This window comes from Engystomops pustulosus, chromosome 3 (assembly GCF_040894005.1).
Source record: "Engystomops pustulosus chromosome 3, aEngPut4.maternal, whole genome shotgun sequence".
Taxonomy (NCBI): domain Eukaryota; kingdom Metazoa; phylum Chordata; class Amphibia; order Anura; family Leptodactylidae; genus Engystomops; species Engystomops pustulosus.
The window spans coordinates 137,915,428-138,203,785 of NC_092413.1; the positions used below are offsets into that span (position 1 = coordinate 137,915,428).

General features: G+C 42.5%; 1 protein-coding gene and 1 long non-coding RNA gene across 8 annotated transcripts; one reads left to right on the forward strand and one right to left on the reverse strand.

Moving 5' to 3' along the window:
- Positions 1–7,975: 7,975 nt before the first annotated feature.
- LRRC1 (leucine rich repeat containing 1) lies at positions 7,976–173,094 on the reverse strand. 6 transcript variants are annotated; one of them, XM_072142281.1, is made up of 18 exons: positions 172,471–173,094; positions 123,354–123,471; positions 120,100–120,178; positions 113,976–114,065; positions 105,899–105,955; positions 104,884–104,947; positions 100,092–100,166; positions 92,251–92,395; positions 90,756–90,874; positions 82,307–82,390; positions 78,165–78,280; positions 77,038–77,210; positions 75,560–75,696; positions 74,973–75,092; positions 35,864–36,073; positions 31,046–31,279; positions 8,817–8,870; positions 7,976–8,425 (listed from the first exon to the last, which is right to left on the reverse strand). In XM_072142281.1, the coding sequence occupies exons 1-18, from the start codon at positions 172,627–172,629 to the stop codon at positions 8,282–8,284; spliced, it is 2,178 nt and encodes a 725-aa protein (XP_071998382.1). In that variant the 5' UTR covers positions 172,630–173,094; the 3' UTR covers positions 7,976–8,281. The 6 variants fall into 6 exon arrangements, with proteins under 6 accessions (XP_071998382.1, XP_071998381.1, XP_071998384.1 ...); XM_072142280.1 differs by having other exon boundaries at positions 7,977–8,425; positions 75,560–75,699; positions 172,471–173,089; XM_072142283.1 differs by having other exon boundaries at positions 7,977–8,425; positions 75,560–75,699; positions 172,532–172,634.
- Positions 9,009–31,335, forward strand: LOC140121985 (uncharacterized). 2 transcript variants are annotated; one of them, XR_011854232.1, is made up of 3 exons: positions 9,009–9,167; positions 20,124–20,214; positions 22,231–22,325. It is a non-coding gene; the product is annotated as an uncharacterized lncRNA (long non-coding RNA). The 2 variants fall into 2 exon arrangements; XR_011854233.1 differs by lacking the exons at positions 20,124–20,214; positions 22,231–22,325 and adding an exon at positions 31,199–31,335.
- Positions 173,095–288,358: the final 115,264 nt, after the last annotated feature.

Sequence of the window (288,358 nt, forward strand, 5' to 3'; positions counted from 1 at the left end):
GCTTAGCAATCTGGAAATGTGCACATTAAGGGCTTGGGCGTGCGGGTGGGTTGCACTATATTTGCGTTTCCGCTCCAGCGTCTGGGGTATGGAGAGCTGAACGCTGGTGGATGCTGTGGAGGATCGTGGAGGTGACGATGGGGTTTTTGTGGCAGGGTCCTGGGCAGGGGGCTGACTATCAGCTGACACAGGGGAAGGAGCAGTGGTGTGCACGGCCGGAGGTGAACGCGCTTGTTGCCACTGAGTGGGGTGTTTAGCATTCATATGCCTGCGCATACTGGTGGTAGTTAAGCTAGTAGTGGTGGAACCCCTGCTGATCCTGGTTTGGCAAATGTGGCACACCACAGTCCGTCGGTCATCCGGTGTTTCCTTAAAGAACCTCCAGACTTCTGAAAATCTAGCCCTCGCCGCAGGAGCCCTCGCCACGGGAGCTTCACTAGTTGACACATTTGGCGCTGATGCACCAGCTCTGGCCCTGCCTCTCCGTCTGGCCCCACCACTGCCTCTTCCAACCTGTTCTGGTCGAGGACTCTCCTCCGTCTCAGAAGCACTGTGTTCACCCGGCCTCTCAACCCAGCTTGGGTCTGTCACCTCATCATCCTCCGATCCCTCAGTCTGCTCCCCCCTCGGACTTCCTGCCCTGACAACAACTTCCCCACTGTCTGACAACCGTGTCTCCTCATCGTCGGACACCTCTTTACACACTTCTTCCACTACGTCAACAAGGTCATCATCACCCACAGACTGCGACTGGTGGAAAACCTGGGCATCGGAAAATTGCTCATCAGCAACCGGACAAGTGGTTTGTGACTGTGGGAAGGGTCCAGAAAACAGTTCCTCAGAGTATGCCGGTTCAAATGGCAAATTTTGCTGGGAGGGGGCAGACTGGGGGGGAGGAGGCTGAGGTGCAGGAGCTGGAGGAGTGCCGATTTCGGTGACATGGGTGGACTGCGTGGAAGACTGACTGGTGGACAAATTGCTCGAAGCATTGTCGGCAATCCACGACATCACCTGTTCGCACTGTTCTGGCCTCAACAGTGCTCTACCACGAGTCCCAGTAACTTCAGACATGAACCTAGGGAGTGTAGCTCTGCGGCGTTCCCCTGCTCCCTCATAAGCAGGTGGTGTCTCACCCCGCCCAGGACCACGGCCTCTGACCCCTGCAGTAGTTGGACGCCCACGTCCCCGCCCTCGTCCTCTACCCCTAGCCCTCGGGTTAAACATTTTGAAAATGAGAGTTATAACTTGTATTTTTTTTTAACTTTTTTTTTAACTTTTTTTTTTTTTTGGGTTTTTTAGTTTTTAAAACCAAACGATGCTATCCTATTGCTATGGCTATTTTCTAGCCAAGTATTACAGCACACTACTATGCCAGATGAGATGACGCTGAGTTATGAAAAAAATAAACGTAAAATAAAAAAGGAAATGGCAGACTGTGCCTAGTTGAAATACAACCCCGGGCCCTAATAAATTTTCCCACTTCGGTCTTTGCGATGGATATGTGCGTCACTAAAACACAGTGGTCGCAAGTCTGACTCCAAATTGCTCCCAATTTGATAGTAGATGCACTGCAGCAAGTACAGCCACCAGCAGATCAACCAGAAATCAAATATATATAACGCTACTGTAGGCGTAATTAAGACGTTTGTATTCTCCTATGGCTATTTTCTAGCCAAGTATAACAGCACACTACTATGCCAGATGAGATGACGCTGAGTTATGAAAAAAATAAACGTAAAATAAAAAGAAACTGGCAGACTGTGCCTAATTGAAATATAACCCCGGGCCCTAATAAATTTTCCCACTTCGGTCTTTGCGATGGATATGTGCGTCACTAAAACACAGTGGTCGCAAGTCTGACTCCAAATTGCTCCCAATTTGATAGTAGATGCACTGCAGCAAGTACAGCCACCAGCAGATCAACCAGAAATCAAATATATATAACGCTACTGTAGGCGTAATTAAGACGTTTGTATTCTCCTATGGCTATTTTCTAGCCAAGTATTACAGCACACTACTATGCCAGATGAGATGACGCTGAGTTATGAAAAAAATAAACGTAAAATAAAAAGAAACTGGCAGACTGTGCCTAATTGAAATACAACCCCGGGCCCTAATAAATTTTCCCACTTCGGTCTTTGCGATGGATATGTGCGTCACTAAAACACAGTGGTCGCAAGTCTGACTCCAAATTGCTCCCAATTTGATAGTAGATGCACTGCAGCAAGTACAGCCACCAGCAGATCAACCAGAAATCAAATATATATAACGCTACTGTAGGCGTAATTAAGACGTTTGTATTCTCCTATGGCTATTTTCTAGCCAAGTATTACAGCACACTACTATGCCAGATGAGATGACGCTGAGTTATGAAAAAAATAAACGTAAAATAAAAAAGGAAATGGCAGACTGTGCCTAGTTGAAATTCAACCCCGGGCCCTAATAAATTTTCCCACTTCGGTCTTTGCGATGGATATGTGCGTCACTAAAACACAGTGGTCGCAAGTCTGACTCCAAATTGCTCCCAATTTGATAGTAGATGCACTGCAGCAAGTACAGCCACCAGCAGATCAACCAGAAATCAAATATATATAACGCTACTGTAGGCGTAATTAAGACGTTTGTATTCTCCTATGGCTATTTTCTAGCCAAGTATTACAGCACACTACTATGCCAGATGAGATGACGCTGAGTTATGAAAAAAATAAACGTAAAATAAAAAGAAACTGGCAGACTGTGCCTAATTGAAATACAACCCCGGGCCCTAATAAATTTTCCCACTTCGGTCTTTGCGATGGATATGTGCGTCACTAAAACACAGTGGTCGCAAGTCTGACTCCAAATTGCTCCCAATTTGATAGTAGATGCACTGCAGCAAGTACAGCCACCAGCAGATCAACCAGAAATCAAATATATATAACGCTACTGCAGGCGTAATTAAGACGTTTGTATTCTCCTATGGCTATTTTCTAGCCAAGTATTACAGCACACTACTATGCCAGATGAGATGACGCTGAGTTATGAAAAAAATAAACGTAAAATAAAAAGAAACTGGCAGACTGTGCCTAATTCTACTCAAACCCCTAATAAATTTTCCCACTTTGGTGTTTGAGGTGGATATGTGTGTCACTAAGAGCTAAACACAACGGTAGCAAGTCCCCCTGCTAATTCCTCACAATATGGTACTAGCTGCAAATAAAAAAAAAAAAAAATTATAACGTTATTGTAGCCCTAAGAAGGGCTGTTGGGTTCTTTAAGAATCACTCCTGCCTAACAGTAAGCTAATAGAACACCCTAACGCTTTCCCTGAGCAGCAGCAGCTCTCTCCCTAGCGGCATCCAGACAGAGAATGATCCGAGCAGCGCGGGCAGCGGCTAGTCTATCCCAGGGTCACCTGATCTGGCCAGCCAACCACTGCTATCTACGTGTAAGGGTACCACGTCATGCTGGGTGGAGTGCAGAGTCTCCTGGCTTGTGATTGGCTCTGTTTCTGGCCGCCAAAAAGCAAAACGGCGGGAGCTGCCATTTTCTCGAGCGGGCGAAATACTCGTCCGAGCAACGAGCAGTTACGAGTACGCTAATGCTCGATCGAGCTTCAAGCTCGGACGAGTATGTTCGCTCATCTCTAGTCTTAACCCTTGATTTGCTCCACAAATGTCCGAAGCAAACAGGATCCCGCAGAGGTTGAAGAGGATGCAACCAATAATGAGTAGGAAATAAAAGTCACAAATTTCCACCTTTAATTAAAAATGTGATACCAGTACAATACCCAATTTAAAAAATGTTTATGTGCCGTTGATTTCAGTACCATCAAGAAAAGATTATAATAAATGACAAACAGGTATAGTTTCTGTAAAGAAAAGAGGGTCATTATTTAACCACCCCCCACATAAGCAATGCTAAAGAATCTATACAGCAGATACAAAATGTCAATACCCATAGCTGGAAATTCTCTTTTCTATTGTCAACCAATGATATCTCAGATATGTTTGACCTTGATTCCAGCCTTGATTGTCTTCTTGATCTACACCATGACAGTCTTTATGAGCAGTGGTACAAGGTCAATGGAGCACATGTTGTTGTATATCAAACTTGTTATCCAATGACTTGCAAGCACCTTCTGATGGTTCGTGTAGTCACTGTTTGATGTCCTAGGTTTGAAATATGACACTACAGATTGGATTACTACACGCCATTATTCTAATCTGGAAATCTTTCAAGAAAGAGTTTTGGCTTTACATACCTCTTGTCATTCCAGTTCACTGCTGTTCTCTAAACTACTTGGGCACACAATATTGAGCAGTGTTGACATAGTAAAATAACCTACATTCAAGGTTTCTGACCCTCTAAGTTTGTGACAAGTAGTGATAACTGTCAGGAACTGATGAACAGGAAGAGCACAATCTTATACCAAGTGATGCAATTTGTGATATCTTTAGAATGTATTTATATTTCTGTATTCTACTAGCACCTAGTTTTTGGACATATTTATCTGGTACAAGTTGGATAAACTAAGTTTGATTGGTTGTGCTATGTATCATATACTGTAATTTTTTTCATAAGTTTATTGTTCAGTTTCTGTTTTCCCAAAACTGATTTGGCACTTGAACATGTATAATATTGCAGTTAACACTGGATTACTGTATAGTATTTTTTCTATTGCATGTCTATTGTCATTTTTCAATAAAAGAGTTAAAAAAAGTTTAAAAAAATCATTTTGATTTGGCATTTATGCTCCCCCCCCATTTGTTAGAGATTGAAACAAGGTGCTAGAAAATGTCATCATTTGCATAATTTTAGCAACATTTGCTCCTTGATTTGTATAACCTTAAGCCTTCTTAATGTTGCAATTTTAATTCTGTATATTAAAGGAGGATTAATATTTAAGAACTTGTCCTCTGAATTCTTTATAAGATAATACATTAGTGTAAGGATATGTTGTGTTTAATACAAATAACTACATAACTTTATAGTTTCTGACCAGTCAGCACACAATTTCTTTAACAAAAGGTCCTTAAAATGCCTTGAAAAGTACTGCATGACACTCAGAGGTTTTATTGTACTTTCAATTTATATATGTAGCTACTATTTTATTTATAAGCTGAGCTGCTACCTAAACCTCAGCTCCGGTTTTTTCAATTTTTTTTCTTATTTATCTTTTTCCCTAGCTTTATTATCTTGTTTTTATTTATTATTGCTCTTATTATTATCTGCATAGTAATTTAATCTAGCCTAGTTTAGTTCGTTTTCCATATATATATATATATATATATATATATATATATATACACTCACCGGCCACTTTATTAGGTAAACCATGCTAGTAACGGGTTGGACCCCCTTTTGCCTTCAGAACAGCCTCAATTCTTCGTGGCATAGATTCAACAAGGTGCTGGAAGCATTCCTCAGAGATTTTGGTCCATATTGACATGATGGCATCACACAGTTGCCGCAGATTTGTCGGCTGCACATCCATGATGCGAATCTCCCGTTCCACCACATCCCAAAGATGCTCTATTGGATTGAGATCTGGTGACTGTGGAGGCCATTTGAGTAGCCATCAGATGTTGGGTACATTGTGGTCATAAAGGGATGGACATGGTCAGCAACAATACTCAGGTAGGCTGTGGCGTTGCAACGATGCTCAATTGGTACCAAGGTGTGCCAAGAAATTATTCCCCACACCATGACACCACCCTCACCAGCCTGAACCGTTGATACAAGGCAGGATGGATCCATGCTTTTCAGCACCGTATTTTTCAGACTATAAGGCACACAATAAATCCTTTGATTTGCTCCAGTCCAGTGTGCCTTATATATGAACCGAGTCATTTTAGCAGGCATTTATTTATGGTGCGCTCTATATTCCGGTGCACCTTATAGTCCGAAAAATATAGACTATTGTGAAATTTGGTTTTCTTTGGTGACACCATGGTGATGTTCCACTCATATTAGATTATATATAACAACTTGATTTTATGTTCAACTATGTTAAACTTTATAGTTCATTTTATGGTAATAATTGTTAGTGATGTGCTATTTTATGCAATAAACACATGTTGAGTAAAACTAGTAGTGCATGGTACACATTTTTATCTACGTCTCAGATATGGCTTTTTCTTTGCCACTCTACTCTGTAGCCAGCATACTGTAGAGGTTGACAATGGTGTTTGGTGATAGTATTTAATAAAGTTAACAGTTGAGGACTTCTGAGTTGTCAGTTTCCCAAACTAGAGACTATAATGTACTTGTTGCTTAGTTGTGCAGCAGGGCCTCCCACCTCTCTTTCTACTCTGGTTAGAGCCTGTTTGTGCTCTTCTCTGAGGGAGTAGTACACATGGTTGTAGGAAATCTTTAGTTTCTTGGTAATTTGTTGAGTGAAGTGGCTTTCATTTCTAAGTACAAGATTAGACTGTCAAGTTCACATGAAAGTTCTTTTTTTCTGGCCATTGTGAGTTTTGTAGAACAAACAAATGTGATGCTCCAGATTCTAAACCAGCTGAAAGGATGGTCAGTTTTATAGCTTCTCTAATATAGCTTCAGCTGTGCTAGCACACTGAAACAAGGGTTTTCAAGGGTTTTCTATAAATAATAGCCTTCTAACACAGTTAGCAAACACAATGTACCATTAAACCACTGGAGTGGTTTGGAAATGGACCTATATACACCTATGTAGATATTGCATTAAAAACCAGACTTTTGCAGCAAGAATAGTCATTTACCACATTAACAAAGTATACAGTTTATTTATGATTCATTTAATGTCACCTTTATTGAAAGAAAAGGTGCTGTTATTTCAAAAATAAGGAACTTTTTAAGTGACCCCAGACTTTTGAGTGGTAGTGTAGCATCTAAAATGCTAAATGTATTATTTGTATCATCTAGTAAACAAAACAACAGTCATTCAATTATATGTATTCTAATAAAGTACATTGAAAAAATACAGGGCATCCCAATAAAACGCTGCCATAGTATTTTAACACATTCAGTTAAATTAAGACCCTCTGTTTAATAAACCAGATGCCTTGTTACACATTTGCTAAAAATGTTGAGCAAATGATTTTTTGTTTAATTTTCCTGCCAGGCTGTGGATCTGAGCTTCCAGAAAGCCTTTTATTCTGTTTGCATTCTGTTTATCCTCATTTAATTGTATACCTTTCATTGCATAAAATGTACAATATGAAAATGAACAGATTGAATTGGGTACACATACATTTACCTGATTCCCATTAAGCTTTGTTAGATTTACTGCTTTACATATCTGCTGTTTCCCACATTTTCTTCCTACAAAATTTGTAACAATCATTATAATATGAATCTGCAACTGAGAACAAGGCCTTGTTATTATTTTTGTGCATTCAAATTATATATAGCAAATGTGTATTTCTACCTTGTACTTTCTCAATCTCTTTATAACTGTACAGTTTTCACCAAGCTGCAGAATGGCAGATTTGATCAGCAACCTGGTTGGAGTCATCACCATTCTCTGCACACCTCTGCAACTGTAATCACTGCCCCCCCCCTCCTGTCATATAAACATGAGCTGACCCTGTGTTGCTAGAAAACCTCTGTTGGTTCACATCTGCATAAGCGAGGAAGGAGGGGGGAGTAGGAAGGAGAGTTGTGAGAGCAGTGTGCAGATAATGATGATGACTCAATACCGTTTGCTGCCAGGGGACCAAGAATAGTAGAGTGAATAGAACCAGTAATGATAATTATAAAAACAAATTGGGAATTAGTATTAAACAGCATATGAGAACTTGTTGTTAGGTGAAAATGTTAAATCCTGATGACAGGTTTGCTTTAATAAAATGTATGGATGTTTCCAGTCTTTAACAATGCAGCTTTTATATAGTGGATAAAATAAGAAAGAAAAATGAAATTATATAGTCCTGTTATATTTGCAAAAAAAGGGATTCACAAAAAAACAATGTGTTCTCTTTTATTTTACTTTTATTATGCAGTCATAATGTTTGCAATAATAATTATGTATTGTTCATGTAATAATAAGTCCTACTGGCTTGGATACAATATAACATGAAAAAGAAATGAAAAAATCAAAGTATTCAATGCATAAAAAATGATTCCTTAAATAGGAACAGATAAGTTTGTAGGCAGTTTTTAGACATGGGAAATGTCATGCTCTTCCAGTTTTGCACTTTGGGTCTGCGAGAGAAGGCAACAATATCAGTCTCTCAAAAATTTCACATTAGAATAAATTTCATAAGGCATCATTGCTCCAGTGCTGCTTCACATAAACACAAACAGTGCTGAGGGCATGTTATGGATGGCTGCTTTTGCTTATGCAATCCAAAAATAGATCATCTGCCATATCCATCTCTTCAAGATTAAAGTCTTGTTCCTGAGTTAATTGGTCAGTGTCCTCATCTGATGTGGAGGGACGTGTCAGGATGATCCGGGGTATCTTAATAAAAGTGTAAGAAAGATAAATGTGTTAATTTGTTTTGCAACATATTTAGGTTTGATCGCCCCCTTAAAGGGGTAATCCCACAAAGACAAGATTCTTAAAGGGATAACAAAATAACACATTCTCTAATTCACTGTTATTAACAAAAATACAGAATTTCACAAATATAAGTCCAACATGTCTCTGTCAGTCCTGGTGTGCACAATTTTGGTTGGCTCTAGATCCAACCGTAAATCTTCTAACTATGGTCGGATTCTTGTGAAGAATAGTTTCTCTTGTCTGTGCGCTGCAGATTTCTCTGCCTCCTGCCAACCTGCATTATAAGACCAATTTAGACACACTACAGACACAGGCACTTCCTTCTGACAAGAAGCATGCAGAAACCTACCCTTAAAGGGACTGATCTGACAAGCTCTGGGCAGCGCTGCAGAATCTGTTGGCACTAAATAAATAAAGGAATTATTATTATTCCAAGCCACAGTCAAGATAAAATCTTTATCCAAGGGGAGGGAGGGATACCAGAGCTGACTGTGTGTGTGTTATAGATGAGATAGCAGAATGTTTCAGGCTGTCATGGCAACCAATTGTTGTTCCCCGATGACGTAATGGGGATTTACTATCAAAAACAAGATAGTGCCGCCCACACGCCACTGCAATTTTACTTTGGCTTTCATCACTTGCTTTTACCACTAAAATGGACCACTCCTTCTTTCTCAACACAACATGCTCCTTAGCAAAGGTGAGTCAAATGAGTCTAAGTGAGTCTAGTTTCAGTTACTTTGGAATTGCACATCATTTTTGCAAAGTCAGTGAAAACTAGAAAGTAGGGCTGTCAATTAAATGGGGTTTGTCAAATAATTAATGTAATTAGCATCAGGTGCCAACTTCACACCAAAAACTAACACATATCTGAAAATGTTCCATATTTTTTCATTTACAAATATCCAAATTACATTTTATATTATTTGTTTTATGTTCACATAGGACTACACAATGACCATGACATTTAGGATATATATATAGATTTTTGGCATTAGATCAAGAGATTCATCCATTCTTCAGTAATATACAATGCAATACTGACTGTAAGCCTGACAGGCAAAGATGGCAGCCCCTAAGTCCGTGATGAAACCCCAGGTAGCCATGAGGTCAGACCATGAGGCCTGCAGATCAGTAACCACAATATAGTATAGTATACAATATGTTCATGCTGCAGAATTGTGGCACAGACACAATTTTGGCGCATTACGGACAGAATTTTGGCGCACAGTCAAATTAAGCACTGTCCCCATTTGATGCACATTTTTCTGTCTTGTCGGACACAGTGCAGCAGCAACACAAAACTGGCACAGACACTTTATAAATACATGTGCAAGCAGTTTGTACATTTTTTTCTAGTGCAAAGTCATAAAACTGGCGCAAACACTTTAACATATGTGGGCCATTATATCATATTACCTCACCCTTCATATTACCTAATATCACTGAACATATGACCTTGCATATTACCTCTTATATCACTTCATATATTACCTCTTAACCTTATACTCATTGCCTATATTAACCAGTCACTATACTGGCCACTTGATTCATGACAATATGTTGTCATGCCTGGATCTACCGATGCCATTATAGAATGCTGGAGACACGGCTGACATATTGTATGTTTACTTACATTACTATGGTTACCAGTTGTCCTCCGGATCGCTGTCTATTACTGTGCATGTGCAGATCGGTTCTCTTTGCAGCTGTGTCTACATCCTAGTACAGAAACGTGAACCCTTCAGACAGGAGCTACGGGCCATACGTGTTGTTTACTTCACAGTGAGCAAGCGCGGGTCCCGATAACAGGAATTACAAACAGAATGCGCGTCAATATTGCTGCCCCGAGAGTAATTTTTACATTCATTATGATAATTTGTTGATGTTTATTGAACTCCACCCCCCTTATGGACTGATTGGGCTACTACCACCTGGGTACAAATATAAGAGAAGCTGCTACATGTCATTCCACTTAGTCTGTATTTTGAGAAAGGGTCTGTGACAAGAAACGGGTGAATAGGGCTTCTCTACATGGTTCTTATTATTTTTAGCTGTATTATTCATTGTTTTAAATACTGAATAATAAAATTATCTTTTGGACACAATTTTTGCATCCTGTGGATCATATCTTTGTCGCCCCAAAGTAGTGCTCTATTTTTCTCTGTATGCATATATTTATTTACCGGCGCCATTTCGGCTGTTTGGGTTTTGAGCATTTGGGTGCTGCTTCAGTGATCCTAAGGGAGCTAGTGTCTACATATCTTTAAGAACTTGGCTGTTTCTCCAGATTAAAATCATCATCTGGACCCCGGGATGCGATTTTAATCTTAATTACCAAGAATTAACCAGGTGAGTGCACAGTGGTTAATACCGTTGGACCACCACTACAAAACAATATCACCTGAGACACTGCCCTCTGTGTTTCCCGTTTATGTATTTCATATTTATTCCATCAGAGAGGACATGTACTACTCAGCCTTACTTCCCATCTATTCCTCCACATGCTTATACCTCCTCGCTAATTAGCACTATTTAGACCAGGTCTTTTTTGACACCCTCTTTACAATGCACCAGCTCAGTTTTTAGGTGTACATGTGCAATCTCTACTTCATGATCCCACTTGACACACAGAGAGAGGACTAAGAATTAGAAACCAATGTGGACTGATTTCTAGGAGTGGCTTGGATAGTTCGATGAATAAGGTTTTATTTGCAGATGAAATGTGCATGAGACTGAGTGGATTTGGGACCTTTTGACTAAAAATGAAAAACTATCACAGTCAAATTTCTTGTAAGATATCTTTTACCACTGGGGATAGTAAGTTGCACTATATAAATTTGTCTTCAATCTGGAGTAAGCAGAACAAAGTGAAATACAGATTGATTTGCCAAAAACCCACACATTTTGAGACATTATGAAGACAGAAAACTTTTGGAATTACCCCAGTGATACAAAATCACCTCCTAGTGCAATGGTGGCGAACCTACGGCACGGGTGCCAGAGGTGGCACTCAAAGCCCTTTCTGTGGGCACTCAGACCATCACTCCAGGACAGAGTTCACCAAATAAATTGACACTTCATTGACTGTTTGGAACTGGGGGAAAAGTTAAAAGGTGTTGACAGAACTGCAATATCTTTAGAGGTTCTCATTCTGGACCCACAATTCTTCCACTACAGAGAGAAGCTACAACGAGAGTCTGATTTTACTCTCCTTCTTTCAACTGTATGGGTGGCCTCAGGGGGCCGATATGATTGAAAGATGTGGAAGAACAGGTAGCAATAAGTTACTTCTTAAAATGCAATGTTGGCACTTCATGGTAAATAAGTGGATTTTGGTTGTAGTTTGGGCACTCTGTCTCCAAAAGGTTCGCCATCACTGTCCTAGTGTATTCATTCCTGCTTCTAACCAATCCTAAACTGAAAACAATTCAGACAAACAACTACTTAGTGCAATCCATTATACCCCATTTAATTCAATATGTGTCCTCAAAGTGAGCCATCGAGCTCTCATTCTTTACAACCCTGTATTATCCACACCTGTGGGGAAGAATAGCAACCTAGTAAAAATAAGCTCTTTTGTAAAACTCCATTTCAAAAGTTATTAGCTATGTTTCTATTAATATATGCAGTTTACTGCCATTCCCATATGTTCCTTTATTTACTTTTGGTAAAATGAACTAAGCTAACTGCAGTCGTATTATATTTTTACAGCAAAGCCATGAGCTTCCTATGCTCATGTATCTGGAAAAAAAAATATCTTCCTTCTACTATTTAGAAAAGAGTGGCCCCTAGTGGTGTATAGTTCAACATCTCCAAAGACCTGGTTGAAATGTATTTCTTAATACCATGTATGAGCTATTACTACATTACTTGTCATTTAGTATTTCACATACTAATGAATACACAATTTCTTAAGATAAGATATTTGGATATAATAATGTTTTTACAAATGGAGACATAACTACCTTACTTAGCCCGAATCAGAATAGTGTGCCCTATCTTCCTCCAGTGCCTTGCCTCCCTTCTGCTATACTTCTTTAATAAAGCGGTGGGCCACTTTACCTCAAGTTTTTTGCAATGTGTGTGTTAGTATGAGGGGCAGGATATTAGTTAATTTACTAACATTCATATATTAATATTGCTTCTCAAATTTGATATGTAAAGTGAAGCCTCCAGTCTTTTACCTCATCAGCCAGACATTCCTGTCCATAAAATGGCTGCCGATGAAAGTTCATGTGATCTTTAACTGTCCATGACCAACCGCCAGTTAGAGATCACATGACCCTCCTTCTGCAGCCATTTTATAGTCAGAAATCTCTGGCTAATGAGGTAAAAGACAGGAGGCTTCACTTCACATATCAAGAAAGTGAAGCAAAACTATTACTAAATGTATATTGGTAAATCACATAATATCCTGCTCCACTGACTTACACACACATAAAAATTATGAGGTATGTGGCCAACCCCTTTAAGCCATCCCTCTACTCATGTATTCTGCTTCTCCTCCAATACATATGCCATAAATATCTGATAGAGGCAGCTGCAATTGCTACCATCTCAAAGCTTTTACGGGACTATAAAATAGCCTCAGTTGTTGACTTTCAAGCTTTGGCTTCTTTAGCAACAATTGTTGGCCTGGTTTCTAATATAAAGATATCCATTTTAGGCAATGAACCAAGTGTAACAGCTGGGATTGAGAGTGTCTAGCATATTACTTCTCCTTCATCATTGGGCATTTTGCTAAAAGGAAATTTACCAGAATATTCAAACCTTATTAACTACTAACGCTGCTGGGTTGATATATGTAACCATGCTACTGGGATCTACTTAGCCATTAGTGGTTAACAAGTTTAAACATGCCGCTATATTTACTTTAAAAGAGTCAGGATCGATCATATACAACAGTTATGATATCTGATATTAAGTAGGTGGATTTTTAACCTTCCTAGTGTGAGGATTCAGGGGTAGCGGACGATGACGTAAGCCGATACCTGGGAGTGGAGTCTAAGGGGCAACCGGTTTTCACCAAAGCCCGCCGCAAAGCGGCTTGGACTTGCTACGGCGTGGTACCACCAGGTCACTTCACAGGCACGACTTTGTCCGTAGAGAGTCATCAGGCAGAACGGTGGTTGGGGACAGGCAGGAAGTTGAGACAGCACAGGATCAATGTCAAAGGCAAAGCAAGAGGTCATGGCAGGCAGAGGAGGAGTGAGGTCAGGTACAGAACCAAGGTCACAATGGGAAAACACAATATCAGCGCAGGGCTTAGGAAACAAGCTCAATGGCAATGAGACACAAAAATCCAGCAGGGGTCACAGGAAGAGGCTGGCCATGTATAGGTTGTCAGGTGGCCAGCGCTGGCCCTTTAAATTTCAGACAGACAGCGTGCATGCCCTAGGAGGCAGGGTCTTGTGCGCCATCCATCCGAAGGCTAGCCTCTTCCTGTGACCGGGCCGTCCTAACCTCTTCCTTTGCCACAGGAAGCGGGGTCATGCACGATGAGCGAGGAGATTGTCGCTAGAGCATGGGTAGGTAAGTGAAGCTGCTGGTGTGAGGGGGAACAGGGAAGCACATGGGTGTGCCTGCTACCCGGAATATCAGTTGCAGGGGCACCTGTGACACCTGGAGCTAGCACTGCTCAATTTACATAAATCTGTATACATCCTAAATTATGATAATGGCAGTGATTAAAAAATGGAAACACTTTGGTGGGCACAAGTGCAAAATATTCCATAAGTAAGTCATAGATTTGTGCCCACCTTTTGAAATTTGCATCCATCTCTAAAATGAAGTCCCATTGCTGTCTGCAGACTTTCAGTTCGCACTGCTGGGGTAGGGAATACAGACATTCTGCAATGATTGGGCTCTTACCTAAACAGCATAAAATTGAGCCACAGTGTTTTTGAAACTCCAAAGGCTAAAAGGGTATTTCCACAAAGACAATATGTACTCAGGATAACAAAGTAGCACATTCTCTAATTCATTGTTATTAACAAAAAAGCAGCATTTCACAGATAGAACTCCAACCTGTTTCCGTTAGTCCTGGTCTTCACAGTTGACCCAAGACACAACCCTGAAACTTCTGACTTCTTGGATTTCTTTGTGTGATCATGCAGATGAGATTTCTGTCTGTCTCTGCTCTGAGCCTGTAGCACGGAGCCTGTAGCACGGAGCTCAGAGACACTCACTGATTATTTCCTGCCAGGAGATTGTGAGCAGAGAAAGAGGGTGCAAACTACAAGCTACAAGGAGATAAGTGATCCGGGGAAAGGGGGAGGCAGGCATATATCTGTGAGATGTAGCAGTATAACTGTGTAAAAGTCTGTCAGCCTCTGTCTGTCAATTCTCTGTGTTACTCATGCATCTCTGAACTGTCTCATCTCTTTCTATATGTCAGTGTGTTAGTACAATGTCAGAAGGCAGATTAAAGTGCATATACACCTTGTACCCTGTTAATCTAGCCACATTTTCACTCCACAAAACTAGACCCCACTGGGTCATAATGTGTCTGCTTAGAGCATCCCTGCCTACACCCTGGCATTTTGCACTGAGCAGCTGAGGGAGAGATAGGGGCTAAAACAGCAATAAAACCGAATAAATTGTAAAGTAAGAGGTTAAAATAATCTTTATTGTGTCAACATCACTAGGGTATTGAAATGTTAGAATTTTCTTTAGTGGGAAAACCCCTTTAATCAGAATGAGTTAAAAAATATCAGTACCTTATATAGACCTTACCAATCGCTAACTTGAAAAATTATTTATGCAACAATATCCTTACTGACATTTGCCGCATCCCAAAATGTCAGATCTATCAAAATATAGGTTATTCCCGCCTTTTAATCCCATGAAATCAGCAACCAAATGTTCAAAACACCACATTTTCGCCACTTTTCAACATATAAAAAATGTTTTATAAAAAGTGGTCAAAAGGCCGTACAGTTCCCAAAATGGCAGCAATGAAAATTTCATCTCATTTTGCAAAAAATGACAGCACACACAGCTCCATTCACCGAAGTATGAAATAGAAGATGGTAAAATTAAGATTTTTTTATTGTACAGAAGGTTTGAATCTTTTTAAATGAATTGGGGTTCATTTACTAAGGGCCCCGCAGGCCGCACTTTCTTCGGACATCCCGATGATTTCCGCCACTGGGACAGGGATGTAAAAGGGGTTTTTGGCGCACGCAATCGGATTTTGGCACAATCGCGCTGGATCTCAAGCGACACAAATGGGGGGGGGGGCAGGCCGCCAGACGATCTGACCGATCCGGAAAAAAAAGCGAGATTTAACTTACAAATTGTGTTGCAAGCCATGCACTTACATGCACCAGGAAGAAGAAGGTGAACTCCGGCGGACCTGAGTGGGGAGCGACATGCAGGATATCGCGCGCGCAATCTTCCTGAATCGTGGCAGAGTTCATCTTCGTCGGACAGTCGGGATCGGGAACGTGCAGGACGGGGTATGTAAATGTGCCACAATATTACAACCTATATAAATTTAATATCCCTTTGATCGTACCAACCCAAAGAATAGAGAGGACATGTCATTTGGGGCACACAGTGAAAGCCATAAAATGCAAGGCCATAAATGCATTTTTCATCAATTTCACTCCATTTGGAAAAAAAGCTCTCACACAGCTCTTTACATGGACAACTAAGCAAGTTATAGATTTTTGAATGTGGGGCGAGAAAAATAAAAATTCAAAAATCAAAATAGGGCCTTGGCGGAAAGCAGTTAATCCGACGACTCAAGTTTCATTATCTTCACTGAGGCATCAAACTCCCTGTGTTAGTTTATTTGCTTGCTATAAAACCTCATGGTACCAAAACTTTACAAAACCCAGCAGTCCACAGAAGTAAAAGTGATTCCTCACAGGATATTCTGCCAGTTTGGTAAATTTCTACTATTGTACATACTATCAGAACATCCAATGAGACCTGCCATTCTGTAACACAATCATCTAGCCATCACACTTTGTCCTTTGTCAAATCTTTACGCTTATCCATTTTTCTTCACTGTTTAGTTGTTTCCTATTGTAGCCCATCCTTGACAGCTGCCACTGTAACAAGATAATCAATGTTTTTATAGTACTCAACTTGTCAGTAGTTTTAACATTATTGCGAATCCAGGTACATATCTACCACAAAAACATACACTTAGGAAAGATGCAGTAAATAGGATTTAAATCAACTTTAATACTTTTAGTCTGCAGCCTCTTTCTCATAATTTGTGACTTTGTGAGTCACTCTATTACATTGCCATTTGAGTTAGAATATGTGTTAAGATACTGCATAATAACATGTGATAAAAAGAAATAAAGTTTACCCATGGAAAGGCTTGAGTATGCTTATTCCAGGATAGTATTTGTGTTTCCAAAAAGCAAACCATGAACCCAGAACACAACTTTCATTTTTAAAGGAAATCAAAAGTATAGCCAATTCTATGTGAAATATTTATATTTTATTGTCTCTGGGGGTTCTTTATGAAAAGTCGATGTAAATAGTTAAGGGGAAATATATTACCTCATGGGAGAGGTTGAATGCATGTATTAAACGTTCTGTTTTCTTTGGTTTTCATTTGAAAATCTGTAGTCATGTATGTATGGGAAAATTATGCTTTTCCAAAAATTGAAAAGGGTCCTGAAGTTTGATTACCGTAATCATACTTATAGACAAAATAATTGCCTAATGTCTCTAGGCTTAAAAACTATCATCAGTTATTCAATACAAAAACCAAGGGTTTATTGGTCTTTAAATATGGGTTCTATGGAATGAGGCAAACAATACAACCTCTTTTTTTCCAGGTGTCTCTCTATTCTTGTCTAAGGACTGTGTGTAGTAATTCTGCTCTGCTATATTCATTTAAATGGAGCTCACCAACAACACCATCCGAGACCGGAATTGCAGGAGCACCCATGTCCCTCCGTGTGCTCCCGGAGCCCAGCGGAACTTACCTCTCCTGGCTCCAGTGGCAGTCTCTCTGGCTCCCACGGCTCAGCGCACGCTTCCCCGCCTCCTAGGGTGTGCGCCGGCTTGCAAAGCCAATAATTAGCCTGCTCTTCCTGTGACTCTTGCTGGATCTTTAAGCCATCCCCTGGAGAGAAAGCCCTCCTGTCTATCCTGCGTTCCTGTGTATCCTGCTGTCCCATGTGCCAGTCCGTTCCTGTGTTCCTGATCCGTGTGCCAATCCGTTCCTGTGTTCCTGATCTGTGTGCCAGTCCTTTCCTGTGTTCCTGACCATGTGCCAATCCGTTGCTGTGCTCCTGATCTGTGTGCCAGCTCCTGCGATTCCTGACATGAGTCCTAGTATGCCTCCCTGTGCTGTTCACCCAGGTTACAGACTGTTCCCTGCATTACTACCTTGGCAGCCACCGTGGGCTAGTCGCACCTGTGGAACGACCTGGTGGTACACCGCCGCAGCAAAACCATCTCACTTTTCAGCAGGCTCTGGTGAAGACAAGGTGCCACTTAGACTCCGGTCCCAGGTGTCGGCTAGTACCATCTCCCGCTGTGGTCCAGAGGGTCCACAGACTACCTGTCCTGACACACCTCACAATCCTCCCAATCTAAATATGGATTTCATTTTTTTGGCTTTTTAGGCACGTAGTTTGAGTGACCAGTTTGCATCATAAATATGCAATATTTAAAAATAAATTTAGAAAAGAAACAAAAATGTAAAAAAAATCATCTTAATTGACCACCCTACATGTTTCCCTAAATATTGTGGATTAGCACCTGGAATTACTGTATATACTGGCGTATAAGACTACTTTTTAACCCCTTAAAATAATGGCTACAGTGGGGGGTCGTCTTATACGCCGGATATACGGGGGCCGCACTGTGTGAGGTGTTTTTTTTCCCCGTCAGCGCGTAGAGAGCTGCTTCCTGGGACCGCCGCGCATGCGTGGCAGTCCGCCTCTCACAGTCATTAGAAGAGGCTTAGTACGCGCTGACGGGGCGGCGCGCTGTATGCTAATGCAGCCGCCCTGTCACAGCGGTCGGCGTCACAGAGCTGGGGGTCACAGGCGGCACTTACAGAAGCATGTCGGATCTTCATTAATATCGCAGCTTACAGTTATGATCACCAGGCACTTGCTCTCTTGTTTGTTTTGCAAAGTTTTAAGCAGACTTTTTTTTTATTTGGGAGAGGGGTAGTCTTATACAGTGAGTATATACCAAATTCTATATTTTTAGGGCAGAAGTTGGGGGTCGTCTTATACGCCCAGTCGTCTTATACGCCGGCATACACGGTAATCTCTTCCTATAACTAATGTTGGTGACCACTTTGAAATTACTGAATCTGGTATACAGAACTTTTCAATAAAGGTCGATACACATAGGGCATAAATGCAGCGGACTTTACGTAAAGAATTGCATGTAAAAAATATTTGCTGACTAATACAGTATCTTGACAATATCAATGGGATAAAGATATCATGCAGAATGTTTTCTCACACAAAAGCTACATAGTTAAATAGTATGGTTTGAAGAAATACATATGTCCATCAAGTTCAACCAAGTAAGGGAAGGGGTGTAAGAGAACGTAATTCTATACAGGCGGTCCCCTACTTAAGAACACTCGACTTACATACGACCCTAGTTACAAACGGACCTCAGGATATTGGTTATTTATTGTACTTTAGCCTTAGGCTACAATGATCAGCTGTAACAGTTATGAAATGTGTCTGTAATGAAGCTTTAGTGTTAATATTGATTCTTATGACAACCCAACATTTTTAAAATCCAATTGTCACAGAGGCCAAAAAAGTTCTGTCTGGGATTACAATGATAAAATATACAGTTTCGACTTACATACAAATTCATCTTAAGAACAAACCTACAGACCCTATCTTGTATGTAACCCGGGGACTGCCTGTATTATAACAACCAATGTTCTTTAAGAAATCTTGAGGTATAATCCGTACATCCAGGGACCTTATACACTTTTATTTTATTGAGCTTAGATTGGAGCATGTCTACATTCAGCCAGTCTAGTTCTCTTTTATTGTATTAACAGAGCTAAAAGGCCAGACAAGTATTCCACCTTCTCTTGGTCAACAGTTACCACTCCCCCAATTTCAGTACCTAGGAAACATACTTTTTCTGGTCTATTTTTTCTATTCATTTAGGATTTGTTTTGCTATCTTTGGCCACTTGTTTTTTATTTAGAATTTTAGATGATTTTATTTCCTCCAGATTTTGGTAATTGTTTTGTAATTATTAAAGGCTTTAGATGACCATCAGATTTATATTTTTGTATTGTCTCTTTTTATCTTTTAATGCCCTTTTAACTGTAGCTTTAAGCCATGCCATGTATGATCTACATGGGGTATATAGGGATAAATAGATTTGAATGTCTCCTGTTTGACATAAGTGTCATCATGTGACAGTATCTTATTACAGTTTATATTCTGTAGTGCAGCCCTAAATTTTGGGAAATTGTCCTTTGTAAATTTCATGTTTTGCTTTTACAGTTAGTATTTGCTTTTTACAGTTATAGAGAAAATAATAATGTTATGAATGTTGTTCCCAAAGATTTCCTGGACACTGACATTTTGGACAATTTCTACAATCCATCTTCTTGTGGGATCTTCTACAAACTGTCCCATAAAATTATCCTGCAAAAAGTTGATAAAATGTCTCCCCTTTACAGATGAAGAAGAACCCTGACCCCAATTAATATTTGGGAAGTGAAAGTCTCCCATGAACACTACTCCCCATCCTGTGCAGCCCACTCTGTTTATGTAGGTGAGCCTCTATTTCCCTAGTTATATTGGGGGGAGATCTGTAGATTATGCCAAAAATATTTTTTTCAAAGCTCTTCAGGCTTTGGATTTCAACTCCCAAAGTTTCAGCCTCCTCACACTCTTCATTGCTTATTGATTCATTCCCCAGCAAGGATCTTCTTCCTCAGCAGCCCCTCTTCCATTCAGGTGTCAGTTATCTGCCGAAAACAGATTGTACCCCAATGAAAAGTCAGCCCAGTGACCCCAGGGAGATGATGGCATATGAGGCTGTGGTCACACATGATGTTAAGGGTGAGGTCACATGTTGCGATTTGATTGCGTTTTAATTGCATTTTGAAACACATTGCAACAGGTGAGGAGAGGTGATTTGCCTAATTACATTACTGTTAATTAGGCAAATAGCCTCTCCTCCGCTGTTGTAATGCATTTCAAAACACAATTAAAACTCAACATTTCACTACACCATTAGAAGTAACCAATAAATGTAAGTGCAAAATTTATGAATTTTCCAAAAAAAACAGGTTACTATGCAAAATTTTAAACATTTAAAGCATGTAAAATTATTCCAATGTACATGTTAAAACATGGTTTATGAAAAAAAAAAAAAAACCTTCCTTAGCACCTGCCCTGGACCAGGTGCAATTTGTGCCTAAAAAGTGGCAAAAATAAGCAGGATAATCTGGAAACTAAAAATACATAAGGCACACTGAACAAGGTGCAGACCTAGGTACTTGAAAAACAATAGCAAACGTTGCAGTGAAAAGTCGCAAAAACAACAAAAATGACAAGATTTGACTAGCGGAAATTTAAAGAGGTCCTTTACCACTTCACACATGTGGAGATGAGCATACCATTCTGTAGGGGCTGTTACACAGATTCATGGGCTTTAGATTTTCTTCCCAGTCCATATGGTTATCAAGATAGTGTTCTCAGTACACAGAACACAGCTAACAGGAGTGCAAAATGAAGAAGAGAAGGAGATAGATGCTGCCAACGAAGGAGCTATAGCCTCCTAGGCAATCTGCATATTGTACAGCATTAGCCACTTAGGCAGCTTACATGTTATATAGCAGTATCCACCTGTATACCTGCATGTAATATAGCAGTAACCACACAGGCAACAAGCTTGTCCTATAGCAATAGCCACCTAGCCAACCTACATGTTGTATAGCAGTAGCCACCTAGGTAATATGAATGTTATATTGCAGTAGCCATCTGAGCAACCTCCATGTTATTCTTATACTATAAGTGCATTGACAAATCACCATGCCTTTAGCACTAACAGTATTATGAAGTTACAATAAAAGTACTGAAAGATGGTGCACACAAAACGAAGTTGGGTTGAAGTTGCTACTAAGGTAATCATGAATTTTCACATTAGGTGCCTGGCCAGAAGCTGAGACACATTGAAGAGGAGCTCTCTCTTCATCAACCACGTGAATACTAAAATTAGCAGCTTAACAAACCTGTTGAAGAGAAATAGGCGTATATTGACCCACTGAAGAATTATGTGGATGGTCCCAAAACTGATGAATTATGATATAGGTGCTTTGGGTGACTTCTAAGTCAAAATTAATTAAGACACCAATACTATTCATATTATAACCATCCCAGCAAAAAACTCTACCCATGCATCCTCTGTCAGACATAGACAGCTCTATACATAATAGCAGTTAATAGCACTGCCTGCATTCCTCATAAGGGTGGTGGGTGGTATCCATAAATAACTTGGGGAAGAGTAAAATGCTGCTATATAATTTTGCTGGGCGACTGGACAAAAATTATAAGGGATGAGCACAGCATATAAGTAAGTGAAGTATAGTGGAACCACTATTACAGTATCGTCTGCTGAGGAGGCACCATTACCATATTATCTACTGTAGGAGAACAATTAGTTTTATTCTATTGGGGCATAATCTCATGGTAATCTCTAGGGAGCAAGAGAACAATATTAAGTTTGGGTTAATCTGGAAGACATGATGATGAAATGATGAACCTAAGGTTTCTTTTTAGCAACATTGGAAAAAAAGTAGCTGAAAGATATACTAACACAGCAGGCCAGGTAGTAGAAAAGAGTGAAATAGAACTCCTCCAATCAAACATTTCCAATCTGTGAGTAACCAGACTAACAGTAAGTCCACAGTTATTCAGCATCCCTTCTGTGCTGTTACATGCCTTTGTTATTTCTCCTATGAGGGTGTCCTACATGGAGACTTTTTGTAATTCAATTAACCTTTAGAGCTACAGCACCAGTACAAAACATACATGAAGTCCCATACAATTTAGCAGACCATTGCTATTGCTAAATGCACCCGTGTGCCCCCTCTTGCCAGCAGCCTCACTTACTTAGCCGCGTTCCAGCAACGGTCACTTCGCTTCAGTGCTTGCTCCGGCTGTCTGCAATTTAAAGGGCCGGCGTACCACTAATTGGCTCTGGCCACCTGACAACCTATAAATGCTCAACCTATAAATGCTCAACCTCTTCCTGTGACCCCTACCTGATCTTTGTGCTTCTATGCCTAAGAGAAAGAATTTGTTTCAAGCAATTTGCTGCCTGTCTCAACCTCCTGCCTGTCCCCGACCACGAGTTTGCCTTACGATTCTGTACTACGCCTTGGCCGCCATTGTGGACAAAGTCGTGCCTGTGGACAACGTGCTGGTACCACGCCGCAACAAGTTCAACCTGCTTTCTGGCGGGCTCTGGTGAAAACCGGGTACCACTTAGACACCGTTCCAAAGTGTCGGCTTACGTCATGGTCCGCGATGGTACAGAGGATCTCTGGTGCAATTTATATGTACAAAGTTTGTTTCTATCTAGTGTTATATTTATACACTAAGCTTGGTTCTGGTGCAATATTTATACTACAACATAGTTGAGGTGCAGTATTTATGGTATGAGTATTGTTCTGGTGCTTTATTTTTGGTATGAACTTGTTTCTAGTGCTCTATTGATTTACTGAAACTAAGTTCTTGTGCTTTACATTTTAATAAAAGCATGGTCCTGGTTTTATTAATGCAGTGGGCTTGCGTTATTTAGCGATTTCATTTATTAATATTATTGTACTAATTATCTACTATTATCTACTATTGAACTAAGCTCAGTTCAAATACCGCTTGAATGTACTGAGTTCAGTTCTGGTGCTGTATTTATGTAATGAGCTTGTTCTGACTCTGCATTCATACACTGAACTTTGTTCTTCTTCTGGTAAGGAGACAGGAAGAAAGAATGTAAATGAATTGAGGAGCCAGAAAGTTTACATAACCTTATGTCTCTTGAGCCCTGTCTAGGCATAGCACAATGTTTCTGTTAATTATGGTTATTTATTTTAGAAACATTGTGAACAATAAAAGAACGGTTGATGTTAGACAAGGTAATCATATACTACACCTGATATATCATCCAGCATCAAAAAGATAAAATCTGGTACAGTATAAGACTATGCAGTATAAGGCTATCTGTACAAATTTGTATGGTCTTTTGTTAGAAACCTTTAATAAATGTGCCACAACAGGGCGGATTTATAAAAAGCGTTTCAAAGTGAGTTAGACGGACAGACTCTTGTTTATGAATGTCTAGTTGTACTTTGCACCTAATATTACTTAGTACAATGTCAGCAAATCCTATAAAGTTAGTAACAGAAAATCCTCATATGAATAATCCATATAAAGCAGCATTTAGGGGTAAAGGGGAATAAATGGTTAAAACTTAACTTTTATTCTAGTCATCACATAAGATAAACCCATATATGTACAAAGTGCAAAAAAAAGCAAGAAACTCATTGGAGTGAATTGCTGTGCGGAAGTGTACAATCCAAGATCATACATAATGTATTGATATCTGGTGGGACAACATGCCATCAAATAAACATATAGTCATCTCCTACTGTCATTCAGACGTCACATAGAAAAGCAGGGTATGAGGGGTATCCAGAACTGTACTGTCCCTACGAAGAAATTCATTAGCTCCTGCTCTTACAAGGGCAGTCCACAACTGTCCTTATCTCAAAAGACGCATGCCCCCTGTGAGCGCGACCTTCCCTGACGCTTCACCTACACTAAAAAACAAAAGCAATAAGATGCCCCCACAGGGTGACATATCCTGTATTGAAGTGTTTACACAGCTAGTTTGCGCAGATTTAAAACAACTCAAACCAACTAACACTGTGCACAATTGTACCAGGGAAGAAATATTAGCACTTCGTGATTTGGAAAAAGATAGAGTGATCACGATAAAACCTTTGGACAAGGGGGGGGGGACATTGTAATAATGGACACACCCAAATATGCCCAAATGTGTAAATCTGTACTATGGGACAGGACAGGTTATGAAATATTAAGTCATGATCCAACTACTGACTATATATCCGAACTCAAAACAATTCTCACGGAGGCAAGAACACTTAGATTGATTAGTGATGACAAATTGGACTTTTTGACCCCCACTACGCCGATGATGGCAACATTTTATTGCCTTCCCAAAGTGCATAAGGGGTTAACACCCCTAAAGGGAAGACCCATAGTGTCGGGTGTAAACTCAATTTGCCAAAACGTGGGCATCTATATCGATCAGGTGCTACGCCCTTTTGTTCTCTCACTACCATCTTATTTGAGAGACACTGCCGACCTGCTAAGTCATCTAGTGGGACTGACGGTGGAACCAAATACGCTACTGGGGAGTATTGACGTGGAGGCCTTGTACTCCTCCATCCCACATGATAAAGGGTTGGAGGCAGTGGAATTCTTCCTGTCCTCTAGAGGCACCCAATACCAGGCACATAACAGGTTAATTCAGGACCTGTTACACTTTACCCTGACCAGGAATATCTTCCTGTTCGACGGCCGGATTTACCACCAGCTCAGGGGCATAGCTATGGGGAGCCCTTGTGCTCCCTCATATGCTAATTTGCTCCTGGGCTGGTGGGAGGCCACACGGGTATTCGGAGAGGATCCACCAGAGGGCATTGAACATGTGGAATTGTTCCTTCATTATATAGATGACATTTTCATTCTGTGGAATGGAGGGGCTGAAGTGTTTGATAGGTTTGTCAGAAATCCATGATACCAGTTTCCCATTCTTGGATGTACTAATCACGAAATCACATGATGGCTCACTACATTCATCGATCTACCGAAAACCTACGGCAACGAATTCGCTGCTAAGATGGGATAGCCATGACCCACTCCCGTTACGTAAGGGCATCCCAAAGGGGCAGTATCTGCTATTACGCCGGAACTGCAGCTCAAACAGCGAATTACGGCAGCAAGCAGGAGACCTAAGACAGAGATTTCTCGACCGGGGTTACCCTGATGGGATACTGAGAGAGGCCTATCAGAGTAGCCTAAAAAAGAACCGAATAGAGTTACTACATAGCCCACCCAAAGAGAAAGAACTACACAACAAAATGAGGGTGATAGCTACTTTTGATAACGTGTCTAAAGAGGCCCGTAAGATCTTGGAAAAACACTGGCCGATACTACTGATGGATAAAAATCTAAAATATATTGTAGGCCCAGCCCCATCTATAACCTTCCGAAAAACTCCCTCCATCGCATAGTGAACAGCCACTATGTGCCTCTTAAACCAGAAGGGACATGGCTGGATAGACGTGTAACCGGGAGTTTCAGATGTGGGGGGTGCATTGCTTGTCCATACATTCAGACAGGCAAAACATTTACAGGTAACGTTACAGGTATGAGCTACAACATAAGAGATTACATTAACTGCAAAAGTACCGGAGTAATCTACAAGGTTACCTGCAGATGTGGCCTGAAGTATATTGGCAAGACGTTTAGAGAATTGCGTAGAAGGCGCGGGGAACACTTGGGGGACATTACACACAAGAGGGACAAACCCATTTCCAATCACGTCTGGACTTATCATAAAGGGGATGCGGCAGTCCTCCGATTCATGGGAATCGATAGAGTCCCATATCTTGAACGCGGAGGTGATTGGGATAAAATGATCCTTCAGAGAAAGGCAAAGTGGATCTATAAACTTGATACCACTCTGCCTAAGGGCCTGAATGACCAACTTATTTTTACACCCTTTCTCTAATAGGGGTGATTATCAGGTCCTTTCATCCTCCCTCTATACATCCCCGCACACGACCCCTAACACTAGGGTCCTTTGCAGCAATATGTCTTAACATTATCAATTACCAAAATACTACGTGCTGACATGATGGCACACAGTCCTTGGCGAGCGCAATGACCAAGTATATGTTTTGGTACTGATTACACACATGCGACGGCACACGCTTTCCTAGTGTATATTGATCAAACATATGCCATGGCATTGATTACGCATGTGCAATGGCACACTGCGGTTTTTTGTGCATGGATTAAGCACATGTCCTGGCAAATGCGCTGTATGGTACTATATTGGCTGTACTCAGGCCACTCAGTATTTACCTGTGTTTAAGACTAATTGCGGCCACTGCAGTTTACTGGCCACACTCAGATCCTGTTCTATTTACTTACATTTAGGATTAGCTGTGGCTATCAAGAGCCCAGAGCCTGCTTCTTAACTGCCACAATAAACTTTGATACCTTCCAGTGGTAGACGCACCCACAGGGGGTTGGGCACACAAGCGTCTCTATGGAGACGCGTTCACGCGATCTTCCTTGTCATATCCACGCATGCGCACTCTATCCTGGGTACGAACCTGACAGTTTACAATTCGGTCCGCCGTATCTTTTACAGCGGACCGCACACAACCATAGGATCTTTCCCTAGGGTAGGTGTGCCCAATGAGAAACTACAGGAGGCGGGGTTTCAAATTTAAAGAGACGGAAGTGCCTTCTATCTGGCGCAAATTGCCAGTCAGCCTGCACAACGTGTCTCCTAGTCCACCACTAGGACTGGAGACTAGCAGGGCATCCTTTGTCCATAGCTTTAGCTAACAGTGGAGCTAGCTTTGCTTCAACCAACAGCGGAGCTACCGTAATGTTTGCATGCCATTAGTTGCTCAATCACGCCAAGCCAGGAGTAGGGATGGCGTCTTTGATTTATACCAGATTCCCTCTGAAGAGTCAAGGTGACGAAATGCGTCAGGGAAGGTGGCGCTCGCAGGGGGCATGCGTCTTTTGAGATAAGGACAGTTGTGGACTGCCCTTGTAAGGGCGGGAGCTAAGGGGTTTCTTCATAGGGACAGTACAGTTCTGGATACCCCTCGTACCCTGCTTTTCTATGTAACGTCTGAATAACGGTAGGAGATGACTATATGTTTATTTGATGGCATGTCTCCCACCAGATGTCCATACGTTATGTATGATCTTGGATTGTACACTTCCGCACAGCAATTCACTCCAATGAGTTTCTTGCTTTTTTTTGCACTTACATATATGGTTTTATCTTATGTAATATTACTTAGTGGATAAAAGTCATAAAGTTTTTGTCTACAGTTTTTTGCCGACGACACACCCATTTATTTAATCCACGCCCTTTTGGTGCACCAGTCGCTGAGGTGTCTCATATTTATCAAAAGGTTTTTGGCATAAGATGGCTTTTGGCATAAGACAATTCTGTCTTAGTTTGTTAAATCTGCCCCATTGCATTAGTAAACAACATTTGCATGTTTTACAGTTTAATAACTGTAGGGGTATTTTTTCCAGTTTGTAGAAGCTGATGGGAGGGCCCCAAAATGTATTCCTGGTTGAACCCAAGGTACCCCAGTCCAACACTGGAAATAAGACCAAATCCTTTTATACTAGGACCCAGTTAGAGAATTTGGAGTAAATTGTCACACAAGAGACCAAGCACCTCCCAAAACAAATCAAGATAATGCTGAGTAGTGAATATGCTGCTATTTCTCCGATGTGCTGCCCCCTTCTCACTGTAAGAAGTGGGTAAAACTGTCATCCAATTAAACTACAGAAAGTTTGAAACACAGCCAGAAAAGTTTTCTGATTGACTTACGGGAAAGAGGATTCCCCTTTTGAAGAAGTGGCTCCATTAATGGCCCTGCATAACTCTGCAGAAAAATGTTATCTTCTCCTACCAAAGTGATAACCACTATAAATAACCCTTTGACCCCCGTTAGGACTTATGGCAGCGAATCCCATCACAAAGTTGGTTGTCACCTTCAGAAGCATTTCCTAAAGTTGACCTCCCTAACCTTTCAACATCAAAATGATGGTCTCATATACACCATCTACCTACTTAAGAGGACTTTTGTGCGCTTAAGGTAGGCTATAACATGCTTAGGCTAGCATGGTGTTAAATGGCTCCACATTCTACATTATCAGTGTCAATATAAGAGTCAGTGAGAATCCAAAAACAGCAGCTAGAAGTTTGTGATGACCATTCTTAACATCATCATTAATTGTATTGGGTTGATCACTTACAGAGCCTACGAAAGTGGACAGGTCCTTATAACATATGTTTTTAGCCATCCCTGGAAGTCCTGGAAGTTTTCCTTTTCCCTCCCGGAAATATTTGCATATGACTGGAAATTATGATTATTAATTATGTCACCTTGAGATTCAGAGAGCTTTAATCCAGTTCTATCAGTAATTGTTTTGACTCACTGTGACTCACCCGGAAAACAAAATCATAAATCAAAGTACATGCTGAAGTCACAACTAGAAGTATGCATAATGCCAACCCAGATATACAAAAGAGTAGTCATAAAACAGGTCAAATGCAGAAAACTAGTCACTAGTCAGAGAACAGTCTTCACACTTCCAGGATCAGAACAAAATGAATGGGATCTCTGCTAGGTACTGGAGATTATTTATGCAGCAACAAGTTTGCTGAGAGGAAGTTAAACTACAGCAATCAGAGCATAACTACTATGATTCCCACCCAGGACCGGTGCCAGCACTGGGCATACCTGGGCAAGTGCCAGGGACCAGAGCTGCTGGGGGGCCCACATAAGGCTGTACATAAGAAATCCATTTGGGGAGGGGGTTTTATCTAATGAATCCATAGAGTGTGAGGGGGGCTCATATAAAATAGACATGAGGGGAATGTTTGGTATGATAAACTATGGAATATTTTAGGGAACAGGAGACTGTTTTAGTTTCTGAATTTTTAATATTGCCACATGAGTTTACTGCAAAGAGCCTACTGAGTAGTCAACCCTGTTCCCACCTACATCATATCTCCTGGCCTACATTGTGTATATACAATTGATGGGCTGAGCTTAAAAATCTACTTACTTTCAGCCTCTCAATCTATTGAGACCAATGCACTTGACAAGTAAAACCTGAGTTAAACAGTTCAGGACCAGAGTACCTTCAGGACCTTTTTATAATGCAGGGATACACAACCTTTATTGGTCACATTGTTATACCACTTAGTTTCCAGGGACTGGACACAAGAAATCAGCATCCAACATGCACAAGCAACCTCAATGCAGTATAAAATGCTTCTCCAGAAAGTATAACTACCACAGTGCATCAAAGGAGAGGCCCCGAAAGCAGACAAATACTGGTAAACCCCAGAGAACACTAATTCCAAAAACCACAAAGACACCACAGCAGATAAACACTGGAGACTGCAGAGAACAATAATTTTGAAGACTGCAAGTAGACTAATACCCCAGAACAGACGACTTCTGGAGACCCCCAGAGCAGACTAATAATTCCAAAGACCCCCAGAGCAGACTACAAATAATGGAGAGCCCAGAGCAGACAGACGATACTGGAGAAACCACAGCAGATTAACACTGGAGACTGCAGAGAACACTAATTCTGAAGACTGCAGAGTAGATAAATACGAGAGTCCCTTAGAGATGACTTATACTGGGGACAATTAGAGAAGACTATAAAAATACTGGAGATCCCAGAGCTGACTAATACAGAAGACACAAAAGCAGACTAATACTGAAGATCCAAGAGCAGACTAATACTCAAGGCTCCCAGATAAGACTAATATTAGAGACACCCATATCAGACAAATACAGGAGACACAGAGCAGAAAAACACTGGAGACCCAAAAGCAGGCTAATAATACTGGAGACCCCATCCCTCGTGACCCCAGCAGAAAAATACTAGAGTCCATCAGAACAGGCAATAATAATACTGGAGACCCCAGAACAGACTAATACTGGAGACCCCCAGAGAAGATGGCTAATAACGGAAACCCCAAAGCAGGCATCTAATACTGAAGATCCCAGAGCATACAGTTTATATCGAAGACCTCAGGGAATATTAACTTATACCAGCGATCCCACAGCAGACCCCCAGTGTAAAAGAATTTAATAATAACTTTTTTCTCCCAGTTCCTCTTTTCCCCCTGCTTCACAATGCACTTTCTTTTTAAATAAATGCCTCAATGTACTGTATCGACATTGTTGAGAGTAGGCAAAGAAAACACTTCTGAATAATTTGAAAGACCGATGAGATCACACAGAAAATTGTTATTTCTTTTACCTTTCCTCATGACTGTGATAAATATAATAAATAACCTTCATTGTTTCTGTTGCACACCAAAATAAATAGAAACAACACACATAGGCCCAGAGTTGTCAAACTGGCTATGCCAATTTTCTGGGGCATTTTTCACATAAATACATATGCAAACTGCTTGCACATATATATGTACTTTTTGCACCAGTTTTGTGTCGCGGCTGCACTGTGTCCACTGCAAAAAAAACACAGCACCTAAAGCGGTGTTCCAGTGCGTATTCATGCCACACGCCACTTTTATATTGAAAGTCCGTTAACTAAGAGCACAAAATGAAACTGACGCACTCAGTTTAAGCGCTGTAGGCACGTATGCCAGATAATGAAAGACTGTGCGCTGGTCTTCAATAATCTGGAACACTCTGCACAAATAAATCTGGGTCGTTAATTTACAATACCGGCATTAATATTACAATACCTTAAGTGGGGCTTGGGAGTGAGGAGTAGAATTTGTTGACGTTGCAGAGAGTCTGTCATCTTCCAGAGGGACACTACTAACTGACAGCAAGTTCTGTTGATTCTCTTTGCTCTTGAGCGATATTTTCAGTTTTTTATCTTTATTGTTTTCTAGGGAGATTGTTCTTTGGCATATTCCATCCTGTATGCCATTTTGTGTTTCCGAGAAGCTGCCAGTAGATTTTGACATTGACTCCTAGAATTGTTCAGAGAAAAATACTCTAGAAGGAAATATAACTTTTCACAAATGAACTGTTGTTTGTAATGTTTTGTCTTTTAACATCTGTTTTTGCTCTTAATTGTTCAAAGCTCAGATTTATTTCTATGCTATCAAAGGTACAACATAATAAAAGTATAACACTGATGGTTATAATCGAAATTAAATACAGATTTCCCATGCAGATTTTCACCATTGATGTCTGTTAAACTTCTAAACACTATCATTGAAGTTTGTGATAGTTGAAAAATCTCATGCACTGTACAATCTGCAGATTTTTTCCAAAGGGAAACCTACATGTGGTATCTGGTCCAAATGTTCTTTAAAAGAAACTTGTCAGCAGAAAAAAACAAATAACCTAGTATATAATAACTCTCAACTTCCATGAAATTTTTTACAACCTATTTACATCTCATACCTTAACATGGGACGGTGACATTAACTTGCTCTGTAAGCTGCTTGGCAACATACTGGTAAGGGTTTGTTAGATCAGTTTGTGCTGACAAATTCCCTTTAAAGTCAATTGAAGATTTAACTGACCTCTGAAATAAATGCCAAATGCACCAGCAAATCCAAAACAAGTGCATAGATTTTAATTGTGATGATCCTGATGGTATGTACATACTCTAATACTGATGTCTAAAACAAAGATTAAATCATTAGCAACATTTCTGTCTATTGTATTTTTCCTACAATATCTGAATTTATTTAAAGGAAATCTACCATTAAAAATCCATCATGATAAACCATGGACATTTACTCATAGATCCAGACACTGTGGTTGTGGCAATCTTCTTATATTCATTATTCATGGCCTCCTTCGTTTTAAAATCAAATTTTTTAATTATGTTAATGATTCAGAGGGTCTCTAGGAGTATTGCCAGAGCCACTCAGTGTTACAGATTCACAGGCTGTTGCAGGGGCATAACTAAGAGAGGCAGGGCTCCATAGCAGACTTGTAAATGGTGCCCCCTTCCTACACAGACAAAGTGCATTTAGTGCAGTTTTCCCTGTTCTTAGTAAATGTGCCCCAATATGTATATAATGGTGCACATCCTCTATTCTTTAGTGTGTCAGGTCAGATGATGGGGCCCACTGACATTGCAGGCCCCTAGCAGCTGCTATGGCTGTAACCCCTGTAGTTATGCCCCGGGGCTGTTAGACTGTCTTACCCTCCCTCTGCCTGATGCAGTCTAACTGCAGCAGAGGAAGTTTCAGCACACAGTGTAAGGAGGGGAAATGCTCCTAAACAGTGTAACAGCCAGTGAATCTGCAGCAGGGAGGGGCTCTGGTGAAGCCCCCAGAATCCTTCAATCTCATTAGCATAAAAGTTTAGTTTAGGTGAAAGGAGGCCATGGATAGCAAAATGGATAGCAAATATAAGACAATAAGACTATATAAGACTATAAAATATAAGACTATAGTCACAGCGCCTGGATCCAAGTGTCCCTGGTTTATCATGATTGTAGGTTTCATTTAATATATATACATTGAAAATTAATATATACATTTAATATATACACTGAAATACTAAGATACACAAAAATATACAAAACTACATAAAAATATCCATAAGCCATATTTACTACAGATGATAAATAATGCTATAAGATGCCAATAAATCTCCAATAATTTTTTTTTAAGTATTTGGCCCCTTGAACTTTTGCCACATTTCAGCCTTTAAACATAAAGATATAACATTGACATTTTTTGGTGAAGAATCAATAACAAGTGGGACACAACTGTGAAATGGAACAAAATTTATTGGATATTTTAAACTTTTGTAAAAAAAAATTATAAACTGAAAAGTGGGGCGTGCAATATTATTCAGCCCCTTTATTTTCAGTGCAGAAAACTCACTCCAGAAGTTCAGTTGGGATCAATGATCAAATGTTGTCCTAAATGACTGATGATGATAAATATAATCCACCTGTGTGTAATCAGGTCTCCGAATAAATACACCTGCTCTATGATAGTCTCAGGGGTCTGCATCATGAAGACCAAGGAACACACCAGGCAGGTCCGTGATACTGTTGTGGAGAAGTTAAAAGCTGAATTTGGATACCAAAACATTTCAAAAACTTTAAACATCCCAAGGAGCGGTGCGCAAGTGCAAATCAACCAAGACCCAGCCATCCATCTAAAATTTCATTTAAAACAAGGAGAAGACTGATCAGAGATGCAGCCAAGAGGCCCCTGATCACTCTGGATGAACTGCAAAGATCTTCTGCTGAGGTGGGAGAGTCTGTCCAAAGGACAACAATTAGTCGTGCACTGCACAAATCTGGCCTGTATTTAAAGTCTGTCACAAGCCACCTGGGAGATACCAAACATGTGGAAGAAGGTGCTCCAGTCAGATGTAACAAAAATCAAACTTTTTGGTCACAATGCCAAACAATATGTTTGGTGTAAAAGCAACACAGCTCATCACCCCGAGCACACCATCCCCACTGTCACACATGGTGGTGGCAGCATCATGGTGTGGGCCTGCTTTTCTTCAGCAGGGATAGGGAAGATGGTTAAAATTGAAGAGAAGATGGATGGAGCCAAATACAGAATCATTCTGGAAGAAAACCTGTTGGAGTCTGCAAGAGACCGGAGACTGGGACAGAGATTTATATTTCAACAAGACAATGATCCCAAACATAAAGAAATAGAATGGTTCACAATTAAACGTATCCAGGTGTTAGAATGGCCAAGTCAAAGTCCAGACCTTAATCCAATTGAGATTCTGTAAAAAAGAGCTGAAAACTGCTGTTCACAAACACTCTCTATCCAACCTCACTGAGCTTGAGCCGTTTTCCAAGGAAGAATGGGCAAGTATTTCAGTCTCTCGATGTGCAAAACGGATAGAGACATACCCCAAGCAACTTGCAGCTGTAATCGTAGCAAAAGGTGGCACTACAAAGTGGGTGAATAATATTGCCCCCACACACTTTTCAGTTTATTGTTTTTACAAAAGTTTTAAATATCCAATAAATTTCATTCTACTTCACAATTGTGTCCCTCTTGTTGATTCTCCACCAAAAAATTACAATTTTATATAAATGATTGTAGGTGGCAATTAATGTTAGCTGATCCAATGTGCGTAACTCTAGCAATAGGTCTTGATATTAATGAAATTAAGGGCAAATGTAAAACATTAGTTCACTGAAGTATTGAGTGTATTTGTAAGTACTTCACAGATGTATCAAAGACTCTTCTGGGTTGAGGCAGTGGCCCAAAAATGTTCTTGCACAAATAAGAAAAAATAGAGAAAAAACAGGGATACGAGTATGCTTCCAGGAACAAAAAGGGGTTCAAAATAGTGAAGTTAAATTGATTTTATATTAGGTTTTCCATACAATGCATTTCAATGCTAAACTGACTTCTTCATCAGGTCAAAGATGAAGAACGATTAAATAATATGAAAAATAATATGAACAATGAATAAATGAGAAGATAAAAAGAGGCATGAAACTATATAAAAGGTCATAGTGTAAGGTGAAATTAAATAAAATAACAGTTTGTTGCTTAAAATTAGTAACAATAAATAAGTATGACAGATGATGAAAAAAAATAGCTCCTGCATCATAAATAGTGAATGTTAAATAGCAGATGAATAAAATACTCTTTTTTTGTTATGCATTTTATGTACTTTAAAATATGTGGAAAAATCTCTATGACTTGGAATAAAAAAAATAAAAAACACAAAGTTTGAATCAAACTGTAAGGAGAGTGGCAAGGGGCACAGGAGGACAGACAGGGCAGTGAGCCCTACCTCTTTTTATCTTCTCACATTGATTTGTAAAGAGCTACAGAATATGATGCTATATATATAATTAATATTATTTTTCATATTATTTTATTGTTTTTTATCTTCGACATGATGAAGACGCCAGTTCAGCGTTGAAACTAAACGTTGTCTAAATAACCTCTAATAAAATCAATTTAAGTTCACTACTTTGAACCCCTGTTTGTATCTGAAAGCATACTGGCATCCCTGTTTTTTCTGTATTTTTTTCCTATTTTTTTTAAAACAATATAAAATAGTGTTACTCCCCAGAATACTTGCTTTAATTAATATTTAGCACAAATCTATTCACGGTTAAGTTTGTTTATATTTATATGTATATATTTATACGAGATGCATAAGAAAGTTGGTAGAAGCAGCACTCCTTGAGTAAACAGATGTTCCTTTATTCAATCATAATCAGATGTACAAAGACACAACATTTCAGTTCCTCCATGGAGCCATTATCATCTGCTTTCACCAAATTTCATTTGCATCCTGTATAAATATTATGTATAGAAATATAAACAAACTTAGACATTAATATATTTGCACTAAATATTAATTTGAGAAAATTTTGGGACTCAATCCCATATGCACAGTGCTGCTCCATCATCTTCTCTCTTGGACTATATTTTTGTACAAGATAAAAGACGGAACATTTTATAGTTATCTACAACAGACTTGTTTTGGGCACTGATGCTTTTAGATTTCCCTCTTTTAGGAAGAATATTTATGTAATACCTGGTGATATTATTTTCAAAAGACTGTAAAGTAACTGTTTATCCTACCTCATCATACTGATCTTCCATTTCCTCTGCTTCCTGCTCAGGACTGACCCGCCCTTCCTTGTGATTCTCCACTGTTGAACTTGGCTTGCATAGAGGAATAGAGTTATAGCTTTCTTTTCCTGGTTGGACTTGTGAATGTTTTTGAAAGTCTACAATACTCCAGTTGAGACTTGAACCATTTCTCAAATACTTAAAAAGCCACTTGGAGTCCTATAAAGGACAAAGCACATATACTTAAATAAATATTAATCTATAAGTAATATAAATAAAAATCTAAACACTAAGTATCTGATAATTATTAAGGAACATCAACTTTATTAAATATGTTTTGCATCACTATGAATTAACTTAAAATATAATTTTCATGTAATTATAAAAAGTACTATATCCTGCAATTCACACTCAATTCTGACTTTGACAGTGGTGTAAAACAGCTGTTATTAGTTATCTATTAAATTAATAGATCATTAATAGTTTGTGGTGAACAAAAACAGCTTTAAAAAGTTGACCCATAAGCATTTTGTATTTTAAATTGATGTTACCTCCTAGCTACGTTAGAAGGAAAGCAAGACATTTAATGAAATTGTTATATCATATCACGGCAATAAATTATGGCAATATTGAGGGTTTTAAACCATTTTAGGCAGTTTTCCGACTTGTCCAAAAAGGAGCACATCCTCAGTAAAGTGGGAATGGTCTCTCAGGCAATAGCTTGTGCACTAGAAAATTTAAGATTTTGGTGGAGCAAACTAGACCAACAAATAGTAGGTGCAAAGTATGGCTGCTCAGGCTTATACTCCAGTTATCTGGCATAGAAGGCATAATAAATCTCCCCAGTGATTAATCTGACTCAGCAGAGAACCATTTAGTTGTACTCTGCACTGGTCTAAAGACCAACATCTCCCCAACTGTGTAATTTGCCATTTTAATCATGTCTTGATATGTTACACCATCAAATTCATAGAGAGAATTCTTTTTCTCATGACTTTTTCATGAAAGGAAATATATTAGGAAAACAGATGTTTTCTGTAAATAGAAACATTATTATTTCTGTTTTAAACTAGTCTCGGTTGACGCCTTGTGGAGCAAATAATTGTGCCATTAATTCTGATTCTGTGAAGCTATTATCTGCCATCGGAAGAAAAAAAATTATTATTTAGGAATTTCTGAGCTTTGCAAAACTTTGCTACTAGGATGTAAAACCCATCTATGAAAGTAATACAGGTAATATAGGAATGTTTATTGAATTTTGTGGAGCAAAAAAAGATTAGACCATACAGTAAGTCACTCCTATGTTTTTTTTCTCATTTAATTGCTAGGGGACAACAGATGTACAGAGCCCTTTTATTATTGTATTCATCAGAAATCATTTGTTCCCAAGTATAAAAAAATATTAAGCAAATGCTCCTTTGGATGTAAGAATTCATTTTAATAGTATAAGTGTATACAATATAAACTGTTGATTTAGATGAGGAAAATGTCTTGTAGTGAGTCTGGGAACTCTAAGCTCCCAACCATACAGAATTCAGTGGGACAGTCCCGGTTTTTGGGGCAATTGGGAGAAGGTCCCGGTCCCCACCCTAACTCACTAGAGCTGCAGAGCAGGGATTAGGTGGCAGGATCAACTCCTCCTGCCTCCACACATCCTGCTATATTGTATAGCAGGATGTGTGGAGGTAGGAGCTCACAATTTGAAGGGAGATGGAGGAAAACAGGAGGCCACTGTATGAGGGATGATGCAGTAGGCTAGAAGGCCACTTTATGAGGGGAGATGGAGGAGGACAGGAGGCCACTATATGAGGGCATATGGAGAAGGACAGGAGGCCACAAAGTTAGGGAAGTTGGAGGAAAACAAGAGGCCACTATATGAGGGTAGATGGAGGAGGGCAGGAGGCTACTGTATGTTGGGGGGATGGAGTTGGACAGGATACCACAATATGAGGGGAGATGGAGGAGGACAGGCTGCAAAAGTAAAAGGAGGATAAAATTAAAGAAGGGTATTATATGTTGTTGAGTTGAATTAGGGGGTATTGTATGGGTCCTCTGGAGAGTTGGCCACAGGAAGGGGGAATTATACAATTTGGGGATATTAAGGTTGATATTATACTATGTTTGTGGTTGGGACAAGGGGTTGGACAATGGGCATTGTTTCTGAAAAATGGAGGGGCTTTTATCCCTCTTTTTATAGTTGAGAGGAATGTGAACTTATTATTGTTCATTTGACATTTAAAAGCCTTAAAATAGACCACCAATCCTCAGCAATACAAAAGAAATAAAAAATAGTAGCTCAGAAAGCTTATCTGAGCCTGTCGGAGCCATTCAGAACCATGCACTAAACCATACACAGGTCCTTATGGAATTATGTGGTTCTTATGTAATTTAGAGTTCCAATTCACCTTATGTTATTTCAGTCCATGACCACAATAAAATAAACAAATGTTTATACTTTTCTCAATCTGGAGCTCTCAGCTTGGCCATTCAGTGAAGCCTGGCTACAGGCACTCATATTTGCATTACTTAAATATGCAAAGGCATATTTGCATTACTTCACAGATGTCAGCTTCTATTTTACAAATTCCAGCACCACATAACAGGTAACAGTTTTCCAAACTAATCATAGCTCAATCACTCAATCAATCACTTTAATGGGATATGCAAATTATCTGTATGTACCTTGAAATTGTTTACTAAGCTTTATTGCATGCTTTGGCCCTGATTGACATATTCAGCAGTGTTGGAGACATTACTAACAAAAATGTACATGTGCAACACTTTCTCTGAGACATTAATCAATAGCTTCTGGTTAATTCAACATTATTTATCTAATTATTTAATTATTGTATTCCCTAAAGAATGGCTGTACCATAGTACAAGTGTCTGTGTCACCTCTCATAGATTGCAAGCTCTGGTGAGCAGGGCCCTCATTCCTATTTTTGATTAAGTTATTACTATAATTTCATGCATTGGTTTAATGAAAAAATCTGACAATTCAGATGCCTAAAAAACGAATGGTCAGAAATCACAAGGCAAGTTCTACGATAGCACTAGGATAGAACTAGGACCCAAAATCAAATTTTCACTGACCAAATCTGAATTGTAGGATTTGACACTTGGTGTGTGGGCACCTGGCCTTAACTAGACTAGATTGCTAGATGGCTGCATGACGATGAATTTCTAAAGTTAACTTAACTTTAGTCCAGTTCACTTTAATGCCATAACTGGATGATTCTATGCAACAGTACTCCGTAAAATAATTGGAGACATTCAGGATTTTTCCCCCTCTTAAGCATTTACAGAGATGCTATTGTAGGAATACTCTCCCAAAATAAAATTGGCAGAACACTGCTTTCAGCATTTGTGGAATTTTCCTCATTAATATAATGTTCAGATCTTTCCTCAGACTCACATGATATTACAATAGATTCTGGTAGAATATTTTTAGGGATAGCTTATTCTTTGTGCAATTATATAAAATTCTTTTGTATTTCAGATTGGTGACATTATTCTTTGAACAAAAGTACAGGCTTTTAAATAACACCGAAAAGAATGAATTCAGTGATGCAACAAAATATATACTCTCATCTCCATATAATCTAGTTTTGACATAAATTACATGGACTTTTGGTTTTTACAGTTGTTTCAGTTTGCATTTTCTCCAGTACTACATAGTTGTTTGTAAGCAAAGTGTAATAAGTGTCTTCTTCCAGATGTTTCTGATGACTGCTTTTGATACATTAAATTGGTTTGATCAAAATTTTACATTAGATGAAAGGAGGTGAAGTCATCACATTAAGTGTTGGAAATGTTATGCACTGCAGTTTTAGTAAAAGCAGTAAAGGCTTCTGTAGGGGTGAATAGAGTATTTTTGGCCATAGTTATGTAAATATACATCTGATATTGATATGACTTTAAAAGTACACCTAAATACCTACATTTTTGTGGTACAAGTAATATCACAAAGTCATCACACTAAATTATGCGTTCCCTCTTCCGTTTAGAAACACATAAAAGCATACTAAAGAAAACCTAGGATATATGTTTAGAACAAATCCTAAGCTAAACTAATGTATGTCGTCTCCCTTTTTTTTGTGGATGACACGCTAACACAATACTTTCAATGGACCCTAGTACGAAAACATTTTTTTCTTCAATTCATGGGAGGCTGAAGAAAACTCAGAGCAAGTTCTTTTTCACAGAGCAGGTCCTTTGTGACTAGAGAAGCCAAACTATTTTTGCTGACATATGGCTCAAAAACTGATTCACATATAGGCACTTATGGCAGCAATTAGCTAACTGCAAAAAACGGCAGCTAGCTCACAACCACCATTGAGTTCTACTGTGCACAGTTATGTGCGTCTCACCACACCAGGGCCAAGCCACAAAAGATAGAGTAGGTCCTATTCCTGCCCATTTGGCAGTGCGGCCACCTGACTTCTATGGACAAAAATATAAAAAAAATATATTACCTCAAAACATTGCTATATAAATAAAGAATTATTATTACTATTATTTAGAATTATTGTTAACAGTGTCACACAAAATGTCCAGAGTAGTAATTTTTCCACCAATAAACCGATTAAAAAAAATGATTATAAAAGTCCCAAATATGGTATCAACAAAGATAGCAGTTTCAACAAAAAAGCAGGAGTGGTGTTAACACCCTCCCAAGGAGACGCCGGCACTACCAGTCCCGTGTATACAGGTTGGAAGGCAAGGGCACGTGTAACCTAGTGCTGGGTATAATCAAGGATATTGCGGTGGTGCTCAGCAGGCTGCAAGAATAATGCTTCAACGTAGTGTAGTAGAAGAAAGAAAGCGGCACTCACCAGGTCAATCTTCTTTTATTGAACAACCATGGGCATGGAGGTATTACAAGGCCATGAGTGAGGCCTTGTCATACCTCCCTGCCCATGGTTGTTCAATAAAAGAAGATTGACCTGGTGAGTGCCGCTTTCTTTCTTCTACTACACTACGTTGAAAGATAGCAGTTTGTCCTGCAAAAAATTAAACCTTAAACTGCTTTGTACACTAAAGTATGAACAAGTATTTGGTACTTTACTTGTGGTTTGATAGGTTTGATAGGACTTTGAAGTATGGAAGTTGCTCTTACTGCTCTGAATGAAGTAAGGTAAGTTTTTGGGAAATTAAGTAATCAGAGACAAGTTACAAAACAATCCCAATATCTTTGTAGTGTACACTGTTTATGTCACAATCCTCTCCTTTTATTCTGTGTAAAAAGCCATTAATTGATTATTATGTGCAAATAATATGTATTGACAGGAAGGCAGGATAATGAAGGCTGCACTTCAATATTACAATACAATATAACATGATAGCTACTTTATTGATCCCCTGGGGGGAAGTTCTATTACTAACAAGGTAAGAAATACTTCCATCTTCAGGTTACTAGGTTGTACAGAATATTTATCAGGATGACTGTAAAGTGCGCCAGGAATACATTTAGGTCTATATTTCAAGGACTTATTTGTGTGTGTTACATAAAAGCACTAAGCAGGTATTTACTCAAGTCTTCGAAACGAAAAGGATTAAAATGGAGCAGAAGTTGCTGCCAGAGGCTATAGCTATAAAGCTTTCCAAATGTTTTTTTCCTGACTATGTCATCCATAAAGAAGTAAATACTCTGAATATTTTATCTTGATTACCATATACACTTCTGCAAGACAAGGAATATTTACATCTGCACTTACTTTTGAATGCAAATAAGCTCCTAAACTGCTGTAATTCCAGCAAATGACTGTATTGCAGTGAATGAATAGGCTGATTAAATTAAATCATTTGCAAAGCAAATCTCATGCTGGGTCTTATTTATGGACTTCACGGGATCAAAAGTTACTCAGATTAATAAGAAAAGGTTTCTGTTTTCTACATTTCAATTTAAATTGAGCCGTCACTTGAAAGTAAATATTACAGCCACATTATAAAATCATATTAAATTTAACTGGGTATGCACATAAAGAAATAGGTAATTTAATTTTAATGGAAAACCTGTAACTGAAAATATGAAACAGATGGAAAGAATTTGATAAAAAAAATACAATAGAGCCACATTTACTAAGGGCCGTGCAACAGTTTTCTATCTGAAATTGCACATTCTATTAGGTGCAAACTGCTTGCAGGGCCGGCGCTATGGGTAGGCAAAGTGGGCAATTGCCCAGGGCCCCCTGAAAGTGGAGAATCTCTTCTTTCAAATTAATCTTGAATTGTGTTTCTAGGTGCTATGGTTGCAGAGATATTCTGGTTTAAATTGAGAATATCAGGTGCCATTTTTATATATAAAAATCACTCCCGATGGCAGTTTAACAGTTAATATCTCTGTTTTCCTGACACTTAGAAACACAGATTTAGATTTATATAAAAGAGGAGACTCTTTTCTTTCATAGGAAAAAAGAAGTGAGGTTGTTTGTTCCACAGAGCCAGAGATACAGCCTTCTGAAGTGTAGCCCCCTCCAGATTCTTAGCCGGCAGCTACAGGAGCTGCTGCACCTCACAGATAACGGAAATATTCCCTTTATATGTTACTACTTTCTGATAAGGGATAATATCAACTAATATTCATTTTTTTTACCCTTCTATATGCAAAACTATCTAAGAACACACTTTCTCTCTTATTGCCTTTTATTTCATGATAGTTTTTTTGGCGAAAATTGACTGATACAATGAACATTCGATCCTCTTTGCTTAAGGTGTCTATTATATATTAACACCGCGACCCAGAACATGTCCATAAAGTTATATGTAACACCAAAAACACACAGATGTTCTGGAATAAAGTTTTTATTTCCCACCATCCTCCATTATTTACACCCATGTTATGATGCTCTCCCTCATATCATGTATTATTGTGCAGCTAATACAATGGCGCACATCTAAACGTGACTATTATTATCTCATTAGCTTGGGTTATGGATATATAGTTATTATTTGGGTTTTCAGCAGAAATTGTTTGGTGTCCCTGTGGATGTAACGTTCCCTTTGCTGCATATTTTGGTGAATATATTGGTGTGCGGTATGTGTGATCTCCTCACATCTTACTGGTTTAGGATAGTATATTTTCTTTATATAAGTATCTGGATTTGTACAGATTTTAGCGGAAACTTTGAATGTTAATTGCCAAATGCATCACCTGGTTGTCTGCTTTCAAAATTCTATAGGTTTTATTTAGGCGCCTTTACTTTTTATTCTGTTTTATTGATGTATTTTGTAGGTGTGATTGTCTTAAAATTTGTAGCTGAAAAGCAGATATCTAGTTATTACAGTTGTAGTGATATTATGTGGATTTATTTATGTGAACATATCAATATGGGACATTTGTGAGCTCTACACATGTCCATCTATTATATTTATTAGATGTGAAGGTAAATATTTTCTGTTTTGAGCACATTTTTTACCATCAAAGTCAAATTTTAAGTATTTTTTTGTAAAATGTTTCAGTTCGGATCAAAATTGCATGAAGGCTCCTATGTCTATAAACTCTTAAATGCAATTTTGAAAATGGGGCAAGTGTTTGCTTTCAGAAAATATGTGATTTGTTGGGTTTACTTTAATTCTTTTTGCTGTAATTTAAATTTAAATTTTAAATGTCAAAATTGTACAAATGGCTCTGGTCAATAACGTGATAAAATATCCAAAAATGCAGGGCGGTGAAAGGGTTATCACCCCTTTGTTGAATTCCCTGGTGAAGATGCTTATCATCTATCTCCTGTCTATATATCTATCTGTCTAGTTATCTAGCTCCTATAATCTGGCCATTTATATATCTCGCTTTTTCTCTATCTATTTACTAATTAATCTTCTATTTCTCTTCTACTGTATTTATCTCTCATATATACCTCCTGTATATATCATCTACTTTATAGTTCTGCATCTAGAAATCTCTATCATCCTTCATATTTATGTTCTATCATAATAAATTCTATCATAATATCATAATAAATTATAATTAAAAAAAAATTAAAATTAAATTAAAATTAATAATTCTTTATTTATATAGCGCACACAGATTATGCAGCGCTGCACAGAGTTTTGCCAGATCAGTCCCTGACCCCAATGGGGCTCACAATCTATTCAACCTACCAGTAATTTTTTGGAGTGTGGGAGGAAACCGGAGGACTCGGAGGAAACCCATGCAAACACAGAGAGAACATACAAACTCTTTGCAGATGTTGACCAGCGCTGCAAGGCTGTAGTGCTAACCACTGAGCCACAGTGCTGCCCACCAATCTCCCTATCATCTATCTCCTGTAAAATTTTCCCATATTACAGTTTGTTTTACCATACTAAATGGAGCCTCTTGCTGACTGTGACTGGTCATAAAATAGTTTTAATTTGGGGCCCCACTTTTAATTTTGCCCAGGGCCCCACTTTGCCTAGAACCGGCCCTGACTGCTTGCACAGGTGTTTAAGAACTGCCTGCTTCACATTTGTGTTGCACATGACTGTTTTGTGGCACGTCTGCACTATGCTTCATGCAACACTCATTTCTGCACTGAGGTCAGTTGGACCGTGCGCCAGATTTATCATGCAAAGTCTGACAGAAATGTGTTGCACGACCTTTGTTAAAGGTGCAGCAAAAAAAAGTAGTGCAGTCTGTCAGAGCAGTGCAAACGGTGCCAGAATATTGAAAAACATGCACCAGAAATTCTGAATCTGGTGATCTCTGCACACTACCCAGGCAAACTGCATATAGTGCAATTTGCATTGTTCTTAGTAAATGTGTTTCTGCAAATCTTACAAAAGGACCACTTACAGTTTCAGTTTCTTATTACAGTTATATGGAATATTGGGTTATAGAGGGCTCCTTATGAACAAGTATGAATAATGTGCATGCAGTGTACTGGTTTATCATGGCACATGATAGCATATGTTGGGAAATTGTTTGGCACTAATTGGGCAATATATTCATTGTTAAATGTTTTTCTTTAAATCTTGGAAAACCCCACTAGGACCATGGGGAAGTCTACAATTCCAGCAATAAAGTACTCATCAATTTACCGACACTCCTGCCTTTACTAGAATCATTAGTCAAAGAAACCAAAAAACAAGTGAGCAGAAGACACTAGCTGGGTAAAGTATAAGCGTTGCATCAGGTTAGTGGGATTATCATTCTCACCTATCATGCCAAAGACCACAAAGAGACTGGAGCTTGTGCATGAGGGTATGAGATGTGGTGACAAAGTTAGGGGCGGCACGGTGGCTGAGTGGTTAGCACTTCTGCCTTGCAGCACTGGGGTCCTGGGTTCGAATCCCACTCAGGTCAACATCTGCAAAGAGTTTGTATCTTCTCTCCGTGTTTGCGTGGGTTTCCTCCGGGTACTCCGGTTTCCTCCCACACTCCAAAACATACTGTTAGGCTGTTTAGATTGTGAGCCCCATGGGGACAGGGACCAATTTGACATGCTTTGTGCAGCGCTGCGTAATCTGTGTGCGCTATACAAATAAAGAATTATTATTATTATTATTACCACAGATGTGTTCAGCTGTGAAGGCACACATTGTGTGTAGGTCATTGAGGCAGTGAAGAGATGATTATTAGAGAGGGGTTGTAATCGGACTGAATTCGTTATAAGCTGCTGTGATAAACAACTGCAGGTGGTGATGAGCAGCAAGCATTCGCATAGTATCTGCTACCTCTTGGAACACTGTTAAAACCACTAGTTTTAGGTGAGAACAACTATAATAAGTGAGAACACTATTAGCTTGAGTTCTTCCACTAACTCTGAGGCTCCCATCTACCTTCAAGGGCTACTTTGTAAAGGGCTATGGCAATCAAATAGATTCTAGTTCCACAACTAATGTGAACGAAGGACATTTTGACTAGATGTTCAATTACTGTATACATAAGAAATACAAATATAAGGTAACAAATATCATATTTAATTTAATATTCAATTTACAGCACAGATCCTCAGTTTCCATTGCCATACAAGGTGTATGTGGAGTTCTTTGAAGCAGTAAATAAGAGCATAAGAACATTTTTAATTGGATGCAATCAGGAATGTTGTGGGGAGTTTTGTTTTAATTTATATTATCTATTAGCAACTATGGAGGCCCCTAGTGAACTATACGCAAAAGAGCTGGGGGGAAAAATTCAAAGCTCTTACCGGTATTTATGAAATGATTTAGAATACCAAATGAGTAATCAAAGGAATTAAAGTTGGCATGTAAAATGATCCAATTATAAAAGCATGGCAAGAGATCATAGAATGCACTGAATTCGAGATTTTAAGGATGAAAAAATGAGAGGAATAAATCCTTGTTCTATAAGTATGAAAACCGTAGGAGAAGCTGAAGTGCTAAACTACTTCAATCTTTTGAAAGGTTTCTCAGCAGTCACAGAAGTATAGTGCTAGAGGGAAATGAAACATATGCTTATCTTAAGTCTGGGCAGAATATGAAAATACATCTATTATGTACAGGGCTGGATTAAAGAGAACCCGTCATGCAAAATAACCCCCCTAAACTAAATATATTTTCATAAACTGCCATTAGAGAGCATTGCCTCTATCCCTTTATTGTCCCTCTACATGCCTGTAAACCTAAGCAATGAGGTCCTAAAGCTGTATGCAAATGACCTGTGAAATGTCCAATGAAGCATTAGCATATTCAAGCTGTCCACTCTATTCATGAGTGGGAGGCACAGCCACACCCCCAGTGCTTGACTGACAGCCTGTATAATGAAGTGCTTCCTGGTGCTGGTGGCCACGCCCCCTGCAGCCTGTGTGTGCATGTGTGTGTGTTTAGGAGAGATACAGCAGCTCCAGACAGCCATGTTACAGCAGAACATGTCAGATTCATGTGTAGCTGATGTCTGTGTCTCTCACCTGTATATTAGGAGGATGCAGCATGTCAGCAGATGACATACACACACTAGCAATGCTTTACTATACATTATACACAGACATGAGCAGGGGGAGGAGAGGGGAGGGGTAACAGGGGTGTCATCACTGCCTCTGACCATGTGACCAGCCTCATTTACATGATAAAAAATAGATGATTTTACAATGATTAATGTATGAAATAACTAGATAAAGGCTGGGATGGGATCCTTGTGATCTGCTCCAACAGGTAGTGGTGACAGGACTAGTGACACAGACCTGATGACATGTGGCCTTCTTTAATGGTGGTGGAGGCCCCTGGGTACAAACTGGTGCCCCCCCCCCCCAACCAGTATATACAGCCCCCCGGAAACACAATTATACAGCCTCTCCTAGTAACATATGTATAATATATATATATATATATATATATATATATATATATATATATATATATATATACATACATACAGTCACAGGTTTGTTCTTACGTTGATTTTATATGTAAGTCAGAACTGTATATTTTATAATTGTAACCCCGGTCTCTGTGACAATTGGATCTTAAAACTTGAGTTTTCATAAGAACCAGGATTAGCAATAAAACTTCATTACAGACACCTTTGATAACTGTTAGAGCTGATCATTGGGACTAAAGTACATTAAATTACCAACATCCAGAGGTCCGTTTGTAACTAGGGGTCGTCTGTAAGCCGGGTGTTCTTAAGTAGGGGGCCGTTTGTGTGTGTATTATATATATATAAAAAATATATATATATATATAATAAATTCAAAAGAAAGAAACAAATACCGCATTCAGAAAATCTCCATACCAAGAAAGAAAAGAAGAAGATTAAAAAAAAGGAAGAAAAATCTTTAATTTTCATTTCTGTTACACTAGTAAAAATATAACTGAAAGATTAAATTGTCACCTGAAAACAAAAGAAAGAATATAGTTTAGATGAAAAAAAAAAAAGAAACAAAAAAAACTCCTCTTGCTGCTGCATATGATAAATATTATCATGCTTCAGCATGTCCCAAACAAAAGGTTTTTCGAGGCTCCCTTGTGAAGGGTAATAGGGGTGACCACTCTGAGGAAACAAAGCTGCTTTGTATACAGATATGAGTGCCGAGCCAACCCATTTTCTCCTTTTCTTTACAAAATTAAAGGAACATACCAAAAAAAAACATGGAAAGCCAAAATGTATTGCCAATAAAAACAGCAGACAAAGAGTGAACTCTAAAATCTGCCAAATAACATGCTAAAAAAAAGAGAGAAGAAATAATCTGTAAACCTATTTTTTTTTTTATTTGGGCATAGCTCTGCTGCTGCCCATGCTTCCTCCTTCTTCACGTGTCCCATAAATTCAGGACACCACTTGTCCTAATAATGGGACAGTCCTGCACAAGAAAGGGACTTGTCTCACACTCTCCTACAAACTCTATCCTTCTTGGCAACCAAGACACTAGAGAATTCTAGGCCAGAGGTTATGTGGGGTATTCTAGCAACAAAACACATAAACAATTTACTTGCGTACGAGCCCTAAACCAGCAATTGTGATTTTTTTTATCCACCTACACTACCTCATTTTGGTGTGAAAATGTGAAAAAGCACATCAATTGTTGCTGCTTCTATAGAAGTTAAGAAAGCAACCAGGTGCTGCAGATATCCTTGATTAACCAATGGCATCCATATCTGTTTTGGCAAACTGTGATAGCATGGCACAAGGCAGCATTAAGAAGGTATGCAGAACCCTCTGCTTACAGGGCAATGACCTGCTGTATTATACTAGCAGACACGTGCTGCTAGTGCCTATGACAATGGCAATAAAATGGTGGTGGAGTATACATGCATGCTACCATATTGGAGGAGGTTATGAGGGGGCGGGGGGGCATTTGTTGCTATTATAGTTGGGAGCCTTTTCCAGGTTACCAATGCTGGCCTAAAAACAAAAAGTAAATACAAAAGTACTGGATTTGTATATTATTCCTAATTCCCAATATGTTGCACAGAATATTAAATATTAAGTTCAGTTTGTCTTGCATATAACAAGTGCTCATATGGTTCTGTAAACTGAAAATAAAAAATGATTGACGTTTGGAAAAAGGGAAGTAAAAACCAGGAAAAAAGACCAGAGTATTGAGGGATTAATGGCTAAACGATTCGTTTTTTCACCAATGCCTCCTAAAACTACAGCTTTAATTCTGTCATTATGGCAAGTTATTATGGAAGTTGGTGGCACCATGACAAAGTTTGCCAAAATACACCAAATGACTTCTAGGACTATTGAGTAGTTGTGTGGCCATTAAGTACAGTACCAATTTAAAAGTACAGTGCTGGGCTAGTGACAATTTGGGCTTGTAGCCTTAGCTTTCTGTTTGAGTTGGGGTGACCCCTGTAGGAAAAATATTCTAGCGTAAGGATATTTATCAGCTACAGCTGAAACTTATGCACCAGGAGAGTGATCCCAAGCACCCCGGCAAATCTTAAAGGGTTGGCTTAAAACTAAAAAGAAGGTGCAGCAACGGTCTTGTCAAAATCCAGACTCAATAAAACAAACTATTGCTGCAGGGGATAGTGGACCAACATTTCCCCAGAGCAATTTAAAAAACTGATTACAGCATTATATGATTTATAGTTGAAGATTCCCTGCTGGTAGATGATTTATGTGATTTTAGTATAAATAGGAACGGTTGCATTTTGAAGAAATAATATATTTTTTTTAATATTTAAATGAGCTTGAGGCAATCTGCAGAACACTTCTGAGCTTGTCCATCTTTTAACCCCCCTTAATGACCCAGCTAATTTTTACCTTAAAGGGGTTTTCCCATGAAAGAAAGTTTTCAAATTATAACCCCCTAGTGATTTTTACAATGAAGATAATTTTTAACCCCTTACTTTACAATTTTACTCAGTTTCATTGATGTTTTAGATCCTATAACTCAGTGATGGTAAGTGTAAAATTCCAGAGTGTGGGCAGAGACTCTCTCAATAGACACATTATGATCCCTGTGTGCTGACAGTGTGCTTAGATTATCAGTGTATGGGTTTATCTCCACTTTTATTTAGCTTCTGAACCTTCACCACTATCTGACAAATAGAAAAAGAGAGATGATGATATCCATGAGAGGGATATAAACACAATGCCACTCTGCTAACTCACCTATAACACACACGGTCATCTTTGCTATATGGCTTCTTCCCATGCTATAAAGACCTTAGCTTGCTTCTAGCTTGTAGAGTAAGTTTTCTCACACTGCTGCTTGCCAGCAGGAAGTGTCTGTAAGTGAGCTTGTCTTGTAATGGAAGGGCCCTGTAATTGCAATTGCCCTGACTGGCCATAGAAGATAGAAGGTTTATATTTGGATCCCCGGGAAACCAAAATTGTATGCACCAGGACAGATAGGTTGGAATTATATTTGTGAAATGCTGTATTTTTTGTTAATAACAGTGAATTAGAGAATATGTCATTTTGTCATCCTGAGTATATTTAAGAACCTGGTCTTTGTGGGACTACCCCTTTAAAGACGCAGCCTTAAATCTGTCATGTGTCACTACCTTACAATGGTTATTGTTTTTTTTTCTTGATGTTATGCCCTACCCTAGTGGTATATTTTCGTTGAAACATTTTGCATTTATTTATTTTAAAAAAATGGAATTTGGTTAAAATTTTGAAAATGTGTGATTTTCTGATTTCTATATGTTTTGCTCATCATACAGTTAGTCTAACCTTCCAAATATTTACTTAACATTAACCCTTCTTTTTATTGTGGCTTAAAATTAAAATTTTGATCACTTTTTATTTAGTTTTTGTTTGGTTGGATGGTCAAAAATCGTAATTTTCTGCATGTATTTTATAATTCCTTTAATACGGTATTCACCATATAGGTTCAGTAAAGTTTTTATTTTATTATACGGATTGTTACAGACGCAGCAATACCATATATGTGCAGAATTTACGGGGATTTAACATTTTTATTACATATGAGCGTTTTACAATATATGGGTCATTTAGGGGACTTTTAATATTTTTTTTAATTTTCTTCTCCTATTTCTAAACATTTTTATTAATTTTTTTTTTACAATTAATTACTCTCCCAGTTTTGTAGCAATGTGCTGCACACTTTACCCTTTGGGAGCTACAAACAGCCAAGGACCGATCCAAAAAAAAGTCCCACAATTAAAACAAATAAAGTTACTCTGACTGGAGCTACAGATCTTCCTACTATTTCCTTTTCTTTCAATAAAATGTTCCACAAGCTTTCTTCCGATAATTCCAAAAGACTAGCACAATTGCACAGATTCTCTGATAAGAATGGGCCACTATTCAGACCATCACTATTGCGTTTTATTCTTCTTCGTTGCTACTATTCACCGTAGTAGATCACTGGAAGTAATACACACATGGAAAGCGTAGTATGTTCTTTACAATTCAGATTTATTGGCATAAAATATAATCACAAAACATGTAGTTAAAATGCGCATGTAAAGAACATACTCCGCTATCCATGTGGGTATTTCTTTCACAGATCTACTATGGTGAATAGTGGCAACTATTCTCTGGAACTTGAACAAGCGATCATCTGATCGCTTGTTCAATCTAATATACTGCAATATTGATTTATGGCAGTGTTTTAGAGTAGTCAGACTATGCAGATGTGTAGGCTGACATGAAAAGTGACAGATCCTGTTGTAAACAAGATCTGTCACTCAACAGCTGAGATAGTCCGGAGGTCCGTCATCTGATTCGAGGCTGCCATGAAGACTATCGGCACCCTCAAAGCTGGCACACACGGGGTGGCAATTGAGGTGGGGGCAGGTGAAGAAACCCTGCATACAGCCAGGATCCCGCACAGTGTCACCATTTACAGTTACAGCTTCATAAAGGAAAAAATTGCACATCCAGGCGTGGGAACTACTCACTGACTTGGACATGCATTTTTGTCCATAATGGACAAGAGGTTAAATTTTTTGTTTTATACACCATATAGCATAGATAATATATTTATGTTTTGTGGTTCAGTGTGTGTTAGGATCAGTGGATCCTCTGGACCACCGCGGGAGATGTAACTAGCCAACACCCGGAACCGGAGCCTAGCGGCACCTGGTTTTCACCAGAGCCCGCCGCAAAGCGGGTTGGACTTGCTGCGGCAGGATACCACTAGGTCGTTCCCAGGTGTGACTAGCCCACGGTGGCAGCCGAGGTCGAGGTACCTTAGCGGATGACAAACTCGTAGTCGGGTCCAGGCACAGGGTCAGGGCAGGCGGCAGAGATGCAATGTCAGGTTCAAGTCCGGGGTCAGCAACAGGAGGTCCAGGCAGGAGGGAACGGGAACACAGGCACACAGCAACAGGGAGGAACACAGGTAACACGGCAACACAGGACTCAGGAACGGGAACACACAGGAATACACTGGAACGCAGGAATACAGGAATGCGCAGGAACACAGCAATACTCGCTAGGAAGCTTTCTCTAAGGCTAAGAGGCACAAAGATCCGGCAGGGAATGAGGGGAAACAAAGGGTTATATACAAAACAGGAAATGACCAATACTAATCACCTGTGCGCTGGCCCTTTAAATCTTGAGATAGTGCCGCGCGCGCGCCCTAGGGAGCGGGGCCGTGCGCGAGACCCAGTCCGGACGGGAGCGGGAGCCAGGAGAGGTGAGTGCACCGGAGCGGGACTGGGGCAGTGGAGGGAGGCACGGGTGCACCCGCGATCCGTGGTATGGATCGCGGGGGTGCCCGTGACAGTCCCCCCCCCCCCTACGGCCTCCCCCTCTTCTTCTTGGTCCCAAGAAACCTCTGGAGGAGAGTCCGATCAAAAATATTCTCTTCAGGCTCCCAGGATCTCTCCTCAGGCCCGAACCCCTTCCAATCTACAAGGAAGAACCGCTTACCCCTTACGAACTTCATGTCCAGAACCTCCTTGACTTCATATACATCTGGAGAATCAGCCTCAGGAGACGGAGGAGGGGATTGCTGGGTGAAGCGGTTCAAGACGACTGGCTTCAGGAGGGATACATGAAAGGAGTTCGGGATGCGCATAGATGGAGGAAGGCGGAGCTTGTATGCCACTTGATTAATGCACCTGATTACCTCAAAGGGGCCAAGGAAACGGGGCCCAAGTTTATAGCTGGGTATCTTAAGCCGGACGTATCTGGAGGATAGCCATACTTTGTCACCAGGAGAGAAGACAGGAGGAGCTCGACGTCTTTTATCAGCCTGGGTCTTGGTACGGTCTGAAGCTCGTAGAAGGGACTGGCGGGTCTGGTCCCAAACAGCCTTGAGATCCTGCACCAGATCCTCCACCGCAGGGACAACAGAGGGAGTAGACAGCGGGAGAGGTGGGCGAGGAATACGTCCATAGACCACGAAGAACGGAGCCGAACCAGTAGATCCCGAGTCCAGAGAATTGTAAGAGAACTCAGCCCGAGGTAGAAGGTCAGTCCAATTGTCTTGACGGGCTGAGACGAAGTGGCGCAAGTAGCAGCCCAAAGTCTGGTTCACCCTCTCTACTTGACCATTCGACTGAGGGTGGTAAGCAGAAGAAAAGTCAAGGATGACCTGCAGTTGGTTACATAAAGAACGCCAGAATTTAGAGACAAACTGGACTCCTCGATCGGACACAATGTGAAGCGGAAGGCCATGCAGACGGAAGATATGTTTGAAGAACAAACTGGCAAGCTGTGGTGAAGACGGAAGACCTGGAAGGGGAACAAAATGGGACATTTTGGAAAACCGGTCCGTCACCACCCAGATGACAGTATTGCCCGAGGAGACAGGCAGATCAGTAACAAAGTCCATTGCCACGTGAGACCACGGGCGACTGGGTATCGGCAACGGGAGTAACAGTCCAGCCGGTTTGAGACGAGAGGCTTTATTGCGGGCACAGGAGGAGCAGGATCCCACAAACTCCCGAACATCTTTGACCAGGTCTGGCCACCAGTAATAGCGGGAGATGAGGGCCAAGGAGCGTTGCACCCCAGGGTGCCCAGCCAGATGAGAAGAATGTCCCCAAGAGAGAATCCTCTTCCTGAGAGCAGGTCTAACATACGTCTTGCCAGGAGGCAGCTGCCGAAGGTCCACCGGAGCTGCAACAACAAGCTGATCAGGAGAAATTATGTGCCGAGGAACTGGTTCATCTCCAACAACATCTGACGAACGGGACAGAGCATCAGCCTTGACATTCTTGTCTGCCGGACGAAAATGAATCAGCAAGTCAAAGCGGGAGAAGAACAAAGACCACCGGGCTTGCCTGGGATTCAGGCGCTGGGCTGTCTGGAGGTACAGAAGATTCTTGTGGTCAGTGTACACACAAACAGGATGGAGAGCTCCCTCCAGAAGATATCGCCATTCTTCAAGAGCAAGTTTGATGGCTAATAGTTCTCTGTCTCCAATGGAATAATTTCTCTCATCTGGGGAAAAAGTCTTGGAAAAGAAACCGCAAGTCAAAGTTCGGCCCTTGGGCCCTTTCTGAGTGAGCACCGCTACAGCTCCTATGGAGGATGCGTCCACCTCCAAAAGAAAGGGTTTGTCCGTATCTGGCCTAGAGACTACGGGAGCCGAGGAGAAAGCAGACTTTAACTTGGAGAAGGCCATTTCAGCAGCTGGAGACCAGGCACGTGGATTGGCACCCTTCTTGGTGAGCGCCACGATGGGGGACACCAGAGTGGAGAAATGGGGAATAAACTGATGGTAATAGTTCGCAAACCCCAGGAACCTCTGTATGGCTCGGAGACCCTCTGGACGTGGCCAATGAAGAACTGCAGACAGCTTCGCGGGGTCCATCTGGAGGCCTCTGTTGGAAATTATGTAACCAAGGAAGGGAAGGCAGTGCTGGTGAAACAGGCATTTTTCTAACTTGGCATAGAGGTGATTGGCACGAAGTCGACCTAGAAGTTGTCGTACGTGTGCCTGGTGGGACTCAAGGTCTGGAGAGTACACCAAGATGTCATCGAGGTAGACCACGACACAAGTATAAAGAAGGTCCCGAAAAATGTCGTTCACAAACTCCTGAAAAACAGCAGGGGCATTACACAGTCCAAAGGGCATCACTAGGTACTCAAAGTGCCCATCACGGGTGTTAAACGCCGTCTTCCACTCATCACCTTTGCGGATCCGGATGAGATTGTAAGCACCACAGAGGTCCAGCTTGGAGAACACCTTGGAACCACGTAGGCGATCAAAGAGTTCTGTAATCAACGGCAGGGGGTAACGGTTTTTTACCGTGATCTTATTCAGCCCACGATAGTCTATACAGGGACGTAGGGAGCCGTCCTTCTTGGTAACGAAGAAGAAAACTGCGCCAGCCGGAGAGGAGGACTTGCGTATAAAACCCCTCTGCAGATTCTCCTTAATGTAGTCGGACATGGCTAGAGACTCAGGTACAGAAAGAGGATAGACACGACCTCTGGGAGGAGTGGCGCCAGGAAGAAGAACCACAGGGCAATCATAGGGACGATGTGGTGGTAGAATCTCCGCCTGCTTCTTGGAGAAAACGTCCGAAAAGTCCCGATAACAAGCTGGCAGACCCTCCAGAGACTTGGGAGCCAGAGTCGAAGTCCTCACAGGTAGCGGACGGGGAATCTGCATACAACGTGAAGCACAGTTCGGTCCCCAACGGAGGATATGCCCGGAGGACCAGTCCAGTACAGGGGCATGAAGCTGCAACCAGGGGAGACCCAGCAGTAGAGCAGATGTGCTCTGGGGCAGCACATAAAACGAAAGTCTCTCTTGATGTAGGGCACCAACTTGCAGAAGCAGGGGCTCCGTGCGAAACCAAATGGGCACGGAGAGAATCTGACCATTGACCGAGGCAATAGACAATGGCTTCTCGAGACAAACCACCGGGAAGTGATGCCGATAGACCAAGGCTGCATCCACGAAGTTCGCTGTAGAGCCCGAGTCCAGGAAGGCAGTAACCTGGATCTGGGTACCGGTGCCAACGCTGAGGAGCACGGGAAGAGTCAGACGTGGAGAAGCTGTACTTACACCTAGGGACGCTTCTCCCAAGAAGCCTAGGTGCTGGCGTTTCCCGGACGTTGAGGACGGACAGGACAGGAACCGATGAAATGCTCTGGGCTGGCACAGTACAGACAGAGGTTCTCCTGTCGGCGTCTTGAACGCTCTCGTAGAGTGAGCCGGGTTCGGTCAACCTGCATGGGTTCCTCAGCAGAAGATTCAGGCGGGCCCTGGAGCGGCCTTTGGAAGACTGGCGCCAGACGAGGAATGCGTCTAACACGGCCTTGGGGATACTCGGAGCGTAGTTCCTCAGCTCGCTCCTTAAACCGAACATCAATTCGAGTGGCCAAGGTGATGAGGTCACTCAGAGTAGATGGAAGATCCCGAGCTGCCAGTGCGTCCTTGACCTGCGCAGAGAGCCCTTTCTTAAATGTAGCGATGAGGGCTGCATCGTTCCACGCAAGTTCAGAAGCCAGGGTGCGGAATTGAACTGCGTACTCTCCCACCGATGAGTTGCCCTGACGCAAGTTCAACAATGCAGACTCCGCAGAGGAGGCTCGTGCTGGTTCCTCGAAGACTGACCGGAACTCTGACAGAAACGCAGTGAGGTTAGACACAACCAGGTCATCTCTGTCCCAAAGCGGAGTAGCCCAGGCCAGGGCTTTCCCGGAAAGAAGGCTGAGGACAAATGCCACCTTGGACCGCTCTGTGGCAAATTGCGACGGCATCAGTTCTATGTGCAAGGAGCACTGGCTTATGAAGCCCCTGCACATCTGTGGATCTCCATCATACTTGCCGGGCAAAGAGAGGCGTAGCCTGGGTTCAGCAGCAGGAAGATAAGCCGGGGCAGAAGGGGTCGCAGCGGCCGCTTCAGGAGACTGTTGCTGATGTTGGGTAGCAAGTAGTTGTTGGAGCATGGCGGTGACTTGCTCTAGCTGATTCCGCTGTGCTGCAATCTGCCGGGACTGGTGGATCACGATGGTGGCGAGATCAGGCTGACTGGGAGAAGGAGCCTCGGCGGGATCCATGGCCGGATCTTACTGTTAGGATCAGTGGATCCTCTGGACCACCGCGGGAGATGTAACTAGCCAACACCCGGAACCGGAGCCTAGCGGCACCTGGTTTTCACCAGAGCCCGCCGCAAAGCGGGTTGGACTTGCTGCGGCAGGATACCACTAGGTCGTTCCCAGGTGTGACTAGCCCACGGTGGCAGCCGAGGTCGAGGTACCTTAGCGGATGACAAACTCGTAGTCGGGTCCAGGCACAGGGTCAGGGCAGGCGGCAGAGATGCAACGTCAGGTTCAAGTCCGGGGTCAGCAACAGGAGGTCCAGGCAGGAGGGAACGGGAACACAGGCACACAGCAACAGGGAGGAACACAGGACTCAGGAACGGGAACACACAGGAATACACTGGAACGCAGGAATGCGCAGGAACACAGCAATACTCGCTAGGAAGCTTTCTCTAAGGCTAAGAGGCACAAAGATCCGGCAGGGAATGATGGGAAACAAAGGGTTATATACAAAACAGGAAATGACCAATACTAATCACCTGTGCGCTGGCCCTTTAAATCTTGAGACCGTGCCGCGCGCGCGCCCTAGGAAGCGGGGCCGCGCGCGAGACCCAGTCCGGACGGGAGCGGGAGCCAGGAGAGGTGAGTGCACCGGAGCGGGACTGGGGCAGCGGAGGGAGGCACGGGTGCACCCGCGATCCGCGATATGGATCGCGGGGGTGCCCGCAACGGAGGCACGGGTGCACCCGCGATCCATGGTATGGATCGCGGGGGTGCCCGTGACAGTGTGATTATGGCAGTATTCCTTTTACATAGCTGTTGAATAATATGTTTGAATAATTTTGCAGAATAAAAATGAAATTGGAGAAAATGTTGATTACTTTTTATTTTATTTTTTTGGTTGGATGTTCAAAAATCCTTTTATGCCATGTTTTTTTTTAAAAAATGTATTGTGTTCACAAGTTTAGTAATGATTTTATTTTATTCTACGGGTTGTTACGGACATGGTGATATGTTGTATGTACGGTTTGTGTGGTGATTCACTTTTATAAATAGCAGTTGGCCATTTAGTGGACTTATATTACTTTTTATTTTATTTTTTATTTCTTTTTACTTTCCCACTTTGGGATTGGCACAAGTGACCACCTAACCGCTTGTTCAATGTAATACACTGCCAACCTGAGCAATACACAACCAAGAACCCAACTGTCCCATTCAGCCAGGCTCCCGCACTTTTGTCACCATTAACAGTTGTCAATGGTTACAGCAGTTGAGGAAGAAAATATACGTCCAGGGGGTGAATTGGCCACTGACTGGGAATTTACATTTTCATCCAATGTCCTTAAGGGTTAATTTATTCAGTGCTCTCCTCTTGCCACGTGTCCACACTCCGAGCAGAGTGCCAGTGACACCACCCTACTCTCTGAAAATCTCTGCTTGGAGTGTGAGCAGTGAATAAATTAAAAGATGGACCAGCTTGGAGGTGCTCTGCAGAGTGCCTCAAGCTCATTTAAATATTTCAAAAAACCTTTTATTTTTTCTAAATGCAGCCATTCCTATTTAGATTAAAATCAAATAACTGCTGAAGGGGAAAGGACGGAGAGGTAAGTATAAATCATCTACCATCAGGTAATCTGATGGTAAATGTCCTTTAATGGTCAATCTACAAACTATTGTGGTGTGCTTATTGTTTCAAACAATGCACTTCCGTTTTGACTTCATAAAAGCAGAATCTGTCATGTCGGATTGGTCTTTGTTGATCACCTGACATTGTGTTAATTTTAAGTCAAAATGTTTATTATGTCCTGATACATGAACTTATAACATTTTAAGATGCTGTGGTCATAACATGTGTGCATGTTTTATGTTATATCTTGGACCGGGAACTTCTGTTCTGAATAAAAATTGAAATGACACAACATTTAATAATTTATAAAGAAAAATATATTTTTTAATTGTTCATGACAAAATATAACAGGTTAACAAATTGTATTCTATTTTTGCGTTAATCATATGTGGCAAAGAATGTAAATAAGAAGTTAAATAAGTATGTCTGATAAAATTGCTTTCAGGTGTCAATTTCAGGGTTCGCTGCTTCATTTTTTTTTTACGGAGATTGGAATGAGGCATAAAAAATTAATTGGCATCAGAGTCTGGCAAAACAAAAACATTTTTTTACAAAATTTAAAAATATTAAAACTTAAATATATTTTTTAATTTCCATAATTTTTTATTTCTCGATTACAACACATTTTTTTCCCTAACTTCTTTTTTTGCATGAAGTGAGACCTACTTATAGAATATAAACTTTAACAAAATAATTTTAATAATTACATGTTTTGTCAATAGAATAAGCAGACAAATAATTTAAAAAAAGTGAATTTTTTTTTTAAATTTTCCCTGCTTATTTGAATAAGCAATAAGGCCCGTTCCACACTTGCGAGTGTGATGCGATGAACTCCCATCACACTCACAATGCGGGCTGCCTGGATCTCCCGGCCCGGACGCTGCAAACCGGGACCGAATGGGGAGGGGGCCATTGTGGGGGAGAGCCCCCTAGAATGCAATTTAAATGCTGCTGTCATGCTGAAAACACCTGGGATTGTAGCTCACTCTGACCATGGGTATTATACTAAGTGGTCAGCCATTGTATATCGATGCCGTTCCAGCTCCAATTATGAGCTGATCTGATATCAGAGTGAATAACTGAGCGTCAATCACCTGAGCTGCCGTTGCTGAGCGTTAGGGAGTTAAGATGACAGTTTCAAAGAGCCACAGTTTTTAAAAGTTTAAAATAATGTATATAAAAATCTGCAACAGATTAACAACAGAATGGAGCTACACACAGAATATTAAAAGAAAATGATCACCAGATTTTACTCCATTAAACTAGCATGAAGGGTTTGAAATGTTCTTTCTAGAATACCCTCTTATCTGAAATCTCACCTGTTTACCAGTAAAAATTACCAGTGAAAAAGAGAAGAGCCTGAGAGGAGGTAAGTTTATTACACAGCTCACATTTCAATCTATGTCTTTAGCTGCCAGTATCTACTGAAATCTGAAAGTTAACTTTAAAGAAATAGGCCTTCTTTTCTGATGCATTTGAATTGTAAGTAAAAAGCATATCTGCAGACTTTCGTTTTATAAATATTTAGTGATAGTGTTGTAAACAGAAAATTGAAGCCTAATGGGTAGATTAGCATTTTCCAGCATCAAAGTCTCCAAAGGCACAGCAGTGACAGAGGCCTCTTGCAAAGAGTTGCTGTTTCAACAACTGATGCAGGTCCCCAGGTCTTTCCATAGTCTTACACATGGCTATAGTTACTATGGCCCCACATGTGAGCTGCTAGCATTTATAGAGCATGTCTTATTCTTTTTTGTATCTTAGACAGTCCTCTACTGTTGTTATTGGCACAAACCATAGATCTGTAGTTGACAGCCTGGGAACGCACATGATTGTTACAGAATTTTAGACCATTTTTAAAAAAAATTGTTATGCTGATATATACCGTATATTCCGGCGTATAAGACGATCTGGTGTATAAGACGACCCCCCTACTTTCATGTTTAAAATATATAGTTTAAGATATATTCGCCGTATAAGACTACCCCTTTTTAAACGCATACAAAACACCGGTAAAAATTAAAAAAAAAAAAACAGTTTTGAATTTAACATGGTCCTTTTTTTAATTTAAATTCTTATGACATGCAGGTATATAGCAGGAAAACTGTCGCTCAAAAACATAAGGCATACAACAACAACATTACCATCGTCCATTTTACTGTAAATGTTACCATACTGTACCTTAAATTTTTATTTTATTAAATATTCCATGGCATGTACTCAGAAAAATTCCAAATGCAATGAAAATGGTAAAAAAAACGCATTTGCGCCATTTTCTTGTGGGCTTCGATATTACGTCTTTCACTGAGCGCCCCAAATGACATGTCTACTTTATTCTTTGGGTCGGTACGATTAAGGGGATACCAAATTTGTATAGGTTTTATAATGTTTTCATACATTTACAAAATTGAAAACCTCCCGTACAAAAATTATTTTTTTGATTTTGCCAACTTCTGGCGCTAATAACTTTTTTATACTTTGGTGTACGGAGCTGTGGGTGGTGTCATTTTTTGCGAAATTTGATAATATATTTTCAATGATATCATTTTTAGGACTGTACGACCTTTTGATCACTTTTTATAGATTTTTTTATATTTTTCAAAATGGCAAAAAAGTGCCATTTTCGACTTTGGGCGCTATTTTCCGTTACGGGGATAAACGCATTGAAAAACCGTTATCATATTTTGATAGATCGGGCATTTGTGGGCGCATCGATACCTGATGTGTTTATGATTTTTACTGTTTATTTATATTTATGTCAGTTCTAGGGAAAGGGGGGTGATTTGAAATTTTAGTTTTTTTTATTATAATTTTTTTTTTTTTTTTTAACTTTTTTAAATTTTTATTTATACTATTTTTCAGACTCCCTTGGGTATTTTAACCCTAGGTTGTCTGATCGATCCTATCATATACTGCCATACTACAGTATGGCAGTATATGGGGATTTTCCTTTTCATTCATTACAATGTGCTATCAGCACATTGTAATGAAGGGGTTAAAATGAAATAGCCTCGGGTCTTTGGAAGACCCGAGGCTACCATGGAGATGGATCGCCGCCCCCGATGACGTCACAGGGAGCGGCGATCCCAGGTAAGATGGCGGCGCCCATGCGCCTCCATCTTTTTGAGGCTGCCGGCAGCTTTGCCGGCAGCCATCGCTGTGAAGACACCCGCGATCGGTGCTAGCACCGATCGCGGGTGTTACCGGTAGGCCTTTGCTGCAATATGCAGCAAAGACTTACCGGCTATGGAGAGGGCTCAGCCCGTGAGCCCTCTCCATGCAGCGCGACCCGACCACCGCCGTGAATACATGGTGGGCGGTCGGGATTACTGGCGTGTAAGACGACCCCAGAGAAGACAGAAGATCTTTCTGTCTTCAAAAGTCATCTTATACGCCGGAATAAATGGTATTTTATATGATAAAGATAAATTCGATCTGGGCTAGGGTCTAATTTTTTATTTGTATGTAAAGATTTTTAAAAAAAATGGTCCACACCAAGGGTGTCAAACACAAGGTCCCTGTGGGCAGTCCTGGTGTTCACTGGATGGCTCAATGCTCCTGCACTTATTCACAATGGCTGGCACAGGAGCAGAGCAGTATAAAGTGCACTGTGCTGTGTACATGACTCACTAGGCACAATGCACAGCACAGTGTACCTAAGTCCCTGCAACACCATCACAGCAGGAGCTGCCATGTGAAACAAACAGTGCACTGCAGCCAGTCACCGTCAACCACTGCTGACCCCAGCTGCATTTATACTTCTTGCAGATCCAGCACAAGTGCATCCAACTGGATGCTCCAGGAACAATTGTGATGTCCAGACCCAATAGGTTACTCCAAGCAATAGGTAGATGTTCTGGACTGCAATGAATTTTACCAGTGTTTACCGACTACTTTCCTATTTATGTTTCCCACAATATCATTAAAAGATAATCCATATGTTCTATGTAATAAAATTAAACAATTATTAACCCCTTACACGTCACATGCCGGGTCCCGGGTCGCGGGCCGAGCCCTCTCCATAGCCGGTAAGACTTTGCTGCATATAAAAAAAGTTATTAGCCCCAGAAGATGGCAAAATCTCCAAAAAAATTTTTGTACAGGAGAATTTTTTTTTAAAATGTATGAAAACATTATGAAACCTATACAAATTTGTTATCCCCGTAATAGTACCGATCCAAAGAATAAAGTAGACATGTCATTTGGGGCGTACAGTGAAATCCGTAAAATCCAAGCCCACAAGAATACGGCACAAATGCGTTTTTTTACCAATTTCCCTGCATTTGGAATTTTTTTCCCACTTCACTGTACACGGCATGGAATATTAAATACCACCATTTTGAAGTGTCATTTGTTACACAGAAAATAAGCTATAACACAGCTCTGTACATAGAAAAATAAAAAAGTTACAGATTTTTGAATGTGGGGAGTGAAAAATTAAAAACGCAAAAATGAAAAAGGGCTGTGGCGGGAAGGGGTTAAACTACACAAGGACATTATCTCAAGACTTGAAGCATACCGTATACCTTATTTGCAAGGTTATGATTAACAAAGGCAAAGACATTATTTCTGTAATTGACACATTAACTATTGAAATTTTTTTCTATAAATATCCCAAAACAAACTTAATTTCAGTTTGGTTCAATTATTTTTAAGCATTACTAAACCTAAATTGAAGCAATTTTTCTTTAAAAAATGCATAGTATGGGTGATAATTGTAAACTTTGTTATCAATTTCATTGAAGACAACAGATCCTCTGTGCCTTTTTTTTATCTGCTCCTTACTCATGTAGTGAGCAGTTAATGTCAAAGCCTTCTCAGGTCTGTACAACTCAACAGAAAAACTGCATTGAGCACGGTCATTTAGCACTTCATGCAGTAATGCTGAGGTTAGAGTGAAAAATACTAAGGGATTTGTTTGAGCCAGGCGCCTAGAAGTGTGTGCACAATAAGGGAATAGTGTTGTGCTGGTCAGGTTAAGGTGGAGTTGCAGCGTCAATCCCCGGAGCTGGATGGTAGTCCAGAAAGTGTATGGAAGTGGAGAAAAAAGTATGGGGTGGAATTGATTGAGGCGCTACATCCAGAGTTAGATATGTTTTAGAGTTTTTATAAATGATTGTTATTTGACAATGCGAATCAGTGTCTCCATTAGGTCAGAGTCAATCTCTTGACGGTATCCAAACCGTTGCGCTTCTATTGCTTGGATAGCTGGCTGCACGATTGAGGTGGCGCGATATGGACGGGCTACACCACGCCACTTCTAGCCACATTGGACTCACATCTGGAGCTCTTGGTGATTCCTTTTACAGGTATTCAATGAAGCTGGAATAACAACACGGCTTCATAATGCACATTGCTTACCTACAGCGCTTGCGCAGTGTAGCAAGGGTGTACTACTCTGTCTTCACTAGTAGCATCAAGAGCCATGGGCTGAGAGGAGCATAAAACATTTGTTGTTGTTTTAAAACTGTCACGAACACCAATTATATTATATAAAGCTGAGTATGTATTTTGCACAGTTGGTGACTTAGGGAAAGTCATAGACAACGTTTTGAGTCGAAATGTTCACTCCGCACTTTCCAAAATCCACTTATTTCCCACCATATAGAGGAGGTAAAACTGTTGGAGGTAAAACTGTTAAAGTTTCCCATGGAAACCAATGAGAGATCATCTGTAACTTTAGCTTTGGAAAAAGGAAACTTGAGCTCTGATTGGTTGCCATGGGCAATCCCTGGCTGGGAGCTACAGCTAGTATATATACATAAACACGCACACACACAGGATAGGGGTAAAAGTACCTATATTGGAGGATTATAACAAACCCCTAATAATATAGCCCTTATGTCCACCCATAAGAACTCCGTATTTTTTTTACACCAACGTCATGACGCAGGATGGGCTAGAGGCAAGATTTTACATATAAATTAAAAAGGGGGAGAGGTTTGTTTATATGATTATTTCTAAAAAAATTATCTATATTAACAGCCCAGTCATCACGTTTGTCCAGCCATGTTTCACACAATATTATACATTTGCTCTAACATTAAGGCTACATTCAGATGAACGTATGGGGGACCTATATACGGCAGCAAAATGTACCCCATATTTGTCTATGGTGCCAGGGCTTAGTAAGGTGAGCACAACGTGTGCTCACCATACCGTGCCATGGCAGAAAAAAATATGTTTTCTATGGAGAGGGGAGGGGAGAGCAGCGCTCGCTTCTCCTCTTCTCCAGTGCGCCCAACCTGTGCCTGCCCGGCCAAAGCCATGTGGGCACATGTTCTTGGGCGTGGAGCTTAGGACTTCTAGTTCCTCCATTTTGTTTGTGAGGCTTCAGGCATTAGTGTACACACACTTTATAGAATTATCCTTATACCCATTCCTTTGTTTCATATTCTGCGATCTTTCCTCTCCACCCCCTTCCTCCTCCATGTACTATAACTTCTATTTGCAGTTTCCCATCTACACTGTCTTGCTCTGTACATGTGTAGTTGCCCTTCCCCAGGTCTCCAATTTAAACACTCCTCCAATCTATTTAGATGCAGCCCACCAACAGGAAAATCAGCCCATTTCTCTATGCACCCAAACCCCTCCTTCCTACACTGACTTTTGAGCCACTTATTTACCTCCCCAATCTCCCACTTAGTCAACTTGATCCGCTACATGCTGAACCCAAGCAGTTAAAAAGACGGTGCATATCGAACAGTGCGTTTTCTGACATATTGCTTTGTCTGTTACCCTAATAATGGAATCTCCCGCTACCAGCACTTGTCTGACCTTTCCTGTGCTCCCATTCCCCTGGTTGCTAGAGACCATGTCTTTCTGCAGCATTATTACGCCTGTGCCATTATCCCCCCTCATCCGCCAACTTGGCAAACTTATTCAGGTGTGCCATATAAGGACAAGACTCCATGCAACTTACCCAACTAGTGGCCCCTCACTCTGAACTTCCATACTACCATCTCCACACCCATCTTCCCCAGTACAATTGTGGTTAAGGAGTAGCAAACTCCACTCCATATTGTCAATTGCACGCAGCCTTGAAACTTGCTCATTTAGATTCAGAATCTGGGCTTTCAAATGAGCAATTTTTACGCAAAATTTAAAACGTTTGGATGCCAAGGAAGTTGCTTCATTCTTTGCAACACAGATCTGGCTACAAAACCCAATATACTGAATAAAATAAAAATCAACATACAAACCCCACATATATTGTTTTATTGTTCATGTCTTTGTGGACATGTGATGGCATATAATTATTGAGCCTGGTAGAGCACTGTTGAGGCCAGAACAGTGTTAACGGGTGATGTCGTGGATTGCGGATAATGCTTCAAGTAATATGTCCACCAGTCAGTCTTCCACGCAGTCCACCCATGTTACCCAAGTGAGCACTCCTCCACCTCAACCTCCTTCCCCCCAGTCTGCCCTCTCCCAGGAAAATTTGCCATTTGAGCCGGCATACGCTGAGGAACTGTTTTCTGGACCCTTCCCAGAGTCACAAACCACTTGTCAGGTTGCTGCTGAGCTCTTTCGATGCCCAGGTTTTCCAATGGTCGCAGTCTGTGTGTGATGATGACATTGTTGAAGTAGTGGAAGAAGTGTGTAAAGAGGTGTCGGACGATAAGGAGACACGGTTGTCAGGGAAGGAAGTCAGAGAGGGGAGCAGACTGAGAGATCGGAGGATGATGAGGTGACAGACCCAAGCTGGGTTGATAGGCCGAGTGAAGACAGTGCTTCTGAGGCGAGTCCTATACAAGAACAGGTTGGAAGAGGCAGTGGTGGGGCCAGACGGAGAGGCAGGGCCAGAGCTGGTGCATCAGCGCCAAATGTTTCACATAGTGAAGCTCCCGTGGCGAGTTAGATTTTCTGAAGTCTGGAGGTTCTTTAAAGAAACACCGGATAACCGACGGACTGTGGTGTGCAACCTGTGCCACACCAGGATCAGCAGGGGTTCCACCACTACTAGCTTAACCACCACCAGTATGCGCAGGTATATGAACGCTAAACACCCCACTCAATGGAACCAAGGCCGTTCACCTTCGGCCGGGCACACCACTGCTCCTTCCCCCTGTGTCATTTGCTGCCTCTGCCAGGACCCTGGCACAAACGCCTTCTGCTCGAAAACCACACCTTCGACCTCCACGATCCTCCACGGCGTCCACCAATGTCTCCATGCGCATTGTTCAGCTTTCTATACCCCAGACGCTGGAGCGCAAAAGGAAATACAGTTCCACCCACCCACACGCCCAAGCCCTCAACGTCCACATCTCCAAATTACTGAGCCTGGAGATGCTGCCATATAGGCTGGTAGAGACCGAGGCTTATACTTATAAGAACAGTACTACACTTGATCTTACACAAAAGGTTTTTAGAAATGCCAGACAATCGCCAGCCTGAGGCTGTGGCTGCTGCCTCCACACGTTGTCCACATAGCTGCCTCAAAACATCATCCCCTTAGCAAACGGGCTATGTCGGGCAGAATTTTGGGTTGTTTTAATGGCTTCCACATCAAACTTGTTAACTTTGTCGCCACCCTGCTGTGTTATCCACAAAATATACCGCCAAACTTTTATCTTTGACCAATATTATTTCAGCGCTACCTGCGCATTTCTTTACGTTCCCCTCCCCCACTATAACCAGGCCAAATACTTCTAAGAACAGTACTACACTTGATCTTACACAAAACATTTTTTGAAATGCTGTTTGTAGCCACCGCCTGCTTTGAAAATGATAATTTTTCAAAGTAAACGCTTCCGGCCCCTTGGTCCATTTTGAGTGGGGAGGAGCTGAGAGGGAGGTGCTTGGACAGGCGAAAGCTTGCCTGGCAGCAGACCACCAGCTCCATCCCAAGATCCATCGTTTTAACTGCAGCAACTTTAATCTACTACTATAACCTTTTACCTCTAAAATCCATCTTTTCACTCCTCTTTTCTCATCTCCTTACGTTCACCTCGGGTGCCATAACCGTCCCCATTGCCTCCAACCGCCGTCTCCATAGCTGTCTCCACATGTCGTCCCCTTAGCAAACGAGCTGTGTCAGGCTCATTTTTCAGGTGTTTCACCAGATACGTTATGGAACTTGGTCACTCTGTCTCCGCCATACTGTGTTATCGACTAAATATACCGGCAACCTTTTGTTCACATAGGAAATCCTTTCAGCGCTTCTTGCTCACCTCCTTTGGTTCCTCCCTGCCGCCATCACCATGCCAAATACTGATACGTACAGTGCTACACATTATCCTCGCCAAAAGGAATTTTTTTAATTGGTTTGAAGCCCAAGTCCATTTGGGGTATTTCGCCATGCCACTCTCTAGCCTGCCGCTGCCTCCGCATGCCGTCCCCTATAGTGTCAGGGTCAATTATTGGGCGTTTTAGATGCTAACTTGCCTCAGTCACTCTGTCATCGCCATGCTGTTGCCCATAATGCTGCCCCTGCTGTTTCCTGTCCATTTCCATGGTGTTTCCATTTTCCATGTTTTTGGCCAAGCTTCCCTGTGCAGAGCCTTGGTCCCCTTGAAAAATGCTCGAGTCTTCCATTGTCTTCAATGAGGTTTGTTATGCGAAACGTGCACTTAAGCTTCGGAAAAAGTTCAACTCGAGTAACGAGCACTCGAGCATTTTAGTGCTCGCTCATCTCTAATAAGAACCTTTTAAAAGCACTGCAGCCTGAAGAAACCTCTAGGTAAACTTGGACATGGTGTGGTAAGTATCTTCCAGATCCACCGTTACCATTTGAGCACTCCGAAGATTCAAGGCTGTCTTTACATTCTCCATCTTGAACTTCTTGTATAGAAGGCATTTGTTTTAAATTATTTAAATTTATAATTGTATGGGAGGTACAGTTTGTTTGTTTGCTAGGAACCTGGTATAGTAGAAACCCTCTTGTTGCTGATCCTGCAGTATGTGTATCAATACATTCCTGTTGAGCAGAGACAAAATTTCTTCTTCAATGAATTGTTGTTCTCTTGATCTAGGTGCAAATTACAAAAATAATCTACTGGGAGAAAAGACTTGAATTCTAGTTGATAACCCTGACAATCAACTCCTAGGGCCATTGCAAGGATATTATCTCATCTTCTCCCAGACTGCGTGACACTGGAAGACTGTCATCACTGATCGTCTGGCTTGGACGATTGTGGTGTACTGACGAAGATATTCGTTTTTTTTTTCTTTAAGAGACTGGAACTTGGAGGAGCTCCCTCTCTCTGTGGCTAATCTGTGTGAAATTTTCTCTGGTTATGAAAGTACCACCTTTTGCTTCCAAAGGGAATCTCTTTTGCCCAGAAGCTTTTTCCAGAATATCATCTAGTTCTGACCAAAATAATCCGTCTCCTACACATAGTACGACATTCAGTTTATTTTTAGAGCCTATGTCTTCAGAACAGGTGCTCAACCAGGTACACCATGTAGCAGTGTTTGAGAAACCAATGCTGTAGCTCACAATTTGAACATATCCACTGAGACATTAACAATATAGTTTGTAGTGTAGTGTATATTCATCTGCCACAAAATTCCGGGTGCGCTTCGTACAGAGATCCTTCTTGTATGAAGAGGAGAACAATTTTTTGCATAAATTTCCAGTTTTCCTAAAAGGCGGCTTAGCTTGAGCAGTCTCCTACAAGAAAGATAAACCAAAAAGGGAATCCTTAGTAACTACTATAGACAGCTAAGTAGACTAATGGATGTACATGAGCAGGTACCAACCTGGACAAGGGCATCTGGAGTTTCTGCAGGTCTCTAGGAGGTGGACATATTGACAATAGGCGATATCCAGCAGAAGCCAGCAATGTACATGGTATCTTAGAGGTTTTCAAACACTTGCACAGCATAGGAGCTGACCGAGCCAGGCAATTCACAACATCTCACAAACCTCCTGGTGCCCTATTTGAACCGCCTTTCTCTGACATCATCGGAGAGCGCCAGGTGTCTGTAGTACCCCACGCGACTGCTTCTGGCTTCAGATGCCGGCAAATGAGCAGGGAGAGGTCCCACCCTGGGCTTCTCACCATTGCAGTGAGCCACACACGCCCACAGCAAACTCCATTAAAGCAGGTAAGGGACTTATCAGGAGACCGGAGGAGTCTAAAGGACTTGTGTATCCTGCTCCTTGGCACAGCCCTTTGCCTTGCAGGAGAATTCACTGAGATTCCAGGTTTATTGCGCATATCCAGCTCTGACAGGTTCTCCAGAGCTCTTCCATAGTTCTCCAGGGACAAGGGACAACTGTGGTTGAACTTAAGGGACCACTGTTAAAAGTGTTTCATGGTGTATCCAATCCTATGCGTGGCTAATCCCTCTGGTCAGCGCCCTTGAGAAGGTGAGGGGAAAAAATGCATTTGCGCCATTTTATGTAGTATTACTGTGTATTCCAAATTACCCCCTCCTCTCTATTCTTTGGTTCAATATGATTACTGAGATACCAAATTTATATAGATTTCAAAAAATTAATCTTTTGTACAAGAAAAAAAAAAAATCTTTGTTTCGATATTAAGGACAATAACTTATTCTTTGGTGTATAGAGCTGTGCAAGATGTCATCTATTGTGGGACCAATCAATGCTACCATTTTTGAGACTAGTGTTGTGAAATAGCAAAAAGGTGGCAACATTTGTGAACTATTTTTCGTCAAAGGGGTTCACTGATGGGATTTACGGTTTTTACATATTTTGATAGACCAGGAAATATGGGATGCACAATACCCAAGTTCTAGGGAAAGGAGGGCGATTCGAACTCTTAGGGTATTTCTAATTTTTTCCTACTGTGTTTAAGCCCCCCCCACCTTACCAAGGGTACTTTAACCCTAGAGGGTCTGATACCATTTACTACATTAGTTCTGTATTGTAATATACACTCACCTGCCACTTTATTAGGTACACCATGCTAGTAACGGGTTGGACCCCCTTTTGCCTTCAGAACTGCCTCAATTCTTTGTGGCATAGATTCAACAAGGTGCTGGAAGCATTCCTCAGAGATTTTGGTCCATATTGACATGATGGCATCACACAGTTGCCCCAGATTTGTCGGCTGCACATCCATGATACGAATCTCCCGTTCCACCACATCCCAAAGATGCTCTATTGGATTGAGATCTGGTGAGTGTGGAGGCCATTTGAGTACAGTCAACTCATTGTCATGTTCAAGAAACCAGTCTGAGATGATTCCAGCTTTATGACATGGCGCATTATCCTGCTGAAAGTAGCCATCAGATATTGGGTACATTGTGGTCATAAAGGGATGGACATGGTCAGCAACAATACTCAGGTAGGCTGTGGCGTTGCAACGATGCTCAATTGGTACCAAGGGGCCCAAAGAGTGCCAAGAAAATATTCCCCACACCATGACACCACCACCACCAGCCTGAACCGTTGATACAAGGCAGGAGGGATCCATGCTTTCATGTTGTTGACGCCAAATTCTGACCCTACCATCCGAATGTCGCAGCAGAAATCGAGACTCATCAGACCAGGCAACATTTTTCCAATCTTCTACTGTCCAATTTCGATGAGCTTGTGCAAATTGTAGCCTCAGTTTCCTGTTCTTAGCTGAAAGGAGTGGCACCCTGTGTGGTCTTCTGCTGCTGTAGCCCATCTTCCTCAAAGTTTGACGTACTGTGCGTTCAGAGATGCTCTTCTGCCTACCTTGGCTGTAATGGGTGGCGATATGAGTCACTGTTGCCTTTCTATCAGCTCGAACCAGTCTGCCCATTCTCCTCTGACCTCTGGAATCAACAAGGCATTTTCGCCCACAGAACTGCCGCTCACTGGATGTTTTTTCTTTTTCGGACCATTCTCTGTAAATCCTAGAGATGGTTGTGCGTGAAAATCCTAGTAGATCAGCAGTTTCTGAAATACTCAGACCAGCCCTTCTGGCACCAACAACCATGCCACGTTCAAAGGCGCTCAAATCACCTTCTTCCCCATATTGATGCTCGGTTTGAACTACAGGAGATTGTCTTGACCATGTGCCGCCATGTGATTGGCTGATTAGAAATTAAGTGTTAACGAGCAGTTGGACAGGTGTACCTAATAAAGTGGCCGGTGAGTGTATGGAAGTTAGTTTTGCCAATGATCTGTAGGTCTGTCCCCGACACCTACTGGCTTAAAGAATGAAAACATTTAATTGGTGCAGAATACATGCCCTTGTGGACTCCAAACTGTCTAACCCCTCTCCTCCTTCCCCCAATGCATAGGAAGGGAGTTTTGACAGTTCAATCAAAACATGGTCCGTGGGCTTTTGAAGAGGGCTAATGGGCATTACGTACCAAACATTATTAACAGCATTTTGATGTACTCATACTTCTGCAGGTGTCGTTAAGAGGTTTAGGTAGGCTTGTTATATGTAAGATCTACTCTTATAGTCCACATTTTTTTCCCACCCAGTACTTTTTTTTCTAATTTTTTTTCGGGCACATTGGTGGATATGCACATCTTTCGACTTTTTAATTCTCCCAGCTAAGTTTGCTGCAACTAAGTTTTCCACCATCTAATAAGCTTAAAAGCCAATAATATTAAATGCTGTATTCTGCATCAATAAAATGTTTTTGTGCTTTTGCCCACTTTCCCTTACTAATAACTTCATCCCCAGAAGCATAAGCACCATCTTTGCTGCAATATCAGTTCAGAAAAGCAAAGTGGCTTATATGATTCTTAAAAAGGAATGTGTTACCAATGTATGCTTCGAATCAAAAAATGTTGATAATGTACTGATAGATGTTATGTAGAGTTGGAGGGGTGAGTGCACGGCTGTTCCTACAGCTAAATATAGAGCAGGCTCTATCTTTTTTGCAGCCACGACACAGTGTGCACTCGTACCTTACCGCGAATGGCGCCTATTGAATTCATGTCTTTCACATGAAGGACAGCGCCGGTTAAAGATGAAAAGGAGCGTTTGTAGGTTTTTTTTTTTTTTTTTTTTGTGTGTGGTTGATTTCCCTTAAAATGTATATAGAAAAGCAATTAGACCAAACCTAAACGTCATTAGTCTTCCAGATCATGTAATTTAGTCACACACTGACTGAATGGAACATTACAAACCAAACATGATTATATAATTTATCTCCACTACAACTGGTAACCATTTTTCAATGAATCCATAAAATGACTATGCATTCAAATCGAAAGAAAAGCATTATTATACTTAATACAAAAGTAAATGTATCTTTTCATTAAGATTCAACAATCAATTCCAGTTACACAGCTTAGGCGTTGAGCTTGTTGGAATATCACATTTCAGATTACAGTAAATAAACTATAATTCACTTCTATAGTCTGTAGAACAAAAAGAAATAAACAATTAACAAGTCTCTGATCAGTGACAACGTATTTTATTTTATTTCTGGCACAAGCCTTTCCGATTACTGTGTGATAGAACACCTCAGAATGTGCCAAAACAAATCTTGTAGCTCCATTTACACATATATTCACATCCAATCACAATTTACAATTAATACATTATTTTAAATCCAAATTTCACACTGGCAACTTAAAAGGGATTTGTGTCTGTGTGCAGTAATGAAATGTCTCTTCTTGGCTAAACACGAGGCTTACACCTACAAGCTGTATCATTTCGTTATTAAAGCTAGTTGTCAGAAAATATACAAGGCATCATTAGGTTGATTCTTAAGGCTGTAGTGAAGATTCTCTCTTTTTACACATATACAACATTAAAGAGTTTAATCTACACTTCTGATCTCAGTTTTCTGCAAATACCCTTTAGGCCGCTGTAATTGACCTATCTTACACCATACATATCTTGGCACAGTGGTGGCAACATGCACCATTAAATGACACTTATTAGAGAATACAAAATCACATACAAGTTAACAAGACTTTTAGTGTTGATAGGTGCAATGTTGTGTCGCTTACTGGCACTAGAACAAGGCTATTTTTTTATACTGCTGAGGTAGTGTGTTACTAATAATGTGAAGACAACCGATTGTGCAGATTGAGGTCCACTGCACAATCTCAACCACAGTTGGTATTGCCACAAGATGGTAACAGTTTAAACAACAAATAACTTATCTATAGCTTTGCCACAAAACAAGCTGAGCTTTCCTCTAGGGTTTGTGTGCATAACAGCTGTAGATTTCCTACTGAATATTAAAAATAAAACCATATAGAATTACCATGTTTTGAACCTTGGTCAACCCTAGAATAAGATCCCCACTAAAAAGATCAAAATATATGTCAACAGGCATAAAATAAAATACATTTCACTCAGTGCATAACCCTAAAATAATGTTGGCCAACATGATCATTAGAGGACTTCAAAGGTGAATCCAGGGAACACTAAAGATCCGGCCTCTGGCTTATGTCGGAGGATCTATATATACTTCTTTAGATTTATTCACTGGAATGGTTCAGTTACAGATATATTATGTCCTTTAATAGCCCTAACAACAGTGCTGAGACATTTGTGAGTCCCAAGTGGTCACTTACTGGGCTTGGAGTCATGGAGATGGCAATTTAGAGTAGGCAAAGAAAGGGGAACACATAAGATCTACCATATGAGGGCAGATTTTTTTTTTTAATTATTCGCTGGAGTGTTCGTTGAAATATTGGTCCCAAATATGAACATGATTCTATTGCTTAGATCTTGGAAGCACTATTATAGTCCAAATCTACGCCAGAAAGGTTTGCAATTCTCATAAAAGGTTTCTTAAACACCGTTTTGAAAAACGGATATGGAATAATCGCAACTCCTCTTAGGCCACTTGGCCATGGGCAAGTGCAGTCCAGGAAAAATGCTCAGTGAGCTGGAAGGATTTCATGGACTGAACATCAAATCACTGGACATAACTCATATGCCAAGTTCAGTCCAGGTATTTTGGCCCGGAAAATCCATCCATTGCACACAGGGTTTTTCTCGGACTGCACTTGCTCATCGGCACGCAGCCTTAGGATTCATGCACTAGAGAACATGAGAATGAAAGCACTTATCAATGTAGAAGCTGCACGCTCTCTACCTCTATGGCTTCTTTGCCACTCTGTACTGTATGTATTAAATTGGGCTTAAATGAAGGCATCTGTTTCTAGAAGGAAAAAGGGTTTAAAACATATATTACCCACCTCTCCTTTAAGGCACATCCTAATGGCACATATTCTTAACATATATAAACAAACTTTCTACATCCTACAAATATGTGGGATCTGTACCGTACTCAAATTTATGCTAGCAAAACAATGTTTTCCACCTACCACACAGCATAATTATTTATCCAAATATACACCAGTTAAGCTGCCAAAACATATAAAAGTATGATTTCCACTATTGAATCCCTAACAAGTCCACAGAATATCATATTATGATATATAATATACTCCGGGAGTTAAAAAATAAAGATATTTCCAAATGTAAAATTTTAAAAATAAAAACAAACAACTAAACAGTAGTGTGTACTACTTCTTAAAACAAGATTGGGAACATATAAAATTACAGCATTAAGTTAGAAGGTCATAGATGCAAACATCTGGATGATAAAAGGCACTTTCTGTCCAGACTGCAGCATCTCAACATATGTAGTAAAAGGAAGGATGATGGATAAATGTTCTGGTTAAAAACAAGGGGCTGGATGTGGTCCTGGAAATAGGGAGACATTTCAACAGCAGGGGAAGACACAGGAGGTATGATGGAGGCGGTTCTCTACACAGACGTGGTCAGTCTGTCAATGGAGTTATTGACCTCATTTTTGTTAGAGTCCAGGCTCTTAGCAGCATTCAGAGTTGTACGCAGGTTTTCCACAGTCTTTTTCATAGTCTTCAGCTCACCAGGGTGCGGAGTGGCTCGTCTCAGAAGTGTTGCCTTAAAGAAAAGGATACAGATTAAATGGCAACAGAGTGGTCCAGAGAAAGAGACATGTGCAGCAGCTGCTGCATTATAAAGGATTGCCTACATAAGTGTTCTAGAAGTGACAACTATGACAACTCTATACAGAAACAGAGGTTAGCTAAGGGACACAAAGGAGAACCAGTTCAGGCATTTGGTAAAAAAAATGGTGGAACGGTGTAGTTGCTGGCTGCAGGAAGCCAAGAAATTCTGACAAATTATATATATAGTTCAGATTTCTAATCATGTTAATAGATGCACATTCTGTCCACCCTTAGAAACAAAGGGAACTAGACCAGTAAATATATTATGTTAAGGGATGTCGGGAGACAGAATGATCAGAGGCTACTACACGAGAAGCTGCAGCAATTGTTCAGATACTTTATAACCTATACACATTTCCACAATGAACACTTTATCCAAGACTGAAAATAGAAAGGTACCGTTTCATCGTCGTCATCTTCTTTCTCATCATCCAAGAACCGTATGGCACTTATTCTATTCATTGCTCGCTCATTCCAGGTGTCATCGGACATATCATTAACCAGGCTCTCAAAGGCCCCACATCTTGGTAAATTGTCTGCTGCCGGAAAACAAATTCAAGTTAAACAGAGAAAGACACAGAGACTAATCTAGATAGCTTTAAACTACTGCCCCCTCAGGCAAGGAAAGAAATATCCAATCTAGAATTCTTTTTTGTAAAATAATGCCCATTTACCCATAAAACCTCCAAAGTTGCATTCAATTGCGCAAAGTACATTTTTATTCTAGAGAAGTCTCTATTAGAGGTTGGTGGGGGAGCAGCACCCGAATAGTATCTAGAATCATGCTTTTAGTATCATATTAAGAGGATAAGAGTCTCATTCATCAATTGGAAAAGAATTTGCAGAACCTACATGAGTGCCTGGTGCTGGCCAGCCCCAAAAAAATCTCAGACAAATTAAGTGAAAAAAAAAAAATACATAAATAAAGCCATTCCTCAAAATAAAAATTAAATCCTCCTACTTGGAGCAAACCTGTTAGCAGGAATGTAAGTTTTAGCTGGTGATAGGTTCAATAATAATGGATTTATTTACATTACCTGGCTCCCTGTCAGCAGTGTGGGGATGGTTGAGGGAACTGCATGAGTTTGGTGGAGAGAAGACTGACACAGGCGCACACAGGCTGAGCCGGGGTGCCTGTAGGGGGCGTTGATTTTAGCAGGATGGAAGCCATGCATAACAAATATGAGTAGATTACCACAGTCACAGTGCCTTTATCATGATATGTTATCATGTTAGATTTCCTTTAAGGGAAAACTACTTTTGACATTACTTTTTTGGGACTTTTGTTTAGCTTTCATATGGTAACAGAACAGGATCTTAGGTGTAGCTTGTAACCGGCAAAAGTTGATATTTTTTACTTTGTGATTCAATATGATGAAAAGGCAAAACAAGGCAAAACAAGAACATTTGAACCTCATATTACTTTGAGCTGACCCCATCAATAAAATCCTATTCATCTTTTTAAATCAAAGTACTAAACATTGAAATTTACTAAAATAGTGCCCCATGCAGTTAGGAAAATGTACACATCCATGGTATATTGAGGAGAACACCAGATTTATAATGATGGCTGGCGCAAAGTAATACTTGAAACCTAAAAGGAGCATATATAACATGTATATAGAAGCACTGTATCTGTTGTGTTTTAAAATGTTGTCTACAGTAGGACTAGTGATCATCAAAGGACATTAAAAAAACTTTAAAGCAAGAGAATGACATATATACAGACATCACATTTACAACAGAAGGGTAATACACTATGGGGCTCACCATCAAAAAGGTATTGCCTGATTTATTTACTCTTTCTGCTCTCTATGGCTAATGTCATGTATAACATCACTAGATAAAAAGCCACAGCCACAATATAATGTTGATACCTTGGCCAGAAGGATCAGAAGGCATCTGTGGAAGTAACACACAAGTCAAGACTTTTTCTCCGGTTTCCATATCCACATCTGTCTGAAAGGTCAACAAAGGCTGAGACTGGTTATCTGATAACCATAAAGCCTTTAGCTTCAGTGATGTCAATGACAAGGGTAAATGTGATAACCTACAGGAGAAAAGAAAAAAAAAATTAATAATTTAAAAAAAAAAACATACCGGTAATCCACTCTAGAAGGTCGGTAACCACATTCCCTGCCTTCTTTAACAGTTCTTTGTTACAATTTCCATCACTTTGGTTATTCCTCCAATTATAGTGTTTTTTGGTTGACAAAATTAGAGCTTTATAGTTATTCCCATAGTTACTTTACAGTAACTGCTTAAAAGGAGTATCCCAGGATCTCTCTCATTTTTTGTTAAGAAGGGGGCTGGAGAAAATTTTTTACCAGCTCTGTACCAGCCACACCTATGTAAGAATGTCAGAGTTGGTGGAGGGAGTGAATCAATTTAATTACTCAAAACAACGCTCAAAGCTAAAAATGTACTTTAAGTCCTTGTCAGGACTTTCTGAAAGAAATCTAATCTCTATTACAGGGCCAGGCAATTTTGGCTAAAATTAACAATTTCATTTTCTTCAGTAGCAACTTCTGTCTTTATTGTTATTACTTTACCATTATATATTTATATTCTTGGTTATATATTAAATTTAGAGTTCTTTTACAATAACAATAATAATATATCTCAATTTTTACATTAGCCACTACGGCTCATAACAGGCAGACACATGCTGTTCTGTAGATATTGTGATGTTAATATACGATGACTGCCGAATAGCAAACATTAATACAATGGTAAAAAAGGTACTGCTAGCGGTAGCTACAACATGAACCATTTCCAACAGGTGGTAAAACCAGCTTCCACTTTCCGCACAATCACATCTACACAGCATGTTCACAACAATCTTGAATAAAAGTTACGGAGGTTTCTTGTGTTGAGGAGATTGTAAAGAATGTTAGAACTGTTGTCCACAGCACAGAACAGAATAGCTTACATGCACAGACAATAAAATTATATTGGTGGTATTATATCTTATCCAAAAATCAGCTACAATCTGCTACATTACCTATTTCCTGCAACATCTAAGACATGGAGCTCGGTAGCTTGTGCAATTTCAGAAGGAATTCTAGTTAACCTATTTTCACGTACACAGAAAACATTAAGACTGCAGCAGCCACCAATCTATGAGGAGAAGAAAGACACAAATTACACATTTTGAATTTCAGTTTCATTTTGAAAAATATACGAGACAAATGGAAAAAGATCATTTCAATCCTTACACCTGACTTCTCCATATGACTTTAGACTAAGTGGCTTAGACAATAAAAATGACAGTCTAAGAAAGCACATATTAAGTACTGTAGTTTAGAATTCTCTTCAAATACATGAAAATGATTGCCCAGCCATTGACAAGGAACTAAATGCTTTTCATTTTCAGGGAAAATAATTTATAGTTTGCACATAAAAGCAGGGGTTTCACAATATGCATTTTCCCAATACAAGTAAATAATGTCATTATTCCTGTTAAACGTTTCAGGATAACAGTACTTCCATGTTATCCTATTGGGTTCCTCTACCAAGATGAAATATATTATACAGATAAACAATTAAAATGTAATATAATATATTTATTCTATGGAAGAAGAGGGCAATTAGAATTTTTGGTACATTTTTAAATGTTGTTACAGTCTGCAGGAGGACTGTAGGGGTCTAAAAACACTTAATAGATTGTGTGCAAGAACAGGCCCAGCTATCATTGACGTGGACTAGTGCGCATGTGATGATGACATTGAGAGTGCCAATCAAAGGCAAAATGGCGGTAGCCACGCACATCTGGAGTCTGGGTGCCAAGGTCGGATTCCATTACAGCACAAGTCAACTGCAAGGACTGGTGCCATCTAGGGGTTCTTCTTTACCTCACTCACCAAGGCTTTTCTCCCACAATTGTTTAGTTTGGTTGCACCGCCAGGTCGAAGAAGAGTTGTGGTTGTCCCAAACTTCTTCCATTTAAGGATTAGGAGGCCATTGTGCTTGAGTGCTGCAGAAATTCTTTTGTAACCTTGGCCAGATCTGTGCCTTGCCACAATTCTGTCTCTAAGCTCCTTGGGCAGTTCCTTAGACCACATGATACTCATGTGCTCATGTGGGGTTTTACATAAACAGGTGTGTGCCTTTCCTAATCAAGTCCAATAAGTTTAAATTTTCAGTTTTAAAGTTCAATTAAAAAAAAAAAAAAACAGAAGGGTTTGGGGCACTTTTGCTACTAAACCAGAAGGGCTCTGGGGCATTACTAGAACTCCATCAAGGGTGTAACTAGAAAAGGTTGGGATGTCTGCACTAAAATGTCATGGCTGCTATACTACAGATGGTGCTGTCTGGCTCTTCTCTGTGTGAAACAGATGGTTGGAGTTGTCAGTTATAAATGACCTATACGGTGGAATGGTCATTGGCAGAGATTTTAAAGACTGCCTCTTTTCCCAATGGCCTTGATATCCCCTTCGACTAGTAAGGTGTGCACCTAATAATGAGGTGTAGGCCTCATCATAACTTCAGCACATGGCCCACAACAAATAACTTCAGTATGGGACTGGAATTTACTGCTGTCACCCTTCATGCCAGATAAGTGTTGCACTAGTAAATCTTTCCCTGCCTTCTCATAACCACTTTTTGAAAAGAGGCATGGGGAGTGAAAAACACCTTTATTTGGAGGTGGAGACTACACCTTTTTCTACATCAAAAGGATTGATAAATGCCCCAATCGAGATTGTCAGAAAATTAAATAACTGAAAAAAAACACAGATCTGTCATAACTAAGGTTTGTAAAAGCATCAGTTTTTAAAATATGTAATTTGTAAATCAGTTGTCAGTGTTTTACAATTTCCCATCTGTCAGGTTTCAGTTTTTTGTACAGAGGAAAAAGTCCTACAAACACAACTTTTCCTTCAGTAGAAAATTAACCGACGCAAACTGATGACAACCTATGTATTTACACATCCATTGAAAACATTGGGTGTTTTAACCCCATAGCGCATAGACCCGCTTATTTATCGCAAAGTGCCAACACAGAAATTTAATTTATGATTTATACTCCCTTCTCTGTCACAGTTTTCATTGATACCAGCACCCTGAGGACACCAATAAAGCAGAAAATAGTCCCAGGTAGAGCTGTCACTTTAAAATAGCTCTGTGCACAGCAAGTCCTGGGCTGTCTGGGACTGCAGGAAGATACTTGGAGTCATCTCTGGCGATGGCCTGAGTGCCCACAGAAAGGGCTCTGAGTGGCACCTCTGGCACCAGTGCCATAGGTTAGCCATCACTGCCATAGCGCAATAAGACGTAACCTTACGTCTTGCTGCGCATGGGGGAGTATGAAGAGGGCTCACGGGCTGATCCCTCTTCATACTCACTGGGCATTTGCTTCATAATGAAGCAAATGCCCATCACTATCACCCGCGATTGGTGCTTCCACCAATCGCGGGTGTTAACCCTTTGATCGATGCCAGCAAAGCTGCCGGCGTCATTAAAGAGCCGGCAGCTTGACTGCGTGACTTCATAGGGGACTTCATCAGTGGGCGTGACTTCATCAGGGAGCAGCAATCTGTTGTCATGACAGCCTCGGATCACACAAAGATCCGAGGCTATCATGATCTCGGCTATCTATTATAATGTGCGATTTGCACATTAAAATAGATGGTGAGCAAAATCCCCATATACTGCCATACTGTAGTATGGCAGTGTATGGTAGGATCAATCAGACAACCTAGGGTTAAAGTACCCTAGGGAGTCTGAAAAATAGTAAAAAAAAATACTTTTTTAATTTAACAAAAAAAAAATTATATTAAAAAAAAAAAAACTAAAAATTCAAATCACCCCCCTTTCCCTAGAACTAATATAAATAAACAGTAAAAATCATAAACACATTAGGTATCACCGCGTCCGGAAATGTCCGATCTATCAAAATATAATAAGTTTTTCACTGCGTTTAACCCTGTAACGGAAAATAGCGCCCGAAGTCGCAAATAGCATTTTTTTGCCATTATGAAAAATAGAAAAAAATTCTATAAAAAGTGACCAAAAGGTCATACAGTCCTAAAAATAAAAGTATTGAAAAGGTAATCAAAAGTCACAAAAAATGACACCAACCACAGATCCGTACACCAAAGTATGAAAAAGTTATAAGCGCACGAAGATGGCAAAATGAAGAAATTTTTTTCTGTACAGGAGGTTTTAATTTTTGTAAATGTATGAAAACATTTTAAAACCTATACAAATTTGGTATCCCCGTGATTGTATTGACCCAATGAATGAAGTAGACTTGTCATTTGGGGCGCAAAGTGAAAGCTGTAAAAACCAAGCGCATAAGAAATGGCGCAAATGTGTTTTTTCATCATTTTCACTGCATGGAATATTGAATACTACCACTACGAGGTGCTATTTGCTACGCAGAAAATAAGCCGTCACACAGCTCTTTACATGGAAAAATAAAAAAAGTTATAGATTTTTGAAGGTGGGGAGTGAAAAATAAAAACGCGAAAACAAAAAAAGGCCTTGTCCTTAAGGGGTTGAACAACCCCTTTTTCACAGTTTTTTTCTTCCTCTGATAGAACAGAAGACTCAAGGCACAAGTTGTAAACTAGTATCTAGACTAGTGCCGTCTTGGAAACTTCAGTTTTCCATAGGGATACATGTATGGGAGGCACCCTTCTGTCGTTTTAAACCACAAACCAATGGGACTTAAGGGTGTCCACAGAGATGGCCTTCGAGACCAGCAAACATATTCTAGCAGTGTGTGTACAAGTCTGAGCAGCAGAAAGCACTTCCTTCAAGCCACCCGGTGCACAATATCCTGCTGCTCACTAGCATCATAACATTGTGTGCTCGAGTGTCCGGTAGCAGACACTATGGCTGCTACCTTTGTAGTTATGCCCCATCCTCCGTGCTGAGGCTGCACAGGCTGTTACACTGTGCAGGAACACATTTACATCCCACTACGACTGACCCCACCTGATTTTTTTAACCTACAGACATCTAATGTCTCTGGCCAGATTCAATAGTTTGGCCCCAGAAGATGGTTGCACAGCCTTTTGATTCATACATAGACAGACAGCCCGCATGGCTTTGTCCTGCTCATTTTGGTTATCAGTAAGCAAAGTGATACAGCCATGTGGTATACCTGAGGATGGTTGCTGTACTTCATTCTCCTCTTACCTCTTTTGGCAGGGACATTAATTTGTTTCTATCAACGTTCAAGTTGTTCAGCTTCTTTAATTTCCCAATGCTTCTTGGCAAAACCTGAGGATATAAACAAAGAAGCAGGAATTGTATTTGGCGGGCAAAATGCTGGAGAATGCTAGATATTAGATTAGGTGTAAAGCAGGGTTTTCATTTATTTCTGATTATTTCTCAATGACATGTTCAGAAAACAAAAGAAGCGCCTTTACATACATTTATAGAGTCTTGTTACAGAAAAGGAACAAAGCCTCACAGTCCTGTCAGCGGGGGATATGGCATTTGTATATCAGCAGATGGGAAAAACCATCGTTACTAGCACCAAGGTTTGATTTTTAAACATTTAACATTTTAAATATTTCATGAAACTGGAATTATTTGAAACGCTGGAGAAATCCACCAGCAGCAGGTTGTCCAAGTTCAGAGATAGCAGACCTGACCAAAATGGAGTATTATTTTTATTTTTCTCTCAGTGGAATTTAGTAGTACAGGCAGTTCCCGGGTTACTTATAACATAGGTTCTTTAGTTCTGTTCTTAAGTAGAATTTGTATACAAGTCTGAACAGTAGATAATGGTAGATCCAGACAAAAAATTTTTTTTGCCCCAGTGACAACTGGAGTTTCAAAATTTTTTGCTGTAATGGCACTAAGGATCATCAATAAAGCTTCATTACAAACACCTTACAGCTGATCATTGCAGCCTAGGACTAAAGTAATGTATCCAGAGAGCTTCACCAGAGGTCACAGGGGGCAGAGAGGTCTGTCTGTAACTAGGGGTTGTCTGTAAGTCAGGTGCTCTTAAGTAGGGGACCACCTATAATCACTGAACTTATTTCACTATGTACATGATAAACATAAAGTAACAGGATATGCCATGTGAGGCTACATGCACACTGCAGTGTGTTGTGCCATGATCTGGCTGCACGATCTGGCTAAAGCCAGATCACTGCTGTCATTGTGGTCAAAAAAGGCCAGCGCACTGGGTGGCCTTGCCGCAAAAGATAGAGCAGGACCTATTCTTGCCCCGTTTTGCTGTGTGGTTGCTCAGCTTTCCCTCTCCTTCCGGCTTGCGGCTCCACCTGCTGCTTTATTCAACTAGCGAGAAACGGACCCCTGTTTTCAGGGTCAATGTGAGAAAAAATGCCTCTAGTACAATTTATGGGACTCTTTAAGGATCCCCCTTGCACATAAAATTTTATGGTAGATTTTTTTCTATGAATCATTAATGCTGCAGGAAAGATGCCAGCAGGGTGATTGCTGCCATAAGTTTACACAGCGTTGCTATTGTACCTTCGCTAGAAAATAAAGTTTTACATATATCTAAATAAAGCAGAAGTGAATACCCTGTTTCCCCTAAAATAAGACATCCCCCGAAAATAAGACCTAGTACAATTTTGTTCAGGCTTAGGAATATAAGGCCTCCCCTGAAAATAAGACCTAGCGGCCGCCATTGCAGCGACTCCTCCCACCCCATACATTAGTATTAGTAGATCTTTAAGATGCTGCAGAAGGTTGTGACATGGTGAACAATTCATGGAAGTAAATCACTGACTCTTGTGCTGCAACTGTGATCCCAGCAGCTACCAGGATAAGAAGGGTCATTTATGGAAAGTGCTTTTACTAAATATGAGAGATCGGGGCCAATGATTCTAATAGAAATGGAGTCACACGAAATTCTGCACGAAATTCAGAGTTTGTAGTCATAAGGATATTAGAGAAGTTGATTTTTTTGTTCAACAATAAATGTAAATTCTTGTTCATGGAAAAATAAGACGTCCCCTGAAAATAAGACCTAGTGCCACTTTAGGAGCAAAAATTAATATAAGACACTGTCTTATTTTCGGGGAAACAGGGTATCTGCTCTGTGCTGAATGAGATTTCCGTGGACAGTGGGTGGGGGGAGCGCCGCAGGAGCAGGGAAGGGAGTTACAAGTGCTTAGCTAGAGAAGCAGGAACGCGGATGGGCTCTAATCCACTGGACTATGGGCTTACTGGTTAACAGTTGGAGGATTTTATGTAACTAAGAGCTTCACAGTTGGGTCGCATTCACATGAACGTATGGGGGACATATGTACGGCTAAAGGCTTGTGGCTGTACAAACGTTCCCTATAGACGGCGATAACCGTGTGTGGCACTGTACCGCTCCGTACACGTGAAAAAGAAAGGACATCTTTCCCTGGAAGCCGTGCATTTCTATTGAGAGAGGAGTGGGTCACCCCTCTTCATCCCGCCACACATGTCTGCCCAGCGGGCATAAATTCGGCCTTACACTGACATAGGCTTTATGCACTTGTATATAGAGATATAAAGAGAGATCTCTCTAAGATGTATCATATTATCTTTATTAAATTATTAAGCATATAATATAGTTAAATAAAAGTGTTTAAGACAAAAAATAAGGGTTCATTCAAACAGATGTGTCTGCTGTGCATCAGCAAAAAATGCAGACGTGATGTTCATATTGTATGGATTAACATATGAAATCTAATCCACTTCCTGCACTGCCCAGTTGGTTGCCTAGCATCATTTGAGAAAAAACAGTCTGCAGATGGATGTCATGCATGTTTTTTGCGGCTCCATCAACTTCTATGGATGTCTGTGTCTGTATGAGAGACAAAATAAAGCATGCTGCAATTTTTTTCTCAATGCACGGACATGTGAACAGACCCTTAGGAAACAATGGGTCCGTTTGCCATCCGCAAAAAAAGAATGGATTACAGACATAAAAACTGAACCCTAAATTATACTATTTAGTATACCATTTTATATTAACATTACCAGGACAACCTTTACAATACATATAATAAACTGTCATAAAACACTAAAGCTCTCCTCACAAAACACTGGTTGACCGTTACCGAGTGCACATGCTTCAATGGAAATATGCCATTGGGCCGAGCTCCATCCCCAAACGTTTGCATTGCATTTATAAGAGCAATTTAAATGGCCCATGTCACCGCATCCTAGACATTCAGATAATACATTTTTCTTTTCTTGAAAGCATCATATTGAGTATTGTGGTATTGTTCTAGGTATCGTATCACACTCAAAATTCTGATATTGATGCAACCCAAGTTTGGGTGCCATTATACTTTTAGGTAAAACCAGAAGTAGATTCACAAATATGCAGCTGTCCTTTACACCATTGCCCTTCAACCTTTTCATAACCAGAATAATGTCCCCTTTCCTGTAGCTGCCCCCATATAATGCCACCTTTTCCCCAGCTCCGATACGGTCAGACAAAAATGTAATGACATCATCGTGCCTGCCAACTTCAGCTCAGCATACAGAGGAAAAGAGATGAGAACTGCTGCTACTTCACAGGAGCAGGAAAGGCAAGTACAAGATTATTTTTTTCTTCACAAGATTATAGGCGTTCCACTTTGTTTTACATGATCCACATTTGATTTTTGAATCAAAACTGACTGAACGTAATCTTTCTAAGTTTTTCATCACATCCGCACTTTTCTACAGTTGTCACAACAACAGAATTTCGCCCTCGATACAGAGAGTAAATTGTATCACAATTTTAACCCCTTAAGGACGCAGCCTGTTTGCAGGTTAAGGCTCAGTCCCATTTTTTAGATTCTGACCTGCGTCTCTTTATATGGTTATAACTTTTGAACACTGTTACTTATCAAAGCGATTCTGAGATTGTTTTTTCCCCACATGTTGTACTTCATTTTAGTGGTAAATTTTGGCTGATACGTTTTGCGTTTATTTACAAAAATTTGCCATTTTCGAAATTCAAAATCACCGCGTTTTCAGGCAGATAGATTTACCACCTAAATAACTTGCAGAATAACATTTCCCATTTGTCTACTTTACATTTTCATAATTTTTGAAATGTTTGGATAATTTATTTTGACGTCACGCGGCCTACAAATCGAATAGCGATTTTCCGTATTTTCGGAATTGACTATTTTGGGGATAAATACAGTTTGAAATCAAATTTTACATATTTAGCAACAAAACCCCCTATATAACCAACCCATTTTCAAATCTGCACACCTCAAACTATCAGAAACAGCATTTACAAAGATTGTTAACCCCTTGAGATCTTCATAGTAATTGAATCAAAATGGCGGTGAAATTTAGAATGGTCAAATTTTGTCGGTTATACGTTCATTTAGCCCTAAAATGTACACATTTCCAAAAGATAAAAAGAGAAAACTCAGGAGAAATTGTAGAACAAATTTTATGGTGAGTGCAGCGACCCCCCACATGTGGCGTTACTTGTGTTATGGGGGCACAGCGAGGCGCAGAAGGGAAGGAGCACCCTGCAGCTGCCAGGATTTTAGTTTTCTCGTTACCCCCTTTTGAAGGCTATAAAATTTTCGCTTTTCCATTATTTGGGCCATGTGACGGCATTTTTTTTGCGGGACGAGATGCTTTTTCCAGTGTTACCATTTTGGGGTTGGTATCACCTATTGTTGAAAATTTAGGAACTTTTTTTGAGGTCATAAGTAGAAAAGCATCAATTCTGTACTGGATTAAACTTTTTTTTTTTTTCGTGTTCACCGTATAGCCTAATAATCCTGTTATCTTTATTCTATGGGTCGATACGATTACGGGGATACCAGACATGAATATTTTTTCTTATGTTTTACTAAATTTGCCAAATAAAACCCTAATGTGGGGAAAAATCTATCATTTTTGCATCGCCGTCTTCCAAGTGGCATAAGATTGTTACGTTTTTGGCTACAGAGCTGGTTGATGGCTTGTTTTTTGCGGGACATGTTGTTCTTTGCAACAATATCATTCTGGAGTACATATGTTTTGTTGATCACTTTTTATTGCATTTTTAGTGGGATATAATAGGTAAAAATCATAATTTTTGGCAGGTTTTTAATGTTTTTTTTTTTTACGGCGTTCATCATATGGGTTCAATAGTTATTTAGTTTTATTCTATGGATTGTTACGGACGCGATGATACTATATATGTGGGGTTTGTGTTATGATTTAGACTTTTTTGAGCGTTATATGTCTCTTTATATGTTTTGGGACTTATGGGCATTTTTAGTGATTTATAAAGTAATTTTTTATTGAAAAACATTATTTTGTACATTTTTTTACATGTTCCACCATGGGATATGAACAAGCAATCATCAGATTGCTTGTTCATGATAATATCCTGCAATACTAATGTATTGCAGGGTATTAGCAGTGCCATCCTATGCAAATGCATAGGCTGACAATTTGCCTTTAAGATGACGCCACAGACGCCAGTGCCAGCCAAAATAGCGATCGCCCGCCCCCCCCCCCCCCCGAAATCGGTGCGGGGGGGGGGGGGGCCATCGTGGGGTAAAGACCCCCAGAAGGCATGTTAAATGCCGCGGTCGCGTTGACCGCGGCATTTAACGGGTTAAACACCCGCGATCGGAGCCCACTCCGACCGCGGGTGGTAGCCGGGGATGTCATCGGTAGATTACCGCTGAAATCCCGCGGCTAACGATGCTGGTTCGGCTGCTGTACAGCGCTGAACCGGCATCGTCTCTGCGCAGTAGCTGTACTGCGCTGAGCGCTATTCGCGGGACTCAGCACAGTACAGCTACGGCGCAGAGCGGCAAGGGGTTAAGTACAGAATAACAAAACAAAACCACTACTAATATAAATGCCCCGGTTCAGAACATTGAATCCATCACTGGTCAGTGCTCGGTTCTCAATGGACAGTACAGTTCCAATATTAGCCAGACAGTCCTGTCCATACAATGGCTGCAGATGGAGGGTCATGAGATCTCTAACAGGCTATCATGTTCATGGATAGAAAGAGATCACATGTGCAGCCATTTTATGGTCAGGAATTGAATTGAAAATGTCTTTTTGACAGCTTTAATTTTTTTCATTTATGTTTTAAGTAAAACATAAAAATCAGCCAGCCACACAAAACAGTGGTGCTCAGATGTAGGGAGAGGAGAATATTTACAACAACTCTATGCCCTTAGAAAACATTTGTAGGCCAAAGAAAGAACAGATTTCTGTCAGGACAAATTACTCTCAAGTCCTAGCAAAAGCGCAGCGAGGACAGCTGCAAGAGCCTGCACACTGAGGCAGCATGCTGGAATAAATGGATGTGACAGTGCTCCTCTAACAAGTACTTCTTTATTTGCATGCAAATGATAATCTGTGCAACAAGCAAACACAACAATGGAGAATTCTGCACCACAGACTATTTTCTTACATTAGCAGAACTATTGTTCTTTGCTCCGAGGGAACTAATTTTATTCCCTGGAGTGAAACTTCCATTTGTATTTCTGTATGTCAGGGCCTAAAGTTGTCATAATAAAAGCAAGTAACAGATTACTGTAGTGTTTTCCACTGCTACATTCAGGCAGAGCCCTGAGGCAGATGTAGGTGATTTGGGCACTTGCCCGAATCACCCACAAGCAGTACAGACCTGCCGCTGCCACAATTCCTCACTGCAGCGCTCATCTATGGAGGACGCAGGCGGCATTTGATGATGTCATGCCGCCTGCGTCCATTAACAGCATCGCTGCCGGCAGGAGGAGGGGCATACCGGCTCCCGGTGGGCTGATGAAGGAGAAGGGTGAGCGGGAAGCCTGTGCGGAGGCTTCACTGCCTGGTGGAGCAGCAGTCAGCTGGAGTGTTATCACTTTGCTGCTTCTCCACCACAGCCTCTGACAGCCAGCAAAGGAACCTCGGGTGAGCTCAGCTCTGCACCTGCTGCAGAAGCTCTGATGAGCAAGCTCCGCCCACCAGCTCGGAGCTCCTGAACTTCATCAGCAGCTGCGTGCGAATGCTGCCTGCTGCGTGCGAATGCTGCGTGTGCTGCTGCCTGCTGCGTGTGTGTGATGCTGCGTGTGCTGCTGCCTGCTGCGTGTGCTGCTGCCTGCTGCGTGTGCTGCTGCCTGCTGCGTGTGCTGCTGCCTGCTGTGTGTGCTGCTGCGCGTGAATGCTGCTGCTGCCTGCTGTATGTGATGCTGCGTGTGCTGTTGCATGTGTGATGGTGCGTGTGCTGCTGCGTGTGCTGCTGCCTGCTGCGTGTGCTGCTGCCTGCTGCGTGTGCTGCTGCGCGTGAATGCTGCTGCTGCCTGCTGTATGTGATGCTGCGTGTGATGCTGCTGCCTGCTGTATGTGATGCTGCTGCCTTTTACAGGCATTCATAAAAAGTATATTCCTGCAAATTAAAATTGCAACATTTCAGTCTTTTCCAAAGTAGTTTTGCTTGAGAATTCTCTGTATTGGAGAAATAGCAATAATATGCCAAAAGGCAGCAGTCAGTCCATATATACGTGTCAGCCAGTTGCTAGAAGTGTTAGATGGCAGCTGTGTAAAAGTGTTATACAAGGCAATAAAGAAGCAGTGTGTAAATCATTACACAAGGATGTTACCAGGAATTGGTGTTATTAACCAACAGTGCTAAAAATAATAAAATGCTGCGTGTGCTGCTGCGTGTGCTGCTGCGTGTGCTGCTGCGTGTGCTGCTGCGTGTGCTGCTGCGTGTGATGCGTGTGATGCCGCCTGCTGCGTGTGATGCCGCCTGCTGCGTGTGATGCCGCCTGCTGCGTGTGATGCCGCCTGCTGCGTGTGATGCCGCCTGCTGCGTGTGATGCCGCCTGCTGCGTGTGATGGCTGCTGCGCGTGAATGCTGCTGCTGCCTGCTGTATGTGATGCTGCGTGTGATGCTGCTGCCTGCTGTATGTGATGCTGCTGCCTTTTACAGGCATTCATAAAAAGTATATTCCTGCAAATTAAAATTGCAACATTTCAGTCTTTTCCAAAGTAGTTTTGCTTGAGAATTCTCTGTATTGGAGAAATAGCAATAATATGCCAAAAGGCAGCAGTCAGTCCATATATACGTGTCAGCCAGTTGCTAGAAGTGTTAGATGGCAGCTGTGTAAAAGTGTTATACAAGGCAATAAAGAAGCAGTGTGTAAATCATTACACAAGGATGTTACCGGGAATTGGTGTAATTAACCAACAGTGCTAAAAATAATAAAATGCATCCGTTTACCCAAGGAATGGCCACTAAGGATACAAATATTGTAAAAAGACATACATTCAGTGCGTCCTGGAGAAATAAACACCCATAACAAAACATTTTACATGTGAATTTCCTGGAACTGCTCCTGAAAGATTTTGACAGAAACAAAAAAAACAGCTGTAAACAATGACAGCAACAACAGACAGCACAAGTGGTGACCTATAATCCATGTATGCCCTCAAAGGACACTGCGGAAGTGGGACATAGCTGTTAGCAAACACTAGATTGCTGTCAGAGTAAATTATATTGCAATCACTACAAGCGTTGCTTGTTCTACACAGGGCGAGATATGCTCATATATTCTCATACTAGAAAAAGCAAAGCAAGCTGTGATCCATGTCATGTTAAAGGGCAGTGCATCGAGAACACTGAGAACAAACATGTATCAATGACCCAGAAAGATCATTCTATGTGTCCACTCACCAAAAGTTGATTTTCTGTAAGGACGAGCTCTGTAAGGCTCTCACATTCTCCAATGCATTCTGTAAGCTGTATTAGCCGATTCTGGTCCACTTTGAGAATTGACAGCTTCTTCAGTTTGCCTGCAGACAATACAAGTGTTCACAATAGACTACAATTGTCTGCCTTTAATGATCACATCAACCTCAATGATTCACAAAAAACATTAATATGATTGCTTTTTAGGCCAACACCATTATCGTCTACAAGTAAGACAGCAATCATATAGCTTCAACTTGGCCTAGACTGGATGAATGCCTTATTCTTATTTTCCATTTATTAAGTGCCAGTTCCCTCATTACAGAATTCCATCCTGCAAACACTTCTGTTTACCCAGGCATGATATCTTGTCAAAGAAATAGAAAATATTTCTCAATTCTACGTATAATTAGACATGCGACTGCATTGTAATGCAGACAAACATCAAACACACTCAAAATACACTCTAAGGCTACATTCTCATGACTGTATGGGGGATGTACATATGGCCGCAAGCTTGTGGCTGTACATACGTCCCCCATAGACTGCAATGGCTGCATGGAGCGATACGTTGCCCCAGATGTGCGGCACCATATGGCGCTGTACACAGGAAAAAGATTGGGCATGCCCCATCTTTCCCCATGTGTAAGGCCCATACGTTGTACATTTTTATGGAAGGGTGAGGGGTCAGCCCTTCTCCTTTCCATTGCCCCGGACGTGTATCCACCCGGCTACAGCCCGACGGGCATATGTTCGTGTGAATGCAGCCTAAAGGCACCAAGCCATAGTGGGGCAATCTGTTTCAGTCTTTGCGGTTTTCTTCTAGAGAACAAGAACATCCCAGACACTTAAAAAGGGACTTGTTAACTTTTCCGGACATAAATTTCCATAAATATTTCCATTTCACATAATTAAACAATTCTGGAGACTATTTTCTTGTTAAACTGTTTTGTCACATCTCTCTGGTATTCCTACTGAAAATATATTAATAAATAAATAAAAAAAACAGTGCCCGAGTGTCGAGGAGGTCAATCCGAGTGTAGAGTTAGAAACCTCAATAGGTTCCCATCTATGGCAGGCTATGGTAACGCGGCTGCTGTAAAGAAAACTAAACGCTGTTGCCAGAGCTCAGGGGATAGAAGACTGTCCCCATTAGCAGAAAATACAAGAAAATCAATCTACAAATCAGAAAATGAAAGTAAAGTAGAAAAACAAATCTGTGCCAACATAATCCCTAAAATGATGGGTGGAGGGAGATTGAGTTTATTTGAGCATTTTGCTCATTATATCTGTAATACAGTTGTAATACATTCAAAATGAAGATGAAATTATTTGAGCTGTATATTCTGTTTATGCAGCATCCTGATTTCTATGTTCATTTGATGAATCTGGATACAGAATGTGAAAGTTTTTAATCATCATCTCAGTGCTTGGCAATTCCTGCCAATTCTATTAAAATCTTCAAATAGTTGTGCCTTACCGATGCCATCAGGTAAAACCTCAATTAAATTCTGTGAGACAAGAAGATCAGTCAGTGAAGACATTCCGCTGATCTCTTCAGGTAGTCTTTCCAGCTTGTTTTCCGACACATCCAAACACAGCAAGTTTTTCAGGCTGCCCATTTCCTACAAAATGTTTAAGCAGAATAGAACAAGTCAAAACAAGCAACTGACATCAGACCAACAGCCAAAAACATGAAAATTAATCTAAGAAACAGGACTGCTGAAACAGATTTTATTTTATGTTGACAGAACTGCCAGCATTCAGGGATATAAGGCTTTTCAGGGGGTTTAATTCATAAAACAAGGTTAAAGGAGTTTTTCTGGAATAGGAATTTTTTAATATATGGCTGAGGAGCATTAAAATAAAAAAAAGCACCTACTCTTACACACTCTGCCCATCAATCCCAGCTTCTGTTTTTTGAATACAGATGCGGCAGTAACATGCGTAAAACATATGCAAACAGAAGCCGGCAATGAGAATGGGAAGAGGAACAGAAGCACAGTACATCCTACTTTATCCTACTGGTAAGCTTTTCTGCACAGCATATATTTTCTAAAAAAAAAGAACGTTAATATGGCATTTATGCTAATAAAAATTTGCCTTATTCATGAAACCTAAATAACAAAAAATGGAATACATTTCTCTCGGTCAATAGGCATTCAGCAATACCAAATTTATAGGGTTGTTAAACCCTATGTCCGTGTGAGGGTTTATTTTTGGTGGAAAAGGCCTGTATTGTTTATTTGTACACACTAGGCATTCATAAAGTGTGTTAATTGCGATTAATATAATTGTGTGTGATGTATGATTAAAAAAAAAAATGTCAATATAGGCATTGTTTTTCCTATATATTTTTTTAAAAGTAAAAACTTTTTAAAAGCTATTAGCAAGATTAAACGGACCATTCACTTCAGAATTATGATTCCTCAGCCCATGCTTACACATTTCCAAAATCTGAGGACATGCGATTTGAAAAACATAAAAACAATAACAACATACAAGGAAGATAAGTTTCAATGCTGTCAAAATGGAGAGAGCGGTGTGTTTAGGAATTTGCATTCCACTGTGTACGTTAAAGCACCTTGCCGGTTTAAAAGGTCAAACTGAAGGGCAATAACCGCATAAAAGGTTATGGCTGTGAAGAAATTAGGCTGAAATGTCAGAGAGTTTATATATGAAAGGCTAAAAACAAACTGTATTGGTGTATTTCATTCATTAAACAGAAAGCACCATGATTTTCAATGCGAACAGACACAAGCTTTAATTTCAGGCTGGAAATTCCCTTGAAGGGGTATTCCAGGAATAGGCATACCGTATATACTAGAGTATAAGCCGACCCGAGTATAAGCCGAGACCCCTCATTTTACCACCAAAAACTGGGAAAACATATTGACTCGAGTATAAGCCGAGGGTGTAGTATACAGCCAGTCCCCGTGTAGTATACAGCCTGCCCCCGTGTAGTATACAGCCTGCCCCCTGCCAAGCGAATAAAAAAATAAAAACCGTAATACTCACCCTCCGGTGTCCCGATCTTCAGCGCGAGGCTCCAGATCCTCGGCGCGGTACCAGGCGGCGACGATGGCTCCTCTTCTCTCTTCTGTAGCCGGCATATCACGTCCATGTGATCTCCTGGCGGACGCGCACTAGGATACCGCGGTGTCGCGGATGATGACGTCATCAGCCGCGACACCGCTGCATCTTATTGTGCGCCCGCCGGCAGATCACATGGATGCGATCTGCCGGCTACAGAAGAGAGAAGAGGACCCGCCGCCGCCTGGTACCGCGCCGAGGATCGGGAGCCTCGCGCTGAAGATCGGGACACCGGAGGGTGAGTATTACGGTTTTTATTTTTTTCTTGACTCGTGTATAAGCCGAAGTGAAGTTTTTCAGCACATTTTTTGTGCTGAAAAACTCGGCTTATACACGAGTATATACGAGTAATTCATATACAAATGGGTACTCAAAATGGCAACTTATTACACATTAGCTTATGTTGCTCCCCATAGCAGAAAAAGCTGTTGACAGACTGTAATGAAGAATTAAAATGCTACTGGCCCTTTAATCAGTCCGTCAAGTTCCTCCACGCGGTCCGTTGCAGAGAAGACACAGGACAGAAGATGCCGTTGGTCACAAGTCCACATCACATGTCCTGCACCTGCCTGGGCAGGTCATGTGATCACTTCTATGTTTGGCTGTAGTCAGTTGGTCGCAGTGCTAACATTGTGGCCAGTGTTTTGGTGATGGCAGTTACACATCATTACTATGGTAACAGAGCAAGAAAGTCTGTTACATCATCACTGGGAGAAGAGCATAAGAGGTAGGAGGAGTTACTGAGAACTAGAGGATCATGGAACTTGTAGTTTACAGTTGCGGCCATCTTAGTGATAACTCCACCTTCCTTTAAGGCCATAAATTTTGTAAATCCTAAAATCTAACTATTTAAGCCATGTTTTGTGACTAATGACATTGAGTATTGTTATATTCATTTATTTATATCATCATGGGTTTTTGTGTCAGACGTTCATATTCCCGGAATGCCCCTTTAACCCCTTCCCGACATGTGACGTAATAGTACTGCATCGCGGGAGGTGCGTTCCCGCAAAATGCAGTACTATTACGTCAGGCTTCGGCACCGGCTCCTGAACGGAGCCGGCGCCAGAAGCTGCAGGTGTCAGCTATATATTATAGCTGACACCTGCCTCTAACACCCGCGATCGGAGATTTCTCCAATCACGGGCGTTAACCCCTGACACGCCGCGGTCGCGCTGACCACAGCGTGCAAGGGGCATTTGAGAAGAATCGGACCACCTCACGGTGCTTACCGGGGGGGGGGGGGGAGGGGGGGGTCTGCTGCTCCGATCCCAGCCCCTGGACTGCCGGTGCCCGGGCTGCGCGATCCTCCTCTGTGTGCCGGGTCCTGCCTTCTGACAGGACCCGGCTGTAACACACTGAGCATGCGCAGCATATGTATTACACTGTGTAATGTGAAGAAGAGCATGAACAAGTGATCAGTGGTACATATTTGGTATCGCCGCGTCCGTAACAATCCGTACAATAACTCAGAAACATTATTGGACCCGCTCGGTGAACGCCGTAAAAACAAAACCCAAAAAACACGCCAAAAATGTGCATTTTTCATAAAATCTCTACACAAAAATGTTCTAAAAAGTGATCAAAAAAAGTTATGTGCGCAAAAATGGTACCACTGAAAAGAACAACTCTAAACTAGCTCTGTCAACCAAAAAATATTAAAGTTACGTCTCCGAAAAGATGGCAATGCAAAAACAAATGAGATTTCCTGTATATTAGTTTTTATCCAGTAAAATTGTAAAAATAAATGAAAAACTATATAAATGAGGGATCACCGTAATCATAGTGACCTATAGAATGAAGATAATATTTTTAGTGTACGGTGTACGACCCCCCAAAAATACGAATGACCCACTAAAATGAAGTATTTGTAAAGTGCATCTCATGTCGCAGAAAATAAGCCCTTATATGTCCAAATTGCCAAAAAAAATAAAGATTGTATAGCCAATAAAAAGTGACAATGCAGAATCTGCTCTGAATGGAGCAGCTTCCCTTCGATGCCCATACAGAAGGTTACCACCACATATGGGGTATTATTATACACGGAAGAGATTTGGTATCAAATTTTGTGGAGCGTTATGGTATTTTATCCACTGAGAATTTGTACATTTTTTGAAAAACACATTAATTTAGCCAAAAAATTTTTGTTTTGACCCCTGTAAAACAATTAAAGGGTTAACAAATTTCATAAAAGTTGTTTCACGTACGCTGAGGGGTGTAGTTTCTTTAATGGGGTAATTTATGGGGTATTCTTTTATTTAGGCCTCTCAAAGTGATTTGAAACCTGAGCAGGTCCCTCAATAGCAGGATTTTGCATTTTTTATGAAAATGTGAAAAATCGCACCTAACGTTGAAAGGCCCATAACATCCTACAAAAATAAGAGTATGCATAAAAAACCATGTCCACATAAATAAGACATTTACTGAATGTTAGTTATTACGTTTTTTTCCGGTTATGACTAGGTATGGAAAAAGTAGAACATTTTGAAGTTCGAAAATCAAGAATTTTTCAAAATTTTCACCAAATATCTGATTTTCTCATAAATAAATGCAAAACATGCCACCAAAGTTTTTCAACTAACCTGAAGTACAATGTGTCACAAGAAAACAATTTTAAAATCACTTGGATATGGTAAAGCGTTCCGAAGTTATAACCACTTGTAGTGACACAGGGCAGATTTGAAAAAATGGGCCGTGTCAGGAAGGTGAAAAGTGGCTTCAGCATTAAGGGGTTAAAACACGGAATCAGAGCACTGTATATCCATGAAACTAATCAAAAGAGAACCATCTGGTCAGTGATGCTTAAAGAAAATCTACCATTTGTTTTGATGCATTATGAAGCAAACATACATTGAGAATGCTCTAGCTACAATGATGCAGAAATATATCTTGTTTAATCCCTGAGCCCAGTGGATTTGATGAAAAACTATTGTAAAATTATCACTGAACCTAGCCATAGATGAGATGATGAAATTAGTAGAGAAGGCATAGTTGTAGTTATAGTATATAACATATATATAGTACATAGTTATAGTTGTGCAGTCAGGTACAGGGTAACCATAGCCCCAGATGACATTTGTATAGGTCATCGTTTGACCCCCCCTCCCCCAGTCTCCCCTTCAAAACCACAAAACAAGACATTCTGCTAAGGAATATTTCACACCGATACCTAGCATACGGCCACATTCATTATAATAGGCAATACGCCATCCATTTCCATGACTGTATTGTCCACTGTCCCGTGAGAGATGTAAAAAAATAAATAAATAAAAGTAGGGAGCATGACCTATTTTCTCCAGCATCTTCGTTCCCTACACCCCATAGCAGTCTTTGGGAACGCTTCAAATACATTTTTCGTACATGCGGTCGTGCACCATCTGCTGTTGTATATATGTGCAGTATCCAAGGAGACCAGAGACCGTGGGAAGTGCATTCTTTCATCCACTCAATAGTCAGCCATCCATTATCTGCCTGCCCTCTGTACTTTATAAGGATATGGTACAGACATAGTGACATACGTGCACATATGGATGAAGAATGTCACGTATATACAGATTCATATGGCGCAGAAATACAGGACTGGAGAAATCATACGTTTATGTGAAAGAGGCCTTAGACCTCATTCAGATGGTGGCTATGGGGGCAGTGATCTGGTTGCATGATTTGCAACCACATCACAGCCGCCATAGACCTCCACACCGCAAAGTATATGACTTGTCCTATTCTTTGGCAGATTTGAAGCACTACTGCTCGTCTGCCCACGGAAGGAGGAGCAGTAAAGAGTGTCCATCCATTCCCTAGGTTCAGCTACAAATGCAGAGTGTGCATGTACCTCAGAGAACTGTAAGCTCTGCCTCCATGCAGCTCCTTCAGCTGATGAACGGTCCTATATAATCGGTCATGTTAAAGAGAGGAATCCCCTTAAAGGGCATCTACCACCAGGATGAAGGATTGTATGCAAATGAGCCTGAGGGGCTCCAGGCTCCATAGGTGTTAATTTACATACAGTCCTTCATCCTGGTGGTAGATGCCCTTTAAATATCACAACAGATTGTGTTCTTTGTGCCATAGAAACAGAGATATACATGGTTAAAGTTACAGTTGGGAGCACTATATAAAACTTCTGAATGCAACTTGGTAAAGTGGACAGAACTACTGTCCTAGAGTTCTACCCTTGACAAAATATACTGACAGACATGACAAAACCTTTTTATTCAGTATGCAGACTAACAAGTCAAGCTACAGTCACAGCAACTATGCCAACAGGGAATGTAAAAAAAACGGGGACCATAAAGAGCACCACATTATTGTCAACTTTGAATTCCTTTGGGTGTCAGTACTTACACTGTTTTTGTATCCTTCTATGACCTTGATGAAACAGTAATGCAGCTACCAAGCAATACATAAGCATGACTTATGGATCCAATCATTCATGTGGGGTCTGATGTGTGTCCAAAGGCTTCTGCGGCATGCCCTCCCTGGACCCGGCTGCAACTAACTGGGTAGGGGTCACCATGCGCAGATAGTTACATAACCCACTGCAATTATTATGTATTGGGCTTGAATAAAGTATAAAAAACACCTACATGTGTCCATAAGAATATGTACATAAAATTTAAAGCAATAATAAACTTGCACAGTGAGCGGTTAAAAAAAATGTGAAAAACTTACTGTAATTTCGGATTTTTTTGTATTGTAAACTGTACCGGATTGTGCTTTTTAACCCCTTTAGATCTAAGCCATTTTAGGGCCTTATTTTTTTTATTTATTTGCCCTGTGTCATTATAGGAGGTCATAACTTTGAAGTACAATCTCAAAATCCCCTGGATATGTTAAATCATTACAAAGTGATAGAAAAATTTTTATGATATCTTATGTGTTTAGTTAAGAAAAAGATGGAAATTCGGCAAAAACTTCTCAAAATTATTTATTTTTAAAGCTCAAAATGTTCTGCTTTTCAGGCAGATAGCCGCAGCACCCAGGTAACTTATAACTAACATTTCCCGAATGTTTGCTTAATATCGGCATAGGGTTTTTATGCATCTTCTCTTTTTTAGGTTGTTAGGAGGTTCCGAATTTTGGGTGCAATTTTTCTTAGAAGCCTAAACAGCAGTAAAGCCCCATAAATTCTGCCATTTTAGAAACTACACCACTCAATGTGTGAAAAATTACAGCTTTTAATTACACCTTCATTTTGTTTTGACAATCGATTAACTTTGGCCAAAAATTAAACTGTCACAAAGTATTTAATGAAAAAACTTCACAAAGTTTGATACCCAATTTCTCCCATATTAGGATGCCCTATATGTATTGGTAAACTGCTGTATGGGCACACGGCTGGACATAGAAAGGAAGGAGCGCCATTCAGAGCAGATCTGCAATTTCACATTTTACAGGCTATAAAATGTTTATTTTTTTGTAATTTGGACATATAGGGGGATTCTTTTTTTTTTGAGGGCAAGATTCACCTGTTAGATAAACAAAAAAAGATTTGGATCTGAAAAGGAATTCTAATGTTTCTTAAATGTCATATGCGTTACATTCAGATTAGAATGTTCCATAGAGATACAGACTGAGCACATAATAGATTGCATATTCAATGGATATGTGATTATTGACAATTGGAATGGGCATTTAGAAAGTCAGAGTTATTGGTACATATAGAACAGTAAAACTCATATTATCGATTTACAAATAGGATAGTTGATCCCTTATAACAATTTATTGTGGGTAAAAACTGAATTCAATAGTTTAATTATTGCTGATGAACTAATGTTACATGTGAACAAGTTGCAGAACTCTGCTTATTCCACTTTTAGTGCAAGCAACTTCTGAGTCTGCTTTGGCAGTTCTGTATCATTATAGGAACATTTATGTGGCAACCTATTTGTGAACCACCTAACGCGATACAAAAATAGCAATCTTACAGATCACAGGACAAGGGAACTGTGGTTCCACTGACATCTGATCAGTAACCTCAAGTAATTATATGTTCCATTTGCACCAAGTCTGCTTGGAATTTGAAGATATACACTATAAAATGTATAAGAATACAGAGTTTTTCTATAGCAAAAATAGAGAAACGGTGTTTCAACCTTACAGAACAACTTGTAATAAGTGAAGAGTCTCAGATTAGTCCCATCACCTTGTATAGAGAACAGTTAAAGTTTCAATTCTTACGACACAACATTTACTGCACACTGGCATCCAATAAAAAGAGTAACATACCGGAGGCAATTCTGCCAGTTGATTTCCATCCAACCAAAGGTCCTTGAGTCTCTGTAATGATCCAATGGATTCTGGCTGCAATCCAAAACAGACTTGTTAGCTTTAGTTTATAGAACTATGTCATGTGATACTAGATACAAGAAAATATACCAATGGCTACACATTTACAATCTTTAGCTTATCAATCAGCAATCAAGAAATTCTCATGATCATCTACGCTCAGTTATGAACCATGCCTAGATCGCTGAGGAAAAACACAGTAGTGACTGGAGGCAGAGTCCATCTCTTGGACAGATTTGACCGTGAACGGACATTTTGCACACATTAAAGCTAGAACACAAAACGGAAGAGAAAATGCTCGAGTCCTCTTGGTTGTTGAGCACTGCTGTACTAGAATTGCTATAGCACTAGTTGTAAAACTATTGTGGTAAAATACTGAAGATCCTTTCAGTAACCTTATTAACTGCTTGTTATCACTGTAATGGTACTCATGTCCCAATTATATGGTCCAAATTCTATTGGGGGAATAATCTACTATGAGACTCCCAACCCAATGATGGCCTAAAATGTATTTGCCGTCAGTAATACACTGCCTTCAAGAAAACACCAAAGATTAACATAATATAGAATTCATTAAATTAATACATTAAACGTATCCACAATAGTGGAGGGTTGAAGGGCCTTTGTGCTTGTTTGATCTTCGAGGGTGTTAAATATGACTTTTAAAAACTATTGCGCAAAAATATGCATCCTTTTAACAGCAACATTCCAAAGATAAATTAGGTGCATCCGTGAATAACTCAGTCTGGGGCGGGAAAGGCAATCCCCAGATGCGCTGGAAAAAGGTTGCAAATAGAAGTACAAAAAAGAAGCACATATATATATATATATATATATATACGGTGGATAATCACTATATAAAGGAGGAATCAGAGGAATCTCCAATTGCGGATGTTACAGACGGGTGTCAGCTGTAACATATACAGCTGCCATCCGCAGCTTCTGGGACCGGCTCCATCTAGGAGGAAGGGCCAGAAGCTTTACGTAATAGTACTGAACAATGCAGGAACTCACCTCCCGTCATGCAGTACTATCACGTCAAATGTCGGGTTAATGAATATGACCCAGTAAGCGTATCTCTGCAACAACTAAGGCTCCATTCACATGTAGTTATGTGATGGCCATAAACTAGCCGCAGAAATGGCATATGTGTGAATGGAGCCTAATATGTTATCTCCACCTAACAGACCTTGGTTCATTTATTACAGACTAATCAGAGTAACCATGCTGTATTTCAGGATTTAAGATGGATAAAGTGCATTATTAGCCTGTAATTTATGGTTATTGTGTATTACAGAGATCTTAAATGTGTTTAATTTAATTAAAACACAGCGTAAAACAAAATTGGTGAAGCTCATGAGCTTTCAACTTTCTTATATTTTGATTCCGAGGGTTAAGTCTGTATACGCGGACCATTCTATGGGAACTGACCTTAAAGGGGTTTTCCCATATGGGCATTTACATTTAATTAAATTCATTTGCCTTGTGTAAACATTTCTTCAATTGGATGTTAATAAAAATGTTCCTGTGTGAAGATAATTTCTCAGAAATGTAGCCAAGTTGTCCCTTGGAAATAAGATAGCTTCCTCGGATACGACCACGTCACACTCTAGCAGCAGTGGCCAGACTTGTGCTATAAAGTCCTGCTGGGCCACCAGGATTCAGCGATCATTACCACAGGACGGCTGTGCGACATGTAGTAACTCCCGGTCATTTTATATACAATAACCTTTTGTTTCTTTGTGCAATCCCTCCAGCAGAGGTGGCCGTATCCGAGGAAGCTATCTCGTTTCTAAGGGACAACATGACTACATTTATGAGAAATTATCTTCACACAGGAACATTTTTTTTAATAACATCTAATTGAAGAAATGTTTACATATGGCAGATTAATGAAACTGAATGTGACTGCCCAGATGAGAATACCCCTATAATTGTTTATTATTTCTACACATGTTCTAACTTCTAGTCATAGTTGAAACTAACACACACCTATGTCTACCTTTACATTTGTATAAATTATGATGTATGTACTCAGATTTACACTATTGTAGGCATTCAGGTTTAATGACTATTCTCTTGAAGAAAAATACATCCATTATATGAAACTAGCTCAGGGTGTGCCCAGAGCCAAGCTGTAAATGACAACATCTTCCTCCTTTATGACTCAGTGTTTTAAGGAAACCTTATAGGTGAAGCACAAAGACATCTTATGCTTTCATGTTAAAAATAATAATTAGTTCATTAAAAGATATGAAGGATACGGCAGAAAATACATTATTTAAAGGGTTTTTTTCGGTCATTTATAGGTGATCACTGGAGATGTGACAGTCAGAGTCAGAAAAAACACAGCTTTGTCTGCAGTTTATAGGACTAGCGGCCTCATGGCAGACAAAGATCATAGCCAACTCTGGCAAGCGACTGACGGCCAGAAGCACCAAAGTCACAGTGTACCAGAATGTCCTTGGACTGTAGAAAAGCTGATCAGCAGGGTGTTGCAGGTCAGCTGTCAACTATTAAAGAGTAACTCAAGTAATAATGAATTTTACCAAATTGGCATAAGTGATTCCTCCTTTAAAAATAAACAGAACAAAGTCCATATTGTGTTCCTCATCTTATTCTTTCTACAGTTATGGCATTTTTTTGTTCTGAACATACTTGTCAAAAATCTTCTTCAGGTGCACTGAAGTGGGCATGACTAACCTCTGCCTGAATCCGATTCAAATTGAAGATTCCCCTGTTCCCATGATACTTCTGTGTTCTCATTTAGTAATTTAGCAAGAAATTCAGCGAGATCCCTACAAGTAAATCCACTAAACACTAAATAGGGTACACGCAGGATCTAGGAGACTAGCCTGGCCGCTTTCACATGGAAAAGCATGGAGCATGTTATAAGTATTAGAAACCAGTAGTTAAACAGTTATATGATATTTATAATCTGTGCTATGTAAGTGCTAAGGGTTAAAGGGCATCTACCTTCAGATTTACTATGATAGTACTCACTTCCCCGTCCAGTTGTGCTGTGCTGGAATCTGCTTTTTGCATATCTGAAAGGGGTGCATTTTCAGTAGAACTTTTTATTGGTGTTCAAATTAGTATGAGATGCTCTGCAGAGCCCCTCACTGTGCCACTTGGACTTTAATTTATTCATTTCTCTGGCCTTGCTTTGTCCCACCAACAGTGTTTGCAGAGAGCAGGTGACATCAACCCCACTCTCTGCAAGTCTCGCACATGCACATTGCTACAGCCAACTCGTGCAGTGAGCATGAGATCAGTGAGGTCACCCACTCTCTGCAAATACTGTAGGTGGGGCAAAGCAAGGCCAGAGAAGTGAATAAATTTAAGTCCGAGTGGTGCACTTAAAATGTCCACCTCCTATTAGTTGGCTTAAAGTTAGGACACAATTCTGCCGGGTCAGCAGAATTTCTGGTAAACAGTCCTTTTTGGTGTGAGGCCACGCCCCTTGTGTCGAGCTAGTCGTGGGAGAGCCAGAAACTGTCTAAAACCCTTTATAAATGTGGTGCAGACAGTTTTTTGTCCAAACTATAACAGAATTCTGTTGTGGACAGATTAATAAGTCTCCTCTACTCTGTTTGCACTTTTGATGCGTAATTTTAGGAAAATAATTGCATTCTCCATTAATTTGGGAGCATTGAGAGACGCCAAATAATAATTATTTGCGTACCTTAAAATATTCCCAATTCTGAATATAGTTAAAGGAATAGTTTTGTACGGTCCGTGGTAAAATTTGTATTCTTTTTACCACGGTTTCTCTAGATAAACAAACTGGAAAAAATAAGCCCTAGCATTATTTTTTCAGCCTTTTTGGAGAAGGGCTGCAGTATAAAACTTACCCCAAAAATAACCCCTAGTTGCAAACACCTACATCTTCTATTGTGGCACCTAGAAATATTAGTATAATTTTAAAGAGGGGGATCTCCACTGTAATATCAATATCATGTCAATATAAAGTTTCAGTCAGGAGTGTTTCATATGCAGCTCCCAATCTCTACTGTAATTTTAACTGTAGATATCTACTTATCTGTGGTACCTAAAACACAATTCTTATGCCATATTAAACTGGAGATTCACCTCTTTAAGATGACACTTGAACTGTGGTTCAGGAGAGATCGCTGTTTAAGTCTGCCCCCTTGCAGCCTGTCAGCTGAATGCAACATGGAAAAGTTGAGGAGAGGGAGCTGACATTTGTCCATGTAGCTGCTTGTAGTACATTGCATAAGTGGCTCATGCAAGAAAAGTGCCATTAATAGAGATTAGAATGATTGGATTCAATTTCTTAAGGCAATAGAGTCACAATAACTTCACAACGGAGTTCAGAATTTGGAGAGTATTTGATGAGATTCCAAAATATGAATACAGAAGACATCCCTGAAGATAAGCCCCAAGCCATTTTTGTTGGAAAAAAACATATAAGACAGTCTTATTTTTGGGAAACATGTTATTAGGTGAAATAAAGTATTGTTTCGAGATCAGAGATAGTGGGGTCATCTGAGCATGCATTCAGAGACAAAACTTTAACACTAAAGATTTTTTTATGACACTTATCCGCTGTTCAAGAAGTCTTAAAAGATTGCTGTCATATCAATCTCAACTTTATTTCACCTGCTCAGATACCATAATGAATAATGCAAACAATCTACATTTTGTACTGGGAAATATGCTGGTGCTCTAAACACAGAAAAAACATTTATCCTGCATTAAAATCCCTTACCAAGTTATAGATTTCATTGTTTCCCAAATCAAGCTCTTCCAGTCTATGAAGCTGTGAGAGAGACCTGCCAGTAAAAAAAAAATAAATGAAAAAGGAACAGAAGGTCAGCACAAAACAGAACACAGGGCCACTTTGTAGCTGGCAAAAAAAGTCATTGGTCTCCCTCCAAGAAAGCATAAACTGCCTTGTGTGACAGGCTAGTTTTATAAGCTCAAAATTAATAGACGCTACACAAAACTACAGGATTTAAAGGGAGGTAATGCTCCCCCGCATGTATACAGATGAATGACTACTGGGTGTAGGGCTGCTCTAGTCTCAGTGACTAGCTATTACTTATTATCGTATCATATTTAAGTCACTGTCATAATAAACTGTCTAAGGCAGGCAGGAAAATAGCAATTATAGGGGGCACAACAAATGGCATCACTGTTACATTTATACAAAATAGACGATTATGTGTAGAGGATGCCAATCTTACTCTTTTAGACAACTTATATGACAATGAGCTTCAACCAACCCCATGCTTAGTATCATTGAACACTCTGTGGGATTCCAATCTTAATAGTCTGATTCGTTTTAAATCTTATATGTTCCAGTAAGAGGTCATAGTGTGTGCTCGGATATTCTCATTATTTAAGCCATTCAAAGTAAATGACTAAATAGCATTTAAACATGGCACGGCATGAACATGGCACCTAATGAGATCCCCGGCAGTGTTGATAGAAATGTAATGAAAAGGAGAGCGTCTCCGATCATTAATCATTTTGGTAGTGACAACTCCACAGCTGAATGAATACAGCGAATTCCGTATTAATATAGAAAAAATTTATATAAATGTATCCATTTTTTATATTTTATACATCTATAAAAACATTCCAAAGCACAGAGCAAATACTATAACATCTTCATGGGTCTATGGGCTACAGAAGAAGTCCTGTTAACATTAGCAGCCTGTTGGTGTTTAACCACTGGAAACAACCCTTCCCATCACAGCAGTAACAAGTCATTGACTTACTCTGGTAAATAGGTCAACAAATTCTCTCTCAGCTCTAACGACATGAGATGTGATAGGCTGAAAAAGAAGAAACACATCAGTCAGAAAAAAAATAAATAAAACAAAACTAAAAAGCACAAGAAACTGTATTTGTGAGTATCTGTATCTCCAGTATTTTGGTATATTATAGCTGTCCATACACAAGAGATGGGTAGGAGTGGACCGCCGTCTAATAACTTGGGATTTTATGTAACTGATGGCAATGAGCTTACCTACTGTAGCACTTCCCCGGTTATTTACAGTCTGTTCAGAATTGACCTCAAGCGGAACATATTCAGCGAAACAATTTAAATAGGGAGCACATTTCACCTCTTGATCCATAACAAGAGGTTTTTCAACATTCAGTAAGCAGAATGGCAAAATGGTCAGTCCTGTGGGACACAGTATTTAATGGGGCGTTTGTATAATGATTGAGCTGGGACAGAAGTCAAGAATATTCTTTAAAACATATGGGGAACTGTGAGCTTTCTGAATATCAGCGAGGCGTCAGACATTAGTCACTACAATCTGCGTAAACAATTCTTTGCTGGTTTTAGATTTAGTGCTATGACACGAGGCAGGTGGTTGTAGCCCATGACATTTGTCTTTTGAGATGGTATTGGTGCTGTGCCACTTTACAATCATCATAACCGAAATGTTATATTGAGCCATTACATCACATCCTTTCTACAACTGCCCTGGTGGCTACATTCATTGAAGTGACAGATGTACTGCATTCCCTTTTGGACGCCAGTATTGGTACTTTCTGGAGCCTAGCACATTACTGGCCGATAAGGTTTCATTACTTACCAGCTGTATTTATTTCACCGCCATGAAGAGGACATACTGGGAGACTACATTCTTCTCCAAAAATCCATTTGTCATGTCACAATTACAGTGGTTCAGGAAAATGATATACAAAAATGAGCCAACACGGAGGGAACAATGTGCTCATAAGGAAACAGAGCTGAACCGGAGTAAACAGTGTTATCTACAACACATTGTACAGAGCATATATTTGCACCGATATCAGCTGATCAGTGAAGGCTGCCCATAGGTCATCAATATCAAATAATGAAATTTGGAAACTAAAATCCATCAATAAATATAAGGGAACTGCATTATCCTTTACGAACAAGACTGATTTGCGTTATAGAACAGAGATCCACAATCCCATCCCCTGTATATATTCAATCTAGTTAATTAAAAGAAGGAAAAGATGGTTTACATACAATAACAAGATAGTCAAGCAATAAGTTCTTGCACAGTTACAGATTATGCACAGTATGGGTCACGCAGGATCCTATTGCACATGTATTTTCACAACATCTATATATGAACATAAACGTGATGAACAAACACAATAAGGAATATTCGCGGAGACTCCAATGGCTCCTGATGAGAGCAAGACTATGTATAAGTGATATGTAACCAGCTGAAAGTAATGACAGGTAGGCCCTGTGTGGGCAGGGCAGAGTGACCATCATAATTGTTACTAACCATGTATTCATGGGAGGAAACACAATCTCCTCCAATGAAACTATAAGTTGTTGGATGTACAGTGTATCAGACAGAAGGAAATTACAGGAATGATGGTAAGCTAGGGGGGAAAAGAACACATATTTGATGCCAAATATTTTACCTTGTGTCAGAGAAATGAGGTGTTCGCTTAGGCCAATAATGAAATATTTTATGGTCAGAGAATCTTTTTAGATGGCTTGAATGGAAAACAAAAGGTTCTTTATCTTTTGTACATATTTCCAAGCCCAACATGCAGTATCTGGCTGCTATAATCAGGGCACGTGGGAAAAGTCTGTTTATTTATAAAGATGAATGCATTATAACTCAGCTGTAAAAATATAAGGAGTGAACAATTTTATAGGTTTGCTTCCAGCATACTAGTCATCATAGATGTCAGTACGCCTCTAAGCCTTTCCCTCTTATGCTAAGCTTTTGTCAACATCACCATAGTAACTTGCCGATTTTACAGGGCTTTATTTATGACTAAATGGAGCAGAAAAGGGCAGACATTATCCAAAAGGTATAATCTGCATTAATCTTTTCTAACCTCCCATTTTAGGACAAAGAGTAAATGCAAAACTGTGCAAAGATATGTCACTTAGATGCCAGTACTCTATAGGCAAATGTGACAACATCACCAAATCATATTTTGTAACGTATCCAATAGAGAGAGTACATAAAGAGAAACTTGTACAGTAGATATCAAGGTGGAACAGTGTGCAGATATAAACATAGACATTAACATGTGTGAAATATATTGCAAAAATCTCATGCATGTTGTTAATAGATGCTATGTGTCTTTATGGGTAAATCGTATTAATTGAAAGTACTGTGCATAGAAAATATACAACACGCACAATGTTTGCGCAGAAATAAGCAACAGAATGCAGATTAAAACAATATTTCACAGGAAATGTGTCACATGAGCACAGATATAAGTGTATCTTAATAATTGTTAGGCTAGTGCAAGAATAAACCATAAGATCAAAGAACAACTGAAAACGAGGGGATTGACGACAAGGGGTAGAACAGTAGGGCAACACGTAGGGCGTTCGGGGGAGGGGGGGGGGGGTAGACTAAGTAACGACAATTCAGCATCTCCTAAAGAGAGCCAAGAGGTCATGGCTGCAGATGTCCAAAGGAGCCCAAACCTTATAAAATGTGGTGAGTTTATTGTTATCTAGAGCCGCGAGTTCCTCCATTCTCATGATATGGTTGAGACAATCTACCAATTCTGCCCTGGATGGTGGAGAAGGGGACCATTAATGGTGTAGTATAACCGTACGAACTGCACTCAAAAAGTGTCCAAGAAACCCCTTTTTAGCTTTTGTAACAGAATAAGGAAATAACTATAGTAAAGCTAATTCCGGGGAAGAGGAAATCACCTCCTCTCTTTGTTGAGCAGATCCCAAACTGCCTCCCAAAAATTGAGCAATTATGGGGTATCCCCACCAGGTATGCAATTGCGATCCTGAGATGGAAAGGCATCGCCAACAAGATTCGTCCACCTCAGGGTAAATTTTGTGCAGCACTGTAGGGCATCTATACCACCTGGAAAGTATCTTAAATATTCCTCTCCTGACACCTCCCAGAGACCGATGGGTCATGGTGAGAATTTTCATCCTCATCTTCAGAAAAGGATACTCCAAGGTCCTCTTCCCATTTAACCAAGTAAGGCAGAAGCGGTATAGAGTCAGTGTCTTCATCTCTGAGCAGTGCATAAATCCAGGAAATTGTATGTGGAGGGGGAGTTGGTTAGATACAAGTTTCACACGACTCAATGTAGCGATCGGAACCAGAGAATCATTTCCACCTGATAAAGATAGTTCGATAGTCTACAACAGTGGATGTAGACCCTGTTCTGTAACAATGTCTCTTATCTGTATAATAGTAGGGGCTATGGGGAGTAGAGAAGAGAGCCTAGATTGAGAGATATTGAGAGTGTGGTTAAACTATATGGGTGTCAAAGGACCCATAGGAGGGGATAAAGGCCACCACAATAGTATGCAGTCTCATATCTCAGTCCAATGGTTCAGGAAAAAAAGCCTCCTGCAGCAACTTAGGGCGAGTTTTAGAAGGTAACCAGGAAGCTGTGAGTCTTTAAAGGGAACTTGTCATCAGGCAGGTCATTTTTACATGATGACAGGTTCCAATAGCCTCTGGCATGTTGGTGTAAAAAATGCCTTTACAAAATTTGGCATGGCTTTGTTTGTCATGTATAATTTTTCTAACTGACTGATAAATGTACCTTGAATCACAGGCTGATATAATGTTACATTTTTATACCACCACTCATAGAAAACCATAACCACAACTTATCAACTATCCCTCTTGCCCCTTTACACATATTTAGAATTATGTGCTCCTAAATCACCAATGTGCAAATATTAATATACTAATACAATCGAGAAGAAAAGTAAAATCTATCTATATCTGGAGAGAGACAGAGAGGGAGAGAGACCCCTGCTCAAAAGTTTGGAGTCCCTTAGAAATTACCTTATTTTTGAAAGAAAAAACCCTTTTCTTTCAATAAAGCTACAATTAAATGAATAATGAATACACTCTGCATTGTTAAGGTGGTAAATTACTATTCTAGCTTTAAATGTCTGGTTTTTAATGCTATATCTACTTAGTTGTATATAGGCCCATTTATTGCGTTTGCTAACTGTGTAAGCAAACACAATAGGGAATGTTTAGATAACATAAGAAATGGCATTTAGATAGATTGCCATAAGCTTGTATAGAAGATTTAGTCCTCAGAACTAGTCAAGGGATTTGCTTCGCCTTGATACTCCTGACGAAGCAAGGCAAAACACATGTCGGCGGTGTCCACCTATGGTCTGTACATACCTGTAAGTGTTCCTTGTCCTGTGTTATTTCTCTGGGTAATATGTAATACTTGTTTTTACTGTGTACATTTAAAAGTACATTAGTCGTTAGGGTCTATGATTTCATCACCCCACGTCTGAAGCACAACACTAACTGAAGCTCAACAATTATACAAGCCCCACCAACAAAAATGTCCCATTCATCCCAAAGATCTTTGTCAGCATAGGAGGATGCCCCTCAAGGTGGTGTCACAGGACCAAGGCTACCCCAGCTCGCAATAGATCCTTAATGGACCCAAATCCCTGAAAATGATGTGCCCCAAATTCCTGAGTTTGTGAGCAGTACACGAATTCATTTTGAGCCTCAATGAAATACATTTTTTCAAAGTCTTTCTCTGAGGATCTTATAAATTTCGAATTTGTTTGCACAGCGTTTTGAACAAAACCCAGCATATTCATTTTCTAAGTTGACCTCTGTAGATGCAGTAGATATTATGAAGTTTTGGGGTCTTGTACTGCACACAGGCATTGTAAAAGAAAAAAAAAAAAAAAAAAAAAAAAAAAATGGTTTATGAGGGAAAACAAACACGAATTAGCCCCCCAGAATGCGCCCCTGTTCTGGGTGCCAGTGGGAAGCTTGGTGGGATCTGGTGCACCCGCTGCTAGTTGAGGGTTACCACCTCTATGTGGACAACTTTTAAACCAGCATTCCACTTTTCCAATCCCTCAGTTCCAGAGGTAAAGTAGTGTGCGGCTACTAGAGAGGCTTCCCTGGATCCCTTATTAGGCAATCACTTAGAAAGGGGACATCAATGCACTCTGCATATCAGAACATAAAAACAAGAGGGATGTCCTTATTCTTACCACAATTTATAGGGACTCCAGCACACTCACCCAGGGCTTACAAAAAGTTCATTTGGGGGGGTGGGGACGGAGGAAGGAGTGGCTGATCTGTATGATCAGGTGCTGAAGCCATACAGAATCATTTCCTTTCACTTTTGTTTTTTTTGGGTGTTTTTTTTTTTTTAGGTTTTCTATTTCCCCTCCAAGCTTCTGAAGCATTACAAAGGATGTGCTTACAAATCCAATTACTGCCTCAATACACATGGTGCTTTATCATTGTGGAGCCTGGTTGTATTTTCTGACGTCAGGAAACACGTCAGGAAACATGGCTTCCTAATCAGAGAGCCAACACTTCACTGTAGCACAAACTGGGTGTCACATAATAGGCACCAAATTTAATATTCATACGGCATCCATTGCACATTATATTTGAAAACCAACTTTATGATCAAAATGCTCACAATACCACTTGATAATACACATATTACACTTTGCTAAATTTTTCAAAGGATGTACTTTCCAAATTTGTGCTCAGTTTTTTAGTTCTCTGTTTTGGTACAACTGGGACCCTCCAAATGCATCCCCTCTAGAGATGAGCGAGTATACTCGTCCGAGTATACTGCTCGGTCGAGTATTAGCCTACTCGGACCGGCTCGTTACTCGGACGAGTATCTCGCCGGCTCGAGATCGAGCAGTAAATTAATAAAATAAATTGAATAAAAGTATTTTTATTGTAAAAAAAAAAAAATATTACACATGTTTGCAGATGTTTTACTTGTAAGAACACATTGAAATAACACTATTCTTCACTTTGCAGGTGTTCGCGCGTGTCTCCCGCTAAGTTAGGAGATGTGCACGAACATCTGGAATGTGAAGAATATTGTTCTTTCAATGTGTTTTGCACTTAAATGGTCCTGTATTCACTGTTTTTAATGTTTTAATTCTATTCTTCACTTTGCAGCTGTGCGCGCGTATCTCCGAACCTATCGGGAGACACACGCGCACACCTGCAATGTGAAGAATAGAATTAAAACATTAAAAACAGTAAATACAGGACCATTTAAGTGCAAAACACATTGAAAGAACAATATTCTTCACATTCCAGATGTTCGTGCACATCTCCTAACTTAGCGGGAGACACGCGCGAACACCTGCAAAGTGAAGAATAGTGTTATTTCAATGAGTTCTTACAAGTAAAACATCTGCAAACATCTGGAATTTTTTTTTTTTTGCACTGTTCTTTTACTGTTCAGTTTTATTAAAAAAATGCTTGCGTCTCCCATTGACTTCAATGGGGCTCGTTATTCGAGACGAGCACTCGAGCATCTGGAAAAGTTCGTCTCGAATAACAAGCACCCGAGCATTTTAGTGCTCGCTCATCTCTAATCCCCTCACATGCAAAGGATTTCTGTCAAATTCGGCTGTTATAAGGCCAACATCCTTATATACATTTGTGAGGGTTGTTTCATCTTTTATTTCTTGTGGCTTAAAAAAAAATAGGTGTAAAAAGTGACTTTGTGGAAAATTGTCCCTTTTTTGGGGTCTAATTGCATAATACACTTGTAAGGGCAAATGCACATATTATGCCTGTTTAAATTTTCCAAGAGGTTTACTTTCAAAAATGGGTTCTGTATGATGCTTCACTGATTCTGAGGTTTACATGCAGTCTCCTACAGGTTCAGGTTGTTTTTTCTTTATAATTCAGATTTATTGGGTTTTATTCTGGACAAATACCTTATATACTCGAGTATAAACCTAGTTTTTCAGCACAAAAATATGTGCTGAAAACCCAAACTCGGCTTATACTCCAGTAAACAAAATATAGGTTTTACCAGGTTTTTGTGGTAAAATTAGGGGCCTTGGCTTATACTTGAGTATATACGGTATTCCTGGGTCAGCCACCAACAGACCATAGCCATAGGAAAAAAAAAAAAAACTATTTCCATCCAATCATTTTACTACAAAATAAAACATTGCTGAAAGCAATAATCTTTTTTACCAACACAGAAATCTGTCAACAGGATGAAAAAGTGTGACATATCTGCATCAGGCCAGCTAAAGTCATAGTACAGCGCTGAAAGAACTTAAATGGGGTTGTCCACTTCCAGCAAATAATTGATATTGTTTATTTAAGGAAAAGTTAAACAATTTTCCAATACACTGTATCAATTCCTCACGGGTTTCTAGATCTCTGCTTGTTGTCCTTCTATAGGAAGCTTTTATGTTTACTTCCAGTGGGTATAAATCTGTCCATATGGTGTGAGAGACCAGCAGCTGCACGAGCCGTTATTATCACAGAGTATTAGGGTGCAGTCATACGTCGCGTTTAAAAAACGCATTGCAGCAGCTGAAGAGACATTTCCCTAATTAAACAGCGGTTAACACTTGCGTTTACAAAATGCAACTGTTAATGCTGCGTTAATGCATGCGATAACAAAAGCATCCGTTAACAAGATGTTAGCACATGTGTTAACAATGCTTTATGCAAGCTTTTTGTAAGCGCAAGTGTTAACAGCTGTTTAATTAGGCAAATCTCTCTTCAGCTGTTGCATGCGTTTTTAAACACCACATGTGACCGCACTCTTAGGAGCGCTTTGTAACTATCAGCAGGAATTGTTATTCAGGGTGGTAAAATTCTGGTGACAGGTCTACTTTAATCCAGGTATACCTTTTCAAGGGGAAATTATAGTGCTATAGTCCTACATCACAGAGAACCTTATATCTCTGCAGATTTTCGCCAAACATCAGATTTCTACTCTTCACATGCAAACAACACATTCATAAAGGGAAATGTGAAACCAATAACATTTTCCAGATTAATCTTTGCCACAGCTTATACTTATCACTCTAACAGGGGAAATACTTACTTTCCAATGTTTTCAGGGAGGGCCTGCAGCGAGATATCATTAATGGAAAGACATGTGAGGCTTTCTAGGTCAGGAAAACTTTCTGGTAGCCTAGATTGCAAAGAAGAACACACAAACCATTTATCACCTGGTATCACCAACTTATGTAATGTCTTCACATATTGTCTAAAATAACTAAACATAACTCCAGTATTACTGATGTGAAAATTAACACAAAAATACAAAATCTCTATATACAGTATCATGCATGTACCACATCCTGTATTAAACTACATATATCTGTGAAAAACTAAATCCTGCAGCCAGAACTTGCAATGCCTGGCACTTCCATTATAGTCACTTTTCTGTTCCTATCACAGGGAAAAGAATTACAGGAGTGCAGGTGTGAACCAGAGGGGTTTTCCAAATGATTCAGCTTCTCTATAGATCATGAATATAATAACTAGGCAGCCATTTAGTAGCAGTAACCATGCACAGATGCTACAGTAGATGGTGCTGTCAGAACTGAGATAAGGGATGTGATAAAATTTTTAATGACTCTTTAACCCGTTCACGACCCGTGACGTAATAGCACGTCACGGGTCGGCCGCGGGTGCATGGAGAGGGCTCACGCGCTGAGCCCTCTCCATAGCCGGTAAGTCTTTGCTGCATATTGCAGCAAAGGCTTACCAGTAACACCCGCGATAAGTGCCAGCACCGATCGCGGATGTTTTCCCGCTGATCGCCGCCGGCGTGGGTGCCGCCATCTTTTTGAGGAGCGCCGCTCCCCGTGAAGTCCGTAAAATCCAAGCCCACAAGAAAACGGCACAAATGCGTTTTTTTACAAATTTCACTGCATTTGGGGGAGTGAAAATGAAAAAACAAAAAAAGGGCCAGGTCCTGAAAGGGTTAAATAAAGTGCCTGGATGGCCTCTCTTTACTCTATAGGTTTGCAAAGAGTTAAATCATTAGCCTTCATTCTTTGTCGGAGATACACTGCTCACTACAGGAGAAAGGAGCATACCTATTGGTGGTATTTAATTTTCCATGTAGTGTACTGGTAAGTGTGGGAAAAATTCCAAATGCAGGGAATTTGACAAAAAAAAAAAAAAAAAAAAAAAAAAGAAGTTTCTTCCCCACTTGTTTATGGCAACAAATGACAAATGTGCGCTACTTTATTCTTTATTTATTCTTCGAGTGGAGTGTACCAAATTTACAAATATAGCTGTACAAGGTGTAAATTTTCAAGGGACATGATGAAGTTTTCATATAAACCATTTGTAGGACTGTTTGTTTACACAGCTGTAACAAGTGCTTGTAAACCCTTCCTGCCAGGCTGTAGTACGCTAATCAGCATTATTTTGAAACATCAAGATGAAAGTGAAGGGCTTAATCCTCACTGTCCAGAGTTGTGTAACCAAACACAGGGAGATTAGACGTAAGCTCATAGTCAGCTCCATAGACAAACACTATACGGGGCAAATACACATCTCTATGGGTGGGAGCACTGCAGCTTGATTCTTTACAAATCAAGCAGAATTTCTCAATAGGGTATATAATAAAAAATGTTCACAACAATCCCTGCACACTATAGTAAAAATCTCAAATGGCAGTTTAAATTTCTCTCCCTTTATTTTAAATTAAAATAATCTGAATCGCAAGACAGGGGTCACACGACACCCGTTTCCAAATAGGTGAGGGTTTTGTACTGGAGATAAAAATGTACTGGAGATAAAAATTGGAGTATAATGTATAACCCCCTTTTATCAGAAATAATGTAACCTTCATCAACTTTTGATGGATTTTTGTAAGGGGCACACCATGCCACTAGAACATTTTTTGATGATTACAACAGTCACCAATCAGCAGGTGATTTAAAACTTTCTTTTGATGACTTCAGTACATATGCAGCCACAGGACACAACTAATTTCTCGCACTGCTCTAGTGTGATTTTGGTTCACACTACTTCCAGTCTCTTACACAGTTCTGTGACAGTAGTGGGTTTTTTGGCCATAAATTTGTCACCAAGCATTTTCCAGAAGTTTTCGGTTGGGTTTAGATCAGGACCCAGTCTATTGATTCTTTCTGCTAATGCAAGGTTTGGTCAGTGCAGAGTGGCCTTTCAGTCCAAATGCTCTTAAAAGTTGTGACACTGACGAGACAGATGCTTAGCCTTTTCAGTGCTGAACTGGCAAGAAATTCAAGCCGTAATGTTGAAACAATTACCCATGGAGATTCTCTGCATTATCCTGTCCTCTCTTGCATCTTTCAAAAGCAACCAGCCTTGAAAGAGTTTGAGGTTTAAAAATGCAATATTCTAGAAATCAGCAACTTGGGATGACCAACTCATCTAGGTATGGCTGATGGAGGTCACCTCTTTGGCCTTCCTCTCTACAACCTACTGCCAAGCTAGAAGTTAGGCTACCAGTTAAATAAGGTTGGTCAGAAAATTGAGGAAATTAGCTCCAGGTGCCAGATTAACAGCAATAACATGCATGTACCCAAGGTTGAGATGACACATGGCACTAGAGTTGCGTATACCATAGTGGCGGGCCTTGGCCCGATCACATCTACGTTTCCAGTGACTGGTAACTTGCAAATACAAAGGAGCAATTAGACTTTCTTCTAAAAGCAAGGGAAAAAACATTACAGTACTTTCGGAATAAAAAGCCACATATACCACTCCACCCTGTTTGCATTGGTTGAGGGAAAAAGGTGTGTAGCTCTCTTGCAATGTGATTGCTTACTACCCACATGAATGGCTTTCCTGTGTACTGTAACACCGTTACAGATTTTGGACCCAGAAGATAAAAATGTGGTTATGGAAAGCTTTTGAGTAGGGTTCTTTTACTTTATTTTAGTTTCGTTTCTGTTTATCCCTAATGAGTAATTTATTTTTAAAATGTAACAAATAGAATTAGGGTTAGGAAAGCGGTATATAATATTATTCTAGAATCGTACAATATTACTCTATAAGTGTGGCTATATGGGTTAGGGAAGCTATAGGGTTTGGAAAGAGTTAATAGGTCCCAAAACCTATAGGTCCCAGAGTTAAAATAACAATCCATCTCATTTTATTTCAACAATTGTTAGAACCTATATGGATACATTTTTATACAAAAAGCACTTTGAGTATCAATACATTAAATTTTTGTTGCCAGGGGTGCGTTCACATGTTCTGTTTTTCAGGTGCAGTTTTTGAAGCCAAAAGCAGGTGTGAATTACCATGGGTAAGAACATACAATTGAGAGAAGCTGCTCCTCCTCTTTAACTCCACTACTCGTTTGGACATCAAAAACTGCACCTGAGAAACTGAACATTTGAACGAACCCAACATGTTGTCAAGGTTTAACCCCTTATCACCGACACTAGTTTTCAGCTCAATGACCAGACTCGATTTTTCAAATCTGACATGTCTCACGATAATTGGTTATAACTTCGGAACGCTTTAACATATCCTGGTGATTTTGAGAATGTTTTCTCGTGACACATTGTACTTCATGTTAGTTATAAAATTTAAGTGATAAAGTGAAAATTTGGCAAAAGTTTGTAAAAATTCTTCATTTTCCAAGTTTGAAATGTTCTGGTTTCCAGACAGGAAGTAAAACTACCCAAAAAGTTTGATAATTAACATTTACAGAATATCTGCTTTATGTTGGGATGATATTTTATGCTTCCGGTCATTTTTCTAGGATGTTATGAGGCGCAGAACTTTAGGTGCGATTTTTCTTATTTTCATGAAAATTGCCATAACTCACATTTTGAGGGACAACTCGGCTTCCAAGTGACTTTGAGAGGCCTAAATAATAGTAAAACCTCATAAATTACCCCACTATAGAAACTTCACCCCTCAACATATGTAAAACAACTTCTATTAAGTTCATTAACCCTTTAAGTGTTTCACATGGGTTAAAAAATATGGACCTGCGATTTAGAAACTATGGAATTTTTTTGGAAATACATTCATTTAGGCCAAAACTGACATTTTCAGAATAAATTAAATGATGAAACGCACTGCACCGCTTGATGCCCAATTCCTCCCGAGTTTACTGATACCCCATATGTGGTGGTAAACTGCTGTACGGGCGCACGGCCGAGCATAGAATGAATGGAGGCGCCGTCCACAGCAGATTTGTATTGTCACATTGTACGACCTATAAATTTTTATTTTTTTTGGTAATGCGATCATATGAGGGCTTATTTTTTATGGGATGAGATACAATGTATAAATAATTTATTTTGGGAGTCTAAAGCTTATTCATGAGATTTTATTAACTATTTCAAGGGGGACACAAACAAAATCATCAATTTTTATTTTGGATTGTGAGCATTCCCTCCCCCCGCTCACCGTAACGTAAAAATAATATTTTATCTTTATTCTCTGGTTCACTACGATTGCGGTGATACCTCATTTATATAGTTTTTCTTATTTTGCTCAATTTTCCTGAGCAAAACCAATATTGGAGAAAATCGCATTGTTTTTACTATTGACAAGTTTTCAGGGCCATAACTTCTGTATTTTTCTGTTGTCAGATCTGGTTGAGGGCTTATTTTTTGCGAAAACAGTTGTTCTTTTCAGTCGTATCATATTAGGTACCGTAACTTTTTTTGATCACTTTTTAGAACATTTTTTGTGATGGTGTTTGATGAAAAATTGTATATTATGGGAAGTTTTTCGAGTTTTTTTTTTACGTAGTTCACCGAGCAGGTTCAATATTGATTTAGATTTATTGTACAGATTAATACGGACGCGGTGATACCAAATATGTACGTGTTTTGTGTTTTATATACTTTATTTGCATTTTATGTGTTACTGGGGAGATTATGGGACTTTTATTTTATTTATTTATTTAATTATATTATAAAAAGATTTAATTTTTTTTTTTTTACTTTTTTACATTTTCTACTTCTTGGCTTGAATAAGCGATCATCCGATCGCTTATTCAAGCCTCTACACTGCAATACACTTGTATTGCAGTGTATAGTGTAAGTAACTGAGCATGCCGCGCATGCTCAGTTACTTACAGCCGGGTCCTGCCAGGAAGGCAGGACCCGGTGAGAAGAGGAGCCGACAGCCCCGGGTCACTCGTCGGAACCCGGGGCAGCGGCAGGAGGGATCGGATCCCCCGGTAAGCACACCGGGGGGGTCCGATCCACGGGGGACACACTTGCACGCCGCGGTCATGCTTGACCGCGGCGTGCAAGGGGTTAAACACCCGGGATCGGAGTTTTTCCGATCCCGGGTGTTAGTGCCGGGTCTGGGCTGTAATATCACAGCCCGACACCGGCACTATAATAACCCGATGTCCCGAAATCTTCTTCTGATGCGCCGCCGTAGAAAGGCGTCGCATCAGAAGAAGTACCCTTAATGACCGCCGTAGAATCCCGATAGGGCGGTCATTAAGGGGTTAAAAATTGGGGATGAATTATGTATCAAAGTGTCTTGGTGCTCTTAGAATGTATGCACATTTTTAAACTCGTTTGAGTATATTCAATTGTTTCCATTATGTAAGATCCAAGATTGTTTGTAACATACGAAGGCAAGATTCAGAGGTGGATAGATACCGACAGCGTGAATTGGTGAATGGATCACTAAGGGTCTTCCATTCCCGAACAGGGTGGAGTGGTATGCGTGGCTTTTAATCCGAAAGCACACAGTTTTTTTCCCCCCCTTGCTTTGTGAAGATAGTTCAGCATTGTTCTATTTTATAACATGATCGGTAACTAACATGTTGTGTCTTGTATTGTTTAAATGCAAAACACTGGGTGCTGGTTACTACTGGAAACACATATGTGATCGGGCCAAGGCACGCCTCCGGCCACTAGAGTTGCATTGATAAACATGTGACTGCACCTTGAAGAAATTCTCTAATTTTGCCAATTATCTTATTTACATTTGAATTCTGTGCTTTAGGATATATACAATTTATTAAATTAGTTTAAAAAACACTTCTATTTTACTCATGTTAGGCGATATTCACATAGGACTGCACAATTACCTTGACATTTATCAAATTGTATGTTCTCCAATTTGAATCCCTAGTGTATGTCTTCTCTATGCAGGGCCCACTGAGTCCCAGCATATACTGTAACTAGAAAATGCATAGCAAACATGTAAAAATAAATAAACAAATAATCAGGTACCTTGTGAGTGGGTTCCCACTGAAATCAGCCACTTGGAGTGCTTTACAGAATGAGATGCTTTCTGGAATTTCTGGAATATCTAAAATATATTCACAAAAAAGATGCAATATATTTAAAGACAAAAGTAAACATTATACAATACAAAGTACAATCCTATTTTGCATCATATGTGTTCTGTAGGTAATAATAGAAGGAAGGATTTGCATGCATCTTTAACCGCCAAACAGCCCCCAAAGTCAGCCGCCTAACACTATAAATTGTAGTAAACTTGCATAGCCGGGAGAGTCAATGCTCTCCCACTAATTGGCCACAAGGGCTCACACTTCATCACTCACTTGCAGCAAGACAAGCAGAAACTTACGCCAGTTTGAATGTGCCTAGTGTGTCTGGCAACTGATAAGCTTTCCCAGAAAAGGCTATGACACATAACAAAGCAAACAGATGCTGCTACTCACATCTGCCTTAAAGCATCATATTCTCCAAAAATATTAAGGATAAATTCAAATTTATTGGGATATTTCACAGGTTATTCAGGAGCCGAAGCACATTAATCCTTTTAATAGAACTTATGTATTATTCATACCAAGACTGGCATTTTATATATTAATACCAAACAGCCATAAATCACCTTCCCTGCAGATAACTTGTTTTATAAGACATGGCATTAAAAACCCAAAGCAGCATTGGATGCTTTTCATCTTAATATGCCTTAGTCAGGAAAGAAGAGAAAAACACATGGGAACACAAAGAATGAATGAAAAACAAAGTCTACAAAGTGTAGAGCAGATGTTCTGGGGCATATGCTGTATAAATTCATGCACAACCAAAAGACGAGTAGTTAATCCTAATTGCGTCACACGACCAAACCCAATATAGTACGAGGCAGGCTCAGCATAATCCATCTAGCAACGGCAAAGATTGTATTTGGTTAATGCTCAGTTTCTCCATAGAATTCTTTACAACTAATGGCCAGTTCACAACTATGTCTTCAGAGTCAAAACCAGGAGTGGTAGAACACACAGAACAGATGCAAGATTTTCCATTATACCTACCTCTCTGTAGTCTCTGGAAAGACTCGCACCCGCTCTGTGTGTTCGACTATTCCTGGTTTTGAAACAAAATAACTGGAGGAAATACTGAAGACCTACCTACTGAAGATGTGCACTGATCTTAAGAACTTAAATAAGTAATTTAAGTAAGAACCTACCGTAAATAAAAGGAAATTATCAAAATCAAGCATGATACACCAGGAGTACTTACACTTCTTATATTTGTGATATAAATTGATTTGGCCATGGAAAACAAACATAAGATTACCACAGTCACAAAGCCTGGATGAGTAAGTGCCACTGATTTATCATGCTTGATTTTAATACTTGATTTCCTCTAAGAATAGGTTTAGGACTATTTGCTGAAATTGATAAATAGACATCAAATTGAATGATACGACTGTAAATGCTTTAAATGATGGCAAACCAGCAAGAAGAATTTACGGTTAAAGAGGTGTTCCCATTTCAGCAAATAATTATTATTGTTTGTATAATGAAAAGTAATACACTTTTCCAATATACTTTATCAATTCCTCATGGTTTTCTAAACCTTTGATGGCAGGGATTCTATAAAAAGGCTTCTATGTTTAAAAGGGGTCATCCACTTTAAGCAAATAATTGATATGGTTTGTGTAAGGAAAAGTATAATTTTCCAATATACTTTCTGTATAGATTCCCCACGGTTTTTTAGATCTCTGCTTGCTGTCATTCTATAGAAAGCTTCTATGTTTACTTGCAGTGGACAGAAATCTGACCATAGTCACAAACGTTCATGGCTCGTTATATCAAACAGCTCTTATTACTCTCTATGACTAAGATGAGATTTCTGTCCACTGGAAGTAAACATTAAAGCTTGCTATAAAAGGACAGCAAGCACAGATCTAGGAAAGCGTTAGGCATTGATACATAAAGTGTATTGTAACTTTTCCGTAAACTTTAAGTATTTATCAACTTCTCGTCTTCAAGTGCTTGAATTCTGTCTTCTAAGAATAACCACTAATGATTCTGGACAGCTCCAGGGTCCTGAACAAAAATCTTGTATTAACAGTGTCTGACCAGCTGCTAAACTAGATTGTTCTGTATTCTGAAAGCCCATAATAAGCTTGTAGCTGTTCAAAGCCCCACATCCGGCTTCATCAGTGCTCTCGCATCCATACAATGTTCAGCAAGGGCCCTGGACCACAATCAAGAAGAAAAGCTGGTCTTGTGTTTATCATTAAAAGCGGCACGAGTCAAGTTTTCCTGTAAATTTTGTGTGGAATAAGAACTTGATTTGTAACAATAATTACATTATGTTCATGCACAAGGGCACATGACTTCCTATCTCCAGGGAACACATAGTGCAGTTTCTCCATTTTACAGCTTTCCCGGTTTTATATCCATATAGCATGTTCTTATTCTATTTTGTGTTTTCACATGGTTAAGAAACACTTCACTGTATAAACACAGAAAGACCTGGACCTGATGGATCACTCAATGAATGGACATGGACTGAACAAAAACAAAAAGTTAAAGAAGGTCATTTGCCAGATCCTACACAACATGGCTTTCCCCGTCATGTATACAACTACTGTGTATAGCCCACCCCATTCCAACCAGGAGAATGTAACCCATATGGGAGGATGAACCAAAAAAGGAAAAGGAAGAAACCATTACTATAGCTAGCTTCATGTTTAGATGTACAGTAGTATCAGAAATGGGCAGTGTTTAATTGAGGATTGGCTAAAAGTCTTCAGACACCAGAGATAATTCAGAGTTCACTCACCTCCGTCAATTTATTTCTATGGGACTTCCAGGACAGATTATACCCATGTACCCTTTTATATGGGGAAGCTCAGGAGCAAAACTCACCTTTCCGGTGCCCCTCCTTAGGTCTTCTCTTCATCCGTTGGCAGGGGTAGGTCCGTGACTATTTTTTAAGTGCTACCTGGCTGTATAGGGGGGCAGGCGGCTGGCTGAGTATATAATAGAGGGCTTGTTGGTTGAGGGAATGGCTTGGCTATATACTGGGGGGGCATGGGCTGCCAATATACATAGGGGCACTGGCGGGCTATATACTGATGGGCTTGGGCTGGCACCAATGCATTTCCCACCCTAGACTTATACTCGAGTTAATAGGTTTTCCCAGCTTATAAGCTAGTATATACGGTAAATTTATTTATACTTCTCTTTAGCATGTAAAGGTTTATAAAAATGCTTACTTACCATTGCGTGATACATCAAGTTCTACCAACTGCATAAAGTTTGCTATCTCTGGAGGAAGTCGCTGGATTTCATTATCACTAAGACCAAGTTTTCTTAACTTCACAAGTTGAAAAAATTGCTGTAAAAAAAAATAGACACATTACATGTTAATTTAATACAAAAAAAAAAAAACAAACATACACAAACATTTCCCATACAGCATAACAAAATGCACAGTAAATACCAGGGCTGTGGAGGTGGCAAGCCAAACCTCAGACTCCACAGTCCCATTCCTGGTCGCTCTAGGAACTTCACTCCTCAGCATGTACATAAAGTGAATATAAAAGCCTAATAGACAATACACAACCAGTTCATAACTAATAGCATTACTCATTGGTGCAGGAGGCCGGGTAGCGTTGAGTGAAGTCCTCACTGTTCCGCGCCCTCTCCTGGCGCTCGACATCCTATTTCTGGTGCTGGTTGTATGTGCTTGTGATGGGACAAAGAAGTGGCCCCAGTATCGGTAAGTACTTGTCAACTGTATTGTAATGCTCCTGGGTCCTCTACATTTCTTGGTGCAGATTTACCCTGGGCCTGATGTCGGCGCATACAACCAGTGTGGCACATGGAGGAAAGAAGCAGCTGCAGTGTGGTGCAGGAAGGAGAAGAGAAACCAGTAGAGGATTTTTTTATTTTTTTTTTTTGGTCTCTTCTGGGATCTCCAGTACAGACGGTCCCCAACTTAAGGATACAGGACCTCTCGGCCCACTGTGACCTCTGGTGAAGCTCTGTGGATGCTTTTCTTTAGTCCCAGTCTGCAATGATCAGCTGTTAGGTTTCTGTAATAAACTTTTATTGATAATCCTTGTTCCCATGAAAGCAAAGGCTATATTCACACTGCCGTTGCCCACCTGCCTGTACCGTAGCGGGCAACGGCAGTGTACGGGGAGGGGAGGAGGTGAGCGCAGCTCACCCCGCCCCTCTCCATAGCAACCTATGGTGCACGGCGCCGTATTACGGGAAAAGATAGGACAGGTCCTATCTTTTTCCCGGGTACGGAACGTGCGGCACCATACCGCTCCCGTAGGGTGCCGTGCGCCCATTGCTGCCTATGGGGGACGTATATCGGCTGTATATACGTCGGCCGTATATACGTCCCCCATACGTTAGTGTGAATGTAGCCAAAAAATTTAAAATATAATAAATTATTATATATATATATATATATATATATATATATATATATATATATATATATATTTAGAGTTATATAAAATATACCAGTTCAGACATGCATACCAAAGAAACTATCCTTTATGGATACCAGGGACTGCTAGTATGTTGAGAAAAAAAAATATAGAAGTACTGTTCTAGCCAAGAAAAATCATTCTATGATGTTAAATACTTTGATGTAAAAATTACAAAAGTGCTTATAAGGGAGTTATACTTTTATTGGCGAACCAGAAAAATTATATTTGGTGCGAGTTCAGGGTATACAGACCCCTTCATCAGGCAAGGTTACAAATGAAGCACCAAGATAAAAAACACATTTGAAAGAGGTTATCACCACATGTGCTAATTAAACACAAGATAAGATAACCTGGGTCACTGGTATTAGTAGTTGCCTTCTTGGGATTCTTCAGGAGGCGCTCCAGTATCATTATGGTCTACTCTTAGGGTCTCCATTTTCAGTAATGACCTGTGTATAGGCTCAGCGTGAACCACAACCTGAGGATATCTAGACTTGACATCTGTATAACAAATGTTTCTGTAGTGGTTCATAAGTAACCCAGGAATGGACATACAGATGTAAAGACTAGTAATGCACCTACCACTTCATGCATCAGTTTCATAAGGGTTAAAGGAAACCTGCCAATGTGAAATTTCTGCATAATGGTCACACAGCATATTCTAGAGAAATATGAGCTATAGAGATATATTGTTTGTGGCAAACCAGCCATATACCAGTATTTTATTTCTGTATTGCTTTGCTCTTTCCACGATTACAAGCAGGTATACCAGAATTCAATGCCATGATGACCCTGGTGTGCTGCAGATTTCCATACAGATGGGAAAGGCACGAGTCAAAAGCTTAGAAAATGCCCCAGACAATACAGTTTTAAATCATGGAGTGTTGCGGAGCCTGTCGACAAAGCTGCAGAATGCAAACATTTCTACTCAGAACATTCCATGATTTCAGGTCTACATTCTGTAAGAAACATCCCATATCCTCCTACAACTTGAGACATTTCTAATTTATTTTTTTTTTAAATAAAACCCCTCCACTTACATGGGATACAATTAGAGACTATTTACTTCATGGGTTTTTCTCATTTAGTGAAGAATGTTGCAGTTCTCCTCCTCCATATTACTAAGGCATACCACAAAGTGATTACCAGACATGCACATGCTGCTCACAAGTATACACAGCACCGTAGGCACTGCTGTAATGAGTACACTGCCTGCAGCATCCCATCACTGCTTCCTCAGATTAGACATGTGCACAATTTAACAAGACCTTAAAATACATTTTAGATCCTTTCCTATATGTAGGACAATGTGCACGCACAGTAAATAAAGAAGACCTGCAGGTGGTATGTAAAGCCATACTGCAGAGATATGTGGATGAACAACATGTTACTTTTAGAAATTTTGTGCCCATTTATTTTTTAGAAATACGGTAAGCAGTTTCCTCTTTGTTTTTTAGTATAAAACAGCTTTCTGTAACAGAATAGAACTTATCTAGCCAGAAAAAGTCAGTTAGTTTCACAACACCAGAACAATACAAAACAACAATTGGCCCTGATCCAGTGGTGCCCTAAAAATCATGTTGGCATAATAAATCCACTTGTTCTTCATTTTGCCAGATAAAAAAAGTTCTGAGTCTTTACAGAAAAGCCACCAATTGATCTCAGCAGTGAAAAAAAAAAAAAAAAAAAAAAATTAAAACAGAAATATCCATCTTGCGTTTTCATGGAGTAAATACGTCTCTCTATTGTAGTCACTTCGTATCCCTGCCTTAATACATCCACCAATCTGACGAGAGAACCTCCTTAGTCCTCTCCCTACAGCATAAGCGGGGCGTAACAATAGTGGTCAAAGGAGGAGTTGCTGCAGGCCCCCAGTCATGGACCAGTAGGGTGTGCCGGAGGCACGTACAGAGTTTTTTTTGTTAGTTTTTTTTAGTGTTGATTCCTGTGGGGACATTTCATGAGTTAGCAGAGGCTGCTGGACAGTATATATATGGTATATGAGTAGGGAGCTGTGCATTCGCATGCATGGCTAACGTGCAGGAAGGGGGTGGCAGTGAGTTTAGGTATATGGACCCCGAACCAAATTTCCCACTAGAGTCTTGTTACACCACTGAGCATTGAGCTACAAGCAGTTAAATTGGAAGTAAATGGCTAGGGACTGTGGAGTTGGAGTTGCGGAGTCAGACAATTATGGTGGAGTAGTGATAAACTAGACCGACTGACTCCAAATATTTCATAAAATGTACTAAAATTTCAAAGTTTCCTTTAAATGTCTCTTCGATTCCTAATCTAAGGATTTAGGCCAGGGGTGAACAACATTTATTGTTTTAAGGGCCAGAATGCTCAACTTTAAAGGCTGCATCAGCAATCAGTATCAACAACCACAGTACAACACAAAATGCCATCCCAGAAATTATGGATATCACAGTACAGCAATAAATATCCCTCCAAATACTGCATTCAGAACAGACAATAATAGCCTAGAGCAGGAAATAATAGTACTGGAGACCACACAGCAGGCTTAAAACACTGGAGACCCCCAGTGCCAACAAATATTGATACTGTAGACCCCCAGACCACAAAACTATTAATACTGGAGACCGCAAGTGCAGACAAATATTGGGGACCTCTACAACCTAAAAGTAATAATACTGGAGACCCCAGAGCAGACAAAATAAATAAATCCTCTCCTTTTATGGCTCTTCTGCTTCCAGACCACACTGCACTTTCTTCTTTGACATCAAGACCCCTAAGGAAAAGTGTACCAAGAGCAGGAGAGGAGCAGTGAGCAGTACCGCACAGCTGACAAGTATTTTACATAGTGTGCAGCGGCTGGGAGATCGCATGGACGCGATCCTGCCGGCTAGAGAAGAAATAGAAGAAAGATGAGGACGAGGATCCGTGAGCCGGAGGGCGAGTATTGGGTTTGTTTGTTTTTTTTTAAATTGACTTGTAAATAGGCCGAGGAGTTTTTTGTGCTGAAAAACTCGGCTTATACACGATTATATACGGTACTTACATGTCCTTAACAGAGAAACTTTACAGTAGCTCTGATATCAAAATATACCCTCGACTACAACTATAAATCTATAGCGAGTGGGAATCTACCTCTGCTATAGGTTTGTAACCCCGGATATACCAAAGACTGGCACAATATTACGGTTGTGTTTCTGTGTTTTTATTATGTGTTGATATGAAATAAAGTTTTATTAAGATATAACTTTTACGGTACTTTTAGTTACCACCACCTAGAGAGCTTCACCAGAGGTCACGGAGCTCTGTTTGTAACTAGGGATCCCCTGAAATTTGGGAGTTCTTAAGTCATGGACTGCCTGTAATTGGTATTTTTAGCTATGTTAAATAAGAAACATATGTACCACAATTTATACACTGTACTAACACTTAAGCAGTCTGCCAAAAACAATGGAAGTTTTAGTGACAAATTCATAAAACAAAATGCTGAATTTACCAAAAAAGGACTGAATATGCAAGAACTACAAAGATGGCTTTTTTTTGGAATGTGCCGGGGAGATTTCCATAGCAGTTATTTGCAGTAATAAAAAGAGGTAATGTGTATTCTATTGTCTCCATGGATTTAACAATAAAGATTTCAGAAATTAAATGAAAGCCAAGCCAGTAAGAATTATAAGAGCTTCAACATCTCCAGAGTTCAGAAGATAGCTGACATCAGCTATAAGGTCTTTGCACGTAGGTCAGACCTTTGTATTTCCATACGCCTCTGTGACCGATCCCAGGACCTAGTGACATTCATGAACATAGCTCAGGACAATAAATACACAAACAGAATAATTGTACTACCGACAAGGGATGTATTCCTCATAAGGCGTCTGTGTGGTATATGGGGGGGGTATCAGGTGACCATGCTGCAGGTCAATCTTAGTATGACATGCCATGCAATCAAATATCACGTGGATATGAGTGGAAAATGAAAAACCAAGACACTTCCCAGAGAGAGGTGAGATTCTGATTTCAGCTGCACACGGTTTAGGAATGGAGGGTTCAGGTGCTCTGGAGAGGGTCCCAACCCCGTATCGTATAGAAATTATGGAACTCCAGTCACACTGTTAAGTAATCTTTGAATTTATTTTAACACAAACTCCAATTGTGACGTTTCGGTCTGTATTAGACCTTCATCAGACTCTGTGGGTACAATAGGTGCATATTATAGTGGGTACAAAGTTACAAAATATACAAATATATACATATATACAAAATTGTTTGGAAAGAATTTCTGATATTCTCAGCACATGTGTGTAAGCCTAATACTTATATTGTGGAATAACATCATCATAACAATATCATGACGGAAAATACATGATCACCAAAATCTTAAACAAGGTAGTATAGTCGTGCGGAAGGTAGATAGACGTCGGCTTGCCATGGAAGGGACTACTTTGTGAGAAGCGGAAACATGTAATGGGGATCTCCAATCGCAGGGTACATATATTAAATCTGGTCAAGATGACATGATCTGAAAAGAAAAAAACAGCATACCAGTTTGTTTTATAGAAATGGGGATCAAGGTGGTGGCATGTAGCTCTGGAGCACCGAGAGGCAGGAATAGCGGTCGTAGCCGCTCTGGGAAAGAGGTGCTGTGTGTCTCATGGTGCCGGCATCTTTAAAAAGCCTCCGTGGAGGAGGTGGGAGGGAACTTCCGGTTTCGGGCCGGAGCACTTCCGGTTGCCGACCGGAAGTCATGGTATATGCGTTCCATTGTTGGAACGCATGTGCGCGCATGCGCACAAGAGATTCGGGTCGTAATGAGCGAGGATCGGGAAGAGGAGACATCGCGGTCGCGATTTGAAGAATGGGTAAGTATCTAGGGATATAGGTACAGTATATGTTTAGTTGATGCAGAAAAGGGGCTGGTTGATCAACATACAGAGGAAGACAGTTTAACGACTTAGAGACTGATGACAGAGGGGTATTGGCTGTCGGAGCAGATCAGAATTAGAGAAAATAGAGTCAGGTATATAGATTATAGGATGAGTGAAATGGGGAAAAGGAAAGTTAAGGCATGGGGAAAAAAAGGGGGGAGAGTAGCACACGGGGGATAGGGTTGTTACCCATCCTCGGACGTGCTGCGCAGGTAGTCCCATCTTCCTTGTCTTATCGTCTCTGTGGGAAATAAGTTGGTACGATGTTATATCAATAGCATATGTATTCAACAAAAACTCTGTATGCTATAGTCCCGGTTGAGTCCATCTGGTTGCAGAGTTTGTAATGTGTGAATCCAATAGGATTCACGCTTTTTTAGGAGGGCAACTCGATCCCCTCCTCTCCTTGGTGTCTCAATCCGATCGATAATCTGAAATGTGAGTTGGTTAATTGAGTGTCTGGCCTCTGAGAAATGAGCTGGAATGGGAAGCAATATGTTGTTCAAGCGGATAGTGGATTTGTGTTTGGATATCCTGTCACGTATCTTTTGTGTTGTCTCTCCTATATAGCCAAGGCCGCATGGGCACTTGATGAGGTAGATGCAGTAGTCTGTGTCACAGGTATAGTATCCTCTTATCGGGTAGCGTTTGCCTGACAGTGGGTGTGTGAATGAATCACCTCTGTGCACGTTGGTACATTGGGCGCAGTGTCGGCATGGGAAAGTGCCTTTTTTGGGGGTTTGTAGAAAAGTTTGTCGGGGTACTTTGGTTATTGTGCCCAAGTCAGCTTTAACAAGTTTATCTCTTAGATTGTTGGGTCTCTTAAAACATGGTAGGAATGGGTGTTGAAATTCAACTACGGATGGATGCCCTTTGTTGAGGATGGACCAGTGTTTTCTGATGGATTGGTGGATCTTATATGCACTGGGGTGGTATGAATGTACAAAGGGAATACGTGGTGGTTTATCTTGTTGTGGGCGTGGTTGTCGGGTTCTATGGATGTCTAGGGTGTTTGTGGGATAACCTCTGTTGGTAAACCTGGTTTCCATCTCTTTAAGGCGTGTATCGACTAGTTCCGGTTTGCTGACTATGCGTTCAACTCTGCTAAATTGGGAAAAGGGTAGTGAGGTTTTGGTGGATTTTGGATGATAGCTGGTAAAGTGTAGCAGGTTATTGCGATCGGTGGGTTTAGTGTATATGTCAGTCCAGAGTGTGCCATCGCTGTTTTTGTTGACCAATGTGTCCAGGAATTGTATCTTATTGGGATCGTGGTGGATGGTAAATTGTAGTTCGGGTCGGATGGAGTTGAGTTGAGTGTAGGAACTCTAGGAGTGAAATTTCAGTGCCCTCCCATACACAGAATATGTCGTCTATATAACGTTTCCAAATATGGCAATGTTCTGAAAATATGTGGTTGGGATAGATGTAGGATTCCTCGAAGTCTGACATATATGTATTGGCGTAGGGGGGACCGGGACTATAGCATACAGAGTTTTTGTTGAATACATATGCTATTGATATAACATCGTACCAACTTATTTCCCACAGAGACGATAAGACAAGGAAGATGGGACTACCTGCGCAGCACGTCCGAGGATGGGTAACAACCCTATCCCCCGTGTGCTACTCTCCCCCCTTTTTTTCCCCATGCCTTAACTTTCCTTTTCCCCATTTCACTCATCCTATAATCTATATACCGGACTCTATTTTCTCTAATTCTGATCTGCTCCGACAGCCAATACCCCTCTGTCATCAGTCTCTAAGTCGTTAAACTGTCTTCCTCTGTATGTTGATCAACCAGCCCCTTTTCTGCATCAACTAAACATATACTGTACCTATATCCCTAGATACTTACCCATTCTTCAAATCGCGACCGCGATGTCTCCTCTTCCCGATCCTCGCTCATTACGACCCGAATCTCTTGTGCGCATGCGCGCACATGCGTTCCAACAATGGAACGCATATACCATGACTTCCGGTCGGCAACCGGAAGTGCTCCGGCCCGAAACCGGAAGTTCCCTCCCACCTCCTCCACGGAGGCTTTTTAAAGATGCCGGCACCATGAGACACACAGCACCTCTTTCCCAGAGCGGCCTACGACCGCTATTCCTGCCTCTCGGTGCTCCAGAGCTACATGCCACCACCTTGATCCCCATTTCTATAAAACAAACTGGTAAGCTGTTTTTTTCTTTTCAGATCATGTCATCTTGACCAGATTTAATATATGTACCCTGCGATTGGAGATCCCCATTACATGTTTCCGCTTCTCACAAAGTAGTCCCTTCCATGGCAAGCCGACGTCTATCTACCTTCCGCACGACTATACTACCTTGTTTAAGATTTTGGTGATCATGTATTTTCCGTCATGATATTGTTATGATGAGGTTATTCCACAATATAAGTATTAGGCTTACACACATGTGCTGAGAATATCAGAAATGCTTTCCAAACAATTTTGTATATATGTATATATTTGTATATTTTGTAACTTTGTACCCACTATAATATGCACCTATTGTACCCACAGAGTCTGATGAAGGTCTAATACAGACCGAAACGTCACAATTGGAGTTTGTGTTAAAATAAATTCAAAGATTACTTAACAGTGTGACTGGAGTTCCATAATTTCTACTTCCCAGAGAGACACTCCTCAAAGCAATTCCTTGTACAAAGTAATTACATTTGCAACTGCCTTCATTTCTAGTTCTGTAGGTCAGAGAGCGACATGCCCGATGCATGTATTGGCATCTGAAGTGACGCCTCACCTCCAGCCTCTAAAAACAACTCATCTCAGATAAAGCACGGCTCTTCTCTACTAATAGTCACATTAATTTTCAGGGGAATTTTGTGGGTTTTTTTGTGGATATTCCATACCCTAAATGAGTGCTAGTAGTTTAGCAGGCTAAACGGCAGTGAAGGTAACAGTTAAAAAGAGAGTCTACATGGGGAAGTGGGGGATTGTATGCATCCATGTTGTATAGGTTAAAAACTGGCAATTAAAGTTACTTGATTAAAAAAAAAAGGAGGAGTCTACAGCTTCAAAATTCAGACATATGCAGCTCAACATAGTCTCTTCACAAGTTGTTCTTTACAAAGACAAAAAGGATGTCTCAAACATGTACAATACTGGTACTAGACCCAAGGCTTCTACTGCTCATGACTTCAAGTGTTCACTACAATTGGCCGTAACTCAAAAAATGTAGCAAGTAATCCCCATATTTAGTTCTTCCCATATTTTATTGTAGTAGACATTCCAAATCCGAATTTATTCCCACCTGCTGTTTTGTGGGTCATCAAATCAGGAAGAGTGGGAAGTCTGTGCTTCTGTATGAGTGAGAAGCCTCTCTGTGCTAGCATGTAATTGTGTTGTCCTGTACAAGTCACAAGTGTATTGAACAAATCTTGATGTTTCCAAGTAGTATTAATCCATTTGAGTTACACTTGGATTTACTAGGAAAACAAAAAATGGAAAAACAAACTCTACAATGTTTTATCAGATTCTGGTATAAAGTATTAATAAAAAAAAAAAAAAGTCTGCACACAGGAACAAGTGAACAAAGGAAAGAGAAACATATAGATGAGAATATGCAGAAGTAGTCTTTATACACTACTCAAACTTAGGGATTTTTGGATTTCAAGTACAATTTATAGAAAACTTATTTTTATATTATGTTTTCTCCATGTTTGCGTGGGTTTCCTCTGGGGCCTTCGGTTTTACCCCCACACTCCAAAAACTACTGGTAGGTTGATTATATTGTGAGCCCCATTGGGGACAGGCAAAGCTCTGTGCAGTGCTGCATAATCTGTGTGTGCTATATAAAGGAATTATTATTTTTTTTTATTATGAAACAGGCTATTTAGTGAAAACATGCAATGGTAATTTCCCCATCTCAAAAACTTTACTGAAACAAAAAAGCCAATAACAATGGTGGTTTTACTGTCAAACAAATGTCACTATCGAAATAACTTCCCATGAGGGCTTCAGCATCAATGACAGCTTGGAAACAATGTCTCCTCTCGCTTTTCACAAGTCGACTAATTATTTTCTTGAAGGCAACCCTCAGGTCATTGAGGTTTAAGGCCACATATTTAAGAGCCTCTACAGTGTGACTTAGGTTTTCAATGGGATTCAGGTCTGGAAAAAGACCAGGCTACTTTTTATGTACAGCTTTATGCACATCTTTTCACTTTTAAATATCTTGGATAAGAGTTTGTCATTTTAATCATTTCTTGTTTTGCATGTCAAATTGATTAAACGTTGAAATCTTAGAGGGAACCATGAAAACGCAGTGTTATCTGCACAAGGAGCTAAACAAATTCATCTAGAGTTTTGTAGGAATCGATCATTGTAAAAAAAAAAAAGAGCTCACCCACTTACACTTTCAACGGATCAAAGCAGTTAATATAAGGAAGATCTGGCAGCATGCTCACATCTGGGTTTCCAGGTACAGAATTGGACAACCCAGAAATAATGGAAATTGATCTTACTGATAATATTTTCTGTGAATTCAAAGGCTCCAACGTTGGGGCACTACTCGGTGCTGGACACACTGGTCTCCCAACAGACTGCAGCATATTCTAGGTGGTTACTGAATGGTCTCTACAAGTCCCACAACCCTCTACACTTCTGGCCTTAATGGGATGTACAGGAGCGATACAATGCTAGAATCAGAATAAAGGCAATTACAATTTATTGTTTAGCCTAGGACACCATGAAGTTTTTGAAGATTCCTAAAGATAAACTTGAAGCAACCTTATAAATAAGGGTGAGTAAAAATTGTATAGCAACTTCTACACGGCGTGGGTCAAGTTATTAATCAGATAATGATACTTTGAAATCTGTGTGTTCACCCATGGTTGTTTATTATGATTATTACACCTTGAAATGGAAAAACACTGAATTCACCAAGGGTGAATTTCATGACTGTATATGTCGGTTGGCATCCATGGAAATGAAAAATGATTTGTCTGAAATGTATCTCTGCAGGCAATTTAAAATCGCTATGATGATTTAAGAACAGACTAAGATTTGTAGCTACAAATCCCTTCATGAATGTACTAAAAAAAAAAAATAAATCAGGTTAGAAGACCTCAAAGCCTGCAGCCAAGCTGCGAGCTGCAGAGCAGATGAAATATGGATAACTAGTATAGCAGTAGGATTCAAATGAAATTGGCTTTACTGTAGGTAACTTGTCATACGGCTAAACCAGCAGCATGCAATTAGAGCCTTAAAAACAAAAAAGGGTCTATATCAGGATAACTTTACTCCTGCTACTCAAAGTTATTTTATAACAAAGTCCAAACAATAAAAAATAAATTTTTTTCAGTAAGAGAAGTTATAAAAGTGCAGAAATCATAATTTCTTTGGCATACTTCCCCCACTTTTGGGTCTTCTGAAGCAGGAATAGGTCTTTCTAGGAAACCCACCATGCAAATGCTCATCACTTGACTTGTTTGGTTCTTATCCACACAACAACTATCCCCGACACTGCACATTAATTACTGCTGGTGTCAAATAAGTGGCTCAGTCATTCATCTGTAAGCTCAAGAGTTTCCAGGCATTGTCATACAACCGCAGCAAGTCTAAATGGGCAGAGCTCAGTCGGTGGACAGATACCATGGCTCAAGCACAGTGAATGGTAGTCCTTGCATCCTTGCTGAAAAGCAGCGCAGACACAGATAAAATTGTTACACCAATCCGGCAGGGATTCCTTTCATCATAATTTGCCATCATCGAAAATCTCTTGTCCTCTGCAAAGGGCTTGCTCATTGTAGGCATTAAAAGCTTGGTTATTCGAGAAAACAACAATATAACGGTGTAAGATTGTTTCTAGCTTTGACAAATGTCTATGAAAGAAAAAAATAGTTTGATGGTTCACAGGAAACAATACCTGGCCCTTAGATTTTATTGTCTAACAGAATCGGTTTTCAGTTTTTCATCAGAAGGAAAAACATTAAATGCAGCAATAACTGCAGAAAACACCTACTGTCTCCATGTCAGTCTCAAGAAGGTCATTTACTGAAAGAATAGTAGAAGCACTAAGAATTGCGAGGCCATTACCATGATTTATACAGCCGGCTCTCCTGATCCTGAATGTAAATGATGCTCACACAGCACTTAGAAACTCTTCCAAGACCCAGCAAATTTTTCAGAGGCCTCAACGCAGGACAAAACCTTGTCCTACAGCTAGTGCTAATACATCCTTGGAGAAAATGGGAATTACATACAAATGCATCTTTAAAGGGGTATTCTCGTTTCGGCAAATTAATGTTACGGTTTATATTATAAGTTATACAATTTTCCAATATACTTTCTGTATCAATTCCTCACAGATTTCTAGATCTCTGCTTGCTGTCCTTCTATAGGAAGCCTCTATGTCTACTTCCAGTGGACAGAAATCTGAGCTCTGATTACTCTTCGTGATATTACTGAGCTGTGCACCTGTGTGACCACGGTCAGATTTCTGTCCACTGGAAGTAAAAATAGAAGCTTTCTATAAAAAGGACAGCAAGCAGAGATCTAGAAATCTGTGAGGAATTGATACAGAAAGTATAATGAAAAATTGTATAACTTTTTAGAATACAAACAATAACATTAAATTTGCTAAAATGTGACAACCGCTTTAAGGTGTGACAGAATCTGCACTTTGTGAAAATGCAGAATCCACAGCAATAATGGACATGGTGTTAATTCCATTTGAATTGCAAATATGCAACAAAAAATAAATTATGACATGGTTGTGTGCCTGGTATCCACATAATAGCTTCTCAAAGTGAGATGGACAAATGCTACAGAGGACAAACGACTATATGGGTACTTTACATACTTCTACTTAAAGGGAACCTGTCACCTGCATTTATAAACCACTACCAAAGTATTGTCAAGCCGCGTAACTCCAAGTTTTTGTTTCTTTCATGGTCCAGTGTGGCGGCATCATCACGAAAATAAACTTTGAAATGAGCTGTAAATTGGTTTTATAAAGTTAAGGAAGAGGAGATTTTACTCGGAAGTCAAGCTCTGAATCCCTTCTCAGGGATTGAAATCATGCTTCAGACTTCAGGAGATTTTGTTAGCGATGTCTCTGGATGCAGGACCATCAATGACCGTGAAAGGGGCTTTCTGAGGAAGAGAGCTGGACTTGATTGTTAAAATCTCCACCCCTTGACTTTACACAAGCAATTATATCTCACTTCAAAGTAGATTTTCTGGATGATGACAGCACACTGGGTCATGAAAGTAACATGATCTGGAAAGTGTGCCAGCTGCTTGACAACATATTGGTAGTCAGAGGTCTCATTAACGCCTCACCAAGCGTCATAGACGCATTATTGGGCGCTGTTACTCCCCAAAATAAAAGCTAAGCGTAAAAATATGCTGGTCAATTATCCCCTATTGTTCACTGCACCTGGGACCGGACTTGCGGGTGCTGGAGCAGAAAAAGCCGCCGCTCCGCGGGTGGCTGCAGGGCATAATCCTCTCTGTGCTGCACTCCCTATCCGGCATCTTCGGCGGCCTCAACCTGGGGCCCCAAACCTCATGGAACTGCGGATGGCGCAGTGCTGCCGCTCTGAGCAGGATAGGAGGTACGCGGCCAAGAAGGACCCCAGAAGTGTCCAGCAAGGGATGCGCTGGTGGTCGGGGGTGCTGGAGTAGCTTGTGCTCCGGCTCGGCCGCATACAGGGCTTCATCTCTCCACGGATGGTGAGGGCAGCGAGGTCGTCCTGGGGACAAGTATGGGCGCACATAGTGAACCTTCCCAGCCAGGCTCCGCCGGCAGATGCAGAAGGATTGCGCGGGGGATCTTCTCCTTCAACTTCAGATTTGCCTTCCCGGAGGATGAGATCAACCACATACCGTGCAGCAGGGCGGACACCGGAAACCCGTGAGTAAGAGGCTCGGGCGTGTGTATAACTGTACTGATATGTACATTATGGATATATAAACACACCATACTGTGCACCGATATAGACACGCACCCGCCATACTGTGCACCGATATAGACACGCACCCGCCATACTGTGCACCGATATAGACACGCACCCGCCATACTGTGCACTGATATACCTTATATACTCGAGTATAAGCCTAGTTTTTTAGCACAAAAAATGTGCTGAAAACCCAAACTCGGCTTATACTCGAGTAAAAAATATATAAATTTTACCAGGTTTTTGTGATAAAATTAGGGGCCTCGGCTTATACTCGAGTATATACGGTAGACACGCACCAGCCATACTGTGCACTAATCTAGACACGCACCAGCCATACTGTGCACTGATATAGATATGCACCCGTCATACTGTGCACTGATATAGATATAAATAAAGAAAATAGTGAGTTAAATGAGATAGATATATATATATATATATATATATATATATATATATATATATATACTGGTGCCCGGTGTTTGCATCTCATACCTACCTTCAGAAGTGGTAGGTTTCCTATAAGATGACAATTGTAGCCTCATTAATCCCACACTTCCTTAGGGGTGAAGTATATATCATATATAAAAACTTCCTGGTTAAAATCTCTTCCGTGATGCCGCCACTTTCAGACAGGACTGCTGCCTCCAAACTTCAGGGTCCAGTTTGGACAAAGGGATGTAGAACAACTGATCAAACCCCATCTCACTTACTACCACTAGCAGCAGGATCAAATTAGAAAGAGTGATCCAGGCCAAATCTGCCCTCTATACCTACACCCTGCGTTATAAAAATTGGATGGTCAAGAACTATCAGCTAGCATTGTAAGCATCGGAGGCAGGTATGGGTGAGTGGTGATAAAAGCAATGAAATTGGGAAAAGTGGAGGAAAGTGCTAGTATGAGGCAAATGTCAGGATAGAAGCAAGAGAAGAGTAATATGGGAAATAAAGCAAATATGTCTTCCAGGATGAGATATTAATCAAAATACTGAAGGTCTACATACAATTAAAACTCAACCTTTAAGCCATTAAGGACACAGGCTACTTTTCACTCCCTACTTTCAAAATTCCATAACTTTTATTTTTCTGCATACAGAGCTGTATAAAGGCCAGTTTTCTGTGCAACAACTTGTACTTCCTAGTGACAGCATTTAATATAGGTGTACAGAGAAGCTGGAAAAAATTCCAAATGCGGCGAAATTGACATAAACACACATTTGCCCCATTTTCATGAATGCCCTGTTTTTACGGTTTTCACTGTGCGCTGCAAATGACACATCCGCTTTATTCTTTAGTTAAGCACAATCACAGAGATACCAAATTTATATAGGTTTTATTATGTTTTTGTAGATTAAAATTTTTTTTTTCTTATCTTTTGTATTAAAAAAAACAAGAATTTCTTAATTGTGCGATATTCTGAGACCAATATGTTTAAGGTGGATGAGATGAAGTTTTCACTGCTACCATTATGGGGATTAAACTTTTGATCGCTTACTAAAATGAACAGAAATTTCTGCCATTTGGGAGATATTTTCTGTTACGAAGTTCACAGACAGGAATAACCGTTTTTAAATATTGATAGATTAGAGCTTTTGGGACGCAACAATACCCAACATGTTTATAAATTTGTTTGAATCTTTTTTTATTATTATTTTTTAACTACTTAACTAAAAAGTATATGGAGATTTTGTACATGATCTCTTATAATGTGCCACTGGTACACCGTAACAGATCCTCAAATTACAAGTGCTGGAAAAAAGACCCCGATGAGGTCATGGGGAGCGACGATCACAACAAAGATGGCAGCACCCATGCCCTGCCGTCAGTTACATGCCGCCGGCAGCATGTAAAGGGTTAACACCCGATCGGGGATGTTGGCAGTGGGCGTTTGCTGCATTATGCAGCAAACACCCCAAGTGTATGAAGAGGTCTCAGCCCAAGAGCCTTCTTCATACATCCCTTGGCGCATCATGGCATTGGGGAACACCATGGTTGCTTAAGGAGTTAATACTAATAGGATAAAAACAAAACAATGATATTTTTTGCAGCCTATATATTTAAACCAAGAAACAAAAAAAAAAAAAAAAAAAAACACAGAGCATTAGGTTAGATTAGGTTAGATCCAGCTTTGGGGAAAAGTTGGATCTTATCGATCAAAAAAGTAGCAGGAGAGGAGGTTTCAGGAGCCAAGAGATGATGATGGGCACTGAACCAACAGTATAGTAGACCTGGCCAATGCCCTTTTCATTTGACTGGCCCTTTACCAACGCCCAATGACTCCTGCTCTTACAATGGTAGTCCCAGATACTATCCCCTAACCTGGGTAGCATCAACCAATAGGGACGGTCCTCAGCAAGAAGAGGCAGTTTGAAACAGACAATTGTTGTACAATCCGCAACAGGGGCGGCAAAGTCTAAATCAGAATGTTGACAAACAAGAAAGACGAGTTTATGAGATTATCGTCCTGCCTCAGCCTCAACTTCAACTTTCATGCAGTTCAGGTCATGTTGAGCTGATGCATAAACAAAGGCAATCCGACACTTAAAGAAGACCCGTCACCAGATTTTTTACCACACTGTCTAACAATGCCTGCTAATAAAGGCCTACAAGTCCTAACCATATCACCTAAAATCTGCTGCCAGTAGGGCACTGTACCTTAATTACAGAAGGTTTCCTGATAGGCAAATTAGCTTTTGTGACTCTTCTGAAAGCTCTTCAAATCAATTGCCCTGCGCTCTTGGACTTAGTGACCCCCTGCTAATATTCAACTATAGAAATATAAAGCTCTATGTACAGATGGGAAATATTGTGTCAATTTTTTTGTACACAGTGCCTTCTGTTACATTCATGACATGTGACCAGTGATCATCGAAGGTCCTTTAAGGTCCTTCTAAGAATAGCAAACTGTACACCATGTATGTGGTTACATGAGATCACAGCAGCCTCCATGGAGGATGGAGAGAAGTAAAAGTCCATAAAAGCTGCTGTGACTTCATGTGGTCAGATACATGCATGGGGTACAGTTTGTTATTGTTAAAGGGGTATTCTCATCTGGGCATTCACATTTCGTTAGTCTGCCATACATAAACATTTCTTCAATTAGATGTTAAAGGGGTATTCCAGGAATATGCATAATTCATATGCAAATGTATACTCAAAATATAAGCTAATGTGTAATTAGTTGTTATTTAAAATTTTGCTCCCCTTAGCAGATAAATGCTGATGACATAGACTGTAAAGAAGAATTAAAATGCTACTTGCCCTTTAATGGGCAGGTCATGTGATCACCACTATGTTTGGCTGTAGTTTGGCTGTTGATTGCAGTGCATCCAGTATGGCCAGTGTTTTGGTGATGGCAGTTACACATTATTACTATGGTAAGAAAACCTGTTAGATCATCACTGGGAGCAAAGCATAAGAGGGAGGAGGAGGAGTTACTGAGAACTAAAGTATCATGGGACTTGTATTTTCCAGTGGCGGCCATCTTGGTGATATCTCCAGCTACTTTAGAGAGGCCATAAATTTTGTAAATCATAAAATCAAACTATTTAAGCTCAGTTTTATGACTAATGACATAGAGTATTGAGTATTGTTGTATTCATTTATATCATCATGGGTTTTTGTGTCAGACATTCATATTCCCGGTCCCATATTCATATGGTACCTTAGAAACAAAACTGTGTCCTATGATACGGCCACCTCTAATGCAGCGATTGCCCAAAGAAACAGGTTTTTGTATATGAAATGTCTGGGAGTTCCTACATGCCCCACAGCCGTCCTGTGGTAATGAACGCTGAACCCAGTAGGTCGTGCAGGACTCAATAACGCATGTCTGGCCGCCACTGCCAAATTGTGATGTGCAAGCCATCTCGTTTCTAAGGGGACAACATGGCTACATTAATGAGAAATTATCTTCACACAGGAACATTTTTTTTAATAAGATCCAATTGAAGAAATGTTTACATATGGAAAATGTATTAAATTAAGTGTGAATGCCAGATAGGAATACCCCTTTAAGAGTACCTGAGATTATGTCACTCTGGTCGCATGACATGAACTGTGACCAGTAAGGAGGAATAAGGCATGGGAGTATTAGATGGGAGGGGCCGGCTGAGCAGGACAACCCCCCCCCCCTCTGATGCCAGGTAATATGAGATAAAAGGTGATTAATGGGGATGTAAGCAAAACAATTTTTAGCTAAAAGAAGGGTGTCAGTTAGTTAATAGAGCTGTATAGAAACCCGTCACTGGCTGTATGTGGAAGATGTGGTGATAGGTTCCCTTTAACTGTATATCAGTCTAAAGCAGCCTTCACATTTCTGGGGAGGGAGGATTAACCCCTTCACTTTCAGCTTGATCTATGCCCATAGCTGTTTTTTAGTGCATTTTATCTGAAATAAAACCGTTACTTGTTCAAAAGTGGTTTTTTTTTGTTTAAATTCCTTGAGAAGTCAAATTACATTTTCATTAGTGAGTTTTATGTGCATTTTAACAAGGTCTCCATCACTGACAAAAAAGCCTATAGGAGATTTCCATTATGTAAATTGCCAAGTGAAACTATAGAAAATGGTAAGGAATATACAATTAAAACATAGCTTTCAATAGAACAATGTTGAACACAAACATTAAAAAGATTTACCATACGGACCAAAAACAGTACATAAAGCATTCATCATAAGGTAGCAGCTAACTTGCAAAATAGAATAAGTGGATGGATCATATCCGTGTAAGCGTAGAGGACGGGGCTGCCCTTGTCAGTGTGGGAGTGTAGTAGGGCTAGCCTTCAGTAATGGGAACCTCAGGCTTCTTCCCCTCTACCATATATGATGAATGGCCTTTATTTCAAAAGATTGGGCTGGAAATAATCTGCCAAAAAATGTGTGCAAAGCTGCTAATGGGAGAGAAAGGAGGGAAAGTGCAATGAATGTATGATGTTACAACCCCAGTATAAGAATATAGCATACACCACTTTGGCTTGTATGTTTTTCATTGATGGAACAAATAAAAATAAAATTACAGGACCAGCCACTGGTACCATGTTGTTCTATACAAGATTCCTCCAAAATTTACAATTTTGGAAATACTGCACAGTAAAAGCAGGTACCAACACCACAATTCGCACAAAAATACAGAGAATATTTCCATCACATCAATTCCAAACTACCAAAATTCACTAGTAAAAACCTTTTAATGAAAGGTTTCTTAGCACTAAATTTATGAACATTGCAAGCATCAGAAAGAACATGATAAATCTTTTTACCATTGATTTTCTGGTTTCTCTCTTCATCCTCAATTACCTTATTGATTTTATATTTAGGTCTTGATATTTGGCATATTGTATTTGATTTTCTTCTATTCCAAGACTACAAATAAACCAGATTTCTACTAAAATGAAAAAAGGTCCTTTAAGAAAAAAAAAAAAAAAAAAAAAAAAAAAAATCTGCCATTGTATTTTAGCTTATCCTGGAATTAAATGCAAACACACAGCTCTTTGAGGAAAAAAATATATATAGAAAGGCCTATAACTAAAAATATTTGAATAATCAATGTAAATGGAAGCTGTAGTAAAAAAACACACTAGAAATATAGCTGTCTAGAAGTCCACTTGGTAGGTGTGTGTGTTTAATTTGACCAGAAATCTAAAATGTCTGCACGAAACCTCCTGATCTCCTGTCCTGGCCACTATGTACACAAAGCAGTCCTACCTGCACCATTCTCTATGCACATTCCAGCTGATCCAGTGTTTGACATGATATGCTAGATTCTTTGCAGTCTAAGGGGATTGTAAGACTAAAAATTGTAAGGCTAAAACTTTTATTCATGTACCAATAAAATGTAAAAGTACACAAATTGCCATTTTTAAAAAATGACATAGAAATGCCTATGGATAATGTATTAAATAGGTATTCCCTGTACGCAGCAAATTATATACAGGCGGTCTGCTTAAAGGGAACCTAATACCGCAAATCTACCTATAAAGTTTTCTAAAAGATAGCGGGAACATGAGGATTAGCTCCAAAAAGGGCTATCCTCACGTCCCATAAATGCACCTACCACCCGTTCTACCTTTATAGGTAGAATCAAATGGTAGATTTCCTTTAAAGGGAACCTACCATTTGATTTCATGCATTGTGAAGTAAATATACCTTGAGAATGGTGTTGCTACACTGATGCAGGATCAAATCTTGGTTAATCCCTGAGCTGAGTGGTTTTGCTGAAAAAAAACAAACAAATTATACCATTTAGGACCTTGCGAAAGCTGGGACAGACTGGCTTATGGAGCTTGGAATTACAAAGGGCTGAAAGTAAAGCATGACTAGTCAAGCACTAATCAACCTGAGCTGAATGACTGATACACAGCAGCTGGGGGATGGTGCAGCAATTGATTATTCTGTCTGTCAGGAAGAGAAATGCAGGAGATGATGATGCAATCAGAGAGAAACACTCCTGCTATGAGAAGTGGCAAAGGAAGTGGCAGAGCAGATATAGAAGCCATATAGCTTCATTATCATAATGTTATATCTGTTTTATCAGCAAAACCACTCAGAACAGGAATTAACCAAGATATGATTCAGCATCAGTGTAGCTACAGCATTCTCAGGGTATGTTTGCTTCAAACTGCATCAAATCAAATGGTAGGTTTCCGTTGAAAGGACACCTTGACTTACAGACGACCCCTGGTTAAAAAGTGTACCTACCACTTGATCACGGCCGAAAATGCCTCCTCCCACCACCTTACCTTACCACTGACCCCAGGACATATTTTGTTTAGGGACAAAAACAATCGTTTATTCAAAAAAAGTATTCTATAAATTTATAGAAATGTAGCTTTGGCACTTCACCCTGGCAATTCCGCGAACCTCCGATATTTAATTAAAGGAGGATCAAAACGAAGATGGGACATGCATAATTAAATATCGGAGATGCACGGAATTGCCAGGGTGACGCAAGTGAAGTGCCGAAGCCACATTTCTAAAGATTATAGAATACTTTTCAGCCCAGAGGGTGGTGCGAGGAGGTCATTTCGGCTGGGATCAAGTGGCAGGTTTCCTTTAAAGACAGACCCCTCTGCCCCATGTGACCTCTGGTGAAGCTCTCTAGATGCTTTACTTTAATCCCAGACTGCAATAATCAACTGTGAGGTGTCTGTAATGAAGCTTTATTGAGAATCCTTGGTCCAATTACAGCAAAAAAAAAAATTAAAACTACAATTGTCACTGGGGCAAAAAATTTAAATTATCTTAAAAATCTACAATTATAAAATATAGTTGACTTACATACAAATTCAACTTAAGAACAAACCTTTGGAACCTATCTTGTATGTAACCCGGGGACTGCCTGTATGTATGCAGTGCCCAAATAAACTTGCTTTGAGTTTTGGTGGGTGCAACAGCCCTTTTGTTGGACATACAGGGGCACATTTACCAAGGGTTGCACAGTGCACTTTTGTCGGACTGTGCATGTTCTTCATGGCCAAAACTACTTGCACAGATATTTAAGAAGTGGCTGCGCTGAGAAGTGTCTGGCGACACATGCAACACAAATTAGGGGGCAACTGATTCAGTCACACAACCAATGTTAAAGGTGCACCACAAAAAAAGATGGTGAACTCTGTCAGAACAGTGCGTGGAAGTAACACATTCATGATTTCTGGCGCACAATCTTAGTGGATCAGCGCACGCAGCATTCTAGACGGACAATGCACTTTCAGTGGCCTTTTAAGTAAATATTCCCCACAGTGTCACTTAATACATACGAGTCCAACCCAATAATGCAGGTTTTATAGGCATGGTGGACATAGTGCGGTGTAAGGCTAAAGTAGTACTAGTCATATAGGAGTCAGATATTAAGTACAGGCGGTCCCCGGGTTACATACAAGATAGGGTCTGGAGGTTTGTTCTTAAGTTGAATTTGTATGTAAGTCGAAACTGTATATTTTATAATGGAAGTTCTAGACAATTTTTTTTCTTTTGCCCCAGTGACAATTGGAGTTTCAACATTTTTGGTGTAATTGGACCAAGAATTATCAATAAAGCTTCATTACAGACATCTTACAGCTGATCATTGCAGTCTGGGACTATAGTAAAGCATCCAGAGAGCTTCACCAGAGGTCACAGTGGGCAGAGGTGTCCGTCTGTAACTATGGGTTGTCTGTAAGTCGGGTGTCCTTAAGTAGGGGACCGCCTGTATTGGGGAATGCTGAATATCTAGTGACCCTTAAATGACTAGTACTGTGGTAGCCTGTCACCACAACATGCCCTGAACATGCATTATTGGGAATACCTATATAATACATTATCCATGGGCATCCCTATGTAGTTTTTAAATGTGTTCATTTATGTTCTTTTACATTTTATTGCTACTTGAATAAAAGTTATGTTTTATTTTTATGTTGTGGTACGCTTCCCTTTGATTTGACTCAGTGAGAGATTATATAAAAACTGAGGAAGACAATACCAATACTTAGTCTGTCATCCTATAACTATATACAAGGTGGAAAACACTGAAAAACAGGTTCAACAAAATACACTAAGTGCGAACATATAGGTATTTTTCTGACAAAACCTTAACCTTTATTGAAAGCAATTTAGACAATCCGTGTAACAAGACAAGGTCACATAGGACCTAGAAAAAGAAAACACTGCATACAGGTATACAGATTCCAATGTGTTTGCAGAGTTCACTCTTCAGCAATGAAAGCATCAATGTCCATAGTATAAATAGATATCAATATATCAATAACACCCAAGGTCCACCTGTACAAAAAGGGATGGCAGATTCAAACTTGTACACTCAGTTATGCAGCCATCTGTCTAAAATAGCGTGGAATTTATGCTCTTTATTTTTTCTTCCTGTGAATGAATACCCATTTTTTGAGTGGGAGAGTAGAACCGACAGACTTAAGCCATTCATGAAGAGTCAGAGAGTAAGCAAACATCCAAAACCGAGCGACTTTTAATGAAGCAAAATATGGAAACCAGATAAAATATATGTTCACAGCCAGTCATGTAAACAGTAAAGATGTTCTGAATTACAAAGTGATACAGTTTTTACACTTCTTTGCACAATATAAACTTCTGGACAGATGAGGTAGCTTGGATGCAGATAGCAGAAAGTGAGTCTTCAAGTAGAGAAGCATTGTGTTATTGATTGAGATCTGTAACAGACTTTGCTTCTTACGAAGACTTCATCTCTGAGGTAAAATGTACAATTGTTGGATGCCATCATCCAATTTAATCTTGTCACAGCATAAAACTCCATCTCGCCTATCTTTCTCCGTGCTGGATCACTGAATGCACAAATCACAAAGATGCGCTTACACTTAACTATTTCTTGGGATGCTTGGCCCGATTTCTGCTCTGCTCCAAAACAACCACAGACTTGAAATAAAGAAGTAGTAGCATGGTCTGTAACCTGGCAGTATAAAGTGTACGGCAATATAGGCCACACAACCAGGGAAAGGGTACTAAGTAACTCATTTATGCTAGCTATTGGGTAAATCAAGAAATTATAATATATGGCAGTAGAATAAAGTACATCCCATTTACTTTGGCTCTTATCAACCTCTCTTCTTCCTTCCTAATCTGATTTTCACTGGCAAATCTCGACTGAATTCCATCTTGCTAGGACTAAAATAGAAGATCATTGAGGAGTCAAACTGTATTCAGAGGGGTTGTTTTGCGCAGAAACCTTGGTTTGCAAGTATGCAGACACAGGGCAGGAATTCAATGGGCTGCGTGCTCCGTTGCCACCCACACTCATATGGTGTAGTCACACAATAATAATTGCAAATTCTTGCGGTGCACTACAATTTGCAATTATTTAACTGTCGTGATAAATTCCCTCCATAGATGCAGGTAGCAGAGATGGAGTGTCTGGAAAATTAATAAGTCACACAGTTCCACCTTCAGGTTTATTAACAATGATATTTGGCATTCAGGTTCCAATAAATTTAAACCCTAACCCCCAAAACACCATGAGCTTGGGAGGCAAGACCAACATATTCCAAATTATGTGGCCATGTTTGTCCATGTCCTAAACAAATATACACATAGAGGCCTTTGTAGGGACACCTTTGTAGGTTACATGAAAGCATACCTTTCAAAGACTGCTTGCCCTACAAATAGCCTATGGTTCAACACAATTTCTTGCCAAGCAACAGCCAATATAGACTCACTATGGTACTTTCAAATAAGAATACAAAAAAAATTATTTTGATCAAAATGACTTAATCATGTATAAAACTGTAATGGAAAACGTTGGCCAACATTTGCAACATGGATGCCACCATAACAGAGTGATAAAAAAAAAAAAACATTACAAATACACAAGTTAATGGCTGTTGATATAAACTTATAAATCTGCTGTTTATTACAGTATTACAATAAAATGCTTAGAGCAATGTGTGCAGGAAGTAGAAGGGGTTTCGGAAGCCAACAATAAATGAAAATAGCTAATTTTTGCCATAAATGAGCTAACTGAATAACCTTTAGAGGAGAATTACTAGGACTCCAAGCTGCCAGGTAAGTCAGGAAATATTATAGTACAGCCACAACCATAAGACAATGGATCAAAGAGCAGATTTATCAGAAATTACAGTGATAAGATGTTAAGTTCCAGAACTGGACTATGTACTTTGATCTCTGTAACTATGTATGGCGCGCCAGACAAGCGCACATCCTGAGCCACTGACAGGCTATGAACTGTGACTAGGAACAACGAAGCCAATCGTACTTGTCATTAAATCGTGCCTAACTGAATACAGTGTCTTACAGGTGAGGAATTACAAATTAACAGGATAGAAGCTGTCGAAAGCATGGGCTCAAAGAGTAGACAGAAAAGATGTGACATAGGACAGCAATCACTTACAGCTCAGGATGGTGGCATCAACACAATGTCACCTGCCACCATACAAAACGCTCTCTTCACATCAAAGATCTCCATATTTTAATATTTGTTTTATATTTATTGACAAAATGTGTGTTATCCTACAAATACAACATATTCTCTACTCACAAATCTGAACACAATGAAGTAGAGGTTCTATTCAGTTCTGTCAGGCCACTGGAAGTAGCCACGGGCAGTGAATGATCTATCCAGCAGTCACACAGTTGGCCGCTTTCACAAATAATCTGGGGACATCTATCCAGCCACTAATACGCCCCCAGTAGATGCCTATGGCACTTGGCGGCAGTACAGTGAGCACACACGTGCCAACATCCCTGGTAAAAAGATGGTTTCTTTATGAAGTATATTAAAAAAAAAAATTATAACCCCCCCCCCCCCCCAGACGGTATTAAACCTTCTCAAAGAACAGTTATGCATTATTGTAATGTGTCCATCCTTTGTAATTGTGTATGAATTCTTATATTTCTTATACCATATACAGGTGGTCCCCTACTTAAGAACACCCGACTTTCAGACGACCCCTAGTTACAAACGGACCTGTGGATATTGGTAATTTACTGTACTTTAGCCCTAGGCTACAATAAACAGATATAACAGGTGTCAGTAGTCAATATTTATTGTTAAACCTGGTTCTTATGACAGCCCAACATTTTTAAAATCCAATTGTCACCCAAAAAATTTTTTGTTGGGGTTGCAATTATAAAATATACTGTTCCGACTTGCATACAAATTCAAATTAAGAACAAACCTACAGACCCTATCTTGTACATAACCCGGGGACGGCCTGTATACTTGAGTATAAGCCGACCCGAGTATAAGCCGAGACCCCTAATTTTACCACCAAAAACTGGGAAAACCTATTAACTCGAGTATAAGCCGAGGGTGGGAAATGCATTTGTCACAGCCTGCCCCCTGCAGTACACAGCCAGCCCAGCCTGCCCCCCCCCCGAACAGTACACAGCCAGCCCAGCCTGCCCCCCCCGAACAGTACACAGCCAGACCAGCCTGCCCCCTGCAGTACACAGCCAGCCCAGCCTGCCCCCCCCCCACAGTACACAGCCAGACCAGCCTGCCCCCCCCTGCAGTATACAGCCAGACCAGCCTGCCCCCCCCTGCAGTACACAGCCAGCCCAGCCTGCCCCCCCCTGCAGTACACAGCCAGCCCAGCCTGCCCCCCCCCGCAGTACACAGCCAGCCCAGCCTGCCCCCCCCACAGTACACAGCCAGCCCAGCCTGCCCCCCCCCCACAGTACACAGCCAGACCAGCCTGCCCCCCCCCTGCAGTACACAGCCAGACCAGCCTGCCCCCCCCCCTGCAGTACACAGCCAGACCAGCCTGCCCCCCCCCCTGCAGTACACAGCCAGACCAGCCTGCCCCCCCCCTGCAGTACACAGCCAGACCAGCCTGCCCCTTGAAGTATTCAGCCAGCTATTAAAAAACACACAACACCTTATATACATAGTGAAGGAGCACATAGGATTCCTCGCCCCAAACACCTGTCAGAAGATTTTCCTAGAGATGTCCTGGCAAGAATACATTTTTTCCAGACTAAAGAACTCCTCTTAGCCACCACAAGAAAAATAGGCAATCTTCCATCCCCTTATCAGCAAATCTCTCTATACCCTGATCTTTCAGCCTCAACATTACAGCAAAGGAGACAACTGGCCCTGATTACAATTACACTGAGAATATAACATATAAATGGGGCTATCCTACACCCCTTCTGATAACAAGGAATAACGGAACGCATGCGATACACTCATTAGAAGAAAAGGCTCTTCTATCAACGCGAAATCTTCCTTTGGCAGATCTTTCAGACAGAAAGACCACCTTCTCTTCGTCCTGTAGACAACGAACGGCAAGTCCAAAGTCATAAAAAATTGTTCAAACAGATGAGGTATCAATGCGCAAGGGCAGGCACACTCTTATTTGTTACCCATTGGAACTCTTGCTTTTATATTACAGGTGACTGTAGGCCCACATGTCTTTTTCTCCCCCCCCCCCCCCTCAATACAATAGGCCTCTAAATAGGCCTTTTGTGGAGTCCTACAGACTGTTATATTGTTTTGTTGAAATGTTTTTGTTTAATCATCCATACAAATACCAAACGGATGCTATCAAGAGGTTTAATCAAAATCCTTCCAGTGAGGAATGCTCCAATTTCATTCATAACACACCCTTTAAAAGGGCTCTTATATGGAAAGAGGCAAAATCCACCTTATGTGATGTATGCATACAGTAAACCCATGTCATTCGTAAAGACCTGGGCAGAATCCAACACCCCCAATTTCCAAACATATTTCACTCAACATATAAAACCAAATCTAGGGGAGTCTTGATTGCTTTTAAAAATTCTTTAGCTTTTCAGCTCCTGGAAGAGATCATAGACCCATATGGTCGATATGTACTTATTATCTGCATTATAAATTATGAGTTTTTTTCTAACATTTATAGATACGCCCCAAATACACATCAGGTCAAATTTGTCAAAAAAGTTATTAAAATAGCCCAAAAACACAAACAAGGAAAACTCCTTATATGCGGAAATTTTAATCTCATTCCTGACCCATAAGTAGATTGCACCTAACACTCAAAAACAAATTATCCTCCTTGGCAAACAGACCTATCTGATGTTTGGAGGGCCCTTCATTGCACTGAAAGGGACTATAAATTCCATTCATGGGTCCACAACACATACTCCCATATAGACCTTTCATTGAAGATAGATGATAGTTCTAAAGTATCCCCAACTCACAAATCAATGATGTTACATGGTCAGACCATGCATCTATCACGCTCACCATTGAGGAACAAAACAGCCAACCTCCAATATAGCTATGGAGATGCAACCCCTATCTACTAACCCACTCATACTATAATGGCTGAGTGAGTAGCACTTCTGCCTTGCAGCACTGGGGTCCTGGGTTCGAATCCCGACCAGGTCAACATCTGCAAAGAGTTTGTATGTTCTCTCCGTGTTTGCGTGGGTTTCCTCCGGGTACTCCGGTTTCCTCCCACACTCCAAAAACATACTGTTAGGTTGTTTAGATTGTGAGCCCCATGGGGACAGGGACCAATTTGCCATGCTTTGTGCAGCGCTGCGTAATCTGTGTGCGCTATATAAATAAAGAGTTATTATTATTAATGCACGTATAACAGCTGACCTAACAATTTTACGACTCCAATGCTCCAAACTTTCCAGACCCTATTATCCACTGGAATGCACATAAAACATTCATAAGGGGCAATCTGATAAAATTTGGACATATTGACACAAAAAAAAAAAAAAAAAAAAAAAAAAAAAGCGCTCAGATAAGATAGATGAGCCATTAGTTCAAATCTGGCAGAAAGAAGCAGCAAATAAAATCTCCCCTACTACAGTCATAGCAACTCAACTAAAGGAGTTACGCCACCAGCTTAAACACCGCCAATTATATACCTAGGAGAGGCACCTCAAAAAAAGGCAAAATATTACTCACAAGACAACAAAGCAGGCAAATTACTAGCCTCCCGCATAAAAAAAGCAATATTTAAAAGCCAAAATCCCCTATATAAACACACAATACAAATAAAAGCGGGAAACTATATAAACCAAAACACACTGCAGATACATATCGTTCTTATTATGAAGAATTATACAATTTAAAAAAACTATTCAGAAACTCATATTCCTTCTCCTTTAGAAATAAACAACTTTCTACACTTTCCCTCCCAACCCTTTCCCCATCACAATCCACAGACTTAAACAGACCAATTACCACAGAGGAATTAAGTGACATAATTATATCTATTCTGGCAGATAAAGCCCCCGGTCCAGACAGATTCACCAATTCCTACTTTAAAATCTTCAAGTCATTTCTACGGACTCCCCTATGCAATATGTCCCAACATGCTATACAAGTAGGCTCTTTCCCCAATTCCCCAAAACCAATTAGCTTTAATAACTACTTTGCCCAAACCAGGCAAAGACCCGAATGTGCCACAGAATTTTAGACCCATATCGCTATTGAACAGCGACCTGAAGATGTACGCCAAATTAATAGCTACAAGAATCGCCAAGATTTTACCCTCCATAATTAACCCTGAACAAATAGGTTTTGTCAAAAACAGTCAGTCCTAAGATAATACAAAAAGGGTGATAGAGCTATTACATCACATCTATTTTTCTAGCATTAAATGCCGAGAAGTGGGTAGACCGCATTAATTGGTCATTCACCTTCTCGGCACTAGATAAAATGGGCTTTTTGGGTACAATATACAATGCAATCACAGCACTCTATTCTGCCCCTACGCAATGGAATATGTAAGCAGCACTTTATCCGCATTGTTTGACATTTCTAACGGCACACGCCAAGGCTGTCACTTTTCCCCACCTATTTTTGTCTTGATAATGGAACCCTTAGCTCAACAGATGATTCAAAACTCCTGTCTTTCCCTACTTTGATAACCTCATATAACATCCCTACATCTTTACAGTTTGCATACACACAATTACAACATCACAATTTTGGCAATCTAAATCATAGTGCTACCCTAATGAAGTTCTATACAAAACGATAAAATAAAAGGCTTGAAACCATTCTATAACATACTCTCCCATGGAGTTCTCAAAACCACACCCTTTCAGGTTGTTGGAAAGAGCCCTCCAAAAATCACTCACTCCTATGGAATGGTCACAGGCTATTAAAATAAACTCATCTTTGCACAAAACATTTGGAATCAGCACATAAGATTATGCTTCTATGTGGTCATGTCCAATTGTGCAGCAGTATTGGAAGACAATATACTAATTAATTGTATGCGGGGGCATGGGGAAGGCTAAAAGGGGTCTATGGTGACAGGTTCCCTCTAAAGTTTTAAAAGATGTAGACAATGAACTGGATTTTGAGTGCCATTACAAAGTAGTGAAATAGCATTGATTTCCGCTGTTAGACCCAATCAATTGGTTAAAAAAGTGGAGCAACAGGAAAGAGGGAAAACAAACTGTAAATAACACAACAGTTTATACGCTCCCCTTAAGGCAGGCAAATCTGTTGCTTTATGCATTTTATATTGCTTTAAAATACATGTGCCTTCTACGATTGGCGAATGTCACCTAAAAAAAGAGCTTTATGTACTCTTGTGCAGTAGAAGGAAAGCTCTGAATAACAATGAAGTATACAAGCAGAGACTAGCAATGTCCATCTAAAGCCAGACATTTACAACAGTTTAAGTGCCCTTGAAAACAAGTAATGGAAAAGTTTCTGATTCAGCAAATGTGTGAGACTTGTTATACTGATTCATGGCAAAAATGAAGAACAGCAGGCCAAGAAAAAAGAAAAAAAAAACAGACATAAAAATCTCAAGGTGCCTTTGGCCCTTAAATGGAATATGATGAATCCAAGTACATTCCCCTAATTGCGAATTGTGTTAACCTTATATTTACTTACCGTATGCCATCTCCACAGTTGATCATGTTATCACATGTAAATCCCTCTATTACTAGAGTAGACACATGTATCAGTTCCATGGCTTACTGGACTTCTTACATACAGGAAGCCAACAGCTTTTCTATAGAGGAATGAGAAGTTTCAATGCTACTACAGGACTGATCTAATTTCATCGATATATAGTCTATGTAAATTATGTTAGTTCTCTCTAAATTTGTAAGTGGAAACTTAGGACACAACTTATTTTCCCATCACCACAACTAGCCCTTTTATTAAACATTTCTCGAATATAATCTCAGTCCATACCAAGCACAAAGATAATGATGAGGCCCCTGCTTCGACACAAGATGCTACAGAATTTTAGACACTTGCTACACTGTAAGAGCCATAATACAGCCATCCACTACTATTAGGGTCAGGAATACACACAGGATGATGTTAGAAAATGTATCCCATTTCCACAGATTACATTTGAGGAATACACACAATGCAACTAAAAAGTGGTCACACATGACCCAGCTATTATATTATATATTTTTTTTAAGGATTCTTTATCCACGAGCTTGGATTGCTTTAAATTTCCTTCTTTATGTGTCACCAGTTGTAATGAATTACTGTACATTTAGGATATGTTCAGTTTAGTAATTATATAGAAATGTGGTGGAAAAAAAGACAAGGGAGATTTTAAGACTTCTTACACAGATGCTTAGTTATCTAAAGTATGGATGATAGGGAGAAAACTCAAATTAAAAAAAAAAAAACTACGCCAGTTGAGATCTGTTTGACAGGTCCAAAATGGAGTAGCTTATGCCTTTATTTAGCAAGAAGCAACTGAGCGGACATGAGTGCCAGAGTGACAAGCAGCTGAACACCTTCCAGATCATGTTTCTTTCATGGCCCAGGATAGCATCTGGAAAATGAACTTTAAAGTGATATGTTAATTGGTTGTATAAAACAGGGAGGTGGAGAGTTTAACACTAAAGTCAAGCTCTCCCTGCCTCTGAACACCTTATGAAATTGACTTCATGTGCACGACTTCAGGAGAGCTGGTCAATGAAGTCTTTGGATGCAGGACTATCAATAAGCCGACTTCAGTGTTAAACTCTCCGCCTCCATGACTTCATTAAACCAATTTACATCTCACTTCAAAGTTGATTTTCTGGATGATGGCACCACACTGGACCATGAAAGAAACATGATCTAGAAGTGGCTGAGCAGCTTGTCAACATCCTAGTCGTTTATTATGACAGGTTTCCTTTAAGGACGAAATCTAGACCATCAAAACTTTGCAACCACTACAGAGATTTAACACTAATAAAGACCCCTGAAGGTAACTTTGTTTTTTCATATCACTCTTCTCTGGTCACTGAAGGTGCTTGGTTTTTAACGGTGTTGAGACTGGGTCAAATTTATAATATGCACATTTTACTCATGGACCACAACGCATCCAAAGCTTTAAAAAAAAAAAAAAAAAAAAAAAAAAAAAAAAAAAAAAAAAAAACAACACACATAACACACACACACGTAGCGCTAGGATTACTTGTATATTTTTCATTTTGAACATGTAACTAAAAGTATATTCTTGGTAAAAGGTCTTGAAATATGCTGCTGCTATTTAAAAATTTTCAGTCAAGAGTAGGCTAACAAGCAATTTAAGCAGATGTTTTCGGATGAAGGCAGACATGCATTATAGCAGAATTTCCATTTAATGCTGTCAGCCAATCATCATGCTCAAGTCTTACACTTCATGTTCAGCACTACAGCCAAAGGTGCCGTCATACAAATCAACCAGAAGTCTTATATAATAATTTGCTTCCCTGAGAGGTAACATTTCCAGGAAGGGCCTGGGAACTGTGTAACTAATGAGGAGTGTTCGTCAGGCTATTTGCACAGTACGCACTTCATAATCTTTGTGCCACTGAAATATAAAAGGCATTTCATTCTTGGTACTAGTACAATTACGGTACATATACACCCAAAGATAAAGAACCGACCAAAAGCAAAAAGTGACAGCTAAATGTAAAAAGAAAAAAAAAAATTATTTAAAAAAGTTACTGCAATTTACTGGTGTCATTTTATAGGATCCAAAATGGAAGTTGGTCAAAGCATTGCTTCATAAAATGACTATAATAATTATTGTGAATAGACCACTTACTCTTGGTCTGGTTCACATGAGGACAAACCTGTGCTATACAGTTGAGATTGCTACTATGCACACTATCCTATTGTGCTGCTAATTATAACTTTCTTTTCTAGGCGATTCTGGCTTGTCAAGCTTAGCAAAGGACAGCGCGGTGATCAAAATCAAAAGAAGCGTGGGTGACTATTTCTATGCATTTTTTTTTTTCAATGGTTGATTTCTTTTAAAGCCAATGTAAAAATATAAATTCCATATTCCATGCATCTTGTGGACACTGAAAGAACTGACTGGACAATGCAGATTCTACAGGGACACAAATGGAAATGGTAACAAAGTTAGAAAAGCACAATGCCTAAATTAACCCCTTAATGACCACCATATAAGGTTTTTACGGCAGCCATAAAAAGTACTTTTTTTGACCCAGAACTAACACCCGGGATCATAAAAACTCCAATCCAGGGTGTTTAATCCCTTACACACCGCAGTCAAGCATGCCGGCAGCGTGTAAGTGCACTCCCCGCAGCCTCCAGGTCTGGCGTGTGTACCGAGGCTGCCGCATCCCCTTCACGCCGGGTTCTGCCTCTTGGCAGAGCCCAGCTGTAACTAACTCAGCATGTGTCAAGTGTATGGAAGTGTAAGGGCTTGAACAAGTGATCAGATGAACGCTTGTTCAAGACCAAGTGTGAAAAAGTTAAAGTGATTTTTACAGGTTTTTTTTATAATCACCTAATCCCAATTACACGAGTTACATATAAAATCAAAATAAAGTACCATATATACTTGAGTATAAGCCAAGTTTTTCAGCACAACTTTTGTGCTGAAAATTCCCCACTCGGCTTATACTCGAGTATACAAGAAAAAAAAAAAAACCTGACTACTCACCATTCCGATAACTCTTTTAAGGGCTTATCCTCAAGTCCCCGCAAATCTTTTTCTAACTTTTATTTCTCCAATATGCTAAATTTCTAAAGAGGCTACTGGGGCGTGGAGTAGCTGGAGCTCAGGCTACACAGCGCAGCTACTCCACGCCCCAATAGCCTCTTCACAAAATTGCCATAAAAGGAAAAAAAAAAAAGTTATAAAAAGATTGCAGGGACGTGAGGATTAGCCCTTATAAGGGCTATCTTCAGGTACAATAGAGGCACTTTAAGGTTTCTTTAATTGTAGCGAACCAAAGAATAAAGATAAAATAATACTTTTACGTTACTGTGGTCAGGGGAAATTTAATTTGTTATGAAATTGCAGGTCCATATTGTTTTAACCCATGTGAAACACTGAAGGGCTCAATAGATTTAGAAGTTGTTTTACATACATTGAGGGGTGCATTTTCTATAGAGGGGTAATTTAGGGGGTTTTACTATTATTTAGGCCTTTCAAATGTGTTGGTGATTTTCATGAAAAGAAGAAAAATCCCACCGAAAATTCTAAGCCTCATAACATGCTAGAAAAATGAGAGGACACCTGGATATGTCAAAGCGTTCCGAAGTCTTAACCAATCATTGTGACATGCCAGATTCTAAAAATCTGGTCCGAGTCTGGTCACCAAGCAGAAAACTAGTCAAGGGGTTAAAGCATAGCTCCGAGGTTATAGTGATTTTACCAAATTCTCATATGTTTCCCCTTAAAGAGTAACTTTAAAGGTTTTTTTTTATCAAATCAATAGCTCTTGGGATGCAAAACAACTTTGCCTATTATCTTTGTTACCTATATGCAGTTGTTTCCTAGCTATTTTACGTAGTGCTGCAATGGCTGCTTCCTCTCCAAGTCCTGTGAATCTATACTTTGTTTCTTGGTTTACATGGGAGGGGAGGAGCTGCTGCTCCCCAAACACAGGGGAGGAGGTCACGTGTATGTAGCAGCGCTGGATGTGTCCAAGACAGAGGTCTCCTGCACAGAAAAGTGGGGTACAAGATGGTTGTTCCCCATCAGTCCCTCCATCCCAGTCTGTGATTCTACAGAACATTCTCTCTCTGTCCTTTCCACATGCTGCTCCCTTCCTCCACCTTGTCATCAGCAGTATCAGCACTGTGCAGATAACCTATTAACCCTTAGTGCTCACACAGCAGAAACTAGATACTTCATGTAACTAGTGTACTTGGATTTCTTCCACTTATTATGTTCCCTGCTCCTCCACACGATGGAAGCTGGCAGGCCGATCGCCATATACATCCTGTATGTGCAGTGTACTGTGGATTTAATTGTGGGAAAACCAATTGTGGGACTTACTGCTTAACCTCTTCCCGCCGCAGCCCTTTTTCGATTTTGCGTTTTCATTTTTCACTCCCCACATTCAAAAATCTGTAACTTTTTTATTTTTTCATGTACAGAGCTGTGTGATGGCTTATTTTCTGCATAACAAATTACACTTCAAAATGGTGGTATTTAATATTCCATGCCGTGTACTGGGAAGCGGGAAAAAAAATTCCAAATGCAGTGAAATTGGTAAAAAAAAAAAAAAAGGATTTTATGGATTTCACTGTGCACCCCAAATGACATGTCTACTTTTTTCTTTGGGTGGGTACGATTACGGGGATACCAAATTTGTATAGGTTTTATAATGTTTTCATACATTTAAAAAAATTAAAACCTCCTGTACAAAATTTTTTGGGGGGGATTTTGCCATCTGCTGGAGCTATAACTTTTTCATACTTTAGTGTATGGAGCTGTGGGTGGTGCCGTTTTTTGTGGATTTTGATGAAGTTTACAAAGTTATCATTTTTAAGACTGTACTACCTTGTGATCACTTTTTATAGAATTTTAATTTTTTTTTAAATGGCAAAAATGTGCCATTTTCGATTTTGTGCGCGATTTTCCGTTACGGGGTTAAATCGCAGTGAAAAACCATTATCATAGTTTGATAGATCGGGCATTTTCGGACGCGGTGATACCTAATAGGTTTATATTTTTACTGTTTATATTTGTATCAGTTCTAGGGAAAGGGGGGGGGTGATTTGAATTTTTAGGTTTTTTTATTATAATTTTTTTATTTTAACTTTTTTATTTTTTTTTATTTTTACTATTTTTCAGACTCCCTAGGGTACTTTAACCCTAGGGTGTCTGTACGATCCTATCATATACTGCCATACTACAGTATGGCAGTATATGTGGATTTTACTACTCATACATTACAATGTGCTGACAGCACATTGTGATGAATGGGTTAACCCGAAGTAGCTTCGGGTCTTCGTGAGACCCGAACCTACCATGGCGACGGATCGACACTCCCCGATGACGTCACGGGGAGCGACAATCCACGGAAAGATGGCGGCGCCAGCGCGCCGCCGTCTTTTTTAAGCCGGCGGCACCTTTCCCGGCAGCGACCATCGGTAAAACACCCGCGATCGGTGCCGGCACCGATCGCGGGTGTTACCGGTAAGCCTTTGCTGCGATATGCAGCAAAGACTTACCGGCTATGGAGAGGGCTCGGCCCGCGAGCCCTCTCAATGTACCGGGACCCGACATGTGACGTACTATTACATCACATGTCGGGAAGGGGTTAATTACTTTTAGAGAGAACACAAGGAATCATGAGATCTGTGGGCATGCTAACTGGCCTCAGCTTCAGGGCATGGATTGAGAAATATTAGTCTCCGCCCACTTCACCTCTAGTGAGAAAGATTTTTGTACCAACCGTTTCGGAACAGAAAATGCCATAACTTTATAAAGAAAAGGGTGAAAAGGACAAAGTACCGTATATACTCAAATATAAGCTGAGTTTTTCAGCACAAAAAATGTGCTGAAAAACTTAATCTCTGCTTATACTTGAGTCATGGAAAAAAAACCAAACAAAAAACACACACACACACACACCGACGAACCCCCCCCCCCCCCCCCCTCCGGCCGGCAGGTCCTCTTCTATATCGCGATGGTCTATCGCAGGGATCGTGATGTTAGACGCTCGACACACACAATGACGTCAGCAGCAGCTGACGTCATGATCCCTGCAAAGGACCGCACGGGGACACAGAGCCAATGCCAGAGCATCGCGGTATAGAAGAGGGCCCGCCCAAGGAGGTGGGGGGTTTAGGGCGTCAGAAGGCAAGTAAAGTTTTTTGGTTTTGCTTCTAATGGAATTATACTACAGGGGTCAGGGGCTGGGCAGGCTGTATACTACAGGGGGCTGGCTATATACTGGGAGGCTGTGACCAATGCATTTCCCACCCTCGGCTTATACAATAGGTTTTTCCAGTTTTTTCTGTTAAAATTAGGGGTCTTGGCTTATACTCAGGTCGGCTAGTACTCAAGTATATACAGTAGTTATCGTTCCGTTTGTTTTCAAAAGGGGAAAATCACAAAATAATTTGGTAAAAATCACTATAACTTTACAGTTACGCTTTAACTTTCTAAAGTAAATATCACCAGTGGTGAAGTGGGCAAAGTCTGACCTCTTCCTGTACCTACCTTTAAGCAGAGTCCAATTCACTTCGCCCACACATCCTATGATACCCAGTGTTATCTCATTAAGTAATTTAGCAGCAAATCTAGCGTTATTCCTACAAGTAAATCCACTGAACAAGACATAGAACACATACAGGATGTTTATGGTGACTAGCCTGGCAGCTTCCATCACATGGAGGAGCATGGGAAAAGTAATAAGTACAAGTAAAATAGTTATAGTATACATTATAGTCTGTGGTATGTAAGCACTTAGGTTAATACCTGCTCTTCACAGTGCAGAAAATGCAAAGTACAAGGCAAGGGATGGGGTGCAGAACAAGGTGAAGAGAAAGAAATTTGTGCAGAACCACAGACTGAAACAGAGGGACTGATAAGGAACAGGGGAGATCTTTTACCTCATTCCGTGTAGGAGACAACTGTATCCACAGCCCTGAACACACTCAGCCCTACTATGCACATACACAACCTTCCCCTCCTTCATCCCCTGTGAGCAGGGAGCAGCAGCCCCTTCCCACCTAGAAGTCCTAGGAGTATATTTTGTAAATTTGTTGTAGATTCGTTCAGTTTGACAAGACTTGCCAGCACATGCAGGGGGGCTACTTTAGAACGGAGCTAAACGAAGGAAGATGGCAAAGAAACTTCTGGATACAGGTAACAAAGATAATAGGAAAAGTTGTTCTACATCCCAAGAGCTTTGGATTTATAATTTAAAAAAAAAAAAAAGCCTCACAGTTGAGCTTTAAATAAGACACACGAGACCTAATAGGGAAGATAAGTCTACCTTCCATTCATTTCCACATTAGATTTCCCATTCCACATAATGATGACAATTTTGTGTTATTTTTAAAGATTACGGCATCTTTTTCTAATCTGAAGCTACCAGTAAATATAGAAGAGGGACTGGGAGGAATGATCTGCAGACAGTGAAGAGTCTGCGTTGTAGAGAGAGACACAGAAAGTTGTGCAGGGTAAATGGGGATGAGGAGGACTGAAGAGAGACATGCAGCAACAGAGCTTCTGCTAGCTACATAAAGATTAGCCATTTAGGAGTGAGGAGAGAAAACACCATAGACTGCCATCATTCTTGTGTAGCCCACCAGTGCAGCAAAGGAATGGCTGATTCATTTCTTTCCTGCCCATAAAGAAGCCCACATTAGCCATAAGCTGGTTCCAAAAATCCATTATTGAGGAACATCAAATAAGTAGTTTTACAACACGATAATAGCCCAATATACGCTATACAAACCACACTCAAACAGGCAAGTGAACGGGTTACAAGGCAGGGATTTGTTAAAGCGTATCAGTCACTAATGGGCAAGCTTAAGTGAGACAGAGCCCTCCCTTCATCATGAAGAGGTACATAAATAATGAGAACTGATAGACACACACACTGAAATCAATACATTTATTAACTCATCCAATACTGCAGAGGCTCACTCAACCATCTGGGATAAGGCAGGCTTAATGGAAAAAAAGAAGTCAATTGATGCACGGATTATTGCATGTGACAGATGTCCTGCTGATGTGCAAGGGAACAGGAGGCAGAGATTAATCTGCACTCTACTGCCAGACACTTCTATAAATCATTAGCGCATGGACGTTTAATGGTCAGATAACCCAAAGAGGTTACAACATTACTTCATATATCTCACATCTCCATCTATTTCATTACAAATATAGACATCACATGCTATATTCCTGGCCTCCACTCCAAGTGACAAGAAAGCTAGCAACTTAATATATTTCTTACCATAATAGTATAATTGCACCAAAAGGTCTTTTCTCAGCTTGTAACAATTTAATCATGTATATGATCAAATAAACTCGAGTTTACATCTCATGTACAGCACAGGAACACCTTAAAACCAGATAACTTTGTCTATTCTTGTCTCCAGCAAGCCATTTATGGCCAACATCAGCTTGGAACAGCACCTCGAATCGATGCAATCTTGGTACAATGTTTTTGGAGGCCTTTCTTTTTTTCCCAGAAAATAGGCTTGTTCACCAAAACCACTTCATTTACATCCATAACTTCTCCTGAACATAGACCTTCTTATACTGCTTCACTTTGTATGAATACCTGGGGACATTCACCATCTGGGCTTACAATGAAAAAAGGCTTGTTTGTTACGATAACTAAAAGTGAAACTCCACAAAACTCGTATATTTTGACAAAACAAAGAAAAGATGACAAAATCTAGATAAATCACGGACAGCAACTATTGGCAGTAGAGAGGAGAAAGAATTTAGTTGAAAAGAAGAAACTTCAGCGAGAAGGTTTAGCCTTTCGATTAAAGGAATTATCCAATTTGTTAATAGAAAGAAAAAAGGAGATGTATTCAAATTAAAACAACAGATGGAACTTTGCCCCTGGTAATAGAAGTCTATTTTTATTACAGATCACGGAAAACGTCTGGTTATTTTGAAATTAATTTGTAAAGTCACATCTTACACTGCTTAATATGTAAGCCATTCTATTCAAGCCAGAGGCGAATGCCAATGGGAGCTCTAAATGAGAAATTCCACAATAAAGAGTAATGCAATAAGGAGTGTAGTCATAAACTCCAGATTATATTCCTTCATCTACCACAAACAACAATCCAGGTAGATTTCTCCTAATTGGAAACAGTTTGGATGCTAAACAGACAATATGTAAAGTTATTTTAGACAGTATAGTTTTGTAATATGTTGTGCAGTTTCACTGGTTGCAAAAATAACTCACTTAAAGAGAACCCGTCATGCAAAATAACCCTTAAACTAAATATATTTTCACAAACTGCCATTAGAGAGCATTGCTTCTATCCCTTCATTATCCCTCTACATGCCTGTAAACTTAAGCAATGAGGTCCTAAAGCTGTATGCAAATGACCTGTGAAATGTCCAATGAGTCATTAGCATATTCAAGCTGTCCACCTTATTCATGAGTGGGAGGTACAGCCACACCCCCAGTGCTTAACTGACAGCCTGTATAATGATGTGCTTCCTGGTGCTGGCGGCCCCTGCAGTCTGTGTGTGTATAGGAGAGATACAGCAGCTCCAGGCTGCAGCAATGTTATAGCAGAACATGTCAGGTACTTATGTAGCTGATGCCTGTGTCTCACATGTGTATTAGGAGGATACAGCATGTCAGCCGATGCAGCACACACACTAGCAATGCTTTACTATACATTACACACAGACATGAGCAGGGGGAGGAGAGGGGAGGGGCAACATGGGTGACATCACAGCCTCTGACCATGTGACTAGCCTCATTTACATAATAAAGAATAGATGATTTTATAATGATTAATGTATGAAATAACTAGATAAAGGCTGGGATGGAATCCATGTGAGCTGCTCCAACAGGTAGTGGTGACAGGACTAGTGGCAGAGACCTGATGACAGGTGTCCTTTAATACTTTTCACACAAGCAGATTTCTGCAAATAAACAAAGCAAGTCAATCCACATTCCTTTGTTGGTTGATCGCTGGCTTGATTATACAATTTTGAAAATCAAGATTGTTCACCATCATCTGTATATGACTATGGTAATCTTCTTACATTTGTTATCAATGACCAAGAACGGTTTCTGGGCTGTTATCAGAGCCCCTCCATGCTCAGAAATCGCAGGCTGTTACACTGTGCAGGAGGACTTTCCTACTGTGTGAGATTAAAACAGGCAGAGGAAGGGAGAAGTTCTGAGACAGTACAGTGAAGGGGGATACAGTGTAACATTATCTGATGCTAGAGTATGGAGGAGCTCTGGTAATATCCCCCACAGTACTTCAGACTGGATCTATGAGCAAGTGTTCCTAGTTTATAATTCTTGATTTTGATGGCAGATTTCCTTCAAGACTTGACAAACGATAAAATCAGAAGGAACAGTAGTTTTTAAGAAAGAAACAAACATACATACATACATACATACATACATGCAACCTTTAAACTTTTTATCTTTATATTCATTTCATTTTGTTTATTTTAAGCTTGCTAGTGGGTTGTCCGCTTTAATCCATGGTAATTGTCAGTTATGTCTATTCGAGCAGTGATATAGAGAAGACTGAACATGAACATCATAGCACACCTTAAATTTAAAAGGATAATCTATAGCACGTCAAAAATGTAAGCAGTACAAGGACGAAGCACCTCCCTGCCCTCTCCCAGGCATCATGCTGTCGGGTTATCATAGGTGTAGATAGCCTAAACCTCCGAATGCAGGAACATACATGCTGCACAGCTGGGAAACTAGGGCAGTGCCAGAGACATGTTTGGTCACCTGAACTTAAGAGAGATCAGCCAAGGGACTGTGGACATGCTGGCTGAACACTACAGTGAGGTGACAGATCTGTGAGAGGCTGCTGATCAGACAGGATTATGTATGTGGCGATCCACTGTTTGTGAGCCATCTGACATCAGTGGGTAAGCACTTCTACCACCAATATCAATTGGTAGGGACTGCCTGGAATGCAAAAATAGGACCTGCTATATCTTCTGTGGAATGGGCAGTTGTCTCAGCGCACCTAACCATGAGTGAACCCAATGGAAAGAAATATGTCCATTACAAAGTCATATGCACAAGGCCAAAGTCATAGGATTTATACAAAATGCAATGCATATTCAGCGTTAAATACATTCAGATCCACTGCATATCTTAAAGGAAATCTACCACCAGGATGAAGGATTGTAAACCAAGTATACTGACATACTGGTGTGTGCCCCCTCTGGCAGAAGCTGCTCTTCTTGTAGCTTCATATGCCTTTGTTTTTAATAAAAAGAGGTTTTAATAATTATGCAGATGAGCCTTTGGGGCTTCAAGCTCCATTGACATCTATAGAGTCTGGAGCCTAAGGAAACTAAAAGAAAGGTCCTAAGAAACTAAAAGAAAAGCAGAAGCTGCCAGACGGGGCACTCACCAGTATGTCAGTGTGCTGGGTATACAATCCTTCATCCTGGTGGTAGATTTCCTTTAAATCTGCAGATTGATAATCATTGCCATTCATAAGAGATGTAGAAGAAATATTACATTAATGCTGCTGTGTGCCATACTTTAAAATAAACGGATGGCACTCAGAGATGCTGGTAATATACTGAATAGATAAGTCATGTTACTACAGATTTCATACTCAACTAAAAATACTCCTCAGAAACACTTAGGAGATTTTTAACTCTGCCAGACAAAAAATAAAAATAAAAAAAATTGTGCAACCTCTGTCCTGCTCTACAACCAGCCGACTACAGATCAAACACCATTGTAAACGTAACTGGTTCTATAAAAAGCACGTATATGGTGTGCAACAAGCCCTGAACTTCAGCAGATTCCACTGGATATTTCCGTTCTACCTGTTCTAAATGAGTTATGTAATTGTTTCTGTAAAGCCAGAAAGTGAAACACCTTCAAACAAAGAACACACCCATGGCTTTTCTTTGATTTCACAAGTACATGTTTATTGGAAATGATTAAAGATTATATTCTTCCTTATATTGCACAATATATTGTTTTCTAAAATGACCAATCTACCCATCAATGGGTGTGCTCTACAATGGTGAATACATTGGCTGTATAGAAGAAGAATACCATACTTAAAATTCTGTATGTAAAGAAGATTACCAATCTAAGCATTAGGACGTGTTTAACTCCAATAAATAAATCTAAACTCCTCAAAATCCATTCAGCTATGTTTATAGACTGACAAGAAGAGAACAGAAAAGCACCCTCTATTATGGATGGAATGAATATGAAAGTGATGTCAGTCTGAAATCTGCTTATAATAGTTCCAACAAATTAAAAACTAACCAATCAATAAAATGTAAAATGCTGTAGAAGAAAATGTAATACATAGTACAGGTGGTCCCCTACTTAAGAACACCGGACTTACAGACGACCCCTAGTTACAAACTGACCTCTGGATGTTGGTCATTTACTGTACTTTAGCCTTAGGCTACTCTTAACAGTTATAACTGTTATCTAAGGTGTTTGTAATGAAGATTTATTGTTAATCCTGGTCCTTATGACAGACAAACATTTTTAAAGTCCAATTGCAACAGAGACCAAATAAAATTTTGACCGGGGTCACAATTATAAATATACAGTTCTGACTTACATACAAAATCAACTTAATTACAAACATAAAGAAGCTATTTTGTACATAACCCGGGGACTGCCTGTATACATGTGTGTCAATAGACACATACAAGAGGTAGACCTTGAAAGGGTTACCTGGAAATTGAATATAGACAGCCTGACGCGAATATAGGTGATCAATATCAGCTTTGTGGAGGTCAGACTCTCCGCACGGATATGAAGAGTAAATTAACAATACATTTTAGGTCAATGGGGAGATTCCAGAGCTGGCCACAAATGGCGAATTCAGACCTTTGACTAAATTAAGTTAGAGAATTATAAGAATTGTCACATCGCATGAATTAGAACTTTTACCCACACTATTTACAGCTTCTGCCAGAATAGACACTTGTCCCCTTTCTGGAGTTATCACACATGTTCAGCTTTTGTAATAACAGAGATAGTAGAAGTTTTACCTTTTGAATGCTGTGTTCAGTGGACAGCCTGCTCATTCAGCTTCAATGAAAAAAACTGATGATCAGTGCTATAAAAGCAGCAGGTTTGTTTGTTGGTTGGTTCAGGGCATTAACATCATGGCACTGGAGTTTGGCTAATAGTGCTCTTCATTGAATTTTATTAAAAACCCACCAAAAACATTTACCCCATCTTGCCCCACATAAACTACAATAAAAAGTAAAACAACATGGCCCCTAAAAAAACAAGCCCTCAACTAGCCATATGGATCACTTGGAAAATGGGAATGCAAAAATTATAGATTTATTTTCCCTACATCAGGTTTTATTCTACAAAATTTGTAAACGTAAGCAAAACCAAATAAGAAAAACACAACAACATTTGTGGTCAGTAGGGGCTTCTTAAAAAAAAATAAACAAACAGAGGCATGAAAGCTGCAATGCATTCAGCTTACGACCGGCAGACTAAAAGGATGCATAGTCAAACCTGGGAAGCAGCAGCAGCGCTGTAGAAGGGGTCGTCCCAAGTTTTGTTATCCACAGGAATTAAATTACCAATCTAAAACTGCTGGTACTTCCACCGATCATCAGAAAAGACCACCACAGATGTTCCATTCTCAATAATTGATGGAGAAGCAGGTCGTACACGTGTCCCACAGGGGAGCACCACAAATTACAGAGCATAGTATTTGGCCATCTTTAACACTAACAGTGAATGGAGTGACAGGGCATGTGCTCGATTTGGGGCTTCATTCATTGAGAAAAGAAACCACTTGATCGCCTGCTGCAGGGGTCTGTTTAATGCTCGAGTGAGGTCCCTGCTTATCAGATTCCCTATCCACAGGATAGTGGATAGCAATAACAACATCTTTACCCTACAAACAGGTCTTCAATACTTTTTTCTCAGAAAAATTGCGTTCCCATTGGGTACTTCTAGTGGCCATTTACCTGTCCTGGTTATGCGACATTCATGTGTATAGTACAGTACAGTCACATGTTACATGCCGTTTACCTTTCAAATGACCAGAACAGATATTCTTCCAGTGGAACTAAACAACGAAGGTCCTCAGTGAAGAGATCTTAGACATCTTGAAGCAGTGATACAGAAGGTAAACTGAAAACCAAGGAAGCTTTTCAATAGGCACAGAAACACCTTTATTTGCAGAAACCAGAACAAGCTTACCCTTGTAAGATAAGCATCATTGTTAAACTAATTCTAGCAAAGAATTTCCTGGGCTAAAAAGAATATTTAAAGGCTCTAAACAAGGAAACAACTTGCTGGAATATTTTCTGAAAATCACTGGGGGAATGTAACATGGCCGGTCAAATTCTTTTCTCTGGCTTTGGATAACAGGACAAAGGCTACAGGAGAGGTAGAGTTACATCACATACCAGAGACATGTCCATTCTTGAGAGAAGAATTAGGTTTCTTTAACAGTTCTATGTAAAAATGTGGAAGCACAATGCCATCTATACTGAGCAATGACACTGCAGTCATCTTGGGTAATAATTCCTTTATATAGCGCACACAGATTCTGCAGCGCTGCACAGAGATAGCCAAATCAGTACATGACGAAATTGGAAGATTTCCATATATAGGGGGACTTTAATGCAATTTATAAATCACAGCACCAGCACCCACCATGTAAATTTAAGGCTTTAGGATTGCTACTTCATGTTTTGGTGCAGTTTAGATCTATATAGATATAAAGTATAGGACAGTGATGGAGAACCTTTTAGAGACAGAGTGCCCCAACTACAACCAAAATTAATTTATTTACTGTTAAGTGCCAACGTGGCATTTTAAGCAGTAACTTACTGCTACCTGTTCTTCCTTATCTTTCAACTGTATTGGCTGCCTGAGGCCACCAATACAGTTGAAAGAAGGAGGGCAAATTCAGACTTTCATTATAGCTTCTCTCCAAGTTGCCTGGGATTGCAGAAAGATTTGGTGGATTTGGTCCTGTTTGGTGAACTCTGTCCTGGGGTGATGGCCTGAGTGCCCACAGAAAGGGCTCTGAGTGCCACCTCTGGCACCAGTGCCATAGGTTCGCCACCACTGGTATAGGAGAACTACAACTGGATCTTAAAGGGCAGACTTGGCAAACCTATGGCAAACAAATCTCCCCTCCTTCTTTCAACAGTAAGAAGTGGTGTCCTGCTTGCACCAATTGCATTGAAAACTGTGGGAGTAAGGGAGTATTGGCACTTTGCAATTTAACAAGTGTGTTATGGGTCTTTAAAAGGTTCTTCGTCACTGCTGCTCACCCCTGCCCCTCTCCATAGAAATTAGTAGAACAGTCAACGATACAGCAGAAAATAGAGCATGCTCTATTTTTTGGCAGCCATGGCTCAGAACGGTAAACTAACCGCACCGACCCTGGGCACCTCAGCCGTCTATGGGGGACATATGTACGGTCGCACATACTTCCCCCAGACATGAAGCTTTATAGGGCATGTTCACTGTTGGCATATCTGTACCAGGTTTAACGATGTGAGCCCAAGTTGGGCTACGGGTATTATTGAGGGACGTAGATAAGCATGTCCCCGTAAGGTTACTTGGACACAAACGTATTCTTGCCCTGAAAAGAGGACACCTCTCCCCTCTCCATAGAGAAGCGAGTGGCTAGCACCATAGCATAGCTAAATATAGGACATGCCCTATATTTTTCTGTGCAGTCACGGTGCGGTGGAAGAAAGGTTGCTCACCATACCGTGAGGGGTGCAGCCCGATATCGGTCCCCATTACGTTCGTATGGCTTAAGATGTACTTACAACAACACAACATTTACAGATGGGCCTTCTACTTAGAGAACAGGGAGTGAGGCTCAATTATTTTTCTGAAGGAAATCCTCTATTGGAACAGCATTTTTTTGGTTCCCACAGCACTGTACCAGAATGCAGTACAATTCATATAACTGGCTTTAACCTAATGTCACACTACAGATTTTAAAAACAATTCTCATTCTCTCAGGGATTTTTTCTGGATTTTACCTATTGATACGCTTCTACTTCATAAAAGGTAAACTATGCGGCTACAAGCAGATTTTGCATTCAATTTAAGGCAAGTGCTATGGGGGCTACTAACCCCTGTAAGGGAAAGGCTTGTACCCCTAAAAGGCGAAGCTTATTTCAGATTGATTTCTGTTCGAAGATCCAGGGCATTCAGTTAATCACTTAGTTCCTGGTTTTTTTTTTTTCAGCAATGTGTGTAACTATGGGATTGTTATCAATCCCATACACTAAACTGCTACTTGTTTAGGCTGCGGACTTGTGGCATGACAAATCTGTGCTTAAAACGCTACATTTGCAGACAGCCTTATCCCTAAACACATTGCGCAATTCTTTAGTAGTACAAAATTCATATGGTGATACACGATGTCACAATGAGGATTCAAACAACAGATCAGTAACATTTTGATCAATCTCCTGTGGGTGCTCTTCCTGCCACCCAATAAGAATCAAAGCCTACACCTGGGAACACAAAGTTTTTACTCCCCCTTCCCTATTACCAGGGGATTTCTAGTCTACAAGGACCACACGGCACGACCATGCACATGACATTCAGTCATGAAAATTCAGCAGCAGCTTCGTCTTTAATAGGCCACAAAATAATATTTTGCCAGAAGTGAGTACAAGTGTGTAAAAAGTTTCATGTCTGATAATGTCTCTTGGACACTACATGTCCTCACTAAGACAGTGATACACATCAATCACGAATTCCACGAGGAAGGCAACAATGATACAAATGTAAAGTTTAAGTGTAGACAGAATGCTACAAAATTAAATAATAGGATATACAGAACAATTTATGCCCCTTCCTACCTTTCTGTCATTTTTGTGCCGGTACACATACAGAAGCCGGCATGTAAACAATGGGGGGTAGATAAGAGTGACAGCTAAGATTAGCCACATCTTATCACTCCTGCTATTTCAGGCCTATCAATGAAGAAAACTGCACGTTGCGACAGGGCCTGCCCTAATTGCAGATCCCCATGAGAAAATATTAGGACTTCTTCAGATGTATACCTGGTAAAGAGGTATCGCCTGATTTCTTCACTCTTCTTCTGGTGTGTTATCCTCTGCTTTTGTGTGACCGCATGTTAAATTCTCCACAGAAACCAGATTTGAACAAGTCCCAAGTGCTCTACCGATGACATTATACAAGTAGATAATACTTTAATTATAACAACCAAATGGTTAAAACCCAGATATTTATAGCAAATATATTATAATATATCTGCCCCGGGAAAAATATTCTTCTCTAGATCAAAAAGCACTCACAAACCTTACCTAAGCTAACAAAACACTGGATTCTAATGGAATGGCTGCCAATAGCCAAAAGCACTTCCGAAAAAAAAAAAAATTATATCTTTTTCGGATGAGGTTTCTCTACATTCAACAAAAGGCTTCTTTTCTGAGGTGGTTTGAATCCACATAATACAGTGCAGGTATATCCAAATACTGAGAGCCTGAGACCTTTAACAGAGCACCAGCACAGACACTGATAACTGGTGTAACTCAAAGTGACAATGACACTGTGGAGAGCAGTAAGTGGATGGGAACCAAGGTTATCTTTCTCTCATGTAAGAGTGCAACTCTACTGTCAAGTCTCAGTCTGTGACCAAGATTGGTGGGAAAAATAACAAAAATAGTTAAACCTAAGCAAACAAGTGCCGCGACGGCGGAAGAAGTGTACAAGTCACGTCAGGCTGAGACATATCTGTCACTTCAATCTACTGGAATTACTAAACACACATAGAACTGACAACACAGGAGCAGAAAAGTACCGCCCCTCCCCCACCACTCAAAACAAGTTCTGACAGCAGAGTCACTGGTTATACCCAAATGCTATTACATGAACACCTGACTCCGGATCAGGATGTAACCCCCCTAGACCAAGCCATAGAAAAGAGCATGCATGGTGCTAAGCAGATTTCAGTTTCAGGCCTGGGGCGCAAGTTGTGGCTCTGGTGCGGAATGTCAGTGGCATAATCATGTCACACCAGAAGTCAAGCAGTTACTCACTAATGGCGTCTATAGAGATATGGTCGCAATAATTATGTTTTCACGCCAAATTACACGTACAACTCCTTGATAATAAAATGATATGTGCCACAAACCATGGATTTTCTGTGTGCTGCTTTGGAGGAAGGAAATATAATGTGATGTCTCAACATCAGCACAGATGAACTGGATGAACCGGAGGCTATTCAATAGGTGGACCTGTGACAAGTCCTGGAATACATTTCTACTGCGGGAACAAAGATTTTCCTGACAGGTATTTGGAAAAGAGAAACCTCCTCCAAAGGTTTATGTGGTTCCAGAATAAGAAACGTGAACATCTGGAAGGAGCATTCTGAGGAGATCCCAGCTGATAAACTGGTAGGGTGAGAGTAGCTCCTCCCAGATGTCTATTTAATCTGGATGGTTGGCATAGTCTACAATTCACCCAATCTCTGGCTGTATATTGGGAATCGGTGGCAGCCATCTACAAGACACTCTTATTTTCAGTGCCATAATGCCACAGGGGTATTTACAAAAGTACTAACTTTTTGGGTTTCAAGACACGGCCCCAGAACCACACAGAGGTCCAGGTTTCCCACACACCCTACAACATGGCAGCGGCTAATGCCAGCTCCAGCCCCTGTGTACTTCCTGTGCATTGCTCACCCTGGGCAGCTCCCTCAGCTGGTTGGCATCCAGGAGCAGCTCCTCCAGACTCCGGCTGTACCTGTAGATCTCGTCGGGCACTGCCAGCAGGGAGCAGTGTCTCTTGTCCATAAACTCCACATGACGGTTACACCGCCACAGGGGGATGCAATGGAACATCCCCGAGGACAGCCCGAACCAGCGGCCCAGCGTGACTATTGTCCCCCGCTGCAGGTAGCCCGAGTGCCAGTCACTTGCGAGCACTTTGTACGGTCACCATCCAGATGTATGCAGCACAAGTTTCCAAACTCCCGAGAGTCAGGTCCCAATACCTCCGGAGCAGACAATGACCCTGTGCCCGCGGGTCACCCCTCCCCGGATCCCAGGAAGTAACCTGTGCAGATCGCGTGTGGCCCTGACTCCCAGGCTCTCCAGCTCCAGCGTCCCTCCCCCTGTGTGGACATGTACACATGGACCGGTGTGTGAGCGCCGCCTCCTCCCCCTCTATTATCACTCCGGGGCCTCTCCCTCCTCCTCAGGCTCCTGTGACGTCCGTGTGACCCGCCCTTCCCGGGCTCTGCTGCCTGCTCCCCGGGCCACACACGTCTGAGTCACCAGGAGAGGCGAGGCCTTCCCTGACAGGACTGCGGTCACCACACCTGACACCAGCCGAGTGAAAGTGCTGGAGTGTGTGCTTACACTGACTGAGTGTTGTCATAAGCAGGAGAGGAGTGCTGAGGGTCAGTGCAACACAGGATTTGACATTTACTTCAGTGGAAGATTGTCTTCTCTATTGGAGGGTTTGTTAACTTGTGGAAATAAGCAGCATGATGTCTCGTATTAGGAGCAGAAGCTGAAAAAAATGTAGGGCAAACGTCTACATTCATGTCAGAAAGGCGGAAAAAGTGTAGAATTTGTCATGACATAACCTCTGAGTATAAACTAGGCCTCACAATGTGTTTGTGTGAAGTCATATGCGGAGTGTGTAGGTTATTCATAACCCCCAACCATCAGGCCGCTTTTACACACAGTGAGGCCCCAAAATAAAAGTATTGGAAATATATGTAAAATAAATATCAGCACTCCGGTCAGGCATAAGGTGAACTAAGCTGCCACGTTTCAAGCATGAAAAAGGCTATTCTGATACATGGACCGAAGGGCTGCTATTTTTTTCTAAATAGGAGGTGCAATATAGATAAAGAGGAGAAAGTCAGATAGACAGCAGCTCCTCTCCCCCCTATCTCCCTGAATGTCTCTGTCGGTCACTAGGGCCTTGGGCTAGGCTTGTCCTACAACATCCGGGCCCCTGCTCTAGCAGTCCGGAACAGACTGAGTTCTGATCTAGACTGTTAAACCCCTAAGAGAGTTGACCCCGAGATCTTCATACCTGCAAAGGCAGGGGACTCCCAATGGTAGCAATGAAAACATCAGTTGGTCCTGGAAAAAATTATGCACATGATCACGTTTGTTTGTTTTGGTTACATTGTGTTTCCAACACATTACCTGAACGCCAAGTAAATGCAGTCTTACCTCAACATGTGATTGCAGGTGAAGCCTTTGGATTGTGTTTTAAAACACAACCAAAATGCCACATGTGAACGTTGCTCCAGGGGATCTACAAACACATCATGGCTCCTGAAAACTATCCTGCCCAAATGGCTCCTTCCCTTCCGTGCCGCTATGTGCCCAGTGGTTTACATATGTCCACATATGTCCTCTTAGTCGGAAGAAACTGCACAATATATTCCTAGATGCATTTTCTTTTATTCAGTTTATATGCGTTAATTTTAGGGCTAAATGAATGTATTAATGATAAATATTATTGAATTCCAAATCAAACCTTCATTTTGTTTGAAGTTGTGAAAAATAATTAAAGGGATAACAAGCTTCCTACCTGCTGCTTTGAATAAAAGACACTTCTAAAATGACACCAACACAAAGCTAAGATATGGTTAATGTTAGTTAGTAACTAATTTGGGTAGTAACCAGTTTGAAAAACAGAATATTTTGAATATTGAAAATAGCTAATTTTTTAAAAATGTTTACCAAATTCACCTTATTTGATAAATAAATGCTAAATATATTAACTCCGCTCACCCGCTGACTTTAGCTAATCGCGGGAGCAGGACCCGGTCTCCGGGTGTCAGAGGCACCTGGAGACCCTAGAGAGAAGGGAGATGCGGATCGTTACCACTTCTCTCTTCTCCGATCCTCCCTGCATCAATGCTTCAGTTACACGGTAAAATTTGTAAAAAAAAGTGAAAATGTCCCCCAGGGGTCTTTTATGACCTCATGGGGGACATAAAGTTAAAACACACTCACACACAAAAATAATTAACCTGTTCACACTCTGCAACCGATATATCGGACGCTGAGTGCAGTGACATAACGCTCAGCGTCCGATATATCGGATGCAAACGCTACTTGCATGGCATGGCAGCAGGAGTAGCGTGGAGGAGCAGGCGTAACATGGAGGAGCGGGCGTTCTGTGGTGGAGCAGTCGTAGCGTGGAGGAGTAGGCGTTCTGTGGTGGAGCAGGCATTCTGTGGTGGAGCAAGCATTCTGTGGTGGAGCAAGCATTCTGTGGAGGAGCAAGCGTTCTGTGGAGGAGTAAACGTTCTGTAGAGGAGCAGGCATAGCGTGGAGGAGTACGCGTTCTCTGGAGGAGTAAGCGTTCTGTGGAGGAGTAGGCGTTCTGTGGAGGAGTAAGCGTTCTGTCGTGGAGCAGGCGTTCTGTCGTGGAGCAGGCGTTCTGTCGTGGAGCAGGCGTAGCGTGGAGGAGTAGGCTTTGTGTGGGGGAGTAGGTGTTCTGTGGAGGAGTAGTAGCAGCGGGGGGGAACAGACATAGTGTGGAGGAGCAGATGTTGCGTGGGGGAGTAGGCGTTCTGTGGAGGAGCAGGCGTTCTGTGGAGGAGCAGGCGTTCTGTGGAGGAGCAGGTGTTCTGTGGAGGAGCAGGCGTTCTGTGGTGGAGCAGGCGTTCTATGGAGGAGCAGGCGTTCCGTATAGGAGTAAGCGTTCTGTCGAGGAGCAAGCGTTCTGTGGTGGAGCAGGCGTAGCGAGGAGGAGTAGGCGTTCTGTGGAGGAACAGGTGTTCTGTGGAGGAACAGGCGTTCTGTGGAGGAGCAGGCGTTCTGTGGAGGAGTAAGCGTTCTCTGGGGGAGCAGGCTTTCTGTGGTGGAACAGGCATTGCGTGGAGGAGTAGGTGTTCTGTGGAGGAGTAGTAATAGTGTGGGGAGTAGGCGTTCTGTGGAGGAGTAGGCATTCTGTGGTGGAGCAGGCGTAGCGTGGAGAAGTAGGCGTTGTGTGGAGGGGCAGGCGTTGTTCTGCGTAGGTTGTGTACTACCCCCACCATGTCCCAGAAGTCATACACTGACTTGGAGGTATATAATTATAAGGCCTCCGATATGGAGTCTGCTAGTGGGGACGAGTGTGTTGACATTTTGTTTATGCACCTCTTCCTCATAAAGCGACTCTGAGGAACTCCCGAGAAGGCACTTTCGTAGTAGTGCTGAAGTGCCTAGGTACAAGCACAAGAGAGAGGTTGCATCATGATTCTTGGGGTGTTTGTCTCCCGTGGCAAGAGCTGGGCACAAGATGACATAATAGATATTTTGTACTATGCATTATGCATCATCCTTGGGGTCCACCTGTGGGGTTAAAATGCTCACTACACCCCTAGATTAATTCATGGAGGGATGTAGTTTTCAAATAGGGTCAGTTCTCAGGGGTTCCTACTGTACTGATCCCTGAGGGCATCTACAAATGTTTTTTGGTGCCAAAAAAAATGTAAATGTCGGTACTCTAAATGCCATTCTCTTCCGAGCCCTGCCGTGTCTCCATCTTGTGGATTATTGCCATGTACCCGGGAGAACCTGCGTGATTATTTTTGGGGTGTTTGCCTCCAGTTGCATGAATTGGGTAAAATACTTTTGACACTACAATTACAAATTTAGAGAAATTGCTAAGCACATTTTACTCGACACCATTCAATTTGTGTTACATTTAAGCCATGATCTTATGGGTTAAAATGCTCATACAACCCTAAGTAAATTCTTTGAGGGTTGCTCTTTCCTAAAATGGGGTCACTACACAGGGGTTTCTATTGTACTGGTACCTCAGGGGCACCCCAACACCAGTCAAGTGAAACGGGTGCTCCAAAAGCTAGATTTTGCTTGTCCCTTCTCCGGCCTGCTGTGACCCCAGCCTGTAGACTATTGCTACACATGGGGCATTGCCATACCCAAAGTAACCCACTGAATGATTTTTGGGGTGTTTATCCACAGTGGGATGAGTTGGGCTGAATACATTTCTTCCTACTTTGGCACATTTGAGAAAAAAATGCAATTTTTACACTGCCCCCATCATTTTGTATTACATTTGACCCAGCATCTCAGGGGTTGAAATGTTCATACAACCCTAGATAAATTCTTTGAAGGGTGCCCTTTCCTGAAAATGGGGTCAATACTTGGGGGTTTCTATTGTACTGGTACTGGCGCACCCCAACACCAGTCTAGTGACAAGTGTGCTCCAAAAGCAAAATTTTGCTCCTTCCCTTCTCAGCCTGCTGTGTGCCCAGCCTGTCAATTTTTGGCACATGTGTTATATTGCCGTACTCGGAACAACCCAAAGAATTATTTTTGTGGTGTTTGTCTGAAGTGACATGAGTTGGACACAGTACAGTGCCTACAAGTAGTATTCAACCCCCTGCAGATTTAGCAGGTTTGATAAGCAAATAAGTTAGAGCCTTCAAACTTCAAACAAGAGCAGGATTTATTAACAGATACATAAATCTTACAAACCAAAAAGTTATGTTGCTCAGCTAAATTTTAATAAATTTTAAACATAAAAGTGTGGGTCAATTATTAGTCAACCCCTAGGTTTAATATTTTGTGGAATAACCCTTGTTTGCAATTACAGCTAATAATCGTCTTTTATAAGACCTGATCAGGCCTGCACAGGTCTCTGGAGTTATCTTGGCCCACTCTTCCATGCAGATCTTCTCCAAGTTATCTAGGTTCTTTGGGTGTCTCAGGTGGACTTTAATCTTGAGCTCCTTCCACAAGTTTTCAATTGGGTTAAGGTCAGGAGACTGACTAGGCCACTGCAACACCTTGATTTTTTCCCTCTTGAACCAGGCCTTGGTTTTCTTGGCTGTGTGCTTTGGGTCGTTGTCTTGTTGGAAGATGAAATGACGACGCATCTTAAGATCCTTGATGGAGGAGCGGAGGTTCTTGGCCAAAATCTCCAAGTAGGCCGTGCTATCCATCTTCCCATGGATGCGGACCAGATGGCCAGGCCCCTTGGCTGAGAAGCAGCCCCACAGCATGATGGTGCCACCACCATTCTTGACTGTAGGGATGGTATTCTTGGGGTCGTATGCAGTGCCATCCAGTCTCCAAACGTCACGTGTGTGGTTGGCACCACAGATCTCGATCTTGGTCTCCTCAAACCAGAGAACCTTGAACCAGTCTGTCTCAGAGTCCTCCAAGTGATCATGAGCAAACTGTAAACGAGCCTTGACATGGCACTTTGAAAGTAAAGGTACCTTATGCGCTCGTCTGGAACGGAGACCATTGCGGTGGAGTACGTTACTTATGGTATTGACTGACACCAATGTCCCCACTGCCATGAGATGTTCCTGGAGCTCTTTCCTTGTTGTCCTTGGGTTAGACTTGACTCTTCGGAAAAGCCTGGCCTCGGCACGGGAGGAACTTTCAAAGGCTGTCCAGGCCGTGGAAGGCTAACAGCTGTCCCATAAGCCTTCCACTTCTGGATGATGCTCCCAACAGTGGAGACAGGTAGGCCCAACTCCTTGGAAAGGGTTTTGTACCCCTTGCCAGCCTTGTGACCCTCCACGATCTTGTCTCTAATGGCCTTGGAATGCTCCTTTGTCTTTCCCATGTTGACCATGTATAAGTGCTGTTCACAAGTTTGGGGAGGGTCTTAAATAGTCAGAAAAGGCTGGAAAAACAGATAATTAATCCAAACATGTGAAGCTCATTGTTCTTTGTGCCTGAACTACTTCTTAATACTTTAGGGGAACCAAACAGAATTCTGGTGATTTGAGGGGTTGAATAATAATTGACCCATAATTTTATGTTTAAAATTTATTAAAATTTAACTGAGCAACATAACTTTTTGGTTTGTAAGATTTATGTTTCTGTTAATAAATCCTGCTCTTGTTTGAAGTTTGAAGGCTCTAACTTTTTTGCTTCTTATCAAACCTGCTAAATCTGCAGGGGGTTGAATACTACTTGAAGGCACTGTATATTAGGTGCTAAAAAGACATTTTTGAGACAAAAACCCAATTTTTAATATACACCATTTACTTTGCATAAAATTTTGACCATCATGTTGGGGGTTAAAACGCTCACCACATCCCAAGATAAATTCTTTGAGGGGTGTAGTTGGTATAATTTCTTGGTGGCTTCTATTGCATTGGTACCTCACTGGCCCTGCGAACATGACATGGCACTCTAAATCCAAACGTGTAAAAACGGAGCAGCAAAAGCTAAATTTCGCTCCTTCCCTTCTCAGCCCTGCTGTGTGCCCAGCCTGTCAATTATTGGCACATATGTGGTATTGCCGTACTCAGGAAAACCTGCAGAATGATTTTTGGGATGTTTGTCTAAAGTGGCATGGGTTGGGCACAATATATTAGGCACTAAAATGACATTTTTGAGATAAAAATGCATCTTTTACTCTGCACCATTTACGTTGCATTAGATTTTGGCCAGCATGTTGGGGGTTAAAATGCTCACCCCCAACCCCAGATAAATTCTAGTTTCCTAAATGGTGACATCTTTGGGAGTTTTCTATTATACTGTTACTTCAGGGGCTCTTCAAGTACACTGTGGCACCACAAAACATTTGCAGTCAAATTGGCCTTCCAAAAACCCAATGGTACAAACTCTGTTCTGGACATCGCTGTACCACTAAAGAGCAGTTGACATCCACATGTCTGGTATTACCGTACTCGGAAGAAGCAGGGCAAAAATTTTGAGATGTATATTTCCCTCAAATTTCTTCTGAATGTGTTCTACTGCTCACCGTGTTCTTCAATGTGTTCTTCACACATATATTTTGTTCTTCACATACTATTTTGTTCGCACCGTTCTGCGCGTATCTCCCAACAGTGAAGCAGTGATCTTCACTGTGTTTTTCACTTAAATGATCCTGTGTTCACTGTTTTTATTCTATTCTTCATTGTTCTTCTGTGAGGGCCAAAGTAATGATTATATGTGTCCATAATAATTATATGCTTTATGATTGTATACATGTGCCCTTTGCCCTATATTTTTGTACACTGTTTGTTATGAAATACAGAGCTTTTCCCTTACATCAGTTTTAACCAGACATGCAACTATCAGCGAAACTCAAGTCTTGTGATGGAAAGCAGAAGATGGAAGAGCAGATGTTTGTTAAGAATAGCATCAGCATCCAGACTAGTGGTCAATTTACTGTAGACAACGGTGACTGGAAATTCCCCTGGCATAGCAACCAAGGCCTAGTTTTGGAAGACCAATCAGCAAGAGCTGGGGGCCAGACATATATGCTTAGCTATAACCAATTATAATGATTTTAATGTATGTAACCACACCTTTTTCTATGGGTATAAGAGGCTATGTAATCAGGAAATAAACACAGTTCATTTCTCTTTTCTGTTCGGCAAGTTAAGAGCATGAACCTAAGATAAAACAGAACTTCAGTCTTCTGTCTTTTCTTATCCAAACGTGCACGCATGCTCAACTAATTTGGAGTGTCTGAGAGAAGAGTGTAAGGCGGGATTGGCCCGACCCTGACAGCTGGCGTCCGAACGTGGGGCCATCCCCGCTGATACCGTACACCCGAGGACCCGAACCAGAGGACGGGGGACGAACGCTTGTCCACACCAATAGAGGACCGCGGCCTCACTGAATCACGGTAAGTTGATGCATATTATATATGTGTTGGACTTCCCTGTGATCATTGGTGTGGAATAAGTTAGTAGCTTCTGATACTTTTCGGGTCTAAGGGCTGATTGTCTGAGTGGTGAGACTCATTTTCTTTACGGTGATCGCTGGGATGGTTCAGAACTGATGTATAGTGACACTTCCCTATGGTGTGTCACTGAATCACCACGCCTGATTCTCTCAGGCACTGAGTCAGACCTTTGGGTGGAAAGTGAAAGTAAAAGGCTTCATTGTGACATATAGAGTCTCTGCCCCCCTTCTGTAGAAACTGGGGAGGAAGTTTGCGGACTGAGAATAGTACAGATTGACATCCTCTGTTCTGGGGATATTGGGCACTGGTTACGTGTCCGGATTGTTTTTATTGTTTGTATTGTTTTATTGTTTTATACGGGGGGGGGGGAGGGAATTAAGGTGGTCTAGGGTTAGAGACCGTGAAGATAAGCATTGGCTCACTAGGAGACCGGCTGATTGGGGTACCGAGGGAAGCACGGTTTTTGAACTTTAAATAAGTTCTAACGGGTGTGTGTTCAGTGGTTTTTGGTAGGTTAGGGACTTTGTTATTTTGCTGACACACGACGGTGAGCTGGGGCCCCTGCGTTGAGTGAGTAGCTACACCAACGTGTACCTTGTTAGAACATGATGTTAGGTGTGTTTAAGAAAGGGCATACCCTCCCCGAGGGGGCAGAGACTGCAGTCAGACTTGTTGAAAAAAGGGAAGGGAAAAAGTATGTTAATAATTGTGCGAGGTTGTACAAGTATGTTGATATGCCCTCAAAGGGAAGGCTGCAGCCTTCAGTGTGGAAGTAAATTCTAACCACAAGTAGAGGTGTGTTAGAAGATAAGGGCATACTGGAAGCTGCTCAGGCTCACTACAGAGTGGCCAGAGCATTGCAAGTTGAATGATGGTCAGAAGTGCGAGGAGATGGTGGTTCAGCAAAAGCGGAAGTGCTATATGGATATGTGAAGCCTTTAGATAGAGATGTGAAATGCGGAACCAAAATGGCGACAGTGCCATGTGCCCAGCCACAGCCCTATAATGGCGGCCAACCCGGTTTGGAAGGGTGGACCTGTAGAGTGTGTGGTTTACAAAACCTGGAATGGGCGGAGTCATGATAAGAATTAGAAGAATTAGAATTAAAAAGTCAGTGTGAAAAAAAAAAAAAAAAAATTTGATCAGATTTTTAAATAGACACTTAGAGCCTCTGATTTTGACAGACGGACACCAGGACAGAGTGACAGGAATTCTTCAGAGTGCCCGTTGAGAAGGAGACAGGTGATAAGGGACATTTCAGAGATTTTGATGTGTAGAGAATTTGAGAAAAAGAGATTTTATTTCTTGATGGCTAAATTTCTTCATAGCTGCTTGCAATTTGTGTTTGAGAACTGGTCTTGAAGCGATCTGTGCTGTGCTTGGGAGAAGAACAGACAGTGACTTTGCAAGTGCAAGTTTATAAGGAGGGGGGGGGGCGATAGAGGGAACTGTGACTGAAAGACAGAGGGAAACTGAGACTAGTGTTTCACAGACCACAATAAGTATGACTGACAAAAGTTTAGATTCCGGACGAGCCCAGTTCAAGGGGGCGTGCTTCCACTTGCTGGGAGGAGATATTACTGAAGTGACTAAAGTGAGTGGCCATATTCTAATAGGGGGGCGGTAACTAACAAGGACGTCAGCAAGTACATGCCCCCAGACAGCTTCTCTTATTGTCAAACCCTCCCCTGCTAGCCCAGTGATGATTTTAACCCATTCGCAGTCAAGAAAAAGACCCAGAAAGAACAACATACATGTAGGATGGTCCATGATCTCCAAGCTGCTAATGAGTGTCCCACACTGGCAGCAGTCCCCGAGAGTGACAAATTATTCACTGTTATTGATTTGGCAAATGTTCTTCTCTCTGTGCCCCTGCATGAAAATTGCCAGTATTTATTTGCCTTTACCAGTTCAGTATTCCAGTATACTTGATGTAGACTCCCACAAGGGGGGGGTAAAACTCACCCAGCCAATACCCCACGGCCCTACAGGGAGTAGACTGACAGACTAGCCCCTTACTGGATGTTCTCCTTATCAGTATGCGGAGGACCTACTGTTTTTGTTTGCCAGGATGCATTTATTGACCTTATGTGTTTTTTGTTCCAGAAGGGTTGCAAAGTTTCCAGAGATAAACTCCAGTACCGTCAGGAGAAGGTGGTCTTCCTAGGCCACTGCTTCTCAGCCACAGGCAGACACCTGACAGAGGAAAGAAAGCTGGCAGTCCAGAATGTGCCCCTGCCCTGAGGCCCTAAGCCTCTTTACATGTTTCTAGGACTGACCAGCTCCTGCAGGCCTGGGATAAGGTCTGCTGCCTCCAGCCTGATGTTGCCCCTTGATAAACTGAATTGCCTCTTCCCCATTTGCCCTTAGTCAGGAGGCAATTGATGCATTCCATATCCCTAAGCTGGTAAATCCTGTCTGCCCCGGCCCTAGGCACATTCCACTGAACCAGACATTTTATTTTGCTTTGAGTATCCAGTCCATGCCATAGATGTTTTAGCCCAGGAATATGGTGGCCTCCCCAGTGGCCCACTATTAGGCCCGGTTAGACTCCGTTGTGAGGGGAGCCCCTCATGTGTTAGTAGCTGCAGCCAGCAATCTGCTCACCAAGGCCAGTGAGCTGATCCTAGACCCTAGATCACTCAGTTACAGTGCAAACCCCACTTACCTTGCACAGTGTCCTCACCCAAGTACAGCCCAAATATCTGAGCAAAGGCCAGACAGCTCAGACTCCAGTGTGCACTCCTGATGCCCCAGGACACACTGATAAGGTGCACAGCTCTGAATCCTTCATTCTATCGCCAGTCTTCCAGGATTCAGAGAGGGGGGGGAGAAGGGTGATTAACCCAGATGTTGAGTTTTTTTCTCATAGATGGCTCCAGGTCTGCAGGAGAAGACAGATGGTTCTATGCTGGATATACAGTGGTCAGTGGCGCACATGAGGTAGTACAAGCAGAACCACTCCCTCCACACAGGTCAGCGCAGGAGGTGAAGTGATGGCACTCAGGGAAGCGCTACAGCTGGTGAAAGGTAAAAGGACAAACATCTATACTCAAGGTATAGTCCTGGGGTCTAAACACGACTATGAACCCTTATGGAAGGCTAGAGATTTCCTCACCTCTGCAGGGACCCCCTTTAAGCATGGCACGCTGGTTAAAGAGCTCATGGATGCTCTCTTACTTCCATAAGAGGTGAGGATAGTAAAAGTAAAAGCACACACAATTTGGTGACTCCACAAGCCAAGGGCAAGTATGTGGCTGACGGGATGGCGAAGGCAGCTGCACAGATGGAACCCAGAGACTGTCCTGAAGTCTCAGCGGTGAGTTCTGAGCTAAAAGTTTGATCCACAGGTGTTCCAGTCCCTGGTGGCCCGAGAGTCATCAGAAGTGAAGGAAGTGTGGAGGAAAGCTGGAGCCCAGATGAAGATGGGACCTGGATGCTGGGAGAGAGGGTGTGCCTGCCCGGAGCCCTGCACCCGACAGTAAGTCAAGTAGCCCACGGAAGCACACACACATATCCAAAATGGCCATGCTAGTGCTCATAAACCGCAAGTGGTTTGCCCCGGCATTACTACCCCTGTCACTAGACTAGTGAAAGCCTTTATAGTCTGTGCCCGCCACAACCCGGGTAAGGTGGAAAAGACCCCACAGAAGGTGACACCCAAGCTGCTGTATCCCTTCCAGAGACTGCAGATGGATTTTATCCAGCTACCAAAAAGTGGTATGTAGGAATACGTGCCTGTGTGCATTGATCTCTTTCCAGGGTGTCCAGAAGCTTCTGTCATGACCAAGGCTATTGCCAGAGCTGCAGCCAAGAAGTTGATCCAGACAGAGACCTCAGGATGCATAACCTGGAGCCTGGAGACTACGTGGTGGTAAAGAGACACCAGAGAGAGAGTCTGGAGCTTTGTAACGACGGTCCTTTCCAAGTCCTGCTGACCAATGCCACGTCTGTGAAGCAGGAGGGAAGCCAGCATGCTGCCACGTTTTTTATTGCAAACTTACTTATTCTTCCTGCTAGCTGGTCTCTTCTGACTGACTGTATGCTCAGGGACACCCCAACCATGACTATCACTGTAACCAGGATGCCCCCAGGGTAGGAGACTTTACCTACGGTTGGTGCAACACAACAATGACCTTCTTTAACATTGACAGCACAGGTAACCCTGTATTAGCAGTGTCTGATGTGTATTGGATTTGTGGGGATAGGAGAGTCAGGTCAGGCCTAGAGGCTGGGAAGGTTAGTGTACGGTGATAAGATTTGTGCATTCTTTCCTCGTGATCCCCAGGGATAAGGTTGATCAGACACATAAGAAAAGGTAGAGAATCCCAAAGGATTCTAAAGGTCTAAGAGAAGCACCTAGATGACAACGTTTATATAGATACACCAAGGGAGCCACACATCGGGGAAAGAACTAAGCTTATGCCTGCATCCAGAGAATCTACTATGCCCCAGGAATCACACCTGCCATTGCCGCATATAACCAGGCCTGTACCGTATGCGCCACTTGCAATCCCGCCCCTACAGCAAAGGTACCCCAACAATACCTTGCCAAACCAGAATACCCATTTCAAAGGATCCAAGTGGACCACATCCAGCTACCCAAGGAGGGAAAACACGAATATGTACTTGTAGTAGTAGACATGTTCTCCGGATGGCCAGAGGCGTACCCAGTAGCTAACATGACATCAAAAACTACAGCAAAGAAACTGATCACTGAGACAGTTTGTAGATTTGGAGTACCACAAGTTATAGAGTCAGACCAGGGCCCTGCTTTTTCCTCTCAGATATTCAGAGAGCTATGGAACATGTTGGGAGTAGACTTGGGCCTACACACACCATACCACCCACAGAGCTCAGGAAAGGTAGAGAGGATGAATGGTACCCTAAAGAACAAATTGCTCAAAATGACCCAGGACAGTCCCCTCCCCTGGCCAGAACTGCTCCCCATTGCACTGTATCATGTTCGACACACTGCCCAGGCCAAGCATGGTCTCACCCCCTATGAGATTTTGTTTGGCAAACCACCAGTTTTCCCGTGATAAGTAAGCAGGAATTGTCTGAAAGTCATGATAAGACTGTACAATATGTAATTGAATTGTCCAAGGAATTAACTAATCTGCATGCTGCAGTTGTTGCTTCTCTTCCAGAGTCATCAAGTGACGTAGTTCACAACTTCCAACCAGGTGATCAAGTGTATGTGAAGAAGCATATTAGGAAAGATTGCTTCCAACCCCGATTCGAGGGACCTTACACAGTGGTCCTGGTAACGCCTACAGCGGTGAAATTTGAAGGGAAACCCACCTGGATACATGCATCACACTGCAAAGGGAAAACAAAATGAAGCTCTATATCCTTTCCTGCTTGAGTTGTTTAATAATCACATATAACTGCCAAATCACCACCTTTTGGGTACATACCACGGCCCCGTATGAAGAGTATTTCTTTGATTTTTGTGATGTTGTAGATTGTCGAGGGACAGAGGACATTAGATGGGATCCATCATACCAGTACAAGGGCGAAGCACAGTTCTACATCTGTGTAACCCGTCCCGGGAATGAGAACTGCAATTCATGGTCAGATGTAGGGTGGAGCAGGGGAACTATACCTGTGTATCCTCTGACATCACTAATGCCAAAACTCCCCTGGGGGTGTTTGAAAAAGGTTTTTGCCAAGAGATTGTCACCATAGACCCAGATTTATTGTCCGACCATACTTCTTTCCTTTATGATGTCTTTTGGCTTTGTGGGAATGGTAAGCTGAGGAACCGCCTCCCCCAATCATGGAGGGGTCAATGTGCCCTAGTTAAATTAGTCCTGCCTTTCTTGATGTTACCCTGGGATCCGACTCATAAAAATGAACAGGTAAAGATAAAAAGGTCACTAAGTAACACTGATTACGGACAAGACCCTGATGTTTACATAGATAGTATTGGTGTCCCAAGGGGGGTCCCAGACCGATACAAGGCTCAGGATCAGATTGCAGCCGGATTTGCTTCCATAATTCCCCAAGTGCAAATCAATAAAAATGTGGATTGGATAAATTATGTTTACTATAATGAACAGAGGTTTGTAAATTACAGTAGGGATGTTTTCACTAGTATTGTGGAAGAACTGGGCCCCAATACTAGAATGACTTTACAAAATAGAATGACCCTAGATATGATACTCGCAGAAAAAGGTGGAGTGTGTGGAATGATAGGAGAAGACTGTTGCACTTACATCCCTCAGAATTCAGGAGCTGGTGGTAAGACACTGATAGCAATAAAGAAAATTACAGCATTGGCAACTGAGATGAAAGAAAATGCAGGGGTAGATACCTCCTGGGCAGCATGGTTTACTAGCTGGGCAGGAGGGTGGAAGGCCCTTTTCCAACAGATAGGATTGGTACTACTCGGGATGTTCATCCTGGCTCTATTTCTCTTGTGTTGTTGTATGCCATTGTATAAGAAGTTGGCCAAGAAAATTGCGAATAACAAGGCTAAAGGAGTTTTTTCCGAATATCGATAAACAGTCTGTTTGTTATATGTCCATGAGGAATAGAAATCTGCCCGATTTGCCTGAGATCTCAGTTCTGTCAGAACAGCCTGATGTTCCAGTTCTGGAACACCCAAATTCTTCCCCGATAGATGACCTACCTACCATTGTGATCTCAGAATACTTAGCCCCCTCCCCAATAGTGGAAGCTTTAGTGTAAGGGAAAGAAGGAGGACTCCATGTGTCAGTAAGGTTAGTGCTGGGAAATTGATCCAGGTGTCACAAGGGCACGTTGGGTCAATGACTCAGTGAAGCAATCCACTCCCCTCTCCCACCACATGGACAGCCTATAGGAAAAACGAATCGCAGTGAAGTGTAGGGAAAAGCTCAGTATTTAGGGGGGAATTGTGAGGGCCAAAGTAATGATTATATGTGTCCATAATAATTATATGCTTTATGATTGTATACATGTGCCCTTTGCCCTATATTTTTGTACACTGTTTGTTATGAAATACAGAGCTTTTCCCTTACATCAGTTTTAACCAGACATGCAACTATCAGCGAAACTCAAGTCTTGTGATGGAAAGCAGAAGATGGAAGAGCAGATGTTTGTTAAGAATAGCATCAGCATCCAGACTAGTGGTCAATTTACTGTAGACAACGGTGACTGGAAATTCCCCTGGCATAGCAACCAAGGCCTAGTTTTGGAAGACCAATCAGCAAGAGCCGGGGGCCAGACATATATGCTTAGCTATAACCAATTATAATGATTTTAATGTATGTAACCACACCTTTTTCTATGGGTATAAGAGGCTATGTAATCAGGAAATAAACACAGTTCATTTCTCTTTTCTGTTCGGCAAGTTAAGAGCATGAACCTAAGATAAAACAGAACTTCAGTCTTCTGTCTTTTCTTATCCAAACGTGCACGCATGCTCAACTAATTTGGAGTGTCTGAGAGAAGAGTGTAAGGCGGGATTGGCCCGACCCTGACACTTCAATGTGTTTTTTTAATTAAATGCTCGATCTCGAGCAGGGGAAATACTCGTCCGAGCAACGAGCCGTTTCGAGTACCTTAATACTCGAACGAGCATCAAGCTCGGACGAGTATACTCGCTCATCTCTACTCACAATCCATTACAATCTTATCAACGAGGCTCTCAGCAGAGCAGAGGACATGGAGAATCACAGCCGCAGACAAAATGTCCGCATACGCGGCTTACCTGAATCCTTTGTCCACAAAGCCCTCCCTGCAGTCGCTAAAGAAATATTTTCTCAGCTCCTAGGCCGAGGGCGAGCAGAACAAATACACATAGAGAGAATCCACAGGGCACTGAAAGCAAAACCAAAAGGAGAGGAACCGCCGAGCGATATGATATGCGGCCTGCTCCGCTACACAGACGCCGCTGCCATATTAAAAGCAGGAAGAGAAGCCAACGATATCAAATATGAGAACTCGGTGATCACATTGTACCAAGACATAGCACCGCCAACCCTAGCCAAGAGAAGAATGCTCAAGCCGTTCCTGGAAGCACTCAGAGCTGCCAACTTACAGTTTAGATGGCTATATCCATTTGGTCTAGCGGTGTTAAAGGAGGGGAAACAAATTGTGATCAGGAAGCCAGAGGATCTAAAAACAGCCTGGCCTATACTCTGTATATCGCCAATAGATATACCATCATGGTTACCATTCGACCAAGACCTGCGACTACCCACCTTTCTAACAGCTCACCCATGGAACACGGTAATGAAGTCACCAAAAACGAAGAAATACCCAAAAGAGGGCACTTAACAACAGACCTAAAGTAGGACTTTTAAATTTCCCACCGATATTGCAGTGGGGTATCCAGAGAACTGACGGGCTCATGAGTTGTTAGAAGGGTATTGTGATTCCGACAGTTAGTCCTATATATGCAGTTGATGCTATAACAATAGCTATGTATTAGCCTTAGCCTCAAGTTAACCAAATCCTTAGCTATAAAATGACTAGGTGGTAGACAAACTTTTAACAAAACCCACACAAGCATGATAAAGGGCGCCGAGACAAGCTCCATAGAAGGTCATTCTAGATGGTTGGAACCTTCCTACCCTGTTCTCTCCATTAAGTGGAGAGGAAAACGAAAGCCACCCACACTGGTCATTACCGTGCCATAACTCCATCCCATAGCAGTGCCCAACAGTTTACTGTTTTATGTTTATGCATTGAATTATGTATGTTATGTGTTAATGTGGCAAGAATAGGATTGAGTAATGATCAACTATCAATAATGGTACACAAAAGAGCAGCTAAAAAAGCATACACAAACCCACTACCCCGTATCCCCCCCTCACCCACCACCCCTTGGGCAGATCACATGCAAGCCTTTCCTAGGGCTAAAACTTTCATCAGTGACATACCTCCTAATCCAAAATGATAGATATCAATATAGTAACATATATCGTGCGCAGTCTTGGTACCCCACAAAAAAGGAGTCAGATTTTCAAAATATTCTCACTCACTTTAAAGTGGGAAAAATACCACACTTGCCAATGAAGGATTATCAATGGTGGTACCATAGCCCATTCATAAAAGCTTCCAGAGGAGTTAGCATTGCAATCAATAAAAACATTGCCTTCACTTTTAGATCAGAGGTTATTGACCCGGAAGGGAGATTCCTAATTGTAAAGGGTACCATAGGAGCAGAAGTAATTACGCTAGCAAACTTATATGCGCCCAACAAGAACCAACATTTGTGGGTTGCCCAGACCATTAGTAAACTGAAAACGTTTACAGAAGGCATACTGTTAGTGGGAGGTGACCTGAATGTAGCACTCCAACCTACAATAGATACCACCAATCCAATAATTACCTTGAATAAAAAATTAGCACGCATCTCAAAAGTCCTAGCAGATCTGGAATTAGTAGACATCCGGCGTACACTTAATTCGAATATCAAGGAATACACCTTTTTTCTGTAGCTCATGGCTCATACCATAGACTAGACTACCTATTTACACAACAAAAGCTACAAAGAAACATAATGAATAGTAAAAAATGCTAATTTTATTAAGTCAAAAAATAACACACTGGTTAAATATGATCCCACTCCAAAGGGGACACAAGCAAGAGTTGCATCTCGGGCAACAGATCAAAACATTTAATGCTGAATGTAAACAGATATAGGCATCAGTGGCCATGTACAGATGTAAAATAGTGCTGTTGGGAAGCATAAGAAATATCAAGTCATATTACTTAAAACAAGTACACAGAGAATAATATGTAAGGCTTACCCATGTTAATGTGATCGTTGCCCGATCAACCTTTGGGGTTGCTGCTATCTCGGGCAACGATCACATCAACATGGGTAAGCCTTACATATTATTCTCTGTGTACTTTTTTTTAGGTAATATGACTTGATATTTCTTATTCTTCCCAACAGCACTTTTCTACATCTGTACATGGCCACTGATGCCTATATCTGTTTACATTCAGCATTAAATGTTTTGATCTGTTGCCCGAGATGCAACTCTTGCTTGTGTCCCCTTTGGAGAGGGATCATTTTTAACCAGTGTGTTATTTTTTGACTTAATAAAATTAGCATTTTTTACTATTCATTATGTTTCTTTGTAGCTTTTGTTGGTTTTTCATCCCCCTTTATTGAGGGTTGAACAATAGGTTTCATTTATGTTTTCCAACAAACCTCATGGTGTAAAACTATCATAGGGAAGCGATACCATTATACTGTGATAGATGCTGCATGACCATTGTAGCATTGCTGCTTTTCCCTAATTGTGCGTGTTCAATTTTGGTTTATAAACCTATTTACACAAGCAAAATATACCCCTATGATAAGATCCACCAAAATATTTCAGATCACTCCCCAGTAACAGCCACACTTAATTTGAAGAACGTACCAAGAAGCCAATGGTGCTGGAGATTTAACAAAACAGCAATTGCTGATCCCATACACAAAACCATGCTGGGAAACACACAAAATAGTGGTATCAGGTGAAATTACCTCATTGGGTACATTTTTAAAACGCCAGTTCTCTGCTAAACTAGACGACTTGTTTAATCGCATATCCCATCTAGAAACCTCACATGAAAAGAGAGCAGACCCATTGATTCTGACAGAACTAAATGACTTGAGACATCAACTCAAAGACTTGTTGAATGCACAAGCCTTTAAAGCCCTTAAAGCAATAAAATATAAACAATATGCTTATGGTGATAGAGGCAATAAGATGATGACTGCTCTTCTTCGCAAACATAGGGCGAAATCCCATATTCACAAAATCCAAGATAATGTAAAAGGTATATTGTATAAATCTGAACAAATCTGTGAAGCATTTCAAAAATTTAAGAGAACTTATACAATATCCCTGAGACAACTAAACTACCCACACCAGAAACCTGGCAGCGCAAAATAGACGAATTTCTTCCGTCTAGTCATATACCACATATCTCACCAGAGGAGGCAGATACGCTAATGGCACCATTTACAGAGCAAGAGCCTGACAAAGTCTTCACATCAATTGCCTCAGGCAAAAGCCCAGGACCGGATGGTCTCCCTATTTCATATTATAAAATGTTTAGACATATTCTATTGCTGCATTTTACAAATGTATGTAACGACTTACTAAAAGGGGGACAACTATCCAAACAGGCTCAGGAGGCACATATAACAATAATACCCAAGGAAGGCAAAAACCCAGAAGTATGCAGTAACTACTGCCCTATATCTCTCCTTAATTGTGACCTTAAATGGTGGGCAAAAGCCATGGCGGCATGACTAAACCCACTGTTACCGGGAGTCATAGGCAGAGAGCAAACCAGATTTGTGCAAGGAAGACAGAGAAGAGATAATACCTGTAGACTAATACGACTCATTGAACATGCTAAATAGACACGACTGCCATTGGTCCTTCTCTGCACAGATGCCGAGAAGGCCTTTGACAGAGTCAGTTGTCCATACCTATACGCCACTTGAGTTAGGGTCAATGGGCTCCTGTCAGCCCCGTTTTTAATAAGAAATGGGACTAGACAAGGTTGCCCATTGTCCCCCTCTTTGTTCATTATGGTAATGGAGACCCTGATAAGAAAAATAAAGCTGACCCCGAAATTGAGGATCTGACAATAGTGGATTACACCCACAAAACAGCAACGTTTGCCAACGATTTATTGATCCTCACAACTTATCCATCTCGCTCATTGCCTGTGATAACCCAGCTGTTCTCTGAGTTTGGAGAGCTCTCAAATCAGAGATTCTAAACATTACACTACAAACAACAATAGCTAAGTTATTACAACAGGGTTCACCATACCACTGGCCCAAAGACAGTACAAAATACTTAGGTATACAACTCCCAGCAGACCCCCAGAGAATATACCAAATCAATTATGTTCCCTTGCTCACAAACATCACTAACCAACTAGCCGAGCTGAAAATCCCATTCATGTCGTGGTGGGGAAGAAAAAATCTTCTTAAAAATTATATTATGCCCAAATTACTTTATCTTTACCAAACAGCCCCAATTTGGTTACCCAAGTCCTTCTTCACAAAACTCAATAAAATTACATCCCAATTCCTGTGGAAACATAAGAAACCTCGACTGCGAGCTAAGTTCCTAACTCAAAGACCAATAAGGGGCAGCATTAACTTGCCAGATCCTAAGACTTACAACCAAGCTTTCCAAATAGCCAGATGGCTGTTGATTACCCAGACACCAGAACATAGCCTATACACGGAAATGGAAAATGCATTAACATCATCAGAACGTAGAGCCATACTATGGGGAATTCAACCAATAACCCCCCAAACTAAGATAGATATCATCCTACATAAAGGATTATTGCAGGCACTTCGAGAGATAAAAACCATAACCCCAATTCATTCCTGTAACTACCCTCTGCTGCCATTAGATCTACTGCCCCACTTGGTTTACCCGTAAAAGAAAGAGACACATTCCTTCTGGGACCACCTGAGACACATCCATCGCAAAATTCTTTGAAGGGCAAGACCAAACAGATGCAGCTTATCTGACAAGAAAAACAGGTCTTATGCTTACAAATTTTTTACACCTCAATGATTTCTCAACAGTATGTGCCAAATTCTTATTAAACAACTCCAGCAACACTGACAACACATGGCTGAAAAAACTAGCCTCCAGAGACTCCCTACACAAAAGGCTATTAGCAGAAACCTACAATGAGTTAATCACATTACAAGCTTTGGGAAGAGGAACTACAGGAAAAATTCTCAAAAGAAGAGTGCAAGCAGATTCTAAAAGCCTCAAATGGTTTTGAGAATTCATACAAAATAATTACCAGGTGGTACAAAACGCCACAATGGCTACACAAAGTGTTTAGGAACATCTCAGGAAAATGATGGAGACCTGATAAGGAAGTTGGCAATATGACACACATCTGGTGGTCCTGTAGAGATATTCAAACGTTCTGGAATGAGTTTATAGATAAGATAGACAATACCCCGCCAACCAAGTGTAATACTTACCACAAGTTCTTAGTTCATAGTTATTTCCGCTTATTTTCAAGTACAGAAGACAGTCAGATCATGTGATCTAGAACTGAGCTAAATGAGAGATATATGTGTAAGATGCATTTAGTTGTGAATATGTACGAGAAAATCTTCATTTAACTGTACAGTTAAAAAGTGAAAAAATTGTACAACATAAAGCTTGATTACGAAATTGTATGTTTTGCATTGAACTCAATAAAAAAGTTTTAAGATAAAGTGAATCTTCCGCTCCAACCTTTGAGCCTGACTTGTCTTTGCCAGAGATAAGTGAGGATCAGAGGCTGGAGGGGATGTTTTAGTTCAGCTGAACATATATAGGGTTATTAGGTACTAGCTGTGTGTTACGTTTTTTCTACAGCTATCACACCTCCCCATTTTATTCAATGAGTTGTGGATTCCACAAACCCGTGCTTGAGCTGACTGACCAGGCTACAAAAGATAGAGCAGGTCCTATTCCTGCCCATTTTGCGGCTCATACAGTCTTGGAATTGAAAACGACAGGTGCGACATGCACCTGCCATCAACACACATGCTCCAAACAACAGTTTATAGGACCATTGGCTGCGGCTCGTTGATCTGGGCATCTAGTGTAAAGAAAAATTCAAAAATTGCTTGGTCATTAAAGGTTTTTGCCAAAGTGAGAAAATTGAACACGCTGAACCCAAAGTGAGAATAAGGAGACCCCCTCCTGATTCTCACTTTGGGGTTCAGTGGTTTCATTCATTCCCTCTGCGCCCCTGGAAAGGCAAAGTGGATTACGGAACAGAGAACTGGCTTCCACTTATGTTCATTAAACAACAGAATCATTGAAAATATGTTTAATATGCAAGGGTAGCTGGATCTGTAACAAATATACATTTTCTTATCTTTTGGAACGCTTTCTTGGAGTGATGTTCACCCTGCTCTTCTGGCACTGCTGTCTGCAGTTCACTCAGAGCTTGTGGACATCAAGATCCCTGTCTTTCAATGAGGCTCTGCAGCTTAGCGCAGATGGAAATTCTGGACAATGCAATGCTTGTTTGAAAGCAGCTAAATTGATAGTTAACTGGTTATAGATGTAAACAGAAGTGTGCAATAACTTCATGCCTATAGTAAAAAGCATTTCCTGAACACAGTGGCATAACAAGACCCCAGTAGGTCCTGTTGCAAACTTAGAATCGCCCCCTCCCATACCTAAAACCTTGCTACCAACCCCACCCTGTACATACTTCCGAATACACATGCACCATATATACACTACACAGACATATGCACAAATAAACTGCACATGCATAACGCATATATGAACACAGAACTATATATATTCTACACACACTATATATACGCCACACATACAAATACACACACTACATATATAAGAAACACTAAGATATCCAAGACAGGGAAGCAGCACTCATGAAAATTAAAAATTTATACAGGTACAGGGAAGGCATTCACCATATCGTGCCGGCTTGACAGTGTTTTTTTAAACAATAGAAGAGCGCATGTCCGGTGGTAGCTAAGACACCCCCACACAAACCGTGACTCTGGAAGCAAAGACTGACTAGTGGACTAAGCTGCACTTCGAAAACCCACAACAAAAGGCCGTACATGAATGTCATAGAAGATTGACCCTGAACAGCAGCATCCGGACATAGTGATCGCTCACTTTCAGTCCTGACTCCTGGCACTGTCATAACAGGTGTCACAGCAACGTGAGAGTACATCTAAAGGTGTCTGTGGCCATCCTGGATCAGAGAAAGAAGTGTGCATGTCCAGTCACTGAAAATACAGGTAAGGGAATCCACACTGTGTTACAGGGATACTGTAGCAATCGGTCTCAGGGGTGTTGATATGTCTCCTGGACGGTTTGTTCAAAGTCGTTTTTCATGGTTCATCTCCACTTGTTTAGTCTATGAATATGTTGTCATGGTAACCCGAGAAGTCAACACACCCTCTTATGACCTTACATGCTGTGGGCCCGACACTGGGTCCCTTCGATTGTGATATCCAATAGTCAAAATTGTGAGAGTTGATACGTTTGCAGAAAAAATTGTATAATTGCTATGAGACCCAAAAATAAAATATAAACCAATTTTATTTGTACCATAGTACACCACAACACAGAGAACATATAAAAACATTTAAAAGTGTGAACAACACACAATTACAATCCAGCAGGAAGACCTAGCATATAATAGTGCTGGTCTCTAGACAAAGTGGGGCCCTGGGCAAAACTAAAAGTGGGGCCCCAAAATAAAACTATTTTATGACCAGTCACAGTCAGTAAGAGACCCCCCCCCCCCCCCCAGTATGGTAAAACAAACTGTAATTTTGGAGAATTTTATAGGAGATAGATAGATGATAGGGAAATGGGCAGCATGGTGGCTCAGTGGTTAGCACTACAGCCTTGCAGCGCTGGTCAACATCTGCAAAGAGTTTTTATGTTCTCTCTGTGTCTGCGTGGGTTTCCTCCCACACTCCAAAAAATTACTGGTAGGTTGATTAGACTGTGAGGCCCATTGGGGAGAGGGACCGATATTTTCTGAAAGCAGAAGCTTGCCCCATTTTCAAAATTGCATCAAAGAGTTTATAGACATAGGCACCTTCATGCAACTTTGATTAGAACTGAAACATTTTACAAAAAAATACTTAAAATTTGATGGCAACAAATGTGCTCCAAACAGAAAATATTGACCTTCACATCTCCTAAATGTAATAGATGGACATGTGTAGAGTTCACAAATGTCCCATATGTTCACATAAATAAATCCACATAATATCATTAACACTGTAATAACTAGATATCTGCTTTTCAGCTAGAAATTTTTAGACAGTCACAACCTGCAAAATATATCAATAAAACAGAATAAAAAGTAAATGCACCATAAAACCTATAGAATTTAGAAAGCAGAGAACCAGGCGATGCATTTGGCAATTAACATTCAAAATTTCCTCTAAAATATGTACATATCCAGAATATAAAGAAAATCTACTTTCCTAAAACAGTAAGTTGTGAGGAGATCAAACAGACCCTACACCAATATACAGTATTCACCAAAATATGCAGCAAATAAAGTCACGTTTAGATTTGCGCCATTTTATTAACCACACAATAACAGAACCCTCCGCGCTTCATAAGAATATGATTGAGAACGTCATAACATAGGAGAAAATAATGGGGGATGGTGGGAGATAAAAACTTTATTCCAGAACATGTGGGTGTTTTTGGTGTTACATATGGCTTTATGGACACGTTCTGGGTCGCATTGTATAATATATAATAGCGACATCAGGCAAAGAGGATCAAATGTGCATCGTATCATTCAATTTTCCCAACAAAAAAAACTATCACAAAGTAAAAGGGAATAAGAGAGAAAGTGTGTTCTCAGATAGTTCTGGATGGAGAAGGGTTAAAAACATAAACAGTTGATTTTATTCCTTCTCAAAATGCAGTAAGATATAAAGTGAATATTTCCATTATCTGTGAGGTGCAGCAGCTTCTGTGTCCACCAAATGCTCCCTGCAGTCTGATGGCTAAGAATCTGGAGGGGGCTACATTTCAGGGGGCTGTATCTCTGGCTCTGTGACACATAGAACCTCACTTCTTTTTTCTTATGGAAGAAGAGAGTCTCCTCTTTTATATGAATCTACATTTAAGTTTTAGGAAAATGGAGATAATAACTGTTGAACTGCCGTTGGGAGTGATTTTTATATATAAAATGGCCTGATATTCTCACTTTAAACCTGAATATCTCTGGATCCAGAGCACCTAGAAACAAAATTCAAGATTCATTTGAAAGAAGAGATTTTCCCCTTTCAGGGGGCCCTGGGCAATTGCCACCTTTGCCTACCCATAGCGCCGGCCCTGCTGGCAACCACCAGCTCCCCCTACTGTATAGAGCCTCTTCTGACCGCATAAATGTCAAAAAATATAAAAAATATAAAGCAGAGTAGAAATGCTGAAATAATGAAAATAGGTTGAACCAAAACAGGAAGACCCAAACAAAAACCTAACAAACAATCACCAAACAATCATGCCATGATGCTCTCTGTAAAGTAACACGCAATAGTGGGTCAATGAGGGTATTTACATGTGATAATGAAAATCCAGCCGAAGGAGAGGTGAGGTGAAGCTGGGGCACAAAGCCCCACGCGTATCGCCACCCAACTGGCTTCCTCAGTGGTGCTGTGGTGTTGTATTGTGTCCATTATATGAGCAGGCGTCCCACGTGAAGCGTCTGTGTCGGAGCTAATGACTTGGATTTGTACCTAACAATAATGACGCGCAAACCTAGAATCTAGGTATTCGCGCCTGCGCCAGAATGTGGCGCTCACTCTTACTAGAAGCAAAAAGTAACCCCTGCTGTTCCCAATGTAACCTGCTCACGTCGTGTAGGCGCAAACTGATGTGTATCTGTGTACACAGGCTATTATACTGATGGTGCAATGGATACCATGAGACGGTGGTATCCACCCCCAATGCACATGTGTGTATGTACCCACTATAAATACTAATATGTTTAATGTGTAAAAACATCAATGCATAAAAGGGTGAACCCTAAGCATGTAACACGTGCGATCATTTGTACATAGAAGCAAAAAACACCACTACCCAAATACAAGACAAAAACGAAATAAAAATACATGAAAAAAGTTCCTAAAAATATGTGAACATCATTGAGCCCATATCTACAAACATTTGTCTATATGTATACAACTAAAAAAAGCATAATATATAAAAATATGAAATATATTTATCCAAAATAAGGGGACTTGTTCACATATAACAGTATATCATAGGTATATAAATCATCCAAAAATTCATAAGTACTGTGGCCCAGATGTTTTCGTTACAAACACATGCATACCAGTGTATTCAATCATCCTTTCATGGGCCCATGAACATACATACTGTGAACACACACTCAACCATAATCAAATCAAAAGAGAAACTGCATGTGCAAAAACCGCAAAGGAGTATACTTAATTTTAGCCTTAAGGGGACAAAGGGAATCGCCAGATATATAACGGACAACAATATACAATTGTATTATATAAGTAAAGGTATGTATCGCATATGTAGCAACCTAATACATCAAATTATATTGTAACCTAAGTAAATCTAAGTAAATCCGCCAGTGCATTCTCAAGTAGAATCCAAATTAACACCAAATATCCACCAAATAAATTGATAGTTTTTCTAAATTTACACCAAATATCCACCAAATAATTACCACCAAAATTTTTAACCCCTTAACGCTGAAGCCACTTTTCACCTTCCTGACATGGCCCATTTTTTCAAATCTGCCCTGTGTCACTATAAATGGTTATAACTTTGGAACGCTTTAACATATCCAAGTGATTTTGAAATTGTTTTCTCGTGACACATTGTACTTCATGTTAGTTACAAAATTTTGGTGGTATGTTTTGCATTTATTTATGAGAAAATCAGATATTTGGTGAAAATTTGGAAAAATTCTCAATTTTTGAAATTCAAAAAGGTTCTACTTTTTCCACACATGAGTCATAACACCAGAAAATGTAATAACTAACATTCACCAAATGTCTACTTTATGCCTCCATGGTTTTTTATACATACTCTCATTTTTGTAAGCTGTTCTGGGGCTTTGAACGTTAGGTGCAATTTTTCACATTTTCATAAAAAAAGCAAAATCCTGCTATTGAGGGATCCTCTCAGGTTTGAAGTCACTTTGAGAGGCCTAAATAAAAGTAAAACCCCATAAATTACCCCATTATAGAAACTACACCCCTCAACGTGCGTAAAACAACTTTTATGAAGTTTGTTAACCCTTTAATTGGTTTACAGGGGTTAAAACAAAATCGGATGCAATTTTGAAATTTTTTTTTTTTTTTTACTAAATTAATGTGTTTTTCATAAAATGTACAAATTCTCAGTGGATAAAATACCAAAACGCTCCACAAAATTTGATACCCAATCCCTCCCGTGTATAAGCATACCCCAAATGTGGTGGTAACCTGCTCTATGGAAACACGCCAGGGCATCGAAGGGAAGCTGCGCCATTCAGAGCAGATTATGCATTGTCACTTTATAATGGCTATACAATCTTTATTTTTTTGGCAATTTGGACATATAAGGGCTTATTTTTTGCGACATGAGATGCATTTTAGTGGGCCTGTAGCTTTTTGATGAGATTTTATTAACTCTTTAATGTATGGAGGAAAAGAAAATTGTCAATTTTGGGTTCTTTTTTTTGTATATTTTGGGGGTCGTACACCGTACACTAAAAATACTATAATATTTTTATTCTCTAGATCACTACGATTACGGTGATACGTCATTTGTATAGTTTTTTATATATTTTACAGGAAAAAAAACGAATATAAAGAAAATCTCATTTGTTTTTGCATCGCCATTTTTCGGAGATATAACTTTAATATTTTTTGGTTGACAGTGCTAGTTTAGAGCTTATTTTTTACGTGTTGAGTTGTTCTTTTCAGTGGTACCATTTTGGTGCACATAACTTTTTTTTTATCACTTTTTGGAACATTTTTGTGAAGGGATTTTATGAAAATTTACATTTTTGGCAAGTTTTTTGCGTTTAGTTTTTACGGCGTTCACCGTACGGGTCCAATAATGTTTCTGACTTATTGTACAGATTGTTACGGACGCGGCGATACCAAATAAATGGGGTATTTTGGTGATTTTCAGTTTTTTTCACTTTATTAGATGTGTATAGGGCAGGGGTCCCCAAACTTTTTACATAGGGGGCCGATCACTGTCCCTCTCAGACCGTTGGAGGGCCGGACTGAAGTTTAAAAATAAAAAAAATATTAATTAATTAATTATTTCCTATACTGCCCCTGATAATTAATTATTTCCTATGCTGCCCCTCATAATTAATTATTTCCTATACTGCCCCTCATAATTAATTATTTCCTATGCTGCCCCTCATAATTAATTATTTCCTATACTGCCCCTGATAATTAATTATTTCCTATGCTGCCCCTCATAATTAATTATTTCCTATACTGCCCCTCATAATTAATTATTTCCTACGCTGCCCCTCATAATTAATTATTTCCTATACTGCCCCTCATAATTAATTATTTCCTATGCTGCCCCTCATAATTAATTATTTCCTATGCTGCCCCTCATAATTAATTATTTCCTATACTGCCCCTCATAATTAATTATTTCCTATGCTGCCCCTCATAATTAATTATTTCCTATACTGCCCCTCATAATTAATTATTTCCTATGCTGCCCCTCATAATTAATTATTTCCTATGCTGCCCCTCATAATTAATTATTTCCTATGCTGCCCCTCATAATTTATTATTTCCTATGCTGCCCCTTATAATTTATTATTTCCTATGCTGCCCCTTATAATTTATTATTTCCTATGCTACCCCTTATGAGGAAATAATTAATTATGAGGGTCAGAATAGGAAATAATTAATTATGAGGAGCAGGATAGGAAATAATTAATTATGAGGGGCAGCATAGGAAATAATTAATTATTCCCTATGCTGCCCCCTCATAATTAATTATTTCCTATCCTGCTCCTCATAACTATTCCCTATGCTGCCCCTCCATTATTATTTTCTATAATTGCCCCATAATCCATAATTTCATATATTAGGGCAGCCACAATGTTTCTACTGCTGTTTTAAAAAAAATAATAAAAGCCCTGTACTTACCTCTGGCTCCTGCATCTTCTTTCTTCGGGCTGCTGCCGGACAGGAAGCGGTGCGCGGCCGCGTGATGACGTAATCACGCGGCCGCGCATCCAGGTTCAAGGAGCGATGTGCGCCGGGGTTGTCTTCCGGCCACATCGCTCCACCTGCAGTAATAGTGCTCGAGCGGCCGTTTCCGGCCGCATCGAGCACTATTCAGTGACGGGCAGGAGCTTCCTGTCCGGATGGACGGAGGCCCCTGCCTGACTGCCGTACTGGAGCGCCAGCCCGGGGGCCCCGAAATAACAAATCCGGATCCCGGGGCTCGGCGCTGGATGGGACGGGGGCCGGATAGAAACGGTCCGCGGGCCGCAAGTGGCCCGCGGGCCGTAGTTTGGGGACCCCTGGTATAGGGAATGTTTCTGTTTAGGGGACTTTAACTTTATTTAATTAATTCTTTTTATTCAAAAGTGTGTTATTAGTGTTTTTCACTTTTTTTCTTTACTTTTACAGGTTAGCTTAAACAAGTGATCCACTGATCACTTGTTCAAGCTATTCTTCACCTGATACAGTGTAATACAGATGTACTGCTGCGCATGCTGCGCATGCTCAGTGTGTCACAGCCGGGTCCTGCCAGAAGGCACGGACCCGGCTCCCGTAAGAAGAATCGCGCAGCCCCGGGCACCGGCAGTCCCGGGGCTGCAATCAGAGCAGCGGACCCCCCCGGTAGGCGCCGCGGGGGGGTCCGATTCCAGCTAAATGCCCCTGACACGCCGCGGTCAGCGCGACCGCGGCGTGTTAGGGGTTAACACCTACGATCGGAGAAATCTCCAATCGCGGGTGTTAGAGGCAGGTGTCGGCTATAATATATAGCCGACACCCGCAGCTTCTAGCGCCGGCTCCGTTCAGGAGCCTGCGCCAGAAGCTTGACGTACTATTACTGCATTTTGCAGGAACGCACCTCCCGCCATGCAGTAATAGTACGTCAAATGTCGGGGAGGGGTTAAACTAGCATGAAGTAGAAAGTGTCCTGATAAAAGAATTTCAAAATCACTTTGATATGTTGAAGTTATAACCACTTAAAGTGACACAGGGCAGATTGAAAAAAAGGGCTGTGTTAGGAAGGTGAAAAGTGGTTTAGGCGGTAAGGGGTTGAATAAATAAATGGTGTGTAGTATATCTGATGTTTAATATTAAAATGAATTAACCTAGAATTCCAGTTTAGTGTTTGCCTTTTAGTGTTCCTGTGAATGATAGTCCAATTTTCCTCTCCTACTGTCCATATAACCCTTTCCCACTTACTTTTAAAATTATGTATAGTGTTCTTGGAAAACTATCCCTCAAATAGAAGCAATTTTTTTGTGGTTTCCCACCATTCTAGTAAAACTCAAACAATCATGTGTATGTAAATATAATTTAATCCAATGTTATTTTTTTTTTTTAAGTGCTTTAATTGTAAATATTGAATCCAATCCCCATTTTTCAAACCATATACCCTTTGCAGTGAAGAAAAGGACATCAGCTGTTCATACATCATAATTTGTGCAATGTATCTAATTCCTAATCTCCACCAAAAACTCCTATCTGAAATTTTCATAAAACCTACCAAATTTGAATTAAACCAAACGGGACTGTCATTTAGATAGCTCTGTTGTTGTAATACCCTCTTAAAGGAAACTGCTGTCTTTCCCTAAGGGAGCTTTCCAATAATTAAAAGTTTGTCTCCACTTTACTCTGCATTATATGTACAAGTTTTACGAACAACAAATTGTCACGCCACCTCATCAGACGACCTAAGTAATAACTTTGAAAAAAGGGTAGGCCCAGTCCACCCTTCCCAATGGGTCTGTCAGAAATCCAATATTCATTCTGACTTGTTTCCACCCCCAAACGAAACTGTTTAGTATTGTTTCAATCACTTTAAAATAAGAATCATCAATCGAAATAGGTGATGAAGAACTTTGAACATATAGAACTTTGGAAAGGAGAATCATCTTAATATGTCCGGGAAAGAGGCAGCCGTTACAACATTCTTTTCTATCTGTCAACATACCAATTAATGGGAAAAGATTCAACTTATAAAATTCATCTTACTTACTGGAAACCTCAATGCCCAGATTTTGAAAATTGTTAACACAAGATAATTCTACATTCTCTACTACCCAGTTCTTGACCTTCGGGTCCAAAGGCATTAAATAGATTTATCACAATTTATCTTTAAACTCTGAAGAAATTCCAAACTTCTCCACCACCTTCATAGAAATCGGTATAGTACCAAGTCATCGACATTAAGACACATTTTGTCATCAAAGTCCCCACAGTCCCCACCTTGAATAGATTTTTCACCTCTAATTTTAATAGCAAGTGTTAAAGTGATGTAAACATCAAATAGAAGAGGAGATAATGGACAACCCAAAAGAAATCACCTCCCAGACAAAGCTCCACTCCACTAATATTGGTATTTAATAATGGAATGAGAAGGTAGGAGTAAACATCCAAAGGATCTTTATCTTTTTTTAAAGATTAATGCTATACCTTCTGTCGGGCTTCAGGGGTACTGGACCCAGTGGACCACCGCGGACGACGACACTTGGGATCGGAATCTAAGTGGTACCCGGTTTTCACCAGAGCCCGCCGCAACGCGGATTGGATTTGCTGTGGCGTGGTACCACCTGGTCATTCCACAGGTACGACTTTGTCTATGGCGGCAGCCAAGGTGAGGTATGGTGACGTTGAGCAGAGTCGTAGTCAGGTACAGTCAGGAGGTCAGGACGGGCAGCACGGAATCAGATTCAATAGGTCAAGGCAGGCAGCAGAGACGCGTAGTCAGAAACAGAACTGGGGTCACAATGGGAAATGAAAATAACAGCGCAGGGCATGAGACAAAGCTTTCTCTAAGGCACAAAGATCCATCAGGGTGAGCAGGGAAAGGTAGGTTCATATAGAATTCTAGGAAATGGCCAGCACCAATTAACGTTGCGTTGGCCCTTTAAATTTTCAGAAACGCGGACGCGTGCGCACTGCCTGAGGACCAGGATCAGGAGCGGGTAAAGGTAAGAAATGCAGGCACCGTGCCAGCGTGTACAGAGGGGCACGGGTGAGCCTGCGACCCGGGATATAGGTTGTGGAAGCGTACTTGACACCTTAAATAACCTGGGGAGTAAAGCCGTGCTATACCACTTATAAAAACTGAATGGAAGGCGATGAATCTCTACCAAAAGATTCCAAGGCTTAAGTTCTTCCAAAGTAATGGGAGCACTTAAGATCTGTGTGTTATGCTTTGAGACTTTAGAAAACTGAATCCCATCTAAATAGTTCTCTATATATTCAGTGGAAACTGCCCAATTAAATGTGTTTAACCCAGCAAAGAAGCAACATAATCTATGCAGTATCCCATCTTGCTCTTTTATTACTCTCCCATTCTCTCCCCTAATTGCAGTTATAGAATTCATTTTGCCAAGGTGTTGTATAGAATTTGACAAATGTTTGCCTGGTTTCCCACCTTCTATAAATTTATTTTGTGAACAAAATAAAGCCCCATGTTGGGTCTTCTGAATCATGAAAATTTGAAGCGCCATTCTATTCAACAAAACATTAGCTCTTGTCTCCTCCTATGGAGCGTCTAATAACTTTTGTTCTGATTCTTGTGCTGCTTGGTAGGAAAGAGTAGCGCGTATTGTACATCGACCTCCAGTAATCTTTTCTTTACCCCTTTAAATCTGTCCCTCAACAATAGTATGCTCCTTGAAAAACTGGGATAAATTGAAATATTTGTGCCATTTAGAACCATATCGTATTTTTCCAGACTCTGCTACAAAATATAATCCCGGTTCTGGGATTCCACCAACAAAGCCCTAGGGAAGGTACCAAAAGGGAGCTTCTTAAATGGAATACTATGGGGCACATTTACTTGCCCGTCCCGTTGACGCTGCTGATCTGGAATGTCCGACGAGAATTCGGAGCTGCTGCAATTCACTAAGATTGTGCGTCCAATTTACTGCATGTGTTGCTTCCCCCGCTGAGGTCAGCCGGAGTTCACCATCTTCTTCCCGGTGTATGTAAGTGCAGATCTTGCGACACAATTTTGAAAGTTAAATTCCGCAGTTTGTCCGAATCAGTTGGATTGTCCGACGGCCAATTGCCCCGATTTGTGTCGCATGAAAGCTGGCGCATGCGCCAAAAACCCCTGTGCAATTCAGGGCAAATCGAAAATATTTGGGAAATGCGTCCGACTGACCCTTAGTAAATGTGCCCCAAGGTGTCCTTTCAAAACCAAACACATTTGGAAAGCTCTCAGTGCTGAATGCCTCAATCAACCATTTTTGGATAATACCAGTGATATCCCTGTTACTGTCATCCTCAGGTAAGTCCCCAAAAGACAGTTTGTTAATTAGCTTTCACCTTTTTTTCTAAAGTATTCCAACAATTCTCATCAGCGTAGTTCTTTGATCAACTTTAAGATTTCATTCAACAACTCAATACACTTAGGAATAATTGTTTATCAAAGATGTATCTTGGTCAAATAAAAAATCTATTCAGACCAGTTCTTCAGGCCAACATGCAGACACCGTTTCTGAACTGAAACTTCATTCTTCTCCGGGGAAAGATTATAGGCACGAATATGAACAGCAATAACTTGACCTGCTAACCTTACATAAAGATAATGGATTCCGAACTTGACTCAGATGTATATTCCAGGGCAGACCTTCCTTATAGATCAGCACTCAGCTAATTCTCAGTCCACAGGTAATATCAAACTACGACAGTATCTGTGTTACTCAGAGCCCTCCACCTGCTACCAGAGTACTCACACAGTGATCGGCCGGATCATGATTTCATAGTTTAACTAAGATGTATATTCCAGAGGAGATCTTCTTTACAAAACAGCTCCCCGCTAGTTCTCAATATCTATGTACAATAGCATTTGTGTTACTGAGAGCACTACATCTGCTACCAGAAAATTCCCAGGCATTGGCCAGATCATGGATTCACATTTTAACAAAAATACATATTTTAGAGCAGATTTTACAAAAACAGCTTACAACTAGTTCTCAGTCCACAGAATTCAGTTTCCGTAAGTCCACCATGACAGCCCCACCTGGAGGTTGCTCCTAATACGTGTAGGGACATGAAGTGCCTCTCAACAGTGCCAACCAATTAGCACCAGGAAAAGTTGCTAGTTTTATATCCAATCACCATATTAATATAAGAAAGAGTAGAGGAGGGAATAGTCAGGGTCAGTCATGGTGGACATATGGAAACCAAATTACCGGTGAGTCTAATTTTCCATCGCATCCCCCATGACAGTCCATTTGGAGATGCACAAGATTATTACTTAGGGAGGGATCACCACCTGGAGGATCTTCCTTTCGAAGGACAACTCTCCTAGAACTACATGAAGGTGGTAATGATGAGCAAAGGTAAATGAGTTAGAGCAGGTGATTGCTTGGCATATCTGCTGAAGAGTTGCCCCTCTTCTTTCTGCCGAGGATGTTGCAACTGCTCTGGTTGAATCAGCTTTAACTAGGATTACTTGCAATTGGTTTGCCACATAGCAATTGAAGCTTTTGAAGCCTTCAGACACCTGTTTATTCCCCTAAATTGAATAAGCAGGTTAGAATCTTTGTGCCATTTTTAGTAACGTCAGGGGATTGAATAACAGCTCTTCTTACATCTAACGTATTCCAATCTCTTTTTGTGTTATGTGGGTTATCACAGAAATAGGGTAAGACTATATCCTGATTTTTGTGAAAGTCCGATACCACTTCCCGAAGAAATAATGGATTTAGGTTTAAGATGAACTCTAAAATGTCATCTAAAATGGTGCGAAATGGTTCCTTACATGACAGTGCCTGTTTTTCACCTATTCTTCATGCAGATGTAATTGCTATCACGAAGGCTACTTTCATTTTACATTTTTGATATCACTAGTCTGTAAGCAGTTCAAAGGGTGGTATAGAAAACATGTTGAATACAAGAGACAAATCCCACGGGGGTGTAGTAACTCTTAGCATAGGTTTAAGTCTAGTATAACGTTTTATAAACCTATGAATACACGGATGTTTCGCAAGAGAGGCATCAAAGAGACTTTGTGTCCCCCTGAAGGTAGGCAACTGTCCTGTTGTTTGACATTATCTGGATGTGTTGATTCCTTCCTGTCCTGACTGTAACACAGCTTTCCTAAACGGCTTTCAATTCTCTGAAATTTGATGAGTTTTCACTGGTACTCTAGTCCCATTGTCCCTGCAGGATAGCTCCCTGTAGAATTGTTCCCCACCCTGAGAGGCTGGAAGAAGGATCAGGGAGCCGGCGCAGAAATATTCCAGCACGGGAAATACCGCAGTGCTCCAACCACAGTATGAGGATGGTGCAGCTGCAGTCTTCACAAAGCGACGAGCTCAACTCAGCCCCTGAACATAGGGAAGAGGACCTGCTTATGGGGACTGGAGGAACCCTGGACCCTCAAGGTATCACGTGAACCCCAGATTTATAAATGGCCTCCGCAGCCTCTACTGCCTCCTCCTTGGACCACGCTATGGCGGCAGCAATCTTTAGGCAGCAGTCCTCTGAGCCTGTAGGGGATCGTCATCAGGCCACAGAAGGCATGCAAGCCACTTTATATTCTGCATAATATTCTGCATTATGATACAAAGATGATACAAAGTGAACTTGCAAAAGCATGTTCGCAAATAACTTCGGATCTTAAAGGGGGCTTTCAGTCTATAGGATCCAGAATAGAGGCAATTGAGAGTAAAATTGATGAAACTGGAACAAGGGTGAATCAGAATTGTGATTGCATTATTGTTATACACTCACCGGCCACTTTATTAGGTACACCATGCTAGTAACGGGTTGCCTTCAGAACTGCCTCAATTCTTCGTGGCATAGATTCAACAAGGTGCTGGAAGCATTCCTCGGAGATTTTGGTCCATATTGACATGATGGCATCACACAGTTGCTCTCAGCGTAGCGCAGATTTTGCCACTTTGCTGCATTCTCATAATTTAATAGATGCATGGAGATCCTGTCACTCAAGTGAATGCGATTACACATACTTTTTGGCATCATATGGTACCTATTCCCAAAGAGACCATTTACTTCTAGGCCCTCATTTAATTCCTAAAATTAGGAAGGATACCATCTCCCCCACTTCATGGTCTTACCATGACCCAGTGGTAATATCAATGTACCCCATGTGGTTCAGATCCCCCCATTTTGTGTGGTGTTTAAATGAATATATGTTGACTGATTCCTCTATGGGTGCAGAACTTATGGAGGCAGCTAATACATATTTTAATGAAAAAGAAATGGACAAGACTTCCCGGGTCTCCTTTTGGGAATCTCATAAATAGTTATTAGAGGGAAACTTATGGCGATGGCAGCAAGATTATAAAAAACGAAAGGATGCCCTATTGAGATATAAGGAGAAAGTTTATTTAGAATTACTACAGAAAAGTAAAGCTGACCCCAATATGAATGCTAATAAGGAAATAGAAGCAGCAAGAACTGAGCTGAACCTCTGAGTCACTGCTTCGGCGGAAAGGAGTCTAAGATGGTCCAACTTTCATTTTTTATCTCAGGATAATAAGCCTGGGACTCTTCTAGCTAGGAACTTCAACCCCGTACCTCTAACATACACAATATCGAAGCTAATCCTCTCGTCGGGAGAAATGTCCCAGCATCCGAAAGCAATGACAGCAGAATTTGATAGGTTTTATTCCAAACTATATGACAATAGTAGGAAATTTGATGCTTCAAGGGCTGAGGAAATATTTAATTGCATCTCAATCCCCTTCTTGTCTGAAGCCCATAGGGATAAAATAGATAGCCCAATCACAGTGCAGCAAGGGGAAGAAGCTATTAAAGCCTCCAAGGCACCGGGCCCAGACGGGTTTACAGGGTTATATTTTAAAAAGTTTGGGGCTATCCTGGGCTCCCATATGGTGAGATATTATAATCAATTGTTTCAAGACCGTCTCCCGTTGCCGGAATCTTTACAGGCGTTAATTTTCGTACCCAATATACCCAAGTCCGATAGAGACCGTTCCTCTTGTCAAAATTTTAGGCCCATATCTTTAATTAATGTTGATATCAAGATATTGACAAAGATTATGGCTACTAGGATTAACCCATTTATAGCACATTACATTCACCCTGATCAGTTAGGCTTCATCCCTGAGCGTCAAGCTGGCGACCAAACTCACAGATTAATTTCCCTAGTGAAATATGGGTGGGGAAAGGAGCCTATGAATAATACCATGTGCCTTTCACTCGATTTACATAAAGCCTTTGACTCTATAGATTGGGATTATTTCCAGTTTATACTAGAAAGATGGGGTTATGACAATAAGTTTTTAGGTTTGCTTGATGTCCTACATTCCTCTCCATCTGCAAGGGTTAATGTGGCTCAACTCCTTCTATCCAGATTACTTCTATTTTCTGATTTATTAGTGTCCTCAGGGAGCTGTGACAGATTATAAATCACAAATTAAATTTCTGTGTTGGCACTTGGCGATAAAAAATTGGGTCTTGGTTGTATTATGGGCACTCGGTCTCTAAAAGGTTCGCCATCACTGCCTTATACTTTTTATCCGTGCAATAGAACCCTTGGCCCATCTGATCAGGTCGAATGAGAATGTGAAAGGGTTAGAAGTTGACAAGGTGTCGCATAATTGCACTATTTTTGCAGATGACATCCTACTGACATTATCTTCCCCACTCACCTCGCTCCCCAATTTATTCCAGATATTAAATGAGTTTTTGGCTCTCTCAGGCTTGAAGGTTAACTTGCTCTTAACATTTCTGTTCCCCCTTCAATGGCTAAACTTTTGCAATTAAATTTTAAGTTTCAATGGAGGGAAGATAAGATTACCTAGGGGCAGTTAAAGGAAACCTACCACTTGAAGTGGCAGGTTTCAGATGGAAATACCGAGCACCAGCTCAGGGTGAGCTGGTGCCGGAGCTTATTTTTGTTAGTGTTTTAAACCACTGTATTGCGGTTTAAAACACTTTTTAAACTTTATAGCCGGCGCAGGGAGGTATACGCTCGGCGCTTACCATGCACGCGGCTCTCCTTCACTTCCTATGTAGCCGCGCACGCGGTCGTGCGCATGGTAAGCGCGAGCGCGTACCTCCCTGCGCCTGCTATAAAGTTTAAAAGGGGTTTTAAACCGCGATACACTAACAAAAATAAGCTCCGGCACCAGCTCACCCTGAGCTGGTGCTCGGTATTTCCATCTGAAACCTGCCACTTCAAGTGGTAGGTTTCCTTTAATATAATTAAATATTATTATGCCTCCAGACTGGCGCCCCTGGTGACTTTGCATAAGAAAGAAACTCTACCTCAATGGACACAAATTGAGCAGTCCGCCTGCCCGCAGCTACCGATAGACGCTCTACCCTGGGTGAGACCTAGGGAGAGACCTCTGATTATGAGCCCACTCCTCTCTTCCATGCTATCACTTTGGGATAGGGTCAAATGTAGCTTGGATATTGCTAGGATATTAAATAACCCTAGATTTTTTCCTGACCTACAACCCCGTCAAATGGTGGACAGATTATGCCGTATAGGGGACTTTTTTGATAGACTAGGCCTCAGATAACTTCAGATGTTGAAGAACTCATGCCCTGATATCACAGTATATATGGTTTTTGAGGGTCTATCAGGGGAACCTGCCTCATCGACCCCACTTCTATACACCTGATGACCCTCTGCATTGGCCTATGAGTGTATAGCCCCCCACCCCCTCCTGGAGGACAGGATTACTCTCTCAACCTATCCCCTGTAGGGACAGGAAGCACTGGTGAGGGGTTGCTAGGAAGGGGAATTTAAACTCTCTTGACTTCCTGTCCCTACAGGCAATGAAGCAACCTTTAGGTTGGGCTGTCATGGGGGATGCAATGGAAAAGATCAGTGTATAACAGCAGCTGTGTTAGTCAGAATGCACCACCTGCTGCCAGAGAATATACACAGGCATCAACTGAGTCATGGATTCACAGTTAAACTAAGATGTATATTCCAGAGCAAGTTCTCAGTCCACAGGGAATATCAGTGTACAACCTTAACTGCATACCTCCCAACTTTTGTGTGAGAGAAAGAGGGACAAAAAGTCTCACGCCATTTTTTATAAACCACGCCTCCTTGCCCCACCCATAAGCACAGTATCATTTTGACTTATATTCTATCCTCCCTCATATTGTGGCCCTTTGTCCTGTAGCCTCCTGTCCCCTAGCCTTCTCCTGGGCCATCTGCTGTTAGCTACACTCCTCGGATGGCCCCTTAACACCTCAGAACCCCAGGGAGAGGAGGTAACAGGACTGTAGAGAAAAAATGGAAAAGTAAATAAAGGTTTTTTCTTGGAAGCTGTTATATTTCTGAAGTATTAAAGTCGAAACTGAGATCATAAATTAAACATATAATATGGACACTGGCAAAATCTTATCACCAGATGGACATTTCCTGAAGTCTTGGAGTTGTGTTGTATAAGACTCGGATAATAGGCCATAGACCATTTATGTGTGCTTTCTCAAGGAACAAATGCTAGTATCTTTGGAAATCTCCACAGGAGAAGGGTTAATCAAGTCCTTGGGGCAAAAACCATAGCTGTCAATATCATGTTTCTCAGGAAAACTGTATTGTTTCAGGCCCAGTTCTGAGGGCAATAAACAAACCCTTTCCTCAGGAAAACTGTATTGTTTCAGTCCCAGTTCAGGAGGGCAATAAACAAACCCTTTCCAATCTGAAGTCCATGTTGTTTCAAATGGACAGTAAATATCATCCTAGGGAAAGCAAGACCATTTGGGACAAAGGCCTGATGAATGAATAATCATTCCACATACGAGAGCGTAAATGACTACACCAAGGAGGCTTATATCCTATTACCAGAAGTTGTTTGGAGATGAGTCATCATGAAGGCTGGAAGATATCTGAGTAGGGGTGGAGTCATGGACCTTTGTGGGTGTGATTGTGATAGCTGTTTGAGATATATGTATGACCAAGATATGGTCAGTTTGAAGTCCTGTAGTAGGTTGTTATGTGTATAAACCCAGATCAGAACATTTAGGAGGCATATTATATTATATATATTATCCTTTTGTTTCTTACTTCGTCATCTATTATACCTTTTAATTAAATATCTCCAAGTTTGGACTTCTTTAAGAAACAAATTCAGCAGTTAGAAGAACAACCCACTTATTACATTATTATAGGAGCTAAACATCTGTGTTAATCACAACATTCCATTTGCTACCAGAGAATTCAAACAGGCATCGGCCGGATGATTGATTTACATATTGACTGAGATATATGTTCCAGAGCAGGATTTCCTTGAGAAGCAGCACACAGCTAATTCTCAGTCCACAAGCAACGTCAGTGTACAAAAGCATCTGTGTATTGCTCAGAGCACTTCACCTGCTACCAGCAAAATTCACACAGGCAATTGCTTGCAAGTTGCAAGTTGCATCTGAGAGACAACAGAGCCTGGTAATTAGCAGAACTCTTGCTCTCCACCACCATGAGCAGCATGAGGAAACTCCAGCATCCGACATGGGACCCCTCCAGAAGACACAAGCACCGGTCCTTGAGCTGGAAACAAACACAGAGCAGGCACAATGCAAGGAAATGCCAGGAGACAGCACAAATAGAAAGGGCATAGGCCAGAGGTAAGGGGTAGAGAGGAGGAGCAGGCTAAGGGAGGAAGGGTGTTTGTGTGGTGTGGGCTGAATGAGGAGGAGGAAATGTGGATGTTACAGGCTAATGGAGGAGAAGTGGTGTTGGTGGGTTGAAATCTCAGGTCTGACCAGTGGTTTAAAGGGACCAAAGTTTTCCTTTGGTGTTGGGGCCTTATGAACCCACTGGTACTTTTTCTGCTCCTCACTTAGTCTGTACCCCCAGCATTCCCTTCACTTACTCCTTTTCACACAGGCTACACTCACTAACTCCCCTTAAATGAATTAAAAAACAAATGATTTAATTGTAGAGCATCATTAATTGCATTGTGCTGTACACACATCAGGAAGGAAGACCCTGTCCATGAGGGCTCACAATGTTTGTTGGAGGATAAATCGAAACAGTGATTGTGTGTTGTTGGCAATCGTGAACATGTGAGTTTTCAGGTTACGTTTCAATAATTGTAGGGTGGGAAACACTGTGGGGAGTATGGGTGAGATGTCATTAGTGGCAAAGAGAAGTAGAGATAGTGGCAGCAGGTAGAAGCAGGATAGAGAATTTTCAAAGCCAAAATGTTTCACTTACATAAGCGTTAGCAGAGGTCATTAGATGAGTAAGCACAGGAGATGATTATATATAGAGAACTCATTAGCAGGTGGTAGAATATTGGGATAAAAGAGGAGATTTGAGAAAAGGGAAAATATCATTCTTGCTACAAAAAACATTAATAAGGGGAAAGGTAAGTCATGGATTAATAATTACAAATAATTTGTTTAGTTTAATCCTGGTTCAATTCTGGATTAATTCTGGTATAATTCAGTTGGTGCACTTAAGAGCTGCACTTAGGAGACTGCACTGTGTGAGACCAAGGTCAAGTGAGACCATTAATCAGAAATTTATACACCCAAGACAAATTAGTAACAAGTAGCAGGTGTGAAAGATAATAGGCAGAGACTGCAGAAAACAGCAGGGAATTAAGTATGTATTGACAACTAAGGAGTACAGGCTAAGGGATGAGGATGAAAACTGGGAGATACAGGGCATTGGGAAAAGGGGAGGGGGGGGGGGGGTTTGCAGGATAAAAGAGGAGGCAAAGTTAGGATACCGAGTATGGTGGAGGCTATGGAAACTTGGGGAGGAACTTTTTTTTGGGGGGTGAGGTCTTGGGGTACAGGATAAAGGAGGAGGTACATTTTTTGGAAATATTTTTTGCTATAAAATTAAATCACCTAAAACAACTTCTTAAAAAAAAGTCCAACTCATTGAGGACCCCTTATTGCATAGTCTCTGGGGACATGTAAGATTTGAAAGCCAATAGCAGGACATCAACAGATGGGATTCAAACTCACGACCTCATGCATGGCAGGTAAGCACCTTACCAGTGAGCCATTGACTCAGCTACTGTGTGGGACATGATTTTCTTTAAACAAAAGGTTCAATACCCCGAAGTTCTACTGGAAGCTAAAACACTGGTCTACAGAGCTGTATCTTCTCGGAGATCTAGCTTTATTCATGTATATTGTCAATTTTATAAAGTATTTAAAAAAAAATCAACTAAAAGGAATTCATAAAAAGAGATCCTTGCTATGCATGTCTAATCACATAGGCTCTGGAAACATGTCAATTTTTGCAAGTCAACAAGCAGCACTGATGGGATTCGAACTCACAACCTTGAGCATGGCAGGCAAGAGCTTTACCAGTGAGCTATACAGATTTGTACCCTTTGTGGAGATCTGTTTTGCTATAAAATTAAATCACCTAAAACAACTTCTTAAAAAAAGTCCAACTCATTGAGGACACCTTATTACATAGTCTCTGGGGACATGTAAGATTTGAAAGCCAATTGCAGTACTGACAGGATTCAAACCCATGACCCTGAGCATGGCAGGCGGCAACATTACCAGCGAGCTACACATAGATGTTTCTGCTGAGGACATCGATTGTTAAGAGTAGTATTTGCTGCATCTTAAGACCAATACGCTACCATGAGAGGCAAATTGCCAGTACTTGAGTATAGCTCATCGGTAAGGTTCCTGCCTGCCATGCTCAAGGTCGTGAGTTCGAATCCCGCCACTGCACCAAAATATAATATGACTGATGTCATGACCCACTGTCCTGTGTAACAACGAGTGGGTAGTTGTAAAAATGTATGGGGCTGGAATGTGGTGGGATACAGATTAAGAAAGAAGGAGGAGTTAAAGTGGGAGGTATGGCCTAAGGGAGGAGTTGGGAAAGTGGGAGAAGGAGAGAAAGTGTGGGATGCAGGTTAACGGATGAGGAAAGTGGGGATACAGATTAAGCAGAGGGAATTTGAGGGGGGTACAGGTTAAGGGAGGAGGGAGGTTGGGGGGTACAGGTTAAGGGAGGAGGGAGGGAGGTTGGGGGGTACAGGTTAAGGGAGGAGGAGGGAGGTTGGGGGGTACAGGTTAAGGGAGGAGGAGGGAGGTTGGGGGGTACAGGTTAAGGGAGGAGGAGGGAGGTTGGGGGGTACAGGTTAAGGGAGGAGGAGAGAGGTTGGGGGTACAGGTTAAGGGAGGAGGAATGAATGAGGGGGTACAGGTTAAGGGAGGAGGAGGAGTCAAAATAGAGGGTGCAGGCTTAGGGAGGGTGGAAAGTTAGGATACTGAGTATGGTGGAGGCTATGAAATCTTGGGGAGGAACTTTTTTTTTTTTTAGGGGGGGAGAAGGGGAGAGGGGGGGAGAGGTTGTGGTACAGGCTAGAGGAGGTGGAGTTAAAATAGGGTGTACAGGCTGAGTGAGGAGGAGGCAGTTTTGGGGGGGGACAGGTTAAGGGAGGAGGAGGGGGGAATGTGGGGGGTACAGATTAAGGGAGGAGGAGGAGTCAAAATAGGGGGTGCAGGCTTAGGGAAGAGGGAAAGTTAGTATACTGAGTATGGTGGCGGCTAGGGGAGGCACTTTTTTTGGGGGGTTGGGTTTTGTGTCCCACAGCTAAAGGAGGGGGAGGGAATGTGGGGGTACAGGATAAGGGAAGAGGGTTGAATGTGGGGGGGGGGGGGGGGGACACAGACTGGTGGAGTATAGGGAACTTTGGGGAATAACCTAAAAAGATATTAGAAGAAATCCCACCTACTTCAACTGCTCCTCCCTTAGCCTGCCCCCTTGACTTAAACTTCTCCTCCCCTAGCTTTTTTCCCCACCTTATCCTTTCCCCCCTGAGTTTAACTCCTCCTCCCTTAGCCTATTTCCCTACTTTACCTCCCTTAGTCTGCACCCCCCCTGACTTTAACTCCTCCTCTACAACCTCCTCCTCTAGCCTATTTCCCTACTTTACCTCCTGTAGCCTATCTGTCCTGACTTTAACTCCTCCTCCCCTAGCTTATTTCCCCACCTTAGCCTTTCCCCTCTGACTTTAACTCCTCCTCCCAGAGCCTATTTCCCCACTTTACCTCCCTTAGTCTGCCCACCCTGACTTTAACTCCTCCTCTGCCATCTGCTCTTGCCTATTTCCCTACTTTACCTCACTTAGCCTTTCCCTTCTGACTTTGACTCCTCCTCCCCTAGCTTTCTACTCTTCATTTAGACACAGTCTCTCACACACACAGACACACACACAGTATTGTAGTCCACCATTAACCCTCCATTGTCTATATTCCCCCTGCACACCACAGAACCTTCTTCGACACACACTTTCACTTACCTTATTACATAGGCGCCTTGGATATGTAATTTTCGTCGGACATCAACACCGGGCAGAGATGGGATTCGAACTCACGACCTCATGCATGGCAGGCAAGCACCTTACCAGTGAGCCATTGACTCAGCTACTGTGTAGGACATGATTTTCTTTAAACAAAAGGTTCAATACCCCGAAGTTCTACTGGAAGCTAAAACACTGGTCTACAGAGCTGTATCTTCTCGGAGATCTAGCTTTATGCAAGTATATTGTCAATTTTATAAAGTATTTAAAAAAAATCAACTAAAAGGAATTCATAAAAAGAGATCCTTGCTATGCATGTCTAATCACATAGGCTCTGGGAACATGTCAATTTTTGCAAGTCAACATGCAGCACTGATGGGATTCGAACTCACAACCTTGAGCATGGCAAGCAACAGCTTTACAAGTGAGCTATACAGATTTGTACCCTTTGTGGAGATCTGTTTTGCTATAAAATTAAATCACCTAAAACAACTTCTTAAAAAAAAGTCCAACTCATTGAGGACCCCTTATTGCATAGTCTCTGGGGACATGTAAGATTTGAAAGCCAATAGCAGGACATCAACAGATGGGATTCAAACTCACGACCTCATGCATGGCAGGTAAGCACCTTACCAGTGAGCCATTGACTCAGCTACTGTGTGGGACATGATTTTCTTTAAACAAAAGGTTCAATACCCCGAAGTTCTACTGGAAGCTAAAACACTGGTCTACAGAGCTGTATCTTCTCGGAGATCTAGCTTTATTCATGTATATTGTCAATTTTATAAAGTATTTAAAAAAAAATCAACTAAAAGGAATTCATAAAAAGAGATCCTTGCTATGCATGTCTAATCACATAGGCTCTGGAAACATGTCAATTTTTGCAAGTCAACAAGCAGCACTGATGGGATTCGAACTCACAACCTTGAGCATGGCAGGCAAGAGCTTTACCAGTGAGCTATACAGATTTGTACCCTTTGTGGAGATCTGTTTTGCTATAAAATTAAATCACCTAAAACAACTTCTTAAAAAAAGTCCAACTCATTGAGGACACCTTATTACATAGTCTCTGGGGACATGTAAGATTTGAAAGCCAATTGCAGTACTGACAGGATTCAAACCCATGACCCTGAGCATGGCAGGCGGCAACATTACCAGCGAGCTACACATAGATGTTTCTGCTGAGGACATCGATTGTTAAGAGTAGTATTTGCTGCATCTTAAGACCAATACGCTACCATGAGAGGCAAATTGCCAGTACTTGAGTATAGCTCATCGGTAAGGTTCCTGCCTGCCATGCTCAAGGTCGTGAGTTCGAATCCCGCCACTGCACCAAAATATAATATGACTGATGTCATGACCCACTGTCCTGTGTAACAACGAGTGGGTAGTTGTAAAAATGTATGGGGCTGGAATGTGGTGGGATACAGATTAAGAAAGAAGGAGGAGTTAAAGTGGGAGGTATGGCCTAAGGGAGGAGTTGGGAAAGTGGGAGAAGGAGAGAAAGTGTGGGATGCAGGTTAACGGATGAGGAAAGTGGGGATACAGATTAAGCAGAGGGAATTTGAGGGGGGTACAGGTTAAGGGAGGAGGGAGGTTGGGGGGTACAGGTTAAGGGAGGAGGGAGGGAGGTTGGGGGGTACAGGTTAAGGGAGGAGGAGGGAGGTTGGGGGGTACAGGTTAAGGGAGGAGGAGGGAGGTTGGGGGGTACAGGTTAAGGGAGGAGGAGGGAGGTTGGGGGGTACAGGTTAAGGGAGGAGGAGAGAGGTTGGGGGTACAGGTTAAGGGAGGAGGAATGAATGAGGGGGTACAGGTTAAGGGAGGAGGAGGAGTCAAAATAGAGGGTGCAGGCTTAGGGAGGGTGGAAAGTTAGGATACTGAGTATGGTGGAGGCTATGAAATCTTGGGGAGGAACTTTTTTTTTTTTTAGGGGGGGAGAAGGGGAGAGGGGGGGAGAGGTTGTGGTACAGGCTAGAGGAGGTGGAGTTAAAATAGGGTGTACAGGCTGAGTGAGGAGGAGGCAGTTTTGGGGGGGGACAGGTTAAGGGAGGAGGAGGGGGGAATGTGGGGGGTACAGATTAAGGGAGGAGGAGGAGTCAAAATAGGGGGTGCAGGCTTAGGGAAGAGGGAAAGTTAGTATACTGAGTATGGTGGCGGCTAGGGGAGGCACTTTTTTTGGGGGGTTGGGTTTTGTGTCCCACAGCTAAAGGAGGGGGAGGGAATGTGGGGGTACAGGATAAGGGAAGAGGGTTGAATGTGGGGGGGGGGGGGGGGGACACAGACTGGTGGAGTATAGGGAACTTTGGGGAATAACCTAAAAAGATATTAGAAGAAATCCCACCTACTTCAACTGCTCCTCCCTTAGCCTGCCCCCTTGACTTAAACTTCTCCTCCCCTAGCTTTTTTCCCCACCTTATCCTTTCCCCCCTGAGTTTAACTCCTCCTCCCTTAGCCTATTTCCCTACTTTACCTCCCTTAGTCTGCACCCCCCCTGACTTTAACTCCTCCTCTACAACCTCCTCCTCCTCTAGCCTATTTCCCTACTTTACCTCCTGTAGCCTATCTGTCCTGACTTTAACTCCTCCTCCCCTAGCTTATTTCCCCACCTTAGCCTTTCCCCTCTGACTTTAACTCCTCCTCCCAGAGCCTATTTCCCCACTTTACCTCCCTTAGTCTGCCCACCCTGACTTTAACTCCTCCTCTGCCATCTGCTCTTGCCTATTTCCCTACTTTACCTCACTTAGCCTTTCCCTTCTGACTTTGACTCCTCCTCCCCTAGCTTTCTACTCTTCATTTAGACACAGTCTCTCACACACACAGACACACACACAGTATTGTAGTCCACCATTAACCCTCCATTGTCTATATTCCCCCTGCACACCACAGAACCTTCTTCGACACACACTTTCACTTACCTTATTACATAGGCGCCTTGGATATGTAATTTTCGTCGGACATCAACACCGGGCAGAGATGGGATTCGAACTCACGACCTCATGCATGGCAGGCAAGCACCTTACCAGTGAGCCATTGACTCAGCTACTGTGTAGGACATGATTTTCTTTAAACAAAAGGTTCAATACCCCGAAGTTCTACTGGAAGCTAAAACACTGGTCTACAGAGCTGTATCTTCTCGGAGATCTAGCTTTATGCAAGTATATTGTCAATTTTATAAAGTATTTAAAAAAAATCAACTAAAAGGAATTCATAAAAAGAGATCCTTGCTATGCATGTCTAATCACATAGGCTCTGGGAACATGTCAATTTTTGCAAGTCAACATGCAGCACTGATGGGATTCGAACTCACAACCTTGAGCATGGCAAGCAACAGCTTTACAAGTGAGCTATACAGATTTGTACCCTTTGTGGAGATCTGTTTTGCTATAAAATTAAATCACCTAAAACAACTTCTTAAAAAAAAGTCCAACTCATTGAGGACCCCTTATTGCATAGTCTCTGGGGACATGTAAGATTTGAAAGCCAATAGCAGGACATCAACAGATGGGATTCAAACTCACGACCTCATGCATGGCAGGTAAGCACCTTACCAGTGAGCCATTGACTCAGCTACTGTGTGGGACATGATTTTCTTTAAACAAAAGGTTCAATACCCCGAAGTTCTACTGGAAGCTAAAACACTGGTCTACAGAGCTGTATCTTCTCGGAGATCTAGCTTTATTCATGTATATTGTCAATTTTATAAAGTATTTAAAAAAAAATCAACTAAAAGGAATTCATAAAAAGAGATCCTTGCTATGCATGTCTAATCACATAGGCTCTGGAAACATGTCAATTTTTGCAAGTCAACAAGCAGCACTGATGGGATTCGAACTCACAACCTTGAGCATGGCAGGCAAGAGCTTTACCAGTGAGCTATACAGATTTGTACCCTTTGTGGAGATCTGTTTTGCTATAAAATTAAATCACCTAAAACAACTTCTTAAAAAAAGTCCAACTCATTGAGGACACCTTATTACATAGTCTCTGGGGACATGTAAGATTTGAAAGCCAATTGCAGTACTGACAGGATTCAAACCCATGACCCTGAGCATGGCAGGCGGCAACATTACCAGCGAGCTACACATAGATGTTTCTGCTGAGGACATCGATTGTTAAGAGTAGTATTTGCTGCATCTTAAGACCAATACGCTACCATGAGAGGCAAATTGCCAGTACTTGAGTATAGCTCATCGGTAAGGTTCCTGCCTGCCATGCTCAAGGTCGTGAGTTCGAATCCCGCCACTGCACCAAAATATAATATGACTGATGTCATGACCCACTGTCCTGTGTAACAACGAGTGGGTAGTTGTAAAAATGTATGGGGCTGGAATGTGGTGGGATACAGATTAAGAAAGAAGGAGGAGTTAAAGTGGGAGGTATGGCCTAAGGGAGGAGTTGGGAAAGTGGGAGAAGGAGAGAAAGTGTGGGATGCAGGTTAACGGATGAGGAAAGTGGGGATACAGATTAAGCAGAGGGAATTTGAGGGGGGTACAGGTTAAGGGAGGAGGGAGGTTGGGGGGTACAGGTTAAGGGAGGAGGGAGGGAGGTTGGGGGGTACAGGTTAAGGGAGGAGGAGGGAGGTTGGGGGGTACAGGTTAAGGGAGGAGGAGGGAGGTTGGGGGGTACAGGTTAAGGGAGGAGGAGGGAGGTTGGGGGGTACAGGTTAAGGGAGGAGGAGAGAGGTTGGGGGTACAGGTTAAGGGAGGAGGAATGAATGAGGGGGTACAGGTTAAGGGAGGAGGAGGAGTCAAAATAGAGGGTGCAGGCTTAGGGAGGGTGGAAAGTTAGGATACTGAGTATGGTGGAGGCTATGAAATCTTGGGGAGGAACTTTTTTTTTTTTTAGGGGGGGAGAAGGGGAGAGGGGGGGAGAGGTTGTGGTACAGGCTAGAGGAGGTGGAGTTAAAATAGGGTGTACAGGCTGAGTGAGGAGGAGGCAGTTTTGGGGGGGGACAGGTTAAGGGAGGAGGAGGGGGGAATGTGGGGGGTACAGATTAAGGGAGGAGGAGGAGTCAAAATAGGGGGTGCAGGCTTAGGGAAGAGGGAAAGTTAGTATACTGAGTATGGTGGCGGCTAGGGGAGGCACTTTTTTTGGGGGGTTGGGTTTTGTGTCCCACAGCTAAAGGAGGGGGAGGGAATGTGGGGGTACAGGATAAGGGAAGAGGGTTGAATGTGGGGGGGGGGGGGGGGACACAGACTGGTGGAGTATAGGGAACTTTGGGGAATAACCTAAAAAGATATTAGAAGAAATCCCACCTACTTCAACTGCTCCTCCCTTAGCCTGCCCCCTTGACTTAAACTTCTCCTCCCCTAGCTTTTTTCCCCACCTTATCCTTTCCCCCCTGAGTTTAACTCCTCCTCCCTTAGCCTATTTCCCTACTTTACCTCCCTTAGTCTGCACCCCCCCTGACTTTAACTCCTCCTCTACAACCTCCTCCTCTAGCCTATTTCCCTACTTTACCTCCTGTAGCCTATCTGTCCTGACTTTAACTCCTCCTCCCCTAGCTTATTTCCCCACCTTAGCCTTTCCCCTCTGACTTTAACTCCTCCTCCCAGAGCCTATTTCCCCACTTTACCTCCCTTAGTCTGCCCACCCTGACTTTAACTCCTCCTCTGCCATCTGCTCTTGCCTATTTCCCTACTTTACCTCACTTAGCCTTTCCCTTCTGACTTTGACTCCTCCTCCCCTAGCTTTCTACTCTTCATTTAGACACAGTCTCTCACACACACAGACACACACACAGTATTGTAGTCCACCATTAACCCTCCATTGTCTATATTCCCCCTGCACACCACAGAACCTTCTTCGACACACACTTTCACTTACCTTATTACATAGGCGCCTTGGATATGTAATTTTCGTCGGACATCAACACCGGGCAGAGATGGGATTCGAACTCACGACCTCATGCATGGCAGGCAAGCACCTTACCAGTGAGCCATTGACTCAGCTACTGTGTAGGACATGATTTTCTTTAAACAAAAGGTTCAATACCCCGAAGTTCTACTGGAAGCTAAAACACTGGTCTACAGAGCTGTATCTTCTCGGAGATCTAGCTTTATGCAAGTATATTGTCAATTTTATAAAGTATTTAAAAAAAATCAACTAAAAGGAATTCATAAAAAGAGATCCTTGCTATGCATGTCTAATCACATAGGCTCTGGGAACATGTCAATTTTTGCAAGTCAACATGCAGCACTGATGGGATTCGAACTCACAACCTTGAGCATGGCAAGCAACAGCTTTACAAGTGAGCTATACAGATTTGTACCCTTTGTGGAGATCTGTTTTGCTATAAAATTAAATCACCTAAAACAACTTCTTAAAAAAAAGTCCAACTCATTGAGGACCCCTTATTGCATAGTCTCTGGGGACATGTAAGATTTGAAAGCCAATAGCAGGACATCAACAGATGGGATTCAAACTCACGACCTCATGCATGGCAGGTAAGCACCTTACCAGTGAGCCATTGACTCAGCTACTGTGTGGGACATGATTTTCTTTAAACAAAAGGTTCAATACCCCGAAGTTCTACTGGAAGCTAAAACACTGGTCTACAGAGCTGTATCTTCTCGGAGATCTAGCTTTATTCATGTATATTGTCAATTTTATAAAGTATTTAAAAAAAAATCAACTAAAAGGAATTCATAAAAAGAGATCCTTGCTATGCATGTCTAATCACATAGGCTCTGGAAACATGTCAATTTTTGCAAGTCAACAAGCAGCACTGATGGGATTCGAACTCACAACCTTGAGCATGGCAGGCAAGAGCTTTACCAGTGAGCTATACAGATTTGTACCCTTTGTGGAGATCTGTTTTGCTATAAAATTAAATCACCTAAAACAACTTCTTAAAAAAAGTCCAACTCATTGAGGACACCTTATTACATAGTCTCTGGGGACATGTAAGATTTGAAAGCCAATTGCAGTACTGACAGGATTCAAACCCATGACCCTGAGCATGGCAGGCGGCAACATTACCAGCGAGCTACACATAGATGTTTCTGCTGAGGACATCGATTGTTAAGAGTAGTATTTGCTGCATCTTAAGACCAATACGCTACCATGAGAGGCAAATTGCCAGTACTTGAGTATAGCTCATCGGTAAGGTTCCTGCCTGCCATGCTCAAGGTCGTGAGTTCGAATCCCGCCACTGCACCAAAATATAATATGACTGATGTCATGACCCACTGTCCTGTGTAACAACGAGTGGGTAGTTGTAAAAATGTATGGGGCTGGAATGTGGTGGGATACAGATTAAGAAAGAAGGAGGAGTTAAAGTGGGAGGTATGGCCTAAGGGAGGAGTTGGGAAAGTGGGAGAAGGAGAGAAAGTGTGGGATGCAGGTTAACGGATGAGGAAAGTGGGGATACAGATTAAGCAGAGGGAATTTGAGGGGGGTACAGGTTAAGGGAGGAGGGAGGTTGGGGGGTACAGGTTAAGGGAGGAGGGAGGGAGGTTGGGGGGTACAGGTTAAGGGAGGAGGAGGGAGGTTGGGGGGTACAGGTTAAGGGAGGAGGAGGGAGGTTGGGGGGTACAGGTTAAGGGAGGAGGAGGGAGGTTGGGGGGTACAGGTTAAGGGAGGAGGAGAGAGGTTGGGGGTACAGGTTAAGGGAGGAGGAATGAATGAGGGGGTACAGGTTAAGGGAGGAGGAGGAGTCAAAATAGAGGGTGCAGGCTTAGGGAGGGTGGAAAGTTAGGATACTGAGTATGGTGGAGGCTATGAAATCTTGGGGAGGAACTTTTTTTTTTTTTAGGGGGGGAGAAGGGGAGAGGGGGGGAGAGGTTGTGGTACAGGCTAGAGGAGGTGGAGTTAAAATAGGGTGTACAGGCTGAGTGAGGAGGAGGCAGTTTTGGGGGGGGACAGGTTAAGGGAGGAGGAGGGGGGAATGTGGGGGGTACAGATTAAGGGAGGAGGAGGAGTCAAAATAGGGGGTGCAGGCTTAGGGAAGAGGGAAAGTTAGTATACTGAGTATGGTGGCGGCTAGGGGAGGCACTTTTTTTGGGGGGTTGGGTTTTGTGTCCCACAGCTAAAGGAGGGGGAGGGAATGTGGGGGTACAGGATAAGGGAAGAGGGTTGAATGTGGGGGGGGGGGGGGGGACACAGACTGGTGGAGTATAGGGAACTTTGGGGAATAACCTAAAAAGATATTAGAAGAAATCCCACCTACTTCAACTGCTCCTCCCTTAGCCTGCCCCCTTGACTTAAACTTCTCCTCCCCTAGCTTTTTTCCCCACCTTATCCTTTCCCCCCTGAGTTTAACTCCTCCTCCCTTAGCCTATTTCCCTACTTTACCTCCCTTAGTCTGCACCCCCCCTGACTTTAACTCCTCCTCTACAACCTCCTCCTCTAGCCTATTTCCCTACTTTACCTCCTGTAGCCTATCTGTCCTGACTTTAACTCCTCCTCCCCTAGCTTATTTCCCCACCTTAGCCTTTCCCCTCTGACTTTAACTCCTCCTCCCAGAGCCTATTTCCCCACTTTACCTCCCTTAGTCTGCCCACCCTGACTTTAACTCCTCCTCTGCCATCTGCTCTTGCCTATTTCCCTACTTTACCTCACTTAGCCTTTCCCTTCTGACTTTGACTCCTCCTCCCCTAGCTTTCTACTCTTCATTTAGACACAGTCTCTCACACACACAGACACACACACAGTATTGTAGTCCACCATTAACCCTCCATTGTCTATATTCCCCCTGCACACCACAGAACCTTCTTCGACACACACTTTCACTTACCTTATTACATAGGCGCCTTGGATATGTAATTTTCGTCGGACATCAACACCGGGCAGAGATGGGATTCGAACTCACGACCTCATGCATGGCAGGCAAGCACCTTACCAGTGAGCCATTGACTCAGCTACTGTGTAGGACATGATTTTCTTTAAACAAAAGGTTCAATACCCCGAAGTTCTACTGGAAGCTAAAACACTGGTCTACAGAGCTGTATCTTCTCGGAGATCTAGCTTTATGCAAGTATATTGTCAATTTTATAAAGTATTTAAAAAAAATCAACTAAAAGGAATTCATAAAAAGAGATCCTTGCTATGCATGTCTAATCACATAGGCTCTGGGAACATGTCAATTTTTGCAAGTCAACATGCAGCACTGATGGGATTCGAACTCACAACCTTGAGCATGGCAAGCAACAGCTTTACAAGTGAGCTATACAGATTTGTACCCTTTGTGGAGATCTGTTTTGCTATAAAATTAAATCACCTAAAACAACTTCTTAAAAAAAAGTCCAACTCATTGAGGACCCCTTATTGCATAGTCTCTGGGGACATGTAAGATTTGAAAGCCAATAGCAGGACATCAACAGATGGGATTCAAACTCACGACCTCATGCATGGCAGGTAAGCACCTTACCAGTGAGCCATTGACTCAGCTACTGTGTGGGACATGATTTTCTTTAAACAAAAGGTTCAATACCCCGAAGTTCTACTGGAAGCTAAAACACTGGTCTACAGAGCTGTATCTTCTCGGAGATCTAGCTTTATTCATGTATATTGTCAATTTTATAAAGTATTTAAAAAAAAATCAACTAAAAGGAATTCATAAAAAGAGATCCTTGCTATGCATGTCTAATCACATAGGCTCTGGAAACATGTCAATTTTTGCAAGTCAACAAGCAGCACTGATGGGATTCGAACTCACAACCTTGAGCATGGCAGGCAAGAGCTTTACCAGTGAGCTATACAGATTTGTACCCTTTGTGGAGATCTGTTTTGCTATAAAATTAAATCACCTAAAACAACTTCTTAAAAAAAGTCCAACTCATTGAGGACACCTTATTACATAGTCTCTGGGGACATGTAAGATTTGAAAGCCAATTGCAGTACTGACAGGATTCAAACCCATGACCCTGAGCATGGCAGGCGGCAACATTACCAGCGAGCTACACATAGATGTTTCTGCTGAGGACATCGATTGTTAAGAGTAGTATTTGCTGCATCTTAAGACCAATACGCTACCATGAGAGGCAAATTGCCAGTACTTGAGTATAGCTCATCGGTAAGGTTCCTGCCTGCCATGCTCAAGGTCGTGAGTTCGAATCCCGCCACTGCACCAAAATATAATATGACTGATGTCATGACCCACTGTCCTGTGTAACAACGAGTGGGTAGTTGTAAAAATGTATGGGGCTGGAATGTGGTGGGATACAGATTAAGAAAGAAGGAGGAGTTAAAGTGGGAGGTATGGCCTAAGGGAGGAGTTGGGAAAGTGGGAGAAGGAGAGAAAGTGTGGGATGCAGGTTAACGGATGAGGAAAGTGGGGATACAGATTAAGCAGAGGGAATTTGAGGGGGGTACAGGTTAAGGGAGGAGGGAGGTTGGGGGGTACAGGTTAAGGGAGGAGGGAGGGAGGTTGGGGGGTACAGGTTAAGGGAGGAGGAGGGAGGTTGGGGGGTACAGGTTAAGGGAGGAGGAGGGAGGTTGGGGGGTACAGGTTAAGGGAGGAGGAGGGAGGTTGGGGGGTACAGGTTAAGGGAGGAGGAGAGAGGTTGGGGGTACAGGTTAAGGGAGGAGGAATGAATGAGGGGGTACAGGTTAAGGGAGGAGGAGGAGTCAAAATAGAGGGTGCAGGCTTAGGGAGGGTGGAAAGTTAGGATACTGAGTATGGTGGAGGCTATGAAATCTTGGGGAGGAACTTTTTTTTTTTTTAGGGGGGGAGAAGGGGAGAGGGGGGGAGAGGTTGTGGTACAGGCTAGAGGAGGTGGAGTTAAAATAGGGTGTACAGGCTGAGTGAGGAGGAGGCAGTTTTGGGGGGGGACAGGTTAAGGGAGGAGGAGGGGGGAATGTGGGGGGTACAGATTAAGGGAGGAGGAGGAGTCAAAATAGGGGGTGCAGGCTTAGGGAAGAGGGAAAGTTAGTATACTGAGTATGGTGGCGGCTAGGGGAGGCACTTTTTTTGGGGGGTTGGGTTTTGTGTCCCACAGCTAAAGGAGGGGGAGGGAATGTGGGGGTACAGGATAAGGGAAGAGGGTTGAATGTGGGGGGGGGGGGGGGACACAGACTGGTGGAGTATAGGGAACTTTGGGGAATAACCTAAAAAGATATTAGAAGAAATCCCACCTACTTCAACTGCTCCTCCCTTAGCCTGCCCCCTTGACTTAAACTTCTCCTCCCCTAGCTTTTTTCCCCACCTTATCCTTTCCCCCCTGAGTTTAACTCCTCCTCCCTTAGCCTATTTCCCTACTTTACCTCCCTTAGTCTGCACCCCCCCTGACTTTAACTCCTCCTCTACAACCTCCTCCTCTAGCCTATTTCCCTACTTTACCTCCTGTAGCCTATCTGTCCTGACTTTAACTCCTCCTCCCCTAGCTTATTTCCCCACCTTAGCCTTTCCCCTCTGACTTTAACTCCTCCTCCCAGAGCCTATTTCCCCACTTTACCTCCCTTAGTCTGCCCACCCTGACTTTAACTCCTCCTCTGCCATCTGCTCTTGCCTATTTCCCTACTTTACCTCACTTAGCCTTTCCCTTCTGACTTTGACTCCTCCTCCCCTAGCTTTCTACTCTTCATTTAGACACAGTCTCTCACACACACAGACACACACACAGTATTGTAGTCCACCATTAACCCTCCATTGTCTATATTCCCCCTGCACACCACAGAACCTTCTTCGACACACACTTTCACTTACCTTATTACATAGGCGCCTTGGATATGTAATTTTCGTCGGACATCAACACCGGGCAGAGATGGGATTCGAACTCACGACCTCATGCATGGCAGGCAAGCACCTTACCAGTGAGCCATTGACTCAGCTACTGTGTAGGACATGATTTTCTTTAAACAAAAGGTTCAATACCCCGAAGTTCTACTGGAAGCTAAAACACTGGTCTACAGAGCTGTATCTTCTCGGAGATCTAGCTTTATGCAAGTATATTGTCAATTTTATAAAGTATTTAAAAAAAATCAACTAAAAGGAATTCATAAAAAGAGATCCTTGCTATGCATGTCTAATCACATAGGCTCTGGGAACATGTCAATTTTTGCAAGTCAACATGCAGCACTGATGGGATTCGAACTCACAACCTTGAGCATGGCAAGCAACAGCTTTACAAGTGAGCTATACAGATTTGTACCCTTTGTGGAGATCTGTTTTGCTATAAAATTAAATCACCTAAAACAACTTCTTAAAAAAAAGTCCAACTCATTGAGGACCCCTTATTGCATAGTCTCTGGGGACATGTAAGATTTGAAAGCCAATAGCAGGACATCAACAGATGGGATTCAAACTCACGACCTCATGCATGGCAGGTAAGCACCTTACCAGTGAGCCATTGACTCAGCTACTGTGTGGGACATGATTTTCTTTAAACAAAAGGTTCAATACCCCGAAGTTCTACTGGAAGCTAAAACACTGGTCTACAGAGCTGTATCTTCTCGGAGATCTAGCTTTATTCATGTATATTGTCAATTTTATAAAGTATTTAAAAAAAAATCAACTAAAAGGAATTCATAAAAAGAGATCCTTGCTATGCATGTCTAATCACATAGGCTCTGGAAACATGTCAATTTTTGCAAGTCAACAAGCAGCACTGATGGGATTCGAACTCACAACCTTGAGCATGGCAGGCAAGAGCTTTACCAGTGAGCTATACAGATTTGTACCCTTTGTGGAGATCTGTTTTGCTATAAAATTAAATCACCTAAAACAACTTCTTAAAAAAAGTCCAACTCATTGAGGACACCTTATTACATAGTCTCTGGGGACATGTAAGATTTGAAAGCCAATTGCAGTACTGACAGGATTCAAACCCATGACCCTGAGCATGGCAGGCGGCAACATTACCAGCGAGCTACACATAGATGTTTCTGCTGAGGACATCGATTGTTAAGAGTAGTATTTGCTGCATCTTAAGACCAATACGCTACCATGAGAGGCAAATTGCCAGTACTTGAGTATAGCTCATCGGTAAGGTTCCTGCCTGCCATGCTCAAGGTCGTGAGTTCGAATCCCGCCACTGCACCAAAATATAATATGACTGATGTCATGACCCACTGTCCTGTGTAACAACGAGTGGGTAGTTGTAAAAATGTATGGGGCTGGAATGTGGTGGGATACAGATTAAGAAAGAAGGAGGAGTTAAAGTGGGAGGTATGGCCTAAGGGAGGAGTTGGGAAAGTGGGAGAAGGAGAGAAAGTGTGGGATGCAGGTTAACGGATGAGGAAAGTGGGGATACAGATTAAGCAGAGGGAATTTGAGGGGGGTACAGGTTAAGGGAGGAGGGAGGTTGGGGGGTACAGGTTAAGGGAGGAGGGAGGGAGGTTGGGGGGTACAGGTTAAGGGAGGAGGAGGGAGGTTGGGGGGTACAGGTTAAGGGAGGAGGAGGGAGGTTGGGGGGTACAGGTTAAGGGAGGAGGAGGGAGGTTGGGGGGTACAGGTTAAGGGAGGAGGAGAGAGGTTGGGGGTACAGGTTAAGGGAGGAGGAATGAATGAGGGGGTACAGGTTAAGGGAGGAGGAGGAGTCAAAATAGAGGGTGCAGGCTTAGGGAGGGTGGAAAGTTAGGATACTGAGTATGGTGGAGGCTATGAAATCTTGGGGAGGAACTTTTTTTTTTTTTAGGGGGGGAGAAGGGGAGAGGGGGGGAGAGGTTGTGGTACAGGCTAGAGGAGGTGGAGTTAAAATAGGGTGTACAGGCTGAGTGAGGAGGAGGCAGTTTTGGGGGGGGACAGGTTAAGGGAGGAGGAGGGGGGAATGTGGGGGGTACAGATTAAGGGAGGAGGAGGAGTCAAAATAGGGGGTGCAGGCTTAGGGAAGAGGGAAAGTTAGTATACTGAGTATGGTGGCGGCTAGGGGAGGCACTTTTTTTGGGGGGTTGGGTTTTGTGTCCCACAGCTAAAGGAGGGGGAGGGAATGTGGGGGTACAGGATAAGGGAAGAGGGTTGAATGTGGGGGGGGGGGGGGGACACAGACTGGTGGAGTATAGGGAACTTTGGGGAATAACCTAAAAAGATATTAGAAGAAATCCCACCTACTTCAACTGCTCCTCCCTTAGCCTGCCCCTTGACTTAAACTTCTCCTCCCCTAGCTTTTTTCCCCACCTTATCCTTTCCCCCCTGAGTTTAACTCCTCCTCCCTTAGCCTATTTCCCTACTTTACCTCCCTTAGTCTGCACCCCCCCTGACTTTAACTCCTCCTCTACAACCTCCTCCTCTAGCCTATTTCCCTACTTTACCTCCTGTAGCCTATCTGTCCTGACTTTAACTCCTCCTCCCCTAGCTTATTTCCCCACCTTAGCCTTTCCCCTCTGACTTTAACTCCTCCTCCCAGAGCCTATTTCCCCACTTTACCTCCCTTAGTCTGCCCACCCTGACTTTAACTCCTCCTCTGCCATCTGCTCTTGCCTATTTCCCTACTTTACCTCACTTAGCCTTTCCCTTCTGACTTTGACTCCTCCTCCCCTAGCTTTCTACTCTTCATTTAGACACAGTCTCTCACACACACAGACACACACACAGTATTGTAGTCCACCATTAACCCTCCATTGTCTATATTCCCCCTGCACACCACAGAACCTTCTTCGACACACACTTTCACTTACCTTATTACATAGGCGCCTTGGATATGTAATTTTCGTCGGACATCAACACCGGGCAGAGATGGGATTCGAACTCACGACCTCATGCATGGCAGGCAAGCACCTTACCAGTGAGCCATTGACTCAGCTACTGTGTAGGACATGATTTTCTTTAAACAAAAGGTTCAATACCCCGAAGTTCTACTGGAAGCTAAAACACTGGTCTACAGAGCTGTATCTTCTCGGAGATCTAGCTTTATGCAAGTATATTGTCAATTTTATAAAGTATTTAAAAAAAATCAACTAAAAGGAATTCATAAAAAGAGATCCTTGCTATGCATGTCTAATCACATAGGCTCTGGGAACATGTCAATTTTTGCAAGTCAACATGCAGCACTGATGGGATTCGAACTCACAACCTTGAGCATGGCAAGCAACAGCTTTACAAGTGAGCTATACAGATTTGTACCCTTTGTGGAGATCTGTTTTGCTATAAAATTAAATCACCTAAAACAACTTCTTAAAAAAAAGTCCAACTCATTGAGGACCCCTTATTGCATAGTCTCTGGGGACATGTAAGATTTGAAAGCCAATAGCAGGACATCAACAGATGGGATTCAAACTCACGACCTCATGCATGGCAGGTAAGCACCTTACCAGTGAGCCATTGACTCAGCTACTGTGTGGGACATGATTTTCTTTAAACAAAAGGTTCAATACCCCGAAGTTCTACTGGAAGCTAAAACACTGGTCTACAGAGCTGTATCTTCTCGGAGATCTAGCTTTATTCATGTATATTGTCAATTTTATAAAGTATTTAAAAAAAAATCAACTAAAAGGAATTCATAAAAAGAGATCCTTGCTATGCATGTCTAATCACATAGGCTCTGGAAACATGTCAATTTTTGCAAGTCAACAAGCAGCACTGATGGGATTCGAACTCACAACCTTGAGCATGGCAGGCAAGAGCTTTACCAGTGAGCTATACAGATTTGTACCCTTTGTGGAGATCTGTTTTGCTATAAAATTAAATCACCTAAAACAACTTCTTAAAAAAAGTCCAACTCATTGAGGACACCTTATTACATAGTCTCTGGGGACATGTAAGATTTGAAAGCCAATTGCAGTACTGACAGGATTCAAACCCATGACCCTGAGCATGGCAGGCGGCAACATTACCAGCGAGCTACACATAGATGTTTCTGCTGAGGACATCGATTGTTAAGAGTAGTATTTGCTGCATCTTAAGACCAATACGCTACCATGAGAGGCAAATTGCCAGTACTTGAGTATAGCTCATCGGTAAGGTTCCTGCCTGCCATGCTCAAGGTCGTGAGTTCGAATCCCGCCACTGCACCAAAATATAATATGACTGATGTCATGACCCACTGTCCTGTGTAACAACGAGTGGGTAGTTGTAAAAATGTATGGGGCTGGAATGTGGTGGGATACAGATTAAGAAAGAAGGAGGAGTTAAAGTGGGAGGTATGGCCTAAGGGAGGAGTTGGGAAAGTGGGAGAAGGAGAGAAAGTGTGGGATGCAGGTTAACGGATGAGGAAAGTGGGGATACAGATTAAGCAGAGGGAATTTGAGGGGGGTACAGGTTAAGGGAGGAGGGAGGTTGGGGGGTACAGGTTAAGGGAGGAGGGAGGGAGGTTGGGGGGTACAGGTTAAGGGAGGAGGAGGGAGGTTGGGGGGTACAGGTTAAGGGAGGAGGAGGGAGGTTGGGGGGTACAGGTTAAGGGAGGAGGAGGGAGGTTGGGGGGTACAGGTTAAGGGAGGAGGAGAGAGGTTGGGGGTACAGGTTAAGGGAGGAGGAATGAATGAGGGGGTACAGGTTAAGGGAGGAGGAGGAGTCAAAATAGAGGGTGCAGGCTTAGGGAGGGTGGAAAGTTAGGATACTGAGTATGGTGGAGGCTATGAAATCTTGGGGAGGAACTTTTTTTTTTTTTAGGGGGGGAGAAGGGGAGAGGGGGGGAGAGGTTGTGGTACAGGCTAGAGGAGGTGGAGTTAAAATAGGGTGTACAGGCTGAGTGAGGAGGAGGCAGTTTTGGGGGGGGACAGGTTAAGGGAGGAGGAGGGGGGAATGTGGGGGGTACAGATTAAGGGAGGAGGAGGAGTCAAAATAGGGGGTGCAGGCTTAGGGAAGAGGGAAAGTTAGTATACTGAGTATGGTGGCGGCTAGGGGAGGCACTTTTTTTGGGGGGTTGGGTTTTGTGTCCCACAGCTAAAGGAGGGGGAGGGAATGTGGGGGTACAGGATAAGGGAAGAGGGTTGAATGTGGGGGGGGGGGGGGGGACACAGACTGGTGGAGTATAGGGAACTTTGGGGAATAACCTAAAAAGATATTAGAAGAAATCCCACCTACTTCAACTGCTCCTCCCTTATCCTGCCCCCTTGACTTAAACTTCTCCTCCCCTAGCTTTTTTCCCCACCTTATCCTTTCCCCCCTGAGTTTAACTCCTCCTCCCTTAGCCTATTTCCCTACTTTACCTCCCTTAGTCTGCACCCCCCCTGACTTTAACTCCTCCTCTACAACCTCCTCCTCTAGCCTATTTCCCTACTTTACCTCCTGTAGCCTATCTGTCCTGACTTTAACTCCTCCTCCCCTAGCTTATTTCCCCACCTTAGCCTTTCCCCTCTGACTTTAACTCCTCCTCCCAGAGCCTATTTCCCCACTTTACCTCCCTTAGTCTGCCCACCCTGACTTTAACTCCTCCTCTGCCATCTGCTCTTGCCTATTTCCCTACTTTACCTCACTTAGCCTTTCCCTTCTGACTTTGACTCCTCCTCCCCTAGCTTTCTACTCTTCATTTAGACACAGTCTCTCACACACACAGACACACACACAGTATTGTAGTCCACCATTAACCCTCCATTGTCTATATTCCCCCTGCACACCACAGAACCTTCTTCGACACACACTTTCACTTACCTTATTACATAGGCGCCTTGGATATGTAATTTTCGTCGGACATCAACACCGGGCAGAGATGGGATTCGAACTCACGACCTCATGCATGGCAGGCAAGCACCTTACCAGTGAGCCATTGACTCAGCTACTGTGTAGGACATGATTTTCTTTAAACAAAAGGTTCAATACCCCGAAGTTCTACTGGAAGCTAAAACACTGGTCTACAGAGCTGTATCTTCTCGGAGATCTAGCTTTATGCAAGTATATTGTCAATTTTATAAAGTATTTAAAAAAAATCAACTAAAAGGAATTCATAAAAAGAGATCCTTGCTATGCATGTCTAATCACATAGGCTCTGGGAACATGTCAATTTTTGCAAGTCAACATGCAGCACTGATGGGATTCGAACTCACAACCTTGAGCATGGCAAGCAACAGCTTTACAAGTGAGCTATACAGATTTGTACCCTTTGTGGAGATCTGTTTTGCTATAAAATTAAATCACCTAAAACAACTTCTTAAAAAAAAGTCCAACTCATTGAGGACCCCTTATTGCATAGTCTCTGGGGACATGTAAGATTTGAAAGCCAATAGCAGGACATCAACAGATGGGATTCAAACTCACGACCTCATGCATGGCAGGTAAGCACCTTACCAGTGAGCCATTGACTCAGCTACTGTGTGGGACATGATTTTCTTTAAACAAAAGGTTCAATACCCCGAAGTTCTACTGGAAGCTAAAACACTGGTCTACAGAGCTGTATCTTCTCGGAGATCTAGCTTTATTCATGTATATTGTCAATTTTATAAAGTATTTAAAAAAAAATCAACTAAAAGGAATTCATAAAAAGAGATCCTTGCTATGCATGTCTAATCACATAGGCTCTGGAAACATGTCAATTTTTGCAAGTCAACAAGCAGCACTGATGGGATTCGAACTCACAACCTTGAGCATGGCAGGCAAGAGCTTTACCAGTGAGCTATACAGATTTGTACCCTTTGTGGAGATCTGTTTTGCTATAAAATTAAATCACCTAAAACAACTTCTTAAAAAAAGTCCAACTCATTGAGGACACCTTATTACATAGTCTCTGGGGACATGTAAGATTTGAAAGCCAATTGCAGTACTGACAGGATTCAAACCCATGACCCTGAGCATGGCAGGCGGCAACATTACCAGCGAGCTACACATAGATGTTTCTGCTGAGGACATCGATTGTTAAGAGTAGTATTTGCTGCATCTTAAGACCAATACGCTACCATGAGAGGCAAATTGCCAGTACTTGAGTATAGCTCATCGGTAAGGTTCCTGCCTGCCATGCTCAAGGTCGTGAGTTCGAATCCCGCCACTGCACCAAAATATAATATGACTGATGTCATGACCCACTGTCCTGTGTAACAACGAGTGGGTAGTTGTAAAAATGTATGGGGCTGGAATGTGGTGGGATACAGATTAAGAAAGAAGGAGGAGTTAAAGTGGGAGGTATGGCCTAAGGGAGGAGTTGGGAAAGTGGGAGAAGGAGAGAAAGTGTGGGATGCAGGTTAACGGATGAGGAAAGTGGGGATACAGATTAAGCAGAGGGAATTTGAGGGGGGTACAGGTTAAGGGAGGAGGGAGGGAGGTTGGGGGGTACAGGTTAAGGGAGGAGGGAGGGAGGTTGGGGGGTACAGGTTAAGGGAGGAGGGAGGGAGGTTGGGGGGTACAGGTAAAGGGAGGAGGAGAGAGGTTGGGGGGTACAGGTTAAGGGAGGAGGAGGGAGGTTGGGGGGTACAGGTTAAGGGAGGAGGAGAGAGGTTGGGGGGTACAGGTTAAGGGAGGAGGAGGAGGGAGTTTGGGGGATACAGGTTAAGGGAGGAGGAGGAGGGAGGTTGGGGGTACAGGTTAAGGGAGGAGGAATGAATGAGGGGGTACAGGTTAAGGGAGGGAGGTTGGGGGGTACAGGTTAAGGGAGGAGGAGAGAGGTTGGGGGGTACAGGTTAAGGGAGGAGGAGGGAGGTTGGGGGGTACAGGTTAAGGGAGGAGGAGGGAGGTTGGGGGGTACAGGTTAAGGGAGGAGGAGAGAGGTTGGGGGGTACAGGTTAAGGGAGGAGGAGAGAGGTTGGGGGGTACAGGTTAAGGGAGGAGGAGGGAGGTTGGGGGGTACAGGTTAAGGGAGGAGGAGGGAGGTTGGGGGGTACAGGTTAAGGGAGGAGGAGGGAGGTTGGGGGGTACAGGTTAAGGGAGGAGGAGAGAGGTTGGGGGTACAGGTTAAGGGAGGAGGAATGAATGAGGGGGTACAGGTTAAGGGAGGAGGAGGAGTCAAAATAGAGGGTGCAGGCTTAGGGAGGGTGGAAAGTTAGGATACTGAGTATGGTGGAGGCTATGAAATCTTGGGGAGGAACTTTTTTTTTTTTTAGGGGGGGAGAAGGGGAGAGGGGGGGAGAGGTTGTGGTACAGGCTAGAGGAGGTGGAGTTAAAATAGGGTGTACAGGCTGAGTGAGGAGGAGGCAGTTTTGGGGGGGGACAGGTTAAGGGAGGAGGAGGGGGGAATGTGGGGGGTACAGATTAAGGGAGGAGGAGGAGTCAAAATAGGGGGTGCAGGCTTAGGGAAGAGGGAAAGTTAGTATACTGAGTATGGTGGCGGCTAGGGGAGGCACTTTTTTTGGGGGGTTGGGTTTTGTGTCCCACAGCTAAAGGAGGGGGAGGGAATGTGGGGGTACAGGATAAGGGAAGAGGGTTGAATGTGGGGGGGGGGGGGGGGGGGACACAGACTGGTGGAGTATAGGGAACTTTGGGGAATAACCTAAAAAGATATTAGAAGAAATCCCACCTACTTCAACTGCTCCTCCCTTAGCCTGCCCCCTTGACTTAAACTTCTCCTCCCCTAGCTTTTTTCCCCACCTTATCCTTTCCCCCCTGAGTTTAACTCCTCCTCCCTTAGCCTATTTCCCTACTTTACCTCCCTTAGTCTGCACCCCCCCTGACTTTAACTCCTCCTCTACAACCTCCTCCTCTAGCCTATTTCCCTACTTTACCTCCTGTAGCCTATCTGTCCTGACTTTAACTCCTCCTCCCCTAGCTTATTTCCCCACCTTAGCCTTTCCCCTCTGACTTTAATTCCTCCTCCCAGAGCCTATTTCCCCACTTTACCTCCCTTAGTCTGCCCACCCTGACTTTAACTCCTCCTCTGCCATCTGCTCTTGCCTATTTCCCTACTTTACCTCACTTAGCCTTTCCCTTCTGACTTTGACTCCTCCTCCCCTAGCTTTCTACTCTTCATTTAGACACAGTCTCTCACACACACAGACACACACACAGTATTGTAGTCCACCATTAACCCTCCATTGTCTATATTCCCCCTGCACACCACAGAACCTTCTTCGACACACACTTTCACTTACCTTATTACATAGGCGCCTTGGATATGTAATTTTCGTCGGACATCAACACCGGGCAGAGATGGGATTCGAACTCACGACCTCATGCATGGCAGGCAAGCACCTTACCAGTGAGCCATTGACTCAGCTACTGTGTAGGACATGATTTTCTTTAAACAAAAGGTTCAATACCCCGAAGTTCTACTGGAAGCTAAAACACTGGTCTACAGAGCTGTATCTTCTCGGAGATCTAGCTTTATGCAAGTATATTGTCAATTTTATAAAGTATTTAAAAAAAATCAACTAAAAGGAATTCATAAAAAGAGATCCTTGCTATGCATGTCTAATCACATAGGCTCTGGGAACATGTCAATTTTTGCAAGTCAACATGCAGCACTGATGGGATTCGAACTCACAACCTTGAGCATGGCAAGCAACAGCTTTACAAGTGAGCTATACAGATTTGTACCCTTTGTGGAGATCTGTTTTGCTATAAAATTAAATCACCTAAAACAACTTCTTAAAAAAAAGTCCAACTCATTGAGGACCCCTTATTGCATAGTCTCTGGGGACATGTAAGATTTGAAAGCCAATAGCAGGACATCAACAGATGGGATTCAAACTCACGACCTCATGCATGGCAGGTAAGCACCTTACCAGTGAGCCATTGACTCAGCTACTGTGTGGGACATGATTTTCTTTAAACAAAAGGTTCAATACCCCGAAGTTCTACTGGAAGCTAAAACACTGGTCTACAGAGCTGTATCTTCTCGGAGATCTAGCTTTATTCATGTATATTGTCAATTTTATAAAGTATTTAAAAAAAAATCAACTAAAAGGAATTCATAAAAAGAGATCCTTGCTATGCATGTCTAATCACATAGGCTCTGGAAACATGTCAATTTTTGCAAGTCAACAAGCAGCACTGATGGGATTCGAACTCACAACCTTGAGCATGGCAGGCAAGAGCTTTACCAGTGAGCTATACAGATTTGTACCCTTTGTGGAGATCTGTTTTGCTATAAAATTAAATCACCTAAAACAACTTCTTAAAAAAAGTCCAACTCATTGAGGACACCTTATTACATAGTCTCTGGGGACATGTAAGATTTGAAAGCCAATTGCAGTACTGACAGGATTCAAACCCATGACCCTGAGCATGGCAGGCGGCAACATTACCAGCGAGCTACACATAGATGTTTCTGCTGAGGACATCGATTGTTAAGAGTAGTATTTGCTGCATCTTAAGACCAATACGCTACCATGAGAGGCAAATTGCCAGTACTTGAGTATAGCTCATCGGTAAGGTTCCTGCCTGCCATGCTCAAGGTCGTGAGTTCGAATCCCGCCACTGCACCAAAATATAATATGACTGATGTCATGACCCACTGTCCTGTGTAACAACGAGTGGGTAGTTGTAAAAATGTATGGGGCTGGAATGTGGTGGGATACAGATTAAGAAAGAAGGAGGAGTTAAAGTGGGAGGTATGGCCTAAGGGAGGAGTTGGGAAAGTGGGAGAAGGAGAGAAAGTGTGGGATGCAGGTTAACGGATGAGGAAAGTGGGGATACAGATTAAGCAGAGGGAATTTGAGGGGGGTACAGGTTAAGGGAGGAGGGAGGGAGGTTGGGGGGTACAGGTTAAGGGAGGAGGGAGGGAGGTTGGGGGGTACAGGTTAAGGGAGGAGGGAGGGAGGTTGGGGGGTACAGGTTAAGGGAGGAGGAGAGAGGTTGGGGGGTACAGGTTAAGGGAGGAGGAGGGAGGTTGGGGGGTACAGGTTAAGGGAGGAGGAGAGAGGTTGGGGGGTACAGGTTAAGGGAGGAGGAGGAGGGAGTTTGGGGGGTACAGGTTAAGGGAGGAGGAGGAGGGAGGTTGGGGGTACAGGTTAAGGGAGGAGGAATGAATGAGGGGGTACAGGTTAAGGGAGGAGGGAGGGAGGTTGGGGGGTACAGGTTAAGGGAGGAGGAGAGAGGTTGGGGGGTACAGGTTAAGGGAGGAGGAGGGAGGTTGGGGGGTACAGGTTAAGGGAGGAGGAGGGAGGTTGGGGGGTACAGGTTAAGGGAGGAGGAGAGAGGTTGGGGGGTACAGGTTAAGGGAGGAGGAGAGAGGTTGGGGGGTACAGGTTAAGGGAGGAGGAGGGAGGTTGGGGGGTACAGGTTAAGGGAGGAGGAGGGAGGTTGGGGGGTACAGGTTAAGGGAGGAGGAGGGAGGTTGGGGGGTACAGGTTAAGGGAGGAGGAGAGAGGTTGGGGGTACAGGTTAAGGGAGGAGGAATGAATGAGGGGGTACAGGTTAAGGGAGGAGGAGGAGTCAAAATAGAGGGTGCAGGCTTAGGGAGGGTGGAAAGTTAGGATACTGAGTATGGTGGAGGCTATGAAATCTTGGGGAGGAACTTTTTTTTTTTTTAGGGGGGGAGAAGGGGAGAGGGGGGGAGAGGTTGTGGTACAGGCTAGAGGAGGTGGAGTTAAAATAGGGTGTACAGGCTGAGTGAGGAGGAGGCAGTTTTGGGGGGGGACAGGTTAAGGGAGGAGGAGGGGGGAATGTGGGGGGTACAGATTAAGGGAGGAGGAGGAGTCAAAATAGGGGGTGCAGGCTTAGGGAAGAGGGAAAGTTAGTATACTGAGTATGGTGGCGGCTAGGGGAGGCACTTTTTTTGGGGGGTTGGGTTTTGTGTCCCACAGCTAAAGGAGGGGGAGGGAATGTGGGGGTACAGGATAAGGGAAGAGGGTTGAATGTGGGGGGGGGGGGGGGGGGGACACAGACTGGTGGAGTATAGGGAACTTTGGGGAATAACCTAAAAAGATATTAGAAGAAATCCCACCTACTTCAACTGCTCCTCCCTTAGCCTGCCCCCTTGACTTAAACTTCTCCTCCCCTAGCTTTTTTCCCCACCTTATCCTTTCCCCCCTGAGTTTAACTCCTCCTCCCTTAGCCTATTTCCCTACTTTACCTCCCTTAGTCTGCACCCCCCCTGACTTTAACTCCTCCTCTACAACCTCCTCCTCTAGCCTATTTCCCTACTTTACCTCCTGTAGCCTATCTGTCCTGACTTTAACTCCTCCTCCCCTAGCTTATTTCCCCACCTTAGCCTTTCCCCTCTGACTTTAACTCCTCCTCCCAGAGCCTATTTCCCCACTTTACCTCCCTTAGTCTGCCCACCCTGACTTTAACTCCTCCTCTGCCATCTGCTCTTGCCTATTTCCCTACTTTACCTCACTTAGCCTTTCCCTTCTGACTTTGACTCCTCCTCCCCTAGCTTTCTACTCTTCATTTAGACACAGTCTCTCACACACACAGACACACACACAGTATTGTAGTTCACCATTAACCCTCCATTGTCTATATTCCCCCTGCACACCACAGAACCTTCTTCGACACACACTTTCACTTACCTTATTACATAGGCGCCTTGGATATGTAATTTTCGTCGGACATCAACACCGGGCAGAGATGGGATTCGAACTCACGACCTCATGCATGGCAGGCAAGCACCTTACCAGTGAGCCATTGACTCAGCTACTGTGTAGGACATGATTTTCTTTAAACAAAAGGTTCAATACCCCGAAGTTCTACTGGAAGCTAAAACACTGGTCTACAGAGCTGTATCTTCTCGGAGATCTAGCTTTATGCAAGTATATTGTCAATTTTATAAAGTATTTAAAAAAAATCAACTAAAAGGAATTCATAAAAAGAGATCCTTGCTATGCATGTCTAATCACATAGGCTCTGGGAACATGTCAATTTTTGCAAGTCAACATGCAGCACTGATGGGATTCGAACTCACAACCTTGAGCATGGCAAGCAACAGCTTTACAAGTGAGCTATACAGATTTGTACCCTTTGTGGAGATCTGTTTTGCTATAAAATTAAATCACCTAAAACAACTTCTTAAAAAAAAGTCCAACTCATTGAGGACCCCTTATTGCATAGTCTCTGGGGACATGTAAGATTTGAAAGCCAATAGCAGGACATCAACAGATGGGATTCAAACTCACGACCTCATGCATGGCAGGTAAGCACCTTACCAGTGAGCCATTGACTCAGCTACTGTGTGGGACATGATTTTCTTTAAACAAAAGGTTCAATACCCCGAAGTTCTACTGGAAGCTAAAACACTGGTCTACAGAGCTGTATCTTCTCGGAGATCTAGCTTTATTCATGTATATTGTCAATTTTATAAAGTATTTAAAAAAAAATCAACTAAAAGGAATTCATAAAAAGAGATCCTTGCTATGCATGTCTAATCACATAGGCTCTGGAAACATGTCAATTTTTGCAAGTCAACAAGCAGCACTGATGGGATTCGAACTCACAACCTTGAGCATGGCAGGCAAGAGCTTTACCAGTGAGCTATACAGATTTGTACCCTTTGTGGAGATCTGTTTTGCTATAAAATTAAATCACCTAAAACAACTTCTTAAAAAAAGTCCAACTCATTGAGGACACCTTATTACATAGTCTCTGGGGACATGTAAGATTTGAAAGCCAATTGCAGTACTGACAGGATTCAAACCCATGACCCTGAGCATGGCAGGCGGCAACATTACCAGCGAGCTACACATAGATGTTTCTGCTGAGGACATCGATTGTTAAGAGTAGTATTTGCTGCATCTTAAGACCAATACGCTACCATGAGAGGCAAATTGCCAGTACTTGAGTATAGCTCATCGGTAAGGTTCCTGCCTGCCATGCTCAAGGTCGTGAGTTCGAATCCCGCCACTGCACCAAAATATAATATGACTGATGTCATGACCCACTGTCCTGTGTAACAACGAGTGGGTAGTTGTAAAAATGTATGGGGCTGGAAGTGTGGTGGGATACAGATTAAGAAAGAAGGAGGAGTTAAAGTGGGAGGTATGGCCTAAGGGAGGAGTTGGGAAAGTGGGAGAAGGAGAGAAAGTGTGGGATGCAGGTTAACGGATGAGGAAAGTGGGGATACAGATTAAGCAGAGGGAATTTGAGGGGGGTACAGGTTAAGGGAGGAGGGAGGGAGGTTGGGGGTACAGGTTAAGGGAGGAGGGAGGGAGGTTGGGGGGTACAGGTTAAGGGAGGAGGGAGGGAGGTTGGGGGTACAGGTTAAGGGAGGAGGAGAGAGGTTGGGGGGTACAGGTTAAGGGAGGAGGAGGGAGGTTGGGGGGTACAGGTTAAGGAGGAGGAGAGAGGTTGGGGGGTACAGGTTAAGGGAGGAGGAGGAGGGAGTTTGGGGGGTACAGGTTAAGGAGGAGGAGGAGGGAGGTTGGGGTACAGGTTAAGGAGGAGGAATGAATGAGGGGGTACAGGTTAAGGGAGGAGGGAGGGAGGTTGGGGGGTACAGGTTAAGGGAGGAGGAGAGAGGTTGGGGGGTACAGGTTAAGGGAGGAGGAGGGAGGTTGGGGGGTACAGGTTAAGGGAGGAGGAGGGAGGTTGGGGGGTACAGGTTAAGGGAGGAGGAGAGAGGTTGGGGGGTACAGGTTAAGGGAGGAGGAGAGAGGTTGGGGGGTACAGGTTAAGGGAGGAGGAGGGAGGTTGGGGGGTACAGGTTAAGGGAGGAGGAGGGAGGTTGGGGGGTACAGGTTAAGGGAGGAGGAGGAGGTTGGGGGGTACAGGTTAAGGGAGGAGGAGGGAGGTTGGGGGGTACAGGTTAAGGGAGGAGGAGAGAGGTTGGGGGTACAGGTTAAGGGAGGAGGAATGAATGAGGGGGTACAGGTTAAGGGAGGAGGAGGAGTCAAAAATAGAGGGTGCAGGCTTAGGAGGGTGGAAAGTTAGGATACTGAGTATGGTGGAGGCTATGAAATCTTGGGGAGGAACTTTTTTTTTTTTAGGGGGGGAGAAGGGGAGAGGGGGGGAGAGGTTGTGGTACAGGCTAGAGGAGGTGGAGTTAAAATAGGGTGTACAGGCTGAGTGAGGAGGAGGCAGTTTTGGGGGGGGACAGGTTAAGGGAGGAGGAGGGGGGAATGTGGGGGGTACAGATTAAGGGAGGAGGAGGAGTCAAAATAGGGGGTGCAGGCTTAGGGAAGAGGGAAAGTTAGTATACTGAGTATGGTGGCGGCTAGGGAGGCACTTTTTTTGGGGGGTTGGGTTTTGTGTCCCACAGCTAAAGGAGGGGAGGGAATGTGGGGGTACAGGATAAGGGAAGAGGGTTGAATGTGGGGGGGGGGGGGGGGGGACACAGACTGGTGGAGTATAGGGAACTTTGGGGAATAACCTAAAAAGATATTAGAAGAAATCCCACCTACTTCAACTGCTCCTCCCTTAGCCTGCCCCCTTGACTTAAACTTCTCCTCCCCTAGCTTTTTTCCCCACCTTATCCTTTCCCCCTGAGTTTAACTCCTCCTCCCTTAGCTATTTCCCTACTTTACCTCCCTTAGTCTGCACCCCCCCTGACTTTAACTCCTCCTCTACAACCTCCTCCTCTAGCCTATTTCCCTACTTTACCTCCTGTAGCCTATCTGGTCCTGACTTTAACTCCTCCTCCCCTAGCTTATTTCCCCACCTTAGCCTTTCCCCTCTGACTTTAACTCCTCCTCCCAGAGCCTATTTCCCCACTTTACCTCCCTTAGTCTGCCCACCCTGACTTTAACTCCTCCTCTGCCATCTGCTCTTGCCTATTTCCCTACTTTACCTCACTTAGCCTTTCCCTTCTGACTTTGACTCCTCCTCCCCTAGCTTTCTACTCTTCATTTAGACACAGTCTCTCACACACACAGACACACACACAGTATTGTAGTCCACCATTAACCCTCCATTGTCTATATTCCCCCTGCACACCACAGAACCTTCTTCGACACACACTTTCACTTACCTTATTACATAGGCGCCTTGGATATGTAATTTTCGTCGGACATCAACACCGGGCAGAGATGGGATTCGAACTCACGACCTCATGCATGGCAGGCCAAGCACCTTACCAGTGAGCCATTGACTCAGCTACTGTGTAGGACATGATTTTCTTTGTATCTTCTCGGAGATCTAGCTTTATGCAAGTATATTGTCAATTTTATAAAGTATTTAAAAAAAATCAACTAAAAGGAATTCATAAAAAGAGATCCTTGCTATGCATGTCTAATCACATAGGCTCTGGGAACATGTCAATTTTTGCAAGTCAACATGCAGCACTGATGGGATTCGAACTCACAACCTTGAGCATGGCAAGCAACAGCTTTACAAGTGAGCTATACAGATTTGTACCCTTTGTGGAGAACTGTTTTGCTATAAAATTAAATCACCTAAAACAACTTCTTAAAAAAAAGTCCAACTCATTGAGGACCCCTTATTGCATAGTCTCTGGGGACATGTAAGATTTGAAAGCCAATAGCAGGACATCAACAGATGGGATTCAAACTCACGACCTCATGCATGGCAGGTAAGCACCTTACCAGTGAGCCATTGACTCAGCTACTGTGTGGGACATGATTTTCTTTAAACAAAAGGTTCAATACCCCGAAGTTCTACTGGAAGCTAAAACACTGGTCTACAGAGCTGTATCTTCTCGGAGATCTAGCTTTATTCATGTATATTGTCAATTTTATAAAGTATTTAAAAAAAAATCAACTAAAAGGAATTCATAAAAAGAGATCCTTGCTATGCATGTCTAATCACATAGGCTCTGGAAACATGTCAATTTTTGCAAGTCAACAAGCAGCACTGATGGGATTCGAACTCACAACCTTGAGCATGGCAGGCAAGAGCTTTACCAGTGAGCTATACAGATTTGTACCCTTTGTGGAGATCTGTTTTGCTATAAAATTAAATCACCTAAAACAACTTCTTAAAAAAAGTCCAACTCATTGAGGACACCTTATTACATAGTCTCTGGGGACATGTAAGATTTGAAAGCCAATTGCAGTACTGACAGGATTCAAACCCATGACCCTGAGCATGGCAGGCGGCAACATTACCAGCGAGCTACACATAGATGTTTCTGCTGAGGACATCGATTGTTAAGAGTAGTATTTGCTGCATCTTAAGACCAATACGCTACCATGAGAGGCAAATTGCCAGTACTTGAGTATAGCTCATCGGTAAGGTTCCTGCCTGCCATGCTCAAGGTCGTGAGTTCGAATCCCGCCACTGCACCAAAATATAATATGACTGATGTCATGACCCACTGTCCTGTGTAACAACGAGTGGGTAGTTGTAAAAATGTATGGGGCTGGAATGTGGTGGGATACAGATTAAGAAAGAAGGAGGAGTTAAAGTGGGAGGTATGGCCTAAGGGAGGAGTTGGGAAAGTGGGAGAAGGAGAGAAAGTGTGGGATGCAGGTTAACGGATGAGGAAAGTGGGGATACAGATTAAGCAGAGGGAATTTGAGGGGGGTACAGGTTAAGGGAGGAGGGAGGGAGGTTGGGGGGTACAGGTTAAGGGAGGAGGGAGGGAGGTTGGGGGGTACAGGTTAAGGGAGGAGGGAGGGAGGTTGGGGGGTACAGGTTAAGGGAGGAGGAGAGAGGTTGGGGGGTACAGGTTAAGGGAGGAGGAGGGAGGTTGGGGGGTACAGGTTAAGGGAGGAGGAGAGAGGTTGGGGGGTACAGGTTAAGGGAGGAGGAGGAGGGAGTTTGGGGGGTACAGGTTAAGGGAGGAGGAGGAGGGAGGTTGGGGGTACAGGTTAAGGGAGGAGGAATGAATGAGGGGGTACAGGTTAAGGGAGGAGGGAGGGAGGTTGGGGGGTACAGGTTAAGGGAGGAGGAGAGAGGTTGGGGGGTACAGGTTAAGGGAGGAGGAGGGAGGTTGGGGGGTACAGGTTAAGGGAGGAGGAGGGAGGTTGGGGGGTACAGGTTAAGGGAGGAGGAGAGAGGTTGGGGGGTACAGGTTAAGGGAGGAGGAGAGAGGTTGGGGGGTACAGGTTAAGGGAGGAGGAGAGAGGTTGGGGGGTACAGGTTAAGGGAGGAGGAGGGAGGTTGGGGGGTACAGGTTAAGGGAGGAGGAGGGAGGTTGGGGGGTACAGGTTAAGGGAGGAGGAGGGAGGTTGGGGGGTACAGGTTAAGGGAGGAGGAGGGAGGTTGGGGGGTACAGGTTAAGGGAGGAGGAGGGAGGTTGGGGGGTACAGGTTAAGGGAGGAGGAGAGAGGTTGGGGGGTACAGGTTAAGGGAGGAGGAGAGAGGTTGGGGGGTACAGGTTAAGGGAGGAGGAGGGAGGTTGGGGGGTACAGGTTAAGGGAGGAGGGAGGGAGGTTGGGGGGTACAGGTTAAGGGAGGAGGAGGGAGGTTGGGGGGTACAGGTTAAGGGAGGAGGAGGGAGGTTGGGGGGTACAGGTTAAGGGAGGAGGAGGGAGGTTGGGGGGTACAGGTTAAGGGAGGAGGAGAGAGGTTGGGGGTACAGGTTAAGGGAGGAGGAATGAATGAGGGGGTACAGGTTAAGGGAGGAGGAGGAGTCAAAATAGAGGGTGCAGGCTTAGGGAGGGTGGAAAGTTAGGATACTGAGTATGGTGGAGGCTATGAAATCTTGGGGAGGAACTTTTTTTTTTTTTAGGGGGGGAGAAGGGGAGAGGGGGGGAGAGGTTGTGGTACAGGCTAGAGGAGGTGGAGTTAAAATAGGGTGTACAGGCTGAGTGAGGAGGAGGCAGTTTTGGGGGGGACAGGTTAAGGGAGGAGGAGGGGGGAATGTGGGGGGTACAGATTAAGGGAGGAGGAGGAGTCAAAATAGGGGGTGCAGGCTTAGGGAAGAGGGAAAGTTAGTATACTGAGTATGGTGGCGGCTAGGGGAGGCACTTTTTTTGGGGGGTTGGGTTTTGTGTCCCACAGCTAAAGGAGGGGGAGGGAATGTGGGGGTACAGGATAAGGGAAGAGGGTTGAATGTGGGGGGGGGGGGGGGACACAGACTGGTGGAGTATAGGGAACTTTGGGGAATAACCTAAAAAGATATTAGAAGAAATCCCACCTACTTCAACTGCTCCTCCCTTAGCCTGCCCCCTTGACTTAAACTTCTCCTCCCCTAGCTTTTTTCCCCACCTTATCCTTTCCCCCCTGAGTTTAACTCCTCCTCCCTTAACCTATTTCCCTACTTTACCTCCCTTAGTCTGCACCCCCCCTGACTTTAACTCCTCCTCTACAACCTCCTCCTCTAGCCTATTTCCCTACTTTACCTCCTGTAGCCTATCTGTCCTGACTTTAACTCCTCCTCCCCTAGCTTATTTCCCCACCTTAGCCTTTCCCCTCTGACTTTAACTCCTCCTCCCAGAGCCTATTTCCCCACTTTACCTCCCTTAGTCTGCCCACCCTGACTTTAACTCCTCCTCTGCCATCTGCTCTTGCCTATTTCCCTACTTTACCTCACTTAGCCTTTCCCTTCTGACTTTGACTCCTCCTCCCCTAGCTTTCTACTCTTCATTTAGACACAGTCTCTCACACACACAGACACACACACAGTATTGTAGTCCACCATTAACCCTCCATTGTCTATATTCCCCCTGCACACCACAGAACCTTCTTCGACACACACTTTCACTTACCTTATTACATAGGCGCCTTGGATATGTAATTTTCGTCGGACATCAACACCGGGCAGAGATGGGATTCGAACTCACGACCTCATGCATGGCAGGCAAGCACCTTACCAGTGAGCCATTGACTCAGCTACTGTGTAGGACATGATTTTCTTTAAACAAAAGGTTCAATACCCCGAAGTTCTACTGGAAGCTAAAACACTGGTCTACAGAGCTGTATCTTCTCGGAGATCTAGCTTTATGCAAGTATATTGTCAATTTTATAAAGTATTTAAAAAAAATCAACTAAAAGGAATTCATAAAAAGAGATCCTTGCTATGCATGTCTAATCACATAGGCTCTGGGAACATGTCAATTTTTGCAAGTCAACATGCAGCACTGATGGGATTCGAACTCACAACCTTGAGCATGGCAAGCAACAGCTTTACAAGTGAGCTATACAGATTTGTACCCTTTGTGGAGATCTGTTTTGCTATAAAATTAAATCACCTAAAACAACTTCTTAAAAAAAAGTCCAACTCATTGAGGACCCCTTATTGCATAGTCTCTGGGGACATGTAAGATTTGAAAGCCAATAGCAGGACATCAACAGATGGGATTCAAACTCACGACCTCATGCATGGCAGGTAAGCACCTTACCAGTGAGCCATTGACTCAGCTACTGTGTGGGACATGATTTTCTTTAAACAAAAGGTTCAATACCCCGAAGTTCTACTGGAAGCTAAAACACTGGTCTACAGAGCTGTATCTTCTCGGAGATCTAGCTTTATTCATGTATATTGTCAATTTTATAAAGTATTTAAAAAAAAATCAACTAAAAGGAATTCATAAAAAGAGATCCTTGCTATGCATGTCTAATCACATAGGCTCTGGAAACATGTCAATTTTTGCAAGTCAACAAGCAGCACTGATGGGATTCGAACTCACAACCTTGAGCATGGCAGGCAAGAGCTTTACCAGTGAGCTATACAGATTTGTACCCTTTGTGGAGATCTGTTTTGCTATAAAATTAAATCACCTAAAACAACTTCTTAAAAAAAGTCCAACTCATTGAGGACACCTTATTACATAGTCTCTGGGGACATGTAAGATTTGAAAGCCAATTGCAGTACTGACAGGATTCAAACCCATGACCCTGAGCATGGCAGGCGGCAACATTACCAGCGAGCTACACATAGATGTTTCTGCTGAGGACATCGATTGTTAAGAGTAGTATTTGCTGCATCTTAAGACCAATACGCTACCATGAGAGGCAAATTGCCAGTACTTGAGTATAGCTCATCGGTAAGGTTCCTGCCTGCCATGCTCAAGGTCGTGAGTTCGAATCCCGCCACTGCACCAAAATATAATATGACTGATGTCATGACCCACTGTCCTGTGTAACAACGAGTGGGTAGTTGTAAAAATGTATGGGGCTGGAATGTGGTGGGATACAGATTAAGAAAGAAGGAGGAGTTAAAGTGGGAGGTATGGCCTAAGGGAGGAGTTGGGAAAGTGGGAGAAGGAGAGAAAGTGTGGGATGCAGGTTAACGGATGAGGAAAGTGGGGATACAGATTAAGCAGAGGGAATTTGAGGGGGGTACAGGTTAAGGGAGGAGGGAGGGAGGTTGGGGGGTACAGGTTAAGGGAGGAGGGAGGGAGGGAGGTTGGGGGGTACAGGTTAAGGGAGGAGGGAGGGAGGTTGGGGGGTACAGGTTAAGGGAGGAGGAGAGAGGTTGGGGGGTACAGGTTAAGGGAGGAGGAGGGAGGTTGGGGGGTACAGGTTAAGGGAGGAGGAGAGAGGTTGGGGGGTACAGGTTAAGGGAGGAGGAGGAGGGAGTTTGGGGGGTACAGGTTAAGGGAGGAGGAGGAGGGAGGTTGGGGGTACAGGTTAAGGGAGGAGGAATGAATGAGGGGGTACAGGTTAAGGGAGGAGGGAGGGAGGTTGGGGGGTACAGGTTAAGGGAGGAGGAGAGAGGTTGGGGGGTACAGGTTAAGGGAGGAGGAGGGAGGTTGGGGGGTACAGGTTAAGGGAGGAGGAGGGAGGTTGGGGGGTACAGGTTAAGGGAGGAGGAGGGAGGTTGGGGGGTACAGGTTAAGGGAGGAGGAGAGAGGTTGGGGGTACAGGTTAAGGGAGGAGGAATGAATGAGGGGGTACAGGTTAAGGGAGGAGGAGGAGTCAAAATAGAGGGTGCAGGCTTAGGGAGGGTGGAAAGTCAGTGAGCCATTGACTCAGCTACTGTGTGGGACATGATTTTCTTTAAACAAAAGGTTCAATACCCCGAAGTTCTACTGGAAGCTAAAACACTGGTCTACAGAGCTGTATCTTCTCGGAGATCTAGCTTTATTCATGTATATTGTCAATTTTATAAAGTATTTAAAAAAAAATCAACTAAAAGGAATTCATAAAAAGAGATCCTTGCTATGCATGTCTAATCACATAGGCTCTGGAAACATGTCAATTTTTGCAAGTCAACAAGCAGCACTGATGGGATTCGAACTCACAACCTTGAGCATGGCAGGCAAGAGCTTTACCAGTGAGCTATACAGATTTGTACCCTTTGTGGAGATCTGTTTTGCTATAAAATTAAATCACCTAAAACAACTTCTTAAAAAAAGTCCAACTCATTGAGGACACCTTATTACATAGTCTCTGGGGACATGTAAGATTTGAAAGCCAATTGCAGTACTGACAGGATTCAAACCCATGACCCTGAGCATGGCAGGCGGCAACATTACCAGCGAGCTACACATAGATGTTTCTGCTGAGGACATCGATTGTTAAGAGTAGTATTTGCTGCATCTTAAGACCAATACGCTACCATGAGAGGCAAATTGCCAGTACTTGAGTATAGCTCATCGGTAAGGTTCCTGCCTGCCATGCTCAAGGTCGTGAGTTCGAATCCCGCCACTGCACCAAAATATAATATGACTGATGTCATGACCCACTGTCCTGTGTAACAACGAGTGGGTAGTTGTAAAAATGTATGGGGCTGGAATGTGGTGGGATACAGATTAAGAAAGAAGGAGGAGTTAAAGTGGGAGGTATGGCCTAAGGGAGGAGTTGGGAAAGTGGGAGAAGGAGAGAAAGTGTGGGATGCAGGTTAACGGATGAGGAAAGTGGGGATACAGATTAAGCAGAGGGAATTTGAGGGGGGTACAGGTTAAGGGAGGAGGGAGGGAGGTTGGGGGGTACAGGTTAAGGGAGGAGGGAGGGAGGTTGGGGGGTACAGGTTAAGGGAGGAGGGAGGGAGGTTGGGGGGTACAGGTTAAGGGAGGAGGAGAGAGGTTGGGGGGTACAGGTTAAGGGAGGAGGAGGGAGGTTGGGGGGTACAGGTTAAGGGAGGAGGAGAGAGGTTGGGGGGTACAGGTTAAGGGAGGAGGAGGAGGGAGTTTGGGGGGTACAGGTTAAGGGAGGAGGAGGAGGGAGGTTGGGGGTACAGGTTAAGGGAGGAGGAATGAATGAGGGGGTACAGGTTAAGGGAGGAGGGAGGGAGGTTGGGGGGTACAGGTTAAGGGAGGAGGAGAGAGGTTGGGGGGTACAGGTTAAGGGAGGAGGAGGGAGGTTGGGGGGTACAGGTTAAGGGAGGAGGAGGGAGGTTGGGGGGTACAGGTTAAGGGAGGAGGAGAGAGGTTGGGGGGTACAGGTTAAGGGAGGAGGAGAGAGGTTGGGGGGTACAGGTTAAGGGAGGAGGAGAGAGGTTGGGGGGTACAGGTTAAGGGAGGAGGAGGGAGGTTGGGGGGTACAGGTTAAGGGAGGAGGAGGGAGGTTGGGGGGTACAGGTTAAGGGAGGAGGAGGGAGGTTGGGGGGTACAGGTTAAGGGAGGAGGAGGGAGGTTGGGGGGTACAGGTTAAGGGAGGAGGAGGGAGGTTGGGGGGTACAGGTTAAGGGAGGAGGAGAGAGGTTGGGGGGTACAGGTTAAGGGAGGAGGAGAGAGGTTGGGGGGTACAGGTTAAGGGAGGAGGAGGGAGGTTGGGGGGTACAGGTTAAGGGAGGAGGGAGGGAGGTTGGGGGGTACAGGTTAAGGGAGGAGGAGGGAGGTTGGGGGGTACAGGTTAAGGGAGGAGGAGGGAGGTTGGGGGGTACAGGTTAAGGGAGGAGGAGGGAGGTTGGGGGGTACAGGTTAAGGGAGGAGGAGAGAGGTTGGGGGTACAGGTTAAGGGAGGAGGAATGAATGAGGGGGTACAGGTTAAGGGAGGAGGAGGAGTCAAAATAGAGGGTGCAGGCTTAGGGAGGGTGGAAAGTTAGGATACTGAGTATGGTGGAGGCTATGAAATCTTGGGGAGGAACTTTTTTTTTTTTTAGGGGGGGAGAAGGGGAGAGGGGGGGAGAGGTTGTGGTACAGGCTAGAGGAGGTGGAGTTAAAATAGGGTGTACAGGCTGAGTGAGGAGGAGGCAGTTTTGGGGGGGGACAGGTTAAGGGAGGAGGAGGGGGGAATGTGGGGGGTACAGATTAAGGGAGGAGGAGGAGTCAAAATAGGGGGTGCAGGCTTAGGGAAGAGGGAAAGTTAGTATACTGAGTATGGTGGCGGCTAGGGGAGGCACTTTTTTTGGGGGGTTGGGTTTTGTGTCCCACAGCTAAAGGAGGGGGAGGGAATGTGGGGGTACAGGATAAGGGAAGAGGGTTGAATGTGGGGGGGGGGGGGGGACACAGACTGGTGGAGTATAGGGAACTTTGGGGAATAACCTAAAAAGATATTAGAAGAAATCCCACCTACTTCAACTGCTCCTCCCTTAGCCTGCCCCCTTGACTTAAACTTCTCCTCCCCTAGCTTTTTTCCCCACCTTATCCTTTCCCCCCTGAGTTTAACTCCTCCTCCCTTAACCTATTTCCCTACTTTACCTCCCTTAGTCTGCACCCCCCCTGACTTTAACTCCTCCTCTACAACCTCCTCCTCTAGCCTATTTCCCTACTTTACCTCCTGTAGCCTATCTGTCCTGACTTTAACTCCTCCTCCCCTAGCTTATTTCCCCACCTTAGCCTTTCCCCTCTGACTTTAACTCCTCCTCCCAGAGCCTATTTCCCCACTTTACCTCCCTTAGTCTGCCCACCCTGACTTTAACTCCTCCTCTGCCATCTGCTCTTGCCTATTTCCCTACTTTACCTCACTTAGCCTTTCCCTTCTGACTTTGACTCCTCCTCCCCTAGCTTTCTACTCTTCATTTAGACACAGTCTCTCACACACACAGACACACACACAGTATTGTAGTCCACCATTAACCCTCCATTGTCTATATTCCCCCTGCACACCACAGAACCTTCTTCGACACACACTTTCACTTACCTTATTACATAGGCGCCTTGGATATGTAATTTTCGTCGGACATCAACACCGGGCAGAGATGGGATTCGAACTCACGACCTCATGCATGGCAGGCAAGCACCTTACCAGTGAGCCATTGACTCAGCTACTGTGTAGGACATGATTTTCTTTAAACAAAAGGTTCAATACCCCGAAGTTCTACTGGAAGCTAAAACACTGGTCTACAGAGCTGTATCTTCTCGGAGATCTAGCTTTATGCAAGTATATTGTCAATTTTATAAAGTATTTAAAAAAAATCAACTAAAAGGAATTCATAAAAAGAGATCCTTGCTATGCATGTCTAATCACATAGGCTCTGGGAACATGTCAATTTTTGCAAGTCAACATGCAGCACTGATGGGATTCGAACTCACAACCTTGAGCATGGCAAGCAACAGCTTTACAAGTGAGCTATACAGATTTGTACCCTTTGTGGAGATCTGTTTTGCTATAAAATTAAATCACCTAAAACAACTTCTTAAAAAAAAGTCCAACTCATTGAGGACCCCTTATTGCATAGTCTCTGGGGACATGTAAGATTTGAAAGCCAATAGCAGGACATCAACAGATGGGATTCAAACTCACGACCTCATGCATGGCAGGTAAGCACCTTACCAGTGAGCCATTGACTCAGCTACTGTGTGGGACATGATTTTCTTTAAACAAAAGGTTCAATACCCCGAAGTTCTACTGGAAGCTAAAACACTGGTCTACAGAGCTGTATCTTCTCGGAGATCTAGCTTTATTCATGTATATTGTCAATTTTATAAAGTATTTAAAAAAAATCAACTAAAAGGAATTCATAAAAAGAGATCCTTGCTATGCATGTCTAATCACATAGGCTCTGGAAACATGTCAATTTTTGCAAGTCAACAAGCAGCACTGATGGGATTCGAACTCACAACCTTGAGCATGGCAGGCAAGAGCTTTACCAGTGAGCTATACAGATTTGTACCCTTTGTGGAGATCTGTTTTGCTATAAAATTAAATCACCTAAAACAACTTCTTAAAAAAAGTCCAACTCATTGAGGACACCTTATTACATAGTCTCTGGGGACATGTAAGATTTGAAAGCCAATTGCAGTACTGACAGGATTCAAACCCATGACCCTGAGCATGGCAGGCGGCAACATTACCAGCGAGCTACACATAGATGTTTCTGCTGAGGACATCGATTGTTAAGAGTAGTATTTGCTGCATCTTAAGACCAATACGCTACCATGAGAGGCAAATTGCCAGTACTTGAGTATAGCTCATCGGTAAGGTTCCTGCCTGCCATGCTCAAGGTCGTGAGTTCGAATCCCGCCACTGCACCAAAATATAATATGACTGATGTCATGACCCACTGTCCTGTGTAACAACGAGTGGGTAGTTGTAAAAATGTATGGGGCTGGAATGTGGTGGGATACAGATTAAGAAAGAAGGAGGAGTTAAAGTGGGAGGTATGGCCTAAGGGAGGAGTTGGGAAAGTGGGAGAAGGAGAGAAAGTGTGGGATGCAGGTTAACGGATGAGGAAAGTGGGGATACAGATTAAGCAGAGGGAATTTGAGGGGGGTACAGGTTAAGGGAGGAGGGAGGGAGGTTGGGGGGTACAGGTTAAGGGAGGAGGGAGGGAGGGAGGTTGGGGGGTACAGGTTAAGGGAGGAGGGAGGGAGGTTGGGGGGTACAGGTTAAGGGAGGAGGAGAGAGGTTGGGGGGTACAGGTTAAGGGAGGAGGAGGGAGGTTGGGGGGTACAGGTTAAGGGAGGAGGAGAGAGGTTGGGGGGTACAGGTTAAGGGAGGAGGAGGAGGGAGTTTGGGGGGTACAGGTTAAGGGAGGAGGAGGAGGGAGGTTGGGGGTACAGGTTAAGGGAGGAGGAATGAATGAGGGGGTACAGGTTAAGGGAGGAGGGAGGGAGGTTGGGGGGTACAGGTTAAGGGAGGAGGAGAGAGGTTGGGGGGTACAGGTTAAGGGAGGAGGAGGGAGGTTGGGGGGTACAGGTTAAGGGAGGAGGAGGGAGGTTGGGGGGTACAGGTTAAGGGAGGAGGAGGGAGGTTGGGGGGTACAGGTTAAGGGAGGAGGAGAGAGGTTGGGGGTACAGGTTAAGGGAGGAGGAATGAATGAGGGGGTACAGGTTAAGGGAGGAGGAGGAGTCAAAATAGAGGGTGCAGGCTTAGGGAGGGTGGAAAGTTAGGATACTGAGTATGGTGGAGGCTATGAAATCTTGGGGAGGAACTTTTTTTTTTTTTAGGGGGGGAGAAGGGGAGAGGGGGGGAGAGGTTGTGGTACAGGCTAGAGGAGGTGGAGTTAAAATAGGGTGTACAGGCTGAGTGAGGAGGAGGCAGTTTTGGGGGGGGACAGGTTAAGGGAGGAGGAGGGGGGAATGTGGGGGGTACAGATTAAGGGAGGAGGAGGAGTCAAAATAGGGGGTGCAGGCTTAGGGAAGAGGGAAAGTTAGTATACTGAGTATGGTGGCGGCTAGGGGAGGCACTTTTTTTGGGGGGTTGGGTTTTGTGTCCCACAGCTAAAGGAGGGGGAGGGAATGTGGGGGTACAGGATAAGGGAAGAGGGTTGAATGTGGGGGGGGGGGGGGGGGGAACACAGACTGGTGGAGTATAGGGAACTTTGGGGAATAACCTAAAAAGATATTAGAAGAAATCCCACCTACTTCAACTGCTCCTCCCGTAGCCTGCCCCCTTGACTTAAACTTCTCCTCCCCTAGCTTTTTTCCCCACCTTATCCTTTCCCCCCTGAGTTTAACTCCTCCTCCCTTAGCCTATTTCCCTACTTTACCTCCCTTAGTCTGCACCCCCCCTGACTTTAACTCCTCCTCTACAACCTCCTCCTCTAGCCTATTTCCCTACTTTACCTCCTGTAGCCTATCTGTCCTGACTTTAACTCCTCCTCCCCTAGCTTATTTCCCCACCTTAGCCTTTCCCCTCTGACTTTAACTCCTCCTCCCAGAGCCTATTTCCCCACTTTACCTCCCTTAGTCTGCCCACCCTGACTTTAACTCCTCCTCTGCCATCTGCTCTTGCCTATTTCCCTACTTTACCTCACTTAGCCTTTCCCTTCTGACTTTGACTCCTCCTCCCCTAGCTTTCTACTCTTCATTTAGACACAGTCTCTCACACACACAGACACACACACAGTATTGTAGTCCACCATTAACCCTCCATTGTCTATATTCCCCCTGCACACCACAGAACCTTCTTCGACACACACTTTCACTTACCTTATTACATAGGCGCCTTGGATATGTAATTTTCGTCGGACATCAACACCGGGCAGAGATGGGATTCGAACTCACGACCTCATGCATGGCAGGCAAGCACCTTACCAGTGAGCCATTGACTCAGCTACTGTGTAGGACATGATTTTCTTTAAACAAAAGGTTCAATACCCCGAAGTTCTACTGGAAGCTAAAACACTGGTCTACAGAGCTGTATCTTCTCGGAGATCTAGCTTTATGCAAGTATATTGTCAATTTTATAAAGTATTTAAAAAAAATCAACTAAAAGGAATTCATAAAAAGAGATCCTTGCTATGCATGTCTAATCACATAGGCTCTGGGAACATGTCAATTTTTGCAAGTCAACATGCAGCACTGATGGGATTCGAACTCACAACCTTGAGCATGGCAAGCAACAGCTTTACAAGTGAGCTATACAGATTTGTACCCTTTGTGGAGATCTGTTTTGCTATAAAATTAAATCACCTAAAACAACTTCTTAAAAAAAAGTCCAACTCATTGAGGACCCCTTATTGCATAGTCTCTGGGGACATGTAAGATTTGAAAGCCAATAGCAGGACATCAACAGATGGGATTCAAACTCACGACCTCATGCATGGCAGGTAAGCACCTTACCAGTGAGCCATTGACTCAGCTACTGTGTGGGACATGATTTTCTTTAAACAAAAGGTTCAATACCCCGAAGTTCTACTGGAAGCTAAAACACTGGTCTACAGAGCTGTATCTTCTCGGAGATCTAGCTTTATTCATGTATATTGTCAATTTTATAAAGTATTTAAAAAAAAATCAACTAAAAGGAATTCATAAAAAGAGATCCTTGCTATGCATGTCTAATCACATAGGCTCTGGAAACATGTCAATTTTTGCAAGTCAACAAGCAGCACTGATGGGATTCGAACTCACAACCTTGAGCATGGCAGGCAAGAGCTTTACCAGTGAGCTATACAGATTTGTACCCTTTGTGGAGATCTGTTTTGCTATAAAATTAAATCACCTAAAACAACTTCTTAAAAAAAGTCCAACTCATTGAGGACACCTTATTACATAGTCTCTGGGGACATGTAAGATTTGAAAGCCAATTGCAGTACTGACAGGATTCAAACCCATGACCCTGAGCATGGCAGGCGGCAACATTACCAGCGAGCTACACATAGATGTTTCTGCTGAGGACATCGATTGTTAAGAGTAGTATTTGCTGCATCTTAAGACCAATACGCTACCATGAGAGGCAAATTGCCAGTACTTGAGTATAGCTCATCGGTAAGGTTCCTGCCTGCCATGCTCAAGGTCGTGAGTTCGAATCCCGCCACTGCACCAAAATATAATATGACTGATGTCATGACCCACTGTCCTGTGTAACAACGAGTGGGTAGTTGTAAAAATGTATGGGGCTGGAATGTGGTGGGATACAGATTAAGAAAGAAGGAGGAGTTAAAGTGGGAGGTATGGCCTAAGGGAGGAGTTGGGAAAGTGGGAGAAGGAGAGAAAGTGTGGGATGCAGGTTAACGGATGAGGAAAGTGGGGATACAGATTAAGCAGAGGGAATTTGAGGGGGGTACAGGTTAAGGGAGGAGGGAGGGAGGTTGGGGGGTACAGGTTAAGGGAGGAGGGAGGGAGGTTGGGGGGTACAGGTTAAGGGAGGAGGGAGGGAGGTTGGGGGGTACAGGTTAAGGGAGGAGGAGAGAGGTTGGGGGGTACAGGTTAAGGGAGGAGGAGGGAGGTTGGGGGGTACAGGTTAAGGGAGGAGGAGAGAGGTTGGGGGGTACAGGTTAAGGGAGGAGGAGGAGGGAGTTTGGGGGGTACAGGTTAAGGGAGGAGGAGGAGGGAGGTTGGGGGTACAGGTTAAGGGAGGAGGAATGAATGAGGGGGTACAGGTTAAGGGAGGAGGGAGGGAGGTTGGGGGGTACAGGTTAAGGGAGGAGGAGAGAGGTTGGGGGGTACAGGTTAAGGGAGGAGGAGGGAGGTTGGGGGGTACAGGTTAAGGGAGGAGGAGGGAGGTTGGGGGGTACAGGTTAAGGGAGGAGGAGAGAGGTTGGGGGGTACAGGTTAAGGGAGGAGGAGAGAGGTTGGGGGGTACAGGTTAAGGGAGGAGGAGGGAGGTTGGGGGGTACAGGTTAAGGGAGGAGGAGGGAGGTTGGGGGGTACAGGTTAAGGGAGGAGGAGGGAGGTTGGGGGGTACAGGTTAAGGGAGGAGGAGAGAGGTTGGGGGTACAGGTTAAGGGAGGAGGAATGAATGAGGGGGTACAGGTTAAGGGAGGAGGAGGAGTCAAAATAGAGGGTGCAGGCTTAGGGAGGGTGGAAAGTTAGGATACTGAGTATGGTGGAGGCTATGAAATCTTGGGGAGGAACTTTTTTTTTTTTTAGGGGGGGAGAAGGGGAGAGGGGGGGAGAGGTTGTGGTACAGGCTAGAGGAGGTGGAGTTAAAATAGGGTGTACAGGCTGAGTGAGGAGGAGGCAGTTTTGGGGGGGGACAGGTTAAGGGAGGAGGAGGGGGGAATGTGGGGGGTACAGATTAAGGGAGGAGGAGGAGTCAAAATAGGGGGTGCAGGCTTAGGGAAGAGGGAAAGTTAGTATACTGAGTATGGTGGCGGCTAGGGGAGGCACTTTTTTTGGGGGGTTGGGTTTTGTGTCCCACAGCTAAAGGAGGGGGAGGGAATGTGGGGGTACAGGATAAGGGAAGAGGGTTGAATGTGGGGGGGGGGGGGGACACAGACTGGTGGAGTATAGGGAACTTTGGGGAATAACCTAAAAAGATATTAGAAGAAATCCCACCTACTTCAACTGCTCCTCCCTTAGCCTGCCCCCTTGACTTAAACTTCTCCTCCCCTAGCTTTTTTCCCCACCTTATCCTTTCCCCCCTGAGTTTAACTCCTCCTCCCTTAGCCTATTTCCCTACTTTACCTCCCTTAGTCTGCACCCCCCCTGACTTTAACTCCTCCTCTACAACCTCCTCCTCTAGCCTATTTCCCTACTTTACCTCCTGTAGCCTATCTGTCCTGACTTTAACTCCTCCTCCCCTAGCTTATTTCCCCACCTTAGCCTTTCCCCTCTGACTTTAACTCCTCCTCCCAGAGCCTATTTCCCCACTTTACCTCCCTTAGTCTGCCCACCCTGACTTTAACTCCTCCTCTGCCATCTGCTCTTGCCTATTTCCCTACTTTACCTCACTTAGCCTTTCCCTTCTGACTTTGACTCCTCCTCCCCTAGCTTTCTACTCTTCATTTAGACACAGTCTCTCACACACACAGACACACACACAGTATTGTAGTCCACCATTAACCCTCCATTGTCTATATTCCCCCTGCACACCACAGAACCTTCTTCGACACACACTTTCACTTACCTTATTACATAGGCGCCTTGGATATGTAATTTTCGTCGGACATCAACACCGGGCAGAGATGGGATTCGAACTCACGACCTCATGCATGGCAGGCAAGCACCTTACCAGTGAGCCATTGACTCAGCTACTGTGTAGGACATGATTTTCTTTAAACAAAAGGTTCAATACCCCGAAGTTCTACTGGAAGCTAAAACACTGGTCTACAGAGCTGTATCTTCTCGGAGATCTAGCTTTATGCAAGTATATTGTCAATTTTATAAAGTATTTAAAAAAAATCAACTAAAAGGAATTCATAAAAAGAGATCCTTGCTATGCATGTCTAATCACATAGGCTCTGGGAACATGTCAATTTTTGCAAGTCAACATGCAGCACTGATGGGATTCGAACTCACAACCTTGAGCATGGCAAGCAACAGCTTTACAAGTGAGCTATACAGATTTGTACCCTTTGTGGAGATCTGTTTTGCTATAAAATTAAATCACCTAAAACAACTTCTTAAAAAAAAGTCCAACTCATTGAGGACCCCTTATTGCATAGTCTCTGGGGACATGTAAGATTTGAAAGCCAATAGCAGGACATCAACAGATGGGATTCAAACTCACGACCTCATGCATGGCAGGTAAGCACCTTACCAGTGAGCCATTGACTCAGCTACTGTGTGGGACATGATTTTCTTTAAACAAAAGGTTCAATACCCCGAAGTTCTACTGGAAGCTAAAACACTGGTCTACAGAGCTGTATCTTCTCGGAGATCTAGCTTTATTCATGTATATTGTCAATTTTATAAAGTATTTAAAAAAAAATCAACTAAAAGGAATTCATAAAAAGAGATCCTTGCTATGCATGTCTAATCACATAGGCTCTGGAAACATGTCAATTTTTGCAAGTCAACAAGCAGCACTGATGGGATTCGAACTCACAACCTTGAGCATGGCAGGCAAGAGCTTTACCAGTGAGCTATACAGATTTGTACCCTTTGTGGAGATCTGTTTTGCTATAAAATTAAATCACCTAAAACAACTTCTTAAAAAAAGTCCAACTCATTGAGGACACCTTATTACATAGTCTCTGGGGACATGTAAGATTTGAAAGCCAATTGCAGTACTGACAGGATTCAAACCCATGACCCTGAGCATGGCAGGCGGCAACATTACCAGCGAGCTACACATAGATGTTTCTGCTGAGGACATCGATTGTTAAGAGTAGTATTTGCTGCATCTTAAGACCAATACGCTACCATGAGAGGCAAATTGCCAGTACTTGAGTATAGCTCATCGGTAAGGTTCCTGCCTGCCATGCTCAAGGTCGTGAGTTCGAATCCCGCCACTGCACCAAAATATAATATGACTGATGTCATGACCCACTGTCCTGTGTAACAACGAGTGGGTAGTTGTAAAAATGTATGGGGCTGGAATGTGGTGGGATACAGATTAAGAAAGAAGGAGGAGTTAAAGTGGGAGGTATGGCCTAAGGGAGGAGTTGGGAAAGTGGGAGAAGGAGAGAAAGTGTGGGATGCAGGTTAACGGATGAGGAAAGTGGGGATACAGATTAAGCAGAGGGAATTTGAGGGGGGTACAGGTTAAGGGAGGAGGGAGGTTGGGGGGTACAGGTTAAGGGAGGAGGGAGGGAGGTTGGGGGGTACAGGTTAAGGGAGGAGGAGGGAGGTTGGGGGGTACAGGTTAAGGGAGGAGGAGGGAGGTTGGGGGGTACAGGTTAAGGGAGGAGGAGGGAGGTTGGGGGGTACAGGTTAAGGGAGGAGGAGAGAGGTTGGGGGTACAGGTTAAGGGAGGAGGAATGAATGAGGGGGTACAGGTTAAGGGAGGAGGAGGAGTCAAAATAGAGGGTGCAGGCTTAGGGAGGGTGGAAAGTTAGGATACTGAGTATGGTGGAGGCTATGAAATCTTGGGGAGGAACTTTTTTTTTTTTTAGGGGGGGAGAAGGGGAGAGGGGGGGAGAGGTTGTGGTACAGGCTAGAGGAGGTGGAGTTAAAATAGGGTGTACAGGCTGAGTGAGGAGGAGGCAGTTTTGGGGGGGGACAGGTTAAGGGAGGAGGAGGGGGGAATGTGGGGGGTACAGATTAAGGGAGGAGGAGGAGTCAAAATAGGGGGTGCAGGCTTAGGGAAGAGGGAAAGTTAGTATACTGAGTATGGTGGCGGCTAGGGGAGGCACTTTTTTTGGGGGGTTGGGTTTTGTGTCCCACAGCTAAAGGAGGGGGAGGGAATGTGGGGGTACAGGATAAGGGAAGAGGGTTGAATGTGGGGGGGGGGGGGGGGGACACAGACTGGTGGAGTATAGGGAACTTTGGGGAATAACCTAAAAAGATATTAGAAGAAATCCCACCTACTTCAACTGCTCCTCCCTTAGCCTGCCCCCTTGACTTAAACTTCTCCTCCCCTAGCTTTTTTCCCCACCTTATCCTTTCCCCCCTGAGTTTAACTCCTCCTCCCTTAGCCTATTTCCCTACTTTACCTCCCTTAGTCTGCACCCCCCCTGACTTTAACTCCTCCTCTACAACCTCCTCCTCTAGCCTATTTCCCTACTTTACCTCCTGTAGCCTATCTGTCCTGACTTTAACTCCTCCTCCCCTAGCTTATTTCCCCACCTTAGCCTTTCCCCTCTGACTTTAACTCCTCCTCCCAGAGCCTATTTCCCCACTTTACCTCCCTTAGTCTGCCCACCCTGACTTTAACTCCTCCTCTGCCATCTGCTCTTGCCTATTTCCCTACTTTACCTCACTTAGCCTTTCCCTTCTGACTTTGACTCCTCCTCCCCTAGCTTTCTACTCTTCATTTAGACACAGTCTCTCACACACACAGACACACACACAGTATTGTAGTCCACCATTAACCCTCCATTGTCTATATTCCCCCTGCACACCACAGAACCTTCTTCGACACACACTTTCACTTACCTTATTACATAGGCGCCTTGGATATGTAATTTTCGTCGGACATCAACACCGGGCAGAGATGGGATTCGAACTCACGACCTCATGCATGGCAGGCAAGCACCTTACCAGTGAGCCATTGACTCAGCTACTGTGTAGGACATGATTTTCTTTAAACAAAAGGTTCAATACCCCGAAGTTCTACTGGAAGCTAAAACACTGGTCTACAGAGCTGTATCTTCTCGGAGATCTAGCTTTATGCAAGTATATTGTCAATTTTATAAAGTATTTAAAAAAAATCAACTAAAAGGAATTCATAAAAAGAGATCCTTGCTATGCATGTCTAATCACATAGGCTCTGGGAACATGTCAATTTTTGCAAGTCAACATGCAGCACTGATGGGATTCGAACTCACAACCTTGAGCATGGCAAGCAACAGCTTTACAAGTGAGCTATACAGATTTGTACCCTTTGTGGAGATCTGTTTTGCTATAAAATTAAATCACCTAAAACAACTTCTTAAAAAAAAGTCCAACTCATTGAGGACCCCTTATTGCATAGTCTCTGGGGACATGTAAGATTTGAAAGCCAATAGCAGGACATCAACAGATGGGATTCAAACTCACGACCTCATGCATGGCAGGTAAGCACCTTACCAGTGAGCCATTGACTCAGCTACTGTGTGGGACATGATTTTCTTTAAACAAAAGGTTCAATACCCCGAAGTTCTACTGGAAGCTAAAACACTGGTCTACAGTGCTGTATCTTCTCGGAGATCTAGCTTTATTCATGTATATTGTCAATTTTATAAAGTATTTAAAAAAAAATCAACTAAAAGGAATTCATAAAAAGAGATCCTTGCTATGCATGTCTAATCACATAGGCTCTGGAAACATGTCAATTTTTGCAAGTCAACAAGCAGCACTGATGGGATTCGAACTCACAACCTTGAGCATGGCAGGCAAGAGCTTTACCAGTGAGCTATACAGATTTGTACCCTTTGTGGAGATCTGTTTTGCTATAAAATTAAATCACCTAAAACAACTTCTTAAAAAAAGTCCAACTCATTGAGGACACCTTATTACATAGTCTCTGGGGACATGTAAGATTTGAAAGCCAATTGCAGTACTGACAGGATTCAAACCCATGACCCTGAGCATGGCAGGCGGCAACATTACCAGCGAGCTACACATAGATGTTTCTGCTGAGGACATCGATTGTTAAGAGTAGTATTTGCTGCATCTTAAGACCAATACGCTACCATGAGAGGCAAATTGCCAGTACTTGAGTATAGCTCATCGGTAAGGTTCCTGCCTGCCATGCTCAAGGTCGTGAGTTCGAATCCCGCCACTGCACCAAAATATAATATGACTGATGTCATGACCCACTGTCCTGTGTAACAACGAGTGGGTAGTTGTAAAAATGTATGGGGCTGGAATGTGGTGGGATACAGATTAAGAAAGAAGGAGGAGTTAAAGTGGGAGGTATGGCCTAAGGGAGGAGTTGGGAAAGTGGGAGAAGGAGAGAAAGTGTGGGATGCAGGTTAACGGATGAGGAAAGTGGGGATACAGATTAAGCAGAGGGAATTTGAGGGGGGTACAGGTTAAGGGAGGAGGGAGGTTGGGGGGTACAGGTTAAGGGAGGAGGGAGGGAGGTTGGGGGGTACAGGTTAAGGGAGGAGGAGGGAGGTTGGGGGGTACAGGTTAAGGGAGGAGGAGGGAGGTTGGGGGGTACAGGTTAAGGGAGGAGGAGGGAGGTTGGGGGGTACAGGTTAAGGGAGGAGGAGAGAGGTTGGGGGTACAGGTTAAGGGAGGAGGAATGAATGAGGGGGTACAGGTTAAGGGAGGAGGAGGAGTCAAAATAGAGGGTGCAGGCTTAGGGAGGGTGGAAAGTTAGGATACTGAGTATGGTGGAGGCTATGAAATCTTGGGGAGGAACTTTTTTTTTTTTTAGGGGGGGAGAAGGGGAGAGGGGGGGAGAGGTTGTGGTACAGGCTAGAGGAGGTGGAGTTAAAATAGGGTGTACAGGCTGAGTGAGGAGGAGGCAGTTTTGGGGGGGGACAGGTTAAGGGAGGAGGAGGGGGGAATGTGGGGGGTACAGATTAAGGGAGGAGGAGGAGTCAAAATAGGGGGTGCAGGCTTAGGGAAGAGGGAAAGTTAGTATACTGAGTATGGTGGCGGCTAGGGGAGGCACTTTTTTTGGGGGGTTGGGTTTTGTGTCCCACAGCTAAAGGAGGGGGAGGGAATGTGGGGGTACAGGATAAGGGAAGAGGGTTGAATGTGGGGGGGGGGGGGGGACACAGACTGGTGGAGTATAGGGAACTTTGGGGAATAACCTAAAAAGATATTAGAAGAAATCCCACCTACTTCAACTGCTCCTCCCTTAGCCTGCCCCCTTGACTTAAACTTCTCCTCCCCTAGCTTTTTTCCCCACCTTATCCTTTCCCCCCTGAGTTTAACTCCTCCTCCCTTAGCCTATTTCCCTACTTTACCTCCCTTAGTCTGCACCCCCCCTGACTTTAACTCCTCCTCTACAACCTCCTCCTCTAGCCTATTTCCCTACTTTACCTCCTGTAGCCTATCTGTCCTGACTTTAACTCCTCCTCCCCTAGCTTATTTCCCCACCTTAGCCTTTCCCCTCTGACTTTAACTCCTCCTCCCAGAGCCTATTTCCCCACTTTACCTCCCTTAGTCTGCCCACCCTGACTTTAACTCCTCCTCTGCCATCTGCTCTTGCCTATTTCCCTACTTTACCTCACTTAGCCTTTCCCTTCTGACTTTGACTCCTCCTCCCCTAGCTTTCTACTCTTCATTTAGACACAGTCTCTCACACACACAGACACACACACAGTATTGTAGTCCACCATTAACCCTCCATTGTCTATATTCCCCCTGCACACCACAGAACCTTCTTCGACACACACTTTCACTTACCTTATTACATAGGCGCCTTGGATATGTAATTTTCGTCGGACATCAACACCGGGCAGAGATGGGATTCGAACTCACGACCTCATGCATGGCAGGCAAGCACCTTACCAGTGAGCCATTGACTCAGCTACTGTGTAGGACATGATTTTCTTTAAACAAAAGGTTCAATACCCCGAAGTTCTACTGGAAGCTAAAACACTGGTCTACAGAGCTGTATCTTCTCGGAGATCTAGCTTTATGCAAGTATATTGTCAATTTTATAAAGTATTTAAAAAAAATCAACTAAAAGGAATTCATAAAAAGAGATCCTTGCTATGCATGTCTAATCACATAGGCTCTGGGAACATGTCAATTTTTGCAAGTCAACATGCAGCACTGATGGGATTCGAACTCACAACCTTGAGCATGGCAAGCAACAGCTTTACAAGTGAGCTATACAGATTTGTACCCTTTGTGGAGATCTGTTTTGCTATAAAATTAAATCACCTAAAACAACTTCTTAAAAAAAAGTCCAACTCATTGAGGACCCCTTATTGCATAGTCTCTGGGGACATGTAAGATTTGAAAGCCAATAGCAGGACATCAACAGATGGGATTCAAACTCACGACCTCATGCATGGCAGGTAAGCACCTTACCAGTGAGCCATTGACTCAGCTACTGTGTGGGACATGATTTTCTTTAAACAAAAGGTTCAATACCCCGAAGTTCTACTGGAAGCTAAAACACTGGTCTACAGAGCTGTATCTTCTCGGAGATCTAGCTTTATTCATGTATATTGTCAATTTTATAAAGTATTTAAAAAAAAATCAACTAAAAGGAATTCATAAAAAGAGATCCTTGCTATGCATGTCTAATCACATAGGCTCTGGAAACATGTCAATTTTTGCAAGTCAACAAGCAGCACTGATGGGATTCGAACTCACAACCTTGAGCATGGCAGGCAAGAGCTTTACCAGTGAGCTATACAGATTTGTACCCTTTGTGGAGATCTGTTTTGCTATAAAATTAAATCACCTAAAACAACTTCTTAAAAAAAGTCCAACTCATTGAGGACACCTTATTACATAGTCTCTGGGGACATGTAAGATTTGAAAGCCAATTGCAGTACTGACAGGATTCAAACCCATGACCCTGAGCATGGCAGGCGGCAACATTACCAGCGAGCTACACATAGATGTTTCTGCTGAGGACATCGATTGTTAAGAGTAGTATTTGCTGCATCTTAAGACCAATACGCTACCATGAGAGGCAAATTGCCAGTACTTGAGTATAGCTCATCGGTAAGGTTCCTGCCTGCCATGCTCAAGGTCGTGAGTTCGAATCCCGCCACTGCACCAAAATATAATATGACTGATGTCATGACCCACTGTCCTGTGTAACAACGAGTGGGTAGTTGTAAAAATGTATGGGGCTGGAATGTGGTGGGATACAGATTAAGAAAGAAGGAGGAGTTAAAGTGGGAGGTATGGCCTAAGGGAGGAGTTGGGAAAGTGGGAGAAGGAGAGAAAGTGTGGGATGCAGGTTAACGGATGAGGAAAGTGGGGATACAGATTAAGCAGAGGGAATTTGAGGGGGGTACAGGTTAAGGGAGGAGGGAGGTTGGGGGGTACAGGTTAAGGGAGGAGGGAGGGAGGTTGGGGGGTACAGGTTAAGGGAGGAGGAGGGAGGTTGGGGGGTACAGGTTAAGGGAGGAGGAGGGAGGTTGGGGGGTACAGGTTAAGGGAGGAGGAGGGAGGTTGGGGGGTACAGGTTAAGGGAGGAGGAGAGAGGTTGGGGGTACAGGTTAAGGGAGGAGGAATGAATGAGGGGGTACAGGTTAAGGGAGGAGGAGGAGTCAAAATAGAGGGTGCAGGCTTAGGGAGGGTGGAAAGTTAGGATACTGAGTATGGTGGAGGCTATGAAATCTTGGGGAGGAACTTTTTTTTTTTTTAGGGGGGGAGAAGGGGAGAGGGGGGGAGAGGTTGTGGTACAGGCTAGAGGAGGTGGAGTTAAAATAGGGTGTACAGGCTGAGTGAGGAGGAGGCAGTTTTGGGGGGGGACAGGTTAAGGGAGGAGGAGGGGGGAATGTGGGGGGTACAGATTAAGGGAGGAGGAGGAGTCAAAATAGGGGGTGCAGGCTTAGGGAAGAGGGAAAGTTAGTATACTGAGTATGGTGGCGGCTAGGGGAGGCACTTTTTTTGGGGGGTTGGGTTTTGTGTCCCACAGCTAAAGGAGGGGGAGGGAATGTGGGGGTACAGGATAAGGGAAGAGGGTTGAATGTGGGGGGGGGGGGGGGGGACACAGACTGGTGGAGTATAGGGAACTTTGGGGAATAACCTAAAAAGATATTAGAAGAAATCCCACCTACTTCAACTGCTCCTCCCTTAGCCTGCCCCCTTGACTTAAACTTCTCCTCCCCTAGCTTTTTTCCCCACCTTATCCTTTCCCCCCTGAGTTTAACTCCTCCTCCCTTAGCCTATTTCCCTACTTTACCTCCCTTAGTCTGCACCCCCCCTGACTTTAACTCCTCCTCTACAACCTCCTCCTCTAGCCTATTTCCCTACTTTACCTCCTGTAGCCTATCTGTCCTGACTTTAACTCCTCCTCCCCTAGCTTATTTCCCCACCTTAGCCTTTCCCCTCTGACTTTAACTCCTCCTCCCAGAGCCTATTTCCCCACTTTACCTCCCTTAGTCTGCCCACCCTGACTTTAACTCCTCCTCTGCCATCTGCTCTTGCCTATTTCCCTACTTTACCTCACTTAGCCTTTCCCTTCTGACTTTGACTCCTCCTCCCCTAGCTTTCTACTCTTCATTTAGACACAGTCTCTCACACACACAGACACACACACAGTATTGTAGTCCACCATTAACCCTCCATTGTCTATATTCCCCCTGCACACCACAGAACCTTCTTCGACACACACTTTCACTTACCTTATTACATAGGCGCCTTGGATATGTAATTTTCGTCGGACATCAACACCGGGCAGAGATGGGATTCGAACTCACGACCTCATGCATGGCAGGCAAGCACCTTACCAGTGAGCCATTGACTCAGCTACTGTGTAGGACATGATTTTCTTTAAACAAAAGGTTCAATACCCCGAAGTTCTACTGGAAGCTAAAACACTGGTCTACAGAGCTGTATCTTCTCGGAGATCTAGCTTTATGCAAGTATATTGTCAATTTTATAAAGTATTTAAAAAAAATCAACTAAAAGGAATTCATAAAAAGAGATCCTTGCTATGCATGTCTAATCACATAGGCTCTGGGAACATGTCAATTTTTGCAAGTCAACATGCAGCACTGATGGGATTCGAACTCACAACCTTGAGCATGGCAAGCAACAGCTTTACAAGTGAGCTATACAGATTTGTACCCTTTGTGGAGATCTGTTTTGCTATAAAATTAAATCACCTAAAACAACTTCTTAAAAAAAAGTCCAACTCATTGAGGACCCCTTATTGCATAGTCTCTGGGGACATGTAAGATTTGAAAGCCAATAGCAGGACATCAACAGATGGGATTCAAACTCACGACCTCATGCATGGCAGGTAAGCACCTTACCAGTGAGCCATTGACTCAGCTACTGTGTGGGACATGATTTTCTTTAAACAAAAGGTTCAATACCCCGAAGTTCTACTGGAAGCTAAAACACTGGTCTACAGAGCTGTATCTTCTCGGAGATCTAGCTTTATTCATGTATATTGTCAATTTTATAAAGTATTTAAAAAAAAATCAACTAAAAGGAATTCATAAAAAGAGATCCTTGCTATGCATGTCTAATCACATAGGCTCTGGAAACATGTCAATTTTTGCAAGTCAACAAGCAGCACTGATGGGATTCGAACTCACAACCTTGAGCATGGCAGGCAAGAGCTTTACCAGTGAGCTATACAGATTTGTACCCTTTGTGGAGATCTGTTTTGCTATAAAATTAAATCACCTAAAACAACTTCTTAAAAAAAGTCCAACTCATTGAGGACACCTTATTACATAGTCTCTGGGGACATGTAAGATTTGAAAGCCAATTGCAGTACTGACAGGATTCAAACCCATGACCCTGAGCATGGCAGGCGGCAACATTACCAGCGAGCTACACATAGATGTTTCTGCTGAGGACATCGATTGTTAAGAGTAGTATTTGCTGCATCTTAAGACCAATACGCTACCATGAGAGGCAAATTGCCAGTACTTGAGTATAGCTCATCGGTAAGGTTCCTGCCTGCCATGCTCAAGGTCGTGAGTTCGAATCCCGCCACTGCACCAAAATATAATATGACTGATGTCATGACCCACTGTCCTGTGTAACAACGAGTGGGTAGTTGTAAAAATGTATGGGGCTGGAATGTGGTGGGATACAGATTAAGAAAGAAGGAGGAGTTAAAGTGGGAGGTATGGCCTAAGGGAGGAGTTGGGAAAGTGGGAGAAGGAGAGAAAGTGTGGGATGCAGGTTAACGGATGAGGAAAGTGGGGATACAGATTAAGCAGAGGGAATTTGAGGGGGGTACAGGTTAAGGGAGGAGGGAGGTTGGGGGGTACAGGTTAAGGGAGGAGGGAGGGAGGTTGGGGGGTACAGGTTAAGGGAGGAGGAGGGAGGTTGGGGGGTACAGGTTAAGGGAGGAGGAGGGAGGTTGGGGGGTACAGGTTAAGGGAGGAGGAGGGAGGTTGGGGGGTACAGGTTAAGGGAGGAGGAGAGAGGTTGGGGGTACAGGTTAAGGGAGGAGGAATGAATGAGGGGGTACAGGTTAAGGGAGGAGGAGGAGTCAAAATAGAGGGTGCAGGCTTAGGGAGGGTGGAAAGTTAGGATACTGAGTATGGTGGAGGCTATGAAATCTTGGGGAGGAACTTTTTTTTTTTTTAGGGGGGGAGAAGGGGAGAGGGGGGGAGAGGTTGTGGTACAGGCTAGAGGAGGTGGAGTTAAAATAGGGTGTACAGGCTGAGTGAGGAGGAGGCAGTTTTGGGGGGGGACAGGTTAAGGGAGGAGGAGGGGGGAATGTGGGGGGTACAGATTAAGGGAGGAGGAGGAGTCAAAATAGGGGGTGCAGGCTTAGGGAAGAGGGAAAGTTAGTATACTGAGTATGGTGGCGGCTAGGGGAGGCACTTTTTTTGGGGGGTTGGGTTTTGTGTCCCACAGCTAAAGGAGGGGGAGGGAATGTGGGGGTACAGGATAAGGGAAGAGGGTTGAATGTGGGGGGGGGGGGGGGACACAGACTGGTGGAGTATAGGGAACTTTGGGGAATAACCTAAAAAGATATTAGAAGAAATCCCACCTACTTCAACTGCTCCTCCCTTAGCCTGCCCCCTTGACTTAAACTTCTCCTCCCCTAGCTTTTTTCCCCACCTTATCCTTTCCCCCCTGAGTTTAACTCCTCCTCCCTTAGCCTATTTCCCTACTTTACCTCCCTTAGTCTGCACCCCCCCTGACTTTAACTCCTCCTCTACAACCTCCTCCTCTAGCCTATTTCCCTACTTTACCTCCTGTAGCCTATCTGTCCTGACTTTAACTCCTCCTCCCCTAGCTTATTTCCCCACCTTAGCCTTTCCCCTCTGACTTTAACTCCTCCTCCCAGAGCCTATTTCCCCACTTTACCTCCCTTAGTCTGCCCACCCTGACTTTAACTCCTCCTCTGCCATCTGCTCTTGCCTATTTCCCTACTTTACCTCACTTAGCCTTTCCCTTCTGACTTTGACTCCTCCTCCCCTAGCTTTCTACTCTTCATTTAGACACAGTCTCTCACACACACAGACACACACACAGTATTGTAGTCCACCATTAACCCTCCATTGTCTATATTCCCCCTGCACACCACAGAACCTTCTTCGACACACACTTTCACTTACCTTATTACATAGGCGCCTTGGATATGTAATTTTCGTCGGACATCAACACCGGGCAGAGATGGGATTCGAACTCACGACCTCATGCATGGCAGGCAAGCACCTTACCAGTGAGCCATTGACTCAGCTACTGTGTAGGACATGATTTTCTTTAAACAAAAGGTTCAATACCCCGAAGTTCTACTGGAAGCTAAAACACTGGTCTACAGAGCTGTATCTTCTCGGAGATCTAGCTTTATGCAAGTATATTGTCAATTTTATAAAGTATTTAAAAAAAATCAACTAAAAGGAATTCATAAAAAGAGATCCTTGCTATGCATGTCTAATCACATAGGCTCTGGGAACATGTCAATTTTTGCAAGTCAACATGCAGCACTGATGGGATTCGAACTCACAACCTTGAGCATGGCAAGCAACAGCTTTACAAGTGAGCTATACAGATTTGTACCCTTTGTGGAGATCTGTTTTGCTATAAAATTAAATCACCTAAAACAACTTCTTAAAAAAAAGTCCAACTCATTGAGGACCCCTTATTGCATAGTCTCTGGGGACATGTAAGATTTGAAAGCCAATAGCAGGACATCAACAGATGGGATTCAAACTCACGACCTCATGCATGGCAGGTAAGCACCTTACCAGTGAGCCATTGACTCAGCTACTGTGTGGGACATGATTTTCTTTAAACAAAAGGTTCAATACCCCGAAGTTCTACTGGAAGCTAAAACACTGGTCTACAGAGCTGTATCTTCTCGGAGATCTAGCTTTATTCATGTATATTGTCAATTTTATAAAGTATTTAAAAAAAAATCAACTAAAAGGAATTCATAAAAAGAGATCCTTGCTATGCATGTCTAATCACATAGGCTCTGGAAACATGTCAATTTTTGCAAGTCAACAAGCAGCACTGATGGGATTCGAACTCACAACCTTGAGCATGGCAGGCAAGAGCTTTACCAGTGAGCTATACAGATTTGTACCCTTTGTGGAGATCTGTTTTGCTATAAAATTAAATCACCTAAAACAACTTCTTAAAAAAAGTCCAACTCATTGAGGACACCTTATTACATAGTCTCTGGGGACATGTAAGATTTGAAAGCCAATTGCAGTACTGACAGGATTCAAACCCATGACCCTGAGCATGGCAGGCGGCAACATTACCAGCGAGCTACACATAGATGTTTCTGCTGAGGACATCGATTGTTAAGAGTAGTATTTGCTGCATCTTAAGACCAATACGCTACCATGAGAGGCAAATTGCCAGTACTTGAGTATAGCTCATCGGTAAGGTTCCTGCCTGCCATGCTCAAGGTCGTGAGTTCGAATCCCGCCACTGCACCAAAATATAATATGACTGATGTCATGACCCACTGTCCTGTGTAACAACGAGTGGGTAGTTGTAAAAATGTATGGGGCTGGAATGTGGTGGGATACAGATTAAGAAAGAAGGAGGAGTTAAAGTGGGAGGTATGGCCTAAGGGAGGAGTTGGGAAAGTGGGAGAAGGAGAGAAAGTGTGGGATGCAGGTTAACGGATGAGGAAAGTGGGGATACAGATTAAGCAGAGGGAATTTGAGGGGGGTACAGGTTAAGGGAGGAGGGAGGTTGGGGGGTACAGGTTAAGGGAGGAGGGAGGGAGGTTGGGGGGTACAGGTTAAGGGAGGAGGAGGGAGGTTGGGGGGTACAGGTTAAGGGAGGAGGAGGGAGGTTGGGGGGTACAGGTTAAGGGAGGAGGAGGGAGGTTGGGGGGTACAGGTTAAGGGAGGAGGAGAGAGGTTGGGGGTACAGGTTAAGGGAGGAGGAATGAATGAGGGGGTACAGGTTAAGGGAGGAGGAGGAGTCAAAATAGAGGGTGCAGGCTTAGGGAGGGTGGAAAGTTAGGATACTGAGTATGGTGGAGGCTATGAAATCTTGGGGAGGAACTTTTTTTTTTTTTAGGGGGGGAGAAGGGGAGAGGGGGGGAGAGGTTGTGGTACAGGCTAGAGGAGGTGGAGTTAAAATAGGGTGTACAGGCTGAGTGAGGAGGAGGCAGTTTTGGGGGGGGACAGGTTAAGGGAGGAGGAGGGGGGAATGTGGGGGGTACAGATTAAGGGAGGAGGAGGAGTCAAAATAGGGGGTGCAGGCTTAGGGAAGAGGGAAAGTTAGTATACTGAGTATGGTGGCGGCTAGGGGAGGCACTTTTTTTGGGGGGTTGGGTTTTGTGTCCCACAGCTAAAGGAGGGGGAGGGAATGTGGGGGTACAGGATAAGGGAAGAGGGTTGAATGTGGGGGGGGGGGGGGGGACACAGACTGGTGGAGTATAGGGAACTTTGGGGAATAACCTAAAAAGATATTAGAAGAAATCCCACCTACTTCAACTGCTCCTCCCTTAGCCTGCCCCCTTGACTTAAACTTCTCCTCCCCTAGCTTTTTTCCCCACCTTATCCTTTCCCCCCTGAGTTTAACTCCTCCTCCCTTAGCCTATTTCCCTACTTTACCTCCCTTAGTCTGCACCCCCCCTGACTTTAACTCCTCCTCTACAACCTCCTCCTCTAGCCTATTTCCCTACTTTACCTCCTGTAGCCTATCTGTCCTGACTTTAACTCCTCCTCCCCTAGCTTATTTCCCCACCTTAGCCTTTCCCCTCTGACTTTAACTCCTCCTCCCAGAGCCTATTTCCCCACTTTACCTCCCTTAGTCTGCCCACCCTGACTTTAACTCCTCCTCTGCCATCTGCTCTTGCCTATTTCCCTACTTTACCTCACTTAGCCTTTCCCTTCTGACTTTGACTCCTCCTCCCCTAGCTTTCTACTCTTCATTTAGACACAGTCTCTCACACACACAGACACACACACAGTATTGTAGTCCACCATTAACCCTCCATTGTCTATATTCCCCCTGCACACCACAGAACCTTCTTCGACACACACTTTCACTTACCTTATTACATAGGCGCCTTGGATATGTAATTTTCGTCGGACATCAACACCGGGCAGAGATGGGATTCGAACTCACGACCTCATGCATGGCAGGCAAGCACCTTACCAGTGAGCCATTGACTCAGCTACTGTGTAGGACATGATTTTCTTTAAACAAAAGGTTCAATACCCCGAAGTTCTACTGGAAGCTAAAACACTGGTCTACAGAGCTGTATCTTCTCGGAGATCTAGCTTTATGCAAGTATATTGTCAATTTTATAAAGTATTTAAAAAAAATCAACTAAAAGGAATTCATAAAAAGAGATCCTTGCTATGCATGTCTAATCACATAGGCTCTGGGAACATGTCAATTTTTGCAAGTCAACATGCAGCACTGATGGGATTCGAACTCACAACCTTGAGCATGGCAAGCAACAGCTTTACAAGTGAGCTATACAGATTTGTACCCTTTGTGGAGATCTGTTTTGCTATAAAATTAAATCACCTAAAACAACTTCTTAAAAAAAAGTCCAACTCATTGAGGACCCCTTATTGCATAGTCTCTGGGGACATGTAAGATTTGAAAGCCAATAGCAGGACATCAACAGATGGGATTCAAACTCACGACCTCATGCATGGCAGGTAAGCACCTTACCAGTGAGCCATTGACTCAGCTACTGTGTGGGACATGATTTTCTTTAAACAAAAGGTTCAATACCCCGAAGTTCTACTGGAAGCTAAAACACTGGTCTACAGAGCTGTATCTTCTCGGAGATCTAGCTTTATTCATGTATATTGTCAATTTTATAAAGTATTTAAAAAAAAATCAACTAAAAGGAATTCATAAAAAGAGATCCTTGCTATGCATGTCTAATCACATAGGCTCTGGAAACATGTCAATTTTTGCAAGTCAACAAGCAGCACTGATGGGATTCGAACTCACAACCTTGAGCATGGCAGGCAAGAGCTTTACCAGTGAGCTATACAGATTTGTACCCTTTGTGGAGATCTGTTTTGCTATAAAATTAAATCACCTAAAACAACTTCTTAAAAAAAGTCCAACTCATTGAGGACACCTTATTACATAGTCTCTGGGGACATGTAAGATTTGAAAGCCAATTGCAGTACTGACAGGATTCAAACCCATGACCCTGAGCATGGCAGGCGGCAACATTACCAGCGAGCTACACATAGATGTTTCTGCTGAGGACATCGATTGTTAAGAGTAGTATTTGCTGCATCTTAAGACCAATACGCTACCATGAGAGGCAAATTGCCAGTACTTGAGTATAGCTCATCGGTAAGGTTCCTGCCTGCCATGCTCAAGGTCGTGAGTTCGAATCCCGCCACTGCACCAAAATATAATATGACTGATGTCATGACCCACTGTCCTGTGTAACAACGAGTGGGTAGTTGTAAAAATGTATGGGGCTGGAATGTGGTGGGATACAGATTAAGAAAGAAGGAGGAGTTAAAGTGGGAGGTATGGCCTAAGGGAGGAGTTGGGAAAGTGGGAGAAGGAGAGAAAGTGTGGGATGCAGGTTAACGGATGAGGAAAGTGGGGATACAGATTAAGCAGAGGGAATTTGAGGGGGGTACAGGTTAAGGGAGGAGGGAGGGAGGTTGGGGGGTACAGGTTAAGGGAGGAGGGAGGGAGGTTGGGGGGTACAGGTTAAGGGAGGAGGGAGGGAGGTTGGGGGGTACAGGTTAAGGGAGGAGGAGAGAGGTTGGGGGGTACAGGTTAAGGGAGGAGGAGGGAGGTTGGGGGGTACAGGTTAAGGGAGGAGGAGAGAGGTTGGGGGGTACAGGTTAAGGGAGGAGGAGGAGGGAGTTTGGGGGGTACAGGTTAAGGGAGGAGGAGGAGGGAGGTTGGGGGTACAGGTTAAGGGAGGAGGAATGAATGAGGGGGTACAGGTTAAGGGAGGAGGGAGGGAGGTTGGGGGGTACAGGTTAAGGGAGGAGGAGAGAGGTTGGGGGGTACAGGTTAAGGGAGGAGGAGGGAGGTTGGGGGGTACAGGTTAAGGGAGGAGGAGGGAGGTTGGGGGGTACAGGTTAAGGGAGGAGGAGAGAGGTTGGGGGGTACAGGTTAAGGGAGGAGGAGAGAGGTTGGGGGGTACAGGTTAAGGGAGGAGGAGGGAGGTTGGGGGGTACAGGTTAAGGGAGGAGGAGGGAGGTTGGGGGGTACAGGTTAAGGGAGGAGGAGGGAGGTTGGGGGGTACAGGTTAAGGGAGGAGGAGGGAGGTTGGGGGGTACAGGTTAAGGGAGGAGGAGAGAGGTTGGGGGTACAGGTTAAGGGAGGAGGAATGAATGAGGGGGTACAGGTTAAGGGAGGAGGAGGAGTCAAAATAGAGGGTGCAGGCTTAGGGAGGGTGGAAAGTTAGGATACTGAGTATGGTGGAGGCTATGAAATCTTGGGGAGGAACTTTTTTTTTTTTTAGGGGGGGAGAAGGGGAGAGGGGGGGAGAGGTTGTGGTACAGGCTAGAGGAGGTGGAGTTAAAATAGGGTGTACAGGCTGAGTGAGGAGGAGGCAGTTTTGGGGGGGGACAGGTTAAGGGAGGAGGAGGGGGGAATGTGGGGGGTACAGATTAAGGGAGGAGGAGGAGTCAAAATAGGGGGTGCAGGCTTAGGGAAGAGGGAAAGTTAGTATACTGAGTATGGTGGCGGCTAGGGGAGGCACTTTTTTTGGGGGGTTGGGTTTTGTGTCCCACAGCTAAAGGAGGGGGAGGGAATGTGGGGGTACAGGATAAGGGAAGAGGGTTGAATGTGGGGGGGGGGGGGGGGGGGACACAGACTGGTGGAGTATAGGGAACTTTGGGGAATAACCTAAAAAGATATTAGAAGAAATCCCACCTACTTCAACTGCTCCTCCCTTAGCCTGCCCCCTTGACTTAAACTTCTCCTCCCCTAGCTTTTTTCCCCACCTTATCCTTTCCCCCCTGAGTTTAACTCCTCCTCCCTTAGCCTATTTCCCTACTTTACCTCCCTTAGTCTGCACCCCCCCTGACTTTAACTCCTCCTCTACAACCTCCTCCTCTAGCCTATTTCCCTACTTTACCTCCTGTAGCCTATCTGTCCTGACTTTAACTCCTCCTCCCCTAGCTTATTTCCCCACCTTAGCCTTTCCCCTCTGACTTTAACTCCTCCTCCCAGAGCCTATTTCCCCACTTTACCTCCCTTAGTCTGCCCACCCTGACTTTAACTCCTCCTCTGCCATCTGCTCTTGCCTATTTCCCTACTTTACCTCACTTAGCCTTTCCCTTCTGACTTTGACTCCTCCTCCCCTAGCTTTCTACTCTTCATTTAGACACAGTCTCTCACACACACAGACACACACACAGTATTGTAGTCCACCATTAACCCTCCATTGTCTATATTCCCCCTGCACACCACAGAACCTTCTTCGACACACACTTTCACTTACCTTATTACATAGGCGCCTTGGATATGTAATTTTCGTCGGACATCAACACCGGGCAGAGATGGGATTCGAACTCACGACCTCATGCATGGCAGGCAAGCACCTTACCAGTGAGCCATTGACTCAGCTACTGTGTAGGACATGATTTTCTTTAAACAAAAGGTTCAATACCCCGAAGTTCTACTGGAAGCTAAAACACTGGTCTACAGAGCTGTATCTTCTCGGAGATCTAGCTTTATGCAAGTATATTGTCAATTTTATAAAGTATTTAAAAAAAATCAACTAAAAGGAATTCATAAAAAGAGATCCTTGCTATGCATGTCTAATCACATAGGCTCTGGGAACATGTCAATTTTTGCAAGTCAACATGCAGCACTGATGGGATTCGAACTCACAACCTTGAGCATGGCAAGCAACAGCTTTACAAGTGAGCTATACAGATTTGTACCCTTTGTGGAGAACTGTTTTGCTATAAAATTAAATCACCTAAAACAACTTCTTAAAAAAAAGTCCAACTCATTGAGGACCCCTTATTGCATAGTCTCTGGGGACATGTAAGATTTGAAAGCCAATAGCAGGACATCAACAGATGGGATTCAAACTCACGACCTCATGCATGGCAGGTAAGCACCTTACCAGTGAGCCATTGACTCAGCTACTGTGTGGGACATGATTTTCTTTAAACAAAAGGTTCAATACCCCGAAGTTCTACTGGAAGCTAAAACACTGGTCTACAGAGCTGTATCTTCTCGGAGATCTAGCTTTATTCATGTATATTGTCAATTTTATAAAGTATTTAAAAAAAAATCAACTAAAAGGAATTCATAAAAAGAGATCCTTGCTATGCATGTCTAATCACATAGGCTCTGGAAACATGTCAATTTTTGCAAGTCAACAAGCAGCACTGATGGGATTCGAACTCACAACCTTGAGCATGGCAGGCAAGAGCTTTACCAGTGAGCTATACAGATTTGTACCCTTTGTGGAGATCTGTTTTGCTATAAAATTAAATCACCTAAAACAACTTCTTAAAAAAAGTCCAACTCATTGAGGACACCTTATTACATAGTCTCTGGGGACATGTAAGATTTGAAAGCCAATTGCAGTACTGACAGGATTCAAACCCATGACCCTGAGCATGGCAGGCGGCAACATTACCAGCGAGCTACACATAGATGTTTCTGCTGAGGACATCGATTGTTAAGAGTAGTATTTGCTGCATCTTAAGACCAATACGCTACCATGAGAGGCAAATTGCCAGTACTTGAGTATAGCTCATCGGTAAGGTTCCTGCCTGCCATGCTCAAGGTCGTGAGTTCGAATCCCGCCACTGCACCAAAATATAATATGACTGATGTCATGACCCACTGTCCTGTGTAACAACGAGTGGGTAGTTGTAAAAATGTATGGGGCTGGAATGTGGTGGGATACAGATTAAGAAAGAAGGAGGAGTTAAAGTGGGAGGTATGGCCTAAGGGAGGAGTTGGGAAAGTGGGAGAAGGAGAGAAAGTGTGGGATGCAGGTTAACGGATGAGGAAAGTGGGGATACAGATTAAGCAGAGGGAATTTGAGGGGGGTACAGGTTAAGGGAGGAGGGAGGGAGGTTGGGGGGTACAGGTTAAGGGAGGAGGGAGGGAGGTTGGGGGGTACAGGTTAAGGGAGGAGGGAGGGAGGTTGGGGGGTACAGGTTAAGGGAGGAGGAGAGAGGTTGGGGGGTACAGGTTAAGGGAGGAGGAGGGAGGTTGGGGGGTACAGGTTAAGGGAGGAGGAGAGAGGTTGGGGGGTACAGGTTAAGGGAGGAGGAGGAGGGAGTTTGGGGGGTACAGGTTAAGGGAGGAGGAGGAGGGAGGTTGGGGGTACAGGTTAAGGGAGGAGGAATGAATGAGGGGGTACAGGTTAAGGGAGGAGGGAGGGAGGTTGGGGGGTACAGGTTAAGGGAGGAGGAGAGAGGTTGGGGGGTACAGGTTAAGGGAGGAGGAGGGAGGTTGGGGGGTACAGGTTAAGGGAGGAGGAGGGAGGTTGGGGGGTACAGGTTAAGGGAGGAGGAGAGAGGTTGGGGGGTACAGGTTAAGGGAGGAGGAGAGAGGTTGGGGGGTACAGGTTAAGGGAGGAGGAGGGAGGTTGGGGGGTACAGGTTAAGGGAGGAGGAGGGAGGTTGGGGGGTACAGGTTAAGGGAGGAGGAGGGAGGTTGGGGGGTACAGGTTAAGGGAGGAGGAGGGAGGTTGGGGGGTACAGGTTAAGGGAGGAGGAGAGAGGTTGGGGGTACAGGTTAAGGGAGGAGGAATGAATGAGGGGGTACAGGTTAAGGGAGGAGGAGGAGTCAAAATAGAGGGTGCAGGCTTAGGGAGGGTGGAAAGTTAGGATACTGAGTATGGTGGAGGCTATGAAATCTTGGGGAGGAACTTTTTTTTTTTTTAGGGGGGGAGAAGGGGAGAGGGGGGGAGAGGTTGTGGTACAGGCTAGAGGAGGTGGAGTTAAAATAGGGTGTACAGGCTGAGTGAGGAGGAGGCAGTTTTGGGGGGGGACAGGTTAAGGGAGGAGGAGGGGGGAATGTGGGGGGTACAGATTAAGGGAGGAGGAGGAGTCAAAATAGGGGGTGCAGGCTTAGGGAAGAGGGAAAGTTAGTATACTGAGTATGGTGGCGGCTAGGGGAGGCACTTTTTTTGGGGGGTTGGGTTTTGTGTCCCACAGCTAAAGGAGGGGGAGGGAATGTGGGGGTACAGGATAAGGGAAGAGGGTTGAATGTGGGGGGGGGGGGGGGGGGACACAGACTGGTGGAGTATAGGGAACTTTGGGGAATAACCTAAAAAGATATTAGAAGAAATCCCACCTACTTCAACTGCTCCTCCCTTAGCCTGCCCCCTTGACTTAAACTTCTCCTCCCCTAGCTTTTTTCCCCACCTTATCCTTTCCCCCCTGAGTTTAACTCCTCCTCCCTTAGCCTATTTCCCTACTTTACCTCCCTTAGTCTGCACCCCCCCTGACTTTAACTCCTCCTCTACAACCTCCTCCTCTAGCCTATTTCCCTACTTTACCTCCTGTAGCCTATCTGTCCTGACTTTAACTCCTCCTCCCCTAGCTTATTTCCCCACCTTAGCCTTTCCCCTCTGACTTTAACTCCTCCTCCCAGAGCCTATTTCCCCACTTTACCTCCCTTAGTCTGCCCACCCTGACTTTAACTCCTCCTCTGCCATCTGCTCTTGCCTATTTCCCTACTTTACCTCACTTAGCCTTTCCCTTCTGACTTTGACTCCTCCTCCCCTAGCTTTCTACTCTTCATTTAGACACAGTCTCTCACACACACAGACACACACACAGTATTGTAGTCCACCATTAACCCTCCATTGTCTATATTCCCCCTGCACACCACAGAACCTTCTTCGACACACACTTTCACTTACCTTATTACATAGGCGCCTTGGATATGTAATTTTCGTCGGACATCAACACCGGGCAGAGATGGGATTCGAACTCACGACCTCATGCATGGCAGGCAAGCACCTTACCAGTGAGCCATTGACTCAGCTACTGTGTAGGACATGATTTTCTTTAAACAAAAGGTTCAATACCCCGAAGTTCTACTGGAAGCTAAAACACTGGTCTACAGAGCTGTATCTTCTCGGAGATCTAGCTTTATGCAAGTATATTGTCAATTTTATAAAGTATTTAAAAAAAATCAACTAAAAGGAATTCATAAAAAGAGATCCTTGCTATGCATGTCTAATCACATAGGCTCTGGGAACATGTCAATTTTTGCAAGTCAACATGCAGCACTGATGGGATTCGAACTCACAACCTTGAGCATGGCAAGCAACAGCTTTACAAGTGAGCTATACAGATTTGTACCCTTTGTGGAGATCTGTTTTGCTATAAAATTAAATCACCTAAAACAACTTCTTAAAAAAAAGTCCAACTCATTGAGGACCCCTTATTGCATAGTCTCTGGGGACATGTAAGATTTGAAAGCCAATAGCAGGACATCAACAGATGGGATTCAAACTCACGACCTCATGCATGGCAGGTAAGCACCTTACCAGTGAGCCATTGACTCAGCTACTGTGTGGGACATGATTTTCTTTAAACAAAAGGTTCAATACCCCGAAGTTCTACTGGAAGCTAAAACACTGGTCTACAGAGCTGTATCTTCTCGGAGATCTAGCTTTATTCATGTATATTGTCAATTTTATAAAGTATTTAAAAAAAAATCAACTAAAAGGAATTCATAAAAAGAGATCCTTGCTATGCATGTCTAATCACATAGGCTCTGGAAACATGTCAATTTTTGCAAGTCAACAAGCAGCACTGATGGGATTCGAACTCACAACCTTGAGCATGGCAGGCAAGAGCTTTACCAGTGAGCTATACAGATTTGTACCCTTTGTGGAGATCTGTTTTGCTATAAAATTAAATCACCTAAAACAACTTCTTAAAAAAAGTCCAACTCATTGAGGACACCTTATTACATAGTCTCTGGGGACATGTAAGATTTGAAAGCCAATTGCAGTACTGACAGGATTCAAACCCATGACCCTGAGCATGGCAGGCGGCAACATTACCAGCGAGCTACACATAGATGTTTCTGCTGAGGACATCGATTGTTAAGAGTAGTATTTGCTGCATCTTAAGACCAATACGCTACCATGAGAGGCAAATTGCCAGTACTTGAGTATAGCTCATCGGTAAGGTTCCTGCCTGCCATGCTCAAGGTCGTGAGTTCGAATCCCGCCACTGCACCAAAATATAATATGACTGATGTCATGACCCACTGTCCTGTGTAACAACGAGTGGGTAGTTGTAAAAATGTATGGGGCTGGAATGTGGTGGGATACAGATTAAGAAAGAAGGAGGAGTTAAAGTGGGAGGTATGGCCTAAGGGAGGAGTTGGGAAAGTGGGAGAAGGAGAGAAAGTGTGGGATGCAGGTTAACGGATGAGGAAAGTGGGGATACAGATTAAGCAGAGGGAATTTGAGGGGGGTACAGGTTAAGGGAGGAGGGAGGGAGGTTGGGGGGTACAGGTTAAGGGAGGAGGGAGGGAGGTTGGGGGGTACAGGTTAAGGGAGGAGGGAGGGAGGTTGGGGGGTACAGGTTAAGGGAGGAGGAGAGAGGTTGGGGGGTACAGGTTAAGGGAGGAGGAGGGAGGTTGGGGGGTACAGGTTAAGGGAGGAGGAGAGAGGTTGGGGGGTACAGGTTAAGGGAGGAGGAGGAGGGAGTTTGGGGGGTACAGGTTAAGGGAGGAGGAGGAGGGAGGTTGGGGGTACAGGTTAAGGGAGGAGGAATGAATGAGGGGGTACAGGTTAAGGGAGGAGGGAGGGAGGTTGGGGGGTACAGGTTAAGGGAGGAGGAGAGAGGTTGGGGGGTACAGGTTAAGGGAGGAGGAGGGAGGTTGGGGGGTACAGGTTAAGGGAGGAGGAGGGAGGTTGGGGGGTACAGGTTAAGGGAGGAGGAGGAGTCAAAATAGAGGGTGCAGGCTTAGGGAGGGTGGAAAGTTAGGATACTGAGTATGGTGGAGGCTATGAAATCTTGGGGAGGAACTTTTTTTTTTTTTAGGGGGGGAGAAGGGGAGAGGGGGGGAGAGGTTGTGGTACAGGCTAGAGGAGGTGGAGTTAAAATAGGGTGTACAGGCTGAGTGAGGAGGAGGCAGTTTTGGGGGGGGACAGGTTAAGGGAGGAGGAGGGGGGAATGTGGGGGGTACAGATTAAGGGAGGAGGAGGAGTCAAAATAGGGGGTGCAGGCTTAGGGAAGAGGGAAAGTTAGTATACTGAGTATGGTGGCGGCTAGGGGAGGCACTTTTTTTGGGGGGTTGGGTTTTGTGTCCCACAGCTAAAGGAGGGGGAGGGAATGTGGGGGTACAGGATAAGGGAAGAGGGTTGAATGTGGGGGGGGGGGGGGGGGGACACAGACTGGTGGAGTATAGGGAACTTTGGGGAATAACCTAAAAAGATATTAGAAGAAATCCCACCTACTTCAACTGCTCCTCCCTTAGCCTGCCCCCTTGACTTAAACTTCTCCTCCCCTAGCTTTTTTCCCCACCTTATCCTTTCCCCCCTGAGTTTAACTCCTCCTCCCTTAGCCTATTTCCCTACTTTACCTCCCTTAGTCTGCACCCCCCCTGACTTTAACTCCTCCTCTACAACCTCCTCCTCTAGCCTATTTCCCTACTTTACCTCCTGTAGCCTATCTGTCCTGACTTTAACTCCTCCTCCCCTAGCTTATTTCCCCACCTTAGCCTTTCCCCTCTGACTTTAACTCCTCCTCCCAGAGCCTATTTCCCCACTTTACCTCCCTTAGTCTGCCCACCCTGACTTTAACTCCTCCTCTGCCATCTGCTCTTGCCTATTTCCCTACTTTACCTCACTTAGCCTTTCCCTTCTGACTTTGACTCCTCCTCCCCTAGCTTTCTACTCTTCATTTAGACACAGTCTCTCACACACACAGACACACACACAGTATTGTAGTCCACCATTAACCCTCCATTGTCTATATTCCCCCTGCACACCACAGAACCTTCTTCGACACACACTTTCACTTACCTTATTACATAGGCGCCTTGGATATGTAATTTTCGTCGGACATCAACACCGGGCAGAGATGGGATTCGAACTCACGACCTCATGCATGGCAGGCAAGCACCTTACCAGTGAGCCATTGACTCAGCTACTGTGTAGGACATGATTTTCTTTAAACAAAAGGTTCAATACCCCGAAGTTCTACTGGAAGCTAAAACACTGGTCTACAGAGCTGTATCTTCTCGGAGATCTAGCTTTATGCAAGTATATTGTCAATTTTATAAAGTATTTAAAAAAAATCAACTAAAAGGAATTCATAAAAAGAGATCCTTGCTATGCATGTCTAATCACATAGGCTCTGGGAACATGTCAATTTTTGCAAGTCAACATGCAGCACTGATGGGATTCGAACTCACAACCTTGAGCATGGCAAGCAACAGCTTTACAAGTGAGCTATACAGATTTGTACCCTTTGTGGAGATCTGTTTTGCTATAAAATTAAATCACCTAAAACAACTTCTTAAAAAAAAGTCCAACTCATTGAGGACCCCTTATTGCATAGTCTCTGGGGACATGTAAGATTTGAAAGCCAATAGCAGGACATCAACAGATGGGATTCAAACTCACGACCTCATGCATGGCAGGTAAGCACCTTACCAGTGAGCCATTGACTCAGCTACTGTGTGGGACATGATTTTCTTTAAACAAAAGGTTCAATACCCCGAAGTTCTACTGGAAGCTAAAACACTGGTCTACAGAGCTGTATCTTCTCGGAGATCTAGCTTTATTCATGTATATTGTCAATTTTATAAAGTATTTAAAAAAAAATCAACTAAAAGGAATTCATAAAAAGAGATCCTTGCTATGCATGTCTAATCACATAGGCTCTGGAAACATGTCAATTTTTGCAAGTCAACAAGCAGCACTGATGGGATTCGAACTCACAACCTTGAGCATGGCAGGCAAGAGCTTTACCAGTGAGCTATACAGATTTGTACCCTTTGTGGAGATCTGTTTTGCTATAAAATTAAATCACCTAAAACAACTTCTTAAAAAAAGTCCAACTCATTGAGGACACCTTATTACATAGTCTCTGGGGACATGTAAGATTTGAAAGCCAATTGCAGTACTGACAGGATTCAAACCCATGACCCTGAGCATGGCAGGCGGCAACATTACCAGCGAGCTACACATAGATGTTTCTGCTGAGGACATCGATTGTTAAGAGTAGTATTTGCTGCATCTTAAGACCAATACGCTACCATGAGAGGCAAATTGCCAGTACTTGAGTATAGCTCATCGGTAAGGTTCCTGCCTGCCATGCTCAAGGTCGTGAGTTCGAATCCCGCCACTGCACCAAAATATAATATGACTGATGTCATGACCCACTGTCCTGTGTAACAACGAGTGGGTAGTTGTAAAAATGTATGGGGCTGGAATGTGGTGGGATACAGATTAAGAAAGAAGGAGGAGTTAAAGTGGGAGGTATGGCCTAAGGGAGGAGTTGGGAAAGTGGGAGAAGGAGAGAAAGTGTGGGATGCAGGTTAACGGATGAGGAAAGTGGGGATACAGATTAAGCAGAGGGAATTTGAGGGGGGTACAGGTTAAGGGAGGAGGGAGGGAGGTTGGGGGGTACAGGTTAAGGGAGGAGGGAGGGAGGTTGGGGGGTACAGGTTAAGGGAGGAGGGAGGGAGGTTGGGGGGTACAGGTTAAGGGAGGAGGAGAGAGGTTGGGGGGTACAGGTTAAGGGAGGAGGAGGGAGGTTGGGGGGTACAGGTTAAGGGAGGAGGAGAGAGGTTGGGGGGTACAGGTTAAGGGAGGAGGAGGAGGGAGTTTGGGGGGTACAGGTTAAGGGAGGAGGAGGAGGGAGGTTGGGGGTACAGGTTAAGGGAGGAGGAATGAATGAGGGGGTACAGGTTAAGGGAGGAGGGAGGGAGGTTGGGGGGTACAGGTTAAGGGAGGAGGAGAGAGGTTGGGGGGTACAGGTTAAGGGAGGAGGAGGGAGGTTGGGGGGTACAGGTTAAGGGAGGAGGAGAGAGGTTGGGGGGTACAGGTTAAGGGAGGAGGGAGGGAGGTTGGGGGGTACAGGTTAAGGGAGGAGGGAGGGAGGTTGGGGGGTACAGGTTAAGGGAGGAGGAGAGAGGTTGGGGGGTACAGGTTAAGGGAGGAGGAGGGAGGTTGGGGGGTACAGGTTAAGGGAGGAGGAGAGAGGTTGGGGGGTACAGGTTAAGGGAGGAGGAGGAGGGAGTTTGGGGGGTACAGGTTAAGGGAGGAGGAGGAGGGAGGTTGGGGGTACAGGTTAAGGGAGGAGGAATGAATGAGGGGGTACAGGTTAAGGGAGGAGGGAGGGAGGTTGGGGGGTACAGGTTAAGGGAGGAGGAGAGAGGTTGGGGGGTACAGGTTAAGGGAGGAGGAGGGAGGTTGGGGGGTACAGGTTAAGGGAGGAGGAGGGAGGTTGGGGGGTACAGGTTAAGGGAGGAGGAGAGAGGTTGGGGGGTACAGGTTAAGGGAGGAGGAGAGAGGTTGGGGGGTACAGGTTAAGGGAGGAGGAGGGAGGTTGGGGGGTACAGGTTAAGGGAGGAGGAGGGAGGTTGGGGGGTACAGGTTAAGGGAGGAGGAGGGAGGTTGGGGGGTACAGGTTAAGGGAGGAGGAGGGAGGTTGGGGGGTACAGGTTAAGGGAGGAGGAGAGAGGTTGGGGGTACAGGTTAAGGGAGGAGGAGGAGGGAGTTTGGGGGGTACAGGTTAAGGGAGGAGGAGGAGGGAGGTTGGGGGTACAGGTTAAGGGAGGAGGAATGAATGAGGGGGTACAGGTTAAGGGAGGAGGGAGGGAGGTTGGGGGGTACAGGTTAAGGGAGGAGGAGGGAGGTTGGGGGGTACAGGTTAAGGGAGGAGGAGAGAGGTTGGGGGGTACAGGTTAAGGGAGGAGGAGAGAGGTTGGGGGGTACAGGTTAAGGGAGGAGGAGGGAGGTTGGGGGGTACAGGTTAAGGGAGGAGGAGGGAGGTTGGGGGGTACAGGTTAAGGGAGGAGGAGGGAGGTTGGGGGGTACAGGTTAAGGGAGGAGGAGGGAGGTTGGGGGGTACAGGTTAAGGGAGGAGGAGAGAGGTTGGGGGTACAGGTTAAGGGAGGAGGAATGAATGAGGGGGTACAGGTTAAGGGAGGAGGAGGAGTCAAAATAGAGGGTGCAGGCTTAGGGAGGGTGGAAAGTTAGGATACTGAGTATGGTGGAGGCTATGAAATCTTGGGGAGGAACTTTTTTTTTTTTTAGGGGGGGAGAAGGGGAGAGGGGGGGAGAGGTTGTGGTACAGGCTAGAGGAGGTGGAGTTAAAATAGGGTGTACAGGCTGAGTGAGGAGGAGGCAGTTTTGGGGGGGGACAGGTTAAGGGAGGAGGAGGGGGGAATGTGGGGGGTACAGATTAAGGGAGGAGGAGGAGTCAAAATAGGGGGTGCAGGCTTAGGGAAGAGGGAAAGTTAGTATACTGAGTATGGTGGCGGCTAGGGGAGGCACTTTTTTTGGGGGGTTGGGTTTTGTGTCCCACAGCTAAAGGAGGGGGAGGGAATGTGGGGGTACAGGATAAGGGAAGAGGGTTGAATGTGGGGGGGGGGGGGGGGACACAGACTGGTGGAGTATAGGGAACTTTGGGGAATAACCTAAAAAGATATTAGAAGAAATCCCACCTACTTCAACTGCTCCTCCCTTAGCCTGCCCCCTTGACTTAAACTTCTCCTCCCCTAGCTTTTTTCCCCACCTTATCCTTTCCCCCCTGAGTTTAACTCCTCCTCCCTTAGCCTATTTCCCTACTTTACCTCCCTTAGTCTGCACCCCCCCTGACTTTAACTCCTCCTCTACAACCTCCTCCTCTAGCCTATTTCCCTACTTTACCTCCTGTAGCCTATCTGTCCTGACTTTAACTCCTCCTCCCCTAGCTTATTTCCCCACCTTAGCCTTTCCCCTCTGACTTTAACTCCTCCTCCCAGAGCCTATTTCCCCACTTTACCTCCCTTAGTCTGCCCACCCTGACTTTAACTCCTCCTCTGCCATCTGCTCTTGCCTATTTCCCTACTTTACCTCACTTAGCCTTTCCCTTCTGACTTTGACTCCTCCTCCCCTAGCTTTCTACTCTTCATTTAGACACAGTCTCTCACACACACAGACACACACACAGTATTGTAGTCCACCATTAACCCTCCATTGTCTATATTCCCCCTGCACACCACAGAACCTTCTTCGACACACACTTTCACTTACCTTATTACATAGGCGCCTTGGATATGTAATTTTCGTCGGACATCAACACCGGGCAGAGATGGGATTCGAACTCACGACCTCATGCATGGCAGGCAAGCACCTTACCAGTGAGCCATTGACTCAGCTACTGTGTAGGACATGATTTTCTTTAAACAAAAGGTTCAATACCCCGAAGTTCT

Bases quoted from the DNA above. Each gene is read 5' to 3' on its own strand.
- LRRC1 (XM_072142280.1), bottom strand. From the start codon at position 172,629: ATGTTCCATTGCATCCCCCTGTGGCGGTGTAACCGTCATGTGGAGTTT. The intron at 123,472-172,470 runs GTGAGCAATGCA...TTTTTTTTACAG, and splicing joins AGCTGAGGGAGCTGCCCAGG to CAATTTTTTCAACTTGTGAA. The intron at 120,179-123,353 runs GTAAGTAAGCAT...AATATATTTTAG, and splicing joins ACTTGATGTATCACGCAATG to ATATTCCAGAAATTCCAGAA.